Source organism: Pimephales promelas, chromosome 17, assembly GCF_988280905.1.
Source record: "Pimephales promelas chromosome 17, fPimPro1.hap1.1, whole genome shotgun sequence".
Lineage (NCBI taxonomy): Eukaryota > Metazoa > Chordata > Actinopteri > Cypriniformes > Leuciscidae > Pimephales > Pimephales promelas.
Genome location: NC_142785.1, coordinates 7225608 through 7473575, shown reverse-complemented (window position 1 = coordinate 7473575; position 247968 = coordinate 7225608). Strand labels below are relative to the sequence as shown.

The following is a 247968-nucleotide window of genomic DNA, read 5'->3' as shown; positions in this document are numbered from 1 at the left end:
TAAGTCATTAATTACTCACCCCCATGCTGTACCAACCCCGTAAGACCTTCGTTCATCTTCGGAACACAAATAAAGATATTTTTGATTGAATCTGAGAGCCAGATCAGTCCTATATAGACTGCCTAAGGGACTGGCTCTTGACGGCCCATAAAGTCATTAAAGAAAAGGTTTAAATATTCCATGTGCCTACAGCGGCTCAATTATAAGTTTATCAAGCGACGAGACTACTTTTTGTGCGAAAAAAACATAAATAACGACTTTATTCCACTATTCCATTACTTCCTTATGGGCGCAGGCGCGAGAACTGAGACGAGGACGTTCTCATTCGTCTACTTCTTGTTACCGGCTGCTCACCGCTTAGGAGTTTTACCGCCACCTACCGTATAAAATGATGATCCATATATAAGGCGCTCCGGATTATAAGGAACACTGTCGTTTTTTGAGAAGATTAAAGGCTTTTAAAAGCACCTTATAGTGCGGAAAATACGCAAATTAAAAAGCGTACAGCGCGCATCTTCCTCTGCTTGTAAACAGAAAGTTTTGCGCTTCCAGCACATCATCTTATACGGTAGGGGGGCGGTAAAACTCCTAAGCGGTGAGCAGCCGGTAACAAGAAGTAGACGAATGAGAATGTCCTCGTCTCAGTTCTCGCGCATGCGCCCATAAGGAAGTAATGGAATAGTGGAATAAAGTCGTTATTTATGTTTTTTTCGCACAAAAAGTAGTCTCGTCGCTTGATAAACTTATAATTGAGCCGCTGTAGGCACATGGAATATTTAAACCTTTTCTTTAATGACTTTATGGGCCGTCAAGAGCCAGTCCCTTAGGCAGTCTATGTAGGACTGATCCAGCTCTCAGATTCAATCAAAAATATCTTTATTTGTGTTCCGAAGATGAACGAAGGTCTTACGGGGTTGGTACAGCATGGGGGTGAGTAATTAATGACTTAATTTTCATGTTTGGGTGAACTAACCCTTTCAGACACTCAAGCATCCCCGTAGAGCCGGGGCGGGCAGCTCGCGCCATCGAGATGTGAAATTATCCTGATTACTGAGTTTGGTAGGGGCTACATTCTTGCAAGTAAATAATACATGATTAGTATGAGACGAACAAAATAATCGATCAGGATAACTATCCTATGTCAGCAGGCTTATAGTCATGTTTGTTATTTATTTTTCTGGTGAAAGTGTCTTGCAAATCGATTTTTCAAAATGCCAATGTACCTGGGATGAAGACATTTCACACGCAACACTGGAGTCTCCCCAAGATGTGAGAACTCCTTCCTTCTGCAGAGTTGACAGATTTTACAACAGTAGTAGAAGACAATACTGTATCCCAACTGTAGGGGGACCCCGAGAGCAAAATTTCCAAAATAACAGAATGCTGCCTTTACAAATGTTTAACAGAAAACCGTTGATCATAAAAATGTATTAGTAAACGTTGAGAACTTGAGATTAACATTAGATTAATAAATGCTGTAGAAATAAAGTTCATTGTTTGTTCATGACGACTAATGTAGTTAACAAATGAAACCTTTTTGTAAAGTGTTTTCGGTTACATTTCATATTAAAGTGTCCATTTTACAGTGTAATTATATATTTATGTACTGCGTTAACTATATGTTCTTACTATATGGTTAGGGTTATGAATGGGTTTTGATTTAGGGTTAATAATTATGCTTATGCATAATTTAGTCCTACAGTTACAACATGTCACATAACTTTGAACTAATAAGGACACAGTGTTACTGTGTTATCTTTATCACTAAAAAAAATTTCAGAAAACATTGGCTTTAATTTAATTGCTACAAAATCACTTTTAGAACAATTGTTTGTTCTAATAGCAATCAAATATAGAAATTTGTTGAAATAGGTCCAATCGTCTGTAGATCAGCTAATGACCATAAATGACCAGCGTGGTCCAGCTAAAGGCCTATGTAAACAATCGATAACAGTTAAAGCGTTTAGACAATTTCTGGCCTGTTAATATGACATGGTTATACATTAGCTAATAATGGTATTAATTAATGATCCATGTGAAAAGTTTTAAAAGCTGTCCAACTGTCACTGAAGCCCCCTGTTCCACTTTAACATGAGAAACTGAATGGGACTTAAAACAGACCCTCATAAACCATTAGATTTATACAATAATGTAAGCACTGCAGATGTTAATTTTAAAGTATTTTGTGAAGTGTAACTGAGAACATGAGAATTTGTTTTATTATCTTGGAGATCAATGAGTTTGCTGAGTGTCTAAGAGGTCCCCATCTGTAAAGGTTGAAAACCTCTACGATGTCAAAATAAGGTTAGTTCGCCCATTTAAGACATGAAGTTGTATGCAATCCTTACCAGCACTATAGTGCATACACACTGACCCACTCTGTTGTGACCCCCCTGGTCAGAGTTCTGACCGCTGGAAGTTTTTCAATGAAGTACTCCCGGCTATTTTCCGGGGCCACAAAACTGTGCGTTTTTACGTGAAAAAATGATTTGCGTTTCAAAGCTTGATTAATTTACCACACAAAAAACACGCCGGGCAAAATTCATACCTCAGTTTTAATGCGGCACTATTTTCTATCAATCCGCGCCGCCGCAACGTCAACAGTGCGCACGTTACGATCAGCTGTTGATAGCGCGCGACTCGCTGACAACATGTCTGACTGCGAAACTTATGATGATGAAACGAATTTTAGCACAATGTCAGACGGATCAGATAATGAAAGTAATTTTAGCACAACGACAAAGGGATACCTGAAGTGATAAATGAACCGGAGTATACATACCGAACTAACCTATCGATTGACGAGGAGGCTCGCTGTCTGCATTAGCTACATCCAATGACATTTTCCCTGCAATGCTAAACCTGGAGACGTTCTTCTACGTACCTAAACTCAATTGGAAAAAGCGACCCAAACCAGCTGGACTGACGGTCAGATGTCGACTGAGTAAGTGTGTGATCGGTCACGTTGCTTTGTAGTTTTTATTTAAGAATTTAACGTTGTTTTGACCAGTTGGCTATATAATAGGCCTACTGACTAGAGCCTCCATTTTTGCACTCAGGTCAAAGTCTCACAGCCCTCTATCATAATCCAGAGTTTTGAGAAGATTGGAGAAATTTAATTTTTCACCCGAAAACGAAAAAAAAAACGAAAGGGGTAACACTGTCGTTTTTTTTTTTCGGGTTGAAATTTTGAATTTTGATATCTCAGCTCTGGAAGGGTCTAGAGCCTCCATTTTTGCACTCAGGTCAAAGTCTCACAGCCCTCTATCATAATCCAGAGTTTTGAGAAGATAGGAGAAACTTAATTTTTCACCCGAAAACGAAAAAAAACGAAAGGGGTAACACTGTCGGTTTTTTTTCGGGTTGAAATTTTGAATTTTGATATCTCAGCTCTGGAAGGGTCTAGAGCCTTCATTTTTGCACTCAGGTCAAAGTCTCACAGCCCTCTATCATAATTCAGAGTTTTGAGAAGATTGGAAAAACTTAATTTTTCGCCCGAAAATGAAAAAAAAACGAAAGGGGTAACACTGTCGTTTTTTTTTTCGGGTCGAAATTTTGAATTTTGATATCTCAGCTCTGGAAGGGTCTAGAGCCTCCATTTTTGCACTCAGGTCAAAGTCTCACAGCCCTCTATCATATAATTCAGAGCTTTGAGAAGATTGGAGAAACTTAATTTTTCTCCCGAAAACGAAAAAAAAACGAAAGGGGTAACACTGTCGTTTTTTTTTCGAGTCGAAATTTTGAATTTCGATATCTCAGCTCTGGAAGGGTTTAGAGCCTCCATTTTTGCACTCAGGTCAAAGTCTCACAGCCCTCTATCATAATCCAGAGTTTTGAGAAGATTGGAGAAACTTAATTTTTCGCCCAAAAATGAAAAAAACGAAAGGGGTAACACTGTCGTTTTTTTTTTTGGGTCGAAATTTTGAATTTTGATATCTCAGCTCTGGAAGGGTCTAGAGCCTCCATTTTTGCACTCAGGTCAAAGTCTCACAGCCCTCTATCATAATCCAGAGTTTTGAGAAGATTGGAGAAACTTAATTTTTTGCCCGAAAATGAAAAAAAAAGAAAGGGGTAACACTGTCGTTTTTTTTTTTCGGGTCGAAAATTTGAATTTTGATATCTCAGCTCTGGAAGGGTCTAGAGCCTCCATTTTTGCACTCAGGTCAAAGTCTCACAGCCCTCTATCATAATCCAGAGTTTTGAGAAGATTGGAGAAACTTAATTTTTTGCCCGAAAATGAAAAAAAAATGAAAGGGGTAACACTGTCGTTTTTTTTCGGGTCGAAATTTTGAATGTCGATATCTCAGCTCTGGAAGGGTCTAGAGCCTCCATTTTTGCACTCAGGTCAAAGTCTCACAGCCCTCTATCATAATCCACAGTTTTGAGAAGATTGGAGAAACTTAACTTTTCGCCCGAAAATGAAAATGAAAAAAAAAAACGAAAGGGTCGTTTTTTTTTCGGGTCGAAAATTTGAATTTTGATATCTCAGCTCTGGAAGGGTCTAGAGCCTCCATTTTTGCACTCAGGTCAAAGTCTCACAGCCCTCTATCATAATCCAGAGTTTTGAGAAGATTGGAGAAACTTAATTTTTCAGCCGAAAACGAAAAAAAACGAAAGGGGTAACACTGTCGTTTTTTTTCGGGTCGAAATTTTGAATGTCGATATCTCAGCTCTGGAAGGGTCTAGAGCCTCCATTTTTGCACTCAGGTCAAAGTCTCACAGCCCTCTATCATAATCCAGAGTTTTGAGAAGATTGGAGAAACTTAATTTTTCGCCCAAAAATGAAAAAAACGAAAGGGGTAACACTGTCGTTTTTTTTTTTGGGTCGAAATTTTGAATTTTGATATCTCAGCTCTGGAAGGGTCTAGAGCCTCCATTTTTGCACTCAGGTCAAAGTCTCACAGCCCTCTATCATAATCCAGAGTTTTGAGAAGATTGGAGAAACTTAATTTTTTGCCCGAAAATGAAAAAAAAAGAAAGGGGTAACACTGTCGTTTTTTTTTTTCGGGTCGAAAATTTGAATTTTGATATCTCAGCTCTGGAAGGGTCTAGAGCCTCCATTTTTGCACTCAGGTCAAAGTCTCACAGCCCTCTATCATAATCCAGAGTTTTGAGAAGATTGGAGAAACTTAATTTTTTGCCCGAAAATGAAAAAAAAACGAAAGGGGTAACACTGTCGTTTTTTTTCGGGTCGAAATTTTGAATGTCGATATCTCAGCTCTGGAAGGGTCTAGAGCCTCCATTTTTGCACTCAGGTCAAAGTCTCACAGCCCTCTATCATAATCCACAGTTTTGAGAAGATTGGAGAAACTTAACTTTTCGCCCGAAAATGAAAATGAAAAAAAAAAACGAAAGGGTCGTTTTTTTTTCGGGTCGAAAATTTGAATTTTGATATCTCAGCTCTGGAAGGGTCTAGAGCCTCCATTTTTGCACTCAGGTCAAAGTCTCACAGCCCTCTATCATAATCCAGAGTTTTGAGAAGATTGGAGAAACTTAATTTTTCAGCCGAAAACGAAAAAAAACGAAAGGGGTAACACTGTCGTTTTTTTTCGGGTCGAAATTTTGAATGTCGATATCTCAGCTCTGGAAGGGTCTAGAGCCTCCATTTTTGCACTCAGGTCAAAGTCTCACAGCCCTCTATCATAATCCAGAGTTTTGAGAAGATTGGAGAAACTTAATTTTTCGCCCGAAAATGAAAAAAACGAAAGGGGTAACACTGTCGTTTTTTTTTTCGGGTCGAAATTTTGAGTTTCGATATCTCAGCTCTGGAAGGGTCTCTAGAGCCTCCATTTTTGCACTCAGGTCAAAGTCTCACAGCCCTCTATCATAATCCAGAGTTTTGAGAAGATTGGAGAAACTTAATTTTTCCGCCGAAAACGAAAAAAAACGAAAGGGGTAACACTGTCGTTTTTTTTCGGGTCGAAATTTTGAATGTCGATATCTCAGCTCTGGAAGGGTCTAGAGCCTCCATTTTTGCACTCAGGTCAAAGTCTCACAGCCCTCTATCATAATCCAGAGTTTTGAGAAGATTGGAGAAACTTAACTTTTCGCCCGAAAATGAAAAAAAAACGAAAGGGGTAACACTGTCGTTTTTTTTTCGGGTCGAAAATTTGAATTTTGATATCTCAGCTCTGGAAGGGTCTAGAGCCTCCATTTTTGCACTCAGGTCAAAGTCTCACAGCCCTCTATCATAATCCAGAGTTTTGAGAAGATTGGAGAAACTTAATTTTTCACCCGAAAACGAAAAAAAACGAAAGGGGTAACACTGTCGTTTTTTTTTCGGGTTGAAATTTTGAATTTTGATATCTCAGCTCTGGAAGGGTCTAGAGCCTCCATTTTTGCACTCAGGTCAAAGTCTCACAGCCCTCTATCATAATCCAGAGTTTTGAGAAGATTGGAGAAACTTAATTTTTCACCCGAAAACGAAAAAAAACGAAAGGGGTAACACTGCCGTTTTTTTTTTCGGGTCGAAATTTTGAATTTTGATATCTCAGCTCTGGAAGGGTCTAGAGCCTCAATTTTTGCACTCAGGTCAAAGTCTCACAGCCCTCTATCATATAATTCAGAGTTTTGAGAAGATTGGAGAAACTTAATTTTTCTCCCGAAAACAAAAAAAAAAACGAAAGGGGTAACACTGTCGTTTTTTTTTTTCGGGTTGAAATTTTGAATTTTGATATCTCAGCTCTGGAAGGGTCTAGAGCCTCCATTTTTGCACTCAGGTCAAAGTCTCACAGCCCTCTATCATAATCCAGAGTTTTGAGAAGATTGGAGAAACTTAATTTTTTGCCCGAAAATGAAAAAAAAACGAAAGGGGTAACACTGTCGTTTTTTTTTTCGGGTCGAAAATTTAAATTTTGATATCTCAGCTCTGGAAGGGTCTAGAGCCTCCATTTTTGCACTCAGGTCAAAGTCTCAAAGCCCTCTATCATAATCCAGAGTTTTGAGAAGATTGGTGAAACTTAATTTTTTTGCCCGAAAATTAAAATAAACGAAAGGGGTAACACTGCCTTTTTTTTTTCGGGTCGAAATTTTGAGTTTCGATGTCTCAGCTCTGGAAGGGTCTAGAGCCTCCATTTTTGCACTCAGGTCAAAGTCTCACAGCCCTCTATCATAATCCAGAGTTTTGAGAAGATTGGAGAAACTTAACTTTTCCCCCGAAAATGAAAATGAAAAAAAAAACGAAAGGGTCGTTTTTTTTTCGGGTCGAAAATTTGAATTTTGATATCTCAGCTCTGGAAGGGTCTAGAGCCTCCATTTTTGCACTCAGGTCAAAGTCTCACAGCCCTCTATCATAATCCAGAGTTTTGAGAAGATTGGAGAAACATAATTTTTCAGCCGAAAACGAAAAAAAACGAAAGGGGTAACACTGTCGTTTTTTTTCGGGTCGAAATTTTGAATGTCGATATCTCAGCTCTGGAAGGGTCTAGAGCCTCCATTTTTGCACTCAGGTCAAAGTCTCACAGCCCTCTATCATAATCCAGAGTTTTGAGAAGATTGGAGAAACTTAATTTTTCGCCCGAAAATGAAAAAAACGAAAGGGGTAACACTGTCGTTTTTTTTTCGGGTCGAAATTTTGAGTTTCGATATCTCAGCTCTGGAAGGGTCTCTAGAGCCTCCATTTTTGCACTCAGGTCAAAGTCTCACAGCCCTCTATCATAATCCAGAGTTTTGAGAAGATTGGAGAAACTTAATTTTTCTCCCGAAAACAAAAAAAAAAAACGAAAGGGGTAACACTGTCGTTTTTTTTTTTCGGGTTGAAATTTTGAATTTTGATATCTCAGCTCTGGAAGGGTCTAGAGCCTCCATTTTTGCACTCAGGTCAAAGTCTCACAGCCCTCTATCATAATCCAGAGTTTTGAGAAGATTGGAGAAACTTAATTTTTTGCCCGAAAATGAAAAAAAACGAAAGGGGTAACACTGTCGTTTTTTTTTTCGGGTCGAAAATTTTAATTTTGATATCTCAGCTCTGGAAGGGTCTAGAGCCTCCATTTTTACACTCAGGTCAAAGTCTCAAAGCCCTCTATCATAATCCAGAGTTTTGAGAAGATTGGTGAAACTTAATTTTTTTGCCCGAAAATTAAAATAAACGAAAGGGGTAACACTGCCTTTTTTTTTCGGGTCGAAATTTTGAGTTTCGATGTCTCAGCTCTGGAAGGGTCTAGAGCCTCCATTTTTGCACTCAGGTCAAAGTCTCACAGCTCTCTATCATAATCCACAGTTTTGAGAAGATTGGAGAAACTTAACTTTTCGCCCGAAAATGAAAATGAAAAAAAAAAAACGAAAGGGTCGTTTTTTTTTCGGGTCGAAAATTTGAATTTTGATATCTCAGCTCTGGAAGGGTCTAGAGCCTCCATTTTTGCACTCAGGTCAAAGTCTCATAGCCCTCTATCATAATCCAGAGTTTTGAGAAGATTGGAGAAACTTAATTTTTCAGCCGAAAACGAAAAAAAACGAAAGGGGTAACACTGTCGTTTTTTTTTTCGGGTCGAAATTTTGAATGTCGATATCTCAGCTCTGGAAGGGTCTAGAGCCTCCATTTTTGCACTCAGGTCAAAGTCTCACAGCCCTCTATCATAATCCAGAGTTTTGAGAAGATTGGAGAAACTTAATTTTTCGCCCGAAAATGAAAAAAACGAAAGGGGTAACACTGTCGTTTTTTTTTTTCGGGTCGAAATTTTGAGTTTCGATATCTCAGCTCTGGAAGGGTCTCTAGAGCCTCCATTTTTGCACTCAGGTCAAAGTCTCACAGCCCTCTATAATAATCCAGAGTTTTGAGAAGATTGGAGAAACTTAATTTTTCGGCCGAAAACGAAAAAAAACGAAAGGGGTAACACTGTCGTTTTTTTTCGGGTCGAAATTTTGAATGTCGATATCTCAGCTCTGGAAGGGTCTAGAGCCTCCATTTTTGCACTCAGGTCAAAGTCTCACAGCCCTCTATCATAATCCAGAGTTTTGAGAAGATTGGAGAAACTTAACTTTTCGCCCGAAAATGAAAAAAAAACGAAAGGGGTAACACTGTCGTTTTTTTTTCGGGTCGAAAATTTGAATTTTGATATATCAGCTCTGGAAGGGTCTAGAGCCTCCATTTTTGCACTCAGGTCAAAGTCTCACAGCCCTCTATCATAATCCAGAGTTTTGAGAAGATTGGAGAAACTTAATTTTTCACCCGAAAACGAAAAAAACGAAAGGGGTAACACTGTCGTTTTTTTTCGGGTTGAAATTTTGAATTTTGATATCTCAGCTCTGGAAGGGTCTAGAGCCTTCATTTTTGCACTCAGGTCAAAGTCTCACAGCCCTCTATCATAATTCAGAGTTTTGAGAAGATTGGAAAAACTTAATTTTTCGCCCGAAAATGAAAAAAAACGAAAGGGGTAACACTGCCGTTTTTTTTTCGGGTCGAAATTTTGAATTTTGATATCTCAGCTCTGGAAGGGTCTAGAGCCTCAATTTTTGCACTCAGGTCAAAGTCTCACAGCCCTCTATCATATAATTCAGAGTTTTGAGAAGATTGGAGAAACTTAATTTTTCTCCCGAAAACAAAAAAAAAAACGAAAGGGGTAACACTGTCGTTTTTTTTTTTCGGGTTGAAATTTTGAATTTTGATATCTCAGCTCTGGAAGGGTCTAGAGCCTCCATTTTTGCACTCAGGTCAAAGTCTCACAGCCCTCTATCATAATCCAGAGTTTTGAGAAGATTGGAGAAACTTAATTTTTTGCCCGAAAATGAAAAAAAAACGAAAGGGGTAACACTGTCGTTTTTTTTTTCGGGTCGAAAATTTAAATTTTGATATCTCAGCTCTGGAAGGGTCTAGAGCCTCCATTTTTGCACTCAGGTCAAAGTCTCAAAGCCCTCTATCATAATCCAGAGTTTTGAGAAGATTGGTGAAACTTAATTTTTTTGCCCGAAAATTAAAATAAACGAAAGGGGTAACACTGCCTTTTTTTTCGGGTCGAAATTTTGAGTTTCGATGTCTCAGCTCTGGAAGGGTCTAGAGCCTCCATTTTTGCACTCAGGTCAAAGTCTCACAGCCCTCTATCATAATCCAGAGTTTTGTGAAGATTGGTGAAACTTAATTTTTTTGCCCGAAAATTAAAATAAACGAAAGGGGTAACACTGCCTTTTTTTTCCGGGTCGAAATTTTGAGTTTCGATGTCTCAGCTCTGGAAGGGTCTAGAGAATCCATTTTTGCACTCAGGTCAAAGTCTCACAGCCCTCTATCATAATCCAGAGTTTTGAGAAGATTGGAGAAACTTAATTTTTCACCCGAAAACGAAAAAAAGCGAAAGGGGTAACACTGTCGTTTTTTTTTTCAGGTTGAAATTTTGAATTTTGATATCTCAGCTCTGGAAGGGTCTAGAGCCTCCATTTTTGCACTCAGGTCAAAGTCTCACAGCCCTCTATCATAATCCAGAGTTTTGAGAAGATTGGAGAAACTTAATTTTTCGCCCGAAAATGAAAAAAACGAAAGGGGTAACACTATCGGTTTTTTTTTCTGGGTCGAAATTTTGAATTTTGATATCTCAGCTCTGGAAGGGTCTAGAGCCTCCATTTTTGCACTCAGGTCAAAGTCTCACAGCCCTCTATCATAATCCAGAGTTTCGAGAAGATTGGAGAAACTTAATTTTTCGCCCGAAAATGAAAAAAACGAAAGGGGTAACACTGTCGTTTTTTTTCGGGTCGAAATTTTGAATGTTGATATCTCAGCTCTGGAAGGGTCTAGAGCTTCCATTTTTGCACTCAGGTCAAAGTCTCACAGCCCTCTATCATAATCCAGAGTTTTGAGAAGATTGGAGAAACTTAATTTTTTGCCCGAAAATGAAAAAAAAAACGAAAGGGGTAACACTGTCGTTTTTTTTTTTCGGGTCGAAATTTTGAGTTTCGATGTCTCAGCTCTGGAAGGGTCTAGAGCCTCCATTTTTGCACTCAGGTCAAAGTCTCACAGCCCTCTATCATAATCCAGAGTTTTGAGAAGATTGGAGGAACTTAATTTTTCGCCCGAAAACGAAAAAAAAACGAAAGGGGTAACACTGTCGTTTTTTTTTCGGGTCGAAATTTTGATTGTCGATATCTCAGCTCTGGAAGGGTCTAGAGCCTCCATTTTTGCACTCAGGTCAAAGTCTCACAGCCCTCTATCATAATCCAGAGTTTTGAGAAGATTGGAGAAACTTAATTTTTCACCCGAAAACGAAAAAAAACGAAAGGGGTAACACTGTCGGTTTTTTTTTCGGGTTGAAATTTTGAATTTCGATATCTCAGCTCTGGAAGGGTTTAGAGCCTCTATTTTTGCACTCAGGTCAAAGTCTCACAGCCCTCTATCATAATCCAGAGTTTTGAGAAGATTGGAGAAACTTAATTTTTTGCCCGAAAATGAAAAAAAACGAAAGGGGTAACACTGTCGTTTTTTTTCGGGTCGAAATTTTGAATGTCGATATCTCAGCTCTGGAAGGGTCTAGAGCCTCCATTTTTGCACTCAGGTCAAAGTCTCACAGTCCTCTATCATAATCCAGAGTTTTGAGAAGATTGGAGAAACTTAACTTTTCGCCCGAAAATGAAAATGAAAAAAAAAAACGAAAGGGTCGTTTTTTTTTCGGGTCGAAAATTTGAATTTTGATATCTCAGCTCTGGAAGGGTCTAGAGCCTCCATTTTTGCACTCAGGTCAAAGTCTCACAGTCCTCTATCATAATCCAGAGTTTTGAGAAGATTGGAGAAAACTTAATTTTTCAGCCGAAAACGAAAAAAAACGAAAGGGGTAACACTGTCGTTTTTTTTCGGGTCGAAATTTTGAATGTCGATATCTCAGCTCTGGAAGGGTCTAGAGCCTCCATTTTTGCACTCAGGTCAAAGTCTCACAGCCCTCTATCATAATCCAGAGTTTTGAGAAGATTGGAGAAACTTAATTTTTCGGCCGAAAACGAAAAAAAACGAAAGGGGTAACACTGTCGTTTTTTTTCGGGTCGAAATTTTGAATGTCGATATCTCAGCTCTGGAAGGGTCTAGAGCCTCCATTTTTGCACTCAGGTCAAAGTCTCACAGCCCTCTATCATAATCCAGAGTTTTGAGAAGATTGGAGAAACTTAACTTTTCGCCCGAAAATGAAAAAAAAACGAAAGGGGTAACACTGTCGTTTTTTTTCGGGTCGAAAATTAGAATTTTGATATCTCAGCTCTGGAAGGGTCTAGAGCTTCCATTTTTGCACTCAGGGCGAAGTCTCACAGCCCTCTATCATAATCCAGAGTTTTGAGAAGATTGGAGAAACTTAATTTTTCACCCGAAAACGAAAAAAAACGAAAGGGGTAACACTGTCGTTTTTTTTTCGGGTTGAAATTTTGAATTTTGATACCTCAGCTCTGGAAGGGTCTAGAGCCTTCATTTTTGCACTCAGGTCAAAGTCTCACAGCCCTCTATCATAATTCAGAGTTTTGAGAAGATTGGAAAAACTTAATTTTTCGCCCGAAAATGAAAAAAAAACGAAAGGGGTAACACTGTCGTTTTTTTTTCGGGTCGAAATTTTGAATTTTGATATCTCAGCTCTGGAAGGGTCTAGAGCCTCAATTTTTGCACTCAGGTCAAAGTCTCACAGCCCTCTATCATATAATTCAGAGTTTTGAGAAGATTGGAGAAACTTAATTTTTCGCCCGAAAATGAAAAAAACGAAAGGGGTAACACTGTCGGGTTTTTTTTCGGGTCGAAAATTTAAATTTTGATATCTCAGCTCTGGAAGGGTCTAGAGCCTCCATTTTTGCACTCAGGTCAAAGTCTCACAGCCCTCTATCATATAATTCAGAGTTTTGAGAAGATCGGAGAAACTTAATTTTTCTCCCGAAAACAAAAAAAAAACGAAAGGGGTAACACTGTCGTTTTTTTTTTTTCGGGTTGAAATTTTGAATTTTGATATCTCAGCTCTGGAAGGGTCTAGAGCCTCCATTTTTGCACTCAGGTCAAAGTCTCACAGCCCTCTATCATAATCCAGAGTTTTGAGAAGATTGGAGAAACTTAATTTTTTGCCCGAAAATGAAAAAAAACGAAAGGGGTAACACTGTCGTTTTTTTTTTCGGGTCGAAAATTTAAATTTTGATATCTCAGCTCTGGAAGGGTCTAGAGCCTCCATTTTTGCACTCAGGTCAAAGTCTCAAAGCCCTCTATCATAATCCAGAGTTTTGAGAAGATTGGTGAAACTTAATTTTTTTGCCCGAAAATTAAAATAAACGAAAGGGGTAACACTGCCTTTTTTTTCGGGTCGAAATTTTGAGTTTCGATGTCTCAGCTCTGGAAGGGTCTAGAGCCTCCATTTTTGCACTCAGGTCAAAGTCTCACAGCCCTCTATCATAATCCAGAGTTTTGTGAAGATTGGTGAAACTTAATTTTTTTGCCCGAAAATTAAAATAAACGAAAGGGGTAACACTGCCTTTTTTTTCCGGGTCGAAATTTTGAGTTTCGATGTCTCAGCTCTGGAAGGGTCTAGAGCCTCCATTTTTGCACTCAGGTCAAAGTCTCACAGCCCTCTATCATAATCCAGAGTTTTGAGAAGATTGGAGAAACTTAATTTTTCACCCGAAAACGAAAAAAAGCGAAAGGGGTAACACTGTCGGTTTTTTTTTCGGGTTGAAATTTTGAATTTTGATATCTCAGCTCTGGAAGGGTCTAGAGCCTCCATTTTTGCACTCAGGTCAAAGTCTCACAGCCCTCTATCATAATCCAGAGTTTTGAGAAGATTGGAGAAACTTAATTTTTCGCCCGAAAATGAAAAAAACGAAAGGGGTAACACTATCGGTTTTTTTTTCTGGGTCGAAATTTTGAATTTTGATATCTCAGCTCTGGAAGGGTCTAGAGCCTCCATTTTTGCACTCAGGTCAAAGTCTCACAGCCCTCTATCATAATCCAGAGTTTCGAGAAGATTGGAGAAACTTAATTTTTCGCCCGAAAACGAAAAAAAACGAAAGGGGTAACACTGTCGTTTTTTTTTCGGGTTGAAATTTTGAATTTTGATATCTCAGCTCTGGAAGGGTCTAGAGCCTTCATTTTTGCACTCAGGTCAAAGTCTCACAGCCCTCTATCATAATTCAGAGTTTTGAGAAGATTGGAAAAACTTAATTTTTCGCCCGAAAATGAAAAAAAACGAAAGGGGTAACACTGCCGTTTTTTTTTCGGGTCGAAATTTTGAATTTTGATATCTCAGCTCTGGAAGGGTCTAGAGCCTCAATTTTTGCACTCAGGTCAAAGTCTCACAGCCCTCTATCATATAATTCAGAGTTTTGAGAAGATTGGAGAAACTTAATTTTTCTCCCGAAAACAAAAAAAAAAACGAAAGGGGTAACACTGTCGTTTTTTTTTTTCGGGTTGAAATTTTGAATTTTGATATCTCAGCTCTGGAAGGGTCTAGAGCCTCCATTTTTGCACTCAGGTCAAAGTCTCACAGCCCTCTATCATAATCCAGAGTTTTGAGAAGATTGGAGAAACTTAATTTTTTGCCCGAAAATGAAAATAAACGAAAGGGGTAACACTGCCTTTTTTTTCGGGTCGAAATTTTGAGTTTCGATGTCTCAGCTCTGGAAGGGTCTAGAGCCTCCATTTTTGCACTCAGGTCAAAGTCTCACAGCCCTCTATCATAATCCAGAGTTTTGTGAAGATTGGTGAAACTTAATTTTTTTGCCCGAAAATTAAAATAAACGAAAGGGGTAACACTGCCTTTTTTTTCCGGGTCGAAATTTTGAGTTTCGATGTCTCAGCTCTGGAAGGGTCTAGAGAATCCATTTTTGCACTCAGGTCAAAGTCTCACAGCCCTCTATCATAATCCAGAGTTTTGAGAAGATTGGAGAAACTTAATTTTTCACCCGAAAACGAAAAAAAGCGAAAGGGGTAACACTGTCGTTTTTTTTTTCAGGTTGAAATTTTGAATTTTGATATCTCAGCTCTGGAAGGGTCTAGAGCCTCCATTTTTGCACTCAGGTCAAAGTCTCACAGCCCTCTATCATAATCCAGAGTTTTGAGAAGATTGGAGAAACTTAATTTTTCGCCCGAAAATGAAAAAAACGAAAGGGGTAACACTATCGGTTTTTTTTTCTGGGTCGAAATTTTGAATTTTGATATCTCAGCTCTGGAAGGGTCTAGAGCCTCCATTTTTGCACTCAGGTCAAAGTCTCACAGCCCTCTATCATAATCCAGAGTTTCGAGAAGATTGGAGAAACTTAATTTTTCGCCCGAAAATGAAAAAAACGAAAGGGGTAACACTGTCGTTTTTTTTCGGGTCGAAATTTTGAATGTTGATATCTCAGCTCTGGAAGGGTCTAGAGCTTCCATTTTTGCACTCAGGTCAAAGTCTCACAGCCCTCTATCATAATCCAGAGTTTTGAGAAGATTGGAGAAACTTAATTTTTTGCCCGAAAATGAAAAAAAAAACGAAAGGGGTAACACTGTCGTTTTTTTTTTTCGGGTCGAAATTTTGAGTTTCGATATCTCAGCTCTGGAAGGGTCTAGAGCCTCCATTTTTGCACTCAGGTCAAAGTCTCACAGCCCTCTATCATAATCCAGAGTTTTGAGAAGATTGGAGGAACTTAATTTTTCGCCCGAAAACGAAAAAAAACGAAAGGGGTAACACTGTCGTTTTTTTTTCGGGTCGAAATTTTGATTGTCGATATCTCAGCTCTGGAAGGGTCTAGAGCCTCCATTTTTGCACTCAGGTCAAATTCTCACAGCCCTCTATCATAATCCAGAGTTTTGAGAAGATTGGAGAAACTTAATTTTTCACCCGAAAACGAAAAAAAACGAAAGGGGTAACACTGTCGGTTTTTTTTTCGGGTTGAAATTTTGAATTTCGATATCTCAGCTCTGGAAGGGTTTAGAGCCTCTATTTTTGCACTCAGGTCAAAGTCTCACAGCCCTCTATCATAATCCAGAGTTTTGAGAAGATTGGAGAAACTTAATTTTTTGCCCGAAAATGAAAAAAAACGAAAGGGGTAACACTGTCGTTTTTTTTCGGGTCGAAATTTTGAATGTCGATATCTCAGCTCTGGAAGGGTCTAGAGCCTCCATTTTTGCACTCAGGTCAAAGTCTCACAGTCCTCTATCATAATCCAGAGTTTTGAGAAGATTGGAGAAACTTAACTTTTCGCCCGAAAATGAAAATGAAAAAAAAAAACGAAAGGGTCGTTTTTTTTTCGGGTCGAAAATTTGAATTTTGATATCTCAGCTCTGGAAGGGTCTAGAGCCTCCATTTTTGCACTCAGGTCAAAGTCTCACAGTCCTCTATCATAATCCAGAGTTTTGAGAAGATTGGAGAAACTTAATTTTTCAGCCGAAAACGAAAAAAAACGAAAGGGGTAACACTGTCGTTTTTTTTCGGGTCGAAATTTTGAATGTCGATATCTCAGCTCTGGAAGGGTCTAGAGCCTCCATTTTTGCACTCAGGTCAAAGTCTCACAGCCCTCGATCATAATCCAGAGTTTTGAGAAGATTGGAGAAACTTAATTTTTCGCCCGAAAATGAAAAAAACGAAAGGGGTAACACTGTCGTTTTTTTTTCGGGTCGAAATTTTGAGTTTCGATATCTCAGCTCTGGAAGGGTCTAGAGCTTCCATTTTTGCACTCAGGGCGAAGTCTCACAGCCCTCTATCATAATCCAGAGTTTTGAGAAGATTGGAGAAACTTAATTTTTCACCCGAAAACGAAAAAAAACGAAAGGGGTAACACTGTCGTTTTTTTTTCGGGTTGAAATTTTGAATTTTGATACCTCAGCTCTGGAAGGGTCTAGAGCCTTCATTTTTGCACTCAGGTCAAAGTCTCACAGCCCTCTATCATAATTCAGAGTTTTGAGAAGATTGGAAAAACTTAATTTTTCGCCCGAAAATGAAAAAAAAACGAAAGGGGTAACACTGTCGTTTTTTTTTCGGGTCGAAATTTTGAATTTTGATATCTCAGCTCTGGAAGGGTCTAGAGCCTCAATTTTTGCACTCAGGTCAAAGTCTCACAGCCCTCTATCATATAATTCAGAGTTTTGAGAAGATTAGAGAAACTTAATTTTTCGCCCGAAAATGAAAAAAACGAAAGGGGTAACACTGTCGGGTTTTTTTTCGGGTCGAAAATTTAAATTTTGATATCTCAGCTCTGGAAGGGTCTAGAGCCTCCATTTTTGCACTCAGGTCAAAGTCTCACAGCCCTCTATCATATAATTCAGAGTTTTGAGAAGATCGGAGAAACTTAATTTTTCTCCCGAAAACAAAAAAAAAAACGAAAGGGGTAACACTGTCGTTTTTTTTTTTTCGGGTTGAAATTTTGAATTTTGATATCTCAGCTCTGGAAGGGTCTAGAGCCTCCATTTTTGCACTCAGGTCAAAGTCTCACAGCCCTCTATCATAATCCAGAGTTTTGAGAAGATTGGAGAAACTTAATTTTTTGCCCGAAAATGAAAAAAAACGAAAGGGGTAACACTGTCGTTTTTTTTTTCGGGTCGAAAATTTAAATTTTAATATCTCAGCTCTGGAAGGGTCTAAAGCCTCCATTTTTGCACTCAGGTCAAAGTCTCAAAGCCCTCTATCATAATCCAGAGTTTTGAGAAGATTGGTGAAACTTAATTTTTTTGCCCGAAAATTAAAATAAACGAAAGGGGTAACACTGCCTTTTTTTTCGGGTCGAAATTTTGAGTTTCGATGTCTCAGCTCTGGAAGGGTCTAGAGCCTCCATTTTTGCACTCAGGTCAAAGTCTCACAGCCCTCTATCATAATCCAGAGTTTTGTGAAGATTGGTGAAACTTAATTTTTTTGCCCGAAAATTAAAATAAACGAAAGGGGTAACACTGCCTTTTTTTTCCGGGTCGAAATTTTGAGTTTCGATGTCTCAGCTCTGGAAGGGTCTAGAGCCTCCATTTTTGCACTCAGGTCAAAGTCTCACAGCCCTCTATCATAATCCAGAGTTTTGAGAAGATTGGAGAAACTTAATTTTTCACCCGAAAACGAAAAAAAGCGAAAGGGGTAACACTGTCGGTTTTTTTTTTCGGGTTGAAATTTTGAATTTTGATATCTCAGCTCTGGAAGGGTCTAGAGCCTCCATTTTTGCACTCAGGTCAAAGTCTCACAGCCCTCTATCATAATCCAGAGTTTTGAGAAGATTGGAGAAACTTAATTTTTCGCCCGAAAATGAAAAAAACGAAAGGGGTAACACTATCGGTTTTTTTTTCTGGGTCGAAATTTTGAATTTTGATATCTCAGCTCTGGAAGGGTCTAGAGCCTCCATTTTTGCACTCAGGTCAAAGTCTCACAGCCCTCTATCATAATCCAGAGTTTCGAGAAGATTGGAGAAACTTAATTTTTCGCCCGAAAATGAAAAAAACGAAAGGGGTAACACTGTCGTTTTTTTTCGGGTCGAAATTTTGAATGTTGATATCTCAGCTCTGGAAGGGTCTAGAGCTTCCATTTTTGCACTCAGGTCAAAGTCTCACAGCCCTCTATCATAATCCAGAGTTTTGAGAAGATTGGAGAAACTTAATTTTTTGCCCGAAAATGAAAAAAAAAACGAAAGGGGTAACACTGTCGTTTTTTTTTTTCGGGTCGAAATTTTGAGTTTCGATATCTCAGCTCTGGAAGGGTCTAGAGCCTCCATTTTTGCACTCAGGTCAAAGTCTCACAGCCCTCTATCATAATCCAGAGTTTTGAGAAGATTGGAGGAACTTAATTTTTCGCCCGAAAACGAAAAAAAACGAAAGGGGTAACACTGTCGTTTTTTTTTCGGGTCGAAATTTTGATTGTCGATATCTCAGCTCTGGAAGGGTCTAGAGCCTCCATTTTTGCACTCAGGTCAAAGTCTCACAGCCCTCTATCATAATCCAGAGTTTTGAGAAGATTGGAGAAACTTAATTTTTCACCCGAAAACGAAAAAAAACGAAAGGGGTAACACTGTCGGGTTTTTTTTCGGGTCGAAAATTTGAATTTTGATATCTCAGCTCTGGAAGGGTCTAGAGCCTCCATTTTTGCACTCAGGTCAAAGTCTCACAGTCCTCTATCATAATCCAGAGTTTTGAGAAGATTGGAGAAACTTAATTTTTCAGCCGAAAACGAAAAAAAACGAAAGGGGTAACACTGTCGTTTTTTTTCGGGTCAAAATTTTGAATGTCGATATCTCAGCTCTGGAAGGGTCTAGAGCCTCCATTTTTGCACTCAGGTCAAAGTCTCACAGCCCTCGATCATAATCCAGAGTTTTGAGAAGATTGGAGAAACTTAATTTTTCGCCCGAAAATGAAAAAAACGAAAGGGGTAACACTGTCGTTTTTTTTTCGGGTCGAAATTTTGAGTTTCGATATCTCAGCTCTGGAAGGGTCTCTAGAGCCTCCATTTTTGCACTCAGGTCAAAGTCTCACAGCCCTCTATCATAATCCAGAGTTTTGAGAAGATTGGAGAAACTTAATTTTTCGGCCGAAAACGAAAAAAAACGAAAGGGGTAACACTGTCGTTTTTTTTCGGGTCGAAATTTTGAATGTCGATATCTCAGCTCTGGAAGGGTCTAGAGCCTCCATTTTTGCACTCAGGTCAAAGTCTCACAGCCCTCTATCATAATCCAGAGTTTTGAGAAGATTGGAGAAACTTAACTTTTCGCCCGAAAATGAAAAAAAACGAAAGGGGTAACACTGTGGGTTTTTTTCGGGTCGAAAATTAGAATTTTGATATCTCAGCTCTGGAAGGGTCTAGAGCCTTCATTTTTGCACTCAGGTCAAAGTCTCACAGCCCTCTATCATAATTCAGAGTTTTGAGAAGATTGGAAAAACTTAATTTTTCGCCCGAAAATGAAAAAAAAACGAAAGGGGTAACACTGTCGTTTTTTTTTCGGGTCGAAATTTTGAATTTTGATATCTCAGCTCTGGAAGGGTCTAGAGCCTCAATTTTTGCACTCAGGTCAAAGTCTCACAGCCCTCTATCATATAATTCAGAGTTTTGAGAAGATTGGAGAAACTTAATTTTTCGCCCGAAAATGAAAAAAACGAAAGGGGTAACACTGTCGGGTTTTTTTTCGGGTCGAAAATTTTAATTTTGATATCTCAGCTCTGGAAGGGTCTAGAGCCTCCATTTTTGCACTCAGGTCAAAGTCTCACAGCCCTCTATCATAATCCAGAGTTTTGAGAAGATTGGAGAAACTTAATTTTTTGCCCGAAAATGAAAAAAAACGAAAGGGGTAACACTGTCGTTTTTTTTCGGGTCGAAATTTTGAATGTCGATATCTCAGCTCTGGAAGGGTCTAGAGCCTCCATTTTTGCACTCAGGTCAAAGTCTCACAGCCCTCTATCATAATCCACAGTTTTGAGAAGATTGGAGAAACTTAACTTTTCGCCCGAAAATGAAAATGAAAAAAAAAACCGAAAGGGTCGTTTTTTTTTCGGGTCGAAAATTTGAATTTTGATATCTCAGCTCTGGAAGGGTCTAGAGCCTCCATTTTTGCACTCAGGTCAAAGTCTCACAGCCCTCTATCATAATCCAGAGTTTTGAGAAGATTGGAGAAACTTAATTTTTCGCCCAAAAATGAAAAAAACGAAAGGGGTAACACTGTCGTTTTTTTTTTTGGGTCGAAATTTTGAATTTTGATATCTCAGCTCTGGAAGGGTCTAGAGCCTCCATTTTTGCACTCAGGTCAAAGTCTCACAGCCCTCTATCATAATCCAGAGTTTTGAGAAGATTGGAGAAACTTAATTTTTTGCCCGAAAATGAAAAAAAAAGAAAGGGGTAACACTGTCGTTTTTTTTTTTCGGGTCGAAAATTTGAATTTTGATATCTCAGCTCTGGAAGGGTCTAGAGCCTCCATTTTTGCACTCAGGTCAAAGTCTCACAGCCCTCTATCATAATCCAGAGTTTTGAGAAGATTGGAGAAACTTAATTTTTTGCCCGAAAATGAAAAAAAAACGAAAGGGGTAACACTGTCGTTTTTTTTCGGGTCGAAATTTTGAATGTCGATATCTCAGCTCTGGAAGGGTCTAGAGCCTCCATTTTTGCACTCAGGTCAAAGTCTCACAGCCCTCTATCATAATCCACAGTTTTGAGAAGATTGGAGAAACTTAACTTTTCGCCCGAAAATGAAAATGAAAAAAAAAAACGAAAGGGTCGTTTTTTTTTCGGGTCGAAAATTTGAATTTTGATATCTCAGCTCTGGAAGGGTCTAGAGCCTCCATTTTTGCACTCAGGTCAAAGTCTCACAGCCCTCTATCATAATCCAGAGTTTTGAGAAGATTGGAGAAACTTAATTTTTCAGCCGAAAACGAAAAAAAACGAAAGGGGTAACACTGTCGTTTTTTTTCAGGTCGAAATTTTGAATGTCGATATCTCAGCTCTGGAAGGGTCTAGAGCCTCCATTTTTGCACTCAGGTCAAAGTCTCACAGCCCTCTATCATAATCCAGAGTTTTGAGAAGATTGGAGAAACTTAATTTTTCGCCCGAAAATGAAAAAAACGAAAGGGGTAACACTGTCGTTTTTTTTTTCGGGTCGAAATTTTGAGTTTCGATATCTCAGCTCTGGAAGGGTCTCTAGAGCCTCCATTTTTGCACTCAGGTCAAAGTCTCACAGCCCTCTATCATAATCCAGAGTTTTGAGAAGATTGGAGAAACTTAATTTTTCCGCCGAAAACGAAAAAAAACGAAAGGGGTAACACTGTCGTTTTTTTTCGGGTCGAAATTTTGAATGTCGATATCTCAGCTCTGGAAGGGTCTAGAGCCTCCATTTTTGCACTCAGGTCAAAGTCTCACAGCCCTCTATCATAATCCAGAGTTTTGAAAAGATTGGAGAAACTTAACTTTTCGCCCGAAAATGAAAAAAAAACGAAAGGGGTAACACTGTGGTTTTTTTTCGGGTCGAAAATTTGAATTTTGATATCTCAGCTCTGGAAGGGTCTAGAGCTTCCATTTTTGCACTCAGGGCGAAGTCTCACAGCCCTCTATCATAATCCAGAGTTTTGAGAAGATTGGAGAAACTTAATTTTTCACCCGAAAACGAAAAAAAACGAAAGGGGTAACACTGTCGTTTTTTTTTCGGGTTGAAATTTTGAATTTTGATACCTCAGCTCTGGAAGGGTCTAGAGCCTTCATTTTTGCACTCAGGTCAAAGTCTCACAGCCCTCTATCATAATTCAGAGTTTTGAGAAGATTGGAAAAACTTAATTTTTCGCCCGAAAATGAAAAAAAAACGAAAGGGGTAACACTGTCGTTTTTTTTTCGGGTCGAAATTTTGAATTTTGATATCTCAGCTCTGGAAGGGTCTAGAGCCTCAATTTTTGCACTCAGGTCAAAGTCTCACAGCCCTCTATCATATAATTCAGAGTTTTGAGAAGATTGGAGAAACTTAATTTTTCGCCCGAAAATGAAAAAAACGAAAGGGGTAACACTGTCGGGTTTTTTTTCGGGTCGAAAATTTTAATTTTGATATCTCAGCTCTGGAAGGGTCTAGAGCCTCCATTTTTGCACTCAGGTCAAAGTCTCACAGCCCTCTATCATAATCCAGAGTTTTGAGAAGATTGGAGAAACTTAATTTTTTGCCCGAAAATGAAAAAAAACGAAAGGGGTAACACTGTCGTTTTTTTTCGGGTCGAAATTTTGAATGTCGATATCTCAGCTCTGGAAGGGTCTAGAGCCTCCATTTTTGCACTCAGGTCAAAGTCTCACAGCCCTCTATCATAATCCACAGTTTTGAGAAGATTGGAGAAACTTAACTTTTCGCCCGAAAATGAAAATGAAAAAAAAAACCGAAAGGGTCGTTTTTTTTTCGGGTCGAAAATTTGAATTTTGATATCTCAGCTCTGGAAGGGTCTAGAGCCTCCATTTTTGCACTCAGGTCAAAGTCTCACAGCCCTCTATCATAATCCAGAGTTTTGAGAAGATTGGAGAAACTTAATTTTTCGCCCAAAAATGAAAAAAACGAAAGGGGTAACACTGTCGTTTTTTTTTTTGGGTCGAAATGTTGAATTTTGATATCTCAGCTCTGGAAGGGTCTAGAGCCTCCATTTTTGCACTCAGGTCAAAGTCTCACAGCCCTCTATCATAATCCAGAGTTTTGAGAAGATTGGAGAAACTTAATTTTTTGCCCGAAAATGAAAAAAAAAGAAAGGGGTAACACTGTCGTTTTTTTTTTTCGGGTCGAAAATTTGAATTTTGATATCTCAGCTCTGGAAGGGTCTAGAGCCTCCATTTTTGCACTCAGGTCAAAGTCTCACAGCCCTCTATCATAATCCAGAGTTTTGAGAAGATTGGAGAAACTTAATTTTTTGCCCGAAAATGAAAAAAAAACGAAAGGGGTAACACTGTCGTTTTTTTTCGGGTCGAAATTTTGAATGTCGATATCTCAGCTCTGGAAGGGTCTAGAGCCTCCATTTTTGCACTCAGGTCAAAGTCTCACAGCCCTCTATCATAATCCACAGTTTTGAGAAGATTGGAGAAACTTAACTTTTCGCCCGAAAATGAAAATGAAAAAAAAAAACGAAAGGGTCGTTTTTTTTCGGGTCGAAAATTTGAATTTTGATATCTCAGCTCTGGAAGGGTCTAGAGCCTCCATTTTTGCACTCAGGTCAAAGTCTCACAGCCCTCTATCATAATCCAGAGTTTTGAGAAGATTGGAGAAACTTAATTTTTCAGCCGAAAACGAAAAAAAACGAAAGGGGTAACACTGTCGTTTTTTTTCGGGTCGAAATTTTGAATGTCGATATCTCAGCTCTGGAAGGGTCTAGAGCCTCCATTTTTGCACTCAGGTCAAAGTCTCACAGCCCTCTATCATAATCCAGAGTTTTGAGAAGATTGGAGAAACTTAATTTTTCGCCCGAAAATGAAAAAAACGAAAGGGGTAACACTGTCGTTTTTTTTTTCGGGTCGAAATTTTGAGTTTCGATATCTCAGCTCTGGAAGGGTCTCTAGAGCCTCCATTTTTGCACTCAGGTCAAAGTCTCACAGCCCTCTATCATAATCCAGAGTTTTGAGAAGATTGGAGAAACTTAATTTTTCCGCCGAAAACGAAAAAAAACGAAAGGGGTAACACTGTCGTTTTTTTTCGGGTCGAAATTTTGAATGTCGATATCTCAGCTCTGGAAGGGTCTAGAGCCTCCATTTTTGCACTCAGGTCAAAGTCTCACAGCCCTCTATCATAATCCAGAGTTTTGAAAAGATTGGAGAAACTTAACTTTTCGCCCGAAAATGAAAAAAAAAACGAAAGGGGTAACACTGTCGTTTTTTTTTCGGGTCGAAAATTTGAATTTTGATATCTCAGCTCTGGAAGGGTCTAGAGCCTCCATTTTTGCACTCAGGTCAAAGTCTCACAGCCCTCTATCATAATCCAGAGTTTTGAGAAGATTGGAGAAACTTAATTTTTCACCCGAAAACGAAAAAAAACGAAAGGGGTAACACTGTCGTTTTTTTTTCGGGTTGAAATTTTGAATTTTGATATCTCAGCTCTGGAAGGGTCTAGAGCCTCCATTTTTGCACTCAGGTCAAAGTCTCACAGCCCTCTATCATAATCCAGAGTTTTGAGAAGATTGGAGAAACTTAATTTTTCACCCGAAAACGAAAAAAAACGAAAGGGGTAACACTGCCGTTTTTTTTTTCGGGTCGAAATTTTGAATTTTGATATCTCAGCTCTGGAAGGGTCTAGAGCCTCAATTTTTGCACTCAGGTCAAAGTCTCACAGCCCTCTATCATATAATTCAGAGTTTTGAGAAGATTGGAGAAACTTAATTTTTCTCGCGAAAACAAAAAAAAAAAAGAAAGGGGTAACACTGTCGTTTTTTTTTTTTTCGGGTTGAAATTTTGAATTTTGATATCTCAGCTCTGGAAGGGTCTAGAGCCTCCATTTTTGCACTCAGGTCAAAGTCTCACAGCCCTCTATCATAATCCAGAGTTTTGAGAAGATTGGAGAAACTTAATTTTTTGCCCGAAAATGAAAAAAAAACGAAAGGGGTAACACTGTCGTTTTTTTTTTCGGGTCGAAAATTTAAATTTTGATATCTCAGCTCTGGAAGGGTCTAGAGCCTCCATTTTTGCACTCAGGTCAAAGTCTCAAAGCCCTCTATCATAATCCAGAGTTTTGAGAAGATTGGTGAAACTTAATTTTTTTGCCCGAAAATTAAAATAAACGAAAGGGGTAACACTGCCTTTTTTTTTTCGGGTCGAAATTTTGAGTTTCGATGTCTCAGCTCTGGAAGGGTCTAGAGCCTCCATTTTTGCACTCAGGTCAAAGTCTCACAGCCCTCTATCATAATCCAGAGTTTTGAGAAGATTGGAGAAACTTAACTTTTCGCCCGAAAATGAAAATGAAAAAAAAAAACGAAAGGGTCGTTTTTTTTTCGGGTCGAAAATTTGAATTTTGATATCTCAGCTCTGGAAGGGTCTAGAGCCTCCATTTTTGCACTCAGGTCAAAGTCTCACAGCCCTCTATCATAATCCAGAGTTTTGAGAAGATTGGAGAAACTTAATTTTTCAGCCGAAAACGAAAAAAAACGAAAGGGGTAACACTGTCGTTTTTTTTCGGGTCGAAATTTTGAATGTCGATATCTCAGCTCTGGAAGGGTCTAGAGCCTCCATTTTTGCACTCAGGTCAAAGTCTCACAGCCCTCTATCATAATCCAGAGTTTTGAGAAGATTGGAGAAACTTAATTTTTCGCCCGAAAATGAAAAAAACGAAAGGGGTAACACTGTCGTTTTTTTTTCGGGTCGAAATTTTGAGTTTCGATATCTCAGCTCTGGAAGGGTCTCTAGAGCCTCCATTTTTGCACTCAGGTCAAAGTCTCACAGCCCTCTATCATAATCCAGAGTTTTGAGAAGATTGGAGAAACTTAATTTTTCTCCCGAAAACAAAAAAAAAAACGAAAGGGGTAACACTGACGTTTTTTTTTTTGGGTTGAAAATTTAAATTTTGATATCTCAGCTCTGGAAGGGTCTAGAGCCTCCATTTTTGCACTCAGGTCAAAGTCTCAAAGCCCTCTATCATAATCCAGAGTTTTGAGAAGATTGGTGAAACTTAATTTTTTTGCCCGAAAATTAAAATAAACGAAAGGGGTAACACTGCCTTTTTTTTCGGGTCGAAATTTTGAGTTTCGATGTCTCAGCTCTGGAAGGGTCTAGAGCCTCCATTTTTGCACTCAGGTCAAAGTCTCACAGCTCTCTATCATAATCCACAGTTTTGAGAAGATTGGAGAAACTTAACTTTTCGCCCGAAAATGAAAATGAAAAAAAAAAACGAAAGGGTCGTTTTTTTTTCGGGTCGAAAATTTGAATTTTGATATCTCAGCTCTGGAAGGGTCTAGAGCCTCCATTTTTGCACTCAGGTCAAAGTCTCACAGCCCTCTATCATAATCCAGAGTTTTGAGAAGATTGGAGAAACTTAATTTTTCAGCCGAAAACGAAAAAAAACGAAAGGGGTAACACTGTCGTTTTTTTTCGGGTCGAAATTTTGAATGTCGATATCTCAGCTCTGGAAGGGTCTAGAGCCTCCATTTTTGCACTCAGGTCAAAGTCTCACAGCCCTCTATCATAATCCAGAGTTTTGAGAAGATTGGAGAAACTTAATTTTTCGCCCGAAAATGAAAAAAACGAAAGGGGTAACACTGTCGTTTTTTTTTTCGGGTCGAAATTTTGAGTTTCGATATCTCAGCTCTGGAAGGGTCTCTAGAGCCTCCATTTTTGCACTCAGGTCAAAGTCTCACAGCCCTCTATCATAATCCAGAGTTTTGAGAAGATTGGAGAAACTTAATTTTTCGGCCGAAAATGAAAAAAAACGAAAGGGGTAACACTGTCGTTTTTTTTCGGGTCGAAATTTTGAATGTCGATATCTCAGCTCTGGAAGGGTCTAGAGCCTCCATTTTTGCACTCAGGTCAAAGTCTCACAGCCCTCTATCATAATCTAGCGTTTTGAGAAGATTGGAGAAACTTAACTTTTCGCCCGAAAATGAAAAAAAAACGAAAGGGGTAACACTGTCGTTTTTTTTTTCGGGTCGAAAATTTGAATTTTGATATCTCAGCTCTGGAAGGGTCTAGAGCCTCCATTTTTGCACTCAGGTCAAAGTCTCACAGCCCTCTATCATAATCCAGAGTTTTGAGAAGATTGGAGAAACTTAATTTTTCACCCGAAAACGAAAAAAAACGAAAGGGGTAACACTGTCGTTTTTTTTTCGGGTTGAAATTTTGAATTTTGATATCTCAGCTCTGGAAGGGTCTAGAGCCTTCATTTTTGCACTCAGGTCAAAGTCTCACAGCCCTCTATCATAATTCAGAGTTTTGAGAAGATTGGAAAAACTTAATTTTTCGCCCGAAAATGAAAAAAAACGAAAGGGGTAACACTGCCGTTTTTTTTTCGGGTCGAAATTTTGAATTTTGATATCTCAGCTCTGGAAGGGTCTAGAGCCTCAATTTTTGCACTCAGGTCAAAGTCTCACAGCCCTCTATCATATAATTCAGAGTTTTGAGAAGATTGGAGAAACTTAATTTTTCTCCCGAAAACAAAAAAAAAACGAAAGGGGTAACACTGTCGTTTTTTTTTTTCGGGTTGAAATTTTGAATTTTGATATCTCAGCTCTGGAAGGGTCTAGAGCCTCCATTTTTGCACTCAGGTCAAAGTCTCACAGCCCTCTATCATAATCCAGAGTTTTGAGAAGATTGGAGAAACTTAATTTTTTGCCCGAAAATGAAAAAAAAACGAAAGGGGTAACACTGTCGTTTTTTTTTTCGGGTCGAAAATTTAAATTTTGATATCTCAGCTCTGGAAGGGTCTAGAGCCTCCATTTTTGCACTCAGGTCAAAGTCTCAAAGCCCTCTATCATAATCCAGAGTTTTGAGAAGATTGGTGAAACTTAATTTTTTTGCCCGAAAATTAAAATAAACGAAAGGGGTAACACTGCCTTTTTTTTCGGGTCGAAATTTTGAGTTTCGATGTCTCAGCTCTGGAAGGGTCTAGAGCCTCCATTTTTGCACTCAGGTCAAAGTCTCACAGCCCTCTATCATAATCCAGAGTTTTGTGAAGATTGGTGAAACTTAATTTTTTTGCCCGAAAATTAAAATAAACGAAAGGGGTAACACTGCCTTTTTTTTCCGGGTCGAAATTTTGAGTTTCGATGTCTCAGCTCTGGAAGGGTCTAGAGCCTCCATTTTTGCACTCAGGTCAAAGTCTCACAGCCCTCTATCATAATCCAGAGTTTTGAGAAGATTGGAGAAACTTAATTTTTCACCCGAAAACGAAAAAAAGCGAAAGGGGTAACACTGTCGTTTTTTTTTTCGGGTTGAAATTTTGAATTTTGATATCTCAGCTCTGGAAGGGTCTAGAGCCTCCATTTTTGCACTCAGGTCAAAGTCTCACAGCCCTCTATCATAATCCAGAGTTTTGAGAAGATTGGAGAAACTTAATTTTTCGCCCGAAAATGAAAAAAACGAAAGGGGTAACACTATCGGTTTTTTTTTCTGGGTCGAAATTTTGAATTTTGATATCTCAGCTCTGGAAGGGTCTAGAGCCTCCATTTTTGCACTCAGGTCAAAGTCTCACAGCCCTCTATCATAATCCAGAGTTTCGAGAAGATTGGAGAAACTTAATTTTTCGCCCGAAAATGAAAAAAACGAAAGGGGTAACACTGTCGTTTTTTTTCGGGTCGAAATTTTGAATGTTGATATCTCAGCTCTGGAAGGGTCTAGAGCTTCCATTTTTGCACTCAGGTCAAAGTCTCACAGCCCTCTATCATAATCCAGAGTTTTGAGAAGATTGGAGAAACTTAATTTTTTGCCCGAAAATGAAAAAAAAAACGAAAGGGGTAACACTGTCGTTTTTTTTTTTTCGGGTCGAAATTTTGAGTTTCGATATCTCAGCTCTGGAAGGGTCTAGAGCCTCCATTTTTGCACTCAGGTCAAAGTCTCACAGCCCTCTATCATAATCCAGAGTTTTGAGAAGATTGGAGGAACTTAATTTTTCGCCCGAAAACGAAAAAAAACGAAAGGGGTAACACTGTCGTTTTTTTTTCGGGTCGAAATTTTGATTGTCGATATCTCAGCTCTGGAAGGGTCTAGAGCCTCCATTTTTGCACTCAGGTCAAAGTCTCACAGCCCTCTATCATAATCCAGAGTTTTGAGAAGATTGGAGAAACTTAATTTTTCACCCGAAAACGAAAAAAAACGAAAGGGGTAACACTGTCGGTTTTTTTTTCGGGTTGAAATTTTGAATTTCGATATGTCAGCTCTGGAAGGGTTTAGAGCCTCTATTTTTGCACTCAGGTCAAAGTCTCACAGCCCTCTATCATAATCCAGAGTTTTGAGAAGATTGGAGAAACTTAATTTTTTGCCCGAAAATGAAAAAAAACGAAAGGGGTAACACTGTCGTTTTTTTTCGGGTCGAAATTTTGAATGTCGATATCTCAGCTCTGGAAGGGTCTAGAGCCTCCATTTTTGCACTCAGGTCAAAGTCTCACAGTCCTCTATCATAATCCAGAGTTTTGAGAAGATTGGAGAAACTTAACTTTTCGCCCGAAAATGAAAATGAAAAAAAAAAACGAAAGGGTCGTTTTTTTTTCGGGTCGAAAATTTGAATTTTGATATCTCAGCTCTGGAAGGGTCTAGAGCCTCCATTTTTGCACTCAGGTCAAAGTCTCACAGTCCTCTATCATAATCCAGAGTTTTGAGAAGATTGGAGAAACTTAATTTTTCAGCCGAAAACGAAAAAAAACGAAAGGGGTAACACTGTCGTTTTTTTTCGGGTCGAAATTTTGAATGTCGATATCTCAGCTCTGGAAGGGTCTAGAGCCTCCATTTTTGCACTCAGGTCAAAGTCTCACAGCCCTCGATCATAATCCAGAGTTTTGAGAAGATTGGAGAAACTTAATTTTTCGCCCGAAAATGAAAAATACGAAAGGGGTAACACTGTCGTTTTTTTTTCGGGTCGAAATTTTGAGTTTCGATATCTCAGCTCTGGAAGGGTCTCTAGAGCCTCCATTTTTGCACTCAGGTCAAAGTCTCACAGCCCTCTATCATAATCCAGAGTTTTGAGAAGATTGGAGAAACTTAACTTTTCGCCCGAAAATGAAAAAAAAACGAAAGGGGTAACACTGTCGTTTTTTTTCGGGTCGAAAATTAGAATTTTGATATCTCAGCTCTGGAAGGGTCTAGAGCTTCCATTTTTGCACTCAGGGCGAAGTCTCACAGCCCTCTATCATAATCCAGAGTTTTGAGAAGATTGGAGAAACTTAATTTTTCACCCGAAAACGGAAAAAAACGAAAGGGGTAACACTGTCGTTTTTTTTTCGGGTTGAAATTTTGAATTTTGATACCTCAGCTCTGGAAGGGTCTAGAGCCTTCATTTTTGCACTCAGGTCAAAGTCTCACAGCCCTCTATCATAATTCAGAGTTTTGAGAAGATTGGAAAAACTTAATTTTTCGCCCGAAAATGAAAAAAAAACGAAAGGGGTAACACTGTCGTTTTTTTTTCGGGTCGAAATTTTGAATTTTGATATCTCAGCTCTGGAAGGGTCTAGAGCCTCAATTTTTGCACTCAGGTCAAAGTCTCACAGCCCTCTATCATATAATTCAGAGTTTTGAGAAGATTGGAGAAACTTAATTTTTCGCCCGAAAATGAAAAAAACGAAAGGGGTAACACTGTCGGGTTTTTTTTCGGGTCGAAAATTTAAATTTTGATATCTCAGCTCTGGAAGGGTCTAGAGCCTCCATTTTTGCACTCAGGTCAAAGTCTCACAGCCCTCTATCATATAATTCAGAGTTTTGAGAAGATCGGAGAAACTTAATTTTTCTCCCGAAAACAAAAAAAAAACGAAAGGGGTAACACTGTCGTTTTTTTTTTTTCGGGTTGAAATTTTGAATTTTGATATCTCAGCTCTGGAAGGGTCTAGAGCCTCCATTTTTGCACTCAGGTCAAAGTCTCACAGCCCTCTATCATAATCCAGAGTTTTGAGAAGATTGGAGAAACTTAATTTTTTGCCCGAAAATGAAAAAAAACGAAAGGGGTAACACTGTCGTTTTTTTTTTCGGGTCGAAAATTTAAATTTTGATATCTCAGCTCTGGAAGGGTCTAGAGCCTCCATTTTTGCACTCAGGTCAAAGTCTCAAAGCCCTCTATCATAATCCAGAGTTTTGAGAAGATTGGTGAAACTTAATTTTTTTGCCCGAAAATTAAAATAAACGAAAGGGGTAACACTGCCTTTTTTTTCGGGTCGAAATTTTGAGTTTCGATGTCTCAGCTCTGGAAGGGTCTAGAGCCTCCATTTTTGCACTCAGGTCAAAGTCTCACAGCCCTCTATCATAATCCAGAGTTTTGTGAAGATTGGTGAAACTTAATTTTTTTGCCCGAAAATTAAAATAAACGAAAGGGGTAACACTGCCTTTTTTTTCCGGGTCGAAATTTTGAGTTTCGATGTCTCAGCTCTGGAAGGGTCTAGAGCCTCCATTTTTGCACTCAGGTCAAAGTCTCACAGCCCTCTATCATAATCCAGAGTTTTGAGAAGATTGGAGAAACTTAATTTTTCACCCGAAAACGAAAAAAAGCGAAAGGGGTAACACTGTCGTTTTTTTTTTCGGGTTGAAATTTTGAATTATGATATCTCAGCTCTGGAAGGGTCTAGAGCCTCCATTTTTGCACTCAGGTCAAAGTCTCACAGCCCTCTATCATAATCCAGAGTTTTGAGAAGATTGGAGAAACTTAATTTTTCGCCCGAAAATGAAAAAAACGAAAGGGGTAACACTATCGTTTTTTTTTTCTGGGTCGAAATTTTGAATTTTGATATCTCAGCTCTGGAAGGGTCTAGAGCCTCCATTTTTGCACTCAGGTCAAAGTCTCACAGCCCTCTATCATAATCCAGAGTTTCGAGAAGATTGGAGAAACTTAATTTTTCGCCCGAAAATGAAAAAAACGAAAGGGGTAACACTGTCGTTTTTTTTCGGGTCGAAATTTTGAATGTTGATATCTCAGCTCTGGAAGGGTCTAGAGCTTCCATTTTTGCACTCAGGTCAAAGTCTCACAGCCCTCTATCATAATCCAGAGTTTTGTGAAGATTGGTGAAACTTAATTTTTTTGCCCGAAAATTAAAATAAACGAAAGGGGTAACACTGCCTTTTTTTTCCGGGTCGAAATTTTGAGTTTCGATGTCTCAGCTCTGGAAGGGTCTAGAGCCTCCATTTTTGCACTCAGGTCAAAGTCTCACAGCCCTCTATCATAATCCAGAGTTTTGAGAAGATTGGAGAAACTTAATTTTTCACCCGAAAACGAAAAAAAGCGAAAGGGGTAACACTGTCGTTTTTTTTTTCGGGTTGAAATTTTGAATTATGATATCTCAGCTCTGGAAGGGTCTAGAGCCTCCATTTTTGCACTCAGGTCAAAGTCTCACAGCCCTCTATCATAATCCAGAGTTTTGAGAAGATTGGAGAAACTTAATTTTTCGCCCGAAAATGAAAAAAACGAAAGGGGTAACACTATCGTTTTTTTTTTCTGGGTCGAAATTTTGAATTTTGATATCTCAGCTCTGGAAGGGTCTAGAGCCTCCATTTTTGCACTCAGGTCAAAGTCTCACAGCCCTCTATCATAATCCAGAGTTTCGAGAAGATTGGAGAAACTTAATTTTTCGCCCGAAAATGAAAAAAACGAAAGGGGTAACACTGTCGTTTTTTTTCGGGTCGAAATTTTGAATGTTGATATCTCAGCTCTGGAAGGGTCTAGAGCTTCCATTTTTGCACTCAGGTCAAAGTCTCACAGCCCTCTATCATAATCCAGAGTTTTGAGAAGATTGGAGAAACTTAATTTTTTGCCCGAAAATGAAAAAAAAAACGAAAGGGGTAACACTGTCGTTTTTTTTTTTCGGGTCGAAATTTTGAGTTTCGATATCTCAGCTCTGGAAGGGTCTAGAGCCTCCATTTTTGCACTCAGGTCAAAGTCTCACAGCCCTCTATCATAATCCAGAGTTTTGAGAAGATTGGAGGAACTTAATTTTTCGCCCGAAAACGAAAAAAAACGAAAGGGGTAACACTGTCGTTTTTTTTTCGGGTCGAAATTTTGATTGTCGATATCTCAGCTCTGGAAGGGTCTAGAGCCTCCATTTTTGCACTCAGGTCAAAGTCTCACAGCCCTCTATCATAATCCAGAGTTTTGAGAAGATTGGAGAAACTTAATTTTTCACCCGAAAACGAAAAAAAACGAAAGGGGTAACACTGTCGGGTTTTTTTTCGGGTTGAAATTTTGAATTTCGATATCTCAGCTCTGGAAGGGTTTAGAGCCTCTATTTTTGCACTCAGGTCAAAGTCTCACAGCCCTCTATCATAATCCAGAGTTTTGAGAAGATTGGAGAAACTTAATTTTTTGCCCGAAAATGAAAAAAAACGAAAGGGGTAACACTGTCGTTTTTTTTCGGGTCGAAATTTTGAATGTCGATATCTCAGCTCTGGAAGGGTCTAGAGCCTCCATTTTTGCACTCAGGTCAAAGTCTCACAGTCCTCTATCATAATCCAGAGTTTTGAGAAGATTGGAGAAACTTAACTTTTCGCCCGAAAATGAAAATGAAAAAAAAAAACGAAAGGGTCGTTTTTTTTTCGGGTCGAAAATTTGAATTTTGATATCTCAGCTCTGGAAGGGTCTAGAGCCTCCATTTTTGCACTCAGGTCAAAGTCTCACAGTCCTCTATCATAATCCAGAGTTTTGAGAAGATTGGAGAAACTTAATTTTTCAGCCGAAAACGAAAAAAAACGAAAGGGGTAACACTGTCGTTTTTTTTCGGGTCGAAATTTTGAATGTCGATATCTCAGCTCTGGAAGGGTCTAGAGCCTGCATTTTTGCACTCAGGTCAAAGTCTCACAGCCCTCGATCATAATCCAGAGTTTTGAGAAGATTGGAGAAACTTAATTTTTCGCCCGAAAATGAAAAAAACGAAAGGGGTAACACTGTCGTTTTTTTTTCGGGTCGAAATTTTGAGTTTCGATATCTCAGCTCTGGAAGGGTCTCTAGAGCCTCCATTTTTGCACTCAGGTCAAAGTCTCACAGCCCTCTATCATAATCCAGAGTTTTGAGAAGATTGGAGAAACTTAATTTTTCGGCCGAAAACGAAAAAAAACGAAAGGGGTAACACTGTCGTTTTTTTTCGGGTCGAAATTTTGAATGTCGATATCTCAGCTCTGGAAGGGTCTAGAGCCTCCATTTTTGCACTCAGGTCAAAGTCTCACAGCCCTCTATCATAATCCAGAGTTTTGAGAAGATTGGAGAAACTTAACTTTTCGCCCGAAAATGAAAAAAAAACGAAAGGGGTAACACTGTCGTTTTTTTTCGGGTCGAAAATTAGAATTTTGATATCTCAGCTCTGGAAGGGTCTAGAGCTTCCATTTTTGCACTCAGGGCGAAGTCTCACAGCCCTCTATCATAATCCAGAGTTTTGAGAAGATTGGAGAAACTTAATTTTTCACCCGAAAACGAAAAAAAACGAAAGGGGTAACACTGTCGTTTTTTTTTTCGGGTTGAAATTTTGAATTTTGATACCTCAGCTCTGGAAGGGTCTAGAGCCTTCATTTTTGCACTCAGGTCAAAGTCTCACAGCCCTCTATCATAATTCAGAGTTTTGAGAAGATTGGAAAAACTTAATTTTTCGCCCGAAAATGAAAAAAAAACGAAAGGGGTAACACTGTCGTTTTTTTTTCGGGTCGAAATTTTGAATTTTGATATCTCAGCTCTGGAAGGGTCTAGAGCCTCAATTTTTGCACTCAGGTCAAAGTCTCACAGCCCTCTATCATATAATTCAGAGTTTTGAGAAGATTGGAGAAACTTAATTTTTCGCCCGAAAATGAAAAAAACGAAAGGGGTAACACTGTCGGGTTTTTTTTCGGGTCGAAAATTTAAATTTTGATATCTCAGCTCTGGAAGGGTCTAGAGCCTCCATTTTTGCACTCAGGTCAAAGTCTCACAGCCCTCTATCATATAATTCAGAGTTTTGAGAAGATCGGAGAAACTTAATTTTTCTCCCGAAAACAAAAAAAAAAACGAAAGGGGTAACACTGTCGTTTTTTTTTTTTCGGGTTGAAATTTTGAATTTTGATATCTCAGCTCTGGAAGGGTCTAGAGCCTCCATTTTTGCACTCAGGTCAAAGTCTCACAGCCCTCTATCATAATCCAGAGTTTTGAGAAGATTGGAGAAACTTAATTTTTTGCCCGAAAATGAAAAAAAACGAAAGGGGTAACACTGTCGTTTTTTTTTTCGGGTCGAAAATTTAAATTTTGATATCTCAGCTCTGGAAGGGTCTAGAGCCTCCATTTTTGCACTCAGGTCAAAGTCTCAAAGCCCTCTATCATAATCCAGAGTTTTGAGAAGATTGGTGAAACTTAATTTTTTTGCCCGAAAATTAAAATAAACGAAAGGGGTAACACTGCCTTTTTTTTCGGGTCGAAATTTTGAGTTTCGATGTCTCAGCTCTGGAAGGGTCTAGAGCCTCCATTTTTGCACTCAGGTCAAAGTCTCACAGCCCTCTATCATAATCCAGAGTTTTGTGAAGATTGGTGAAACTTAATTTTTTTGCCCGAAAATTAAAATAAACGAAAGGGGTAACACTGCCTTTTTTTTCCGGGTCGAAATTTTGAGTTTCGATGTCTCAGCTCTGGAAGGGTCTAGAGCCTCCATTTTTGCACTCAGGTCAAAGTCTCACAGCCCTCTATCATAATCCAGAGTTTTGAGAAGATTGGAGAAACTTAATTTTTCACCCGAAAACGAAAAAAAGCGAAAGGGGTAACACTGTCGTTTTTTTTTTCGGGTTGAAATTTTGAATTTTGATATCTCAGCTCTGGAAGGGTCTAGAGCCTCCATTTTTGCACTCAGGTCAAAGTCTCACAGCCCTCTATCATAATCCAGAGTTTTGAGAAGATTGGAGAAACTTAATTTTTCAGCCGAAAACGAAAAAAAACGAAAGGGGTAACACTGTCGTTTTTTTTCGGGTCGAAATTTTGAATGTCGATATCTCAGCTCTGGAAGGGTCTAGAGCCTCCATTTTTGCACTCAGGTCAAAGTCTCACAGCCCTCTATCATAATCCAGAGTTTTGAGAAGATTGGAGAAACTTAATTTTTCGCCCGAAAATGAAAAAAACGAAAGGGGTAACACTGTCGTTTTTTTTTTCGGGTCGAAATTTTGAGTTTCGATATCTCAGCTCTGGAAGGGTCTCTAGAGCCTCCATTTTTGCACTCAGGTCAAAGTCTCACAGCCCTCTATCATAATCCAGAGTTTTGAGAAGATTGGAGAAACTTAATTTTTCGGCCGAAAATGAAAAAAAACGAAAGGGGTAACACTGTCGTTTTTTTTCGGGTCGAAATTTTGAATGTCGATATCTCAGCTCTGGAAGGGTCTAGAGCCTCCATTTTTGCACTCAGGTCAAAGTCTCACAGCCCTCTATCATAATCTAGCGTTTTGAGAAGATTGGAGAAACTTAACTTTTCGCCCGAAAATGAAAAAAAAACGAAAGGGGTAACACTGTCGTTTTTTTTTTCGGGTCGAAAATTTGAATTTTGATATCTCAGCTCTGGAAGGGTCTAGAGCCTCCATTTTTGCACTCAGGTCAAAGTCTCACAGCCCTCTATCATAATCCAGAGTTTTGAGAAGATTGGAGAAACTTAATTTTTCACCCGAAAACGAAAAAAAACGAAAGGGGTAACACTGTCGTTTTTTTTTCGGGTTGAAATTTTGAATTTTGATATCTCAGCTCTGGAAGGGTCTAGAGCCTTCATTTTTGCACTCAGGTCAAAGTCTCACAGCCCTCTATCATAATTCAGAGTTTTGAGAAGATTGGAAAAACTTAATTTTTCGCCCGAAAATGAAAAAAAACGAAAGGGGTAACACTGCCGTTTTTTTTTCGGGTCGAAATTTTGAATTTTGATATCTCAGCTCTGGAAGGGTCTAGAGCCTCAATTTTTGCACTCAGGTCAAAGTCTCACAGCCCTCTATCATATAATTCAGAGTTTTGAGAAGATTGGAGAAACTTAATTTTTCTCCCGAAAACAAAAAAAAAAACGAAAGGGGTAACACTGTCGTTTTTTTTTTTCGGGTTGAAATTTTGAATTTTGATATCTCAGCTCTGGAAGGGTCTAGAGCCTCCATTTTTGCACTCAGGTCAAAGTCTCACAGCCCTCTATCATAATCCAGAGTTTTGAGAAGATTGGAGAAACTTAATTTTTTGCCCGAAAATGAAAAAAAAACGAAAGGGGTAACACTGTCGTTTTTTTTTTCGGGTCGAAAATTTAAATTTTGATATCTCAGCTCTGGAAGGGTCTAGAGCCTCCATTTTTGCACTCAGGTCAAAGTCTCAAAGCCCTCTATCATAATCCAGAGTTTTGAGAAGATTGGTGAAACTTAATTTTTTTGCCCGAAAATTAAAATAAACGAAAGGGGTAACACTGCCTTTTTTTTCGGGTCGAAATTTTGAGTTTCGATGTCTCAGCTCTGGAAGGGTCTAGAGCCTCCATTTTTGCACTCAGGTCAAAGTCTCACAGCCCTCTATCATAATCCAGAGTTTTGTGAAGATTGGTGAAACTTAATTTTTTTGCCCGAAAATTAAAATAAACGAAAGGGGTAACACTGCCTTTTTTTTCCGGGTCGAAATTTTGAGTTTCGATGTCTCAGCTCTGGAAGGGTCTAGAGCCTCCATTTTTGCACTCAGGTCAAAGTCTCACAGCCCTCTATCATAATCCAGAGTTTTGAGAAGATTGGAGAAACTTAATTTTTCACCCGAAAACGAAAAAAAGCGAAAGGGGTAACACTGTCGTTTTTTTTTTCGGGTTGAAATTTTGAATTTTGATATCTCAGCTCTGGAAGGGTCTAGAGCCTCCATTTTTGCACTCAGGTCAAAGTCTCACAGCCCTCTATCATAATCCAGAGTTTTGAGAAGATTGGAGAAACTTAATTTTTCGCCCGAAAATGAAAAAAACGAAAGGGGTAACACTATCGGTTTTTTTTTCTGGGTCGAAATTTTGAATTTTGATATCTCAGCTCTGGAAGGGTCTAGAGCCTCCATTTTTGCACTCAGGTCAAAGTCTCACAGCCCTCTATCATAATCCAGAGTTTCGAGAAGATTGGAGAAACTTAATTTTTCGCCCGAAAATGAAAAAAACGAAAGGGGTAACACTGTCGTTTTTTTTCGGGTCGAAATTTTGAATGTTGATATCTCAGCTCTGGAAGGGTCTAGAGCTTCCATTTTTGCACTCAGGTCAAAGTCTCACAGCCCTCTATCATAATCCAGAGTTTTGAGAAGATTGGAGAAACTTAATTTTTTGCCCGAAAATGAAAAAAAAAACGAAAGGGGTAACACTGTCGTTTTTTTTTTTTCGGGTCGAAATTTTGAGTTTCGATATCTCAGCTCTGGAAGGGTCTAGAGCCTCCATTTTTGCACTCAGGTCAAAGTCTCACAGCCCTCTATCATAATCCAGAGTTTTGAGAAGATTGGAGGAACTTAATTTTTCGCCCGAAAACGAAAAAAAACGAAAGGGGTAACACTGTCGTTTTTTTTTCGGGTCGAAATTTTGATTGTCGATATCTCAGCTCTGGAAGGGTCTAGAGCCTCCATTTTTGCACTCAGGTCAAAGTCTCACAGCCCTCTATCATAATCCAGAGTTTTGAGAAGATTGGAGAAACTTAATTTTTCACCCGAAAACGAAAAAAAACGAAAGGGGTAACACTGTCGGTTTTTTTTTCGGGTTGAAATTTTGAATTTCGATATGTCAGCTCTGGAAGGGTTTAGAGCCTCTATTTTTGCACTCAGGTCAAAGTCTCACAGCCCTCTATCATAATCCAGAGTTTTGAGAAGATTGGAGAAACTTAATTTTTTGCCCGAAAATGAAAAAAAACGAAAGGGGTAACACTGTCGTTTTTTTTCGGGTCGAAATTTTGAATGTCGATATCTCAGCTCTGGAAGGGTCTAGAGCCTCCATTTTTGCACTCAGGTCAAAGTCTCACAGTCCTCTATCATAATCCAGAGTTTTGAGAAGATTGGAGAAACTTAACTTTTCGCCCGAAAATGAAAATGAAAAAAAAAAACGAAAGGGTCGTTTTTTTTTCGGGTCGAAAATTTGAATTTTGATATCTCAGCTCTGGAAGGGTCTAGAGCCTCCATTTTTGCACTCAGGTCAAAGTCTCACAGTCCTCTATCATAATCCAGAGTTTTGAGAAGATTGGAGAAACTTAATTTTTCAGCCGAAAACGAAAAAAAACGAAAGGGGTAACACTGTCGTTTTTTTTCGGGTCGAAATTTTGAATGTCGATATCTCAGCTCTGGAAGGGTCTAGAGCCTCCATTTTTGCACTCAGGTCAAAGTCTCACAGCCCTCGATCATAATCCAGAGTTTTGAGAAGATTGGAGAAACTTAATTTTTCGCCCGAAAATGAAAAATACGAAAGGGGTAACACTGTCGTTTTTTTTTCGGGTCGAAATTTTGAGTTTCGATATCTCAGCTCTGGAAGGGTCTCTAGAGCCTCCATTTTTGCACTCAGGTCAAAGTCTCACAGCCCTCTATCATAATCCAGAGTTTTGAGAAGATTGGAGAAACTTAACTTTTCGCCCGAAAATGAAAAAAAAACGAAAGGGGTAACACTGTCGTTTTTTTTCGGGTCGAAAATTAGAATTTTGATATCTCAGCTCTGGAAGGGTCTAGAGCTTCCATTTTTGCACTCAGGGCGAAGTCTCACAGCCCTCTATCATAATCCAGAGTTTTGAGAAGATTGGAGAAACTTAATTTTTCACCCGAAAACGGAAAAAAACGAAAGGGGTAACACTGTCGTTTTTTTTTCGGGTTGAAATTTTGAATTTTGATACCTCAGCTCTGGAAGGGTCTAGAGCCTTCATTTTTGCACTCAGGTCAAAGTCTCACAGCCCTCTATCATAATTCAGAGTTTTGAGAAGATTGGAAAAACTTAATTTTTCGCCCGAAAATGAAAAAAAAACGAAAGGGGTAACACTGTCGTTTTTTTTTCGGGTCGAAATTTTGAATTTTGATATCTCAGCTCTGGAAGGGTCTAGAGCCTCAATTTTTGCACTCAGGTCAAAGTCTCACAGCCCTCTATCATATAATTCAGAGTTTTGAGAAGATTGGAGAAACTTAATTTTTCGCCCGAAAATGAAAAAAACGAAAGGGGTAACACTGTCGGGTTTTTTTTCGGGTCGAAAATTTAAATTTTGATATCTCAGCTCTGGAAGGGTCTAGAGCCTCCATTTTTGCACTCAGGTCAAAGTCTCACAGCCCTCTATCATATAATTCAGAGTTTTGAGAAGATCGGAGAAACTTAATTTTTCTCCCGAAAACAAAAAAAAAACGAAAGGGGTAACACTGTCGTTTTTTTTTTTTCGGGTTGAAATTTTGAATTTTGATATCTCAGCTCTGGAAGGGTCTAGAGCCTCCATTTTTGCACTCAGGTCAAAGTCTCACAGCCCTCTATCATAATCCAGAGTTTTGAGAAGATTGGAGAAACTTAATTTTTTGCCCGAAAATGAAAAAAAACGAAAGGGGTAACACTGTCGTTTTTTTTTTCGGGTCGAAAATTTAAATTTTGATATCTCAGCTCTGGAAGGGTCTAGAGCCTCCATTTTTGCACTCAGGTCAAAGTCTCAAAGCCCTCTATCATAATCCAGAGTTTTGAGAAGATTGGTGAAACTTAATTTTTTTGCCCGAAAATTAAAATAAACGAAAGGGGTAACACTGCCTTTTTTTTCGGGTCGAAATTTTGAGTTTCGATGTCTCAGCTCTGGAAGGGTCTAGAGCCTCCATTTTTGCACTCAGGTCAAAGTCTCACAGCCCTCTATCATAATCCAGAGTTTTGTGAAGATTGGTGAAACTTAATTTTTTTGCCCGAAAATTAAAATAAACGAAAGGGGTAACACTGCCTTTTTTTTCCGGGTCGAAATTTTGAGTTTCGATGTCTCAGCTCTGGAAGGGTCTAGAGCCTCCATTTTTGCACTCAGGTCAAAGTCTCACAGCCCTCTATCATAATCCAGAGTTTTGAGAAGATTGGAGAAACTTAATTTTTCACCCGAAAACGAAAAAAAGCGAAAGGGGTAACACTGTCGTTTTTTTTTTCGGGTTGAAATTTTGAATTATGATATCTCAGCTCTGGAAGGGTCTAGAGCCTCCATTTTTGCACTCAGGTCAAAGTCTCACAGCCCTCTATCATAATCCAGAGTTTTGAGAAGATTGGAGAAACTTAATTTTTCGCCCGAAAATGAAAAAAACGAAAGGGGTAACACTATCGTTTTTTTTTTCTGGGTCGAAATTTTGAATTTTGATATCTCAGCTCTGGAAGGGTCTAGAGCCTCCATTTTTGCACTCAGGTCAAAGTCTCACAGCCCTCTATCATAATCCAGAGTTTCGAGAAGATTGGAGAAACTTAATTTTTCGCCCGAAAATGAAAAAAACGAAAGGGGTAACACTGTCGTTTTTTTTCGGGTCGAAATTTTGAATGTTGATATCTCAGCTCTGGAAGGGTCTAGAGCTTCCATTTTTGCACTCAGGTCAAAGTCTCACAGCCCTCTATCATAATCCAGAGTTTTGAGAAGATTGGAGAAACTTAATTTTTTGCCCGAAAATGAAAAAAAAAACGAAAGGGGTAACACTGTCGTTTTTTTTTTTCGGGTCGAAATTTTGAGTTTCGATATCTCAGCTCTGGAAGGGTCTAGAGCCTCCATTTTTGCACTCAGGTCAAAGTCTCACAGCCCTCTATCATAATCCAGAGTTTTGAGAAGATTGGAGGAACTTAATTTTTCGCCCGAAAACGAAAAAAAACGAAAGGGGTAACACTGTCGTTTTTTTTTCGGGTCGAAATTTTGATTGTCGATATCTCAGCTCTGGAAGGGTCTAGAGCCTCCATTTTTGCACTCAGGTCAAAGTCTCACAGCCCTCTATCATAATCCAGAGTTTTGAGAAGATTGGAGAAACTTAATTTTTCACCCGAAAACGAAAAAAAACGAAAGGGGTAACACTGTCGGGTTTTTTTTCGGGTTGAAATTTTGAATTTCGATATCTCAGCTCTGGAAGGGTTTAGAGCCTCTATTTTTGCACTCAGGTCAAAGTCTCACAGCCCTCTATCATAATCCAGAGTTTTGAGAAGATTGGAGAAACTTAATTTTTTGCCCGAAAATGAAAAAAAACGAAAGGGGTAACACTGTCGTTTTTTTTCGGGTCGAAATTTTGAATGTCGATATCTCAGCTCTGGAAGGGTCTAGAGCCTCCATTTTTGCACTCAGGTCAAAGTCTCACAGTCCTCTATCATAATCCAGAGTTTTGAGAAGATTGGAGAAACTTAACTTTTCGCCCGAAAATGAAAATGAAAAAAAAAAACGAAAGGGTCGTTTTTTTTTCGGGTCGAAAATTTGAATTTTGATATCTCAGCTCTGGAAGGGTCTAGAGCCTCCATTTTTGCACTCAGGTCAAAGTCTCACAGTCCTCTATCATAATCCAGAGTTTTGAGAAGATTGGAGAAACTTAATTTTTCAGCCGAAAACGAAAAAAAACGAAAGGGGTAACACTGTCGTTTTTTTTCGGGTCGAAATTTTGAATGTCGATATCTCAGCTCTGGAAGGGTCTAGAGCCTGCATTTTTGCACTCAGGTCAAAGTCTCACAGCCCTCGATCATAATCCAGAGTTTTGAGAAGATTGGAGAAACTTAATTTTTCGCCCGAAAATGAAAAAAACGAAAGGGGTAACACTGTCGTTTTTTTTTCGGGTCGAAATTTTGAGTTTCGATATCTCAGCTCTGGAAGGGTCTCTAGAGCCTCCATTTTTGCACTCAGGTCAAAGTCTCACAGCCCTCTATCATAATCCAGAGTTTTGAGAAGATTGGAGAAACTTAATTTTTCGGCCGAAAACGAAAAAAAACGAAAGGGGTAACACTGTCGTTTTTTTTCGGGTCGAAATTTTGAATGTCGATATCTCAGCTCTGGAAGGGTCTAGAGCCTCCATTTTTGCACTCAGGTCAAAGTCTCACAGCCCTCTATCATAATCCAGAGTTTTGAGAAGATTGGAGAAACTTAACTTTTCGCCCGAAAATGAAAAAAAAACGAAAGGGGTAACACTGTCGTTTTTTTTCGGGTCGAAAATTAGAATTTTGATATCTCAGCTCTGGAAGGGTCTAGAGCTTCCATTTTTGCACTCAGGGCGAAGTCTCACAGCCCTCTATCATAATCCAGAGTTTTGAGAAGATTGGAGAAACTTAATTTTTCACCCGAAAACGAAAAAAAACGAAAGGGGTAACACTGTCGTTTTTTTTTCGGGTTGAAATTTTGAATTTTGATACCTCAGCTCTGGAAGGGTCTAGAGCCTTCATTTTTGCACTCAGGTCAAAGTCTCACAGCCCTCTATCATAATTCAGAGTTTTGAGAAGATTGGAAAAACTTAATTTTTCGCCCGAAAATGAAAAAAAAACGAAAGGGGTAACACTGTCGTTTTTTTTTCGGGTCGAAATTTTGAATTTTGATATCTCAGCTCTGGAAGGGTCTAGAGCCTCAATTTTTGCACTCAGGTCAAAGTCTCACAGCCCTCTATCATATAATTCAGAGTTTTGAGAAGATTGGAGAAACTTAATTTTTCGCCCGAAAATGAAAAAAACGAAAGGGGTAACACTGTCGGGTTTTTTTTCGGGTCGAAAATTTAAATTTTGATATCTCAGCTCTGGAAGGGTCTAGAGCCTCCATTTTTGCACTCAGGTCAAAGTCTCACAGCCCTCTATCATATAATTCAGAGTTTTGAGAAGATCGGAGAAACTTAATTTTTCTCCCGAAAACAAAAAAAAAAACGAAAGGGGTAACACTGTCGTTTTTTTTTTTCGGGTTGAAATTTTGAATTTTGATATCTCAGCTCTGGAAGGGTCTAGAGCCTCCATTTTTGCACTCAGGTCAAAGTCTCACAGCCCTCTATCATAATCCAGAGTTTTGAGAAGATTGGAGAAACTTAATTTTTTGCCCGAAAATGAAAAAAAACGAAAGGGGTAACACTGTCGTTTTTTTTTTCGGGTCGAAAATTTAAATTTTGATATCTCAGCTCTGGAAGGGTCTAGAGCCTCCATTTTTGCACTCAGGTCAAAGTCTCAAAGCCCTCTATCATAATCCAGAGTTTTGAGAAGATTGGTGAAACTTAATTTTTTTGCCCGAAAATTAAAATAAACGAAAGGGGTAACACTGCCTTTTTTTTCGGGTCGAAATTTTGAGTTTCGATGTCTCAGCTCTGGAAGGGTCTAGAGCCTCCATTTTTGCACTCAGGTCAAAGTCTCACAGCCCTCTATCATAATCCAGAGTTTTGTGAAGATTGGTGAAACTTAATTTTTTTGCCCGAAAATTAAAATAAACGAAAGGGGTAACACTGCCTTTTTTTTCCGGGTCGAAATTTTGAGTTTCGATGTCTCAGCTCTGGAAGGGTCTAGAGCCTCCATTTTTGCACTCAGGTCAAAGTCTCACAGCCCTCTATCATAATCCAGAGTTTTGAGAAGATTGGAGAAACTTAATTTTTCACCCGAAAACGAAAAAAAGCGAAAGGGGTAACACTGTCGTTTTTTTTTTCGGGTTGAAATTTTGAATTTTGATATCTCAGCTCTGGAAGGGTCTAGAGCCTCCATTTTTGCACTCAGGTCAAAGTCTCACAGCCCTCTATCATAATCCAGAGTTTTGAGAAGATTGGAGAAACTTAATTTTTCGCCCGAAAATGAAAAAAACGAAAGGGGTAACACTATCGGTTTTTTTTTCTGGGTCGAAATTTTGAATTTTGATATCTCAGCTCTGGAAGGGTCTAGAGCCTCCATTTTTGCACTCAGGTCAAAGTCTCACAGCCCTCTATCATAATCCAGAGTTTCGAGAAGATTGGAGAAACTTAATTTTTCGCCCGAAAATGAAAAAAACGAAAGGGGTAACACTGTCGTTTTTTTTCGGGTCGAAATTTTGAATGTTGATATCTCAGCTCTGGAAGGGTCTAGAGCTTCCATTTTTGCACTCAGGTCAAAGTCTCACAGCCCTCTATCATAATCCAGAGTTTTGAGAAGATTGGAGAAACTTAATTTTTTGCCCGAAAATGAAAAAAAAAACGAAAGGGGTAACACTGTCGTTTTTTTTTTTTCGGGTCGAAATTTTGAGTTTCGATATCTCAGCTCTGGAAGGGTCTAGAGCCTCCATTTTTGCACTCAGGTCAAAGTCTCACAGCCCTCTATCATAATCCAGAGTTTTGAGAAGATTGGAGGAACTTAATTTTTCGCCCGAAAACGAAAAAAAACGAAAGGGGTAACACTGTCGTTTTTTTTTCGGGTCGAAATTTTGATTGTCGATATCTCAGCTCTGGAAGGGTCTAGAGCCTCCATTTTTGCACTCAGGTCAAAGTCTCACAGCCCTCTATCATAATCCAGAGTTTTGAGAAGATTGGAGAAACTTAATTTTTCACCCGAAAACGAAAAAAAACGAAAGGGGTAACACTGTCGGGTTTTTTTTCGGGTTGAAATTTTGAATTTCGATATCTCAGCTCTGGAAGGGTTTAGAGCCTCTATTTTTGCACTCAGGTCAAAGTCTCACAGCCCTCTATCATAATCCAGAGTTTTGAGAAGATTGGAGAAACTTAATTTTTTGCCCGAAAATGAAAAAAAACGAAAGGGGTAACACTGTCGTTTTTTTTCGGGTCGAAATTTTGAATGTCGATATCTCAGCTCTGGAAGGGTCTAGAGCCTCCATTTTTGCACTCAGGTCAAAGTCTCACAGTCCTCTATCATAATCCAGAGTTTTGAGAAGATTGGAGAAACTTAACTTTTCGCCCGAAAATGAAAATGAAAAAAAAAAACGAAAGGGTCGTTTTTTTTTCGGGTCGAAAATTTGAATTTTGATATCTCAGCTCTGGAAGGGTCTAGAGCCTCCATTTTTGCACTCAGGTCAAAGTCTCACAGTCCTCTATCATAATCCAGAGTTTTGAGAAGATTGGAGAAACTTAATTTTTCAGCCGAAAACGAAAAAAAACGAAAGGGGTAACACTGTCGTTTTTTTTCGGGTCGAAATTTTGAATGTCGATATCTCAGCTCTGGAAGGGTCTAGAGCCTCCATTTTTGCACTCAGGTCAAAGTCTCACAGCCCTCGATCATAATCCAGAGTTTTGAGAAGATTGGAGAAACTTAACTTTTCGCCCGAAAATGAAAATGAAAAAAAAAAACGAAAGGGTCGTTTTTTTTTCGGGTCGAAAATTTGAATTTTGATATCTCAGCTCTGGAAGGGTCTAGAGCCTCCATTTTTGCACTCAGGTCAAAGTCTCACAGTCCTCTATCATAATCCAGAGTTTTGAGAAGATTGGAGAAACTTAATTTTTCAGCCGAAAACGAAAAAAAACGAAAGGGGTAACACTGTCGTTTTTTTTCGGGTCGAAATTTTGAATGTCGATATCTCAGCTCTGGAAGGGTCTAGAGCCTCCATTTTTGCACTCAGGTCAAAGTCTCACAGCCCTCGATCATAATCCAGAGTTTTGAGAAGATTGGAGAAACTTAATTTTTCGCCCGAAAATGAAAAAAACGAAAGGGGTAACACTGTCGTTTTTTTTTCGGGTCGAAATTTTGAGTTTCGATATCTCAGCTCTGGAAGGGTCTCTAGAGCCTCCATTTTTGCACTCAGGTCAAAGTCTCACAGCCCTCTATCATAATCCAGAGTTTTGAGAAGATTGGAGAAACTTAATTTTTCGGCCGAAAACGAAAAAAAACGAAAGGGGTAACACTGTCGTTTTTTTTCGGGTCGAAATTTTGAATGTCGATATCTCAGCTCTGGAAGGGTCTAGAGCCTCCATTTTTGCACTCAGGTCAAAGTCTCACAGCCCTCTATGATAATCCAGAGTTTTGAGAAGATTGGAGAAACTTAACTTTTCGCCCGAAAATGAAAAAAAAACGAAAGGGGTAACACTGTCGTTTTTTTTCGGGTCAAAAATTAGAATTTTGATATCTCAGCTCTGGAAGGGTCTAGAGCTTCCATTTTTGCACTCAGGGCGAAGTCTCACAGCCCTCTATCATAATCCAGAGTTTTGAGAAGATTGGAGAAACTTAATTTTTCACCCGAAAACGAAAAAAAACGAAAGGGGTAACACTGTCGTTTTTTTTTCGGGTTGAAATTTTGAATTTTGATACCTCAGCTCTGGAAGGGTCTAGAGCCTTCATTTTTGCACTCAGGTCAAAGTCTCACAGCCCTCTATCATAATTCAGAGTTTTGAGAAGATTGGAAAAACTTAATTTTTCGCCCGAAAATGAAAAAAAAACGAAAGGGGTAACACTGTCGTTTTTTTTTCGGGTCGAAATTTTGAATTTTGATATCTCAGCTCTGGAAGGGTCTAGAGCCTCAATTTTTGCACTCAGGTCAAAGTCTCACAGCCCTCTATCATATAATTCAGAGTTTTGAGAAGATTGGAGAAACTTAATTTTTCGCCCGAAAATGAAAAAAACGAAAGGGGTAACACTGTCGGGTTTTTTTTCGGGTCGAAAATTTAAATTTTGATATCTCAGCTCTGGAAGGGTCTAGAGCCTCCATTTTTGCACTCAGGTCAAAGTCTCACAGCCCTCTATCATAATCCAGAGTTTTGAGAAGATTGGAGAAACTTAATTTTTTGCCCGAAAATGAAAAAAAACGAAAGGGGTAACACTGTCGTTTTTTTTCGGGTCGAAATTTTGAATGTCGATATCTCAGCTCTGGAAGGGTCTAGAGCCTCCATTTTTGCACTCAGGTCAAAGTCTCACAGCCCTCTATCATAATCCACAGTTTTGAGAAGATTGGAGAAACTTAACTTTTCGCCCGAAAATGAAAATGAAAAAAAAAAACGAAAGGGTCGTTTTTTTTTCGGGTCGAAAATTTGAATTTTGATATCTCAGCTCTGGAAGGGTCTAGAGCCTCCATTTTTGCACTCAGGTCAAAGTCTCACAGCCCTCTATCATAATCCAGAGTTTTGAGAAGATTGGAGAAACTTAATTTTTCGCCCGAAAATGAAAAAAACGAAAGGGGTAACACTGTCGTTTTTTTTTTCGGGTCGAAATTTTGAGTTTCGATATCTCAGCTCTGGAAGGGTCTCTAGAGCCTCCATTTTTGCACTCAGGTCAAAGTCTCACAGCCCTCTATCATAATCCAGAGTTTTGAGAAGATTGGAGAAACTTAATTTTTCGGCCGAAAACGAAAAAAAACGAAAGGGGTAACACTGTCGTTTTTTTTTCGGGTCGAAATTTTGAATGTCGATATCTCAGCTCTGGAAGGGTCTAGAGCCTCCATTTTTGCACTCAGGTCAAAGTCTCACAGCCCTCTATCATAATTCAGAGTTTTGAGAAGATTGGAAAAACTTAATTTTTCACCCGAAAATGAAAAAAAACGAAAGGGGTAACACTGTCGTTTTTTTTTCGGGTCGAAATTTTGAATTTTGATATCTCAGCTCTGGAAGGGTCTAGAGCCTCCATTTTTGCACTCAGGTCAAAGTCTCACAGCCCTCTATCATATAATTCAGAGTTTTGAGAAGATTGGAGAAACTTAATTTTTCGCCCGAAAATGAAAAAAACGAAAGGGGTAACACTGTCGGTTTTTTTTTCGGGTCGAAAATTTAAATTTTGATATCTCAGCTCTGGAAGGGTCTAGAGCCTCCATTTTTGCACTCAGGTCAAAGTCCCACAGCCCTCTATCATAATCCAGAGTTTTGAGAAGATTGGAGAAACTTAATTTTTTGCCCGAAAATGAAAAAAAACGAAAGGGGTAACACTGTCGTTTTTTTTCGGGTCGAAATTTTGAATGTCGATATCTCAGCTCTGGAAGGGTCTAGAGCCTCCATTTTTGCACTCAGGTCAAAGTCTCACAGCCCTCTATCATAATCCACAGTTTTGAGAAGATTGGAGAAACTTAACTTTTCGCCCGAAAATGAAAATGAAAAAAAAAAACGAAAGGGTCGTTTTTTTTTCGGGTCGAAAATTTGAATTTTGATATCTCAGCTCTGGAAGGGTCTAGAGCCTCCATTTTTGCACTCAGGTCAAAGTCTCACAGCCCTCTATCATAATCCAGAGTTTTGAGAAGATTGGAGAAACTTAATTTTTCAGCCGAAAACGAAAAAAAACGAAAGGGGTAACACTGTCGTTTTTTTTCGGGTCGAAATTTTGAATGTCGATATCTCAGCTCTGGAAGGGTCTAGAGCCTCCATTTTTGCACTCAGGTCAAAGTCTCACAGCCCTCTATCATAATCCAGAGTTTTGAGAAGATTGGAGAAACTTAATTTTTCGCCCGAAAATGAAAAAAACGAAAGGGGTAACACTGTCGTTTTTTTTTCGGGTCGAAATTTTGAGTTTCGATATCTCAGCTCTGGAAGGGTCTCTAGAGCCTCCATTTTTGCACTCAGGTCAAAGTCTCACAGCCCTCTATCATAATCCAGAGTTTTGAGAAGATTGGAGAAACTTAATTTTTCGGCCGAAAACGAAAAAAAACGAAAGGGGTAACACTGTCGTTTTTTTTCGGGTCGAAAATTTGAATTTTGATATCTCAGCTCTGGAAGGGTCTAGAGCCTCCATTTTTGCACTCAGGTCAAAGTCTCACAGCCCTCTATCATAATCCAGAGTTTTGAGAAGATTGGAGAAACTTAATTTTTCACCCGAAAACGAAAAAAAACGAAAGGGGTAACACTGTCGTTTTTTTTTCGGGTTGAAATTTTGAATTTTGATATCTCAGCTCTGGAAGGGTCTAGAGCCTCCATTTTTGCACTCAGGTCAAAGTCTCACAGCCCTCTATCATATAATTCAGAGTTTTGAGAAGATCGGAGAAACTTAATTTTTCTCCCGAAAACAAAAAAAAAACGAAAGGGGTAACACTGTCGTTTTTTTTTTTTCGGGTTGAAATTTTGAATTTTGATATCTCAGCTCTGGAAGGGTCTAGAGCCTCCATTTTTGCACTCAGGTCAAAGTCTCACAGCCCTCTATCATAATCCAGAGTTTTGAGAAGATTGGAGAAACTTAATTTTTTGCCCGAAAATGAAAAAAAACGAAAGGGGTAACACTGTCGTTTTTTTTTTTCGGGTCGAAAATTTAAATTTTGATATCTCAGCTCTGGAAGGGTCTAGAGCCTCCATTTTTGCACTCAGGTCAAAGTCTCAAAGCCCTCTATCATAATCCAGAGTTTTGAGAAGATTGGTGAAACTTAATTTTTTTGCCCGAAAATTAAAATAAACGAAAGGGGTAACACTGCCTTTTTTTTCGGGTCGAAATTTTGAGTTTCGATGTCTCAGCTCTGGAAGGGTCTAGAGCCTCCATTTTTGCACTCAGGTCAAAGTCTCACAGCCCTCTATCATAATCCAGAGTTTTGTGAAGATTGGTGAAACTTAATTTTTTTGCCCGAAAATTAAAATAAACGAAAGGGGTAACACTGCCTTTTTTTTCCGGGTCGAAATTTTGAGTTTCGATGTCTCAGCTCTGGAAGGGTCTAGAGCCTCCATTTTTGCACTCAGGTCAAAGTCTCACAGCCCTCTATCATAATCCAGAGTTTTGAGAAGATTGGAGAAACTTAATTTTTCACCCGAAAACGAAAAAAAGCGAAAGGGGTAACACTGTCGTTTTTTTTTTCGGGTTGAAATTTTGAATTTTGATATCTCAGCTCTGGAAGGGTCTAGAGCCTCCATTTTTGCACTCAGGTCAAAGTCTCACAGCCCTCTATCATAATCCAGAGTTTTGAGAAGATTGGAGAAACTTAATTTTTCGCCCGAAAATGAAAAAAACGAAAGGGGTAACACTATCGGTTTTTTTTTCTGGGTCGAAATTTTGAATTTTGATATCTCAGCTCTGGAAGGGTCTAGAGCCTCCATTTTTGCACTCAGGTCAAAGTCTCACAGCCCTCTATCATAATCCAGAGTTTCGAGAAGATTGGAGAAACTTAATTTTTCGCCCGAAAATGAAAAAAACGAAAGGGGTAACACTGTCGTTTTTTTTCGGGTCGAAATTTTGAATGTTGATATCTCAGCTCTGGAAGGGTCTAGAGCTTCCATTTTTGCACTCAGGTCAAAGTCTCACAGCCCTCTATCATAATCCAGAGTTTTGAGAAGATTGGAGAAACTTAATTTTTTGCCCGAAAATGAAAAAAAAAACGAAAGGGGTAACACTGTCGTTTTTTTTTTTCGGGTCGAAATTTTGAGTTTCGATATCTCAGCTCTGGAAGGGTCTAGAGCCTCCATTTTTGCACTCAGGTCAAAGTCTCACAGCCCTCTATCATAATCCAGAGTTTTGAGAAGATTGGAGGAACTTAATTTTTCGCCCGAAAACGAAAAAAAACGAAAGGGGTAACACTGTCGTTTTTTTTTCGGGTCGAAATTTTGATTGTCGATATCTCAGCTCTGGAAGGGTCTAGAGCCTCCATTTTTGCACTCAGGTCAAAGTCTCACAGCCCTCTATCATAATCCAGAGTTTTGAGAAGATTGGAGAAACTTAATTTTTCACCCGAAAACGAAAAAAAACGAAAGGGGTAACACTGTCGGGTTTTTTTTCGGGTTGAAATTTTGAATTTCGATATCTCAGCTCTGGAAGGGTTTAGAGCCTCTATTTTTGCACTCAGGTCAAAGTCTCACAGCCCTCTATCATAATCCAGAGTTTTGAGAAGATTGGAGAAACTTAATTTTTTGCCCGAAAATGAAAAAAAAACGAAAGGGGTAACACTGTCGTTTTTTTTCGGGTCGAAATTTTGAATGTCGATATCTCAGCTCTGGAAGGGTCTAGAGCCTCCATTTTTGCACTCAGGTCAAAGTCTCACAGTCCTCTATCATAATCCAGAGTTTTGAGAAGATTGGAGAAACTTAACTTTTCGCCCGAAAATGAAAATGAAAAAAAAAAACGAAAGGGTCGTTTTTTTTTCGGGTCGAAAATTTGAATTTTGATATCTCAGCTCTGGAAGGGTCTAGAGCCTCCATTTTTGCACTCAGGTCAAAGTCTCACAGTCCTCTATCATAATCCAGAGTTTTGAGAAGATTGGAGAAACTTAATTTTTCAGCCGAAAACGAAAAAAAACGAAAGGGGTAACACTGTCGTTTTTTTTCGGGTCGAAATTTTGAATGTCGATATCTCAGCTCTGGAAGGGTCTAGAGCCTCCATTTTTGCACTCAGGTCAAAGTCTCACAGCCCTCGATCATAATCCAGAGTTTTGAGAAGATTGGAGAAACTTAATTTTTCGCCCGAAAATGAAAAAAACGAAAGGGGTAACACTGTCGTTTTTTTTTCGGGTCGAAATTTTGAGTTTCGATATCTCAGCTCTGGAAGGGTCTCTAGAGCCTCCATTTTTGCACTCAGGTCAAAGTCTCACAGCCCTCTATCATAATCCAGAGTTTTGAGAAGATTGGAGAAACTTAATTTTTCGGCCGAAAACGAAAAAAAACGAAAGGGGTAACACTGTCGTTTTTTTTCGGGTCGAAATTTTGAATGTCGATATCTCAGCTCTGGAAGGGTCTAGAGCCTCCATTTTTGCACTCAGGTCAAAGTCTCACAGCCCTCTATCATAATCCAGAGTTTTGAGAAGATTGGAGAAACTTAACTTTTCGCCCGAAAATGAAAAAAAAACGAAAGGGGTAACACTGTCGTTTTTTTTCGGGTCGAAAATTAGAATTTTGATATCTCAGCTCTGGAAGGGTCTAGAGCTTCCATTTTTGCACTCAGGGCGAAGTCTCACAGCCCTCTATCATAATCCAGAGTTTTGAGAAGATTGGAGAAACTTAATTTTTCACCCGAAAACGAAAAAAAACGAAAGGGGTAACACTGTCGTTTTTTTTTCGGGTTGAAATTTTGAATTTTGATACCTCAGCTCTGGAAGGGTCTAGAGCCTTCATTTTTGCACTCAGGTCAAAGTCTCACAGCCCTCTATCATAATTCAGAGTTTTGAGAAGATTGGAAAAACTTAATTTTTCGCCCGAAAATGAAAAAAAAACGAAAGGGGTAACACTGTCGTTTTTTTTTCGGGTCGAAATTTTGAATTTTGATATCTCAGCTCTGGAAGGGTCTAGAGCCTCAATTTTTGCACTCAGGTCAAAGTCTCACAGCCCTCTATCATATAATTCAGAGTTTTGAGAAGATTGGAGAAACTTAATTTTTCGCCCGAAAATGAAAAAAACGAAAGGGGTAACACTGTCGGGTTTTTTTTCGGGTCGAAAATTTAAATTTTGATATCTCAGCTCTGGAAGGGTCTAGAGCCTCCATTTTTGCACTCAGGTCAAAGTCTCACAGCCCTCTATCATATAATTCAGAGTTTTGAGAAGATCGGAGAAACTTAATTTTTCTCCCGAAAACAAAAAAAAAAACGAAAGGGGTAACACTGTCGTTTTTTTTTTTTCGGGTTGAAATTTTGAATTTTGATATCTCAGCTCTGGAAGGGTCTAGAGCCTCCATTTTTGCACTCAGGTCAAAGTCTCACAGCCCTCTATCATAATCCAGAGTTTTGAGAAGATTGGAGAAACTTAATTTTTTGCCCGAAAATGAAAAAAAACGAAAGGGGTAACACTGTCGTTTTTTTTTTCGGGTCGAAAATTTAAATTTTGATATCTCAGCTCTGGAAGGGTCTAGAGCCTCCATTTTTGCACTCAGGTCAAAGTCTCAAAGCCCTCTATCATAATCCAGAGTTTTGAGAAGATTGGTGAAACTTAATTTTTTTGCCCGAAAATTAAAATAAACGAAAGGGGTAACACTGCCTTTTTTTTCGGGTCGAAATTTTGAGTTTCGATGTCTCAGCTCTGGAAGGGTCTAGAGCCTCCATTTTTGCACTCAGGTCAAAGTCTCACAGCCCTCTATCATAATCCAGAGTTTTGAGAAGATTGGAGAAACTTAATTTTTCACCCGAAAACGAAAAAAAGCGAAAGGGGTAACACTGTCGTTTTTTTTTTCGGGTTGAAATTTTGAATTTTGATATCTCAGCTCTGGAAGGGTCTAGAGCCTCCATTTTTGCACTCAGGTCAAAGTCTCACAGCCCTCTATCATAATCCAGAGTTTTGAGAAGATTGGAGAAACTTAATTTTTCGCCCGAAAATGAAAAAAACGAAAGGGGTAACACTATCGGTTTTTTTTTCTGGGTCGAAATTTTGAATTTTGATATCTCAGCTCTGGAAGGGTCTAGAGCCTCCATTTTTGCACTCAGGTCAAAGTCTCACAGCCCTCTATCATAATCCAGAGTTTCGAGAAGATTGGAGAAACTTAATTTTTCGCCCGAAAATGAAAAAAACGAAAGGGGTAACACTGTCGTTTTTTTTCGGGTCGAAATTTTGAATGTTGATATCTCAGCTCTGGAAGGGTCTAGAGCTTCCATTTTTGCACTCAGGTCAAAGTCTCACAGCCCTCTATCATAATCCAGAGTTTTGAGAAGATTGGAGAAACTTAATTTTTTGCCCGAAAATGAAAAAAAAAACGAAAGGGGTAACACTGTCGTTTTTTTTTTTCGGGTCGAAATTTTGAGTTTCGATATCTCAGCTCTGGAAGGGTCTAGAGCCTCCATTTTTGCACTCAGGTCAAAGTCTCACAGCCCTCTATCATAATCCAGAGTTTTGAGAAGATTGGAGGAACTTAATTTTTCGCCCGAAAACGAAAAAAAACGAAAGGGGTAACACTGTCGTTTTTTTTTCGGGTCGAAATTTTGATTGTCGATATCTCAGCTCTGGAAGGGTCTAGAGCCTCCATTTTTGCACTCAGGTCAAAGTCTCACAGCCCTCTATCATAATCCAGAGTTTTGAGAAGATTGGAGAAACTTAATTTTTCACCCGAAAACGAAAAAAAACGAAAGGGGTAACACTGTCGGGTTTTTTTTCGGGTTGAAATTTTGAATTTCGATATCTCAGCTCTGGAAGGGTTTAGAGCCTCTATTTTTGCACTCAGGTCAAAGTCTCACAGCCCTCTATCATAATCCAGAGTTTTGAGAAGATTGGAGAAACTTAATTTTTTGCCCGAAAATGAAAAAAAACGAAAGGGGTAACACTGTCGTTTTTTTTCGGGTCGAAATTTTGAATGTCGATATCTCAGCTCTGGAAGGGTCTAGAGCCTCCATTTTTGCACTCAGGTCAAAGTCTCACAGTCCTCTATCATAATCCAGAGTTTTGAGAAGATTGGAGAAACTTAACTTTTCGCCCGAAAATGAAAATGAAAAAAAAAAACGAAAGGGTCGTTTTTTTTTCGGGTCGAAAATTTGAATTTTGATATCTCAGCTCTGGAAGGGTCTAGAGCCTCCATTTTTGCACTCAGGTCAAAGTCTCACAGTCCTCTATCATAATCCAGAGTTTTGAGAAGATTGGAGAAACTTAATTTTTCAGCCGAAAACGAAAAAAAACGAAAGGGGTAACACTGTCGTTTTTTTTCGGGTCGAAATTTTGAATGTCGATATCTCAGCTCTGGAAGGGTCTAGAGCCTCCATTTTTGCACTCAGGTCAAAGTCTCACAGCCCTCGATCATAATCCAGAGTTTTGAGAAGATTGGAGAAACTTAATTTTTCGCCCGAAAATGAAAAAAACGAAAGGGGTAACACTGTCGTTTTTTTTTCGGGTCGAAATTTTGAGTTTCGATATCTCAGCTCTGGAAGGGTCTCTAGAGCCTCCATTTTTGCACTCAGGTCAAAGTCTCACAGCCCTCTATCATAATCCAGAGTTTTGAGAAGATTGGAGAAACTTAATTTTTCGGCCGAAAACGAAAAAAAACGAAAGGGGTAACACTGTCGTTTTTTTTCGGGTCGAAATTTTGAATGTCGATATCTCAGCTCTGGAAGGGTCTAGAGCCTCCATTTTTGCACTCAGGTCAAAGTCTCACAGCCCTCTATGATAATCCAGAGTTTTGAGAAGATTGGAGAAACTTAACTTTTCGCCCGAAAATGAAAAAAAAACGAAAGGGGTAACACTGTCGTTTTTTTTCGGGTCAAAAATTAGAATTTTGATATCTCAGCTCTGGAAGGGTCTAGAGCTTCCATTTTTGCACTCAGGGCGAAGTCTCACAGCCCTCTATCATAATCCAGAGTTTTGAGAAGATTGGAGAAACTTAATTTTTCACCCGAAAACGAAAAAAAACGAAAGGGGTAACACTGTCGTTTTTTTTTCGGGTTGAAATTTTGAATTTTGATACCTCAGCTCTGGAAGGGTCTAGAGCCTTCATTTTTGCACTCAGGTCAAAGTCTCACAGCCCTCTATCATAATTCAGAGTTTTGAGAAGATTGGAAAAACTTAATTTTTCGCCCGAAAATGAAAAAAAAACGAAAGGGGTAACACTGTCGTTTTTTTTTCGGGTCGAAATTTTGAATTTTGATATCTCAGCTCTGGAAGGGTCTAGAGCCTCAATTTTTGCACTCAGGTCAAAGTCTCACAGCCCTCTATCATATAATTCAGAGTTTTGAGAAGATTGGAGAAACTTAATTTTTCGCCCGAAAATGAAAAAAACGAAAGGGGTAACACTGTCGGGTTTTTTTTCGGGTCGAAAATTTAAATTTTGATATCTCAGCTCTGGAAGGGTCTAGAGCCTCCATTTTTGCACTCAGGTCAAAGTCTCACAGCCCTCTATCATAATCCAGAGTTTTGAGAAGATTGGAGAAACTTAATTTTTTGCCCGAAAATGAAAAAAAACGAAAGGGGTAACACTGTCGTTTTTTTTCGGGTCGAAATTTTGAATGTCGATATCTCAGCTCTGGAAGGGTCTAGAGCCTCCATTTTTGCACTCAGGTCAAAGTCTCACAGCCCTCTATCATAATCCACAGTTTTGAGAAGATTGGAGAAACTTAACTTTTCGCCCGAAAATGAAAATGAAAAAAAAAAACGAAAGGGTCGTTTTTTTTTCGGGTCGAAAATTTGAATTTTGATATCTCAGCTCTGGAAGGGTCTAGAGCCTCCATTTTTGCACTCAGGTCAAAGTCTCACAGCCCTCTATCATAATCCAGAGTTTTGAGAAGATTGGAGAAACTTAATTTTTCGCCCGAAAATGAAAAAAACGAAAGGGGTAACACTGTCGTTTTTTTTTTCGGGTCGAAATTTTGAGTTTCGATATCTCAGCTCTGGAAGGGTCTCTAGAGCCTCCATTTTTGCACTCAGGTCAAAGTCTCACAGCCCTCTATCATAATCCAGAGTTTTGAGAAGATTGGAGAAACTTAATTTTTCGGCCGAAAACGAAAAAAAACGAAAGGGGTAACACTGTCGTTTTTTTTCGGGTCGAAATTTTGAATGTCGATATCTCAGCTCTGGAAGGGTCTAGAGCCTCCATTTTTGCACTCAGGTCAAAGTCTCACAGCCCTCTATCATAATTCAGAGTTTTGAGAAGATTGGAAAAACTTAATTTTTCACCCGAAAATGAAAAAAAACGAAAGGGGTAACACTGTCGTTTTTTTTTCGGGTCGAAATTTTGAATTTTGATATCTCAGCTCTGGAAGGGTCTAGAGCCTCAATTTTTGCACTCAGGTCAAAGTCTCACAGCCCTCTATCATATAATTCAGAGTTTTGAGAAGATTGGAGAAACTTAATTTTTCGCCCGAAAATGAAAAAAACGAAAGGGGTAACACTGTCGGTTTTTTTTTCGGGTCGAAAATTTAAATTTTGATATCTCAGCTCTGGAAGGGTCTAGAGCCTCCATTTTTGCACTCAGGTCAAAGTCTCACAGCCCTCTATCATAATCCAGAGTTTTGAGAAGATTGGAGAAACTTAATTTTTTGCCCGAAAATGAAAAAAAACGAAAGGGGTAACACTGTCGTTTTTTTTCGGGTCGAAATTTTGAATGTCGATATCTCAGCTCTGGAAGGGTCTAGAGCCTCCATTTTTGCACTCAGGTCAAAGTCTCACAGCCCTCTATCATAATCCACAGTTTTGAGAAGATTGGAGAAACTTAACTTTTCGCCCGAAAATGAAAATGAAAAAAAAAAACGAAAGGGTCGTTTTTTTTTCGGGTCGAAAATTTGAATTTTGATATCTCAGCTCTGGAAGGGTCTAGAGCCTCCATTTTTGCACTCAGGTCAAAGTCTCACAGCCCTCTATCATAATCCAGAGTTTTGAGAAGATTGGAGAAACTTAATTTTTCAGCCGAAAACGAAAAAAAACGAAAGGGGTAACACTGTCGTTTTTTTTCGGGTCGAAATTTTGAATGTCGATATCTCAGCTCTGGAAGGGTCTAGAGCCTCCATTTTTGCACTCAGGTCAAAGTCTCACAGCCCTCTATCATAATCCAGAGTTTTGAGAAGATTGGAGAAACTTAATTTTTCGCCCGAAAATGAAAAAAACGAAAGGGGTAACACTGTCGTTTTTTTTTCGGGTCGAAATTTTGAGTTTCGATATCTCAGCTCTGGAAGGGTCTCTAGAGCCTCCATTTTTGCACTCAGGTCAAAGTCTCACAGCCCTCTATCATAATCCAGAGTTTTGAGAAGATTGGAGAAACTTAATTTTTCGGCCGAAAACGAAAAAAAACGAAAGGGGTAACACTGTCGTTTTTTTTCGGGTCGAAATTTTGAATGTCGATATCTCAGCTCTGGAAGGGTCTAGAGCCTCCATTTTTGCACTCAGGTCAAAGTCTCACAGCCCTCTATCATAATCCAGAGTTTTGAGAAGATTGGAGAAACTTAACTTTTCGCCCGAAAATGAAAAAAAAACGAAAGGGGTAACACTGTCGTTTTTTTTTCGGGTCGAAAATTTGAATTTTGATATCTCAGCTCTGGAAGGGTCTAGAGCCTCCATTTTTGCACTCAGGTCAAAGTCTCACAGCCCTCTATCATAATCCAGAGTTTTGAGAAGATTGGAGAAACTTAATTTTTCACCCGAAAACGAAAAAAAACGAAAGGGGTAACACTGTCGTTTTTTTTTCGGGTTGAAATTTTGAATTTTGATATCTCAGCTCTGGAAGGGTCTAGAGCCTTCATTTTTGCACTCAGGTCAAAGTCTCACAGCCCTCTATCATAATTCAGAGTTTTGAGAAGATTGGAAAAACTTAATTTTTCGCCCGAAAATTAAAAAAAAACGAAAGGGGTAACACTGCCGTTTTTTTTTCGGGTCGAAATTTTGAATTTTGATATCTCAGCTCTGGAAGGGTCTAGAGCCTCCATTTTTGCACTCAGGTCAAAGTCTCACAGCCCTCTATCATATAATTCAGAGTTTTGAGAAGATTGGAGAAACTTAATTTTTCTCCCGAAAACAAAAAAAAAAACGAAAGGGGTAACACTGTCGTTTTTTTTTTCGGGTTGAAATTTTGAATTTTGATATCTCAGCTCTGGAAGGGTCTAGAGCCTCCATTTTTGCACTCAGGTCAAAGTCTCACAGCCCTCTATCATAATCCAGAGTTTTGAGAAGATTGGAGAAACTTAATTTTTCGCCCTAAAATGAAAAAAACGAAAGGGGTAACACTGTCGTTTTTTTTTCGGGTCGAAATTTTGAATGTTGATATCTCAGCTCTGGAAGGGTCTAGAGCCTCCATTATTGCACTCAGGTCAAAGTCTCACAGCCCTCTATCATAATCCAGAGTTTTGAGAAGATTGGAGAAACTTAACTTTTCGCACGAAAATGAAAAAAAAAACGAAAGGGGTAACACTGTTGTTTTTTTTTCGGGTTGAAATTTTGAATTTTGATATCTCAGCTCTGGAAGGGTCTAGAGCCTTCATTTTTGCACTCAGGTCAAAGTCTCACAGCCCTCTATCATAATTCAGAGTTTTGAGAAGATTGGAAAAACTTAATTTTTCGCCCGAAAATGAAAAAAAACGAAAGGGGTAACACTGTCGTTTTTTTTTTCGGGTCGAAATTTTGAATTTTGATATCTCAGCTCTGGAAGGGTCTAGAGCCTCCATTTTTGCACTCAGGTCAAAGTCTCACAGCCCTCTATCATAATCCAGAGTTTTGAGAAGATTGGAGAAACTTAATTTTTTGCCCGAAAATGAAAAAAAACGAAAGGGGTAACACTGTCGTTTTTTTTTCGGGTCGAAATTTTGAGTTTCGATATCTCAGCTCTGGAAGGGTCTAGAGCCTCCATTTTTGCACTCAGGTCAAAGTCTCACAGCCCTCTATCATAATCCAGAGTTTTGAGAAGATTGGAGAAACTTAATTTTTCGCCCGAAAATGAAAAAAACGAAAGGGGTAACACTGTCGTTTTTTTTTTCGGGTCGAAATTTTGAATTCTGATATCTCAGCTCTGGAAGGGTCTAGAGCCTCCATTTTTGCACTCAGGTCAAAGTCTCACAGCCCTCTATCATAATCCAGAGTTTTGAGAAGATTGGAGAAACTTAATTTTTCGCCCGAAAATGAAAAAAATGAAAGGGGACGAAAGCTGTCGGTTTTTTTTTTCGGGTTGAAATTTTGAATTTTGATATCTCAGCTCTGGAAGGGTCTAGACTAGTCTATCTGACTGCTTTATTATTATTATTATACTGAGTGGACAGTAATACAATTATTAATAAATTAATAATTTTATTACTGTTTTGACACCAAATGTCCCTTCAGCTTGTTTACCGTACAGTTTAGACATGGGATCATAAAGTTAGCTTACCCGTGGTACTGGCAGCAAACAGCAAAACTCTTTAAAATATATTTTTTTCCTTTTCTTCCTTGGTTGGGGATGTAATCGTCTTCGCTGAAGTGAGCACACACACGAAAATCCTTTATTCGGGATATTTTAGCTCCCATGGCAACCAGCCAAAGCTGTCTCATGGAAACATGAAAACAATGGAATCTGAACTTTGATCCCGGAACATCCTTGTGGTCACAGCCTGGGAATTTACAAGTTCGCACCATTGTTAATTTAATACTTTTTACCTAGTAGTCAATCGATTGTCAAACTATGGAACAGCTGATCGTAACGTGCGCACTGTTGACGTTGCGGCGGCGCGGATTGATAGAAATGGATAGAAAATAGTGCCGCATTAAAACTGAGGTATGAATTTTGCCCGGCGTGTTTTTTGTGTTGTAAATTAATCAAGCTTTGAAACGCAAATCATTTTTTCACGTAAAAACGCACAGTTTTGTGGCCCTGGAAAATAGCCGGGAGTATTTCATTGAAAAACTTCCAGCGGTCAGAACTCTGACCAGGGGGTTCACAACAGAGTGGGTCAGTGTGTATGCACTATAGTGCTGGTAAGGATTGCATACAACTTCATGTCTTAAATGGGCGAACTAACCCTTTAAAGCTGCCGTCCATAGCTTTTTGGGGGGTTTAAAAATTATCCAAAATACATATTTGAGAAATCTGCTTGCCTAAGCTCAATTCAAAGCAGTAATTTTGTAATAATATTTTTAAATTCTAGTGGTACTGGTAAATTTCCGCTGGAGATTTGAGTCTTTGCGTCATTACGTCACATCTGTACACATGAAGAAGAGTCTCTACTAGTGGGATATGTATTGTGTTTGAGGATGTTGTTCGAACTTCAGAGTGGCTACAGGGGAAAAAACGAGACTGCAACCGGACACATGCGAAAACATTATGATACTGAAGGACATTACATGTAGTCACACGCTGACGTTGTCAACATTGACAATTTGAGAACAAAGTATAATTTGCACGGTTTTGCGTGAGCGATTGTTAGATTTAATCAGAGCGATTTACTGCAATGTCCGAACCAGAACAAAAGTGGATGTTTCTTACTAGTTCAGATGACATTTTCCAGTGAAAATTCGAATGTTCGGCACGCTTGCGCAGACCGAAGCGCCTGTGCCTTCAGATCACTTGGACGCAGCTGTGGTTAAGAGGTAAAAACGATATAAATACTGTTCGTTTTCTCACACAAACCGCTCGTTTCGTGTCTTAGACCATCAATGGCCTATTTACATTTACGGGTCATTAAATCATGTTTAATTTGGACTTCTCTGTGCATGCTCTTTAAGTTGGTGACCATAGACCTGCATTATATGACTGACAGACAAGAACGGTTTGACCTAAAAATATCAAAATTGAAACTACTGTGGAAACAAAAACAACAAAAATTAATATCAAAGTGAACTATCCCTTTAAATGTCTAATCTGAGACCTGCAGGTCATTATTTAGAGGCATAAATCCATAGTTTGTAAATGAAATATATCGAATGTTATTAGTGGCCTGCCCTAACTTTTGATACAACAAACAATTTAAATGTATGGGGCAGTTTTGCCTTGCCTCAAGCCCTGGCTAATATCTGTCCCTGACTCACAGTATTGTTGTGCTGGTGCAGTAGGCTAATGGTCTTGTGGAGTGGTCTGGTCTGGTCTAGTGGGACAGGGACTGCAGTAGCCTAATCAGAGCAGCCGCAGACGGTCCAGCAGAGGAAACGGCGTCATGGGAACGGACCGGGATTCCGCAGGGAACGTTATCAGATCGCACTCTCCGTGCACTCAGAGTCAGACAGGAAGCGCCACATGAGCGCAAATATCATTCCTCGCGTTTGTTAACTTCATTTAAAACGAAACAACGTAAAACAACTGGAATAATAATTGACAGTTTAATTCTCACCTGCTAAAATATCAAATCAAGGCCAACTTTTGACAAAGCGTAGACTAGGCTATAAAATAAAAAAAAATAAAAATAAAAAAACAACAACGATTTTTGTCCGAGCTGTGTTCAAACATGGCGAGATCGATCTCCGGCCACACACAGACATCTCGCGCCGCGGGCTGTTTCCTCGTGTTTCTCAGTCCCTTATGCCACTTAATGTTCTTTTGAACACACACATCCCCTTTTTAGTCACGGAAACACAATTTATGGCTATTATGTCGCATTATAGATTGCATCTACAGAAGCCAAGAGTTGTTGCCGAGAGATATGTGATTCAAGGGGCCACAATTTTTTGAGAGGAACACAAACAACCTGAAAGAGTTAAGAATAAAGACACGAAAAACATGTTTGTTAATGTTTCATTCGTCGTTCAATTATAGTTAAGAGGGTCAGACTATAAAAAGAAACACGACAAAACAAAACATCCAATCCCGAGTAGGACTGGACCACCCAGAATCAAAGAGTGAATGAGTGACTGGAGTTTGTTGATCACGCCCCGGGTTCAGACGTTTACAGTAGTTCCAGTCATGTACGCCCATTACATGAGCATCTGAGCAGCAGCCGGTCACTTACACTACACACACACACACACACACACACACTTCTCATGAGAGCTGTTTCATTTATCTTGGCCAGCTAGAGCCTTTTTTATTATTATAAATTACAAAGGCTGGCAACCCTGGACATCTGATGATGTTTGACAGCTCGCAATATCCTTATAACTGTTTCAACTATGATGGAGAAGGATATCCCTCTTGTGCCACAGATGAAGAGAAGAAAGTGTGTCGCCCGGCTTACAGGTATTTAATTATTATTTATTATTAATAATATTAATATATAGGCTACAATAAAAGGTAGAACAATTTAATTTGAGCACTTTTACAATAATTGTATGAATTAAGTTGAATAGCCTACATTGTTGTAAAAGTTGTTGCTATTTTAACATGTTTTGTCTTGCAATGTTTTATTATTTTATATTTCAAATTCCATTTCTTAATGTGGTGAATTACTGCTTTTGAGCACTACAGAGGGTCATAATGTAGCCTAATGAATGAAATGTTATTATATTATATAATTAATATGAAACCTTTTTAAAGTTATAATGTATTATATAATTATGTGAAATGAAAACAATATGTATTATGTAGTGTATAATGACAGTATTTTTTATGAAATTATGGCAATAAGTTTATGCTGTTGTCTAGATCAGTGAAGACTTGCAAAAAAACATTTAAAGCATATTATATTCTTAGTATATTTTAATTATTTGTGGGTGTGTGTGGGTGTGTGTGAATAATTACAAACAAGCATGTATCCCTTAAATTAGGGCATAAGCCTCTTTAAAAAGACAAATGTTCTCTAACATGCGTTTTCTGTCTCTCTAGTTACATTGCACTAATAGCGATGGCTATACAACAGAGTCCAGAGAACAAAGTTACCCTATCTGGAATCTACGAGTTCATCATGAAGAGATTTCCTTATTACAGATCCAACCAGAGGGCTTGGCAAAACTCAATTCGGCATAACCTCTCTCTAAACAGCTGCTTCATAAAGGTATATGAGGATGGAGATGTGTATGCTAAAATGTAAACGTAAAGTACCTACAAAAAATATATATATATATATATATGAAGAGTTCAGATGCAAAAGCCTCTAAATGCCATTTGAAATTTTCTTCTTTAATGATGATTTTTATCAAACTTGTATATTTAAGTTCAGTAATTTCACTTAAATAACAATTAATAGGTAATTATCATTGCCATTTAAGTGAAATCACTGAACTTAAATATACAAGCTTGATAAAAATGATCATTCTAGAAGAAAATTTCAAATGGCACTTAGAGGCTTTTGCATCTGAACTCTTCATATATGTATATTCATGATTTGTAATCACAACATTTTTTCTTTTGTCAAATCAACTTAGATAATTTACATAGTTCAGATAACATAATATTTTGAGTTTCTGATGATTAAATCAATCTCCTTCATTGTATTAACTCATTTTTTTTCCATTTTAATGAACTTAAAATTTTAAGGCAACCAGGTTCCTTTTTTAAGTTAAACCAACAATATTTTTTTACAGTGTAGATTTCAACAATTTTCATTATACAAATATAGACTGTTTTGTTATGCTGTGCCATCAGGCATGGCTGGAGAAATTCTGAAATCAACAAACGTTTAAAGAAATGTAAAGAAACCCCATAGTTATAATTGTAAGGGCATTACTACTAATGGTTTTCTTAACTTTAGGGGTTTGCTGTAACTGGCTACTGATTATTTGTTTTCCTCAGGTGCCCCGTACGGAGGGTAACGAGAAAGGAAAAGGTAATTACTGGACGTTCGCCACGGGCTGCGAGTCCATGCTGGACCTCTTTGAAAATGGCAACTTTCGTCGGCGGCGTCGCAGACGCAACTTGAAAATGGGCCTGAAGGAGCCAGCCGAAACCTTTGTTGCCACAGACACTCATCAGGGCGTCGCAGTAAGATCCACAGAATCAGATTCGTTCTGTCACAGACCGGCCCAAAACAACCCACCCCTCAGCAAACCTGAGCCTGAGATCAAATTCAGCATTGACTACATTCTGTCCACGCCGGACCCTCTGCCAGGGTTCAGAGCCCCTAACAGTATATCTGGAGCTGTGATCCACCACCTGGAGCCACAACATCTCAATCTACACTTCTGGACCATGTAACCTTAACCATAAAAGGCAGAACATATTCAGAAAATACCTGAAAAAAAAGACAAAGTAAACTCCCATAATGCAAATTGGCTTGTCAGTATAGGCACATGCAGTTTATTGTGTGCTAGTGCTCAGTCTGCTGTCACTCATGCTAGCAAAGCTGTTAAATAAGACTAACTTATGAATATATAATTGTTTAATAATTCATAATAGGAGTTTGAGTATACATATCCATACAATATGCTCATTTTGAACAGGTCACTTCATATATCAGCATGCATTTCTGAAATAGACGGTTGATTTTGACTGTTCATGTCAAACAGGCAACACTTTACAATTAGGTTATATTTGTTAACATTAGTTAAAATGTTTTAATAACATATTTCTAAAGCATTCATTAATCTCAGTTAATGTTCATTTTAACATTTACTAATGCATTATTGGTTACTTTATTTTAAGGTTACAGTGTAATTATACAGTAATGTTACTAATGAGTTAGTTGCATGTGATAATGCCTGATTTATAGTTACATGTGTAACAGGGCACTAAAATAAAGTGTAGTAACACTATTTTGAAGTTGTTACACGTACTTACTGTAAGTTTAACCCTATATATATATATATAGTACATGTTGTTAATTAATATTACTCAGCACTTAAACCTAAAGTTTTACCGCATTACTAAAACCAAAAAAAAATGATTTAATGAACATGCACAGATGTATTTTTATTAATTGACGTTAAAAAAGATGAATAAATGCTGTAAAATGCATTGTTCGTTAATGCATTAACTAACGTTAACTGATGTGACCTTACTGTAAAGTGTTACCAATGCATAACTCACTATTAAATTTTCGCCCGGTAAAAACTACAAGTCTCATGCTCACCTGAGGTGTGTTGGTGTTGCGGACACGGGTTTGCCGTTAGTTGAGTGTTTGGTTAGGTTAGTGTAATCAGCATTCCCTGCTCACTGCACAACTGCTGAACGACTCTATTGTTTACATATGTTGTTTATAATGTGTATCATTGGCCCTTGACAGTCTGTGATCCGTATCAATCACTGATAGACTGAGAATATGCTCCCCTGGGCAAAACCAGAGCCCTCTATATCTAAAGCCCTCCTCGGGGTGTTTTTTTTTTTTTTTTTTTTTTTTTGCTTTTGATGTTTTATTTGGGAATCTCTGTTTATTTTAAAGCATCTTGAACAAAGATGATATAAGAAAGACAGTTTTTCAAAGGTATAAGTGAGATGTGCTACACTATTCTCAGTCCTATTGCTTGGCTGATTCAATTGCAATAGCACATAATGTTTGGTTTGGTCATTTGTTTTTTAGTTACAAACACATATATATAGGGTAAATATATATATATATATATATATATATATATATATATACACTGTAAAAATTAGACTGTAAAAAATTAACTGTAAAAATTAAAAATTAAGTAACCTGGCTGCCTTAAAATTTTAAGTTCATTGAAATGGAAAAATTGAGTTAATACAATGAAGGAGATTGATTTAATAATCAGAAACTCAAAATATTATGTTATCTGAACTATATAAATTATTTAAAATTGATTTGACAAAAGAAAAAAATGTTGTGATTACAAATCATGAAAATATTTTTTACAGTGATACATGTATATATACAGTATATACCATTAGCATCTGTTAAATTAGTAGGTTTATAGCAATCAATGAGACATTGTTTGAATGCCAATATAAGGCAATTAAGCAGTAATTATTGAATATAAGGCCTCATTCCTTCCAGTCACCAACATTCATTATTCAAGATTTGAGAAAATACTCTATACCTCTTAACAAACAGTTATTCTGACATTAAAATAGTTTTAAAAATTGTGAACTGATAAAGCACCCATTAAACAAAAACAGGTTGTAAATAATTAACATGCAGCCAGCTTTAATAATAGCAATTCCTTTTATATATATGGGCCTATGTAGAAATTTCACATGCCATGAAAATGTCCCTTAATGCTATAGAAATGCATTTGGCATATGAATAGACATAACTGAATATTAGCAAACTGTCAGACAAGTGCAGTCTAACCTTCTCCAAATCTCCCTAATCTCTCTGACTGACCTTTTCCATTTCCATGAAGTCCGACTAAACGCGATCCAAACACTCTATTAGAATAGATATCACTCATAAAGCTGGGAGTTTAGAACGGGAAGCCTGTTAACATTTATTTTCCTTCTAAGGTGTATCAATCATGGCTTGCATTGTGCTCAGGAGGGGACATTTTTCAATTTAACCTTTATATTACAGAGTGACTGCATCAGAAAGGTTTCAACACACTTAACATGAGTGGCATTTAATATAGCATTACACTTGCAAGGTTAGCCAGAGATGTGACCTTATTCAAATCCTGCTGCCACTACAACACCTATCCTGATGCAATTATAATTAAACGCCTTATGCCGGCTTGCAAATCCTCTGATCGATCACTGATATTAAGGTAAATATTGCACTGCCCCCAGTGAACATCTAACTCTAAAAGTGTTATGGATCAGCAGGTTTCTATTAACAGCATTGTTGATGTTGTGTGCTCTGGTGTGGATATATTTGGGTAAATTAACTTAGCATAAATGCTTCAAGGCTTGATCTTAAAAGGCCCAAGATACCCTCCCTCCCTCCCTCCCTCCCAAAAAAAAAAAACCCTCAAAACTCTGGCTGCATTCCTTTACCCTGCCATGGCGTACGGATTAATGTTAGTTTAAAGAGTAAACGTTCCTTTTTGCTTTGCTTTTTAATTAAAACCAGTTTACACTTCATAGATTAATGTGTCTCTGGAATATTGTGACAGTGTTGTTCACTTGCCTTGTCTGTTGTCGTACAGGTCTTAAGATAAAAATTGTATCTTTCCCCCTCGTATTTGTAAATAAACCCTCTTTTTGTGCATATATTTATTGCATTATACTGAAGCATTGTCAGCGAGGTGAAATAAAAGTCTTGGGGCTAGGTAAACAGCACTGAACGAGGAAATTGGGAAATCAGTGATGTGCAACGATAATAGCACCCATATAATAAACATAAACAGCTAATTTGCTTAAAATGTTTAGCTTTCATTGCCTTTTCCCCTGTTTTAAAATTGGATTTTGGCCAGGAAATTATTACAAAACAAGATAGCGATGAAACCTTTAAGAAATACTTATAATGCAATAATAAGGCCCTGATTAACATGATGATTTCCTTGAGGTGTGATTTTTAGTGCACGCTATAGATGTAGTGTTCATTGAATAACTCCCAGTCTAATGAATCAGGCTGGATGTGCACATGCTTCTGGATAATCTTGAAGCTAAAGCGAGCTATTTAAATAACTACGGGTTATGAGGTGAACACCAGTTAAATGTACCATTGGTAACACTTTACAATACGGGTGCACTAATAAGCATTAATTCATGCTTAACTAATGCACAGATAATACTGAATTAATGTGTAACTAATGATTACCACATTAGGAACTAATTAAGAGTCTGTAAGGTTAATGTATTAATTCATACATGAGTTATTATTAATTAAATATGTAATTGTGGATTAATTCCATAATAACTCATTTTTTTAACTAATAGTGTTAATTAATATGTTAATTACCAGAATGAGCCAAAGCCTTGTATTTCAACTTCCACATAATATGACAAGAACACTAATATGCATTAATACATTATAACTGTGTAAATTAAATTGTGTGTAAATTACTACAATTACTAAATGACTAGTTAATAATGATGTGCCCCAACAAGTAAAGTCATAAAATAATGATGCCTTTGCAAATCATTAGCTAATGATTAATTAAAGGGTTAGTTCACCCAAAAATGAAAATTATGTCATTAATTACTCACCCCCATGCTGTTCCAACCCCGTAAGACCTTCGTTCATCTTCGGAACACAAATAAAGATATTTTTGATTGAATCTGAGAGCTAGATCAGTCCTAGATAGACTGCCTAAGGGACTGGTTCTTGACGGCCCATAAAGTCATTAAAGAAAAGGTTTAAATATTCCATGTGCCTACAGCGGCTCAATTATAAGTTTATCAAGCGACGAGACTACTTTTTGTGCGAAAAAAACACAAATAACGACTTTATTCGACTATTCTATTACTTCCTTATGGGCGCATGCGCGAGAACTGAGACGAGGACGTTCTCATTCGTCTACTTTTTGTTACCGGCTGCTCACCGCTTAGGAGTTTTACCGCCCCCTACCGTATAAGATGATGTGCTGATATAGCTGGAAGCGCAAAACTTTCTGTTTACAAGCAGAGGAAGATGCGCGCTGTGCACTTAAAAGCCTTTAATCTTCTCAAAAAACGACAGTGTTCCTTATAATCCGGAGCGCCTTATATATGGATCATCATTTTATACGGTAGGGGGCGGTAAAACTCCTAAGCGGTGAGCAGCCGGTAACAAAAAGTAGACGAATGAGAACGTCCTTGTCTCAGTTCTCGCGCATGCGCCCATAAGGAAGTAATGGAATAGTGGAATAAAGTCGTTATTTATGTTTTTTTTGCACAAAAAGTAGTCTTGTCGCTTGATAAACTTATAATTGAGCCGCTGTAGGCACATGGAATATTTAAACCTTTTCTTTAATGACTTTATGGGCCGTCAAGAACCAGTCCCTTAGGCAGTCTATCTAGGACTGATCTAGCTCTCAGATTCAATCAAAAATATCTTTATTTGTGTTCCGAAGACGAACGAAGGTCTTACGGGGTTGGAACAGCATGGGGGTGAGTAATTAATGACTTAATTTTCATTTTTGGGTGAACTAACCCTTTAAAGCAGACAGCTGGAAGTTGAAGAGCATAACTTTGACCAATTGTGGTAATAAACACATAAATATACACTATTAGTTAATAAAATATGTTATTAAGGAATTAATACACAATGACACATTGAATTAATAGCAATTCAAGTATTACTTAATCTATTAATCATAGAGAATCTTTATTAGTTGCTGATGCAGTAATCCTTAATGAATGGTTTAGTTCTTCATGAGTTATACATTAACTCATGATTATCTGTGCAAGTTAAGCATGAATTAATGCATATTAGTGCACCTGTATTTTTTTATAGGCCTATTATCAATGTTTACAAATTCAGTGATCAAAATATTTCATGGTAATCAACCTAAAGAGCCTAAAAAATATCAAATTCGTACAAATTCTTTCGAGTGAGTAAAATGTGGAGAGTCATTCTCTATCAATACAATGCCATGACGGTTAAGCAATGTTTTTTTTTTTATGCAATACTTATTTGAAGCATTGAGGTTATCACATTAAAGGGATAGTTCACTTTGAAATTAAGTTTTGGTATGTTTTAGCTTACCTCAAGGGCATCCAAGATGTAGGTGTCTTTGTTTCCGCAGTATTTTCAATTTTGATATTTTTAGGTCAAACCGTTCTTGTCTGTCAGTCATATAATGCAGGTCAATGGTCACCACCTCAAAGAGCATGCACAGAGAAGTCCAAATTAAACATGATTTAATGACTCGTAAATGTAAGACCACATTGATGGCCTAAGACATGAAACGAACGGTTTGTATGAGAAAACGAACAGTATTTTTATCGTTTTTACCTCTTGTAACCACAGCCACGTCCAAGTGATCTGAGGGCGTGGGCGCTTCGGTCTGCACAAGAAGACCTCAAGTTTACACGGAAAAAGATTGTAGGTAAGACAGCTAATTAAAATAGTACTAATTTGCACTTATCTGGGATGTTTAAACCGTCATAAAAGAAAACAATTACATATGCTCGTGGGAACTCTTCTTCACTTCCGAAGAGATCCCTTCTGGGGCTTTCCGGAGCTTGCACAGACGTGGCTGTGGTTACAAGAGGTAAAAACAATATAGACTGTTCGTTTTCTCACACAAACCGCTCGTTTCGTGTCTTAGGCCATCAATGTGTACTTACATTTACGAGTCATTAAATCATGTTTAATTTGGACTTCTCTGTGCATGCTCTTTGAGGTGGTGACCATAGACCTCCATTATATGACTGACAGACAAGAACGGTTTGACCTAAAAATCTGAAAATTGAAACTACTGCGGAAACAAAGACACCTACATCTTGGATGCCTTCTGAGGTAAGCTAAAACATCCCAAAAATTAATTTCAAAGTGAACTATCCCTTTAATTACAGATCTCAAAAAGCGAACACATTAATAGGCCTTGTTGTAAGTGTTTACTACAGCTTTTCTGACGCAAGAGGTTTTCATTTTAACCCTTAGTCAGGAATGTGCCACGCGAGCCTGATTCTCATTGGTGCTTGCATCATTTCCTCTAAATTGTTTTCAAATTTGTCCACATGCACAGAGGATTCTTGTCTTCAAGGGTTTACGAGAAACAACGTAACCTCATTATTTCATGAGTATTAATTACGTGACTGCCAGTGAAAGGGTTATGATAAAGAAACTCACCTTTTAGACCTTGAGCTGCTCTTCAATGACTTCTGTTTGAGATCATTTTCTGCTGAAAGTTGTACTTTCATTTAAACTAGATGTTTTAGTGGTCTGAAACAGGTTATCTCTTCTTCTGTCTCCAGCATTTTAAATATAGTAAAACAGTATAGTTAAATATTATTATGATTTTTTTATTGTAAAATACTTGTTTTTACCCCCATTTGGTGTGGCCTATCAAGTTGCTGATTACTGCACAGGTGTGCCTTAGGGCTATATATATACTTATAAATTATTTATTGTATTTGCGTTTCATCCACACTGATCCGGCTTTTTGGGAGAGTGAAACCGCTATTTTTTGAAACCGGGTCCCAAAGTGGATGAATCTGAAATCGGCACCCTTGCGGTTTCGAATGGCAACTGTGTTAAAACCAAACTGAAGTTTGCTGCGATTACATAGCATTTTTTTTTTTTTTACTATATACACGTTTGTCCTGCACAAAATATCATCGCACTAACTGGCTTCTATATACACAAACAGCGTTGGCATTGGTTTACATTCTTGATCAAATCGAAAAATTACGTCATGAAGTATGTAGGCTACATGAAAAATACTTTTACAAAATTAGTACATATACAAATTCAGGTCCAAAATGTTTGTACGCGTTTGTCGTAGACATGAAATAGCATAACTAAGTGGCTATAAAGCCAGCGCTGGCATTTGATAAAACTAAAACATTACGTCTGAAATGAATTTAAAATGATCAAGTCTTAATTACAGGTTGTGGCCCAACAACTGGTTTTAAAGTTGGAACTGCTTCATGTTTTAGTAACAGTTTCTTGTTGAATCCGGTGTTGAATTCATGGAGATTCTGGAAGCTGTCTATCGTAAATAGGTAGCACAGAGAGCTAAATTACGATTGTAATTTTCAGGAACATAATCAAACATAAATTTTATCCATTGTTGACGAACTACAACATCCGTGGGAAGCCCGAACACAGAAGACCTGACAGCTGGATGAACATAACACACTCGACGAGCCGCAGAAATATGGCCATGCCCTTTTTTGCATTTTCTAGATGGAGGGTTGATGTAAATGTATGGGTTAGTGACGTCTAAAACCCAGCTGTAGTCCCAATCGAGTCGTTTTTGTAGGCAATATACTTCCTGATTTTTAAAAGACAATATCTCTGCTTACACTGAACTTTCAGCGATGCAACTTTGCAGATACTGTTCATGCACCAACAGCAACATTACACACTATTTAAAATGAAAAAAGTGAAATCGCAATCAACCACCCCTTTTAAAATAGAGCGGAAGTACGTAGTCTTACGTAGTAAGGCTATAAAAGTGTCTCCTTTCCACTTAGAACGGTTGGGTATCTCTAGAGACAAATTTTTTGATAATTATTGACAATCAGAGAATCTATCTGCACTGGTTTGGCTCCGATTGGGCCAGAAACCTAGAACTAAATTGTTTTGTTAGTTTTTTTTTTTATACCACTTTTATAGTCATTTTTGATTACCATTTTTTTAAGTAATTTTTTTTTTTTTTCACATTGCGAAGTTTTCATATCCTATGTACTCCTGACAGTAAAATAAACCACTGTAAGCTTATTTAAAGGTCCAGCCATGAAAAAAAGAAAAGAAAAGAAAACTATTTGATATAACATTAAAAAAAAAACCAGAATCTTAAAAAAATTTTAAAATAAATTTTAAAAAGCATAGTGATACAGATTTTTGGTCATATCGCCCAGCACTGGATTTGTAATTCAGTTAGAATAGAAAATAAATTTTATATAACATACAATTCTACAATAGACAGAGTAACAGATCACCATCTTGGTATGTTTTATTGGAGTTCAACATGCATGAATCAAACAAACAGTACAGAGAGCAGCTTGAGGTATAACAACAGGTAAGCACACAGACCAACACCAGTACAATCTGTAAAACCAAGATTGACCAGAGAAATGATCACCGGTTAGAGAGTACAGCTTACGCCAGCCCTTCACACTCACACTCACACACACACACACTGCAGTTTCACTCCCTTTATAGAGATGTGTCATGTTGGAAAGCTAGATTCTCTCCTTCCCGTCCCTTGGTAAACACGGGATAAACATGGTGTCTGCAGCAGATATCAGGATCGGTTGTTCACACACATATAGATAGACACACACATAACTCCAAATACATATCAAAGAGAAGAAAAGTGCCGTACCTATAAAGAAATGCTCTCAAAGGTACAAAAGGGTTTCTTTTACTGAAGACATTGGCAAAACCTGACCACATGCTGGGGAAATTTTTTTGTCTGCCTAAAAAAACAAAAAAAGTCAGTGAAACAGTTTCACTCCAAACTGCAACAAGACACAAGAGCGGAAAACTCCAAACCTATGATTCTGGGGTTTACAATTCCTTCATACTAATATAAAGTTAAAATAACCAATACTGTCTTCTGAAATAAAAGACGCTAAATAAATTTCTTTTACACTCTCAAACTGTACATTTCTGAGACTAATTTACAGCCAAAACCATTTTAAACTGTAGTGCAGCATTGATAGATGAAATTGCACATTTGCTGAGAAATTGAAGGTAGTTGCTAATAAAGTGATAAATAACTCAAAAGATACATCCATGGATGTATAACAGTATCAAACCATATCAGCGATGTAGTCAAAAACAATAACAACAGCATTTAAATGAGTTGAAAATCTGTATCTGTTTTTAGTGTACATATTAATAATAATGTGTAGGGGGATAAATAAATCAAGTCCCCACAATTATGTCGCGTCCCTCAAAGCTCCTGTTATCAACAGAACAAAGCCACAATATTGTAGTATTATAAAACTGGATCCCTTTACTTAGCTCTTTAACAAATATGACATTATTGCTGCATGTACAACAGCTTCAGCTTTGCGTAGCTCCTTAAACAGTTTCCCTTAAAATTGCTTTAACAGATCTATCAGTTTTGCGGTAACTAACATTAACATTAACAAACACAGCATAATGAACTCCCAATGATTCTCCCAAAGGCGGAAATGTCAAAAACACCCAGTTTTAGAACTGAAATTATGAGGGCCAAAGCTTCGATTCTAAAAAGATCTGGGGTCGTTTTCATTTCTAATACGTATTTCGTGTAGTGTGTGTGACAAATCATATACAATTATTAGCCATGCAAAAGTGCACCGTCCATTTGATTTGTGCTCACTTGTATCGACAAATAAAATCTTGCACAAATACAAACACAACTAAAACCCATCTGGTTGTTAATTAAGTTAGTTGGCTTACTTTACACTTAAATTATTTGCTAAGGTTAAACATTTGGTCCGTCAAAACCGTATGTACAGAACAGCGAGACGCTGCTGACAGCCCTCGAACTAAAGATATTACGTCAGCACATTCACCTCGCTAAATCAAATGTCTGGTGTGCAAACATAAGAGTACCAAACGTTACATGATCATTAGTGGACTACACCTTAAACAAGCCACAATCTGTTCTTTAAGGCAGATTCATTTCATTCCTTAATAACAACGCTGAGCTCGACACCCTTTCTGCAGCACTTGTGAACGGAAAATCCAATTTAAACTGCCTTGCAGTCACCATCAGTTCTCTAGAAACTCCATTTGCTTTTCGGTCTTGTAATAGACAGCGTTGAAATGAAGGACAGCTTAAATTTTGCATTTGAACAAAAGCTCTGTTAACACAGCCGAAAGGCGAATAAATCTTTCAGTGCAAATTAAATTGAAATGCATACTTTTTGTTCCTACGAATGCTTTCTACAGGGCCAGGTAAAATAATAACCTTAAAAGAATCCATTGAAATAATAATCATATAATTTTCCCTTTTGATGTGACCTATGTAGTGAAGTCCTTTTAAATATTCAGCTTTAAATTGGAATAAATTATAAATATGCGCAAAAATCATGTCTCGTTCAATAACTCGAACTGCTGCCATCATCTTTCTGCTATGGTATGTCTTGTTCGAGGTATTAATTGGAAATTTTATAATAAATAATCCTATATATAACATCCCTTTAAAGCAAATCTTCCGGTAGATAAAGTTAAAACAATTATCAGCTCCCTTTACAGATTATCCTTGAGGAATAGGATTATTCAGCTGTTACATGCAGGACCACAGAGAACACAAAATATAGACATGGCCGGATCTGGTAATAGACTATTACATAAATTTTCTTGCTTTATACCACAAATACCAATTAAAAAAATAGACATTGACCTCTCGAACTCACACGGAACGGTATGCTTTAGGCAGGGAGTTCTCGGTGGAGCATTTTCAATGGAATGGAAACTTGGTAAAGTAAGAAAAAGTCCATTATGAAAATGTCTATCATGAAACAGTTCTGATCACTGTTGATTGTGCTGGAGAAGCAGGAGAGAAAGAGGGGATGCTGATGGATCTGCAAAGGGACAGACTCACCACTGCCACGCGAGCAGAGCTGGGCCGCCCCTGAGAATCTGACACTTATCTACAAGGCAAAGAGGGCGTCCTCGGACCTGCCTGGCTTTTTACTTGCGCTGGCAGAAGCACCGGAAGCAGCAGGAAGCTCGTCGCTCGGGGGGTTCGGCAGTGTGGGCACCATCTCTGCTGCTTTGGCTCTCTCCTCTAGAAACTTGTCAAACTCTGGAAGAAAGTGTTTAAAGTCAAAAACTGCCTTTAACTGCTTGGTCTATTAATAATAACAGAAGAAAACAGTAACAAAAACAGAAGTATTTGAGTTTATTGGCATAGCATCACCGGCTATTACATGGCAGATACATACTAAACATTTAACAACATAATATCATGAGTACAATTCTATAAAAGATTCTTTAAATGTACTTGCGCTAAAAATTAAAAAAAAAAAAAAAAAAAAAGGTTAGTCCTGATAAAATGCACTCATAACATTAAAGGAGTAGTTCACTTTTTAAAAAAAAACTTTTGCTGATAATTTACTCACCCTAATGTCATCCAAGATGTCCATGTCTTTCTTTCTTCAGTCGAAAAGAAATGAAGGTTTTTGATGGAAACATTCCAGGATTTTTCCCCATATAATGAACTTTACTGGGAACCAAACGTTTCAAGGTCCAAAAGACACTTTCAGTGCAAACTGCAAACTGTTCAAAGGGCTTTAACCCCTTAACTGTCGCCGTCCCGGGACGCCTAACTTTACTTCACTATATTGCTATTAAATCCTAATCCAATTATGACAAATTATATATTGTTGGAAAGGTCTAAGACTTCTAATTGTACCCCTGTTTTGTGTTACAAATTATGTAGGAAGAGTAATTGATGAATTTATGAAAAGAGTGCACGTCAAAAAATAGGTCTGACCTTTGTCACAAAAAGTCAATGCACCCACTTTTAATCATTGAAACTTCTGTTTTTAATGCTAAAAATTCATAATAAAACATATAATCTAGTATTTTTCAATAAAAAATACAAAATTATAGTATATTATTCTCTAAAAATTATAATATATATATATATATATATATATATATATATATACACATTATCCTCTAAAATATACTATTTTTTATCACCTTTTTTATTATATCACATATTTTAGTACTTATCATAAATTAGGTATTATTTGAAAGCTTATAAACTCAGAATTCATCTAGTGAAAACCTAATCTGCTGAGTGTTTCCTTTAAAACAAGACCAAACTTGGGTATATATTCCAAAGCATTCTTTAATTACAACCATTTAAGTGTGAATAGTGCATTTTAACCCCCATTCTCAAAGGGGTTAAACGATTCCAACGATTAAAAGCTCAAAAGCTTGCCTTGCTCTCTTCTGTGTGACTCTCCTGTTCAAAATAAACAAATCTTTTTCCGAGTCAATTTGTTTATTTTGTTCGTTGAATGAACCAAATGACACGAAAAAGATTCGTTCATTTTGATGAACGAGTTCGAACAGGAGAGTCATGAGGCATCACAGAACAGAGCAAGGCGACCATTTGTGCTTAAAAAACTTAAAATTTGTTGTTGTTTTTTTTTAAATGAGCGATTGTTTCGCTTGATAAGACCCTTATTCGCCGTCTGGAATCGTTTAAAGCCCTTTCAACAGTTTGTAGTTTGCACTGAAACTGTCTTTTGGACCTTTATAAGGAGAAAAATCCTGGAATGTGTTCATCAAAATCATTAATTTCTTTATCGACTGAAGAAAGAAAGACATGGACATCTTGGATGACATGGGGGTGAGTAAATTATCAGCAAAAGTCAGTCTAGTGTGCCGTATCCGACACCTTGTAAAAACAACTTGGTCGTAATCTTTTCCAACCACAGAAATTATTTAAAATAATAAGCAATTTTGATATTCTACCCATTCTTACAATTTAAAATAATGTTTTTATATTTTACACTGTACTGTAATATATTTTTTAAATGTAATTTATTCCTGTAATGGCAAAGCTGAATTTTCAGCATCATTCCTCTAGTTTTTAGTGTCTAATGATCCTTCAAAATCATTCTAATGTGTTGATTTGGTATTTTCAAAGTTGAATAATATTCATAATATTGCCTAATATTTTTGTGGGAACTATGATGCAATAAAAACAGTATTATTTTTTCCAGGATTCTTTTATGAACAGAAAGTTCAAAAGAACAGCATTTGTTCAAATCTTTTGTAATATTATACATGTCCTTTACTGTCACTTTAGATCAATTCAAAATGCATCATTCCTGAATAAATCTCTTTTTTTATTTTAAGAAAACCTTTTGAACCGTAGTATAAATCAAGAAATTCTTCATACCTTCACTTGTCACACCCTCCTCTCCTTCATCTCCTTTCTGAAGGGAAGTAGAAAAAAGGGTACAATATTTCAGCACATGAAGGCTTTGTAAAAAAAGGAGTACAATTTGTTAGCAGCCACATAAAACATTATAATTTCCCTTCAAAATACCAATAGAAATTCTTGAATTAACAGATTATCTAAATGATATTACCCAAAACATCCAAAGGCATTAGTATAGAATATCAAAGTGTTAAAAGCATGTCAAGCAAGGATCTGTTCACTACGTACTCGTGTTGTCATGTATACTAAAATAACTGACAGAAAATCCCAGAAAAGTAAGGAACTCAGGAAAACCATTCAAGGAGAGTAGTTAGTAACCCAAAAAAGAGGGTACAAGGGTAGTCAGCCAGGAATAAAAAGGCAAACAAAAAGAAATATGCAGTTACGGTACATATTTCTTTTAAAATAAGTGAGTTATGTCCTGAAGAAGACAGGGGGAAAAAAAAGAAATAAAAATAAACAAAAGGAAATCTCACCACATCAGTACAGAGCCACTCCTCAATGTCATCCATGACAGAGGACTGGTCAAGAGCTGCCTATGGGCCCAAACCATGGGTCAAGGCCAAGCAAATAACAAATAAAAATAATAATCCCAAGAAAACATGACAAAACAAACAACAAAAAACAAAACAAAAACAATAAGACTTAATCAAATATGAGTAAACTACCCCCATATGGACAAGTGAAACACATGCACAGCGCGTCACCACAGAAAACAGCAGTTCGACACTATTGAGGTGCACTGACTGATTAATATTGGTCTGGAATTACCAAAAAGTACAAATAAAAGAATATTCTGAACTCCTGCCTCCAGAAAGAATTTCTCGTCACTCAAACATTTGCGTTCATGAACTAGTGTCATCTTCTGAGCCTGGAGCATGGTACACTACATACTTAGCGTTACAGTAATATTCATCTTTATAAATCACTCCAAAATAAGTATCTTAACATCCAGAGGGCTGTTTCACAAAACCAAGATTAAGCCGGGGTTTTGCAGATATCCTGGCTGAATTAAGCCGGGACTCGGTTTCACGAAAGCAGTAGCACATAAGTTACCATGGCGATTTATTCTGTGCAGCTGCTAGCCTGCTCCAGACCAGGCTAACACCCAGGCTTACTCAATCCTGGCGCCTTATCTGTTCAGTCAGCGGTCACGCCGATCAGAAACCAATGTGTTTTGTCAGTTATTCCGTTTTGTCATCTATATGTTCAGTGCGATTTTTATCAGCCTGCATTAAAATAGGCCTACCTCAGATACATATTATTGGCATTCAGTCAAGTAGCCTACTATTATTATTGTAACATAACACTATAATAATAATTATCCATATGGGCATTGTTACTGTTCAATTGTGTTTTTGAAGACTGCTGTTGTTCTAAGTTTGACAGGTCTTTAATAGGCTATTGTATGTGATGAGGGAATTAGTGAAATGGCTGATAAAGAAGCAAAAGTTCTGTCAATCAAGTCAGGCAATACAAGTTGCTCTAAACACATGTTTCGTCCTTTACAATGGCATGCCCATTTTTGGATGGCATCTTATATTGAGAAGGCCTTTCAGATGTGAAAGAGTGTTTCGGGACAGGTCCGACCCATTGGCTTTTCCCGACAATTACATGCAAGAGCGTTAGCCTACTGCTTTTCTAGGGATGGCATCCACTACCTGTGCAGACTGTTGGGTCCCAAAATTTTATCAGACTCTTACCAGTCTGCAAAATGTTCTTATATTTGATCTTGACCTGTTGCCAGGTCCTCTTTGGTCCAGTCATGTTTGTTCTGTATACATATTGATAGGATGTGTAACAAAAAAGAGTAACATAAATTAATCAGCTGTACAACATTGACTTCCACTGTTCATTTTTAAGTTTACAGTTGTTCGTTTGAGTAAAGTAGGCCTAACTCCTTGAATGTATAATTATGACGTTTTCAGTAGCGAATTCAGTCGATCCGCTAATGTTTGCCATGCCTTTTCTCGCTCCTTTATAATAGCGGCTGTGTTTCCTTTTCTGAGTATGATGTGCTTCAATTCCTCGTAAATCTCCATTAAAAGATGTTGCTTATTTGGTGTGAAGTATATATGGCACACGCAACTTATCCACCCAGGTATTTGAATTACTTACACCTGGCTTGACATAGCCGCTCCTCCTGAGCCTGGTTTGGCCTTTGTGAAACTGATAAAGCCAGGATGCACTGATCACACTAGGTCAAGCCCAGCTTTATAACTTATCCTGGATTTCTAAATTCTGCTTTTGTGAAACAGCCCTCAGATCTATGTCTCCTTAACATGAAAACAAAAAGTCCATACGTGCATATGCAGATGAAGAAGGCAATAAACTGTCCTAAAATAAAACACACACACACACACACAGTCACAGAAACTGACCCCAGTGTTTTGCTGTCTGACATCCAAAGTCGGGGCCACTCCACTTGAAGCCTTTGTGTCTTCGAATGGTACACTGGGAGTTAAAAACAAGGAATGTGTGAGATGCTAACAATATAATATAATATAATATAATGGTTTCACAGACAGGGCTTAGATTAATTTATAAACGTGCCTTAGAAAAAAAAAATTACTGGTGTGCATCTTGAGATAAAACAATGACACTGACATATTTGAAGATATATCAGAGCAAGTTGCTATCAGTTAAAACAGCTCAAACATGCAGTTTAGTCTGTGACTAACTTAAGCCTTGTCTGTGAAACCGGGGGATAATATAATTTAAAACATATTTTATTATTGCCTATTTAGGACTTTAATTATATAATATACAATAGAATTGAATTAGTGATCTGTGAATATATTAATTATTTTTAACTTATTGCATTTTGTACATGAAATGAGACTTTACTTTAAACAAACAAATACACACTTCTTTTATTTATTTAAAAAAAATTAATTAGAGATAAGTTATTGCTGTTGGGTATTACAACTAATTGGCTCAATGTTTTCATTTATTTTAAATTAATAACATACTGAATGATGTATCATCATGAAGTCCTCTTGTAATATGATAAAATTGGCATAGCACATCAAATATGGTAAATAGGAAAACCATTGAGGTTTGTTTTAGCGCAAAGCACACACACAAGCTTCCTTGTTTACCATGAATTATGAGCTCCATGTATGTGTGTTTATTAAATTAAATCTGTTCATCATTTAAAGTGATAGTATCTCTTCACAAGATTTGAATTAAATCGCTTGATTCATATAGATTAATTTCACAATGTCTTTGACCTTTTTTTTTTTTGGTTACCTGGACATTCATGACTTTCATTGGAAAAACAGAAACCATAGTCTTCTAAACTCAAATTAAGATATTTTCAATGAAACCTAACTAAAGTCTAAAGGGTTTGGAACGAGTAAATGGTGATAGATGGGTGCTATCCCTTTAAGGGGGGGCATTTAACTCTATTATATATTACAAACTATTTAGTGGCATTAAATTTTGCTTTGTTTATACTTCTTCCGCTCAGGAATGGTACCAGTCCTGGTCTGGGCAAACATGTCAAAGTCATCTTGGGGTTGACAGGTAGTCAAGGAGCTCAAGGTGCCAGTCACACTGTCAGAACCCACATCTGTGAAGCAACGGTATTCTCACATTAGTGCAGGCAAACAAAACAGCATCTCTCTAGATATCAAAAATGTACAGAATATTGTGTATCCAAATTACGAGACTCACCCAAAACCGCCAGTCTGGAGGAGAGTGTGACCGGAGAGGCAGAGCGAACAGCAGCGACGGAGGGAGGCAGACTGGATGGAGGAGTGGCGCTGATCCTGGGACTCACCACCGCAGGAGACCCCGGTCCCAGGTCAATCAGGTTATCCTCCGTCGCCTCGTTCAGGACCTGTTGATATGCAACACCATTTCACACAGAAACACATTGGTTACAGACACTTGTAAGATTAAACGATTATTTATTTGCTATCTTACCTTTACATCATAAACATTTTTTCAAACTGGTTTACTGGTTTGCTTAAAGCAATAATTCACTTCAAAATGAAATTACGTCATCGTTTACTCGGCCTCAAGTTGTTTCAAACCTGTATAGATTTCTTTCTTCTGTTGAACACAAAGGAAGATATTTTTAAGAATGTCAGTAACCACAAGTTGATTGTCTCAGGTTTGAGACAACTTGAGGCTGAGTAAATAATGCCAAAATATTCATTTTGAAGTGAACTAAGCCTTTAAATGTTTGCTTTAAAAAAAGAGAGACCCAGCATTCAGTTCTATGGGTTGAGAAGAGTTAAAGAGATGGTTCACTTTGAAATTAATTTTTGGCATGTTTTACCTTACCTCAAAGGCATCCAAGATGTAGGTGTCGTTGTTTCCATAGTAGTTTCAATTTTGATATTTTTAAGTCAAACCATTCGTGTCAGTCAGTCATATAATGCAGGTCTATGGTCACCACCTCAAAGAGCATGCACAGAGAAGTCCAAATTAAGCGTGATTTAATGAGTCGTAAATGTAAGTACACATTGATGACCTAAGACACGAAACGAGCGGTTTGTGTGAGAAAACGAACAGTATTTATATCGTTTTTCCCTCTTGTAACCACAGTCACAAAGCGCCCACCCCCTCAGATCACTTGGACGTGGCTGTGGTTACAAGAGGTAAAAACGATATAAATACTGTTAGTTTTCTCACAAAAAACGGTCGTTTCGTGTCTTATGCCATGTGTACTTACATTAACGAGTCATTAAATCATGTTTAAATTGGACTTCTCTGTGCATGCTCTTTGAGGTGGTGACCATAGACCTGCATTATACGACTGACAGACAAGAACAGTTTGTTCTAAAAATATCAAAATTGAAACTAATGTGGAAACAAAGACACCTACATGTTGGATGCCCTTGAGGTAAGCTAAAACATACCAAAAATTCATTTCAAAGTGAACTATCGCTTTAAGACAAATGGTTGGGAGGTAATACATACGATGCTTTCACCAGTTTCACCAACTCTTTCGTGTGAGGTCAGTGAGGACGTCTAACCTTTAACTCAAAGTACACTAAGAATGATGAAAAGTTGAAGTGGTACAGACTGTACAGGAACATTGGCTATTAGACTGGCCACGAAAAGGATGGCTAATGGATATTCCCAGGCCAATTATTACTCAGTGTGTGTGAATGTTACTCATAGTCTTTATGAGTAAGACTTTCTCGTAAGTGTTTCTTTGCCATTTAAAAAAAGGTATGTTGCTGGATTTCGGAGGAGATGTGCTTAAATACGTTTGACTCCTCTAATTTACAAGTCAAATGCACTTAAAAAAGAAACACAAATGACATCAAAAACGTAATTTGTTGGTGTCGTGGCACATTGCATTCCATGGCAAAAGACCATAAATAATAATAGACATGCTGTCAAAATGTGATTTGTCAGAAGTCATAATACATCTGTGCTGTATAGCTGTACTGAAAAAGCACATTAATAATCTGTGATAACTGGCTTCAGATTCTATGACTGTGAATTCCAGTACATCATATTTAATATGTGCATCTCGTCGCCTTTCCGTAGTACTAGACACCACATGAGTAAATTCAACAACTGTTTTAAAGAAAAATACATTGCTATTCAAACATTTGGAGTTTTTAATGTTTTTAAAATAAGTTTCGTATGCTCACCAAGGCTGTATTTATTTAATAAAAAATAAAGTAAAAACAGTAAAATTGTGAAATATTATTACAATTTAAACAAACTTTTCTACTTTAATACATTTTAAAATTTAATTTATTCCTGTAGTGAGTGACAAAGTTGAACTTTCAACAGCAGGTCCTCAGTGTCACATTCATTCTAATATGCTGAAACCTTTCTTATTATCAATGTTGTAAACAATTGTTTATCGTAATATATATTTTACTAACCCCAAACTTTTGAACAGTTGTGTATTTCTCCCAAGAAATCCTGAAAACTACCAAAATAGCCTAAAGTAGCATATTAATGCTGCATTACGCTATTAAAACTCATATATCCATTACATAAAATGCACCGCAGCTAAATCCCCATGTAGCCTATTTTATTTGAAGCAGTGGAGGAACTAGTACTAGGGTAAGCAGATGGAGGGGACGGCAAGCAAAGGTCACAGACCGCAGGACAGGCATTCTACATGCTAGTGGAGGTTCGATGGATGCAACGCGGGACTGGGACTGCACCGGCCAATACTGACACAACATTCTTTAGCATCTGCATGTCCAAGTAAAAAAATAATAAAAAATGAGATTAGATGACTCATACTTGCCTCCCTCAGCTAGCAATAACAAAAAATAAAAATAAGAAAAACAAAATCACAAAACAGACCAAACCACACAATAAGTAACACCAACATGCAACCACATTTTCAGTTGATAACCGCACATGATGAAAGTGTTTGCATCTCAAAGCAAACGTACCATGCTTTCTCAGAGCATACGGTATATTAGAGCAAAAAGCAAGCAATGAGGGGAAGAGAAAATGACACGTGTGACTCAAGAGCTGTGCTTTTGGCAATTTACCTTACATGTGTTTGGGAAAAAAACACACATGGATGATGAACTGATGCTATCACACTGATAAAACCACTCTCTCAAAGAAGACACAACCCACCCCATTGTTTATGCCTTGCGCAGTTCGGCCAGATCGGAACCTCTCGTATCTAAAGAAAAGTGAGCAAACAAAATCATTCAAACTTACCCTCGCTTAAAAGAGGTTAAAGTCTTGTGAAGTGTATATGATAAACAGACTTCATTTATACTTTTATTCACATACTGAATAAATCCCTATACAGCTTGTGTGTGCATCCCATGCCCAAACATTTGAGCTTCTGTGTTTAACATGTGATGTGCTCGATGTATGAGTGTCCTAATTGTTTAGATGTAAATAAAAGTCTAAATAAAATCTTTTCATTATATAAAATGATCATTTCTCTTCACAAGACTTGGATTAAACTGCTCGATTCATGTGGATTCATTTAATGACACCTTCCAATGGAAGGACAGAAGCCTCTCATGTTTTATTAAAATCTGCTAACACTTTACTTGAAGGGGTGTGCATAAGACTGGCATGACACCTTCATAACCATGAAATGACATGTGTCATGAATATGAAATAGGGTTTATGCATGTTTATGACAAATGTCATTAAGTGTTAATCGGTCAATAATGACATTTTAAATGCAAATATAACATTGACATTTCCAATACATTATAACCTGTGAGTGTCTTTGTCATGACAACTTGACATAAAATTAAGTTAAACTGTCATGTTTGGCGTTGACATTGGCTGTCATGAGGCCATTATAACTGTGTCATGAATATTTTTCGTGACCTCAACTACAGTGGTACTAACTGAATTAGTTATAATGGCTTCATGACAGCCAATGTCAAAACCAACCAGCTGACAGTTTAATGTAATGTTAACCAATAAAGCTAGGTGCTTTCTTAAGTTTGATAATTAATCTGCTATGTCATGTTTATGACAGGTTGTGTTGTCTTAGTAATGTCAAGTTGTCATGACAAAGACACTGACAGGTTATGGTGTATTGGTTTATGTCAAAGTGTCATAACAAAAGACATCTCAAACAATGTCATATTTGCATTCAAAATGTCACAATTGAGTGAATGACACTTAATGACAGTTGTCACAAACATGTATAAAACTTCCTTCATATTCATAACAAATGTCATGTCATGATCAAGTAAAGTGTTACCCAAAATCTCTTCATGTTTCAAAGATTAACCAATGGGTTTAGAACAACATGAGAGTGAGTAAATGAAGAAACATTTCAGGTGAACTATCCCTTTCAGAAAAGGCAAATTCATCCTGCTTGTCCACACCTCTCATATCGTAGGAAAATGTTGTTGAGGTCGTCGTTGACGTGCAGGAGCTCCTCCGTGACTTCCTCATTGGACACGCGTGAGATGAGCTCAACTATCCTCTGCTGCATGGCCCTGCACGTCCTGTTCAATTCCTTCCAACAAAGCAAACAAACCTTTTAACACTGAACAATAAAAATGCTCTGTACCAACACACCCTCTAGTGGCCTTATGTAGCTCTTTCAAGACGTTAGTAAAACAAACATAAAAACTGAATGAGAAACCTGCAGAAGCTCATGATCAGATGGATCCTCTTGACCGGGAACCATCTCGGTCAACATCTCCGACATCACCTTAGTGTTCCCGCGCACAATGTCGAGCTCGCTGCGCAGCTTGCAAATCTAATCAATGATATTTTATGACATCATTAAGCAATCTGCGGAAATAAATGTTGATCCATCCCATTTAAAAGAATGAAACGAGGAGGTTCTGTAGTACCTGTTCTGGGGAAGGGTTGATGGGCAGATTGGGCATCTGTGGGGAGGTGTGAGTCACAGGGGCAGAGAAGGGAGGAGCAGAGACAGGGTGAGGGTGAGGCAGTGGCTTGGGCTGGACTGGGGCACTGTATTTCGGCTGGTCCATCTCTGGAGCACTTTGCAGCTGTTATCAACATGATGAGAGATAGTGCAGAGATAAAGAGGGAAGGTAAAGCGATAAAGTTAAGTAAATGATAAGGCCCATTATATTTTAGAGGAAGACACCATAACCTCTGTGACAAACAAACCGTAACATACCTGGAGTCAACACCTACCAGTTGTGGTGTGTGAATGGGGGACAAGGTCTCCAAGTCAGACGTTGGAAACTCAATACCCTTCCTCTTCATTTCTTCATAGACGTGGACTACTCCTGTTAAATCTGGACTACTCCTGAAGGCGTCTGCCCATGCCTGATAAATAGAGTACATGCAAACTTAATATGTGAAAACATAAATTGAATTAGAATAGCTAGCTATTGATAGAGTTTATAACTGGTGTTGCATACTATTAAACTTTTCTATAGGAATGGACATTTCGGCTGCTCAGATCTTCTCCACTTGAACATTAAAGGGTAACTAAACCCCTGGTCAGAGCCTGACCTCACCCACTGGCAATATTTGAAAAATGCTGAAAAGGTGGGCAGCCCCCGCGGAGATAGAGGGGACGAAATAAATGCTAAAACACTCTATCCTGATCGTTTTCAATACTCGCAATTCCAACTCCTGACTCCCTACAGTGGTTTTGACGACACAAGATGGTTTTTACACTGCCAAGGGCGTAGCTCGCGTGGTGAGCTGAAACCTGTGTATGTCACGAAGAACCGCTCACATCTAATAGGAAAATTCAACTGCAGTAGCCACCGTTCAACCTGAAGAGGGCAGCACTAATACTTTTTTACACCATATATTGTAGAAATAAATCACTTTATACACAAATGTCAAAAAAGTTCCTCGAATCAATGACTGGAATTTATAAAGATCCATTTTTACAGATCATTAACTAAAAAAAGTTGGTTTAGGGTTTAGTTAGTCTTTAAATACATTATTAAACAAGCTACACTACTGTTTAAAAGTATTGGGTTCGGTGAGATTTTTCAAATAAAATTTTGCAAGAAGACTCACCAAAGCATGCATTGATAACCTGCATTGATTTGATCAATAATAGAATTAAACAGTAGCATTGTATTATTCAAATTTAAAATAACAGTTTCTATTTTAATATATTATATCATAGAACTTATTCCTGTATGACAAAGCTGAATTACTTCAGTGTCACATGATCCATCAGAAATCAATCAAATATGCAGATTTGGTGCTCAAGAAACATTTTTTTATTATTTTTCAATGTCGAAAACAGTGATATATTTTGTTTTCAGGTTTTTTTTTTATGAATAAAAAGTTTAAAGGACTAACAATTATTTGAAATAGAATATCTTTACTGTTACTTTTGAACAATGTAATGTGTCCATGCTAAATAAAATGCTAAACCCAAACTTTTGAAAAGTAGTGTAGTAACTACCATCAGATGACTGTTTTAAATAGTTGTTTGAATGGCAAACAAAAATGCAAAGCACAGACTTTACTCGCCTAGTTTCTTTGGACAACACCATTCTAATCATTTTATTATGAGAAATTTCTGGCATGACATTAAATGCAAGACCATATAAACTGAAGTTAGCCTTGGTCATTGGAACCAAACTTGGTAACCAGATCCACTATGTTGTAATGAGCACAACTTCAGTGCCAATGAATCAGCCGGATCTCCTTGACTACCGAGCATCAGGTAACCAGTCCCATGATGCGCCTCCTCCCCTCTCTCTATCTCTTTCTCTCTTTCCATCATGCTCTCTCATTCTTGTCATTTTCCTTTCCTCGTGGTGTGTGTAAACCATATGGCAAATGCATTTATCTTAACTGCTTCTGAACAACCAAAACCAAAAAAATCCAGATTTTTTTCCATACCTGTATCAAAGCTAGCACTTTGTCCTGCACTATGGCCGGTGGGTTGTTTTTAGGAGATATAATTTTCACCAAAACGCCATCTATGAAGTCCCGGGTGGTGACGAGTGCGTGGAACCGATAGCCACAGTTCTTCACACATGTCTCAAGAACCTAAACACATTAAGAAAATCTAAATAAACACAGGACAATTTAAAAAGAAATGATCAGCCGCTAGTAAGACTGTTGCCCACCGTCAGTGTAAGCATCACCTCCCTGTAGTTTTTATTCCCATTAAGCCTCTTCTTCACAGCTCGTATAGCATCCTTAGGCCTGTAAATCAGATAACACATTATGCATCTAAAAGCAATTCATTATGGAGTTACAGTCAAACCAAAAAGTATGGGTGCAGGACACTATTGCTAATTTATGTAAGAGAGGATAGCAAAATAAAGTAAACTGTGACATATTACACCCAAAGATTGTTCATACAGTTGACTACCAGTAAAATTAAAAAAACAAAATTGGGACAGTTTGACTTTTTTTTTTCCTTTAATTGCTAATGTGAACTTTTTACACCACAGACTGACGTGAACAAAATTAAAAATAGCTTGGTGATTGGTTGACCTATTTTTTAGTATTATCTAATAGTATACTTAAATTTAACAATTGACAGCTATTCAATCCTAATTCAACTGATTTGATAACTTTTAAGTTCTTGTCATATTTTAATACCATTTTCGAAACTATACCGAATAAACTGTGATAATCTGAGAAATATTGAAGGTGTCTGAATAAATTTTGACAAGTAAATGAATCATATTCTGCAAGAAAGCATTACCAGGTTCCATAAATAACACATTGCTGACGAATAAAAAAAGTTATGTAACATCCTGGACTTGATCCTTCAGCTATAATTAAACATTTTATATTATGAAAAATATATACAACTACAACAATGACAGCAACTTCTGGATTTGTGTAACAATGTTTTTCGTTTCCTAAGGCTTACGGAATATGTCAGCAAAAAGGTTAAAAGCTATAATGAATCATGCATCTTTCATGTCTCACCCATCTTCTGTTTCATTGATTAAGTCGCATATTTCCATATTCAAGGTCCAGTCTTCACTTTGCAGGGAGCCATCGGTGGCCCTTTCTGGAGAAGATCAAAAGGCAAACTGATAAGAGAATTGGTTATTGCCCGTTTCTAATAGAGAATCTAGAAAATCACCGGCACTAATGACATTGCACTGATCTGCAAACCGCTGTGCAATATGCGCTTGATAATGCTGGGTGTCTTCCAAAGAAAGCCGTCATGTTCCTCACACAGAGTGGCCATTTATAAATGTTGATTAGTATGATTCATTTACACACATTAAGTTACCTCAAGCTTTAGCTATGAAACTGGGTGTGAGAGATAAACGCACTGTCCTGTGGTTAACAGGCTATTAACCACTGTAGTAACAGTTTACTTAAACTCATTTCAGCATTTCGCCTCCCTGGAATTGGCGATTTAAAAAAATTAAGGATTTCACATTCTATTTCACAGCACATTTTGAACTGAGTTAGAGCAGCTAGCATGAATGAGCATTAGCTGTTAGCCAGCTAACTGACAGGCTCTCCATATGGTGAGATTTTGTACAGCGTCTCAGCTAAATGCATCACTTTAGAAGTTAACTTGTTTTGACACAATGTTTAAGCATCATTTCATTTCTGAAAAACATACCAATGCACTGTCCCACCGGAGTACTGTATGGGTTTCCCAGCAAGAACTCCATCTTGTCAACATATCCAACGATTAACAGTCAATGAGACAGTAAACACTCAAGTCCCGCCCATGGACGACTCCTATTGGTTGATTTATTCAAGGCTGCAAACTAGCTATTGGCGGAACCTGCTGTCTGTTTTTGAAATGACACGCTAGCTACTTAAAGGGACAGTAGTGACCTCGTTGACACGACTGATTTATACCGCAGGTCTGATGCTTTATTACTAAAGCTTATGTATCAGTTTGCCCTTTTAGACTATGCACTTAAGAACGAGACATTTTATGTGACTTTGACCTTGAAAAGCATATCTGGGTGACCATGTAGCAAAAACAAACGAGTTGACTCAATCAGACATTTGCACATGATAGTAATTTATCAGACTCCAATTTTTGTTTTTGTTTCTAACATTTGCTGAACTTTTTCATTAAACTGAAATTAACATTCTAGGATTACGCATTTACAGTTTTGACATGCAGAAGCTGTTATAACTACAAATACATATCATGACCTAGACATCTATATTATTGCTCACAACATAACTGGACAGCAACATGTTTTACTGGTTGGGAGGTGACTGGTGTCACCGCTGCTTATTGTAAAAAAAAAAATAATAATAAACAAAGACAGATAACAAAAAAATCTGTTTCAGTCCCATAAAGGGCCTTTTTGGCCTTTTCAATCCTGTAAAATTTTTCTTTTAACGGCTGTGCTTTCAGAAGACAGATGCACAAACATTGCACCAGCAGCTGTTCGTGCCTGCAACTCATACATGTCATAATCATGGGCCCATTCCACATTTCCCCAGCTCTGGATCTAAGACAAAACAGAACATAATGTACAGTAATGGTAAACATGGGGAAAATTGTACCATGCTAGAATCATTAATCATTTAGAATAAAAAAGAAACCACCATACCTGGTATTCTTCCTCAAGTCTGGACAGCAGAACCGCTTGTTCCACGCTTAGGTGTCTGTCAATCAGCCCAAAGGACAAGATCAAGGATTTCAGCTGAGTGATCACATACTCAAGCCCTGTAGGAACATTAGAAACTGCACTGTTCAAACAGGCCCATTCACATAAGATTCAAAAGCACCAATTATCTTTACCTGTCAGAGACCAAAAATTGTAGGATTGAAGGTGTTGACGAAATGTCGCCTTAGTCTCTTCTGGGATTTGAGGGCCCATTATATTGGAGGATGAGCCAATGACTACATTGTATCTAAAAAAAAAATAACAAGATGTTTATATACACCATTAATTGTGGCTATATATTTTGACAATTATATAATGGTACATGCACTTTTACAAGTTGATTGTAATGAAATGTGTGTTGGCAGTGCCTGTACACAACCATCATATAATGATAAAAATCCATCTAGTGTCTTTGTTTTAATCTCCTTATGTTTTCCCCTCCCTCAAATTGAGCCGTTCGTTTTTGTGACGTCAATATAAAGGACGCTCCCCCCCCCCCCCCCCCCACGATTGTCGATTGACAGCAGTGTTTCAACACAAACCCACACTGTCCGAACCGCTGAAGATGCAGTGACTGAGTATTATTTTCGAAGAGAATATTCCCCACGATCTACGTCAATGCGCTCAAATCATTTCTCACCAGACTGTTTTATAAACGAGGATCAGTATAAAGCTGTTTTTGCTAAGAAGCTGCTCCTGAAAAAAGAATCGGTACCAATTATTCATGTACCTGCTGCACCTCCAGAAGAAGTGAGTGTAACGTTTGACGGACAGAGTACACAGCTAAAAGTACAGATACCCCTTGCTAAATTTGACTCAAGTACAAGTGAAAGTGCAACAGTCTACTTAAGTAAAAGTACTTATTTTTAAAAGTACTGGATTGCATTACTACTGCCATAATCCTTACATTTATGGACAGAAACGTCCTGCATGGAGTTTATGTTAATAATATCTTGGAGAATGTAAAAGAATTGAAAGTAAAATCAAGTCATTTTTATCTTTTTACCATGTTGCTTTATTTAACATTTAAGGAAATTTCAGAAAATTGAAATAGTCTGGCGAGATGGGGCCACGGGTTCGCACATTCCCCGAATGGACCTGCTACGTCTTCATCCATTGTTTCGTCCATGGTCTCGTCTCTTATCTAAATCTGACCATGGAGTTGACTTTGGCGGAAAGCTGAAGGTGATTGCTGATAGGCTGTCCCAATCAGTGGTGCCTGCGCAATCCAATCACGTTTGAGAGGGAAACAACAAATTGAGGGTCTCCGAGAGATTTTTTATTTTGTTTTGTTTTTAAGTAGTAACTGGTAGTGGTACTCATGGTTATGGATAAGAAATGTAGTGGAGTAAAGAGTACAAAATGTACTTGAGTAAAGTCATGAGTACTCCCCAAAAATGACACTCAAGTAAAGTACAGATCCCTCAACATTGTATTTAAGTACTGTACTCAAGTAAATATACTCTGTTACTGTCCGGCTCTGCGTTTTACTAACCTTTATATTAATCTTTGCAAATCACGAAAAAAAGTTTTTCATGACCATTTGTAATGTCAATCTGTCAATGAAGTAACGTACCCTGCCAGTGCATACAAAAATAGATCAAAGTGACATTATGTTAACCAATCTTTCAGAAACGTCCTGTTCGAGCCTTAAGTGTCGAAATTCTTTGCGGCCGTCATCTTGTTCTGGGTCCGACTCTGGTTCAAACTGATACGATTGCACAGATGTGTCCTCAGAGACTACAGCTGTTGTTCTTCTAACTTCTAAATATACCCTTAACTGTTGTCACGGCAACACTCCACATGCGTTTTATCAAAACGCCAGCAGAACAGAGCGAAGCTCATTCTCATTTAAAGGCATATGCACTGAAAACAGAGATGTTTTTGACCAGGTGAAATTAGAGTTCAATACTAATGAGAATTTTTAATAAAAGTATATTACAAAGTTTTCATTTAGACCCTAAACATTCATATTAACTTGTACAAAAATGGCATTATATGACCCATTTAAGACCTAATCTATCCAAAACAACAAAACATCACCTTTGTTCTATCCAGTTCAGTACAGGCTCCCATTCATTTGTCTGCAGTTCCACAAGACCTTGAGGTTCTTCTACTCTGTAACTGCAAACAAGGTACAGTAGATCTGGTTAATGATATCATAATACTACCAGCAGATCTATTAAGGAGAACTAATACCATTTACCTTTAATGCAATTTTTGTGGCACAATAATGGGAGAGAAGGCCAAGTAAGATCTTGGTTTAATTCATTAAATACCATCAAGTAATAAACCAGTGAACCTTACCAGATAGTGTCAGTCTCCAAAAACTTTAAAGCTGCTGAGATTATTTGTTCTTTCGTCCTTTGTGTTGGGTTATCAAGAGCTGTGTTGCAAAGTGTGGTCTATATGGACAGAAATAAGTCTTATTAGCATAAATACAATTTAAGCCAGTTCAATTGATTTGTGTGTGTGTATATATAGCCTAGTTGCATTTAAATTAGGGCTGGGCAATTATATAGTTCACATTTTGTTACAATATAAACAATCAAGCAGTTGCTTGTAGCAATTGCTACATACTGTATTATATACATCCATGTGAAAAAGAAAGTACACCCTCTTTAAATTCTATTGAAGGGGGTGGATTGAAATCCACTGCTGCTTCAATATATATGTAATGATGAGTAATTATAATCAAGGTATTAATCAATATTTTTCTTTCTAAATATCAAATTAGTTGAATGACTTCTCTAGACTTGTGAGATTTTACTTTGTTATAGAAGTTACTAGTGTGATTACTGAAATGTTCTTCTGAAATGTATTTCCTAATGTCTGTATTTGATATCTGAATGCAGTAACAACAAAAATAATAGGGAAATAGGGTTTGTATTGTGTTTGAGAAGGGTCACCAAAGTGTTAAAACATAAAGGGGTCATTGAAGCCAATAGTTTAAGGAACCGTTTCTTTGTTGTAGTCTTACTTCAGTTACACTAAAGTTTAGCTATCCTTGAGCGAAATAAGGCATTATCTTGATGTTTTGAGATGACTCTCCTGTTTATAGTTAGAGCCTGGCTAAATCCAACCTTGGAAAAGCAGTGCGTCGGTGTGTGTGTTAGTCTTCTAGATTGCAGGTTAAGGAACCACTGCCATTATTGGAGATTGACTGTGTTGTTCTTCTGGACATACCGGCGCCCAACCCAAATCTGTGACCTGGAAGGCCATGACTTGTCTCTGAGTTTCAGCTGCAGAATCGATGGAGATATGCTTCTGTCTATCTGTATATGTGTGGAAAATTACTATGTTTATCTATTTCTTAGCCAATGAGAATCATTTAACGTGTAAGCAATAACGTAGCTTAGACCTTGGAAATGGTATAACTGCTGTGATCCTTGTAACTGTAGGAAGGCAGCCTACGAACTCCAGTGAGAGTCTTGAAGCTGACTTCTGCTGATGAAACTGCAAGCTATATTCAGTAAAATGTTTCTTTTTTTAATAATTCTGACTCCGTGTCTTCATTCTTCATATCTGGTTCTGGGTCTGTGACTGTACACCCCTAACACTATGGTTCTACATATCAGGACATAATAAAAAAAATCATCTAGTCCTTAGTAGGTCTTAAAATTAGGTAAATACTACCTCAGATGAATAACAACTTAAGACATATTACAGTGCGTCATTCTTTAACAAAAACTAGGCCAAAATGGGGAAGCCATGTGTAAAATTAAAAAAAACAAATTTACTGCTTCCATGGGAATTACAGTGAGAGGGTAAATAGCAACGAGGCGCCGCTAATGAAATGCCCTTGACAAACTGATTGTGAGGTTCTGCGAAACTCATCCCAGAGTTGTTGTCATAGCAACACATCTATAAGCACAAAGCTGATCAGGAGCAGGCTCATTTCTTAAAGGTCTGTCCCAGCCACTGCTACTTTCTTACAAGAGAACCAGGGAACGATTATAATAATAAAAACTATAAAAAATTATTTTAAAACAATAGTATAATATTGAGTTGTGTAGTCCATCAGTGATTTTAGACAACTTAAACCAGATATTTTAGTCAAATCCACAAATGTGAACCAAATTAGCCAGAGATCAGTTATCACGATTAGAAGATCTGGCACCTGTTAAACCATCTCTGATATATTAAGCAAGGTTCGAAGAATGGACACCAAGTGTGTGTTTACACAACGCCAAGGAGGAATATTGCAAAGGGTTTGTAAAGTTGCATCTAAACAAACCACAAGACCTCTGGAACAGAGGTCATCCGACAATACCAAAGTGGATGTGTTTTGCCTCCCCATTTGTGGAAACCAAACAAAGCATTTTGGCACAAACACCTCTTTGAGTTGACCATGAGCTCCTCTCTGTATGCCAAAGTATTCTAGAGTCAAATGTGATGTCATCTGTTCTGACTGCTAAAGCTTGGCTGAAATTGGGCCGTGCAACAGGACAATGATAACAAGCATTTCAGCAAATCTACAACAGAATGTTTCACTGGCCCAGTCAAAGTCCAGACCTCAACCCAATTCTGTGGCGGGACCTTAAGAGAGCTGTGCATAAACAGATGCCCACAAACCTTAATGAACTGAGGCAATGTTGTCAAGAAGAGTGGGACAAAATTCCTCCACAACGATGTGAGAGACTGATAATGTCATACAAAAAACAATTACTTAGTTTTTTCTGTTAAAAGTGGTCATCATATCATAGGGTGCACTTAGTTTTGCACAAATGGCTTCTCCATTTTGGCTTTATTTTTGTTAAATAAATAATGACAATGTAATATGTCATGCTGTTATTCATCTGAGGTTGTATTCAACTAATTTTAAGATCTGCTAAAGACAAAATGATATCCTGATACATAAAAACCAAAGAATTCAAAGAGGGTGTGCTTTCTTTTTACCGACTGTATAATGTGCTTTATGCGATTGACAGTCATTATCTATATGAATACAGTTGAATTTTATATGCAACTTTGAATATATCAGTGGGTGATAATATAGTTATTATATACAATTTAGAAACTTTAACGTTAAATAATAGTGGCCTACTAGGTGCATGGTGTAAAACTTCAGTGTTTCCTTCTGAACGTCCCACTCTGTTGCAACAGCTATGGCAAGAGCTTCATTGGGAACTGTGAACAGCTTTCCACCTGGAGTCTTCAGCTTTCGCTTGTCAAGGTTTATTTCAAACAAACCCCCTGTGGAAAACACAAAGACTATTTTCAAACAGGAATTTTTTTTCTCTTGTTAAAAAAAACTACGCTTATTATTACTTTAAAGCTGCAGATGTGTGTTGCATTGCTTAATGACGCTCACCATCTACTTGAGATATCGAGACGTTCTCGTAGAACTTCTTCCTTTCTGCAAAACGCGATGTAAGAACAAGAGATCATGCATCATGCATATTCGGGTCGTCCGCTATACGTTTCTGTAATCATCTTACCCGTTATGGCACTGGCATATTTTGCCTTTTGTTGGTGTGTTGATAAGCTAGGAACATGATGCCCTTGAGAAAATGGCCAAATGACCCGGCCAAATTGTCTGTGATGCCTACAAATATTCCGTAACATCATATATTTTAAACTCTATATTTTCGCATTAACGTGACGTTAGTTCGACCGTGATCAAATTCAGTCAAGGTTAGAAAGTTGGATTAACGTTAACCGTTGAAGCTAATTTGACAAATCATCATTCCTGTTTTAGGAAATAATAGAAAAGCACACGTAGAACTGAGTTAGATACTGAGTTAAAGCTTAAGTATAATTAAGGTTAACCAGTTATTTAAGAAATATAAATTCTCTGTGACTGACTACTGACTAGGGCTGTCAAAGCATGCAGCAACGTGAGACCAAACAAAGCGTGAAGCTGAAGACTGTGACCTACATAAGGACCGTAAAGGACAATTCAAAATAAAAGTCCCAGCAGCTCCACCTGTATCCTACGGGGATTTCTGATATTTATTTAACACGAGCGTCTAAAGAAATAAGAAATACTAATTTTGTCATTTCTTACAATCGACTATATGTCTTCTTATGCCCTTTTTTAATCAAAATAATGATTAAAATAATTTTTAATAGATTAGGCTTACGTGAAATAGATTACATGTTTGCTAAATTTCTACTTTTATGATTGTTTTCTTATGAGAATCAAAAATTTGAAAGTGTAAGAGAGAAAGAAAATAAGAAAATTATTTTAGAAATAAAGCCTGTTATGAGAGGTTATATAATCCGAGGCATACATTATTCTGGAAAAAGCGGGGAAATATTTTGTATTGACAGTGACAATACTAATTTATTTATAATATTTATAAATGTTTTATTTTTTTCTCTCTCATATCGACATTCACTGACAAGCTACAATGCGACAGAAAATCCGTTGGTAAATCAGCTGCCCTTACTTTAAAGGTGCAATGTGTAAAAAATTTAAGCATCTATTAAAGGGATAGTTCACCCAAAAATGAAAATTAAGTCATTAATTACTTACCCCCATCCTGTACCAACCCCATAAGACCTTTGTTCATCTTCGGAACACAAATGAAGATATTTTTGATTAAATTTGAGAGCTGTATCACTACCACATATGCACCCTAAGGGATTGAAACTTGACGGCCCAGAAAGTCATCAAAGAAAATGTTTAAATATTCCATGTGACTACAGTGGCTCAACTTTAAGTTATCAAGTGACAAGAATACTTTTTGTGCGGAAAAAACAACAAAAATAACGACTTTATTTGAAGGAAGAAAAGGAATAGTCAAATAAAGTTGTTATTTTTGTTGTTTTTTTATCACAAAAAGTATTCTCGTCACTTGGCAAACACTCTTGGCTTACTCTGGCTCTGCTGTCTCAGAGGGCGATATGTTTGTCCCGTTTTAGCCAGTGGGCTGACCTCTTAGTGCAACTCGCAACCGAACCGCTATATCGCTAGAAAAATACAGACTGCACCTTCAAGTGAAAAGTTTGCGCAAAGTGGGCATCAGATTTTTCAACACAGAAGCCAGTATCTGCTGTGTTGTGCAGGTAAATCCCGCCTCTTCGGCATTAGTTCACTCACTGTAGATTCCAGATATCGACAGGACAGCCTACGTAACTTTCCTTCCAATAAGCCTGCTTTTCATCACTCCTTTACAGGGGCTGTAATTCGGGCAATCAAAACCTTAATGGGAATTCCTACAATGCTTCAGATAATCAAACAAGACTGCCTGCAGTCTAACCTCGTCAATAGTTTTGTTTTACACTGTGCTTTCTATTTCATCTCCATTTAACTCTTTATTTCTTCATCAAATAAATAAATATTCCCTAACAAAAAATAATCTATAATCTAAGGATCATGTGACACTGAAGGCTGGAGTAAGGATACTGAAAATTCAACTTTGCCCTGACAGGAATACATTTTATTAATTTAAAATGAATATAGAAATTAGTTCTAAAATTGTAATATTTCAACTGTTTTTTCTGTATTTTTGTGCAAATAAATGCAGCCTTGATGAGCATAAGTGACTTTTTGACTTTAATTCAGACAACATGAAATTTAACCAAATAAAGGACATTTTATATATATATATATATATATATATATATATAAACAGATGATGGAGATCCATTAGTTTATTACTGTATCTGGCCCTTCCTACCAGTCCTATTTCAGCAGTTTCCATGAAGGGCCTCTGTGGATAACAGGTTAAAGTGCTTGACAGAGGTGAGTATCTGTGATATCACACTGTCATCGAAAGTAAAACCTGTCATGTTTGATTGATTTAAAACAAAAACAAAAAAACGAACTAACTCACTTTACAGGACTAACCACATTCTCCAGTGAGAAACACCCTTTTCTGAAGATGCTGATGGCACTGCTTTATTCCTGAAATGCAATACTAGATCTGACAGCATAAAGATATAAGGACATGTTCTTGTAGAGGATACACCAGCATGTGTTGTTGTTAATGTTGTTGTTGCATTTGTTGTTTATTCAGGGGGCGTACAACAACAACAAAAAAAGAAAACTTTTTATGCATTCTTTTACACAACAATGACACGAAACGAATTCTTTTGAAAATGGGTTTCAAAGTGTACGTTTTTGAAAACGATACTGTTATTACAAAAACACAAATTTGTGCAAATAGTGATGTCATGCGTATGCATATTACGTGTTCAGTAGTCTTTTTCTTTACAACATGGCATTGCCAGCTACTGCCTGGCATGCATTACAGTGTTTTTAAAGTCCCCATGATATCAAAAATTGGCTTTTAGTGTGACTGTTGGCCTTTCTGTTATCTATAAGCTTACTGTATGTGCTCAAAAACAATTAAAAAAGATCAGCAGCACTACTGAAAGCAACAGTGTTATTATTCAACTCATGTCAGTTCAGTGTTCAGTGTCAATGATGCAAATTTATGTAATTATCCAGCAATATTCAATTAAAATTTTGTTCTCGTTCGAACGTGTCAGTGCAGTTAAATCAGTAATATTACTGATTATGAATTGGTGTCGTTTAAACACCAACTTTGTAACTTTTAGTGAAGTCTTCTGACAATTGTCTCCCATGATTGTTGTCAGCAACAAATCTGAGAATGATAACTGGGCTATAACACTTTCATTTTTATTTTATTTTTATTTTCAATAAATGTTTTGGTTCAGCATGCATACTTACTTACTATATAGGCCTACTGCAGTCAATTAAAAAGGCTTATGCAGCAATAATGACATAATAAATTAAAACAGATGGAAAGCCACGTGTCCCCTTAAAATAGCTGTTCGGGAGGGGTTAGGGAGGTGAGCATAAAATTTCTGTTTAGTATGTTAAACAACAACTCTTTCATTGAAACTAGTTTTTCACTATTGTTCCTGTAACAGTTATGTACCAGGAAAGCAAAATGTAATATGGACATAAATATGATCGTAAATCATAAGTGTCACATGTCTGTCCTGTCTGTGATGCACATGGGTGTTTAGTTATTTTGAGCCATGATGTGCTCTTGTCATTGTTTGATCCCTCCCCCTTCTTATCTGATTATTGGTTTATTTGCTCCACCTGTCAGCCTGGTTACCCTCCTTTGTTTGCCGCCCTATTTAGTCTTCCTGTGTTTGCTGTCCTGTGCTCGTTCGTTGCATTTGTTACGTATGTTGTTGCGTGAAGTTCCGTGCCTGTCTTGCCCTGCCTTGTTTGTACTGGATTGAGTTATGATCGTAGTTTTCTTTTGTTGATTTGTTTATTTTATGCTTTTGTCTTTATTAAAATAACTAATTTCACTCCGCACCTGAGTCCACGGATTTATTCCCACTACACAGCGTGACAGAACGAACGAGCCATATGTGGAATTTAGCAGAGCGAACTTTGTCCGGCTGAGAGGGAGAATGGGATTTCTCTTTTTAAATATTTCTCCCTGTGTGCCCAGAGGAATGAGGAGAGGAGGGCAGTGGAGTCTTCCTCACTGGTCTCTCCTGGAATGGGATCATCGTCGTTGGATCCGTCCAGCATTGGTATTCTATCGATGGTTTTGGCCAACCTCGAGTCTGCACAGATCTACCAGAAGGGACAGAGAAGAAGGAGGAGACACGTCCGAGTCAACAGTCAGAGACTGTTCACGTCACGTCTGCCCGGTTAGAGACTGTTCAAGTCCCGTCTGCCCGGTCAGAGACTGTTCACGTCACGTCTGCCCGGTCAGAGACTGTTCACGTCCTGTCTGCCCAGTCAGAGACTGTTCACGTCCTGTCTGCCCGGTCAGAGACTGTTCACGTCACATCTGCACGGTCAGAGACTGTTCACGTCCTGTCTGCCCAGTCAGAGACTGTTCACGTCACATCTGCCCGGTTAGAGACTGTTCAAGTTCCGTCTGCACAGTCAGAGACTGTTCACGTCACGTCTGCCCGGTCAGAGACTGTTCACGTCCTGTCTGCCCGGTCAGAGACTGTTCACGTCACATCTGCACGGTCAGAGACTGTTCACGTCACATCTGCCCGGTCAGAGACTGTTCAAGTCCCGTCTGCACGGTCAGAGACTGTTCACGTCCTGTCTGCCCGGTCAGAGACTGTTCACGTCACGTCTGCCCGGTCAGAGACTGTTCACGTCACGTCTGCCCGGTTAGAGACTGTTCAAGTCCCGTCTGCACGGTCAGAAACTGTTCACGTCCTGTCTGCCCGGTCAGAGACTGTTCACGTCCTGTCTGCCCGGTCAGAGACTGTTCACGTCACGTCTGCCCGGTCAGAGACTGTTCACGTCACGTCTGCCCGGTTAGAGACTGTTCAAGTCCCGTCTGCACGGTCAGAGACTGTTCACGTCCTGTCTGCCCGGTCAGAGACTGTTCACGTCACATCTGCCCGGTCAGAGACTGTTCACGTCCTGTCTGCCCAGTCAGAGACTGTTCACGTCACGTCTGCCCGGTCAGAGACTGTTCACGTCACGTCTGCCCAGTCAGAGACTGTTCACGTCCTGTCTGCCCAGTCAGAGACTGTTCACGTCACATCTGCCCGGTTAGAGACTGTTCAAGTCCCGTCTGCCCGGTCAGAGACTGTTCACGTCATGTCTGCCCAGTTAGAGACTGTTCACGTCACGTCTGCCCGGTCAGAGACTGTTCACGTCACATCTGCCCGGTCAGAGACTGTTCACGTCATGTCTGCCCAGTTAGAGACTGTTCAAGTCCCGTCTGCCCGGTCAGAGACTGTTCACGTCATGTCTGCCCGGTCAGAGCCTGTTCACGTCACGTCTGCCCGGTCAGAGACTGTTCACGTCACGTCTGCCCGGTCAGAGACTGTTCACGTCATGTCTGCCCAGTTAGAGACTGTTCACGTCACGTCTGCCCGGTCAGAGACTGTTCACGTCCTGTCTGCCCGGTCAGAGACTGTTCAAGTCCCGTCTGCCCGGTCAGAGACTGTTCACGTCATGTCTGCCCAGTTAGAGACTGTTCACGTCACATCTGCCCGGTCAGAGACTGTTCACGTCATGTCTGCCCGGTCAGAGCCTGTTCACGTCACGTCTGCCCGGTCAGAGACTGTTCACGTCACGTCTGCCCGGTCAGAGACTGTTCACGTCCTGTCTGCCCAGTCAGAGACTGTTCACGTCCTGTCTGCCCAGTCAGAGACTGTTCACGTCCTGTCTGCCCGGTCAGAGACTGTTCACGTCCTGTCTGCCCAGTCAGAGACTGTTCACGTCCTGTCTGCCCAGTCAGAGACTGTTCACGTCCTGTCTGCCCGGTCAGAGACTGTTCAAGTCCCGTCTGCCCGGTCAGAGACTGTTCACGTCCTGTCTGCCCAGTCAGAGACTGTTCACGTCCTGTCTGCCCAGTCAGAGACTGTTCACGTCCTGTCTGCCCAGTCAGAGACTGTTCACGTCCTCTCTGCCCGGTCAGAGACTGTTCAAGTCCCGTCTGCCCGGTCAGAGACTGTTCACGTCCTGTCTGCCCGGTCAGAGCCTGTTCACGTCACGTCTGCCCGGTCAGAGACTGTTCACGTCACATCTGCCCGGTTAGAGACTGTTCACGTCCTGTCTGCACGGTCAGAGACTGTTCACGTCCTGTCTGCCCAGTCAGAGACTGTTCACGTCACGTCTGCCCGGTCAGAGACTGTTCACGTCACATCTGCCCGGTCAGAGACTGTTCACGTCCCGTCTGCCCAGTCAGAGACTGTTCACGTCCTGTCTGCCCAATCAGAGACTGTTCACGTCACGTCTGCCCAGTCAGAGACTGTTCACGTCCCGTCTGCCCAGTCTGGGACAGATCAAGAGATGCCAAGGCTATGCTGGACTATCTGGAGCGTCTGGCTCGGATCCTGGACATGCCGGTGTCTGCTGTTCCGGAGTCGGAGGCAGAGTCAGTGTCTGCTGTTCCGGAGCCGGAGGCAGAGCCGGTGTCTGCCGTTCCGGAGCCGGAGGCAGAGCCGGTGTCTGCCTTTCCGGAGCCAGAGGCAGAGCCGGTGTTTGCTGTTCCGGATGCCGGAGGCAGAGCCGGTGTCTGCCGTTCCGGAGCCGGAGGCAGAGCCAGTGTCTGCCGTTCTGGAGCCGGAGGCAGAGCCAGTGTCTGCCGTTCTGGAGCCGGAGGCAGAGCCGGTGTCTGCTGTTCTGGAGCCGGAGGCAGAGCCGGTGTCTGCTGTTCTGGAGCCGGAGGCAGAGCCGGTGTCTGCCGTTCTGCAGCCGGAGGCAGAGCCAGTGTCTGCTGTTCCGGATGTCAGAGGCAGAGCCGGTGTCTGCTGTTCTGGAGCCGGAGGCAGAGCCAGTGTCTGCTGTTCCAGATGCAGGAGGCAGAGCCAGTGTCTGCTGTTCCGGATGCAGGAGGTAGAGCCAGTGTCTGCTGTTCCGGAGCCGGAGGCAGAGCCAGTGTCTGCTGTTCTGGAGCCGGAGGCAGAGCCAGTGTATGCCGTTCCTTTAGCCAGAAAGACTAAATAAGGAGGCAAACAAAGGAGGGTAACAAGGCTGACAGGTGGAGCAAATAAACCAATAATCAGATAACAAGGGGGAGGGATCAAACAATGACAAGAGCACATGGCTCAATATAACTAAACCCACACACGCCCCCGTCCCGCGAACCCACTATTTGTCCGATTACCCACTATAGTGGCCAAATGTCCTCTTGAATCATGCTGAGTTTTCAGATTGTAAAAATGCACATACATTTAAATAGTTCAAACTCTTTTCCTTACAATTAAACCATACTTGTATTCAAACCTATTATACCTGGCATGGCCTTATGTGATTCCATTACGGTACAATGTTGCCTCAAGGCAACATGCAATTTTATGTAATTCCCTAAGATACATTTGATGATATATAATGTAATGTTTTTGAAAATTGTTCTTTACTTATATTTTTTGTAGTTGATTATCTGGACAGAAATTAGTGAAAAATGCCCTTTTCAGTGGAGAAAATATGGAGCCATGTGACATTTGAACGTGTGCTGAAAGAGGGAACACAGTGGACCCCTGTATGTCATGTTACCACTCTTTTGCATTTTCATTGGTTCGTATTTGAGTTTCCCTCCCCTTAGAGAGCAGTGACCAATAAAATTGTATTAGTTTTTATTTAAAAAACGCTAAAATAGACTATGTTGCCTGGAGGCAACACCGTTTGTCCCATGTATATAAAATATATTTGTTGTCTCTCGCCATTGACTACCATACAATAGGCCTATTTTTCTGAAAAAAGGTCCCATGGTGGTCAACCGGAAGGGGGGGGGGGACTTAGGCTCTCTATACACTCAAAAAAATAATATGTTGGCTTTAATTAATTTTAATTTGTCAACAGGTTCCACTGGATTACGTTAAACAAACATATTTGTTTATGCAACTTCAACATAATGGAATTGTGTAATTTTAAATGATCCAATTTAGGTAGTCTCATCGTGAATTTTTAAAGGCTTCCTGACATGATTCAAAGGCATTTTATTATATTCATTCATCCACTTATATTTCATTTGATTCAGTGACATTTAAATAAATTGATAGACTTTAGCTAGCTATTTGCTAGCAGAAGCACACATTACCATATTGAATGCTAAGATTGACATGCTTCTTAATTCAAAGCAATTGAAAATAATGAAATCAGTCGACAGACAAACAAAATGCTCCACTCTTCTCCACAATGGTAACCCACTGTAATTTAAATGGTTTAATAATTCCAATGTAATTTAACATTAAACACTATTACACACTATCAAGTCTTCCCCTTTTCTAAATTTCTCTCATAACACTTAATTTTAACATTTATTCTCTCTTAATTCCACCATGTGCAAAGCATGCTGGGAACTAAAAGCACTGCCCAGTTTCAGTTGAGGCAACACAAATCAATCATGTAATCCAACACAAACGGATTAAGTAAACTTAAGTTGTTCGTAGATTTAAGCAGATTGAACACAATAAAATTAAGTTCGGGCAAAATGGCAGTCAGCTCGCACTATACTACCACCCTCTGGATGTACAATTTTTTTACTTAACATAATTGGTTTGTGTTTAGACAACACAGTAGGATTTTGTACTGTTAAGTTGAGACACAATTACTTAGACCTTAATAGAAAAAAACATTTAAAGTCAAAAAATATAATTATTATAAGTAAACTATATATAAATATATTATGTAAAGTGCACAACCTCCCTAGTTCATTTTTTTGATGGAAATTTTGAGAGAACAAATAGCCGCAATACTTAGGTGAAAGTATAACAGAGTAAGCTATTCTGGGAAATAAGTTATATTGTTATTGTTATTATGTTGGCTCATGACCTTGATCAATTAAGCATCAAACTTGTCAAAGAAGTTTTCACATGACTCATAAAAACAAGTTTGGCCATGCCATAAAACATTGAGAACTGCCTGTGAATCAATAAATGTAAGAACAGTAAACAGTAAATCTGTTGTAGGTAAATAGGCAGTCAGCAATCAATAGATTCCCCAAAAGCATATTTAGATAGATATTTTTATGACTGTTGTATAATAAACCTGTGTATGCTTTGGCAAGGAGATAACAAGAAGTAGTGCTGGAAGGGGTGAGTAAGTAAACTTTATTGTGCTCAAACAAGGAAAAAGACTAAATTATATTTCCCGTTACAGTAAGTACAGCTTTTGTCATATCCAAGAAACTTACTTCATGTTTATGGCCTGTTTTTTGAAGACCCAACCTAATGGTAAACTTTAGACTGAGCTCTGATTGATTCTTTATTTGGGATACATGGTGTGCATGGACTAAAATATATTCAAGCAAGCCAATAAAATGTTCTTTGAAAATTAGCCGCTGAATATTGTCACTTTATTTGTCAGAATATTGTCACTCATACATATCACATGGTTAATTTGATCTTTCGAGTTATTATGTTCAGCTGTGCACGTATCTGTGCACACACATTTAAAGGGATAGTTTACTTTGAAATTAATTTTTGGTATGTTTTAGCTTACCTCAAGGGCATCCAAGATGTAGGTGTCTTTGTTTCCGCAGTATTTTCAATTTTGATATTTTTAGGTCAAAACGTTCTTGTCTGTTAGTCATATAATGGAGGTCTATGGTCACCACCTCAAAGAGCATGCAGTCCAAATTAAACATGATTTAATGACTCGTAAATGTAAGTACACATTGATGGCCTAAGACACGAAACTAGCGGTTTGTGTGAGAAAACAGTGTTTATATCGTTTTTACCTCTTGTAAACACAGCCACGTCCAAGAAAAAAAAAGCGCCGGAAGTAATCTCGTGCGCGGTTGCGAAAAAAAAATCAACATTGAAGTTGATATATCGAAATCGTCTTCCATTGCAATTTCCTGTATATATCTAAATATGTTTAGATCTTAACAGTGAAGGATAACACTTCTGAAATCTCTGTGTAAACAATGAGTGACACGCAAGAGATCACTTCCGGGGCATTCCGGCGTGCTTGCGCAGAGAGAAGCGCCCTAGCCCTCAGAGACTAGTACTTGGACGTGACTGTGATTACAAGAGGTTTAAACGATATCAATACTGTTTGTTTTCTCACACAAACCGCTCATTTGGTGTCTTAGGCCATCAATGTTACATTTACGAGTCATTAAATCATGTTTAATGTGGACTTCTCTGTGCATGCTCTTTGAGGTGGTGACCATAGACCTCCATTAGACAGACAAGAACGGTTTGACCTAAAAATGTCAAAATTGAAAATACTGAGGAAACAAAGACTCCTACATCTTGAATGCCCTTGAGGTAAGCTAAAACATATCAAAAATTAATTTCAAAGTGAACTATCCCTTTAAGTTTATTCTTTGTTGTTTTTCATTGTCAGGTATTGTTTTTGTCAAGCCTTGGTTGTGGATGCTTATCTTTATTTGGATCACTGTGGATTTATTACAGCCCATTTGAATTTATCTTCTTCGTCGTGCACTAGCCACATACCCGTGGGCCATGAAAAATAGCTGTGTCTTAAATACTGTAACATGCTAATTATTGAAAATGTGCATCCTGAAATGACTTGAACCTGCATATGGGCACTTGTGACTTTCACTGCATTGGTCACAATTACTGTAATCACACAAAGAATGTTGCTCAAATAACGCTAAGGATGAAACGCTCCAGCCTTTTCTTTTAATCATAAAAGAGTATATCCTTAATAATCAATCATGCCGACAAGCCAACATTTATTTAACCTTAACATCCTCTAGAGGACAGAAACTATAACCAAGCACCATCAATATGTCAAATTGATTTACAGTAAAGCGAAACAGATAAATGGGGAGAGTTTTTTTCTTTGTTTCTTTTATGTGCTTTCAATAAACCGATGTTTTGTTAATGTATGAGACATGGCATAGTCACAAATAAGGGCATTGCAACAGTGTTGTTAACTTCAAAGTTCAAAGCTACTATAATAAAGTATTTTATAATAAATAAAAACCATGTTTCATAACTTATATGCACAAACAGCTTTTGTCCAAAGTCACCCACATTGCCCTTTTAAAAGTACACCCACACACCTTATTACAGAGAAAATTCAGTATAGGACTGACTTTGTTTTGTATCCGCAGACACATGAAGTATTTTAATTTAGAGAGATTGATAAAAGGATGGGCAGATGTGATATAAATACTTTTCCCGTGAGCATGAAAGGTTGCACGTAGTACTTTAGATTAGTAAAAACAAATGCAAAGCTTCTTCCTTGTTCATTCTCAGCAGTAAATAGCTATACAACCCCGCAATTTAGATGCTTGAGTGTTGTCATACATTATTGTGAATGAAACCTGAGGCATTTGAATGCTCCTGAATTATGTCATCCACATGATGACATTTTAAATGACCTTTAAACTCGGTTTGTCTTACAATTTGCCTCGGATAAATGCATCTTTGTTGAATAGAATTACAAAATTCTAAAAAATATTGTTGGTTTAACTTAAAAAAGTAAGTAACCTAGTTGCCTTAAAATTTTAAGTTCATTGAAATGGAAAAATTGAGTTAATACAATGAAGGAGATTGATTTAATCACCAGAAACTCAAATAATTATTAAGTTGATTTGACAAAAGAAAAAATGTTGTGATTACAAATCATGAAAACATTTTTTTTTTACAATGTGGTAAAGTATGATGGTTTTCACAATAATAAAAGAGCACAATATTGTTTTCAACAGTGATAATAAGAAATGTTTCTTGAGCTGCAAATCAGTATGAATTCTGAATAATCATGTGACACTGAAGATCATGTTTCCTTGAAAATATGTTCCAGCAAGTCTGCTTGATCAGTTGACAAAGAAGCATGTCAATATTATTCAGGAAAATTATGTTGTTGTTTTTTTTTTGTTGTTGTTTTTTTATCAAAGTAGTGTTGCAACATATATCATCGGCCTCCTGAAAGCTATTAACAAAACTATAATCATGGCAATTTTTGATCAACAAGCATTGACTATTGATTATTCTTTTTTAAGTTAGTCTCATTAATGAAACAAAGGCAAACTTTATCACATTTTTCACATCTATTTGCACATCGAATGCAAATGTGCACATCTCAGCTATTAGCTATTAGCAGAAGTGTCTTGATTATATTGACAAATCAACAAAATATCTTTTAGGTCATGCTCATATTTACCTGGCAAGAAAAATAAATTATATAAAATGATGCTTTAATGTACTATTACTATTTAAAAAAAAAAATGAATTAAGCAACATAAATGGGAAAACTATTTGATCCGTATCTTAGAAATATTTTGGCAACTTTTATAAGGGACTTTCTGTAGGGTATTTTCCAAGTGGTCGTATTGTTCATCACTGCAGCTGGCTCCAGATCAAGTCTGCGGACACACATTTTCTCTCGCGTTGCCCCGGTTGAGTGGGTGGTGTACGAAAAGCACGTGTTTTGGTTTCTTCATCCGGACAGCCAAAACGTGCGCTTGGGCTCCTTTTCCAGGTGATGATGTGTGCAAGCATGAGGCATGACAAAACCTCACTGCTGATGACCTTGAGCTGATTCTGCAGAGGAGTTTTGGCGGTTCTTCAAGGCCAGTGTGACGCCAGCAGCTCCAGATCAATGTTCCAACTGTCTGCCCTCTCATCACCCTCAGTTTGAAGAAACACCTGTGATCCCCACTTAGCCTGCCCACCCCCACAAAACCACCAGGTCATCATGGGAAAATTACTAAAGGATGACAGGCCTGAATGAACTGCTCACTTTGGTTGTTTTGATGAAAAGTCATCATCCCTTATGGGGAAAGGTACTCCTTAAACTGCCAAGACTAAGTTAGTCATCCGTTTTTCTTCTTTAAGACTGTTCATAAATGTTTTAAGTCAGGTACATCAAAATGTTGATAGGTTTTAATGTTGATAGGTTGATAGGTTTAAATGTTGATAACATTTTCAACATTTAGACAATTTATACTGTTTCTGGAACAAATAAACACTCTCAGGATGCATTACATTTAAACTCATGTTTTTGTCCTTAAATTGTTTAGATGGTGATATTTGTTACATTTTAAGTCACCATCGTGGTGATCAGTGTTTGCTTTAGTTGGGCTCTTGGTCCCAATTTTTCATACTTTCGCTTTTCTTTGGCTGTTGTAACTGTGTGTTTGTATAACATTATTGTTGTGGCCGAGAAAGCCAAGAAATTGTCAAAATGGCTGTCGTCAGCTCCTTGTTGATGATGATAAAATCAACACAAAGTGAGCATTTAATGTTAAAACTTTAGTGTTTATATCTAGATTTTATAACCACCAATCTTTTGGAACTGCATTATTTAGGCCAGTAGCATTAAAATTATCACTTATTTGAAGGTGGATAAAAAGCATGTGTACACAATGTTTTGAGAAAATGTACCATAGTCACACACAGACATCAAGATTTTGCATATGAGTCACAACAATGGTGACAATAATAAAAAAGCTTCATGCTGCAATGCATGGTGGACAGCTTTAATAGTACAAAACATCCTTAATTCCCAAGCTTTATTGTTTTGGTTGTCTCCGTTGTTGTGAATCATATCCAAAACCTTGATATCTGTGTGTGACTACGTGATTTACTTGCTTAAAACATTGTGTACGCATGCTTTTTTTTTTCACCTCAAAATAAGTGTGCATTTAAAAGGGGTGATGAACTGAGAAATCTAATTTTCCTTGAGCTTTTGACATCTAAGAGTTCATCATATTATAAGAATATCCTGTACATTTCAGAACTGAAAACATCCTTGTTAATCCAATAAAAGCTTTTATTGACACCAGGCTCAGCAAACGACTCATTTTTAAAAGTGGGGAACGATGACGTCAAAGAGGATAAAACACCACCCCCGCAGAAGAAGATCAATGCCTACTTCAACACGGCCGGTTTAGCCCCGCCCACCAATTCGTGCATTACACGCATAGCTAAATAACATAGATTCCGAAGCCTACCTCGTGATGACAAACCGGATTGAGTTACCGAGCAATACAAAATATTGTGCAGTGCCTGGTTGTGGAAGTGGCTGCATGAGCTTCCTCTGGATTCCAATAGGAATGCAAAACTTTACTTTTCATGCATTCCAGCTGATAAGGGTAAAACCGTCTGTTCGCTTCATTTCACTGAGGATTGTTTTGTAAACAAGACTGAATTTGCAGACCGATTAAGAGTAAAGAACAACGGTGCTGTGCTATGCAATATTTGATCTGACAGGAATGGTGCAACACACAGACTCTCTGTCTAACATGTATGGGTGAATCATTCCGGTTGCCACTTTACAACATTGGATGTTTTCAAAACAATTTCCCCCATGTGCATCGATGGGTGAGATGAAACTCATTATAATAATGCAAAACTGCTATCCACTCACAGCAGAGGGCGTTTACATCCAAGTCTTCAGTGCGAGATGCCCATAAAAACCTTGTTCTACATGATTGGTGGTTATACCAGATATAAAGACAAAAGTTTAACCACTATTAAATCCTTGCTTTGTGTTGCTTTTGTCATCATGAACAATGAGCTGACGACAGCTGATTTTTCATTTTCTTGGCTTTCTCTGCACAAACAATGGTGTTATAAAAACGCACTATTACAACAGCCAAAGAAAATCTGAAGTAAGAAGAACTGGGACCAAGAGCCCGACTAAAGCAAACACTGATCACCACAATGGTGATTTAAATTGAAACAAATATCAACATCCAAACCTCATCTAAACAATGTAAATAAACATGAGTTTTAATTTTAATGCAACCTGAGAGTGTTTATTTGGTCCAGAAACAGTATAAATTGTCTAAATGAGACCAAGTTATGTTGAAAATATGTCCACAATGGCCGTGAACTAGTTATTACAGTAAACTTGTACAAATACAGTAAATGAAAATCTAAATCAGACCTGCAGAACACGTCAAAAAAAGTTGTCATAAAAACTTTCATTCTGGCCCCTCAGTGGACGTTTCATTTTTAAGTGAACTAACCCTTTTAACTTCAATATGGTAACCCTATTTTGTTTACAGTCTATCTATGGTTTAACATATGTGAAACTGACGGACGGACGGACGGACGGACGGACGGACGGACGGACGGACGGATGGATAGATAGATAGATAGATAGATAGATAGATAGATAGATAGATAGATAGATAGATAGATAGATAGATAGATAGATAGATAGATAGATAGATAGATAGATAGATAGATGGTTTGTTTTCTTGTAAGTAATAAACTTCAGCACAGACAACAATGACGTTTAATCATTGACAAAACTGTCAAATTTCCCCACGTTTGAAGACAACATTGACGTTTCATTGCTGACAAATTATTGTCATCATAACTTATCTCACTCTTTCGCACGTGCCCGCAAGGAGCAGAGGCGTTTTTTTTTTTTTTTTTTTTTTTTTTTTGCTTATCAGATTTCTCTTTCACTGTCCACTCACTCAATTCACGTGAGATAAACAACACGCCCCGGCCCATGGCTTTCGGCTAGGCTATAAATGATGATGCAGGTGATGTTGAAAGGAAACAAGGAAGGATTTCTTACTGTGATCTTGTTCATCATAAACAGCAATGAGTGACCCTCGCTTTCCTGTCGATGTCCGTCTTATCGGAGTAATGAAAAAGGACAAGTACAAAGTAAGAATATGATGTGTTCGTAGGATAACTTTAAATAATGGCAACGCTATTGAATTTTACGTATGATAACAATTGTTCGTTTGTTGATTTGTTACAGAAATACATGGTATCTGTGATATGGTCAGACCAGAGTGAGCTGATAGTGTACCGATCCCTCCAAGACTTCAAAACGCTCCATGTACGTTTTACAATCAGAATTTGGCACAAATCGTTACTAGAAGACATGAACAATTCGTTATTTATTCACATTTCTTTTCAACAGAGGCAATTAAAAAAGAAGTTTCCGGTGGAAAACCAATTTCGGAAAGAGGATAGAGTGCTACCCAGATTTGGAGGTAGGATTAACAGCTTTTTAGGTGATTAGAATGTACATAATCATTTGGTAACACTTTATTTTACAGTGTACTTGTTACATATATTACATAGTGAAAACAGTAAATTATTCATAATTACATGCAACTCTCAACCAAATTCCAATCCTACCATAACCCTATGTAGTTACTTAATATTATTCAATACTTAATTCTTACTCTGTAATGACACCTTAAAATAAAGTGCAACCCGTTTTTTGTAACCCATTAAGCCTGACTCATAAAAGAATGCATAAAATAGTAACAAATTCCTGCATGTACAGACTTTACATATGCATGCACACATGCACAAAGCCTTTCAAATAATCATTCTTATAATCATTATTATAGCTATAATATTTTATGTTGGAGGGAATTGTTTTTATATTGTTGTTCATTGAGGTTTTGTTTACAGCTCAGTGCATGATGGCATCGTTTCAGTTGAAAGCTCTGGCTAAGTCAGTGTCCCGTCTGAGAAATCTGGAGAGCTACTGTTCCAACCTGTTGCAGTGTAACACGACTGTGTCACATTCCACAGAAGTCATTCAGTTTTTCCTGCCAAATGAGCAGGAGCTTATGCCGGAATATACCCAAAACAGGTAGGCCATGTTGATTATTTCCTTCTGGGATATAAGTAGGTAGCTGCAGCATTCCAAGAATACGTAGACAGTGTAGCTCACTTCATATTTCTGATCTGTTTTGTTTGGCAGAGTTTAATATCCATGTCAACCTGGTGGAACGTGTTTGTGCTGTAATTGTCTGTTAAAGCGGCTCTTTTCTCCCTGCAGTTTGATGATTCTGCATTCAAACAGCATCCCCAATGTCAACAGAGGACCCGACTTGGCAAATAAACGTCTGAGCAATGGCAATGTGACCCAGCCTTTTGTGTCCAAGACATATCGATGTGTGGCTCCGTATGAGACTAAAGATACAAAGAACAAGCCCTTTAAAGTAGGTGTGGATGAAAGACTGGATGTGCTCATTAAAGACAAAGCAGGTATGTCTTCTCCCTTAAAGCGATACTCCACCGTTTTTTCATATTAAACTATGTTTTTCCCTTAACTAAGACAAGTTCATACATACCTCTCTCATCTCAGTGCATGCACTCAATCTCTCTGGCGTGCGAGACACTTTGACAGCACTTAGCTTAGCCCAGTTCATTCAATAGGAATACCACAGCAAGTGCTGGGGGGGGAGCACTTCAACTCAGCACAGTAATATCATCACTCGTGAAAAGTCCTCTCCCCCCAGCAGACGGACTCTAGCTGTGTCCATAGCGCCAAGCGATAGCACAAGCACAATCAGTCCGCCTCAGCTCGAGCCAGTCTGGGCTCATCTACCGCGACAGGCAGCCGCCTCCTGTTCCTCCATCAGCCTCAGCTGCTCTTCACTATAATGCGACTCGTAAAGATAGCCACGAACATCGGATTCAAGCAGCAGAATTTCAAAATCCTCTTCTTCCATATCATGTATAGTTGGCGTCATTGTCATAACTTCCCATCACCACAGCGCTTGTTAGCTTAGCTTCCAAACAAGATGGCGGATATCAATTCAGTATCAGCAAGTGAAGTCCCACCCACTGATCTGTAATAGGCCTGTAGGGTGAGTGGGTCCCACACCATTGAATAAAAATGAGTGAATACATAAAAATTTGAATAAAAAAACTTTACAATGAAATGTGACTTCCTGCTTATTGTGACGCAAAATGACGATTTTTACGTCACGACAAGCAGGAAGTAAAACACTTAAATCTTTATTTCTCCCATCTCAGGGGAAAATAAGTGAATAAACCATGACCATTCAAAAATATGACTGGGTTTCTAAAGATACAAAGCTTAATGCAAATGGGCGAAGTGACCCTTTAAATGCTATCAAAGTGTCTCGCGCGCCAGAGCGATTGAATGCATGCTCTGAGACGACAGAGGTATGTATCAACTCGTCTTAGTTAAGGGAGTAACATAGTTTAATATGAAAAAACGGTGGAATATCCCTTTAAGAAAGTGAACTAAAGTTTATAGTGCAGATCCTTACAGCTTATTAATTATATATGTGGTGTGATCAGGTTGGTGGCTTGTCGAGAATGAGGATAAACGTCTAGCTTGGTTTCCCGCTCCTTACCTGGAATTATGCGGTGAAGAGGAAGAAGAGGAGGAGGACGAGTTTGACTCACCTACTTTTGAAAGTAAGATACAGCTGTTACATAAACATTCTGTCGTACTGAATCTCCAAAAATAACCTTGCTAACTTAACATTTTTTCGTTTCTCTAGTGTCTCTGTACTGCGCAACAAGAAGTTACACGTCAAAAAAAGAGGACGAGCTCTCTATGAGCATCGGCGCTGTTGTGGAGGTGTTACAGAGGTCTGATAATGGCTGGTGGCTTGTTAGGTAATTAAAGTTGTTTGCTTCATTTGCACTGACATTCAGAGAATGATAGGAATTATTTTAAGATGGATGGACAGTATCAGCAGACACAATGTACAGGTGGAATGTGGAAGATTATTATCTGATTGGCCATTTGCCACATTCTGCAAATTGGTTCTGACATCTTATGCAAACTTAAATCTATATTTTATATCTATTTATCAATTTATTTGGCAAGTAGCTGTGCAATAAGCATAATATACAGTCAGTCGGCTATTTAAAAAAAAACCAGTCATAAATACTTAAATATTACAGTAATTTATTGAAAATGGCTTTTAATATTTTTTTTAAATGTAATGGCAAAACTACATGCAATTTCTTAATTTTCACATCATCCTATAGAAATCAATTCAATGTGTTGAGCTTTGATCTAGCCTGGTTAAAACCAGACCATTCTCAGTTGTAACTGAGTCATGGTCTGGCAAAGCGTCCTAGACAAATCATTTCCAGCAGGGCGTCACCAACGGATGTCGCGGGTAGACCTAAAGCCAATCAGAGCGATGAAGGAGATGACGTATGCAGAGCGGCGGCCGGCGGAGAAACATCTCCGAGTGGTGTTCTTCGCTCGGTTTTTAAAAAAAAGGAAATGTTCAAATCACTTACGTAAAACAGACGCGATAGCTGATTCGAACGAGTGATGTTCCACGGCGGCATCCATCTTTGTAATGTAGGCTACAAAATCTGCTTCAAAATCCCAGTGCTGTCATCATCATGTAAAGCCCGGCCCAACGTCTCTGATTGGTGCCTCGATTTCGACGGATTGGAGATGGGTTTGAATGAGTTCTTTGCCAGACTAAATTTCAGAGCAAATCATAGATAGATAGATAGATAGATAGATAGATAGATAGATAGATAGATAGATAGATAGATAGATAGATAGATAGATAGATAGATAGATAGATAGATAGATAATCTGTCCCATACAAAACTTACCCTTAAGCTTGTATTCCCTGTGCAGATACAACAGAAAGGCCGGCTACGTGCCCTCCATGTACCTGAAGCTCTACAGCAGCCCCAGCTTTGGCCTTCAGAATCTTCGGAGGAAACTTCACAGCTCTGCTATCAACCTGTCCGCCAACAACTCTTTAAAAGTGGAGCCTCAGGTTCGCTCACAAAACAGAAGAAATAGTTTCCTCAGCTCCAGCTCTCTGGAAATGCTGTCAGACCCCCAGAGCCAAAACAGCGATCCGGGACAGCTCGAGGAGTCTGGCAGCTTCAGCGATGAGGGAACCGACTTCAGCTTCAGTTCCTCGGACACCACGTCCATGAGCCCAAGCATGTCCAGCTCAGAGGGGGAAGAGGGCCTGAGACAGCAGGAGAAAGAGCTCGATAGTGGTATGTCCAGTGGCCAGTCCAGCCCCATCAGCTCAGACGCTGGCCACCCTATGAAAGGTGAGGGAACTCCCAGGATACCACCCCGACCACAAACTCAGGAGATACTACGCCGCTGCACGACCTACACCCGTAAAGTTGCTCTGGCAACATCTGCACGCCTTGCCCCTGAAAGATAAACCATGGTAGATGGAGGTAGAGCTTGAAAGGAGTGAGAGAGTGTATGAGTTCAAATGATAAGGAGAGACTTTCTACCTATTTTTCGTCACCTTTGAGTCTTGGTAAAACACCCATATTAATCTGGGTCTCTCCTTGTGATCATTTTTGGAGCTATATTAATTATATCTCAAATGAATCATTTGTATTCTACATAACCTGTTATGGTAGTTACAGTTTACTTATTTAAAGGATTGTTTTTTTATTAACCTTATATTCAGACTGTTATATTTTTGTCTTGAAGTTAATAGTATTCCATACTGGAAAAAAAATGTTGGACCTTTGATTGTATACCTGCATATGTTTCAATAAATGTTTTGACTGCATTTGAATCATTTGAATGATTTCATTGAATGTGGTAATTTAATATATACAGACATATTCACATGCACACATAAAGCATTATATACATATAGAAGTATATATTGAAAACTGTCAAACACAATACAGAAGCAAGCACTAAAGATGTGAATCATTTCTAGACCATAAAACACGGATTGCTGCAGAAACTTTAAAAGACGTGTCAAAAAAGCGGCTCTGAGCATATTAAGATTAAAAACTCCCACAGCACCTTCCTGGAAAGCACTCAAACATTTCTTAAATAATGAGCTTCCTGTGAACATTAAATTTAATTAGGGAGCACCCATTCACATTAACAAAGGTGGTGTCAGTGTACGTTAAACATCTAGTCGTCATCTCACTATGTTGCTTGGCTTCATACCGCAAGTCTAATTACACCACCATAAGGGTGTTGAGTTTGTCTTTCTGAAAATCCCACAGCATAATGATGACAGTAAACTAGACAAGTCAGCTACTGGTAATAAACTTTAAACATTAACATAACACGTGCCGAAGGTTTCTTTATAGTAAGCTGCATTTCCTTGCTTGAAAAATTGAAACAGACATTGTCAGGAACAGTTTGTCACCTTTTATTGCTTGTTTGTTGATTATTAGGCTACCTACTATATTCTAGAGATGTGTACGTGTTTGAGGACACTTGTGGTGACAAAGTCAAATTATTCTGTCAATTTCCCCTTCACCATTGCGTCAACTCATCTTTAGTCATATAGCCTTGAGATTCATGCAATACAGATTGTTTCAAAGCAGTGATAATAGGAAAATGATTCATTCATTTCGGCTGTACAGCAGCTCTAAAAGAAAACAGTATCAGCTATTCAGTTCAGTGTTTATTCAGTTCCGTTGTAAAAATCATCAATTATTAAATTTGTTAATTTTCATCTATAAAGCCGTTCTGCAGAAAAACAATGATGTCATCATCCAGCTCAGTTCAGTTCTCCTCCAATAGTGTCAGTGATTATTAATGTGATTATAAATTAATGTGGTTGAATTTTAAGCAGTGTTGGGGGTAACTCATTATGGGCTCTATGCACGGCGGTATTTCCGGTGAAGGTGTAAGGATGCTCGATAACTTCCGCCGATATTGGATTTTATACTCCATGGTTATACTAAAGAAACGTTATTCACAAAAACAGACAAAACAGACACCCCTTGTTGTGTTTATGATTCTTTTTAAAATTATATTAAATATACATAACTATATATAAAATTACATCTAAACGAATGAAAGTTTCGTTTCAAAGACGGGAGGACAATAAATTTTGAAGACTCTGCCATAATCCCATTTTCCTCGGTTTTCCTCCGCTTTAATCTCCCCAACCGGAAACGGACGAGCATCCTTACGTCAAATGCGGAACTTATGCGTGCATATAGCCTATAAGAAGTAAATTTTATGTAATCAGATTACTTTTTCAAGTACCTAATAAAGTAACTCATTACTTTTTCAATTTACAAAAAAATCTAAGTTACTTAATCAAATAAGTAACGCTGTTACTTTTTCACATTTATTGACTGATCTCTTCTGTCCCCATGTTGAGACAAATAAAGTGAGGAGGTTTTGTGTGCGCTGTGTAAACATGATGGTTATTTTAGTTCTAGACTGAATGTGAACATGCATTTACTCATATCACTTGCGCGAAAACATTCATTATTCCTCAAAATGAATAAAAACTGTAAAATGCAATTTTAGAATCATAACGTCCTGGTTGCATATGCAACCCACCGTTCCCAGAAGGAGGTTACCGAGGACGTAGTCGACGTCAACTGAATGGGGATCATGTCAGGGAGTCAATAGACCAACGCTACTTTTGCGTCATCGAAGGGTAACGCCCCCTTTTGGGGGAAAACACCTCTATACTGTCTATGGGAAAACAAACGGATTCCCATGAGAACAGAACTCGCACTAGATCTGCAAAGTTTCTTGATAGCAAAAATGGCACAAACTTATAGAAGCTAACGTTACTGAATACGGGGTTACAGAGGTGTCCCTTTGAAATGGTCGAAAACTGGATTAATGACCCCACACAGCGGCCAAATATGGACTATTCAGACATCTAACGATACCACTATCTCGTGGAATCACCAAGTAGCCTTTTTTTTCATTAACACTCACAGTATGACAAACTAGACGATGAATGGATCATATTTAACTTGATTTAAGCTATTGACATAGTCTAATAAGGTAACGTTAGCTGCTAACAGCTAGTCTTTCTAATAGCTAGTCGACAACAAAACTGTCAAGTTAAATATGATCCAAGTGACATGGCCTCATCGTCTAGTAGTTTGTAATAGGCTACTGTGAGTGTGTAAATGATAAATAAATAAAAAACGCTACTTACTTCGTGATTCCACGAGATAGTGGTAACGTTAGATGTCTGTTATAGTCCATATTTGGCCGCTGTGTGGGGTCATTAATCCAGTTTTCGACCATTTCAAAGGGAAACCTCTGTAACCCCGTATTCAGTAACGTTAGCTTCTTTAAGTTTGTGCCATTTTTGCTATCAAGAAACTTTGCAGATCTAGTGCGAGTTCTGTTCTCATGGGAATCCGTTTGTTTTCCCATTGACAGTATAGAGGTGTTTTCCCCCAAAAGGGGGCGTTACCCTTCGATGACGCAAAAGTGGCGTTGGTCTATTTCATATAGTATGACCTTAGTCCATATGTATATCTCTACAAAACTCCTTCAGGGAAGAATGTGGGTTCCACAGCATTCTCCTTCCTTACAGAAAGGGTACGCTTTCCCAGTGTGATCCAAGAATCTCACTGCATGGGTTCTCACAGTACAACAGTGACAGATATACTCTGTGTAAGCCTTCTCCTTTTATCCTTTCAGGCAAGAAGGGGCAAGAGGCTTGCACGGGGCGCTGGATGGGGTCAGCAGCTGTCGCCCTTTGGTAGAGATTACTATTCATCAGTCTCGACATGGCGTCGACTAATCAACTGAAGCGGAACGTCTAGTTTACATTATAGTAACCCTCGATCTCTGAAGGAGGGAACGGAGACGCCACGTCCCGTCGCCACATCTGCTGCTGCGGGACAGCCAGCTCATCGGCCTGGCTCCTCAGCAAAAATTTAAATGGTAAATGGACTACATTTATACAGCACTTTCACAGACCCAATGGCCACCAAAAGGCTTTATATTTGCCTCACATTCTCACTCACCCATTCATACACCGACGGTGGTGTCAGCCATGCAAGGTGCCATCCAGCTCGTCGGGAGCAGCTGGGGTTAGGTGTCTTGCTCACAGACACCTCGACACTTGGTCAGGTGGAACCGGGGATTACACCACCAACCTTCTGGTTTGTAGAAAACCTACATGAACCACTGAGCCACTGCCGCCCCGCAATCGCACCTTCTGTACATTTTATACCCGCGGTGCGTGGCTGAACAACTGATCCAGATAATTGCATGCCAATGTGTATTGGCTCGTTTAGTTTCACTCTAAGTGGCCTCTCTAGCGAGATTCATATTCGTTGGTCTCGACGTGGCATCCGGTTCCCTCCTTCAGGGAACGAGGGTTACCATATATAACCTAGACGTTACTTTTTTGGGGAGTAACGCAATATTGCAATGCATTACTTTTAAAAGTCATTTTTTCCAACATAACACTGATTTTAGCAATTAAGCCAGAGGCGATTGTGGCAAGGAACCCAAACTCCATCAGGTGACAGAAATGGAGAAAAAAACCTTGAGAGAAACCAGGTTCAATCAGTCTGCCAGTTTTCCTCTGTCCAACGAATGAATGAACAAGGTGTCATTATGATTCAGATTGCATCAGAAATCAGAATATGGATCGGTAGCATTCAAATCCAATTCATTTTGCTTTAAGATCGGATCCATTACAAAGTTGGTCATAGGTGTGTGCAGAAGATCTGTTTGGTTCTTGTGTCAACATTCATTCACTATATGTTCTATATAGATTGTTCCGCTTCTAGTTTGTCCTGCAATCTAGAATTGTTTTGATTGTAAGTTTCATCTAGATTTTTTTTAAAACTCACTTTTAAGAAAAAAATACTGAAAAACATTAAAACAAGGGTCAATTATGTAATCAAAAGTAGCCAAACACAACTTACCCATTGACACATATTACCTCCATTCTGCCCTTTACATATGAATGGTGGCCAGTGGTGTTTTCTTTATTGTAGAAACCTTTTTAACTTTTAGCTAAAGCTTTTCTAGTTACAGTTGTTGACGTTTAATTTTTAAAGTGTGGGACATCATTTTCCCACATACTGTATAATGATTTATGACATATTCTATTGTGTAAAAAATGTTGTTGTGTGTTCATTGGCCATTCAGACCTGTGTGTTCAGAGAATAGGGCTTGTAGCCTCTAGAGCAGGCAGCCATTGAGGTTCACCAGTTTCCATAGCAATGCTTTTGTCTAACAAGTAAAACCTAGATGGTACCAAAATAGGGTCTCAGTGACTAGTGTAAAAAAGTTGTCAGGTGCTGTCCACATTTGTCACTTGTGCTAGAATGGAAAAGAAGAGAAAATTGGATACCTGCAATGCATTTCTGAATGATCCAGGGTCAAGTGATCTCCTTTGGGATGGTTTGCTCTGTGTTGTGATGACAGATCTGTCTGTCTTTTTGCCTCTCCAGATTATTTAACATATACAGCATATGTATTGGTCGTGTCCTCGTAGTCGTAACACAAGTGAAAATGGTGAGTTTTTCTTTTTTTTTAATTACATTAGATAAAATTTGATAATTGTGGGGAAAAATACTACAAGCTTTAAACATAATGTTTAAAAAGTGTGATAATATATGACATGTAGAATTTTACTTAAAAATGGGGGTTTGAATTAGTTTTATTTAAAATTAGTAATAGAAATCATTGAAAAAAAGGCATGTGCAGCAGGCATGTGCCGTTACAATACATTAATGAAAAGTTTTGTAACTGAGAATTGTTTTTATTTTGGTATTAGACTGGAGGTTATGAAGTGGAGCAGTTTGTGGATACCCCAGATGATGATCTGATTTGTGTCATCTGTAGAGCCGTTCTACGCTGCCCTGTACGACTCAAATGCAACCATGTCTTCTGCAAGGAATGCATTTTGCAGTGGATGAAAAGGTAACAATTTTCAATATTTTATAATAAGACAAACCAGATTAGATGAGGCTGGGAAGTGTTGTAAAAGGATTTCAAGAACAACAAAATAAAAATAAATAACAAAAAAATTAACATTTCCCATCTGGGTTATAATTTGATTTAAAACTTAATTGGCATAACTGGTATTGTCGGATTTAGCAGGTTTTCTTGTTCAATTTGAAATACACAAGCTTTTTACATCTGCCTGTTTAAAAAAATATCATGACTAAACAGATGGGATGGCTAAACACTTTCCAGTAAAAGCAAGTTTTTGAAAGAAGTCTCACCAAGACTGCATTTATTTGATCAAAAATGCCATTAAAACTGTAATGTTTTGAAACATTATTACATTTTAAAACAAGTGTATTCATATATTTTAAAATGTAATTTATTCCTGTGATCAAAGCTGAATTTTCAGAATCATTACTCCAGTCTTCAGTGTCACATGATCCTTCAGAAATCATTTCCTGCTCAAGATAAACATTGATAAAATATATCCGCGTAATATTTTATATAATATCATTGTATAATAATCGCATGCTTAATATTTTATATTAAATAGGGCTGTAAAAGATTAATTGCGATTAATCGCATTCAAAATAAATGTTTGTGTTTAGATATGTGTGCTGTATAATTATTTTGTATATATAAATACATATGCATTCATGTATATTTAAGAATTATTTGCACGTAAATACTGTATATATACTGTATATATAGTTATATATAAATATTGTGTATATGAATAACACATTTTCTTAAATATATACATGCATGTGTGTGCATTTATATATAGAAAATAATTATACACAGTTCACACACCTATATTATGTACATAAACACAAACTTTTATTTTGGATGCGACTAATCGCAATTAATCTTTGCACAGCCCTAATATTAAGATTACAATTTTATAGAATATTATTTTATTTTATAATGGTTGTGTTGATTATTTTATAATAAGATAATATAATACTTTTTACATCTCACGCTTATTATCTTTGTGTGCATTCTGTGCATTTTTTTCAGGATTCTTTGATGAACAGAAGGTTCAAAATACTAGCATTTATTTGATTTTTGGGACAAAAAGACAAATCTTTAGTGGCACTTTTTTAATCAATTTAATGTGTCCCTGCTAAAAAAAAAAAAAATGATCCCAAATCTTTTGAAAACTAGAGTACTGCACTTCTGCTTTGGATGTTTGAGCAAATGTTGTTGTTTCAGACAGGTGAAATGCCCTTGCTGCAGACAGCCTATTGACCAGAACCAAATGCTGGTTTTGTTTAAGCTGAGTAAATCCATTGGCCGTTTACCAATCAAGGTAGGCGACATTTTTAAATCTCAAGTTGTGTCTCATGCTTAAACTGTAAATGTGGAACAACACCATGTGTCTGTGTTCCTAGTGTCGAAATGCACAGCAAGGCTGCAGAACCACTTTCCCGCTCTCGAACGAGTACCTCCACATCTCCAACTGTCCGTACGAGTGGCAGCTCTGTCCTCATGAAGGCTGTGGGCAGCAGGTGCTGAGGAAAGATGCGCAGGCACACGACCAGAGCTGTAGCCACTGGCGACAGCTGTGTCCCATTGGCTGCGGGACGCTTCTCGTCCGAGAGAACCAGGCCCGACACAACTGCTACCGAGAGCTACGGCAGCACTACGTGTCCGAGCGGAGGAAGCAGAGGGCCATCGCTGCCAACCTACGCAGGAAGATGCAGCGCATGCAGAGCCGGATGGCACAAATAAGAAGGCAGATCAATCTTTTGTGCGAGAGCCTGGAGGTCGACGATCTGGAAATTGAAGCAGGAGAGGGAACCAGCACATGGATGGACGCTAGTGCCGCCAGTCCAAGCAGCAGCAGCAGACACCATCACACCAACAGTTCAAGAGTCAGATTTACATGACGGAAATATCCTTCAGGATTCAAAAAAAAGCATTCGAGTTAGGTTTTTGTATGTGCGAGTTTTATTAAATGTATCTTTCCCTTTTTGTAATCATCTGGGATAGTTCACCAAAAAACGTTTACCCGCATTCATGTCATTCCAAACTTGTATGACTTTCTTTCTCCAGAAGATATTTTGAAGACGTTTCAACTGTACATAGTACATACAATGAAACACAAACACTGCAAAATAAAAATAAAAATATTTTTTGTGATCTGCAGATTGCAGAGTAAAGAAAGTCATACATGTTTAAAAACATGAGGTTAAGTACATGATGACAGAATCCCTTTAAGGGCAGCACAGCCAACCGAATTTACAGATTTATTGTTTGTATATAGAGAAAAGTACGATAAACAGAAAAGGTTGATGCTAATTACCAAATATTACAAAGAAAAAACAATTACTGTAACATTCAAATGCCTGCTTAAGTTATTACAGATATTACAATCTTGAAGTGACACTTGACAAGAAAATGTCAAATCGTACAAAAACTGTCTTTGATACTAGGCCTATATATTAATTCATAATGTAAAAAGCAAACACTCGTGGAACATGTATGTAAGACTTTTTTCAAAACGAGTTTGAATGAATGTAAAAATGAATGATTTAATAAATTCTTTATTATTTACTATTTACTTGTTACTAATGCTTATATGTCTAATTTAAGCTATTGTGGATGTTCAACAAATAACTAGTTGTCCTTAAGACATAAACACAATAAAGTAATAAAATGATTTAAACACACATTAAGCCAATGGTATGATAGGAAAACTGTTTTGGGTTTCAAGGAAATGGGAATGTATGATAATGGGAGATAATAAATTACGAGAGAGCATGTGTGGGATGTTTAAATGAAGCTGATTACAAAGGAGTGAGTTCCTGAAACCGGCGTATTGACATGTCTGTCCACAAGGAGGCACTACTGTAGTTCTGCAGAATGTTCCAGATCACACCTGTCAGTGGAGGCCACAGAGGAATGCTGGGACAGCTTTACAGGGTGTTGTTGTGAAGCTGTCGGGTTGTCCAGCCCAGAGTGCATTAGCGGCAGGTAAATGTCATCCATGTTGGGCAAAACAAAAACTTCCTGGAATAATTATTAGGAAAACATTTGTTATGGAGGTTAATTCAGATGTTTAAAAGTACATCATTTAACTATCATTTAATATACAGTACTTAACATGTTTGGTAAGTTTCTAGTGAGGCTATCACAATCTCATTAAAACAAACCTGAAACTCATCTTGTAGTTTCTTTTCAATCCATTCTGTCACATGAAAGAAAGTCACTTCTCGCTCTCCCAGTTTGGGTCTGACTCTTAGGTCAAGTTTCGGGGGTCCGCAAAAACCATACCTAAAAGAGAAACAACAAAACGCTTATTATTCTGGTGCATATATCCAAAGACATGTCTGCAAACCTGAATGCGCAAAAATCACTTCAATATTCCATAAAAAAAAATTAACAAACTTAAGTCACTTTGTAATAATATCAAATTAACAGTTTTACTTTAAAGTACATTTTAAATGGGTCCTATTATGCCCTTTTACAAGTTTTAATTTTGTTTTTGGACTGTATTAGAATATGATTTCATGCTTGTTTGTTCAAAAAACATTATTTTTCACATATTTTACATTATTACAGCACCTCTTTCCCCAGTTTTGCCTGAATGCACAGTTTATTTCCTGTTTAGATAAAGCCCCTCCTTCCGAAATGCTTTTAAATGTCCTGTGATTGGTTGGCTAGCCCAGTGTGTCGTGATTGACAGTGCTTAGCGCATATTCAGGAAATGTCACGCCCCTTACCACAACCACAAGTGTCATCTGCTCAAGTGTAAATATTAAGGATGGTGTCAAATTTTCAAACCAATTCAAGCCTGATTCAGACTTAATTTGTTAACAAACAAGAGGATCATCCAGAAAATATTTCAAGCATGGACTTTGCAAGCATGGATTTCACAGGACGTTTCAGAGTGGTTTGTTTGTTTGTTTTTTTCTTCGTTTTTTCCTACATTTTAGACACAGTTATACACATTTTAATCATGATACTTGTCGGAAAACTATGGTGATAATACAAACAGTTATCGATCACAAAATCAGGGTTAATTTTCCTGAAAATGAACAAACTTACAAAAACTACAGTAAACACTATATCAACACAACTTTTGGCTAGCAGACAAGCAGAGGCAAACAGCTTTGCCCTTTTGTTTACAATGTAGCAACAACATAAAACGTATAACTGTAACTGTTAAAAGTGTTAAAACTCAGTTAGAAATAAAAAGATATACCAACAAGTTACATACACACAAACAACAGAATGTCCTGACAAAGTGGTTCAGGAACAGAGTTTAAAATATATTTTACCCATTCTAAGTTCATCAGCCTTAGGAAGGTCAAACAAAAGAGTTTTGGAAATGGGGTGGACAAAACAGTGTCTCTTTACCATAGCAGCAGATCAACCAGGCCTTGCTCCTTGTTTTTGTGTATTTTTCATGGGTGTGGATTATTTAAATGAGTAACATTGTAACTTCACAAGATCCAGAAAAATCAGTGTAGTCCAAACGAGCCGTTCTCTGTCGTTCTTGAGCAGTGGATTCTGTTAAATAAAATATCTCCCTTTGGAGTGGACTTAGAGCTTTGTGACCTTGCAGATCTTTTTATGCTCAAACTGCAACATTAAAACTGCATGTTAACGGCTGCACTGTATCTGACGCGTCTCCCCAGTGGACCAGCACGACAACCGTCTGGATTGAGCCGAGTAGGGAACATCTCTAGGGTCTTCAAGTGGGCACCTTCCATCCTCAGTGTTTCTTCAACTAGCCCACGACACCTCAAGAGGGCTCAACAGTGACTCTTTCATCCCAGAGTCACCCGCCTCCGTCCCCCACTTAACTCAGCCCAGCTTATATCTCTCCAGCTGCTGAGGTTGCTCTTTCCTCGTAGTTCACATGTGACCTAACCAACAATCTCAAAATCTCTACAACCCACCTCCACTGGATAAACCTGGACTCTCCATCCTCGCTGTTCTGCTTCAGTGGCCAGATGAGCATACCGGAATTTCTTCCTCTCATATGCCTCATCTACAGCATCCATGGTTAGTGGAGGTTAGTGGTGGCAATCTCAGGTGGAAAAATAAGCTGTTGATCAAGATCACCAGCATCTTCCAGTCCCTAGCAGCTTCCAGTTGTCATGGGCAAGAACTGATTTTAACACCTTTTCTTGGTGGCTGCTCGTCTGGGCGGAGGAATATTGTCTTCTGTGTGTAATGTTTTATTAGAACTTATTGGTCATGCTACGCTTGCCTTCCAATGCTAAAGCCAAACAAAGAAGTACTTGGTCATGGCGACCCTGGCTAAGAGCCACCTTACATCCGGTCAAAATGTGCCATAATGTAGCAGCCTAGCAGGTGATGAACACAAAGGACAAGGGGGATCCTCTCTTGCCCATAAGGTTTTGTGGTGATGGTGTTGGAGAATTCTGCTTGTCTTATGTACATGAGACAAAAGAGTGCTGTACATGTGAAAGAAGAATGCTGTACATGTGAAAGAAGCGTGCATGTGATGTAATGCCAAGCAGAAAAAACTAGGGTCTTAGGGCACATGAGGACAGGGACAAGAGAGTGGAAAAGTACCCAAAAAAACACTTGTAGCACAGGTGAAGGTATTGGAAGGCACTCGGAGAGAAACAAATTGTATACAATGTAACAATGTGCCACTGGGAAAAGCGTACTGAAACAAGGAGCCCATTGTGTAAAAAGACACTAATACAGATGCCCATTTTTTTAAAAGAAATGATACGCATGCGCAAAGAAGTTTGTCCCAATAAAATGATGATGCAGGTGTTTTAATTTGGGAGGAGTAATAAGGAGGAGCAAAGAGAGAAAGATAACAATCTGATCGCTAATTGGGTACCACAAGGTATAAGAATGTGTGCAGACCATTGTAAGATTAGATGCTTGGTCACATTTCACTTTGTTGACCTGCTCAATAAAGTAACTTCTTCTGAGACCTGAAACCTCGACTCTGCACAATTTCTTCAAGACCTGAACCAGACTTTGATGATTTGAATGGGCTTTATGCCCAGCTGCACTACTTCCTGAACTTCAGCCAGCTCCTTGTTTCCTGTCTGCAATTATTGGCCAAATTGATTAATCCAGGTGTGCCTGACCTCAGTTGTCATGGCAACAATTATCAGACACACCTGAATTAATCAATTTGGCCAATAATGGCAGACAGGAAACAAGAAGCTGGCTGAAGTTCTGGAAGTAGTGCAGCTGGGCATAAAGCCAATTGAGACTGAAAATCTGCCACAACAATGGGAGCACATCATATGTTGACCTGATAAAGAAACTGATCCTACTCTCTTCCATTGACCAAAGGTCTTGCCAGCCCATCTTGCGTTGTTCCACACTCTCCCATCTCGTCCACTCTCCCTGCTTGGCCTGGGTAATGGCCTTTCTACACCTCAACCTCTCCTCCTGCTTTCACACCTCGTTGACTACCAGCTTCCTTCTTTACCCAGGGCTTGCCTTGTGCCATTTAGGAGGAGCTAAACTGAGCCAAAAACCCCCTCTTCCATGCTGTACCTGTCCCACGATATCCCCAATTTGAAGGGCAACCTTTGCCTCTACCACAGATTTCTTTGCTGGCAAACTTTCCACCAGTTTTTAACACAGCTGCTGCCTCCCTTACACATTTGTCGTGTGACATTTCCAGTCTGACCTTGGCGCACTTAAACTCCTCGGTTAAAGCAGAGACCGGCAGCTGCAATATTCCTTTACTATAAAGTCCCACTCTGCTAAGACAGCGTAGACCTCCCAACCATTTCCTTATGTATGAACTTATTAACGCTTCCAGCTTATCACTGTTGTCAAAGAAACCTCATACACAGTCAGTGGCCACAGCAACCTCGGCAGAAGATCAAACTGAAAGCACCAGAGTTTTAGTTTGCCTGGTAGAGCACAGATGTTTATACTCTTCAACCCTTCCATTGCGTGTCGTCTAACTTCTCCCACTCGAACTGTGTCCTTTAGATCCCCATCGTACCATCTCCCAAGACTCTTCACTGGCTTCTCAGAAACTGTTGATATTGCCTCACCATTAATAAAGAACGTTTTATCTACTACCTTTCCTTTAACTATCGAGATGCTCCTTGATTTAGAGGGCTTAAATTGCATTCGTGCCCATTCAATTCTATCGGGTGACGTACCCAATAACCGATTAGTGCAAGCTACTGTTGTAGTCGTGGTTGTCATGTCATCCATGTATGCTCTGATTGGCGGTAGTCGCATCCCAGAAGCCAAGCGCTCTCCTCCTACTACCCATCTTGATGCCCTAATGATTACTTCCATTGCCATGGTAAAAGCCAGTGCCATTATTCCAACCTCTAAGCCAGTGTTTCCCAACCCTGTTCCTGGCGGCACACCAACACTACGTGTTTTCTTTGTCTCCCTAATCAAACAAACCTGATTCAACCCATCAGCTCATTAACCCACCTGATTATGAGCAGATGAGTTGAATCAGGTGTGTTTGATAAGGGAGACAAAGAATACACGCAGTGTTGGTGTGCCGCCAGGAACAGGGTTGGGAAACACTGCTCTAAGCATTGCCATGTAGTGCTGAATTCTGGAGTTGAGAAACTAAATTGCAAATCTAAATTTATTGACATTGGTACTCTGAAAAAATCAAATGCTGCCCAAGGAAGCTCATGTGGCACTGAACCATATGCATTAGACAAATCCAGGAATGTCACATGGAGCTCCTTCCTCTCCTTTTTAGCTGACTGAATTCGTTGCCAGATAACGTTGATGTGTTCTAAGCATCCCGAGAACCCTGGAATGCCAGATTTTTGAAGTGTCAATGAAGCCATTCTTTAATAGACCCCTTTTGCGCCGACGTCACAGTTACGTCACGGCGCTAGTTGGAGGCAAAACAAAGTGAAATCTGGAGGCGGCCAATGCAAACCAGCACAGATTCGGCTACATAGTAAGGAGCTTAAATTACTTTTATTATTATTAAATATCATCTTGTTGTGTTGTTTGGTGCAATAATTGATGAAAAATGAATATGCTGTATCTGGAATTTTTATTTCTAGAAAATATTCACATGATTAAAATCGCACCGTAATGTCGTCTCTGCGCTGGCTCGGCAGAACTGCGGATCGTACACACAAGTCTTGTAACGTTACAGGACCATTCAGCGCTTAGTTATAGGCATCTAAAGATTTATATGCCCGCAGTTTCTCTTTACGATCAGTTTCTCTATAAGGTGAGTGTAGAAGTCAGGCCACTCAACCGAGGTAACGTTAATCCTGTCAGATCGTCCATGCATTGAGTGAGCGTGTGAAGGCTACGGGTCAGCCAATCTGGTTCTGTCCGTTAAAAATAACTTTTGGAAATAACAATCATGGTCCTGGACAGTGAGTGACCTTACACATTAAGATAAAATCGGATTTTCTCCAGTCATTGTTTAAAAACTAAGTTTAAAAGCTAACAATCCATAGTTTAAAAGCTAACAATCCTTGCTAACTAGCATTAGTGAAGCGGCCAGAGCGATCGTTCTGCCTCCACCTAAGCTCCGCCCACATAAAAACGTCACCATGTTTACCAACTGAAAAGGGGTCTATAGGTAGGTGGACAATCTCTGAGCAATAATGCTGAAGAAAATCTTACCTTCAACATTTAATAGTGAAATAGAACGAAACTGACTGCTGCTTGTAGCATTGTTTTCTTTAGGTATAAAGACCCCACCTGGTCTGCGCCATGCTATAGGTACAACCTGTTTTTCCCATGCCACTTTTATCAATTTCCACAGAATTCGTAGAACTCCTGAAACACTCTTTTACACTCTGTACGGGACTCCATTAGGCCCTGGAGTTGATGAAGCTCTTGCCTTTCTCTCAGCCTGGTCTATTGCGCTCTTTCCACTTAAGTGCACAGACCTCCATTTGGTATTCTGGTGGATTGATAGGTGGCATGTCTAATGGAATTGACATATGCTCATGCCTTTTTGCATCTGTATGCGTTTCCTCCAAATATCTCTTTAGCTCAAAAAGAGATGCCATTTTAAAATTTCTTTTAAAATGCCATTCTTCTCACTGGTGAATAACTTCTTTATGAATTTGAATGGGTCTTTATATAAATTAGCCCTTGCAGTAACATAGTAAAGCACAAGTTAAGTATTTGATTATCTGTAGTGTGTTGTTCAACATTACATTGATTTAGTATATTTCAATTGTACTAAGCTGCTACTTGATAATTGCAAAATGTGTAATTATGAATAGACTATTCTACTAAATAGATGACACAAGTTTCAATAGAAATTACATATTTTAGTAACCAACCATATATGCCTGTCAGTTCATCCAGCAATATAATTTAACCATATTTCAAAGGCAATAAAAGTAATTATGAAACTACATATAAAGATGTAAAATATAAATAATTTAATATAATATAAATAAATAATAATATAAATTGAAATTTAATTGAAATTAACATGCAATAAATCCTGGAAACATAACATTCAGTTTGGACTGAATTCTATACTATTTTTTTAAACAAAAATATGCTTAAGTGTACATATTTTTTTACACGGGTCACCCACAGTGAAATTGCATTGGTCCACAATCCTGCTCCTCCTCTTTCCATCACTGAATTCATCACATCATGCCCAGTTAACCGACTTATCTCTAATCCTTAATTATCAAATTTAATTACAACAAAGTTAAAGAGTGAATGACACCAATCATTAAGGAGCGTGATTGCTTTCGATAACATCTGTAAGCATTGTGTAAGCTTAAGCAAAGCTTCAATCCCCAATGCAACATTACCAGCGTGTTCAGTTGAGCGAGAATGGCTCGTACCATATTCTGTCTGTGGGGGGAGGAGGAATGTTGATTGCCAGGGTTCCAGAGAGCTCTTTAACTTCCACCGCAAGCAGCAGAGGGGTGTTGGACATTTCTTCTATCTTCTTCTTTATGTACTCATTTTCTTTGGCCTTCTGGAAATACTTCGACTTGGCAATCTTGTCGACGAATTTCAAAATCCGCCTACTAGTGCGGCCTCCAGCTGCAGCCCTGCGGGAGGTAAAGTGAATTTTTCATCAGATGGCCTTGATTTATTTTAAGAAGCATTTTTGACAAATTACCCAAAAAAGACAGAGATTCTGTTTTATAGGCATAATTCACAAAAAAAAAATCATGTCGCTGCAAACCCTCTTGGCTGGAAAGCAAAAGGGGACATTTAGTAAGATGTCCAAGCTGCCCTTTTCCATACATTGAAAGTGAATGGTCACCATGGTTGTCTCTAGTCCCCATCCACTTTCACTGTTTGGACAAAAAGCAGGGTTTACATTCTCTAAAATCTTAATGTATCGCATGTTCAATTGAAGAAAGAATGGTTTGGAACAACATGAGGGTAAGAAAATTACATTTTCATGTCAGCAAGCCACTTGACTACATCTCGATGTTTAATTTACAAATACATCCCATCCAAATAATGCAAATAGTTGCAACATCCCAAACTCTGAGATATCAGAGAATAACAAATTATGTTCAATGAATTATGTGAAATGTTCAGTAAATAATAATTACCCCTCAACACCAGCTAGAGGCTTTTCTGTCAGGGTTCCTTGAGTGTCAGCGGATGAAACGTCCTCCTCATCCGAGGATCCTGCACTTGAGGATTCCTCATCACTATCAGCCAGCACAGAGAGCCTGGACCTGCTACTGCATAACGTATCCAAGACAGGACCTCGTCATAACCAGATATAAACATAAACCCACAAATGATACTAGGATTATACAGCACGTTCTCATCCCAAGGTGTCTATAGTGACGCTTTTGACAATGCGTATACATCCAACGCACATAGCACCCTTTAGCATCAATATGAGACGCAGATATATATGGGAACTAAACCCAGAACTAAACCTACCCATAACCGAAGCGTGTTTCATTGACGCTAAAGTGTGCCATGTGCGTTGGATGTATAGGCATTGGCAAAAGTGTCACTATATGACGCCCTAGGATGAGAATGTGTTGGATTATACTGTGTCTTAATGGTTTTAGTCTTTTTTATGTTCACCAAGGCTGCATTTACTTGATAAAAATACAGAAAAACTGTAATATTGTGAAATATTATTACAGTTTAAATTAACCTATTTACAAAGTATATTTAAATATATTTTAAAATGTACTTTATTCCTGTGTTGCATATCTGAACTTTAAGCAACCATAACTCTTCAGTGTCACATGATCTTACATCAGAAATCCTTCAGAAACCAATCTGATATGCTGATTTTGTTCAAAAGAACAACATTTATTTGAAATAAAAAATATGTGTTGTAATCTAACAGCGTTTACTATGGAAGCTTGTTTCCGCCACTTTTTATCTCACAATTCTGACTTTATTTCTCACAATTGCAAGTTTACATCAGAATTGCAAGATATGAAGTCAGAATTATGTGATATAAAGTCACAATTGCATGTTATAAAGTCACAATTGCGAGATATAAAGTGAGAATTGCGAGATATAAAGTCGCAATTGCGTGTTATAAAGTCAGAAATGTATAAACTATAAACTAAGTTATTCTTTTTCCCCCCTTAGAATTGGCCTTATAACTTGGCCAGAGAAAAGATGTCAGAATTTCGACATATAAACTCGCACTTATGTGTTATAAAGTCAGAAATGCGAGATGTAAACTCATAATTGTGAGAAAAAAAGTCAGAATTGTAAAATAAAGTCTTTTTTCTCAGAATTGCGACTTTATATCACGCAATTCTGACTTTATATCTCGCAATTCTGACTTTATATCTCGCAATTCTGACTTTATAACACGCAATTGCGACTTTATATCATGCAATTCTGACTTTATATCTCAAAATTGCGACTTTATTTCGCACAATTCTGACTTCATATCTTGCAATTGTGAGATAAAAAGTCCCAATTATTATTTTTTATTTTTTTTATTCAGTGGCGGAAACAATCTTCCATAGTTTACTGTCACTTTTGTTCAATTTAAGTATTCTTTTTCTGCAGGTTATATGGTAGACTGTATATATGCCATGCAGTTTTGAGATAATACATTTTTGTCTAAATTCAGAAAGGTTATTTTATTCTCCAAAAACTTACAACACATTGATTGCTTCCAACTCTGTCTCTGCCTCAAGGACTTCCTCCTTCCCAAGTTTGGAGAGGTTGATTTTGGTCTCAAGAGTCATCTGTAATGCTCCTGTGTACTCCACCTCCACATGCAACCATAGACCTGACACAAAGATATTTTTCTTTTAATAATAGCAATAAATAGATCATATTAATAAATTCAGCAATACACATCTCGTTCAGTCATGAAACTCTTTACCAAATTTGCATTATCATGTACATGCATATCCAATCAGACAGCATTCGGACCAATCGTACCAAAATAATGCTCAAAATGGATTAAAACCTCCATATCAAGGGTTTTGACGCAGCAGCACAAGCTATTACTTGCTCAACAACTAAATAGTCTGTTCATTCGCTGTAGCTAGTCCTGCATCATGCCATCAGAGTGCCATCTGGATCAGATTTAGAATGATTATTAAAACGTAGATGGAGTCCATCCATCAACACCCTTAATGCTGGCACAGTCTTATATCTCGTCCTCGGTTGACATTTCATTCAGTAACATTAGGCAGTTTTGATTTATATGCTATTTTGGTGTTGATGATATGATTACATGATATCGCACGTTTCTGCATCTTCTTTCCTGTGTTTTGATATCCAGGACTCTTTCATAAGATGCAGAACCCCATAAAAGTGAAAACTCGGAAAGTCGTAAAACTCGTCTTTGGCAGGGAACTGAGGGAAGAGCTTTCTCATAAAAGAAGAGATAACTAGTCAATGGCAGGGATAGAATTAAAGAAATGTTTATTCAGGAAATGCGTGATTTCTTCTTATAAATTAAATAAAAAGTAATTAAAAGTAACAATTAACACTCTGATGCTCTTCGGTCATTTCTGACCGAAAAATTTTCTGTTTTGAAATTTTAAAAATCACAGCTTCATCGGAATGTTACGAAACTTGGTGACTTTTATGGCATTGGGTATGTGAACACAAAAAAAAATTTAGGTCATGATCTGAGCAGGCTAAGTGGTCGTAAAAAAATAGTCACACTTGTGCTCTTCGGTCAAAAATGACCGACCATAGGAAATGAATGGGAAATTGACAAAAACACAAAAACTTTGAGAATTTTTTTTTGTGTACAATCTACAAATCGGCCACGATGCGGAAAAAAAGTGCTCAGCATTGAAGGGGCGACACTCTAAAACATCAAGAGTGCAAAACAGACATACCCACCCCTACACACACACATACACACACACACACACACTTTTATACACAAAAACACCAATAAATTGTGATTAAAGAAATCTGTTTTGAATATTTAAAAATCACAGCTTCTTCAGAAAATTATGAAACTTTTATGGTGACTTTTATGGCATTGGGTATGTGAACACAAAAAAATTGAGGTCATGATTCAAGCAATTTAAGTGGTCGTAAAAAAATGAGTCACACTTTTGCTCTTCTGTCAAAAATGGCCGATCCATAGGAATTGAATGGGAAATTGACAAAAAAAAATTCTCTGAATTTTTGTATGTACAATCGACAAATCAAAAAAAGTACACCGCAGGAAAGGGGTGACACTCTACAACATCTAGAGTGCAAAACAGACACACACACATATACAAACACACTTTTATACACATACACACCAATAAATTTTGATTACAAAAAGTATGTTTAGAATTTTTAAAAATCACAGCTTCATCGCAATGTTACGAAACTTGGTGACTTTTATGGCATTATGTATGTGAACACACAAAAAATTGAGGTCATGATCTGAGCATGCTAAGTGGTCTTAAAAAAAATAGTCACACTTGTGGCCTTTGGTCAAAAATGACCCCCATAGGAAATGAATGGGAAATTGTAAAAAAAAAAAGAAGAAGAAAAAAAATGGTGAATTTTTGTTTTTTGTCAATTTTTTTTATAAGAAATAGTTTTTGAGATTGTTTCAACTATATATACAAATCCACCACCAATAACAACAAAAAAATGTGTTCATAAACAGCTGGGGAATTCACATGCCTCTCCATAGAGAGCTGTACATGCCATCTAGTGGTTACACCATGATTCTACACTTTTTCTCTATACTGTAACCAGATGGTGCTAATTTTCTTCAAAAATTTTTTTTTTTTCTGAAGGCCTAGACTCTATATTAAACTAAAATTCTTCATGAATATTTTTTTGAAAAAGAAAAAAAAAGAAAATATAGAAGAAAAAAAAAAAATATATATATATATATATATATATATATTTCCATGGCAAAAATAAACCATAAATATTGCATAAATATTAATAAATTCAATTAAATTGTCTCAAAATACTAAATTAAAAAGAATAAATATTATAGAAGAAAAATAAATTGCATTGGTTTTACTGGGATGGAGAAAGTTTCGTTTTTAGGTGTCCGTCCACTTTTGACCGGGAAGATAACAAGTGTGACTCTGAAACGAAGAGCACCAGAGGGTTAAAATGTTATATATATCAGCTCAGCTCAGCTCACATATTTTAATTGTAATATTGACTAATAATGTTGCAAGGTGCAAAAACTGTGTTACTAACCTATATGGTCAAGATTAAACCGATACGATGTGAAGTAAAATGCTCAAGTCTACTAGCACACATTATAAATCCATAAATGGGATGAGACCTGAGCGAGGGAGCCAGACAGTTGAAAGCCATTACATGTTACATAATGCTCACAGATCATGATGCGGCGAATAAAAGGCACACACTGTGACCTACACAATAACAGCTTCACTTCTCGTGGGGATAATACATCTCGCATATGCTTCACATTAAGCATTTCACCATCCAGCTGAGCGAGTAAACAGACACGTGTGCACACGCTCACACACGAGCTCCTATTCGCTGAGGAGCGTGACGTGATGTTACGCGCTTCTTTGATCCCTGAGATTACAGAAGGATAATAACATCTCGTCTACTGCTCAGTGCAGCAACATAACACATACAGCCAAGCAGTTGTAATGGATGAATGACCTAATATGCTCTTTTATAAGAGGCTCTTAGGAGCCCCACTCACCTCTGCTGTTGACCTGTGGTAGTGAAGTACTTGTTATCTGGGGCATACTGGAGCCCATGGCCAGTTCGGTGAGGGTCAGTTCATCCATGAAGTAAGGCAACTGTGGTAAAAGAGGGTAAACTCAGAAACGCATGCACACAGGGTAGGACTATTATTAGCATAATCTATTTATTTCACTTGAGGAATAAAATAAAGAACATGACATAATTCCTATCTGCTCCCTTACCCGAATTCTGCTCAGCTTTCGCTGTATTTTCTGCTGGACTTTATCAGCCCAGTACTTTTCATGGAGGAAGTCCCAAAAGATTCGACCAATTATTGCGTTCAACCAGACCGGCTTTGTGTCGTCGTCACTGCAACAAAAGGCCTGCTCCTAAGAGGGTGATGGAAGAACATTGTAATTTTCTCCAATGTGGGGTATGCTGCCCCCTTTTTGACTTATATTGTTCTCTAAACAAAGAGAAATGAAGATATTTCAAGATATTTCATCTCAACTGAAAACAAAACACTGGTCCAGTGGCACAACTTGCTCCACTTTAGGACTACAATGTCATATTTAGAGATATGTTGAATCATTTGGAAAATACGTGAAAGATCAGATTCAGAAGTCCATCAACACCCCTAATGCTGGCACAGTCTTATATCTTGTCCTTGGTCGACATTTCATTCAGTAACAGTAGGCAGTTTTGATTTATATGCTATTTAATGTTGATGATCACGCTGTTGATGATATGAATACATGATTTTTTTTTTTTTGGTCTCACTTTAGGAGTACAATGTCATATCTAGAGATATGTTGAATCATTTGGAAAATATGTGAAAGATTTGCATTTGCATTTTTATTATTATTATCAATCCAGTTCCAAAACTGTATGAAATGTTATGATTTTTTTTATGACACTTTGAAAATGTGCCTCAAAACAACATTTTGAAATGTGATTAATATATCTTAAAATATGTATCAGAATATTTGAATGCTGCAAAACATCTTTCAGCATTTTGTATTATGTTTCCTGCATTTGGAGGGAAAAATGGGTAATCTTTAGTCAATTAATTATATTTACCCAGTTTTATATAGTAATTTACCATCATGTACTGTATAGCCAATATGTTTGAGACCTAGATAAATATGCTTATACTGTACATACCTACCATGTAGAAAATTGACTTTGACATGCCAAAAAACATTTTAACATTAAAAACGGGTTTTCTAGTCAGCTGCATACTATAGCATTCAAAAGTTTGTGGTTGGTAAAAAAAAAAACACTTTTAACTGGGAAGGATGAATTAAATTACTCAAAAGTGATGGTAGAGACATTCTGTTTTATGTAAATGCTCTTCTTTGAACTTTCTGTTCATCAAAGAATTCAGAAAAAATGTTTCTTCAGGATTTCACAAAACCATTAACGGCTTTTACCATTTCACAAAGAGCAAATAGGTCGCCTTGTTGGCAGAGGCTATTTACAATAACTCCAACCATTTTCTGATTAAGCCTGACAAAATTGCAAAAGGAACCCCATTGAAAACAGGATCAGTTGCATGGTGGAGATTAAAGTAAGTTTAAATCCACCTTATTCCAAACTCATTTTTCTCAATTTTCCCATTGTATATCAGCTCGGAGAGATGATTGAAATAAGAAAAAATGAAGAAGGTGTTTGAAAAGTGGAACGAGTGTGTAATAGAGGGAATAACGTATTTATCAGGTTGGTGTAGAGGAGGGCTTTAGAGACAAGGACGATTAAAGGATTATTCACCCAAAAATGTAAATGATGTCATTAATTACTCGCGCACATGTCGTTCCAAATCTGTAAGACTTTCATTCATTTTCAGAAAGCAGATGAAGATCTTTTTAGTGAAATATGAGAGCTCAATCCCTCAGTTGTTAGCCTATACAGTGGTTTGACCTCGATTTTATGAAGTGCTTTGCACAAAACAACATAATTTGCCACATTATTTACAAAATATTAATCTCCAGCGAGCGTTCATGAGATGCATGCGTGGTGTTGATGAGAGAACAGAAGTTGTAGCATGAACGTGCGTTAGAGATTAGTATTTTGTAAATAAAGAGGTAAATTATGTTTTTTTGCGCAAGCAAATCACTCGTGTCTCGTCATAAAATTGAGGTTAAAGGAGTCACATGTAGGGTTGGGTATCGTTTGAATTTGAACGATTCTGATTCCGATTGCGATTCCTTGTTTCGATTTCGGTTCCTAACGATTCTCGATTCCGATTCTTTTAAGAGGCAGGGTCAAAAATTTTTAGCTAACCTTGCTAACCAACGGCCTTTCTGAAGGAAATACTCCTTCTGTAAAAATACTCCTTTTGTCACAAATTTTGCATTTTGCCGAGATTTCGTTATTTTTAGAAAAGTGAAGCCACACTTTGGATCGCCGACGTAAGCTACTCATGTTCGACTCGCGTGGTTATGCCAACACTTCCGGTAGACGCTTCTTCGTTGGTGTTGTTCAGCGGTTTCTTCTTCTGCTCGGCGGACTGTGAATATCGAAACTAGGAATCGAAATTTTAACTTTTGAACGATTCCGGGAAAAACGAAAAGTTAGTCTCGGTTCCAATCGATACTCGATTCTCGATACCCAACCCTAGTCACATGGATTTCATTAATTAAGTCTTTACCTTTCTGGGGCTTGAAAGTGGTCATGGAGGGACAGAAAGCTCTCAGATGTCATAAAAAGTTGAACGAAAGTCTTATAGGTTTGGAAAGACATGAGGGGGGCAAATGAAGACACAATTTTCATTTTTTGGGTGAGCTAAACCTTTGTACCATAACAGTCAGCATCCATTTATGACTTTAATAAATATAACCATAAGCACTGAATATGTTGTTAGTATTGCATACTGTTTTCAAATATACTACATTGAGGTGCAAATAGTATCTGCTAAGTATAAATATCATCTAAAAAGCATCTAAAAGCATCTACACAGCACAGCTCATATTAATTTTTACTGTATTTGGGTCAAATAAATGCCTTGTTGAGCATAAAAGACTTCTTTCCAAAACATAAAATGATACTGACCCCAAACTTTTGAATGGTAGCCTAATGAATCATTGGAGAATATGTGAAATATTTGCATTTTTGGAGGCACATTTTCATATTGTCAGTTTCATGTTCTGTTTTTTTTTTTACTTTTACTCGTCAGGTGTTCCTTTGCTCTAGTTTCATTGGACACTAACTACATTCATCCTTTAGTTAAAAGTCTCTGTGTATTTAAGTTTTTTATGTGTGGTGTTTCCATGTTGTCTCACTAACAGTTTTGAGCTATGTAAATAAACCTTGTTATTTGTCATCTTCTTTATCTTCCTTGCATGTCCGTAAAACATATACAGTATAGATAGTAAAAGTTTTAATTTTCGGTAAAAAAAAAAAAAAGATTTAAATCCAGTAAACAATTTAAAAACCTTTGTAATAGTATTTCCTGCACTTAAATGAAACATGTTTTTCTTTTTTTAGCTACCGTCTCTAAGCATCTGACACACTTCCCACACCCACAGGAATGAAGCTTTGTTAATAATTAATGGCTAAACTTTATACATTAACAATTCACCATCATGTAAAGCCAACATCTCATATTTTCACTCACAAACGCCACAGTCACTTTTCAAACAAGCTTTAAAAATCTTTGCTGGAGCCTGGAAAACCACTCTCATATCATCACCGCTTAATCCTGCAGAAATATAGCCTGCTAAACTTTAAACATTTTCAAAAGTTCAAATATGTCTGTGCTATATATAAGATCCTACATGGCCCCACCCCCACTAAGTGAGTACATTCAATTGAAAATAACGGATATAACCAGGGCCTCCACGAGATGTGATTGTATGGTGCCTTACATGTGGACAACATGTATTGTCAATTAAGGGGCCTAAAGTGTGCCAAGAAAACATCCCCCACACCATTACACCACCACCACCACCACCAGCCTGCACAGTGATAACAAGACATGATGGATCCATGTTCTCATTCTGTTAAACGCCAAATGCCGACTCTACCATCTGAATGTCTCAACAGGAATCGAGACTCATCAGAACAGGCAACATTTTTCCAGTCTTCAACTGTCCAAGAGATCTGGAACATCTTACTGGTTGACGTGAGAGAATGTCCGCTCAAAACACATCAAATTTGTAACCATTAATGGTATTTGTTGTATTTTATGTGTATGGGTTTGTTCACTATTGTATTGTTTTAAGTATATAAATGTATACCATACTTTACTTTTACGAACCACATTTGTGGTTCGACTTGTCAAGACTGTTTTACAAAGATGGCTCCTGCCTGTATCTTCTTATTAAACGGACTGTACACTAACAAAGTTCTCAATGCTTCGTTTTGCATGTAGGGACCCTCATTATGTTACTGTGTTAGTGTGGGGCTATTTTGAGCCTTGTTAGTGGTATAAACTAGCGATTTCTTTTTACCTATTATATGCCCCCATATACTAGCGTTATAATCAGTTTTTAGAGATAAAACTCTTTACATTCGATTATCATGAAAACAAATCCCAGAGAACGGTTGACTAGGTACCAATGTTTTATTAGACCAAAGGTTCATTTTGCGCCAGAGTTCTCCTTAAATACGCACTGTCTCTTTTAAATAAAATAAATAAAATATTATAAATGTGCTTTGACATACCTGCCATGTAGAAGATTTACTTTGACATGCTTTGGCAACATCTGTATATCATGAGCCTTTTGTACATGTCACATGACAAAGATTATTCACGGTTTGTTCGTTTGCCGGGATGACAAAGCTTGTTCACTGACACAAAGCATTCTATGACACACAAAGCATGTTTGTTTAAAGCTCACCTGCTCTTTGTCAGTAGGGCTGCCCTGGGTGCTGCTTTGGCAGGGGCTTTGGACAGGACTGGCGTGTGCTGAGAAGACGAGACTGGTCATGTAAGAACTATAGTCTGGTAGAATGTTCTCCTTCGCTCTGCCAACCAGATCTTCACTGCTGTCCTTGACTGAGCCTTCACCACCATGTGACAGCCCAAAAGTGTTCTCCTCACTCATTACAGATTTATCTAAAGACCAAAAGAAATTATTAGAATAGTGTTTACTCTTTGTTTAATTCTCATACATTTTAAAGAGGTCATGAACTGGATTATTTTTATTATTATTTATTATTATTTATATTATTTTATAATGTTACCAGGAGTGCCCTTATAATGTTAGTATTATTGTTACATAAAACATTATCATCATTTAGAAGTAAAAGACATTTTTCCTAGCCTGATTTTAGCCTCTGATTTGAACTCAGTTTGAAGGGGCGTGTCTGTTATGTGACATCACTGTAAATGCCCACTGCTGTGATTGGCTGACATCTTTGCATACGAAATAGCTTGTATTACATGTGGAACTCTCTGTCAAAATCTTTTACTACATTTTTACTATTGCAGCTATCGAGATTAGCGAATCGTGAAAAAATAATTATAGATTATAATAAAAGATTAGAGCATTAAATTTAGATCTATTCCCAGCACATGAAAGGTCACAGTGACACATTGATCGCATGAATGAAGTGTTCTCATCATTGCAACATTTCTGCACTCTCACGAATGCTTTCGTTGTGCAGTGTCCAGATAAATTTGCACTGTGTGATTGACATCTTGGGTGATTGGAAAGGAAGTGTTCTTTGATCGCTTTCTGTATATAATTAATCACAATTTACATCAGATCATTTTCATCCTACTAAGAGAAACGATGCGAAGCTGATTGTTTAGTGACTAGCTTGATTTGCTGATGCACAAACAGTATTGAACGATTTTGAGAGAAAGAAAATCTGTCTGAACTTGAATAATTACACATCAGAAATCATCCCTAATCACAGATCAGGCATTAGAAATTGAATAAATATAGTTATTTATGTTCGTGCCATTGCCGGAAGATCCCTATTTGTAATAGTCTGTTTTCAAAGCCTGCGTCGAAAGTTTTTAGTTTTGAAACTTGATATTTTTATAGTATTTTAAAATTTAAAAAAAAATTCTCAGTTCATGACCCCTTTAACTAATCGAATATTGTTGTACCACATCTAGCCATATTTGAACCATATTTATACTGAATGAATGAATTTAACTGAAAGGATTTATGTTGATTCTAAGCAATTTTTAAAATAAAATAAAATAAATGCAAATAGTTAATAAAAATAATAATAAATAAATTGTTAAAGTGATATTCTTTTTTTCTTTTCTTTTTTTTCTTTTTTTTTAGTGCAGAAATCTTGCCTCTTTCTTGCTTGTTTCATGTATATATGACTGACAATACTGTATGCATTACATTAAAGGCATAGTTCGCCTGAAATTGAAATTTCGGTCATTACTTACTAACCCTCATGTCGTTCTCAACCCGTAAGACCTTTGTTCATCTTTAGAACACCAATGAAGATATTTGTTATGAAATCCGAGAGATTTCTGGCCCTGTTATACACAGCAACGTTAAAATAGTCCATGTGACTACAGTTGTTCAACCTTATTGTTATGAAGCGACGAGAATACTGTTTGTGCGCAAAAAAAATAAAAAATTACGACTTCAACAATTTGGCTGTTCAAGTGAGTACCATGCTGATGCTGAGGCAGGATCCAGCTAATACTGAGCCAGTGTGAAAAGCTGCACTGTTTACAACATGAACAACGTCTTAGACTGACACGGAAATTAAAAGGGGTGGTAAAATGCCATTTTCACAAGATGTAAAATAAATCTCTGATGTGCCCAGAGTGTGTGTGTTTTAGCACAGTTTTAGCACAAAATACCCCACAGATATTTTTATATAGCATGTTGAAGTTGAAGTCACTTTTTGAGGGTTTGCAAAAACGCACAGTATTGTGACTGGCCCTTTAAATGCAAATGAGCTGCTGCAGAGGGCGGGGTTTCAAGAGCTCCTGTGTGTTAGCAGCTGCGATTTCCTCAGGCAGACACACTAAAATAACAGAAACTGTTCTTCCTTTAATGTTAAAACGGAGTCAGTCAAAGATGGAGAGACTCAAGAAGAAGTGACAACATGCTAGAATACAACAGGACATCTCTGAATGGTTAGTTGATGAATTTATGTTGCTTTAATTATGTTGCACTAACCCGGAAGGAATGTCGTGTAGTTCCTACCAGCCTGTTTGTTGTCGAAATTTTCTTAAAAAGCAAATATCTTCCTTTGCTTTGAACTAACTAAAGGTAGAAAAGTGAAATCATACCCATTTAGGAAATTGTTGAAAAAAGTCCTTTTTTTGCAAACAAAAAGTATTCTGGTCGCTATATAAAATTAAGGTTGAACCACTGCAGTCACATGAATGCTCTCAGATTTCGTCAAAAATAAGACCGAAGATGTTCCGAAGATGAACGAAGGTCTTACGGGTTTGGAGCAACATGAGGGTAAGTTATTAATGACAGAAATTTCATTTTTGTGTGAACTAACCCATTTATATATGAAGAGTTCAGATGCAAAAGCCTCTAAATGCCATTTGAAATTTTCTTCTTTAATGATGATTTTTATCAAACTTGTATATTTAAGTTCAGTAATTTCACTTAAATAACAATTAATAGGTAATTATCATTGCCATTTAAGTGAAATCACTGAACTTAAATATACAAGTTTGATAGAAATCATCATTAAAGAAGAAAATTTCAAATGGCATTTAGAGGCTTTTGCATCTGAACTCTTCATATATAATCTTATACGTATTTAGGCCTAAAATGTTTTGGAGTGGGCATTTAATAGTCATTCTTTGTTTTTGACAACCACAAAGTTAAGTTGTTCAAGTTCAATTATCAACAAAAATAAAATAGATCAAAACAAAATGATCAATAAATTAATTTAAAAGCCAGATAAAATACGTTGCATAAATAAAATATGATACACATATGAAAAAAACATTTTTTGACATATTTTGTCAAATTACGTTTTGTTTCTTGTTTTCATGTTGTATGTTTACTTCATCATAAATTATTTGAACTTTACCACCAAATATAGATTCAAAATGGTCTTCTTCATTGTGAATGGACGCAGAAAACAGTCGATGGAACCATTCCTCTTTCTCCCGTCCCGTTCGTCCAAAGAGGTAAAGTGTGACAGGAATGGAAACATTAGTCATAGATCCAGTTTGTTTCTCTACTTTCTGAACCTCGACCGGACCCTCTACTGTCTCGTCTTCTTCCACAGCTCCTTCTTCTTCAGCCAAACGTATGCAGATAGGATACTTCCTGTTCCACACTCTCTTGTGTGCCAAAGCCAGTGGCAGAAGAAATACCTGTTACCAAGACAACAACTTCATTATGATTATGTGACATCTATGCAACATTCTACCACATTATAATTCAAGCTATTTGGATTTAGAGACCATAAGGAAAACTGTGTCGCAGTGAAGGGCAATGCACCTCTTTCAATTAAGGGGCTAAAATCAGTGGGACACAAACCTTGCTGCCAGTGAGTCGAAATATCCGTGAGTGGGTGAATTGCTTTTCGTAGCAGGGCTCATCAAAGGCAGCCCAGCGGGGAATGTTGTTACGTGGGTAGTCAAGCCGCAAACAGGGTCCATCCAATGTGACATACACAGAGTGCATGAGAGAGGGCTGATAAGTCTCTGGATCATATATGTAAATCTCGTTCATCCAGCCCTGAAACACAGATAGACTTTGCTTAAACTCTACTGTAATCTCTGCATCCTTGCTACAAAGTTTTAGCACAAAGACTGACAAATTTAAGAAGTAGGGCATCAGGAGAAGAGCTGTGACGAGCAGTGGGTGTATTTTATTCTGCATCAGACACTGAAGAGCAGAGTTTATAACACAGCAGATTGGTATTAAGGGGTTTTCTCAGTTTTTGGAGAGACTTAGACACTGAAATTCTTTGCACTGTGTTAAAAAAAAAACTGATTCGACTTTGACACAGCTTTGACACATTTGGTTTAATAGCAGTCTGCAAGTTCTGTTGCTTTTCTTAGCATTTAACCCTATAATGAAAAGCCCAACATGTCTTCTGCCCCTTCATGGATTATCAGTGCTCTTCAGGAAGTAGAAAGACTTGTAACCATAGATATCCATAATAAAGGCTAGATGTCTCATCCGCGCTGCTGGCCAATAGCTTGTTTTCACGTGACATCACGCCACTGCGTTGCCATGGCGCGAAACGCAGATGGAGGGCAGGAAGTGATTTTCTACATTAGGAAGCACTATAACACACTCAAAATGCCTATATTTTGCGTCGTTTATGGTCGCTCAAATCGGTCAAACCACGAGGAGTTTTTATCGTGTACCAAAAGTTGTTGTTCATAAGGGGGGAAAATACAAGAAATTTACAGAAAAACACCGGGAAAAATGCCTTGCAAACCTACGTCTGCGGTCGGGAGGAGCCGAATGGGAAAATGCCTGTGTGTGTGTGTGTGTGTGCAGTGATCACTTTGTCAAATGTGAGTTAATACATTATTTATGTGGCTTATAATTACATTATTTATGTAATTACATTATTACATTAAATAATTTCATTATTTACATTATATATATATTCAAGTGTTTAAATACACTTATGTGGCTGTTCGTGTAACGTACCAGTTTCCGAACTTTGTAAAGTCAAAGTATGTCTGTAAGACGTGTTAGTTGCTGATATCTACAGCCTCGATGGCAGGCAAATCTCTCAATTCAGTTGAAAATCGGTCCTCTTCATAACGTAAGGATCACGTCCAACATGTTTCGATTTTCTGTTTATATATTTCTCTTGTAATAGCGTCTAAAGTAGTACAGTACGGATTTTCCTCCATCTCGTCCATTGCGCTCTTCACTCCTTGCCCTCCATCTGCATTCCGCGCGTCAACACAATCACGTGACTGCAAACCACCTATAGAGGTCGACGTCCACACCTGGGGCCATCTTGTCACAGGCAGCTCGCTCACTCGTAACATTGTGTTTCAATGGTGCATTTACTATTTAAATAACCATAACTTGCTCAATTTTCTACCGATTTTCAAACGGTTTGGTTTGTTATAAACATCAGAGATGTAGTTATGACACTGCATTATGAATAATACGTGTATAAATAAATAATAATCCAGAATTATAGCCATGTTTACTACGTTTGTAAGAAACCAAACCGTTTGTAAATCCGTCAAGATTTCAATGAGATAAGAGTATTTCTGTTCGTGCTTATCACTCATCTTAGATCAGGAACCACAGAGCCCGACAGAAAGCTTGCCTGTGACAAGATGGCCGCCGTTGATAATGATAGAGACTCCTCCGTAAGACATCTATCCTTTATTGTGGATATCTATGCTTGAAACAATTTACAAAATGTCTGCCTCTGTGTCCTGATGCATTTGTTTTTGCTGGGAAATTTGATAAAGTCACAGTAAGAACAACTTTTAAATTGTTATTGATATTTCAAAATAAAAATTTAATAAGTGGATATTCAGGGTATGCAACTTTCGCTAACTTGATTTTTCATACTTTATATACAGAAACATTGTGTTGAAAATGGGCCTATCACATATGGTTAATAAATATGGGTATTATTCATTAGTTAAAAATGTCTTTAATTGAAAATATCTTTACTAAGATAAATGTATAATGGAAAATGATATTTAAATATATCAAAGTGACAGTAAAGAGAGAAGTAAAAAACACTGACCACAGAAGAAAAGGAAATAGACCCTTAAAAGGTCCTATATTGTGAATATTAGTGTTTTTTTTTACTGTATTTTTGATCACATAATGCGCCCTTGGTGAGCATTTAGGCATATATAAGTGCATATTGTATATATTACAGGTTTTTTTTTTTTTTTACATATTGTCCAAAAAATGTTTTGCTATTCTGGGTTACATTACAAGTGCATGCATTATATTCATGTATGCAAGTTTCCATTGCATGTACATAGTTTAACACCAATTCTTTTTAACAAATGTATTCACAATGAAAATGCAACTCACCTTGAGGGAAGGTACATTGCTCTGCAGGGTTTCAAAGAGAATGTTATTATAGGGGGTCCCATGTGGGTGACTGGTGGACACATCTCTGACGGAGCCCCAATGGATGAGCACAAGCCCCAAAATTAATCCAAACACTAAACCAAGGAACAGGCCAGACCAATACGCTGACAAAGGAATGATAAAATAGCAGTATGACACAAATGCAATATATCCAAGAGCCACTCCTGGCACTGGAGAGGAGCATTGCTTTGTCAAATCTTGATCAATTTTGTTAATACTGGTCTCCACCACCTGTCCAATGTCTATCTGTTTGCTACAGTGGTCATGGGAGAGGGAGGACTTCTGCATACACCGTTTACGATGTCTCACAGGCCAGTTGCACTCCGGTAGAACCTCACTTTCTACTTTCCTAGCACGTTTCGGAGATTCGGAAACAGTCAAATCAGTGTTCGATTTCCCGATTCCTACGTTTTTGTAGCTTGGAGAGTCCATCGATCCAGTGCTCCTTTGGTGCTTGGGGCTGCCAGCACTGTCCTCACGCATGATCTTACTGAACATGCTCAGAGGTTCCTGCATGGCCTCTGAGAGCTTGCGTCGGGTGTCCTCCAGCTCCATTTTAAAGAAGCTTGCTTTGGGCTCAGTGGGGGACAGGTTGACCGGAGATGGAGGGGCGGTGCGGGAGTCACCATTGCGGCTTTTGGGCTGGGTGAATTGCGTCCACAAGTGTAGATTGAGCTTGGAATCAGACCTGGATTGAGACACTTCGGGCTCACTGCGAGAAAGCTCGGTGGAAATTGACTTTACAAGGCTGAGGAATGGTTTGGGCTTTAAAGAAGACTCTTTCAGTTCCAGTTCTGTAGATAATGACTTCACTAAGCTGGCCAAGGGGCGGTGGGAAGGCGAGAGGAAGCCAGACCCCGGAAGAAAAGAGTCTCCCAGGGAGCCTGATGAAGGTGGAGAGAGAGGAACGTTGAATGCGGATGAGCTGGGACCCCAATCCCCTTCTGTCTGAATGTCGACCGAACATGGTCTTCGGTTATGGAGGGAGCTGAGTGACTTTTTGCCATCACAGTCCAAGGTGAAAATGAGGTCATTGTCATCAAGATTGTCCCATTCACCCTCGGTGTCCGTCAGCTGGATCACTATTCCCATCCGGTCCGTGTCATGCTGTGGCGGTAGACCCGGCCTCTGGATCTCACTGGAAAATTTGTGGGCTCCTTCATTCCCTGTCATCCTTGCCATGATTTATTTCTACACAGCAAAAGTAAAACATATTTGAGTCAGCAAAAACAAGACAATGAAACCATTTTATCCTCTAGATATCTGGGCAACACCGTTATTTTGCAGCCCTCAGCAGTTTGTAAAGCATTACAAAGCATTATAACCATGAGAAAGATTGCTCATTTTGGACAAAACATTGAATGGATCAGTTTTGTTCCACAATGAAGTAACTTCTACAACTCGTTTCCCTCTACAGCAGTGGTTCTCAACTAGGGATGACTTCAAATGATTTAAATGAATTATGTTGAAATATAAATTTACTCAAGAACGTACAGTTCTTCACAAAACGAATTTTCTTCACCACTCACACACCAGTTTCTGTTAATTCACAAGGTCACACTTAAATAATCAGATTGAGTAAAACTTAAGATGAATCCATATTTGGCGTTCTGTCCAAGGAGAGGGCTCCGAGCTTGGTATTTTGGCCCGATCCCAGAGTTCTTTCTTTCAAATGTTCTTCACGAAGAAAGAAATGGTTATTTTAAGAACTGTTCACTAAAAAATGTTCTTTGGGTAACACAAAATGGTTCTTCATTATGGAATAACTTTAATCTACTGAATATGAAGAAGGGATCATTCGAGTTAAAAAGCTGAGAACCACTGCTCTACAGATGACCATCTTTGAATATATTTTCTATACTAGAGTTTATAAATCGTATATAATGCATTTGCAGTAGTCAACATTTGAAGTGGATCAAAAAATTTAATCAAAGCTGTCCTAAGACAAGAACGGGTATTGTTCAAAATTCATGTATAACTTTCAAAAAGGTTTTGATCCACTTCAAATGTTACGTTTTGGGCGATACTTCGAAATTCTAAACACTTTTTTTAAAACTCAGAAAGCACTGACACTATGTTCTTATATAAAGATTTAAGAAAGTTCATGCACTTTGTGCCTGATCTTATCCTATGTGTATCCTATGTTTATTTATGCGTAGAATGAAAAGCAATGGAGCAAGACAGATTATGCTGAATATTTGCATTTACTCTGTTAATGTTATATTTCAGCATGTGTTTTGGTCCCTAAAGTGCTGAAAATACACCAAGATTATTGTTTTTTTTCTGTCCTTAATAAATAAAGAAAGAAACAAGCAAAAAAAACATGAACATAAACAAAGAAACAAGCAAATGGACACTTTTCCAAGCAAATGGAAAAGTATCTTTTTTATAGGCTACAGTAGGCCTATTTAAAAAAGGTTATGTAATACTTAAATTCAGAATACACAAACAAAACCATTCATTTGTAACAGAACCCATATTCATTTTGTTTTGCCCAGAAATTGCAATCACTGCATTGAATTGTAAATTGTAAACTCTAGCATCCTAAAATACTATTAAGTCCATCAAGGAAACCAGAATGAGAGACTAAGCTATATATCTCTTAGTCAGGAGAAAACGGGACTTTAGTTCAGTCAACTGACTCAATTAAAAGCAAAGATCTCCCACTATCTTTCTAGGTCAAGTAAGGCATTTAAAAGTAAGTTAAGACAGCCTTCTGTGGTTATGTAACCCATGTGACACCAATTCTACAGCAACTGGCAAACTCTCTTTAATCCCTCCATTCAAAACGGACTGATGAAATAATAAACCAACAGACTGTCCAAGGGCACATCTACACTATGAGGAATGATGTCAGGACTCATGTCTCATAATATACTGAACAATCAACAATGCTTTATAGGATATAAGTGTATAAACAGTCTGCCCATACCATCAGTTGGTGTGGTAGAATGAAATATGAGTGGCTTTCTTTCAAGCTGACCATGAAATGGTTACAAATTCTGCAAAATAATATCTCTAAAATTACAGCTATGACTTGAAACAGGGTACAAACATGATGATGTACAGTACAATGAAACATTCACTCCCAAAATGTTATTGATTACTAATTTAAATCTCAGACTTGGATGCACATGGCCTTAATAATCTCATTTGAACTGCACTGGCGCTAACAGGCATGTTGATGGACAACCTACTGGAAGACAACCATAGAAAGTTCTAGACTAAATGTTGGAAATAAACAAACTTTTGTAGAATGAATGTGTTATTGATAAATAGAACAATTGCATGCAAATTATAAAACATCACATAAATCCTTAAAATTCCTTCAAATCTGTCTGACACGTAAAACAATTTTTTTTTACATGTAGCCTATTAAATTCATTAATAATTCTCAGAGACATGCCAAACAAACACTGAGAAATACGATAAACTTGAATTAATTGCAATGAACAGCAACACAGCATGAGATTCATCACAGCATGAGCAGATGCTATTGTTTTGCAGGATTCATGCAGTAAAATGATAGGAGATTCTCTTATAAACTAGATTAAAGCAATTTCAAGACATTTAAGACGCACTGGCAAATTACATCATTTAAAAATAATGAACTCACCCAATTTCTGCACCATAGCCTGATCTCCAAAAAAGATATCAGCTTTTGTGTCCCGTCAGTTACACAGAGTCGCAGTTCCGAAAATCATTTCCAGAGAGGAGACAGATTACACTTTCGTTAAACGTCTTGCATGCTGACTCTGCTCACAGTTTACCATTAGACTTTATGATAAACCAGAGTTACAGACCGATGTGCGTTTATGTCGTTCGTTAGGGCTGTGCAAATGAGCATGTGTCGGTCGGTAAATCTGGACTGTGCCGCGCGTGCACACGGAGTTTTGAATTATTACTTATGCAGTTGCCTACATTGATCGCTGGTATATTAGGCTTGTGAAGCTGTGTATCCCCATAGAAACTAACTCCTCCCCCTCACAGTCTCCATCCAGATGTGATTTTGCGAACAGCAGCTCTTCAATCTGATTATAGGAAGCATGGCAGGAGTCCACTTTAATCCCGATTTAAAAAAAAAAAAAAAAAATTCCAGCATCAACACGCTCAGAAAGACACAACAGGACATGTCAATGACCCATAAGCACTCCACATTTGTCCTGAATCTGTGACAGTACAGTAGTGACCACGTTTACAAGCACAGGACTTTCAGATTAAGATTCATTTAGGCTATTCTGGTTATGTTTATTGGAATATGTAATGCAGTATAAAATACAAACAGTGGTAAACTTTTCTCCGGACATAGAACTAAAAATGCTCACTCTTAAAATATATTTTATGGTTATTTATTAATTTTGTATAATTTAATTGAAAAAAAAAATGAAAACATTTAAACTCGAACATTTAAAGGTTTAAGTGGAATAGATATGCTCCTGCAGATTAAGTATGGAGACTTGCTGCCAATACATTCACAGACATGCCGCTGCTGCATATATAACAAGAAATAACCCTCAATAAACGAGTAGGACGCATCAGGAACAACAGGGGCTTAAAACTGTCAGGGGCGTAAAACTGCCGGCTCCAGGTCTGCAGCCTCCCCATATAGCAATAAACTGCTCTTGGATCTATCCTTGTGTGGTATCGTGACAGTGATTTGAGACACACACAAAAAAAGCGATTTGGAAAATGGATTCGTGATGTAGGCTACTTGCTCATTATATATTTTTTGCTAATTTTGAACACAAAAAAGTTAGACTGCAGCTTTAACTTACAGTGGAATGTTTCCATCGACATCTCACGATTTCGGGGCACATGAGTTCCCGAACATATAATGCATGATGGTATACGCTCCAAAGCGGTATTATTCAAGATATGTGGGTTTAGTGTGCATTAAGGGCACTGCACTTTGGCATTTTTAAGACAAAGGACAGTCTTCCAGTTGCGTGGTTGACGCGCTCTTAAGTGGCCAAGACCACAAGTGTGGGTTTTTGGACAGGGCATCTGAAAGTGCGCCACAGACTGCTAACAACAAACAATACCATATATTTGAATGTGCAGATGCCACTGCAAACAATCAGCAGCGCGATGTGGATAACGATGTAATCGCTAACAAATTGAGTTAAAGGGGTCCTTGATTATGATTTCACTTTTATAACTTTAGTTAGTGTGTAACGTTGCTGTTTAAGTATTTATAAACAACATCTGGAAAGTTATGACACTCAAAGTTCAATGCATATTTCCTTTTACAGAAATCTATTTTCAAGGACTACAAATGGCTTGTAGCGACTACAACGAGCTTCTTCCAGGGTTGGTGACATCACAAACCCTAAGTTCAGTAGCCCCGCCCACTGATTCAAGAATGACAAGTAGTAGGTAAATAACAGACACTGGATCTAGTCACGAAGCGATAAACATGCCTTTGAAGAGTGCAAAATGTTGTGCAGCCAGGTTGTGGAAATACACAGTAGCTGTACTGGTTTTGCAGAGAGCCTGACATTATAATATGCTGTGCTTTTTATATTGAATCCGAAAGGAACGGCGCAACACACTAGTATGTGAGTAAAAAAGTTTTTACTGTGTCATAGTGCTTTGTTACAGATCGTTTAATATGTACGGATTACGTCACCAAAATCACCAGAGCAGTGACAAAGTGATTTAGGCCTAATGATTCATGTACGCCTACACAGTCAGATGCTTTTGTCTCAAAATCATTTATTGTCATGTCAGTAAATCAAAGTGACTAAAACGGTCAACTTGATGCTATAATGATGATGCTATAATCAACAGTTTTTACGATTAGTAAACCTTGAGAACTGTAACTGTAAAAATGAACTATACTAAACGAGAGCATTCCACATGTAATGCTAGCTATAGAGTGCCGAAGTTATGACGTCACTTTGTCGCATGGGTTCCCTCGATCGAAAAGCTATGGATTTTCCCAATAGACTTTTGGAAAGTCGCAAAAAATAAGATCTGTGTTCAACAAAGAGTTGTGAAACTTACACGTTTGTCTATCAAGATAATCTTTAAAAGTTAATCCAAAATTTATACATTTTGAAGCCTATAAAAAGTTTAAAAAACCACAAGCAGACACAATAAAGTTTAAAGTCGGCATGAAATCAAATTTGACAAATCTTCTTTTTATATGTAATATTGTAGTGTTTATTATAAATGATTTATCCGTGCACTTCATTATTTTTTAAAAATTCAGGTACCCTTGAAATCTTTAATCAAATACATTACCCTTCCCTCCCCCTTCAAAACGACCTCTCTCTTTGGTCACGTGGAAATGGCAAAAGGGTGCGGCCAGATCCGATGAAGGTGCGGCTATCGGTGCACCACCGATTTTTATATAGTGAATTTTATATATGAAGAGTTCAGATGCAAAAGCCTCTAAATGCCATTTGAAATTTTCTTCTTTAATGATAATTTTTATCAAGCTTGTATATTTAAGTTCAGTGATTTCACTTAAATGGCAATGATAATTACCTATTAATTGTTATTTAAGTGAAATTACTGAACTTAAATATACAAGTTTGATAAAAATCATCATTAAAGAAGAAAATTTCAAATGGCATTTAGAGGCTTTTGCATCTGAACTCTTCATATAGACGGCTGCATTTATGAAAAAGAAACACCTAAGCCTAAAAAAATTCCAACGCATTCTCATCCCAAAGTGTCATATACAACGCTTTTGCAAAAGCGTAAATATCCAACGCACATGGCACCCTTTAACGTCTAATGAGACGCTTCGGTTATGGTTAAGTTTAGGTATGGTGTAGGGTAAGGGTTAGACCACTAGGGGGCGCCTTCTGCCCAAATATATCTGCGTCTCATTTGACGTTAAAGGGTGCCATGTGCGTTGGATATTTACGCTTTTGCAAAAGCGTCCTATATGGCGCTTTGGGATGAGAACGGGCTCAAATATCCTACCTCCTTCATTATTTGACTTAGCAAAGTAATATTGGTGTCTAACCCCATTTTTTCTGGGTCTATGAATCCGTTGGACTTGTCTAAATTGCACTGACATGATTACAAACTTATGGAATATATGATTTTGTGAGATTACTGTAAGGATTTATCTTTGTTTGGGGTGAACCAGAGATGTAAACCATTTAGCCTGTCATGTTATTCCTACTCAGTATGTGTTTTTGGACACATACCCTTTTTTTGCTAAAACACAGACTTTGCATTTAATGTAAAAATTATTGCATCCAAAAGTAACTTAAATTGGATTTGTATAACTCTGATCATAAAAAAAATCTGAATTAGCCCGATAGAGGCCTGTGTGTGAGCCCCCTAAAAAGGTCACTCATTTCAATTTCAATAAGGTAATACATATGTAATGCATACTCTATAGATGTTTTTGAGTATACAGGAGCTATTATACTAAACCCAACAAAATTAAATGCACAATTTTCAGCAATTGACATTGTTGAATTAGCTTGAGGAAAAAGTACACTCCAAATGCAATTTTGACCATGAGTCAAGTTGTTATAAACCAAGAAATGTGCCCCATTTGCTGTAAAAACTTAAGAGATGGCCCTGATGTGGTTGAGGTTCATCAGAAGGTAGCTGATGGAATCAACAATGCAAGTGTACAAAGAGCCGACGATGATGTTCCGCTGGTGAAATAGTACACTCAAAATGTCGACGGTGTCGAGAGTAGTACATAAATAAAAAAGACATTAAAATCCAACAAGAGAATAAAGCTGAGCCACCAAAAGGAAGTGGTCCTTTCAACAGCCAAACCGATTGTCTTTTCTGTTGAACTAACACATGGAAGTAAAGACACAAGTAGTGTTCAGACTGATAGGCTCGCAGAGTCCATTCTTGAATGTTGTGACAATCATGCAGATCAATGGGCTTACTAGAAAAAGAAAAAAAGAAGAAAAAAAGGAAAAAGGAAAAAAAGGAAAAAAAGAAGAAAAAAAGACAAAAGAAAAAAAAGGAAGGAAAAAGGGAAAAGAGGGAAAAAAGAAGGAAAAAAAACAAAAAGGAAAAAGGGAAAAAAGAAGGAAAAAAGGAAAAAGAAAAAAAAGAAAAAAAGAAGAAAAAAAGGAAAAATATAGGCATATAGATAGATTGATAGTCCAAGTGAAGGAGGTAAGCATAGATAGATAGATAGATAGATAGATAGATAGATAGATAGATAGATAGATAGATAGATAGATAGATAGATAGATAGATAGATAGATAGATAGATAGATAGATAGATAGATAGATAGATAGATAGATAGATAGATAGATAGATAGATAGATAGATAGATAGATAGATAGATAGAATCCTTCTTATGTAGTGAAGGGGGTGGTGGTGGGCATAGATAGATAGACAGCTATAGGTGATAGGTAGGCATATAGATAGATTGATAGTCCAAGTGAAGGAGGTAAGCATAGATAGATAGATAGATAGATGGATAGATGGATAGATGGATAGATGGATGGATGGATGGATGGATGGATGGATGGATGGATGGATGGATGGATGGATGGATGGATGGATGGATGGATGGATGGATGGATAGATAGATAGATAGATAGATAGATAGATAGATAGATAGATAGATAGATAGATAGATAGATAGATAGATAGATAGATAGATAGATAGATAGATAGATAGATAGATATATAGATAGATAGAGTCCTTCCTATTGAAGGGGTGGTGGTGGGCATAGATAGATAGACAGATAGCTTATTATAGGTGAGATAGATAGATCCTGTCTTAAGTGAACTCATTTAAAGTTATAAACGCAAATAATAGGCCTAATAATAATAATAGGCTATGCTATTATTATTACATTTAGGCTACATATTTAGATAGACGCTTTTATCAAAAAAGAAACAAAGCATGAAACAAAGCGTCAAATGTCAGTCATAATACAGGTTAGACAATAATAAAACAGGGCTGAGATTATCACAAATAAACACAAGATTTTGACGCATATGCTATCCAAGTGTTTGTGCACAAAAAAATAAATAACATTGAATTTTTGCCTTTATTACAGTTTTTTTTATTCGCTTTGGTACTATTTTCACAAGTAAGGTGTACATTTTCAAAACTCTTAGTACAAAAATCCAAACTGATCACACTTGTAACGCAGCTAGTCATTCTTTCAAAACCTGATGTAATGCTTTCAGTCAGTTGCACATGTTTTCAGTCCACATAATAATTATTTCAAACACAAGAATATTGTAATATGTAATGAGAACATTTGGTTTAATCACTGAAACACAACAATATGATCTTCTTTCAGTTTAGTACTTTTAACAATCAGTTCATCCAACAGCAAACAATGCAAGATACATGTTTCAAATCGGCCTTAGAAGTGCTGAAATGAATATGCTACAGTACTATAAAAGACAGATTACACAGTTTTACTGTAACATTAGGCAATATACTTACAGTACCCAACATTTACATAATCTATAATTTCCAAATATCCATCATTTATGTAGGCCTAATCAAATGAAGGATCAATGAAGACATCCTTTACAATCATTTAGGCAAATTATACTTTTTATTTTTCAGATATAATTGTAATATAGGTATACTTTCTATAATGAAATGTAACTAAAGAAGAACAAAACATAACATTTAGTGCACACATTACAGTACATAGTGGCCAATTGTGGTCAGACTGTGAAAAAAATTGTGAAAAAATAAAAAATAAAAATAGCTATAACGAGTATTCATCATGTGTGGTTACTGGTTACATGTAATTTAAATATTCATACAAACACACATTTTATTTCTGTAGTTCTCAAAATCCATATACTGTATATTGCTGAAATGAAAATCTATAGGTTTACCAAATGATTAATTGATTAACCATTAAGATCTGTTGGATTAAATAATAGACAAAAGTATTAAACTGAACAAAAAGAGATGCAAATCAAAAGTTTGATAGTAAGAGCTTTATGAAAGGCAGTTACTGTGAATGAAACAATAATGTAGATGAAACACTTATTTTGTGTTGTGAAAAGAATACTTTGTGATTGTATGAATTGTACTAACACAGTTGAAAACATGATGAAATGTTTGAAAAAAGTGCACTTTTGATGATCTGTTGTGATATTAGCACTAAGAGTTTTGAAAATGTACACCTTACTTGTGAAAATAGTACCAAAGCGAATAAAAAAAACTGTAAACATTTAAAATATTTGCAAATTAATATGAAAAAAAAAATAGATTTTACTTTCTAAAAACTATATTTTGCCCACAGTGCTAAATGAGAAGAGCATGTCTCGGGAACCATATAGAGTGAGATGCTTTAGGCCTATAGGTGATTTATAGGCTAATCATCAAAAATAACAACGTTTTCTTGTTATTGTGAGTTTACACAAATAAAAGTAGTTGCAAATAATGTATTATGTATTATGTATTTTTTTTCCGTATGACCAGAAATGCTAGATTATTTTAAATTGTTCCTCTGTTGATAGGAACATGCCAGTGTTTGCGGCCGCGGCAGTGACGTGCGTGCTTCACACAAACAGTTGGATATGCGTTAAAAACCTGTGTTTGTTTGTTAGAATCTTAGCCCATTATTATTGTCTAAGACTGACATTTGACGAATTGCTTTGTTCTTTTTTTGTGGATAAAAGCGTCTTCTAAATAGGCCTATAGCCTAAATGCATTTTGATTTGATAGCTAATTATTATTTGCGTTTATTACTATGAATGAGTTCACCGAAGACAGAAATATATATTTAACATAAAATAATTTATAACTTATAACCAAACCTTTTAAAATTTTTGAACTGTTATTATTATTTTATTTTTATTTTTTTCGCTTATTACTGAGCTTTTTCCTCTTAAAATTTACTTTAAAGATAAAAGTATCCTAAATGTTTTTTGTTTTTTTTTTAAATGCAAGAAATTATCCATTTTAAAAAAAGGATTTTGAAAACAATGCAATGCTTCCCGTATCTAAAAGGAGGCCATGGTTGAATCATGCGGCACACTGGGGGACGACCCACAAATCTGTGAGTTCGGATTACAAACCCGTGAGTGATGCTGCGTTCACGTGCTATGAAAAGTAGGATATTTTCCACTTGTGAATTGGTATTTACCAGTGTGTTGCGTTCAAGTGCTTTTGTTGTCGTAATGTGGTAAAAGATGGAGATCCAGACCTGTTATTTAGCTAAAACTATTTTAGATTGCTTAAGTCATCTGCAACAGCAAAACTCAAAAGGTAAATAATATGCTATATATTTTCTAGATCATGAATTCATAGTATATATTTTTACCATTCACGACTCTTGCGGTGCTCTCCGCCATTTTGAAAAGTTCAAAGGTTATCTCATCTCGGCAACTCGTCCATCAAAATATTCTACGAGTTGCCCAGTAGAAAATACCACATGAGGGGGTGTTCATGTGCATTTTCCACGTCGGCTTTTGGTTTTTACCATAATTACCATAGCACACGAACGCAGCATGAGTACGGATTGCGAAAGCGTGGGCACGGTTTATGAATGGGTACAGATTGCAAAAACTGAGGGCACGGTTTAAAAATCTGAGAGCACGGATTAGGAACTCGTGGGTACGGTTTATTAATCCGTTGTGATAAAGTGCAGTTATGTTTCTAACGTTAGTGTTTTTGGAGCAATTGTGCCTTCAAACAAAAGCTACCGAGGAATCGTCAAGAAAAGTAAAGGCAAGTTTTAAAGTTTTACAAAAAATGTTCAATTTGTAGCCTATAGCCAATATTGTTCTTGATTTGTTCGAAGAAAAAACGACATACTAAAAACGCCAGCCTAATCTCAGGAGCTGCTTTGATTACGCTCATGGCGTTTAAAAAAACGCGGCGAAAAAACAATTGAAAACAATTGAAAACATATACGCCAGGCGTGTGAAAAAGCGCTTTGGTAGACACACGGCCTTTCAAGTGGGGGAGGGCGCATATTTGCATTTGAATGTTGTGCTACATTCTAAAACATTTAACGTGTGACGCACACACACAACTTCACATGCACACACAGCGCTTAGCTACATTCTGTTTGACTGTGTTATTGTTGCAAACATGCTGCTTTAAACTCTGGTAAACTAGTGTTTTCTGTTGGTGTCAGAATTGGTGTTGTAGAATTGCCTTTACAGGGACTTTAAAACTCTCACAATGCAGCCTGTCTCAGAGTCCTTTCTAATATTTCTTTATCTCAGACTGTACTGAGGTGGGGTAAAAGAGGACAATTTGGCCCAGATAAAGATTTGGCACTGTTTTAGCACAGCTTTCTCCGTACTGATAAGATACATGTTAAAAGATACACATGCAAGCTCACTTTGTACTTCCTTATGAATTTGTTTCAACACTATGACCTCTAACAAAACAAATCTGTGAAAATTTGGAGAATTTTCAATGCGCAGTTCTACTCTGAAGACTAAAACTCCTACCAGTTATTCTTCACTCAGCATATCTTACCAGCTATTTAAAACCACCAATGCCACATGCAGCAGGTCAAAAATAGTCTGCCTTTCAGGACTTGAAACTTGCCCAGGCCACAAGGATACCATAGTGGAGGTATATGCTAAAAAGACAAGGACTATACCCAGAGAAGAGGAGAGCAAACACTGAGGATAATGTAAATATTCTGCTTTGTCTGACTCGTTGTATCTAGTGCATTTGTTTTATAGGCTTGTAAAGCATTTCACGTATCTTGTTTTATTTAACTTGTATAAAGAACTGTCAAAATGGCAGCTGTTTTTGGTCAGTTTATGGAATTTCACTCAGTTCATGGGACAAATGTGAAACTGGACCCCTCGAGGACTCAGGCCACGCGAGTAGAAAGCTTTGCAAATGGCGTCTGCTTCAGTAAAGACCCTTTAAGCCCAGGCGAGATCTTCCTAGTGGAGATTGAAGAGAAAGAACTGGGTTGGTGTGGTCATTTAAGGATTGGACTTACCGCCCTTGACCCACGAACACTGGAAACTGTGCCAGAATACTCTCTGCCCGATCTTGTGGAAATGGGAGACAGCTGGGTGTTCGCAATAACAAGAAACCACAACAAAGTCATTGAGGATGGAGGAGAAGAGGGTGGCGAACAGCCAAATATAGATGATGAGGCAGGAAACAAGCCTAGAACATTTTTTACAGACACTCATCTGTATGTAGAAAACATGAGCATACCAAGAGACAAGTTGGTGGGACGCAGTCGACCGGGGAGGTACAGTCACATCCTGGATGATCTGTACAAAACCAATGCTTTACCCCCAACTGCCCGCCGCAGTCGGATAGGGGTTGTCCATGTACCTAAGGGACAAGGGTATGGCGACATGCACATTATCATCAATGGTGAGGATATGGGAGCCTCTGCCAAGAGGATCCCCACTGATAAGCCACTGTATGCTGTTGTGGATGTATTTGCAGCTACTAAATGTGTTCGGATTGTCCAGGTGGAATATGGCTGTAAGTTTCATTTTTACTTGCTAATATGATTTGATATTATTATTGTATGACAGACTATAATGATTCCTGTCTCCACCCCTGTGTTTCAGTTTCTTCATTGCAGACGCTCTGCCGAAAGACAATTCAGAAACACATCATTCACAGAATGGCTTTGGACTGGTTGGAACTTCCGGAGTTACTTAAACACTATTGCAAATATGAATGAGCAAAACCCATCATCTGGGTAGATGCAGAAAAGACTTTTAAGGCGGCGAGTCGTCAGAATGTTGTTGTTTTTTTCTCTCCCTTTTGAATGTCAACTGAACAATTTAATAAATGTTCCTCAAGCTCAAGCTTTGTAGATGCAAATTATTACATCAAGAGTGGCATGAGCATTTAATAATTTAAATTACTATATTTTGGTACTGTGATACGTTTTAGGATTTTGAATATAAGCATATATGAAAACATGTAAAATTTGTGATTAAGAATAAGAAAAATTATATACTGTATAATGAATAACATTTATGTTATATACTGTATAGTGAATAAGAGATAGTTATGATTCTTCACTATTTCTTGGTATCCGAACCTCTTTTCACTTGTAGTCTGCAACTTTAGTCCTATACTGTTTTTTTTTTTGTTTTTTTTTGTTTTTTTAACGTGGATGTTGTTTAAGAACATTTCATGGAACATTTCAGCATCCATGATTTAGCCTGTTATAACTTTATTATTAATTGATATAGAATGTATAATTTTGACCTGTATTCATTAAAATATTGATTTATATGTTTATCCTTAGTTCACAATTGTGTCTGGACATTTCTTTATATGTTTAATACATGATAATATGTTTGTAAAATGTTAATATAAAAAGTGTTCTCATTGTTTTTGTTTGTTGTTTGTTTTTTAAATTCGGTAAATGCAAAATACTGAACCACTAATGCCTATATATGTGTGTGTATATATATATATATATATATATATATATATATATATATATATATATATATATATATATATATATATATATATATTTATGCCTACATGTATACATATATTTTTTAAGATGTTGCTCATGAACCTTCCATGCAACATTGCATCGCATTCTATTAAAACTTATTATTATTTGATTTAATTTAATCATTATGTTTCATTAATCATTTATGATCAATCAGCAATCATTTAATGGATAATTTTAACGAAATAAAGTATCATTTTTACATATTGAGGTAACAATTTACAATAATGTCACATTTGTTAACATTAGTTTTAATGTAACATATGTGCTAACAACGAGCAAACCATTTGTTGCAGTAGGCTACTTATTAGTATTTGTCAATACTCGTTAATAAAAATACAACCGTTCATTGTTTGTTCGTGTTAGTTCACATGCACAGCTTAAAGTACAACTTTTGATTTTGAATAATGCTGTAAATGTTGAAATTAACATTAACTAAGATTAATAAATGCTGTAGAAGTAGGCATATTGTTCATTCTTAGTTTATGTGTTTTAGTTTAGGTAGTTAATTATTGTTCAAACAATCATTTTACCACATTTTGCCCTCCGAAACGATTTGAGTGTTCGGTTGGTCTGCACTGACACCTAGCGGTCCTTTGGAGAAAGTTCAACCGTGCAGTTTTGTAATGGTCACGTGACCGGAACAGAGTGTCGTCGTTGTTTTGGACAGTTCCCCAGCTTGTCCTCGTAGTACTTGAGCTGCTCTTAAAATACACTATTTGATTTATTTGTTGATCTCTGGCAAACAATGTCATTTTGTTCATTTGTCGGGAAGGAGGTGTATAGAGATCATTTCAAACCCGGTACGTTTTTCTTTCTAAGTCATTATTCAACATGCTCCCTTTTCCTTTAGGACGATTATGATGTAACATAAGTTAATAATAAATTGGATGAACCAACTGATGCATCGACAGTCCCTTTACTCTTTGCTGTACTATTTTGTAGCTAAGAAAACAAAATGTTTGTGTTATGTTAATTTAAAAAGAACATTTTCCTGATTTATTGTTTCTGTACAGGTATATATGTTTGTTCCCAATGTGGACATCCACTCTTTTCAAGCAGATCCAAATATGCCCATTCCACCCCCTGGCCTGCCTTCACAGAGACCATCCGAGAGGATAGTGTAACAAAAATGATGGAGTCATTAACAGCCTTCAAGGTTAGATCAGATTCATAACATTAGTTCATACTTAAAGACACCACAAATATGTTCATATGTCTTCATGTTAACATGCATGTGCAGGTTCTGTGTGGCAAGTGTGGTAATGGACTAGGTCATGAGTTTCTGAATGATGGGCCAGAGGAGGGCTTATCGCGTTTTTGAATATTCAGCCACTCGCTTAAGTTTGTCCCAAAAGGTAAGTCATCACCACCACCAGGAAATGTAATTTTTTTTTGTATAATATGGTGGTATCATATGGCTTTATACTTATTTACATAACTAAGTAACCACTTGAATTCATCCTCAAACTTGTTTCCTCATCAGATAAGGTTGATAAACACTAAGTGAGTGATTGTCCATGCTGATGAGGCTGCTGTTGCTTGCACACTGGTAACCGGATGTTCAGCTCATGAAGTGGATAAGGGAAAAGCCCCAGATTGGGGCTCCTGTTCACAGATATATTATGACCGTCCCGGACACCACAGAGACCAATGTATTTGATATATTTTTATACTAGTCTGCATAAGCTAATATGAGCATGTTCAAGATTTATCATAAATGAATGAAAATACTTACTTATGATATATTGTTGATGTAAAATGTTAACTGTAAACCTTCAATAAAGCAATTTACGTGTCACTATCAAGATTATTATTATGCCTATTATCATATACTATTAACAATAATAAAATACTTTTAACATTATATTAACCCTATTATATATACAGTATATATATACAGCACCCCTGGTAAATATGAAAGATGGCTGTAAAAATAAATCTGCATTGTCAATCCTTTTGATCTTTCACTCAAAGAATTAGCAAAACTCCAACATTTCATTGAAGTAAAATAATTGAAGGGGGGAAATCACTTTATGAAATAACCAAAACACAGTGGCCACAATTATTGGCACTTTTTACACCATAGATAACAGCTCTGAGTTTTCTCCTATAATGCCTGAGTTTGGAGACCACCTGACCAGAGATCATAGACTATTCCTCCATACAGAATCTCTCCACATCCTTCAGATTCCCAGATCCATGTCGGCGCTTCTTGTCTTCAGTTCACCACACTCATCTTCTACGGTTCAGGTCAGGGACTGGGATGGTCATGGCAGAAGCTTCCTTTTGTGCTCAGTGACACATTTTTGTGTTGATTTTGATGTTTGTTTTTGGATCGTTGTCCTGATGGAAGATCCAACCGGCCCATTATAGGTTTTGATTTTTTATCTGTTGGTGTTTTCTAGAATCTATGATACCGTGTATATCTGAACAAGTTGTCCAGGACCTCCAGCACAGCAGTATTTAACCGGGGGCATGGGGTGCTTTTTATCCCTGTTTGCACTAAACCCATCTGGTGGGTTTGCTGCCAAAAAGCTTTTTTTAGTTTCATCTGACCATAGAGTCCGGTCCCTTTTGAAGTTCCAGTGTCTGAAAAATGAATATTCTGGAGTTTGTTTTTGGATGAGCAAGGAGGATTTTTCTTGAAACCCTCCTATACAACATGTGGTGATGTAGGGGTTGTTTGATTTTTTTTTTTTTTTAAAGCTTTTTGACCCCAAAACTAATATCTGCAATTCTCCATCTGTGATCTTTGGAGAGTCTTTGGTCAATCACACTTTCCTCCTCAACATGCATTAAGGCAATATTGTCACGCGTCCTCTTTGAGGCAGATTCATAACATCTTTAGTTGATTGAAACTTCTTAATTTTTGCCCTGATGGTGGAAATGGGGATTTTCAATTCTTTAGCAATTTTCTTACAGCCACTTTCTATTCTGTGAAGCTCAACAATCTTTTTCTGCACATCAGAAATATATTCTTTGGTTTTACTCATTGTGATGGATAAGGGCATTTGGCCTTTGAGTTTCCTCATATTTATACACTTTTGAAATAAGAAGCTCCCGAGAAACAAGTCATAGCTAGACAATTTCGTGTTTAGTCACCCTGGTGTAATAATGTAAATTTTCATGAAAATATACTTCAGAGATATTTTACTCATAAAAAAATTCTAGGAGTGCCAGTAATTATGGCCAATTCATTTATTCAATTCTCTTAATATGTAGACTTATTAAAATGCAAATAAACAGCTTAACCACCTTGTCAAAATAAACCACATCAAAATAAAAATTAAAATGGCCCAAAAACATAGCGACTGTTTTTTTTTTTTTTTTTGGTGAACAATCAGCTTGAGGAAATTTTAGGTACATCTTCGTGAGTTTTGATTGATATTGAAATTAAGTTGACTAGTAAAAAGTACAGCTGAACCTAAGTTCACAAATATAAAATATATTGTTTTAATTGTTACTGCCTTGAGTTTTTTTTAATAAGTGTACTAACTTAATGACATTTATACTTAGTTTTAATAAATGGAACATTAATTACATATATAACAATACAAAATAGAATTGTATTTGGTTTCTTTCATCTTTTTTCTGATAGTGTAAGTAAAGAAAAATGTGACGAGTGGACCACTGCACCACCGCTACCATATAAATAAAATAAATAAATATATATTTATAGTGTGTGTGTGTGTGTGTGTTTTTCAAACAGAATTGTTCATCCGTAATCTTATTTGTTTATTGAATCCTACATGCATGTGTAAACACGTGACTGCATCATAAATACATAATTTATTGAAATTGTTCCTATTACATAGAAACTGTCTTTTTATTTTGTTTTCCGCTGTTAAAAATCTAATTAAAACCATTATTTTTGTTTCATTTGTTGTTGTTGTTGTTTTTAAATATTAGCAGCAGTGACCGCCTCGTGACATATCATGCATTGAACCGCGAAAATGACGCTGCTCCGCTCCCGTTTAAACGGCCTCGACAGTCGAGAGAGAGACCCTTAATTCTTCGCGTGCCCTTGTCTGTGTAAGAAGAGAGAGATTTTCCACCAAACTTAACCAATTATAAAAAGTTATTTATATTTTAAATTATTTAAAGAGTATTTTAAATATATAACGAGTTATATAGATTTCAAATGAAGTAACAATTAGCAGCGACACTCTTTTACCTCAGCGTTTAATTCGTCAGGTCAATAGGAATGTTGTTTGCTTGTTATGTTTGTCGATAACTCTCATTTGCTAGTTGGATATTACTTATTGGAATTACATAGTCATGAGTGTTTTTTTCCGTTGTGTCACTGTTGTTACAGAGATGAAAATGGCGTACGCTCCAGTACAACGCTATGTGCCAATATGTGACCTAAACGTAAACATCACACACTCGGTGAGACTTATTGATTGAGGCAAATAGACCATTTCACAAGATGTAAACAACACTGGTCCAGAAGCACTTCCTGTTTCAGTTTTTTAACACTACATAAAAGCTGGGATAAAATACAACCAACAGAACATTTAAAACTGAATCAAAAAGTTAAACAAACATATTTAAAAAAAAATCTTTACATGTAAAATAAAGAAAACAGTTACAAACTGAAACAGGAAGTGTTTCTGGACCAGTGTTGTTTACATCTTGTGAAATGGACTTGTTCTTGAGTGCCTGGTTATGGTGGTATCGTAATTTTAATGAATAATTGTCAAATTACTCAGTACATTATTTATATCTGTTTATATTTATGTGTGTAAGGAATGTTTTCAATTAGAAAAATAAGGCCTCTTTTATTCATTTTCCAGAAAGTGGTTGGAGTAATAATTGGGAAATCTGATTCAAGAGGATTTCCAGACAGGAAAAGTTGGTTACATTACATATTTCCTGGTTTCATTTTATTATATCTATTTTTTAACAGTCTTTTCTTTTGATTTCAGATGTTGGCTCTGAAAGGTTCACATTCAGCTTCACCGTAAAAGATTCACCCGAACATTTTATCAATGTGTCTGCATGGGGAAAAGAGGAATACATCCAAGGACTGAGCAGTCGCTTTCAGATTGGGGATTGTGGTGAGATTTAGCAGTAGTAATCGTTCATTTTAGATGTCACATTAAACGTTAACAAAACTCGCTACTAATAATAGATGAAATACAAAAAAAAAAAAGTACAATAATAGATGACCTACATTGACCTGTAACTGTGAGCCAAAATAGCATCTTCTGTTTTAGTTGTAATTGAAAATCCCCTCGTTGTGACCAAAGACTATGAGAAAGAAGAAAGATTTTGCCCTTCAACTTCCAGGTAAAAAAAAAGAAAAAGAAAACGGGATCAAATGAAAAAACACTCCTAACTAATAAATATTCTGTATCATACTGTATTTGTAAGTGATACATAACTATATTTTATCTCAGTGCCTACAGGCTGTTGTTAACAGAGACTCACTCGAGCATTAGGATATGCTCAGATTTAGAAACAGAGGCCAGGATTCTGCCGCTATTCCACATGCCAATTAAAGACCCAAGGGACTTCTATTCTCTGGGAGACATTACTGCAAATGGACAGAGTCTGGATGGACACATTATTAACATTCTAGCAGCTTTGCAGTCGGTTAGATTCCAACAAAATACAGTCAGCCCTTCTCACGGATGTCAGGGAAGTTAACATACCTGACATCCGTGGCTGGTATGCAATAAAAAAGCAATTTTCCACCCTGCAGTTGTAAAGATCATTTTCAGTGATGGAGATTTTGTCATCCAAAGGTTGGAGAGGAAAAATTCTTCTCAAAATCTGATGGGCGCAAAGGACAGAGGCTAGAAATCAAGCTCCTTGATGACACTGGGACATCATTTCCTTTAGTGTGGTGAGTAAAACTGCATTAATTCAGTTTGTTTTTTAAAATTAACTGCAAACATCAACGTCAAACACTAAAGTCATTTAATTTATTTTTTCATCCAGTTGGGATAAAGAAACCATTCGGCTGGTACAAAGACTGACACCAAGAGAAACAGGTAATATGTGTATTTGTCTGCTTATTTTCCAATTGCAATTTCTGATATGTGAGGAATTTAATCAATTATTCTTAATTTTTTTTCCCAGTGTTGTTTATTGCAGATACTCGCATCACCTTTGACAGTTTTCGTAGTTGTATGATAGCAACAGCGACCTCGAAAACAATCATAACCGTCAACCCTGGTAGTGATGTGATACGCTAGATTAAAGAATCTATTAAAAAACGTACTATTGTAATATTTTAAAAATCTGACTTATATTCTTTCAATTGCATTCTAGATACAGCAGAAGCCAACCAGCTGTACACGCGTATAAGGGAACTGTCAGAAGCCGGAGGACTGGATGACCAAGACATCCTCTCAGGTGATGATGCGCCATGTAAGTCGTTTGATCTATATACATTTTGACCTCTACATCAACAGTGCAGTGTGTGTAGCTCACACACAGTAAAACTGTATCTTTACATTTATTTCTCAGTGGATTCCATTACTGACGCTCTGACTGTGAACCAACTCAAAACCAGAAGTCAGGAACATGCTGATGTCTTTCATTGCATAACATATGGATTCATCACCACTCTTAATGTATGTTCCTCCATCTCCAAAGTCATTCGCAAGAAATGGTAAGTGTGCTATGCTTTTTGACAGTTTTGCACAATGGGTTCCCACGCATCCTGGAAAACCCGTAAAATTAGAGAAAATGTGAACTCTCCTGTTTTCCTTTAGCCGAAAATGAGTTTATTGCTCCCTGAAACTGCTCCCTAACGGTATAGTTGCAGAAAGTGCTTTGTTCAGGGACACTGAGATTTGACATGAGAATCGTCTCATATCAGCCCTTGCATCAGTTAGCTAATGTCATTAACTGTTACAATGTTTGCAGCAAATGTCAACTGGTAAGCAGCTACCTAACCTTAAAGGGATAGTTCACTTTGAAATTATTATTTTTTTTTTTTTGTTGCTGTGGTATTGAAATTGGGTTTGAGAATCATTTGTCATACTGTATAATTAAAAAATATTAAATAACTGATTTTATAGTTAAAGGGTTAGTTCACCCAAAAATGAAAATTAAGTCATTAATTACTCACCCCCATGCTGTTCCAACCCCGTAAGACCTTCGTTCATCTTCGGAACACAAATAAAGATATTTTTGATTGAATCTGAGAGCTAGATCACTCTTCCATAGAATGCCTAAGGGACTGGCTCTTGACGGCCAAGTCATTAAAGAAAGGGTTTAAATATTCCATGTGCCTACAGCGGCTCAATTATACGTTTATCAAGCGACGAGACTACTTTTTGTGCGAAAAAAAACATAAATAACGACTTTATTCCACTATTCCATTACTTCCTTATGGGCGCATGCGCGAGAACTGAGACGAGGACGTTCTCATTCGTCTACTTCTTGTTACCGGCTGCTCACCGCTTAGGAGTTTTACCGCCCCCTACCGTATAAGATGATGTGCTGATATAGCTGGAAGCGCAAAACTTTCTGTTTACAAGCAGAGGAAGATGCGCGCTGTACATACGCTTTTCAATTAGCGTATTTTCCGCACTATAAGGTGCACTTAAAAGCCTTTAATCTTCTCAAAAAACGACAGTGTTCCTTATAATCCGGAGCGCTTTATATATGGATCATCATCTTATACGGTAGGTGGCGGTAAAACTCCTAAGCGGTGAGCAGCCGGTAACAAGAAGTAGACGAATGAGAACGTCCTCGTCTCAGTTCTCGCGCATGCGCCCATAAGGAAGTAATGGAATAGTGGAATAAAGTCGTTATTTATGTTTTTTTCGCACAAAAAGTATTCTCGTCGCTTGATAAACTTATAATTGAGCTGCTGTAGGCACATGGAATATTTAAACCTTTTCTTTAATGACTTTATGGGCCGTCAAGAGCCAGTCCCTTAGGCAGTCTATGTAGGACTGATCTAGCTCTCAGATTCAATCAAAAATATCTTTATTTGTGTTCCGAAGATGAACGAAGGTCTTACGGGGTTGGAACAGCATGGGGGTGAGTAATTAATGACTTAATTTTCATTTTTGGGTGAACTAACCCTTTAAACTGTACATCTTTTAAAGACTTAAAAGGAATATTACTTTACTGCCTGATCCTTGTCTATTATTGCTGCCTTAGTGAAATTGAAAATGTCCTAGAAAATGTTCACAAAAAGGTGTGGTAACCATGCCTAATGTTCACAAACCTGAGTTTAATAAATAATTTCCCCACTAGTGCCAAATGCAAATTTCGAATCAGTGAGGAGATTCAGACGTGTTCCAATGATGCCTGTCCAATTCAAGGACAACCGCTCCAGGCTACTACAGGCTTTGATCTGCTGCTGGACATCAGTGATCACACTGGCACTGTACAGTCGTGCAACTTGGCAGGAACCGTGGCTGAGAAAACCCTGGGCTGTAAAGTGAGCGCATCTAATACTTGCTTTAATGCTGGTCAAGACTCTGTAAACGTATCATCTCACCTTAACTTTTACAAATATTTTGTCTCTGATAAACACCTTTGTGCAGTGATACCACAACCCTCATTCACCTGACATGTGACTAATTTTATATAATAAGTAAACATTTAAACAAACTGTAAATAATATATTACAGAATTTGTACTGTAAAGTATAAAATTCAAATCATTTTCTTGACAGACAGAAGAGTTTTTGTGTCTGTCGGAGTCTGAAAGAATAAGTCTGCAGTGGAAGTTCCTTGTGGAGAGATGCAAAATTTATCTTAAGGTTAATCATGTTGACCATTTGCCACATATTTTCAATATTGAATATTTAAGGATGTCATTTAATCTTCTTTTTAAATTGTAGGTTCTTCCATCTCCTAAAAGCTACAGTGGAATGAGGGCAAGGATTTTGTCATGTGCACTCGCCGACCCCGTTGAAGTGAAACAATACCTTGCCTCTGTGGTTTGATGCTGTTTTGCAACAAAGTGACAAAACATGGTTCCTCATGTGAAATCAACTACACTATATTAAATTCAAACTGGTTCAAATGGATATGTAGTGACTAATATGTATTTTTTTTTTTTTGGACATTTTCCTACAAAGTCGCATTTGATTTCATTGTAACTGGTCTATAAATTAATTAACTTGATGTATTTATCTTTGCATGTTTGTTTCAAACTAATTTTATTCAAATGTTCAAATTTTGTTCTAATAAAAACAACGAATACTGAGCACTTCTGCTGCCTCGGAACCTTTTATTTAGGAATTGTTTCTGTGAGGACTGGTTTGGATGGAGCGCCGCTTAGATTTGACATTTGTAAATAATGTTCATTTCGCTGTTGAGATCGTAGTTTTACGGTTATCTATTAGAATTTCTAGTGCATTATTCGCCCTCAGGTAAGAACATCGACACTTTCTCTTTTTTTAATCAAGTTCAGAGAGCATTTTAACACCATAAAAGCAATTTCAAGCTATCACGACAGATTGTTCTCTTGATCCTGTTGCCAACATTAACAGAAACATTTAACGTTACATTAAAACGTATCGAGGTGTATTCATGAATTTTCAACAACAGCCACTGCTAAAACGAATCATTCTCCTGCGAAGTTGTGGTTAGGTCTGGATTGAGTTCATCATGAATGTGAATCAAGGCACCGTGGGCAGTGATCCGGTGATTCTCGCCACTGCTGGTTATGATCACACCGTGAGATTCTGGCAGGCTCACAGCGGCATCTGCACGAGAACCGTCCAGCACCAGGACTCTGTATCCTTCACTTTCAGGACTACGGTTCTTAACACACTTGGAGGACACTTTTAAAAAGTTCACTTTGTATTAATGTCAAAATAGAAGTTTTGGTAACACTAGATTAGTGTCCTTGTTGTTACATGTACTGTAGTATTAACAGTAAATTATGCATAATTACTACCCTAACCCAAACCTATTTCTAACCACAACCATATAGTAAGAACATGTTGTGAATGAATATTACTTTTGGTACACTACTTATATAATTACATGCTAACAAAGTCACCCTAAAATAAAGTGTAAAATAAATCTTTTGTTGTGCTTTACAATTGTTTTAAAGTACTTGATTATAATTTTAACTGTAGTGCTTTATTCAGTATTAGTATATTACTAAATTGTACCTTCATCATTACAAATGTGTAATTACAAATCTATTTAAATAGATGACATACACATTTCAATAGAAATAACAGTTAATTTCAACATGCAAGTGTATTTTAGTAATCATAAATGTCTGTAAGAACCTTTAGAAGTACACTTTAAATATTTGAAAATCAATGTAATAATGAAATTACATATAAAAATGTACTTTAGTCCTCCTTAAGTGGGTCAAAAATTGTACAATGCAGTTCATCTAATTGCATTTCATACAATTTTTAAATAGAATACATTTTCATTTAATTGCAAAGAATGTGATTAAGTTTATTAAAACATTAAGTTCACTTTGCACTTAAGTATAATATTTCTGTAATAATATTTCTGTAATAAAAACTCTTTTTTTTTTAAGATAAATATTCCAATGTGTCGTGCACTTCTTTTTCACAAGGGACAGCTGGAACAAAAAATACGTTAAAGATGCTTAACTCAAACACCAGCAGGTAAATTCTCTTGAAGTAACGCCTGACAGAAGCATGATTGCTGCTGCTGGTAAGTTCAGCATGCAACTCATTACATAGAAATCTACAAACATTGCAAACTGTTTTTGTTCCTATACTTGTGTTGTTTTCACACTGTACTTTTGTTCTTGCATTTCAGGTTATCAACACATACGTATGTATGACTTAAACTCAAATAATCCAAACCCTGTGATCAATTACGATGGCGTCAGCAAGAACATCACGTCTGTCGGCTTTCACGAGGATGGTCGGTGGATGTACACGGGTGGGGAAGACTGCATGGCTCGCATCTGGGACCTGAGGTAGTATAAGCTTTCTGCTGTATGTATAAAGTCTGTTTTAAGATGCTTTAGGGTCAGTTCACCCAAAAATGAAAATTCTGTCAGTATTTACTCACCCTCATGTTGTTCCAAAGCTCTATGTGTTTATTTGTTCTGCTGAACACAAAGGAAGATATTTGGAAGAATGTTTTAATCAAATAGATCTCATTCCCCATAGGAAAAAATACATACTATGGTAGTCAATGGGGAATGAGATGTGTTTGATTACAACATTCTTCCAAATATCTTCCTTTGTGTTCAGCAGAACAAATAAACACATAGAGGTTTGGAACAACATGAGGGTGAGTAAATACTGACAGAATTTTCATTTTTGGGTGAACTAACCCTTTAAGTGCTACTGTTTTCATTCAGGTCAAGAAACCTACAGTGCCAAAGGATATTTCAAGTCAATGCACCTATTAATTGTGTGTGTCTTCATCCCAATCAGGTCAGTTGGATAATATTTCATTATCTGCTACTGATGCTCGCAGTCGCAATCAAACCAGTCGAACAAACATGTACATTTTCTCTACTTTTTTTTTTTTTGCTTTAGGCTGAATTAATCGTTGGGGACCAAAGTGGTGTTATCCATATCTGGGATTTGAAAACAGACCACAATGAACAGCTCATTCCAGAGCCAGATGTGTCTGTCAATTCAGTCCATATTGATCCTGATGCTAGTTATATGGCTGCAGTCAACAGCTCGGTCAGTAACCAATAGCAGTCCGATCGATTTTAACATTGAGCTCATTTTTTTGTACATTTGGAGTGCTGTCAGTACAGATAAAAATGACAAAAATCTATATTGCCAACACCGTGTTATCGTCTTTTTAAAAATCACTCCGTTGACTTCAATGGGGCATATTCTAAACCTGCTTTTAGCCTCTTAACATCCTTGATTTGTCATTACGTCATGTGAGTGGTGTTATTAAGAGTGACCACTGTCAATCTGACTGCAGTAGATGTGAAAGATATGAATAAAAATGATGTTAATTCAGCCAGCTCACATCCCTCTATTTGCTTCCTGTTTTCGGTCGAAGCCCACAGTAGTTGATTGTCGAGTTCACACGCGCGATCATTGGTGAATATCATCTCTTAATAACACCACTCACATGGCTGTGCACTCGTAATGACAAATCAAGGATGTTAAGAGGCTAAAAGCAGGTTTAGAACATGCCCCATTGAAGTCAACAGGGAGCGAATTTAAATCGACGATAACTTGGTGTAAGCAACACCGAGTTTTGTCATTTTTGTCTGTACTGACAGCACTCCAAATGTACAAAAAAAAAATTAGCTCAATGTTAAATTTGTCCGGAGTTCTCCTTTAAAGGGATAGTTCACCAAAAAATAAAATTGTATCATCATTTACTCACCCTCATGTCGTTCCAAGCGCGTAAGACTTTCGTTCATCTTTAGACATTGGATGTCTAGTATCCACCCAAAACTTTTATAAAGAGATCGTAAAATAAATTCATAATATCTCTTTATGAACCGCCAAAGTTAGACATTCAAAGGAACCTTCATTGGAACAACATGAGGGCAAGTAAATGATGACTTTTTTGAGTGAACTGTCACTTTAAACCTTCAAAATGCCATATTACTTATGAAGTTGTGCTTATATGTACTGCATATATTTATATTATATCTGAACCATTTCGTTGAGGTTGGTTAGATTTGGTTTATTTGTCTTTCACTGTAGGGGAACTGTTATGTGTGGAATTTAGCTGGAGGAATAGGTGATGAGGTGACACAACTGATACCCAAGACCAAGATCCCTGCCCACAAACGCTACTCGTTACGCTGCAAATTCAGCCCAGACTCCACGTAAGTGTCTTGCAAAACGCTAATCTGACAAACAATGGGAGAACAGTGAAAAATGTAAATAGTGGATTTAAACTATTATACAAATCAAAGCATCATTTTTTTCGTCTCTTTGCTAGATTACTGGCCACATGCTCTGCTGACCAGACCTGTAAAATTTGGAGAACCTCCAACTTTTCTCTAATGACAGAGTTGAGTATTAAGAGTAACAACCCTGGAGAGACGTCCCGAGGTTGGATGTGGGATTGTGCCTTCTCTGGAGATTCACAGTACATAGTTACAGGTGAACACACGCTTTATTTTACAGTCCTGTTCTGCATGTCTACATACGATGTACTTATTGTAGTAACTGGGTAATAACTAGGTACTGGGCCTGAAACTACCCCTAAACCTAATCTTAACCAATGTAGTTGACTTATATTACTCAACCAGTTTTGTGGGTAGGTTTAAGGGTGTATGGGAAGGATCAACAGTGTAATTGCAGATGTTACTAAAGAAATGAATTACAGATTTAATTACATGCAGGTATTTTTTAAATACAAGTACAATGTCACAACATGTTTGTACACAATAAGTGCATTACGACAACCTATTAATTTAAATGTTAGTACAGAGTAGCCTACTTAAATACACTAACCCCCAAGTTTCACAGACTAGGCTTAAGGCTTGTCGCCGACTAAAATGCAAGTTTTTAACTGAATGCAACTTGTAATTACATATTTTAAAATATTTCATTGTTTTGTCTCAAGATGCACACCAGTAATAGGTGTACAAAGGCCTAATCTAAGCCCTGTCTGTGAAACAAGACCACTTAACTGTCACCGTCCCACAGGTGGGACGTTTGCCACTATATTTTTAAAACAATAATATCTTAGTAAATACCTTAAATAATATTGACAAACTATATATCATTTGAAAGCTTACAATCTCTAGTTTCCATATTTGGTGACTGATTTTCAAAATATATTACAGAGGAGCCATAATTTATCAATATAAAACAAGAATATTTTCATACTCATAAGGCGTGTTCAGACCTTTGTTTTAAAATAGCAGTAAACATGAAAAATCATGAAAAAATGGTAGATACCTCAGTTTGTTTTCATGCCAAAAGTTTAAAAGATAGAATCCATTCAATTATTTTGGAAAAAAAAGGTCTGAAAAGTTTAAAATATCAAGAAAAAAAATAATAAATTCACCATTTGTGACGTGGCAGCTAGCTATGACTTACATGCGTGTTCTTTGTATGTGTTTCTTAGAGGTTCAATTCATATAAAAATCTGCCAAACTTCCCATGCTACTCCTGAATAGGATCTCTACTTCAGAAATTGTATGAAAATTGTGAAAATAATGGTTCATATCACTCCAAACACGAATGGAAATGCAGGCGCCCTTATATGGGCAGTAATGGAGTCTGATTGTGCCCTAGTGAAAAAGTTTGGTACTGCGCTCAAACAAAATCTTACTGAAAGCTCATTTTTTGAGATATCAACCTAAAATTTGAAACACAACTTGTTCAGATTTTTGGCTTTGATCTTTCTGCCATTTTAGAGTAGCCCAGGTTTTGAAAATATATATTTTATGTAAAATATGAATAATTAATATTTTTACATTGTACATTTCCATAAACTCAAACTTCTATAACTTTTTTTATGTTTCACTTTATTAATTTATTTCACTTCTACAAAAATCTGCCAAATGTCTTCTTTAAAACAAGACCAGTCATATGTCTATATTCCAAAGCATTCATGAATTACAACCATTTAAGTTCGAAATGTGCATTTTCATGTCTATTCAAAAAAGGGGGGGTGACAGTTAACAGGTTAAAGGAGTAGTTCACTTTTGACAACTTTTGCTGATAATTTACTCACCCCCATGTCATCCAAGATGTCCATGTCAATCTTTCTTCAGAAATTAAGGTTTTTGATGAAAACATTCCAGCATTTTTCTCCATAATGCAGTTTACTGGGAACCAAACGGTTCAAGGTCCAAAAGACACTTTCAGTACAAACTGCAACCTGTTCAAAGGGCTTTAAACGATTCCAGACGATGATTGAGGGTCTCATCAAGTGAAACGATCGCTCTTTTAATAAAAAAATAACAAAGTTTAAGTTTTATAAGCTCAAATGCTCATCTTGCTCTGTTCTGTGACACACGTTTGTGACTCTCCTGTTCGAACTCGTTCATCAAAATGAATGAATCTTTTTCTGAGTCATTTGGTTCATTCAACGAACGAAACAAACGAATTGACTGGGAAAAAGATTCGTTCATTTTGATGAACGAGTTCGAACAGGAGAGTCACGAATGTGCATCGCAGTACAGAGCAAGGCGACCATTTGAGCTTATAAAACTTAAACTTCGTTTTGTTTTGTTTTTTAAATAAACGTTCGTTTCGCTTGATAAGACCCTTATTCATCGTCTGGAATCGTTTAAAGCCCTTTCAACAGTTTGCTGTTTGTACTGAAACTGTCTTTTGGACCTTGAACTGTTTGGTTTCCATTGAAGTCCATTATATGGAGAAAAATGCTGGAATGTTTTCATCAAAAACCTTACTTTCTTTTCGACTGAAGAAAGAAAGACCTGGGCATAATTTCTGTACATCAAACGTTTTTTGAAAAGTGAACTACTCCCTTAATATAAAGTGTATATATATATATATATATATATATATATATATATATATATATAAGAAGTACCACAAGCACTTGAAGTACATCAACAAATAGGAGGGAGCATAATTTTACTGTCAGGAATTTGTCCTGTCGTGTCGCGCCACATTGGGTGTAGACAGCATCAGTACTGATTATAATGGCTTTTTCGCGTCGTGCCATTTTGATCTGCTTCTGGTTTGGCTTGTTTTTTTGTTGTTGTTTTTGTATTTGTGTGTGTTGTATTTTAAAAGAATGTTACACAAGATAAGAATACTTCATGCTAGTTATTCTGGTCAGAGGTCAGAAGTTTACTTCCTCTTTCTTAATAATGTTTGGGTAACACTTTATTTCACAGTGTCCTTGTGAAATATGTTACATTTCCTTACCGTAGTTAATTCGTGACTTTGTTATACCTATTTTTTCCCTGCATGTCATGTTTTCACCGTGCATCAGGACAGTGCTAAATAAGGAATTTAAAATATGTTTTTCATTTTTCTTTCACAACTGTATGTTGCCCTCATTGGGATCATTTGAAGCATTCCTGCTTATATGTTAATTGTTCTGGATTTTCAGCGTCCTCTGATAACCTGGCACGTCTGTGGTGTGTGGAGACCGGAGAAATCAAACGGGAGTACAGCGGCCATCAGAAGGCGGTAGTGTGTTTGGCCTTCAATGACAGTGTCCTTGGATAGTTTGCCGAAGAAACTCATGGATCTATGAACCATCCTCATGGTATTAAATGGACTTTAATGATTGATAACCCCTTAATGACTATGATGCTGAAGACTGAGCAAAATGCATCCTTATCATAAACCGATACATAAACTTTGTTGCATATAACCCAGTAATTGAATGCATCCACACATTTTGCAAATTAATGTTTCAGTAACACAATCCGAATACATTTAGCTTTTGATTATTATCCAATATCCAGACATCACTGAATGATTCTCGTCTTGAATTAAAATATATGAGTGAACACAATGGTGCTTTATTGTAGACCAGCAGTGTTTTCCATTACTCGTCTGCATCAGGTTACAGTCTTTGAGCCAAGTAATGTTCAAACCACTGCAAAAATGGGGCTAAATACAAGAGAGGATGAAGAGAATGATTTATCAGATAACATGACAAGATGGTTCTGGCTTTGTTGCCAGATTGGCATTAAATATGGCATTTGTTTAGCCTTTCCAGTTGCTCTCGTCGATGAGAAGACATTTGTTTGTTTGCCTGGCGTGTGCTGGTAGCCTGGTACACAGGAATGTCACTCTGGCAGGTAGTAGAAACACACAGAAACGCAAATGTTGCTGGGGAAGCAAATGTCGATGCAGAAGTAAATAAGTCTTTGTTTCCCGGGACCTTCAGAAGAAGAAAAAAAGAAAAGAAATCTCAAGGTTCTTATTTCTATAGATGTGCCGCTGACAATCATAATCAATGTCCTGTTCCTTGTTCATGCTCTGCTGGTTGTTACTCTAAAAAGGTCAAAACTCCATCTAACTGGAATACTGGATCAGGTTTCTGTCATGTCACACTGTGCTCTTTATAGAGAAACTCAGCACGTTCTTGGCTTGTTAAATGTCTTCTGTACATTTCTTGTCACAAAAATCAATTGATACAATGTTTTAACATTTTATTTAAAAGTACAATGTACAGTTTAATTTACAGCATTTGTGGTATTACCACTAAAATGTATTTTCTCCTTTTTTTTAATCTGGATTACATTGAGACACTTACAATGGAAGTGAATGGGGCCAGTTTGTAAATGACAAAGTACTCACTGCTTCAGTAGTATAGCAGAAACACGATGATTTCAGTGTAAAATAAAAAATAAATCTCTTTTCTTCCTGTGTGAAGTTATACCCAAATTTACAACTTTCTCGCCATAGCAACATATCACCTAAAACAACCATGAAAAGGTTAGTAATACAAACGTTTTAGCACAAGAATGCAAGTTTAAAGGAGTAGTTCACTTTTGCTGATAATTTACTCACCCCCATGTCATCCAAGATGTCCATGTCTTTCTTTCTTCAGTCGAAAAGAAATTAAGGTTTTTGATGAAAACATTCCAGGATTTTTCTCCATATAATGTACTTTACTGGTAACCAAACGGTTCAAGGTCCAAAAGACCTGTTGAAAGCATCGATATCCACAATAATGGCTAGATGTCTTAGCGAGTTTCTATCGTCATCACCGGCGGCCATCTTGTCACAGGCAAGCTGATGTAAGATGAGTAATCAGCATGAACACAAATACTCTTATCACGTTGAAATCTTGATGGATTTATAAACGGTTTGGTTTCTTACAATCGTTATTAACCTGGCTATAATTGTGGATAATTATTTATTTATACACTTATTATTGATAAGTATGCAGTGTAATAACTACATCTATGAAATTTATAACAAACCAAACCGTTTGAAAATCGGTATAAAATTGAGCAAGTTATGGTTATTTAAAAAGTACATGCACCATTAAAACACAATGTTACGAGTGAGCGAGCTGCCTGTGACAAGATGGCCGCCAGGTGCAGATGTCGAACTCCATTGGCCAGCAGCGTGGAGGAGATATCTAGCCTTTATTGTGGATATCTATGGTTCAAAGGGCTTTAAACGATTCCAGACGATGAATAAGGGTCTTATCAAGCGAAAACATAGGTCATTTAAAAAAATAATAATAATAATAATAACAAAGTTTAAGATTTATAAGCTCAAATGGTCTCCTTCTGTGTGACTCTCCAGTTCGAACTCGTTCATCAAAATGAACGAATCTTTTCCAGAGTCAATTCGTTCATTTCGTTCGTTGAATGAACCAAATGACACGAAAAAAGATTTGTTCATTTTGCACTGAAACTGTCTTTTGGACCTTGAACCGTTTGGTTACCAGTAAACTGCATTATATGGAGAAAAATGCTGGAATGTTTTCATCAAAAACCTTAATTTCTTTTCGATTGAAGAAAGAGTGACATGGGGGTCAGTAAATTATCAGCAAAAGTTTTTTTTAAAGTCAACTACTCCTTTAATGTAAGTGTTTATGGCCTGGTTTTAGAGACAGGGCTTAGATTAAGCCAGGATTAGGCCTTCAGTTCAATTCAGGACATTGACACAGTAGCTTTAATAAAGTTCCTTAGAAAAAAAACATTACTGGTGTGAATCTTGAGACCAAACAAGGGCACTGACATCTTTTAAGATATATCAGTGCAAGTTGCTTTCAGTTAAAACAGCTCAAACATGCATTTCCTTGTCTATGAAACTAGGGGTAAATGTCTAAAATTATATTCACTATATTTCTGCTTTTAAATCATCCAAAAAAATTGGCCACTTCCACTGTACATGCTTCACTGTAACATTATGCCACAAATGCTGTCATTTGATTGTTTTTTATGCTTTATGCTTGCATTCATTTGATCAAAAATACAGTTATAAATGTAATACTGTGAGATGTTATCACAATTTTATGTGATAGCAAAGCTGAATTTTAATGTGAGTGGTGTGTCGATTGTAGAGAACCTGTTCCTGCTTTAGTGTGCACATAGCAAATGAAGTAAAAAGGAGAGAGGAACCATGAACGAACAATTACAACAACAAAAATGTCACACAGAAAAAGGTAAGAATATGTATCATAGGTAAGTATTCATTCTGATTTGATGCTCATTATTATCTATATTGAAAACAGTTGTGCTGCCTAATATTTTTGAGGAAACTTATACTTTTTATCTGGATTCTTTGATGAGTAAATATATGTTTGACATAACCTCACCATCAGATCTTCTCGTCCAGTACACAGAGGCCTGCTGACAGAGGGACTGAAGAGGTTCCTGAAGGGTGGAAGCTTCAACACGACTGCCGGGCAGCACTCCCAAAAACTCGGTGTGTTTTTCAGTCTGATTTCCCACCACCCAGACCTGACGAACCTGTGAGAATCATCACATATCTCACTGTATATCATTGCAGAGTAAATTACCCGCTAATTCTGTGATACCGACTCGCCATATTGTTCCTATGTGAACGCAAACACTGTATAACTCCTAAACGTATAATTGTGTCTGAGGGGTTTAAGTGTTTCCTCTAGTACAAAAGCCATTTGTAATTACACCACTTACTCCACTGAGAGATCAGATAGACACTTGTTAAAGCGGAGTGATGCTTGAGCGAGCCTGAGACGGGCAGTTTATGCCTATCAATAGCTCATTGTGCACCAAAAATTGGAAATCTGGTTCAAAAGGCTATTGACCACGGATTGAGTTTCCTAAAAGATTTCTAATGGCTTTAATCAAACGCAATGATGCAAAAATCTCAACCGAGACCAGAGTTTTAAGTGGTCAGCGATACTTATCGGTTCAACAACCCATGCCATTCTGCACAGATCATAACCCAGCGCATGAATCTTGTTAAGTGCTGAGAGAAGTGTGTCCAGCACAGGTCTCTGCTCTGTTTATGGACGGGAGCTCTGTCTTTCCAGTAGTGATTTCTAAGAGGAAAAAGCCAACAGAGTGGCCATTGTGCACCCTGTGGTCCTATCCTGTAACGCGATCCAGCCGAGGTGGATCAGATGGTCTGTGGAATTCGGACTCGGCTACGCTAAAACCCTCCTGAGCTGGTGCGGTCCATTACTCCCTTTCTGGAGTCACGGAGGAGAAAGCAGCCAAAAGGGCTCTCTAATCTTCCCAAGAGCACTGGGGCGGAGCTGCGTTCAAGTGTCAGTCAATTTGCTGGCCAGCTTTACGTTTAAATGGCACATAGGGTCTTGGCTGCTGAATGTGACCCGGGTAAATACGCCCTAGCAATTGGCATTCTCATTCATATGGGGAAAATAGGAGACTCGACATTTCATTCCTGTGATGGGAAAGCTGAATTTTCAGCAGCCATTACTCTTCGGTGTCACATGATCCTTCAGAAATCATAAGCAGATTTGGTGCTCAAGAAACATTTCTTATTATTATCAATATTGAAAAAAAGTGGTGATGCCTAGTATTTTTGGTGGAAACCATCATACTGTCTTTTTTTCAGGATTCTTTGATGAATAGAAAGTTATCTGGTTATCTTCGGGGTCTTTTTGACCCAAAAATGACTTTTGGTGAATTTAAAAAAAAAAAATGTTCTCTTTGTCCAAATGGCATGAAAACTTCTACGTCTCTTAAAGGGTTAGTTCACCCAAAAATGAAAATTAAGTCATTAATTACTCACCCCCATGCTGTACCAACCCCGTAAGACCTTCGTTCGTCTTCGGAACACAAATGAAGATATTTTTGATTAAATTTGAGATCTGTATAACTACCACATTGGCTCCTAAGGGACTGCCTCTTGACGGCCCAAAAAGTCAATGAAGAAAATGTTTAAATATCCCAAGTGACTACCGTGGCTCAACTATATGTTTACCAAGCGACGCGAATACTTTTTGTGCGAAAAAACAAACAAAAATAACGAGTTCATTCGACTATTTTTTTCTTCCTTGTAGGCCAGAACGAGACTTCCTTATAGATTTCCACGACGCATGCGCGAGAATTGCGATCTGAAGTAGTGTAAGCTGTGTACGCAGATCGCAAATCTCGCGCATGCGTCGTGGAAATCTATAAGGAAGTCTCGTTCTGGCCTACAAGGAAGAAAAAAATAGTCGAATAAACTCGTTATTTTTGTTTGTTTTTTCGCACAAAAAGTATTCGCGTCGCTTGATAAACATATAGTTGAGCCACGGTAGTCACTTGGGATATTTAAACATTTTCTTCATTGACTTTTTGGGCCGTCAAGAGGCAGTCCCTTAGGAGCCAATGTGGTAGTTATAACGTTACAGCTCTCAAATTTAATCAAAAATATCTTCATTTGTGTTCCGAAGACGAACGAAGGTCTTACGGGGTTGGTACAGCATGGGGGTGAGTAATTAATGACTTAATTTTCATTTTTGGGTGAACTAACCCTTTAAAACTGTCTTGATCTACCAAAAAAACAAAAAACAATATTGGAATGATATCTGTTTTTATGTTAGCGTGAAAAAATGCCGACACTTGTTATCTTTGGGGCCCCGCATAGTGAATATACAAAATTCATCATCAAAATCAGAAACAACGAAGAAAGTAACTGTTAATTTCTGTATTATTTTTTTTTTTTTCTGTTACAGTTACTGTAGTGAAATTGTAGAATTATAATAAAAACAGATGATTGAAATCAATTATAAAATCTAAAGACTCCAACACTTGGAGTCTTGCTCAGGTTTGATTCTAAGCATAATGTAACATTATTGAAAAAATTTGCCAGTACAAAAAATGCTAAACTTTGACAAAAAGTTTTTTTGTGTGTTATAATTGTGATTTTGTCATATTTAGATATGAATCCAACTGGAAAAACTTGTGAAAAGATATGTAGTTTGGTTAATCACGTAACAAATAGCTTATAGTGGAGGTCTATGTCCATCTAGTGGTTAAAGTGACTTTTTTTTATTTTAAAACTGCATTTTCCAATAAAATGGGCAATAAAAATCTTACATTAAATCATTTAAAATGATCCATGTTATCCCCATAAATGAAAGTTAGAAATATGGGTCTTTTATAAAGTAAATTTGACATAAAATGCTGTTTTACATAAAAAGCCTTTTTAAATAAATATTTATTTATTTATTTATAGAAATTTAAAAGATATCAAAAATCCTCCAAAAACTGCACAGATGTTGAGTAAAAACATTAATAAACAGACTAAAATTACATTTGTAAAAATATATATATATATATTATTCTGTTACAAAATTAAATGTCATTGTTTGGGATCCCTGGAGACCCCAAAGATAATGAGTGTAGACGCAAATGAAGGTAATCAGAGGGTTAAAAAGAAAGCTTTTAAAACGTCTTGAAAAGTCACTTTTGATCAATTTAATACACCTTTCTGTACCCAAGCTTTTAAACGATTGTGTGTATGTATACATTCTATATTTGTATTTTTGTATTATTGCAGGTTACCATCAGATATTTTGGTCCAGCACAAAACTAAGAAGCTCGACAAGCTGAAATCTTTTACCTGTTGCTCCGTCTTGTTTAGTTGAGATTGCACGTTCTCGTAATCCAAGCTTTCCATCCGGCGAAGAAAGCAGCTGTCTTGGTTGTCAGGTTTATAGCATACCAACCCCTGAGGAAGAGAGATAGGGAAATGTAACCGAGCTTTAGAGGAAAAGCCTAATCTGTGCAGAAAGAAAAGAGTCTTACATGTCTCATGTCAAAAATCACAGTGGAGGTGTAGTTGACATGGGAAGTCACGGAGTAGGTCACTACGCTGTTGTGCTTGTCAATCAAAGCCGACTGATTGATCAAGTCACCCATGTGATCGGGAATTCTGACAACCTGCAGGGAAGACTGTGGGAAAAGGTTTGTTTTAGGTGCTAAAGTGTTTAATGAAGCTTGAAAATGTTCACATTTTGACTCTTACTTGTGTCTTATGCTGAAGCCCTAGATGTGCCGTCACACTGAGAGCAATGATAACAACGAGCAGCATGGCAGTGAGACTGCACCAGAGAACTTTGTGAGGAACCCTGGAGGAGCTGACGGGACCACAGTGCTAGAAAATCCAAACACACGTTCATCTCCCTCCGAGTAAGGCCATTGCACATTCACATTGTTGAATATTTATGGTTTGTACACATAAGCAAGACATAAAACAGAGCTAAGCAAAGCACAAACTGACATATTTGTGTTACACTCTTAAAAATAAAAATTCCAAAAGGTTGGTTTTGCAGTGATGCAATAGAAGAACCATTTTGGGTTCCCCAAATAACCTTTCAATGAACTTTTTTTTTTTTTTTTTGGTGTTAAGAACATCTTAATAATCTAAAGAATCGTTTCCAATTACACTGTAAAAACAAAGAAAAAAAAAAAAGATTTTGTCTTTTGTAAAATCAACTTAATTTACGTGGTTCAGATAACCTAATATTTTGAGTTTCTGTTGATTAAACCAATCTCTTTCATTGTATTAATTGAAATGCAACCAAGTTATTTACTTTAAGTTAAACCAACAATATATATATATATATATTTTACACTGTATATTCTTTTGCACAATGGAAAGGTTCCAGAGTGAAGCATGTTTTCTGCTAATGGAAACAGCAATATAACCACATGAACTCTCACCATGCTCCGTGGGTCCTCCAGACCGGCTTCTGAATGCTTCCAGCACCTCACCATTCTGCCCTGTTTTGCTTCTCCTCACGGTACCTGTCTTAATCTTTTGTGTATAAGCCAATGTTCATGACTGAGACTGACCAGCAGAGCCTGCAGTATAGGTGTCTAACTTCTCCCTGCCATCCTCTGCCCCCCACCTCTTGCCTCACACCAGGTAGTCCAACCCACTGGCTGACTACCCCTATACCAGACAATAGACAAAGGGGACAGGTAGATTGGCACTGTGGATAGGGCTTTTCGTCGCAGAGACAGTTTTAAGACATCGACTGGCCTTGCCTTTAGGCTGCTGACTGACCAAGGTGACTTTGATAACTTCAGAAGTGGTCATAGTGAGAAGATTAAAGAGCAATTGCATTAGAAGTTTAGTTTATACCCCAAAATGAATTACTCGCACTCAAGTCGTCCCTACTTGCTATCTTCTGTGGAACACAAAATAAGACGTTTTGAAGAATGATGGTAAAGGTTTTAAAACATAATTTCTTAAAATGTCTTCTACACTTTAAATAGTTGCTGTCTTAAAATTTTAAGTATAATCAACTTTAATTTTTAAGTCATTTCAACTTAAATTACAAAGTTGCTGCCTTAAATTTTTAAGTATAATCAACTTTAATGTTTAAGTCATTTCAACTTAAATTACATTAAACTGACTTAAATCAGTTGAGTCTTATAAAAGTGTAAGTTATGAGTATAACTTAAAAAAGTTGTAAATTGCTTAACTTATTTTGTTGAGTTAAAGCAATGTAGACATAAAGTTGTCATAACTTATTGATCACATACATTCTTCTTTTTTTAATTTTTATGTTTCTCGGGTTTGTTCCTACACAAGGGTAAATAATGACAAAATTATGGGTGAAATAACCCTGAAAGTACACTTTTCATTAATAATTCATTTTTATTTGATCAGTCACGCAAGATGAACACTGTTCAAACCGCGGTGAGAGGTAAAATCCTATGTGTTAAAGAGTGAAGACAAAGCTGTAATTTAAGTGCAAAATATAATAATTACAAAAACGTACAACATTTTCTCGTTAAGTAAAGTGAAATAACTTACAGTTGAACAAGTACTTATGATAAAATAAGAATAAACAGCACAATTTTGAGGGTAATTAATTTGTTTTGTAGTACCCAAGTGTTACTGATCAGAAAACACATTAAAAATGTCACAAATTATTATTTTTAAACAAAATAAAACAATAAAACAAACAACACTGACATATAGCCCTTATATTAACCCTCTGAGACCTAAGGGTATTTTTACAATAAATTTTCCGTCTGGTGTCATTTACTAAAAAAGCTTGTAAAATATCAACCCTTTGGTGCACAGACAATTGACACACCTCTTTTTTTTCAGGACAAATTGAACTTTCAGCATATTTGTGTTACATTGATGTCACCTGAATGTAAAATAAGTTATGGGACCATAAAGACAAATGAAAAAATAAATCGGAAATGGAATCACTCAATTATTTATTGAAATCACACACAAATAAATAAAAGCTAAGCAATTTTCCTCTGGAAAATAGTTTGTTCATGTCTTTGGAGTCCTGGAGCACAGGAATAAACATTATAACTTGTACAGAACAAAAAATATTGACATTTTTCCAAAAGAAGTCCAGGCGTTTGGGGCCTCATGAAATTCACTGGTGCCAAGCCTCAAAACAGTTCCTATCAGCAATCACACAGAGGGCCACATCACAGGTTTTGCATTTCTATTTTATTTATTCTTTTATTTATTATGTTCTTTTTATTCTTTTATAATACATTTATACTACTATAATACTTTTTTACAGTAAATAAATAAATGGCACTTCAGCTGGGTCTATCCTGGTAATCTAGTTCCTCATCTGTCAAAAAGCTCTGTTCTCCTGAAAATCCTTCATCCTGCAATGCACCAAAATAGACCAGCGCTTTATTTACGTCCATTTCGCTGTGTTTCTCTGTGAATCGCGCGTCTCCGTGAGTCTCACTGACTGCGTCCGAAACCGCATACTTCCCTACTATATAGTATGGAAAAAGCAGTAGGCGAGCGAATAAGTATGTCCAAATCCTTAGTATCCATAAAAGAGTAGGCGAGAATTACCAGAGTGACGTACTAATTATCGCGAGATTCGGGCATACGTGTACTTATAGTACGTCCGAATATTCCTACTTTCGTACTATATAGTAGGGGAAAACAGTATTTGAAAGGAGTAGTATGTCCGAAACCTCAGTACTCATAAAAGAGTAGGCGAGAGGTTCCCGGATGATCTCCTGCTTTCGCCAAGATTTTTGAGTGTTCATCCGATGGATACTCTTCTATCCCAGGAGGCCACGGGAGAGCATTCGTCATTATCAACATCGCGGAGATCAGCGAAGCAGGGGGTTTTCAAATGTGAGTAAACACGGTTCCTTGTGTTTAAATCGTATGTGTTAAACTACTATAGAGTAAACGTTTTAACTGTTGAAGGTCTAAAGGACTTAGACAGTATAGTATAGTTGTGATTTTGCTGTAAACACATGTTTTATTAGTTAGTTAAACAGGGGAGCTCCAGTAAGTAGGCTAACGTTACACGTAAGTTTCTAAAATGGATTTACATAACCATATAACGTTACATCTTAAATACGCTTATTTAAAATGTATATTTACATCTGAAATGAAAATATTGTTTAAGTATTGCAGATGAGCACATCCCAACATGAAAAATACATCTGAGTGATGTAACGTTATGTGTGCTATTATGAAGGATAATTCACTGTTGTCAACACTACTTACATTAGACAAATGTGCTGTAAATACGGTAAATAAACAAATCTATAAAGTAACTAAATATGTTATATTTAATTTGTCCCTTATTAGTGTTGATATATTAAGGAACATTTAAGTTGGATTAAAAGTGAGTTAACACATCAACCTCAGCATGTAAATGCAGTGTTGAGCTCGTAATGTGAATCTTGTCTGTATGTTACAAGGACAGAAGAACACGCGTGTGTTTATCCGGTGGAGAGAGGCTCATGATGCTGAATGCTGTCATCAAAGGCTTTGGGTGAGTATACTACAGAAATGGATATCAAAATCTATTCAATCTTAATTTGTAGTTTATTTGAATTATTGTAAATTCAAGTAGAGACATTACAACATTTTTCTGAGTCTTGATTTCTGTGCATTTGCTGCATAGCTTTTGTGGTGGAGCAGGACCTGCAAGGAAAGATGATGGCAGCATTTGTTTTAGGGATTTTACTCAAATATAAAGTAAGGTTATTTTTAATAGATAAATCGAATGACATTGTGTTAAAATGACTGCTTTTGTATAATGTTTGTGCATTTTTGTAGGATCTGAAATGTCTGCAGACTGGTGTGAGCACTGAGGATGAGGAGCCAAGAGGTGCATCCTGGAAGTGGTGCCATGGATGAGACCCTCCAACTCTCCACCTGCCCTTATGAGTCCCTCCATCTCTCCACCTGCCTTTACGAGACCCTCGATCTCTCCACCTGCCCTTATTGCCTCAGATTGTGAAGCGCAGCACAACAACAAGCTCTGGGAAGAAGGCACAGTCCCCTCTGGTGAATTCATCAGAATAAAGCTGCAGAATGGGAACCGCTGTGTTGAGTCGGCATGATGTGGTGTTCAGCGGCTGTAAATACATGCTTGTAGTTTGAATAAAGCTTTGTTTCATGTGTTGTTGACTTGTATAATGCATTTGTTTATTGTGATGGTTACTTTTATTTGTTCTTTTACTCATTTATTCATTTTTATTATTGTTGTCAGTATATAAAATTTAATTATTTAATTAATGTATCCATTAATTCATCGATTGACTGATAATTGAGATGTTTCACTGCATTTATGAATATAAATGTATTCATGCATAACTGTCATATGACAAAACAAATGACTTTTTGCTTGTTATATTAAATTATATTTTTAGTATATAAAAAAGTTATATAATTAAGTATTGGTCAGCATTTAATATTATTATTTTGTTTAAGTTTTGGGGTGGGCTAACAATGCAATTCATTCTGAGGTAATATTAATTTTTAAGGAGTGATACTTACATTTTTCGAGTATAAAATCAACAGGTTTCTCCAAAAGAGATCTTCGAGCAGCTGCCCGTCTCCTTTGTGCAGACATTACAAACGCAGAGGAAAACTGTTCTAGGTTGTGCTGTCGAGTCACTGATGGTATGAAGTGTTAGTACACCTGTCACTCATAATTTAAACTTATAAACGTATTACATACAAGATCATGGAAAGATACCATAATAGTCATAATGACAAAACAGAAAACATAAAGATCATTGGTTTGTTTACATCATAATACAGGAAAAAGGAACAATATAACAAGGCTAAATATCTTTAAATAGTTCTTCATAATACATGAAAAATGTTGTTGTTTTGTTGTTATAGGTCTGAGGGATGAAACGAGGTAAATTCATCAAGAAAAGGAGGAAAACTTAAAGGAGAAACGTTTTGGGTATAAAATAAAGAAATTAACAACATATATTCAAGAGGTGACGATTTGGGGGTTTCTTAATAAAAAAAATATCAGCTGTTTCTTCAACAATACCACAACAAAATGAGAAAGTTTCATCAATGTCAAGATATTTATAGATAGAAGAATTAAACGTGTCGCTGTTCATTTCTTTGCGCTTGTGATATGATGATAACACGTCGTAGTAGGTCACATGATAACGTCAACATGGCAGATGTCCGGTTCTCATTCATACTCAACGAGATTTGGCTATAAAGTACCTACTCTTTTAGCGCTCGTTGAGTAAGTACTTATTGAAATTAAGTACCTACTCATTGAGTATGCGGTTTTGGACGCAGCCACTATCTCTCTACACTATATCAGCGCTTGGTTCATGCGTAATGACGCACACCAATGTTTACAACGGATCAGCCTGTAATTGGTCAAAAACCATCACGTGAAAACATCACGTGATATCCAGGATGTCCGCTAGCATCAAGCTAGCGGCAAAAATGACCGAATATTTATGAATTATGGGCTTCAAGATTATCAAAGTTTGGCATAAAGCGTTTGGATTTATTGCTGAAAACCTCTGAAAGGAAGCACAAGTTCCAGGCTGGATAGAAAACCTTCTGTAAAGGCTAGAAAGACCCGAAAGACACCCCCGTGATGGCTAGCTCGTTAGCTTTCTGCTGGAAAAAACGGTAAGAAAATCGATAAATCTGTCATCGAGTTATGTAAACATTTATCGGAGGTGACGTGTGGCATCGTCGACGACGCCGTCGGGCTCAGGGGGTTAACTTTAAAAACAGTGAGATATTCAAAAAGAGGTAGGCCAGTTTACAATGAAGCCTTGATAGTAAATCATACTGCATATTTGTGGAAAAAAAAAAACAAAAATGTACAATTTCTGTTAAACTGTAATATTAAAATATAGGTTATTTTGTTCCATACTGACACCCATATATTGATAAATATTCTCTACTAAAGTACGTCAATTTCAAGTAAATTCTGACTAAGCCTGTAGTGCAGGTAAAATATCAGCAATGCTGTCTACATAGTAGTCAGGCACCATTCTTTGGCGATCTGGACATTCGCTCTTCTGGTTTGCCTCGGCTTCTGCTACAGTAGAAACTCCTGTAAGGGTCAGCAGGGTCTTCATGCCACAGTTTGACCCTAGCATGATGTCAGTGTCCAGTCTATCTCCGACCATCAGACACTTCTGAGGGTCCAGGTTGAACTGGCTGGCCACACACTTGAACATGAAGCTGTTGGGTTTTCCCACCACTTGAGCTTGGCGTTGTGCAGCGGTCTCTACCGCCCGTAGGAGGCACCCTGTCCCTGTAGATGAGCAGAAGACAAGGTCGTTATGATAACACGCCATTCTGGTGATTCATATGTGTGACGTGACGTCAATATTGATATTTGCTTACCGGGGACCGCTTTGCCTCCCTCCAGAGGCAGCCTCGTGTCCGTGTTAGTGCCCACGAACTGACAGTCGGGATTACACAAGTACTGCAGAGCTCTGTTGAGCTTCATGTAACTGAAATGCTCATCAAACCCGACCAGTACAGCTTGGACCTCCTTATCGAGAGGCACATTCGCCCAGTCGATTTGAACTCCAGAGATGGGGTCAGGCCCCACACCGACCGGCTGGATCCCCACCTCCTCGAGCTCCTGCTTCATTGCGTTGCTCCCAATTAAATAGACTTTTCCGTCGAGTTTACACACATTTTTGAGGTACATCGCCGAGCAGTACGCCGTCCCGAACACCTCGTCCGCGGTGGCATCGAACCCGAGCTTGCCTAATTTATCCGCGTACATTTTTCGGGTTTTCGTGCTGTTGTTCGTGACAAAAAACACCCGCTTTCCGTTTTTCTTCAATGAATTGATAACCCCAGGGGCTCCGGGGACGACCTGGTCCCCTCGCCATATCACGCCATCGCAGTCAAACAGCACACTGTCCACAGAGTCCAGTAACTGTATGCTCAGCGCGCCGCTTAGTCTCGTACACTTAGATGAAGCCATTCCTCAAGTTAACGTTACTCTCGTCCTGACAGCGATCTTCTTTCTTGTCTTCGGCCCGTCCTAAAATAACATTTGATCTACTAACGTTAAGTCCGCTGACTAGACCGAGATGAGAGAATGACAGCGAGCCGACGTTGACTTGTTTCTGCAACTGAACGTGCAACTAGCGATTCATTCGTCTGTCAGTGACAGTGACACTCACTCTACTGTACATGACGTTTTATACACTTCCGCGCCGGTTTAAAGGGCCAGTGACCCTAATAAAATGGCATGATGAAATACCGGTAGGGTTAGTTAAATAGTTGACTTAAAAATGACAATTCTGTCAATTCTTGTACTCTAACCCTCAAATTGTTAGATATGTAAGATCGTTTGAAGAATGTCGGTAACCAAACAGCTGATGGACACCATTGACTCCCATAGTATTTTTTTCCCTAAATTTCCTACTTCCTATTTTTTCCCCTTTTCTCTGGGCCATTATCGCTATTATCGCTGTGGTGTGACTCTACTAATCTTCTTAATATTGAACGATTTTTAGAACTACATAATTATCGCTATCTTTATTTTATTGTCCTTGGCGTTAACAGGCCATTAGTGAGGTTAAGGCTCTATTTTTATAATTTCTTAAATGAAAACGAGGATGTGAGGAAAAGGTGTAATATTTTACTCTATTATTATGTTTTCTAACTAGAGGAATTATATATATATATATATATATATATATATATATATATATATATATATATATATATATATATATATATATAAATATTTTTTTGGAGGCGAAAAACTAGAAGAGAGTTAGAATTTTAGCACTTCTATCTTCGCAAAGTCAGTGGCTTTTTTAATGGGTTTTGGGTTAAGTGCCTTAATAGCCTGTGGTCAACACAAGCTTAAACCCTTGAAGAAAAAAAAATAACAACTAAAAAGTGGCTAAATGGGACTACTACAGATAAATTAAGGTTTTATTTTAATAATATTTTATTGGGCTACCTATATATTTAACACATTAAAGGTGCAATAGGTGATTCTCTACAGAACCTTTGTTGTTCCAATTCAAACCTGTATGAGTTTCTTCTGTTGAAAACAATTGAAGATATTTTAAAGAATGTTGATAATCAAAAAGTTGTCGGGAGCAATTGACTTGATCTACAATGGCTACCCCCAACTGTCTGGTTATTTACCAAACATTCTTTCAAATGTCTTCTTTTGTGTTCAACAGAAAGAAATGAATACAGGTGGAACAACTTGAGGGTGTTCCACATTTGCTGACAACGTTTTCATTTTTTGGGTGAGCTATCCCTTTAAATTAAATGGTGCTGAAGACAGTTAGAAAATAATGATTTTTATTTGAGTTAATTAAGCCAAAGTGCATTAATGTAGTGTAGTGTAGCTTTTTGTAATTTCAGTTTCTCAAAGGAGCGTCTGGAAGCTGCTACTTTGAGGAAGGGGCTGTGTGTAAGAAGAAGTCACCAGCTGGAGTGCCCTTGAGATCCACCAGAGGGCACTCCACATCAGACTACCGTCATTCCCTCACAAACTACATCTCCCATAACTAACTGCCCGGACTCTTCATCCATTATCACATTAATCCAGTCTATAAACCTGGTTTTCTCATTCATTATCTGCAAAGTATTGTTTAGGGTTACACTGCAATTCTGAGCATCCTCCCTGGTTTCATGTCTCTTGGTTTTGGATTTCTTGCCTGTTCCTTGGATTACTCTTTTTTTGCCCGCGTTCCCCGCCTTTTTGTGTTTGTTTGTTTGTTTGTATGGACTGCCTGCCATACTTCAGATTATGTCTTTTGATTACCCTGTTCAATAAATACTGCATTTGGATCCTCAACCTTCTTGTCTCGGAGCAGTTTGTGACCAGTACTCTATTGAATTGACTCTATACATTTTATTGACAGCCTCATTCTCATTAACATAAATGAAATATGGGCATCTATCCTAAAAATACTGCATGTTTAAGTTTATACTATACACATACTTACATACAAATGTGAAACTATTAGAAAATTCTTATAAAAAATAAGTTAGAGAAAACAAAAAAGAAAGAAAGAGAAAGGATACCCATAATATATAAAGCTGAGAAAGTATTTATTAAAAATCCCATTTACCCAAATAAAAAAGTTTAATACAAAATACACTGTTTAAAATAACAACAACAGTTTCTCTAATTTGCTTTCTTTCTAAATTTTTGAACAGGACATATGGGCCAAAAGATTTCCCACAAATTTTTGAGGATTCCCCTGTGATAGAAACCTCTAAAAGGATTGTATGAGGTCTGGCAGTTGTGTCCAGTGTACGGATGGCAATGCTGGCAGTTGTGACCTTTTCCTTTAAACCACTCATTGGCGGTTTGATTTATCAAAGCCAAATACATGTGAAACATGGAATAACCCGCCAAGAGGAAGAAGACAAATACAAGGAAGCCCAGCATGAAGACAATCCGTGGAAACGTTAGAAAGAGATGCTGTACAAAGAATGCAATGGGAAAGGATTTATTAGAGAGATGATCCATGTACCACAGCACAGTTATTAGTAAAGAAGTTATTATTACCTGGATGATAAAGAGCGGTCCAGCGCGCTGTTGCACACCCTGCTCATCGATGTAGTGAGCGTGTAGGAGTCCGGTTCGCAAAACAGTTTGGAGCAACATGTCTGCTGTAAGGACTGCAATATCACCTGCCATGACACACACACTCAGGAGGTACAGCAGGAAGAATCTGATGTTCTGGGCACCGATGCAGTTATTCACCCACACACAATGGTGGTCGAATCTCTGGACACATCGATTGCAAACCCCTGCACAAAACAGCGTTTGTGGAATAATGTTGATTACAAACATTTTAAAAAGTAAAAAAAGAAGTACAGTACATTGGGCCATTAATAACAACAACGTCAAGTCACCTTCATTTATAAAGCACATGTTTCAAAGCAGCTTTACAGTTATACTTATAATAGAAATTACTGTAACAGATTGTTTAGGCTGGCTTTACAACAGCATTAGGATAAAATAATTGTCCAGCTAAAGTTAGTTTTGATTGATTCACTTCCGTTGCGAAGATCATTAGCTATTAACTTAATAACCAACTCGTAATAGACTACTAACAACTACAATAGATTGTTTGCTTATAACTTATTTGTTTATAAGGGGTCAAGGGAAGTTATTTTGTGATACCACTTATCTTGTATTGAACGCTGAAAATTTCTTTAACCCTCAAGTGTTCTTCGGAGCGAAAATTTTAATAAATAAATACATTTTCTTCTTTATCAGAATGGTACAAAACTTAGTAAAGGTTTTGGCACTTGCTATGTGAACACAAAAACACATGATTCGAACAGGTTAAATGGTCCAGAAAAAAAAAATTGTGGTCAAAAATGTCCGCGTTGGAAATTAATGAGAGGCTAATTTCATCTAGTGAAAACTTTTGGTACTGCGGTCATACGAAATCTTACTGAAAGCTCATTTTTGGAGATTTCAGCTAAAATTTTTAACATGACGTGTTTAGATTTATGGCTTTGATTTTCTCACATTTTTGTAGAAATATGATTTTGAAAATACATATTTCAAATAAAAAAATCGAAAAAGGTATTTTCGCACATTTTTCATAAACGTAAAATTCTGTAACTTTTAAAAAAGTTCACTTTTTAAAACTTTTTTTCACTAATCTGCCAAATGTAGTCTTTGAAAAGAGATAAACAAGTCTGTGCCTTAAATCATTCAAAATTTGATTGACAAAAAAGTGAATAAATGGATTATAAATATAAATGGAAAGTAAATATAATTTAATAATAATTATAATATAATTTAATAACTATTCTTAGTTATTAGCTAAACATTAGTATTAGGGTGATAGATCTTTACTGTATAAAATATGGTAACAATGTTTTTGAGTTTTATGGATTTCCTTCTTTTCCAACTGTACAATAGAGTCCCCCTTTTTCAGTGGCACTGGTTCCAGAAGAATTTTTTCCATTTAGGATTTTAAAATAGTCTTAGTAAAATAGTCATAAGCCATGAACCAAGTCAATCAGCTTTAAGGTGAATCATAACATTACAAACTTTGATTTGTAGCAAAAAAAGTTTTTAAAAATCGGACAAAAAACAAAGGTAAACGATTGTGTACTTAAACGATTAGTTCACCCAAAAATCACTGAACGCAGATCGACAACAGAACCGGAAGACAATACAATGCTGAATAAAGTCGTAGTTTTTGTTATTTTTGGACCAAAATGTTTTTTCGATGCTTCAAAACATTCTAACTAACCCACTGATGTCACATGGACTACTTTGATGATGTCTTTATTTCCTTTCTGGATAAGGACAGTATACCGTACATACATTTTCAATAGAGGGACAGAAAGGCTCTCGAACTAAATCTAAAATATCTTAAACTGTGTTCTGAAGATGAACGGTCTTACAGGCTTAGGACGACATGAGGGTGAGACATTAATGACATAATTTTCATTTTTGGATGAACTAACCCTTTAACAGTTTTAGTGAGGGAAAGAACTACAATCCCATGAAGCATCGAATAAATTTTAGTCTCTTGCAAAATATTCAAATATTTACAAATATTTCAGTATTTTGAGAGCATAGAGAGATCGCCTCATTATTCAGTGCTTCATGGGAGTGGGCAGAGCTAAAGATCGATTAAGGATTAACAAACACTTACTGCAGTGTTTAGATCGGGCAGGTTTGACCAGCTGACAGGTTAAACATTGGACTCCCTGCTGGAACAGTTTTTCATCATACTGGTAGATCTTCAGTTGTGAAGTATGGTTTGCCTTTGTCAGTGTGCCTTCAAAAGAAAAGTCAAACTGAATGGATTAGATTTTTTTTTATTCATGAAAATGAGACAAGTCTTAATTTGCTTACCAGGGTCACTGCTACAACACAGGTAGAACAGATAGGACTTCAGGGCGAGGAGGACATAGGGAATGCACAGGCTGATCGAACTTGTGCCCATGTCCAAACAGAAGCCAAAGACCTCATAGGAGAACTCTCCATACACAACCACTTCAAGTAACAGGTGCAAGTAAAGGAAGAAGTTGTTCCTGATGTGAAGGAAATAGTTGGATATAGGATGTCAGGGAATGTTCAGGGAACACACATACTGATAAAATAAAGACTTTGAATACATTGTAAGATACATTGGGATTGGATCAAAGTGTCTGCCAAATGCATGGATTAAAAAAAAAAAAAAACATAAAAAGCACCACTGCCACAAACTTACAAGCAGACTAATTTGTTTAGAAGTTTATAGGTAATTTGTATATTATATTATACAGGCAACTTAATATATTTAGCACACACTCACACAATTTTTATGAAAGAAATTAATAATTTTATTCAGCAAGCAGATTATCTGTCAGTTTTTAATAGTTGTAGCAAAGCATGTCTGGTGTGACCTGTTGTAACTTATGTTACCTCTGATGGAACAGTCTGTGCATAGTCCTGTAGCAAATGTCTTGGAGACATTGTGGGATCAATTGAGAGACAACCTAAAAGGAAAAACAGTTAATAAATTTAAATTACACCTTAAACAACTGCAAAAATCATTCAGTTTGCAGGACTTCTCATAGGCTCTTTCTTACCCCAGTGAACGTGTCCAAAAGTCGACCGAGAGGAGTTTGCTGATGTCCTGAATACTTACAAACCAGAGCAATGCAGGTGAGCACTACAGCCACATATATACCAAACAGAGTGAGGAAGTCCATTTGCCACTACCTAAACAGCACAGGACTGTGAGTGAGTAACTGACTTCACTTATTACAGATGCTTATATATGATTAAATCAAAACCGAATGTCATCAATATAACCATATTCAACTGTGTTAAAAGTTTATTTGTATACTGGACACATAACGTTACTTCTAACACTGGCAGTGTACAAAGAGAGGCAAGCGGAGGAAAGTTTTACCTTTTATTAATCTGAGCACCAGAAAACTGTATGCATGGCATCTACTTTGTATTCTCCATAAAGCAATGTTTTGTGCATTTGTCCCTGTCAAATCAACATTAAATGCATCAATAAATCCCCCTCACACCTTTACTCTTTCCGTATACACCGTAGTGTGAAGTAACAGCAGTGTTGCCAGATCTCAAAATAAATAAAACACACTGGCTTAGTCAAAACACACCCATACTGTACTCCCCAAATAATGTATTTAAAAATATAATTTTACATTTAAAAATAAAATAAACGCACTACACTGTTGTATTCTGGCAATAAATAAAACAACAACCCACGACTTTAAGCGACTTTTTCGGGGGGGAAAGGGGGGACATGGCAACGCGATACGGAACTTACTCAGAAACGGCAACTGCGTTGTCAAAATAAAAGTCGTCCCATTCTTTTTTAACTGATTTTTTTTTTCAGGCTAGCTTTTTTTGAAGTTGTTTCGTTTATCTTTAAATACAGTCGAAATTGTCTCTATCAAAATACCTTTAAATATGTAACATATTTATTATAAATGATTTAGCCGCGCACGCTATTATTATTATTATTATTATTATTATTATTAAATCATGTGCCCGCAGCCCTCGTAATCTTTAATCAAAATAGAATCCGTTTTTATCTCTCCGATGACGTTATCTGGCCTGAGGGCGGGACAACCTGTCACTCACATCACAGCACTGGTAAACAACGACCAAAATTCCCGATTAGGATAAAAAAAAATACTAGTCCAGTTACAGTTAACTGTTTGGTTACTGACATTCTTCAAAATATCTTCCTTTGTGTTCAGCAGCAGAAAGAAATTCAGGTGAGTATGATGTGATCATGATGACAGAATTTTAATTTTAAAACTAAATTAATTGTCATTAATTTAGTTAAATTAATTTAGTACTAAATTAATTTAATTCTAAAACTAATTTTAGAACTAACGTTATCTCTTTAATCAAGTTCACCTAAAAAAAATCTTTTTCGAGAAACCTCAATCGGATAGGCCGCGGCCCACTTGGGCCTAGGGGGCCTGATCCTCCAGGGAGGCCGCGAGATAAAATAAATTCAAATATATTAATACAATTTATTAATTTTATTATTAATACGTCGAATACAATATGAATTAAACTAATTAAAAAATAAAACAAAGCACCGCCTGTGTCAGCCTCTCTCGTAAGTATTCTGTGAAATGCAACCTTTTCTCATCGCGCTGTGTGAAGGGTGCACGAAGTCAATATACAGACTGAACAGCGTTTGGACACTGAAAACCAGTGTCACTACTAAAGCTTTAATGGATGACGATTTTAATTAAGGTAAATACGATTACAGTGGTACATTAGGCACGCGCAAGTCCGTTATTACTGATGTGTTAATAACAAACCGTGAATGTGGCTCTCGGCTCGAACACAGTTCAATATATTTAATTTTTGTTTCAATTGTATTTTGGTGTGTTTAATAATTCTGAATTGAATCTGTATAGCTATCATACTTTACGTAGTTATTTGCCTGCTCCTTGTGTTACTTGTGCTTATTTGTTGAAGTTACTGTGTAACTGAGCACTGAGTACTTTTAAGTTGTAAAGAATGTCTGCAAAGTATGTTTGCAAAAAAAAAAGGGGGGGGGGGGGGGGGCTTGGAGTCAAAAAGGTTTGGAGACAAAACAGTCTGTCAATTTGCTTTATTGGTATGCTTGAAACCCCAAGTAGGAGAGAAAAGACTCTCCGCTTACATTTCATATTTGCATAATGATAACTGAGTGAGTACTATTATTCATCAGATGGCATACAAATTTGCTCTGCTAACATACCTACATTCTTATTACAGTCTTTAATTATTCTTCAGCTTTCCCACCCACTTTGCTTATTTTGCAAATGTATTCTTTTGTATAGTGTATAGTGTATAGGCCTACTTGTTTTCAGTTCAGGGTTGCCATAGCCTTCTTACTGTTTCCTCTTACAGTTATCATGTTACAGACCTGGACATTCACTAGAGGTGATGCCTCAAAAGAAAGGGATACACCAAAGCCCTTCGAGAATACTCCACCGAGCAAAGGCAGCTGTCTTTTTCTATTAAGGTATGCGTGTATTTGTGTTAACAATATTTTTATGAATATGCAGAATTAATATGTGTTTTTGAAGTGAGTGACTAAAAAATACTTGGTTGTCAGACCAAAACATATACGTTCAAATAAAGTATAGAAGTGAAATGTTAGCTAACACATTATTGAAGGCTGGAAAATGGGTTTGGATATTTATTTGGTTCTGGAATTTTTGGATATTTCACTTACCCCTCTTTTAAATTATTCCAAATTTATGTTTTTGATATCAATGGATTTTAATGTTTAAAACAAGTTAATTCTGTTTAATTTATTATGTCTAATTTATTTCTGCACTTAAAATAACAAAGCCATTTGACATTTTAAAATAATGAAGAGAGTCTTTTCTGTCAGTGCAAGATGAAACTCTTGAGTTCTTTTATTGCAATAAAACGATATTTATTTTTTTCGATATACACAACAACTTTTCTGTTGTATTGGTAAGTTGAGATGTTGATTGAGGAACAGTGTGTTTGGAGATACAAGCATTGGCACTAAATAATTCAGTTATCCCTGTATAACTGCTCTTTGCTTCAGTCCTACATAATACGTCATTACATTTTACTGCTAGACTAGTTATACTGTTTCCTCATTCGGATTGTAACCTTGAAAGTGAAACCGTAGGACAGGCCAGTACTCAAAAAACAGTCTGGAAGATCTCGGTTGCACCTGAGCTGCATGTCGGCTCATTCAGCAAATCAATTTTTTCCTCCTGAATTCCCCTCGGATGCATGATGACAGCATGTGTCCCTGCCATGTGGCACGCTTAGATCTCGAGATGCAGCATTTAATCTGTCTAATCCAGAACAAGGGCTTTAATAGCACTGCTCCTGTTCAAAGATGTGTGACTGGGCTCTTCGGTGAGTTCAGACGTTCTAATTATCCACCATCATCCTGCCGGATCCCCAAGCTGCTACTGGGCTACTTTTTGTCCCTTGGAGAGACAGATAGAAGAGAGAGTATGGGAAGGAGGTATTTATAGAGAAATGGGGCCTCACTTTACCCTTTTTGGAGAGAGAATCATTAAGGATCTGTGCTAGGTGTCCCAGTTTCTTGATTTGAGCTCTGCAGGCAGGACTAGGAAGACTCGGCAGAGATGCAGCGTCAACTCGTAGACAGTATCACTCTGGCGCTCAATGCGTTGTCACCCTTTATTTAAGTGGCATTGCTCTGCATGGCACATGACGATGGGGGGCATTCGCAAGGCGTTTCCCCTGAAGCGTGGTGCGGTTCAGTAGGAGGATCTCGTGACAGCGTAGAAGACGTGGAACCAGCGTTTCACCCTTAGAATTTTTTGTACCTGTTGAATTACGACAAAATGAAGAAATTCCTCCAGAATAAGAAAGGGAGATACTCCTTAAAGCAGAACAAGCCGGGTCCTCGCATTCCACCCAAAGATGCTTCTAGTAAGTGTTTAGTGTTCAAGAAATATTGCATTTAATCTTGTATTACCAACATGACTTTCTTTCAGCAGCACATTTAAAGTCAATTTACAAATAGGCTAATTTTTTGATGAGTGACCTTTTATCAATCTACAGGCCTAGGCTTTGCATGGACTGACCCATAAACACAATATTTTACCAGCCAATTTAATTATGAATGTTGATAGTGGGGTTATTTGAATGTCTTTTTGTGTTCTGGTTTCACTAGTGAGTACTTGCTATGCAATGCACTTGAGATTCATGTTGCTGATGCAGTGTTCGGGCAAATCTGTCTTCAAAAATGAGATGATTTGGGAGCCTCTGTTCTTTTTCAATGAGGTCAATGTTACTGGGAGGTCTAATGTATCAGCTGAGACTCTGTATTTACTCTGTGCTTTATCATATTTTAGTGTCTGGATATTAAGCTTGTGTCTGCAGTGCAAATTTCCATTTTTCTCAGGAGACTTGATTATTCTGGTGTGGATAAGCAGGTCCTGGCTGATGGACATTTGGGCCCAAGTTTACTGTGAGAGAGCACATATCCTCTTATTTGCCATCTTTTTCACAGTCCCCACCATGCCAGCATCGAACCAGAGCTGGCCGTATGAGTTTGGCTTTCAGATTGGGGGGAACGGGCCCAGCTACATCCTGACTGTGGAAGATGGAAGCAGTGCTCACCTGTCTGGATTGCAACCTGGAGACCAGGTCTTGGAGATTGAGGGGCAGAATGTTTCTAGTCTCAACGCTCAAGAGGTTATTGCCCTTGCCCAGTCACAACGAAACATCCCGCCCAGTATCGGAGTGGTTTCACGCATCGAACAGGTGGGTCAGTAACATGATGCTCATTTGATATGCCAGAATGTATTGATTTGCAGAGTTTCTAGTCTATTTACACCAAGTGCAAATAGACCACCTTGTTGGCACAGACTATTTACACTTTGATTGAGCGAGACAAAATTACAAAAGAAATCCTGTTGATAACAGGATCAATGGCATGGAGAGCATAAGGCAAGTGCCATTAGCTTTTAACACGAGTTCGAATCCACCATTTTCCGAACTCATTCTTCTCACATACCAGCTTGGAAAGGCTTTTATTTTAAATAAAAAATTGGAAAATATTGAAGAATTGTGTGGTATTTAATAGTGGGAATAATGTGTTTATTGGGTAGGTGTAAAAGAGTGACAAGTAATGTCCCAATAAGGCAGCATTTATAATTTTAGAGCTACACAATGTAACTGTTGGCACTGTAGTGGTTAATAAACAAAACTGCATGTGTCTTGTTGAAGAACATTATAGCCTGGGCTACTTCTCTCATATACCGTATATAGCAAGTAATGCAGGTACTGTAACTCCATAGCATTTGGTGTCCAGCCCGTCCTCCACTTCACATGATTATTGCTCATATTGTATATTTCTAAATATATGATACAGCTTTCATTTTTCAGGTCAATAGGGAATATAGCCAATATTCATAGGGAATAAAATCAGTTTAAATGAGGAAAGCGATATCTTTATCATAGGATCCTTTCAATGGTTAAAGGGGATTTCAAATGACGGGTTGGAAATGCATTTCTGGAAATCTATTTCAGTCTGTCCATTTGTTTTATTAGTATGTTTTTATTGATTTATTTATTGTTTTTTTTACAATTTGAAAGATAATAAAGATATTGTTTGATAAGTGAGATTTCTGATTGTAGTCCTTTAAAGCTACACTGTGTAACTCTTTTAGTTTATTCTTAGCTAAAAACACTTACTTCTTTCAAAAATATATGTGCTCATTAATGTATATTTACTTCGTTCAAGTAATAAAGTATTCTCGTGAGTGTATATAATATGCCATTGAAAATACATACGGGTAAGGGGTTCAAACGTCGGTTGCCATGTTGCCCCTCCATCTTGAAAGTACATTAGCCAAAGAGGGACATACCCGTTGATTCAAGCTTCGCCTTTCACGTTTACGTTTGAGTTAACACTCGTGGACGAGGTCGAACTGGAAGCCATGTTAATCTTGGACTACATTGGCCAGCGTAGGAGTTAAAACGAAATCGGAATTGAGATGAACAGAAACAAATATTAACTGGATTCTCATATACCTTTTCACCACTAGATGGGGTAAAAATCACACAGTGTAGCTTTAAAATCCCGGAATTTAATTTTACAGTATCTATACGAACTCTGGTCTGATTATAAACACTTATTATAGGCATACCGTAGTGATTCAGGACAAGACAATAAAACAAGATAGCTTCAGGATGTACTTGATCATTGAAACCAAGACAGGTGGATTAATGCGTTTAATCTTTGACACATGGAACACTCTCTCCAAATCTTGGTTGGCTCTCTCGGTTTGACCATTGCTTTGGGGATGGAACCCCGAAGAAAGACTGACAGTTGCCCCCAGTAACTTACAAAACTTGCCAAAATTTGGACACAAATTGAGGACGCCTGTCAGTAAGCATGTCTATCGGGAGGCCATGTAAGCGAAAGACGTGATCTACAACAGTTACCGCTGTCTCCTTGGCAGAGGGTAATTTGGGCAAGGGAACAAAATGAGCCGCCTTAGCGAACCGGTTCACGACGGTCAAAATGACCGTCTTGCCCTGGGAGGGCGGTAATAATGGAGTAACCCATCTTGGAGTCGATTGGTGGATTTACCAATGGCACAAACCAAGCAAGCCAAGACAAAACTGCAGATGTCACTAGCCATAATCGTTGATTTAGCAAAAAAATGGTGTGATTAATTCCTGGATGACAGGCCACGCTGGAATAATGCCCCTACTGAATAACGTTGGACCAACACTCTTCTGGCACAAACAAATGATTCGGTGGGCAATCGGGCGGAGGTGTTACCCCTTCCAAGGCCGTCATGACCTTCGAATCGACCTCCCATCTGAGATTGGAGAGAACTAACTTCACGGATAAATTACACTTGGGAGTAGACGGGCGTTCGGATTGGTCCAAAATTTGAGATAAAGAATCGGGTTTGATGTTGAAAGTGAAAAGTCAAAACGTCCGAAAAAAAGTGCCCACCGAAATTGCAGAGAGTTGAGTCTTTTGGCAGTTCTGATATATTCTAGGTTCTTATGATCGGTCCATACAATAAAAGGTACCTCTGACCCTTCTAACCAGTGACGCCATTCTTCCAGTGCTAATTTGACATCCAACAACTCTCTGTTACCAATGTCATAATTATGCTTGGCAGGAGACAAAAACGTGCAAGGATGCATCTTGTCGTCTGTGGAAGAACGCTGGGCAGTACTGCTCCTACCCCGACCTCTGACGTGTCGACCTCCACCACAAACTAATGTGATGGATCAGGGGCAATGAGGAGGGGAGCCGAAACGAAGCGGCTCTTAAGTTTGGCAAAGACAGCCTCACTTGGCTTGGTTTGTTCCTCCAGCCTTGGCTGCATGAAACCACCTGAACGTCGTTCTGGGGGAGGTCAAGGCAGTCAGAGGTGCGGCTAGTTGGCTGAAGTTGCGAATTAAATGGTGATAAACATTGGCAAACCCCAGAAACCTCTGTAGGGCCTTACATGAATCTGGACTTGGCCAATCTATCACAGCCTTAACCTTGTCAGGATCCAAACGCACTTCCTCAGACTAGACGATGTACCCTAGGAAAGGAACAGACTGTGCATGAAAAACGCATTTCTCCACCTTGACAAGAAGCCCATTCTCTAGCAAACTCTGAAGGACTCGTCTAACGTTCTTAACGTGTTCCTGTAGAGAAGATGAAAAAAATCAATGTCATCCAGGCAGACATATATGAATTGGTCAACCATATCTCTCAGCACGTCATTGACGAGTGCCTGGAAAACTGCTTAGGAGTTGGACAGCCCAAACGGCATGACCAAATATTCAAACCAAATGATAAGCATTTGAACAAAGGAATCAAACAAAGGCTGAAGACATTAACAGCAAAGGATGTTGTTCAACCCTCGGTAAAGGTAATCAATACATGGTAGCAGGGATCCATCCTTCTTTCCCACAAAAAGAACCCCGCCCCCGCTGGAGATGAGGACGGTCTGATTTTTAGGTCTAAATTTAAAATCCACCTGTTTAAAATGGCTTTCAATACGCAGTGATGGTGTGATAATTTCCTTTTTCTTGTTTCTTTTCAACTTTTCTTTTCTTCTTTGATTTTACTGTTTTTATTGTATGTCATGTTGATTTATTTATTTTATGACGTGAAGCATTTTGGAGACCTGACGGTTGTTGTAAAGTGCTACATAAATAAATGTAAAAAAAAAAAAAAAGATAGTAGCCTCATTGTTACTACCGGGTGTAACCCCTCCACCCGGGTTCAACTCGACCCGCTCCGAGCGGGCCTCGAACCCGGGTCTCCGGCATGAGAGTCAGGCGCTCTAACAAGGAGGCTGTTGCTAGAGCGCCTATTGAGATCAGGGGAGTGAGGTTTACTCGCACAGCAACTACTAGCTTGCCTCCGTTACACGGGCTTGATCTTTTACTGGTTATGAGTGAATGAAGTGGATCGCCCTCCCACAGTACAGACACGATCCTTGGGATCTCCGCCGTACTCTCTCCTCCCGGGAAAGCCGAGCTCTACCCACGTACATGGGCCAAGCATCAACTCTTAGCTCCAGTTCAATGAGTCCATTCAAGCTGGGTGGAAGGTGCAGCATATAAATCTTTTAATGGACACGATCAGCCAAACCATGCAGCAATCTGACCCACTGCGTCTCCTCGCTCTGCAGCCAGGGTGCGGAACTGGATTGAATATTCCAACACCGAGCCGTTAAGTTGGCGGAGATCAGGGAGTAGTCTGGCCGTCTCCCAACCCGCTACCACACGAACGAAAACCCTTCTCATCTCCTCTGAGAGTGCCCGGAACGAGGCGCAGCATGGGTCTTGATTCTTCCCCAAAGAGCCGCCTTGCCCGATAGCAGCATGAGGACAAATGCCACTTTGGTCTGTTCCTGGTTGAACGTCAGCGGCTGTAATGAAAAATGCATTGAACACCGAGCTAGTATTGAACAATACTCTGGTTCACCTGCATAACCCTCTGGTGTGGGTAGTCAGGGTTCACGCTGATGGAAGTTCCTTGTGACGGTGCTCGGTGATCCAGTAAAAGTGCGGAGAATCCAAACGAGAACGACGACGGTGACACAGCGAATCAACAATCCAACACCAACACAGGAACAGGAAGAGGAAACACACCAGGAAAACCGATCTGACAACATGAGACGCCAGTTTCTGAACATATAAAGGGACAAAAAAAATTTAAGCCAACTGGCACTGCTGATCATCAATGATCACTGACCACGCCCACACACACACAGCAGCACGCACGACGAGAGAAAGACAGTGAATTCATGAACCGTGACAGCATTAATGTTAACAAATACAACATTTGATTTTAATCATTTCTATCTATATCATTTCACTGACTGTCTGCAGATGGATATCACTCCAGGCCCTGATGGTCGCTTTGGATTCACTATAGTGGGAGACTGCCCCCTGCTGGTGGAGGATTGCTCCCCCTGCTCCCCAGCGGGTCGCAGTGGTCTCCGAGCTGGAGATTATGTCATGGAGGTGAATGGGATCCCCGTGAAGCACCACGAGATGGCGGCCGCTTTGATAAAGGCCTCTCAGGGCCGAACACTGCGTCTCGGGGTGCTGTGCATGGGCAGTCGTCAGAAACGCAGCAGCGGATGCATCGAGGGGTCTCTGAAAGACACAGACGGCTTGCGTCAGGACCGTAAACAGAAGGCTCTGGAGTTCAACAGGAGGGTGAGGGAGTTTATCTGACAGCCTTTGAATGCTCTTTTATGAATCGGTATAGTTAAAGGTGTACATTATCGCTATCATTGCTTTTTCAGGTTGAGGAGATTTTGAGGAACGATCCAGAGGTGAAAGAGAAACTTTTTGCTGTGCTGAAACAGTTTGCTGCTGAGAGGAAGGTGGACTGGCTTGCTTCCGTTCTTCCTGACATATTGACAACCGAAGAGCAGCAACAGCTCATCTCGAACATCAGGTATCTATGACAACTCCATCTGCCATCTACAGTGCTCATTAATTTTTTATCTCAGGGCCACTCTCTGACCCAGATGTTTTAGCCGCACTACTGTATTTAGCCGTGCAGAACAGATTGAAGGCCACCAGAGGGCATCAGTTCAGTGTAGGATAGGTTTAGTAAATGTTTTCCTTTTTTTGTTATTATGTTCTAGAAAGTCATGCTATGAGGAAGATATTTGCAGTGAGAGAATTAATTAGCATGGCTTTGCTGTATAAACTGGGTTGACCTAAAAAGGACACTGATAGATGTGTTTCCATCTGGTGCTGCAATGCAAACTGATAATCTTCTAACCCTCTGATGTATGCTGACACTGTTAATAGTGAAATTCCCTTTCCAGTCAAGCCTATGCCCAAGTGCCAAATGGGTCAATAACATAAGATGGCACTGACAGAGAATGCTAGTGTTGATCCATTTGTCAGTCCCTCCAGAAAAACGCGATTATGCGATCGCTGAATTCAATGCAAAATCAGCCAAAGTCCGCATATTTATGCGGGGGCCGCATTTTTTCAAATACGCCGCACTTTCGCCGCATAAATTGCCGATTTCTGTGCAAAATATGCAGGGTTTGCATAATTTCATAATCCTCGCATTTTCGTTGCTAAAAAAGTCACATGTATCTTAGCAGAAAGTTGAAAAATGTTGCGTTTGCTTTCACACAAGAGCAGCCATTTCCCCCTGTTTCCATGGGAACGTTATGAAGTGACGCAATTACGCGACGCCAGACAGACTCACGGAGGCGATTGACATCTCACAAATCGAACTCGTATAACTGTCTGTCACACGTTCTACCGTCACATCGTTACTTAATAAACAACATAAGATAAAAGAAGTAGCATCAAACAGAAATTACCCGCACACATGGGGCGTTCGAGGCGCACATATAACACTGCAGAGAGTTCAACAGGGAGCGCGCAGCTCTTAAAGGGGCCACACCTTATTTACACTCGTTACAGTCTGAAATAAAACAAATGTTCCCAGCACTTTCTATGATGTAGTATGCTTGCTTATCAAAGGAAGTAATAAGAAATGACTCTTACATTAGCCTAGTGAGAACAGGGTGTTGGGGAAACACTTTTTTTCTCTTTTTCATCAAACCGCAATTTTTGCAAATTCCTGCAATTTCATCGCATAAAATTGCATAAATATCCCGCATATTCCATCGCATTTTTAAAGAAAACGGGCCGCATAATCAATCAATTTTTGCCCACAACAATCACTAAAAATCTCCGCGTTTTTCTGGAAGGACTGAATACTATTATGGTAAATGTTATATATATAAATCGCACATTTTTTCACAAATTTTTGGAAATTACCACCACAAAATCAGTCATTTTGATCGCAAAAATCACAAAAAAAAATCGTGAAATCCTGGAGGGACTGATTTGTTGGCTTCTCTCTGGACTCTGTTTGGCAAGTGATGCTTAGTAGGTCAGCTTACACAGTCTAACAAGTGATACGTTTTCAGATATGTTCACTTTATTAAATGTTTGATTATAATATACCTTTCAAAAATTTGGGGTCTGCATGATTTTTTTTTTATTTTTTAATCTTTAAAAAAAAAAAAAGTATCTTATGCTTATCAAGGCTGTATTTATTTGATCAAAAATAAGTGTCAAATTGTGAAATGTTATTACGGTTTAAAATAACTTCTTCCTATTTTAATATATTTAATATAATTTATTACCGGGATGGCAAAGCTGAATTTGCTGCGTCATTACTCCAGTCTTCAATCTTCAGTGTCATGTGATCCTTCAGAAATCATTCTAATATGCTGATTTGGTAATTTACAGCCAATTTCTTATAATAATATGACATTTCTTATTATTATCACAGTTAAAAACAGCTGTGCTGCTTAATAATTATGTGAAAACTGTGATGCATTTTTTTATTTTTTGATAATTGGTTTAAAGTCAAAATCTTTTGTAACATTATAAATGTCTTTACTGTAACATTTGAATGGATTTTATTGGATTTTTTATTTTAATTTTTAAATGCATCCATGTTTCATACAAGTTTTAATGTCTTTCAAAAAAAAAACAAAAAACTTTTGAATGGTAGTGTAGTTTTAAGAAATATTTGTATATTAGTTTTAGTTTGTTGAAGATGTTTGATGTGCAAGATAAATCAAGTAAAATATTTTAACTGTATATGAAAAATATTACCTACTTCAAGTCAATTTATAAGGAAGAACATCATTAAGGTTATACAAAGTGTTTAATAACATGTTTGCTAAACAGAGACAAGCTATTTTCTCTGCACAGTAGGTGTTGTTCCTTTGTCTTATGAGATAATAACCTTTGTCACTGCGTGTAATCCTCTTTAGAGATGTATCTGGTGAAGGGTAGTGAATGGGGATGTCACCATATGTTTAGCAGCTTGGGGATCTTAAGTTCCCTGGGATTTTTGTACTAATGTTGAATACATGGCGTTTGTGAAAAGAAATTAACCATCTGCATTGGACTCTTGGCATTTAGTATTTGTTATTCTGTATGTTTGATGCGTTACATTTGAACATTATCTGGGATGGATTTTTAGCCTATCTGGGTAGGTCTAGTTTGCATTGATTGGCCTACTAGGGCATTAGCCAGTTCCCGAAATATGAGCTATGCTCTTTTAGTTGACAACAAATATCTTGGCGCAATCATCATTTCTAGAAATCCCTCATTTAGGCCACATAGACAAGCCAGTTTAAGGTGTCATTGTCTGTTGTGCCATCTTCAGTTAGAGTAGTTAATACAGGTTTATTGTTCTTCATTATTCAGAAAACTGAATGCTTTGAAGGGTAGAGAAGATATTGGAGAACAAGAGTTTGGGGTCGGTACGATTTTTTTAAAAATAAATAAATAAAAGTAATCATTGTGAAATATTATTATAGGTTAAACTTTAAAATAACCGTTGAATATGTTTTAAAATGTCATTTATTCTTGTGACATCAAAGCTGATTTTTTTTTTCTGAGTCACATGATCCTTCAGAAATCATTCTAATATGTTGATTTGGTGTTCAATTCTTATAATCGTCATGTTGAAAACAGATTAACATTGTGGAAACAATAAGTCATTAAGTTTTCAGTGTACCGGTAATTTGATAAATAGAAAGTTCAAAATAACAGGATTTGTTTGAAATAGAAATCTTTTGTAACATTTTACATGTTTTTATTGACACTTTCGATCAATTTAGGCAATCCTTGCTGAATAAAAGTATTAATCACTTAAAAATGAAATCTTACTGATCCCAACCTTTTGAACAGTAGTGCCTAATAGTGTTTTTCATATACATTTTAACATATTTTACCACTTACAGTAGCTTGTATCCTATAAGCCGTACTATCCACACCTAGCATCACACACATTATATGTGTACTTTTGTCTGGTGCAGATATGTGCAAATGCAAGTTTCTTATTAGTTACTTGTTAGTTAACACACATTTTTATGTTATTATAATACAAAATGGCTATTATAGTTGTTGAGGGCCAATTAATGTACAGCTCACCCAATTAAACACATGAATTGATAAAATCATATCACACTGGTATCATTTAATCTTCACTTTTAGACGCATGTCTCAGTTTCTCTTCAGTGCTGATCTTCTGCAGGTCATTGTAGAGAGGCAGTGGTTGCAGTCAATAGTTCTTGATGGCTCAGAGGCTGTTTAGTTGGGTTAAAGAGACACTCATTGTTCTAAATATATCGTTTAAGTAGTCACTTCACTTCCATCTTGTTCTGAGTCATGATACACTAAAAGATGAGTTGCTTTATGTGAGTACTTTTCGTTAAACTAAAATCATTCATTGATCTATCTAAATGGAATTTATCTATTCAGTATTTTGCTGAGAACATAATCATGATCATAATTTGATATGTTGATTCATCTGGTTATGAAATGGTTTTGTCTTTGCCATAAAACATTACATTTAAAGGAGTAGTTCACTTTAAAAAAAAAAAAAAAAAAACTTTTGCTGATAATTTACTCACCCCCATGTCATCCAAGATGTCCATGTCTTTCTTTTTTCAGTCAAAAAGAAATTAAGGTTTTTGATGAAAACATTCCTTGATTTTTCTATAATGCACTTTACTGGGCACCAAACGGTTCAAGGTCCAATAGACAGTTTCAGTGCAAACTGTTCAAAGGGCTTTAAACGATTCCAGACGATGAATAAGGGTCTTATCAAGCGAAACGATCGCTCATTTAAAAAATAAATAACAAAGTTTAAGTTAAGCTCAAATAGTCGCCTTGCTCCGTTCTGTGTGACTCTCCTGTTCGAACTCGTTCATCAAAATGAACGAATCTTTTTCCGAGTCAATTTGTTCATTTCGTTCATTGAATGAACCAAATGATTTGAAAAAGGATTTGTTCATTTTGATGAACGAGTTCGAACAGGAGAGTCACGAACGTGCATCACAGAATAGAGCAAGGCGAGCATTTGAGCTTATAAAACTTAAACGTTATTTTTTTTTTTTTTAATGGCCAATCGTTTCGCTTGATAAGACCCTTATTCATTTGTCTGGAATTGTTTAAAGCCCTTTGAACAGTTTGCAGTTTGAACTTTTTTGGTTACCAGTAAATTGTATTATTTGGAGAAAAATCCTGGAATGTTTTCATCAAAAACTTTAATTTCTTTTCGACTGAAGAATGAATGACATGGACATCTTGGATGACATGGGGGTGAGTAAATTATCAGCAAAAGTTTTTTTTAAACGTGAACTAATCCTTTAAGATTTTAACTGGTCATGTAAAAAGGTCTGTTTATGCTGTACCAATGATATTTATTTTAGAGATATGTGGCTTTTTAATTATCTGATTTCTGTATTCTTCACTAGTTTAATTATTCATATTTTTACTTTTACTTTTCCTATAAACAGAGAGAACTGCTCTCTAAATAATAAATCATTTTGAATTCATTTTTGGATTACAGTGAACTTTATTTGAAGGAGTTTCACCGCACTCACGGTAAACAAGGTGCCAGACAGATACAACTTGACAACTCAAAAAATAATGAAACTGTCCGCACACTTGAGTCCTTTAAGCAAATTTAATAGCCAAGCTTTCGGTCACAAAACCATCCTCAGGGCATGTTTTTTGGATTACAGTGAACTGAAAGAGAATTAATGATAATAATTGTGCAGTCAGAGTATGTAATTAAAATATATTAACACAGAGCTACTCATATTAACCTTTTCTCAAAATGTCCCATTTGAGTGTATGTTTTCTTAATAGCAATCAGATTTGGTTAGAAAATAGTCAGAGCATGTCTGACGCCCTTAAATAAATTTCACTTTACAAATGCAAATTCAGTTCCGTCCACATTTTCTGAGAAGCTCAATAAATGCTAATGCACTCTGGTGTATGCCGTCATCATTAAGAATACTCATACTAGTGCTGTAGTATTGAGGTTTGTAATGGCCTGTTAGGGCACTTGATGCTTTATTTATTCTTGTCTGCTGACTGAAACTGCTGCCATTAATGCAGCGATTGCTGCACCACCATAATAATGTGAACCTGAGACAACTCTTCTCTCTGAATTGTGAATTGGGTCTAATTGTCTAATGTTTTTTTCAGTACTGTCACACTGGCAATGGGGAGAGACAGATATTATAATAAAACTGAGTTGTGAAGTAAATAGCGATGTGTATATATTTTACTTAAAGGGATAGTACACCCGGAAAGGATGTCATCATTTACTCTGCCTCATGTCATCCAAATCTGTATGAAAACGTGTATATGAAGAGTTCAGATGCAAAAGCCTCTAAATAATGCCATTTGAAATTTTCTTCTTTAAGGATGATTTTTTTATCAAACTTGTATATTTAAGTTCAGTAATTTCACTTAAATAACAATTAATAGGTAATTATCATTGCAATTTAAGTGAAATCACTGAACTTAAATATACAAGCTTGATAAAAATGATCTTTCTAGAAGAAAATTTCAAATGGCACTTAGAGGCTTTTGCATCTGAACTCTTCATATTCATATACAGTGGGGCTAAAAAGTATTTAGTCAGCCACTGATTGTGCAAGTTCTTCTACTTAGAATAATTAGAGAGGTCTGTTATTTTCATGATAGGTACACTTCAACTATGAGAGACAATATGACAATATATATATATATATATATATATATACATATATATTAGGGATGCACCGATATGAAAATTTTGACCGATACCGATAACCGATAATTCTTTATATTTGAAAGCCGATAACCGATATATCGCCCGATAAACTTAAATTCTATTTTCTTTAAATTCTAAATTCTCTTAAATTTTGAGAGCCTGATTACAAAAACAAAAGTCTCACAATTAAATCCACGTCCCAAGGCAAGTGCACAATTATAATGATGTTCTCATTATCGTGTTGTATAGCCGATATGACAGATTTGCGTTGCACATGTTGTCTCGAAAAAGATTTTCATTTTTCAAGAAATTCAAAAACATAAACAGTTCCCAACAAGTGTCTCAGCTGAAGGGAATAATACATTATTTATCGGTTTTAATATATCGGCCACATTTTCTTACCAGGCCGATAACGATAACAATAAAAATGAACATATATCGGCCGATACCGATATGCTGGCCGATATATCGTGCATCCCTATGTATATCTATATACCCTATATATATATCTTTTGGCGAGTAAATGATGACAGGATTTTCGTGGACTATACCTTAATATCTATAGTGCACTTTGTGTAAGAGCTCTGATATGTTTAATATTAAAGTAATGTCTGTGATATAAAGAAAAGTAAATTAATTACATTCAGTTTGTGTTTTTATAACCTATTAGCCTCATTAAATAAATAGTTTGTCAGTGGCAATTTTAGAGACCTACTATGCCATAATGCAGAAAATGATTGTACTTTTGATTTGATCAACACATAAATATTTTAAATGCTAATGTCAGATCTTCACCTTCAGAGAACAAAGCAGACAGAATTGCGCTGATGTTACACTCAAGGTTACATTTGCTGAGTTTTTTCAATTGGGGTGTTTTTACTGTTTCCCTGGTGGGTGGCATAACAGGCTTTTCCATAACCGCCAACGTTGCATAAATGTGACAAACATGGCCTTGTTTTTATACTCCATCTTATAAAAGCGAAGCTATCAGAATCAAAATAGTTTTTGCTTCCTGTGTCAAATGCTTTCCCAAACAGTTCAAATCGTTTCACTAATTTTATTATGCGCTGAAACTCTTCAATTATATTTCGAATGTCATGCTACAAGTGAAAGAATTTGCTGTGTTGCATCTGAGATTTGTTGCTCTGAGATCTGAGATTTGATGCTCTTCCCAGAGAGCATAGAACATCACTAACAGCAAAAAGAGAATTAGGAATAAGTAGAGACAGAGAGAGAGGGAGAGAGAGAGAGAGAGAGGCGGTAGTGTTATATACACCCACACCTTTGCTATTGCTGGATTCTGGTATCTGTACCACAGCTTCTGGAGTGGGAGTTTCAGATGAAGACAGTACACAGAGAATCTGCATACATGTTGGAATTCGATGAAAAATCTGGATGTCCTTCATTACTCGGCTTACTTTGAGTTTTTTTTGTCTCTGTCACCCTTTCCTGTTCTCCATCCATCACTATTGAATATTCTCATGGATTTTAAACAAGTGAAAACTGAATGACTGCTTCTTGAAGCTTCTTCACTTTGGTTTGTGATAGAAATCATTGGATGGGAAAACTGACTGGCTGAATTGAACTAGCAACCTTTAAAGAGTCTGAACGACAATGGCTCCTCGTAGCTGATTTAAATTTTTTTTTCTCTGTTGCCTTCCTGTGACCATGTTTGCCAGGATCTTTATTCCCAAGAAGCATCGGCAGCGCTTTGATGAAGCCGTCTCTCAGAGTCTCATCAACCGCGTGTGTCGTAGCAAGAGCCTTGGCGAGCCCCAAAACAGGCTCCGCCGGAGCCGAAGTCAAGACCACCCGGAGCGTCCTCAAGGCTCGAAACGGGCCAGTTCTGTGCCCAGAGATACCCCAGATGACCCGGCTCAATCCGACCGTAGCCTTAGGAAGAGCACCACCATGGTTCCCAGCCACTATGTCACTGGAGCCAACCAGAGGTATGTATTATGTCTTCGTAATGTGGTAGCTTTTCGATGTTCCTTTCGTGTTTCAATGTTTCTATTTCCATGTCCTATTATTTTACGAATTAAAAAATTAGATAGATTAGATTTCATCTTCCATGCTGTTTTGAAAAGACAATTTTGTCCCAAAACACTGCAGGAAGTCTCCTCAAACGCAGAGAACACTGTGTAATATGTGGGAGACTTTGTGTGTGGGTGGGTGAGAGAAGCACTATTGAGTTGTTTGTCTCTGCATGCTTTCACACACACATGCACAGACTGTCCACATCACAAGCACTTTTTCATATGATGATCTACTGCTTCAGTGTTTTTATAATGCAGGATATATAATCAGCTTATCAGATTATTTTGATCATTACAATCGTGACTTAAATTAAATTGAAAATTGCCTTAATATCACTTTCAAGCCATGAAACTGCTTATTTGAATTTCAATCAAAACAAAAGCAGATCCTCTTGTTGTTTGGTTTTTCCTCTTGTACATTTGCTTGTAATTGACATTTACAGTATATGATGTCATCGGTATTCTTTATTTGATAGTTTAAAATGCTGTCTTAAGTATTACTAGGGACGTATCAAGCAGAGTGTTTAGATTATTAAATACTACAGCAAAAGTAGATCTGATGTCCTGATATACCCTGTAGACTAGGCTATATTCCTCACCTGCTCTTCAATAAATAATGCTTCATTGGCTCAGTCCTTATGTAACCCCCATGGAGAGTTTTCTATTTTCTAAACGTGTCTTTGTGTGTCTGTCATTTCCCCCCTTTCTAATCCGCTATCAGTGTTTGGTTCTAGCTGCCCACCTTGTGTAAAATGGCACTGCGTCAAGAAGCAAATGTTTCTATTGCTTTCCTTTATCTCTGATTAGTCTATGGTTCCAGTGTCGCCTTGAGGTGTTGCCACAGCAACTGCTAAGGCTAGCTTTACTGAATGGTATGTCAAAGGTTTTCTTTAAGAAGCAGGGAAATCACTTCTTACAGTATATGGCCATTTAAGTGGTGTTTCGGTATACTTATCTGTTTTGTTTAATATAAGTAATTATCATTCGAATAAGTTGCTGTGAATCTGTGTTTGGATCTTTGGCCTCTGAAATATGTTGGTCATGTACTGTAGACAAACTAGGATCAGTTTTCATTAATGGAGCTGGTTTCATAATAATAATAATAATTCATTACATTTATATAGCGCCTTTCTGGACACTCAAAGAGCTTCACATTGCGGGGGGAATCTCCTCAACCACCACCAATTTGCAGCATCCACCTGGATGATGCGACGACAGCCATATTGCACCAGAACGGCCACCACACACCAGATTACTGGTTGAGAGGATAAGTCTTCTAAGATATAAAAATAGTTTTTGAGTTAAAGCTACATCTAGGGACTTGACTAGTAACAAAAAAACAGCAATTTATAACAACCATACTAGAAATAAAGGCAGCATTATAGGTCAGAAGTCAGATTGTATTGGAACTTTCCGAATAATATCCAGTACTATCTGGTTGAAGATTGGAGTCATTACGCTGGTATGGAAACAAGTTTGTTGAGGATCAGTGTCACTGGCTGTCGTGTCGTGTCGATGAGGCCTTTATTTGGGAGAGTCTAGTTGACATAGTCTTTGCTGACACTTCACGGATGTGGTCGTCTCCTGGCGCAGGTCAACCATCTGATCTGGATACGGCCCAGATCCGGCTGACTACAGTAAACCTCGGAATAAATATTAGTGTAGTTCATGGGAAGTGTTCCCGGTTCCGGCTGACCTATGCAGCCCAACAATCATTTAACTGATTTGAATTATAGACATTTATAATGTTCTATGTGTGTGCTAAGCTAAAAAGATGTGTTTTTAAGTCAAGTCAAATCACATTTATTTATATAGCGCTTTTTACAATACAGATTGTTTCAAAGCAGCTTTACAGAGATAACAGGAAAATAATACAACAAAGTTTGTTTACAGAAGAAAATACCGTTACAGTCCAGCTTAAGTAAGTTCAGTGATGTTTCATTTTGTTGTAAAAAAGATTGTTAATTTATATACACTCTCTAGAGAAAACCGTGATGTCATCATCCAGCTCAGTTCAGTTCTCATATAATGGTGTCAATGCAGGCGGATCAATAATTTTGTTAAATGTTAAATTTAATGTCCCCAACTAAGCAAGCCAAAAGCCAATGGCAACAAAGGTGAAAAAAGGTGACAGTGGCAAGGAACCAAACCTCCATCAGGTGGCAGAATGGAGAAAAACTTAGGAGAAACCAGGCTCAGTCTGGGTATGATTATGATTCAGGCAGCATTATAGGTCAGAACTTCGTCAGATTGGATTGGAAAAATCGGAATATTATCCAGTTCCATCTGGTTGAAGTTCGGACTCATTAAGCCGGACGGTATAGACGAATCCGGCGAAACTACCGGAAGTAAGCGGGCGCCATTACTGAGCTGTTGCTGGGTATCGTTGAGCCATTGCCTCCTATTGTTTTAGTTCCAACTTGCGTCCACTGGAATAAACAGCCCGCGATTTACGACTGTCACTAACGTTACAACGTTAGCCCTTGTATAATGTCGAGTGGGTAAACAGTTTCCGTTATAAATTGTTTCTATGGTGGCAGTAAAATTTCAATTTTGAAGAGAAAACATTGTGAATACCCCGGGTCGACTGCCCATGTCTGGAGCCGTACGGTTTACAAAGATTTCCTGGGCATTCGCGTATAATAACAATTATCTAATGACATAAGTAAAAAATATAATAAATATGTGATATTGTGATCAGCAAAATCTCCTCTCTTGCTATTTTTTCTATTCAATTAACATGCTATGGTCATTAAATGGCTTTCCTGAGCTAAATATAACGTTATGTGACATAATTGTTCTCCCGCTGTTGTATTGACCTCTTTCCATGGTTTAAAAACACTAATTGGTCGATATTATGTATACTTTCTAGCTGTAACGTTACCTTACCCATGCCCGTTGCAATGTGAAAATGAGATAAATAATGGACACAAATGAAAAACATGAATTTGTTTATTTTATTTTATTTATTTATTTATTGTTGCCAAATGGACAGATCTTTTTATAGTTTCCTCGTTAGCAAAAACGTTAGCCTAGCTAGCTTGCCAAGCTATTTTCATAAATAATCTGTAAGATCGTTTGTACCTTCATCTGTGACTGGAGGCCACTGTCTAACATCATCAACCCAACAAGTCATTCTGCCTGGCTGTAGCTGTCATCGAGGGTGCGATCGCGTTATCACCGAGGTTTGTTTACATACCGGTGCATATGTCTATGCCGGTGTAACAGCTCAGTAATGGCGTCGCCACAAGATGGCAGCCTACACAGAATGCTCGTCGGATTCGTCTATAGAGACGGGTTGTTGAGGATCAGTGCTGATGGCTGTCGTGTCGATGAGGCTTTCACAGGGGAGAGTCTTGTTGACACAATCTCTTTTGCCAAAGGGATGCGTTGTGGTCGTGTCTAGGCGCAGGTACTCCATCTGATCTGGATACGGCCCGAATACGGCTGACTACATAATGCATTGTAGTTGTGTCTAGGCGCAGGTCCACCATCTGATCTGGATACGCCCGGATCCAACTGATTACAGTAAACCTCTGAATAAGCAGAAAGACTTACATTAGTGTAGATGCCATTCATCTTATGATGTAACAAGTACATCAGGAGTTATATGAAGTGTTCCCGGTTCCGGTTCCTTAATTTATGCAGCCTAATAGATTTTATAGCCTATTTTTAGTCTAGATTTAAACTTAAAGATTGTGTCTGCTTCTCGAAGTTTAGGTGCTAAATAGGAAAAGGATCTACCGCAAGTATTATCCACTGGTCAGAATTTTGAGATCGCAATAGACATTTAGGACTATAATGCGTTAAAGGGTTAGTTCACCCAAAAATGAAATTTAAGTCATTAATTACTCACCACCATGCTGTTCCAACCCCGTAAGACCTTCGTTCATCTTCGGAACACAAATAAAGATGTTTTTGATTGAATCTGAGAGCTGGATCAGTCCTACATAGACTGCCTAAGGGACTGGCTCTTGACGGCCCATAAAGTCATTAAAGAAAAGGTTTAAATATTCCATGTGCCTACAGCGGCTAAATTATACGTTTATGAAGCGACGAGACTACTTTTTGTGCGAAAAAAACATAAATAACGACTTTATTCCACTATTCCATTACTTCCTTATGGGCGCATGCGCGAGAACTGAGACGAGGACGTTCTCATTCGTCTACTTCTTGTTACCGGCTGCTCACCGCTTAGGAGTTTTACCGCCCCCTACCGTATAAGATGATGTGCTGATATCGCTGGAAGCGCAAAACTTTCTGTTTACAAGCAGAGGAAGACGCGCGCTGTACATACCCCTTTAATTTGCGTATTTTCCGCACTATAAGGTGCACTTAAAAGCCTTTAATCTTCTCAAAAAACGACAGTGTTCCTTATAATCCGGAGCGCCTTATATATGGATCATCATTTTATACGGTAGGGGGCGGTAAAACTCCTAAGAGGTGAGCAGCCGGTAACAAGAAGTAGACGAATGAGAACGTCCTTAGGTGCTTCTCAATATCCCTCCTCGTCTCCTCGCTCCTCCGTCCTCCCTCCTATGACCCGGAAACCGATGTAGCTCAGCCATCTTGAAGGACATCTCAATTCTCTAATTGCACCGTGAGGAGTCGAGGATCGAGGAGATAGGAGGCTTCCTGAGGAGTCATAAGCGAGGACACACAGGTGCATCCTACGCGGAACTGTTATATTGACTAAACGTGACGCACGTGTCCATTCTCCTCCCCCTTCACATCGGTCACAATCATTTTAATTTATACTTTACCTTTGCAGTTTATATAAACCACACATCTCAGATATTTCAACAGTATAGCCTATCTTTATTATTATTTATTATGAATTTATTAAATAACCAAACTTCAACATCATAAGGGCAGATCCTTTTAGCGCTGCTGATGACACTGTGGAGTGACGCTCGAGTGATCAAGTATTCCAATGTATATAAAAAAGCTTTTATTCGATTCCTCTGTCCTCCTTTCCTTTCCTCACTTCCTTCCCTCGCGTCCTACTGGGGGTGGAGCTGAGACGCAAGGAAAGGAAACGAGGATGCACAAATAAGAAATGAGAAGCACCCCTTGTCTCAGTTCTAGCGCATGCGCCATAAGGAAGTAATGGAATAGTGGAATAAAGTCGTTATTTATGTTTTTTTCGCACAAAAAGTAGTCTCGTCGCTTGATAAACTTATAATTTAGCCGCTGTAGGCACATGGAATATTTAAACCTTTTCTTTAATGACTTTATGGGCCGTCAAGAGCCAGTCCCTTAGGCAGTCTATATAGGACTGATCCAGCTCTCAGATTCAATCAAAAATATCTTTATTTGTGTTCCGAAGATGAACGAAGGTCTTACGGGGTTGGTACAGCATGGGGCTGAGTAATTAATGACTTAATTTTCATTTTTGGGTGAACTAACCCTTTAAGAGCTCGCTCAAGTACTGGGGAGCTAAACCATTTAGTGCTTTGTAAGTAATTAGCAATATTTAAAAATGTATACATTGTTTATTAGGCAGTCAATGCAGTGTTTACAGAACCGGGCTAATATGGTCATACTTCCTGGTTCTAGTAAGAACTGCTTTTTGGACCAGCTGAAGTTTGTTTATTATGCATGCAGGGCAACCACCCAGTAGAGCATTACAATAATCAAGCATTGAAGTCATGAACGCCTTAACTAACTGTTGCGCATTTTTCATTGAAAGCATGTCATTATTTAGATATATTTTTGAAATGGAAGAATGTGGTATTACAGATACTAGAAATGTGGCTTTCAAAAGAAACATTGGAATTATGGCGGTTTTTCACTGCTGGTACAGCTCGGCGCGGCACGGTTCGGCTCGCTTTGCTTTTCCACTGCGTAGTATGACTGGCACGGCATGGCTCGGTTCGCTTTAGCTCGGTTTGCTTTTCCAGTTTAAGTGGGTGGGATTATAGTCTGACTGTTATAGTTTACAACCAACGAGAGGAACGCCATTTAACGCTATTTAAATCTAGTGGGTTTGTTGTCTTGCAAATACAATGACGCTGGTAGTGACGATTCTGTCTGACCAATCAGTGATCTGCAGTGTGTCGACTTCACATTTTAGTATCGGTACGGAACGCTTTGAACCTCAACAGAGGTGGTACTATTTAAAGCGAGCTGTACCGTACCGTACCATGCAATGGGAAAGCACCACAAGTGAGCTGTACCGAAACGTGCCGATCCTCTCTTCGGCAACCAAACAAAGGAAAGTCTGCACCTCCTCGTTTGACCAAGGCGTATTCTTCCGAGTTGCCATAATAATAGTAGTAAGTTTAGTAACTATCTCTGGCCAAACTATTTAAAAATATTCTGGATACTCCATCTGGCGCGTGCAACGATGACGCAGTGAATGGTGATGATTCTCTCTGACCAATCAGCAGTCGGCATTGTTTTCATGTCCCAATTTAGTATCGGCTCAGCTTGCCTTAGCTCGCTCAGAACCTCGCTGGAGGTGATACAAAAAAAGTAACCGAAAGCAGGTACAGGTACAACTTTTACACAGTGGAAAACCAAACAAAGGCAAGCTGAGTCGGGTCAAGTACTGTGTACTGGAAAAACGCCATTATATTTCTTTTGAACAACACCACGGAAACTGCTCTTTTGACTTAAAGATGCAATGTGTAAAAATTTTGAGTATCTATTAACAGAAATGCAGTATGACATCCATAACTATATTTTTAGTGGTGTATAAAGAACTTACTTAATAAACCGTAATGTTTTTAATAACTTCGAATGAGACATTTATATACATAACCGCGGACGCCCCCTTCCATGAAGGTCGACATATGACATATTGTGACTAGGGTTGGGTATCGTTTGAATTTGAACGATTCTGATTCCGATTCCGATTCCTTGTTTCGATTCCGGTTCCTAACGATTCTCGATTCCGTCAAAAAAGTTTAGCTAACCTTGCTAACCAACGGCCTTTCTGAAGGAAATAATCCTTTCTGTAGGAAATACTCCTGTAAAAATACTCCTTTTGTCACAAATTTTGCATTTTGCCGAGATTTCGTTATTTTTGGAAAAGTGAAGCCACACTTTGGATCGCCGACGTAAGGTACTCATGTTCGACTCGCGTGGTTATGCCAACACTTCCGGTAGACGCTTCTTTGTTGGTGTTGTTTAGCGGTTTCTTCTTCCGCTCGGCGGACTGTGAATATCGAAACTAGGAATCGAAATTTTAACTTTTGAACGATTCTGGGAAAAATGAAAAGTTAGTCCCGGTTCCAATCGATACTCGATTCTCGATACCCAACCGTAATTGTGACGTCATGTTTCTACCGTAGCCGAACGCGAACAAACAGCGTTACAGAGAGCGTTTCCTCACTACCTTGAAAGAGAAGCAGCAGAAACCTAGAAGCTAGCCATAGTGAGTAGTGACTTTTCCCTTGTCAATGAAATGTAGTTGGACTGTTTCATGTACCTTAGTTCTTCTCCCTTGCTGTGTAATGGGTTTGCAATGTGGGGATAAATGTGCTGGTTATGTTCATGAGACAGCTGATTAGTACTCTTGTCATTGATCGTAAAACAGTAACGTTACAAGAGTCACCAACCTGTCGATCGCGGTCGACAAGTCGATCTCTGCAGCATTTTAAGTCGATCGCCAAGAGTTTTCAAAATCAAAGAAAAAAAGCCTAGTGTGTGTAGTAAATGGTGTCTAGGGGATGCTGAGGCACGCACGCTTTTACAAACGCTTTTTGCCGCACTCACCTTTGGGCTTAGGCGGACATGTCAAGTTTTAAACTCGGCTTTATGCTTTAACCTGCTCAGCCACAGTAACTGCTCATATTTAGCCAGCTAAACTTTTACTACTCTGTTAGAAAAAAATATATAGTTGCATAGTTTCATGTGGTTCTTCGCCCTCACTGTATTATGGATTTGCTATGTGGGGAGAAATGTGCTGGTTATGTTTCTGAGACACCCAGAACACCTTAGCATGTGTGAAAAACCCACTCACAGCACCTTAGCAAGTACATAGCAACCACACACTACACCCTAACAATATGGCAGTTTTGCACAGACATGTTCTTCAAAAAGTGTAAGAATCTAATGGTGTGTTCTATTATACCCAACGAACCGACTCGGACCTCGGATTTGACGTCACGTCCACGTTTCAAGCGTTCTATTATGTTTTGCTTGTCCGAGTCGGAGAAAGCTGTTGTAATGGTAGCACTGGCCGAGTACCAGGCACTTACATTAAAATAAACATATTATGACTACACCTCATCAAAACGCAGCCATTTGAACTTGAAAATGTTCACTTTATTTAAAGTTTTTCATGTTAATCTTCTGTTAGCAACGCTAGCAACGTTAGTAATTGCACTCACAACAACCGATTCCCATACCTACAGGGGACGCAGTAATACGAGTGATTATAATCGTCATTTAAAATACCAAATCGGTTTAAAAACAATGAATACAATTCATTCTTACAAGTCACAGGGCGCAGCCATTTTGAATTCCGAAACGGTTGTCCGACGTCCGAGAGGAGAAATCCGAGGAAAGGGGGCGTGTTGCTAGGCAACGTCTGTTGTCCGTTTCGGATCTCCGAGACGGATGAATAATAGAACGCACCATAAGTATTGTATATTACCACACCTCCAGTCAGTCAGTATAGTCAGTAATCCCTCTTTTACTTCCTCTGCAGAACAATCCGTGTGTACCGGGGTAAGAAGAGTTTTGGCTTTACTCTGAGAGGTCATGCTCCTGTGTGGATCGACTCCGTAATGGCAGGTGCGTATGAAAATGTGATGCAGAATTATACATACTGGGATATAGATCTATCGTTAGAAATGAATTTTTACCGTCATATTTTTGCCACCAGCCACCGAAATTTGTGGCATGTTGAGGGTCATATCGCTGTAGACTAGAGACGGCTGTAATAAAAAGGCACATGGAAAGCACAGCTGTGGTCTGAGGCTTGTTTTCAAGGGGGATGTAGTGTTTTTTTTTTGTTTGTTTTTTTAGTGCATTGAGAAAAAGGAAGGAGTGGGCTGTTGTACTAATGAACAAGCTTTGGGTACATTTGTACTGAAAGTCTGCACAATTGGACGTTGCGAGGAGAGAGGGCGGTAAGTGTGTGAGGGGTCTGTATGACGATATTCGCCCACTACAGGCCTATGCTGAGGCTAGTTAACACTGACTCAGCCACCCTGCTTATGAAAACAAGTAGGAGTCCAGCATCGTGATGAGAAAACAGATTGCAAACCCTCTTAGACCCTTTGACGGAGTATCTTGTAGTGTTTTAATTACAAACAATCACAAATGGCAGCAGTATTACAAATCCGTAAGATTCACTATTTGTGGGGGTGTTTATTATTGCGTGTGCATGAGGTTTTATTTTCTTGTCACAAATCCGTTTTCCCATTACAGGTAGTCCAGCTGATGCGTGTGGCCTTAAACCGGGAGACCGCATATTATTCCTCAATGGCCTAGACATGAGGTGTGTTTATTTTTCTCATGTTTTGAGGATGCTTTAAAAGTTGCATGGCAATGAAGTGTTATTACAGTAAATCTACAATTACTGTTCATTATTTCATATCACTTGAGTGGTAGATATTATTTCCCTTTGCCATCAAGCTTAATATACTTAAGAATTTAAGAAATTAAATGGCCTCAAAGTAGTTAAGTGATTTCACAGAAGCATAATCAAGTTAACCTAATGTGTAGGAATTTCACAAAACACAACCATTTTTTTATTTATACTACTGTTCAAAAGTTTCGGGTCAGTAAGGTTTTTAAAACAATTAATACTTTTATTCAGGAAGGATGCATTACATTAATCATAAGTAACAGTAAAGACATTTACATTGTTACAAAATATAACTTCATATTCATCAAAGAAATTTAGAAAAAATGTAAATGCATATTGGTTTCCACAAAAAAAAGTAGTTTAAGCAGCACAACTGTTTTTAACACTGATAATAATAAGAAATGCAACAAATCAGAATATTAGAATAATTTCTGGATCATGTGACACTGAAGACTGAAGTAATGGCTGCTGAAAATTCAGCTTTGATCACAGGAATAAATTTCATTTTAAAATAGATTATAATAGTGATATTAATATATACGTATATATGTAATTTTAAAGCAGCCTTGGTGAGCATAAGTAAACATAAAAAAATATTTGTAAATATTACAATAGATGTAACTCTATGTGCCATTTAAATAGTGTTTTAATTCAATAAGTTCAATTGATTAAAACACAAGTTAAACATTATTGGGGCAGGGGGTTTCCATCTCCCAGCATGCTTTGTGTGTGCCTGGATGAGAATCTTTTTTATCTATTAAATAATATTTATTTTCCATATGTTCATTTGTTGGGAAAGACAAGTAATACATACACCTTTTAGTACATGTGATTGTTATATGAGGATTTGAAGGGAGGTATTTTGAGGGTTAACAATGTTGTTTTTTGAGTAAAGCTGTTAGTTAGGTCAGATACATGCTATTATTAAATTCACTGTATTCATAATTTCATAGTATACATTTGTATTATGCATTCTGCCCCTTAACAAACCTTTGATTTAGGCTTAAATGTAAATGTGTAAATCTGTGGCCATGATTTAGCTGCATCTTGGCTGTGTAGTTAATCTCAAGAGCACACCAATTTACTCGACTACTGTAGATGCTCAAGTTCATGCTGCTAATTATGTAAAGTTGCAAGTTAATTATATAATTAAAAATAGAATTTAAGTTTGATTTGAACAAAACTTTCTCAGCTTTGTCTTGTCCACTAGACTATTGAAGAACATATAGCTGCATCATCAATGCTTAGTTAATTCAGTGTTTATTCAATTTACACATGAATTCTATTCAATGCACATTTAGGAACTGCTCCCATGAGAAGGTGGTGTCCATGCTGCAGGGCAGTGGTGCCATGCCCTCTCTAGTGGTGGAAGAGGGCCCCGTAGACTATCCGCTGTCAGATTCGGAGCCGGAAGAGACCCCCACCATCCAGCGCTCGCGTTCCCCGGCCCTCAGCTCCCTGCAGTGGGTGGCCGAGATCCTTCCTCCCAGCATCCGCGTGCACGGCCGTACCTTCAGCCAGCAACTCGAACACCTCCTCACCCTACAAGAAAGATACACCATTTGCAAAGCTCTGGAGACGTTCTTCCAGCACAGGTCAGGTCAAAATTCATAATGACTTGAGTGGGAGAAGACACATGACTTCTGTTATATTAGTTGAGGTTGGCAGCACTGAGATTAAAAACTGTCTTGTCAAAGTTGTTTTAGTAGCAACTTTGACCCTAACAACAGTAATTTCAATACAGGTCAAAAGTTTGGAATAAATACGATTTTTTTTTCTTATGTTTCTTATGTTCACCTAAGCTGCATTTATTTGATAAAGATACAGTAATATTGTGAAATGTTATTACAATTTAAAAGAACTGTTTTCTGTTGTAATTTGTATTTTAAAATGTAATTTATTTCTGTGCATTTTCAGCATCATTACTCCCGTCTTCAGTGTCACATAGTTTGTGCTAATGAAACATTTCTTATTATCAATGTTGAAAACAGTTTTTTTCTGCTAAATACTTTTTGTGTAAACTGTAATACAATACCATTCAAAAGTTTGGGGTAAGTAAAATTAAAAAAGAATACTAAGAATTAATAGTTTTATTCAGCAGGGATGCATTAAATGCATCAAACATGACAGTAAAGACAACTTAGAAATATTTTGGTAAATATAAATGAAATATAAATTCTTTTGAATACCGAAAAAAAAAAAAGATTTCCACAAAAATGTTATACAGCTAAAACCTTTTTCAATATTGATAATAATTTGAACCAATATTAATAATTAAGCAGCAAATCAGCATATTAGTATGATTTCTGAAGGATCATGTGACGCTATAGACTGTAATGGCTGCTGAAAATTCAGCTTTGCCATCGCAGGAATAAATTACATTTTAAAATATACTGAAATTAAAAAATAATTTTAAATTGTAATAATATTTCACAAATTACTGTTTTTACAGTATTTTTAATCAAATAAATGCAGCCTTGGTGAGCAGAAGAGACTTCTTTCAAAAACATCAAAGAATCATAATGATGATGATGAAGATAAGGATGAAGTTTAGGGCCTAGAAATGCAGTCTGAATTTTATTTTACGAAAACAAATGAGCATTAATTCAAATTTAACGATAATCCAAACAGAAGAAGTGCAATGTAACAGCATGTATCACCCAAACAACAGCAAACACTGAGGAACTGAAACATTATATACATGTGAACAAGTAAACTACTGAGGAGCAGGTTTGCTCTAATCAATCAAACAATGAATTGCCATGACAACCAGTGACAAGTAGGAACATGGGAAGACAGGAAACAAAGAGAAATTAAAGCTGCAAGCAGCATTTAGCTGTGTTGAACAAGTTAAGCCCTTTAAGCACAAAAGCATCAAAAGACATTCAGTTTTATTTAGCAAGCATTTAACCACTGAGATCATAGATGGAAAAGACCATTTACAGCCAATACAGGCAATATAGTATACCATAGGAAACACATGGTTTTAAAGATTTTTAACAGTTATAGTGCCATATGGTCCGATCTTCACGAAACTTAGCAAATATGCTCATCAATTTTTGTGAAGTTCTGACTTTTCCTTTAGGATTTATTAGGTTTTGACTGTATTTTGCCACGGACAACTTTCTAAATGACAGTGTTATAAGCCAACCAAATGCAAAATTTCGGGCGAAAAAGATCGGGCGAAAGACCAGGGACTAAGTCACAGAAGTAGGTTTTGGACTAAATTCGACATAGCGGAATTTTTTTCTTTGCTAAATCGAAATTGAAGATATACATCTTGTCCGTCTTGAGCCAAGGATCACAGTGGTGTAAAAAACCTTTTGAGTCAAACGGTCTAGGAGTTATGAGCTATTTAGTACTTTTGGTTGCTGTAGCAGCACCTATGGGCCAATCGGGCTCATACTCTGATAGGTTTTCCCCAAATTGAGGCCTACCATCTGGCTCAGTTTCAAGTCTCTAAGGCCAGCACGATGCATTTTAGGGCAGCAGAAGAATAATAAAAAAAAAACAATAGGTTTTCAGCACTTTGTGCTTGAACACCTAACAAATAAAGTCCTTGAAAAAGAAACCAAAACACAGATAAAACGGGACATAATTATTCCATACTTAATAATTTTTTTTTAATTAGAGAAGTAATTGTATTTTATAGATATGACTTTACTTTCAGTGACCAATGCAATTGTTTGTCCCAAAATATACAATGAGAAATGTGTTAACCAATTCTAGACAACATAGCTAATTGACATTCGTAGACTGTAACCGTCTTTCCGTATGATTACAAATGTCACAGCACGCTTTTCCCACAACGAGGGATTTTCTGCATCTTGGCAGCAGCAAGGCAAATGTGAGAAGCATTCAAAAATAGCTTCAGCCTCGAGCATAAATAGATAGGCCTACTCATAATCAGAAACAATCTGTGGGTTCTTCCAAATTTAATAAATAACGCTCGCTGGTGCGACTGCTTGCTGAGAGAGCAGACCAATTATTTCTAAAATGGCTCCCTCTGTTGCATGTAAACAGGAATGTGGACACACTCATTGTAGATGTGTTCCCTGTGCTGGACACTCCTGCCAAGCAGCTGATTTGGCAGTTTATATACCAGCTGCTGACCTATGAGGAACAGGAACACTGCAAGAGCAAGATCGCCCGCTTCCTGGGCTTCAAAAGTGCAGGTAAGCTGTGAGTCCGCGGTGTGAATGTCAGCCCTCTAGTGGCTTTCTATCCTGAATGTATTGTAATTGTTCATGTGTATTACTGCAGAACCAGAGTTGGGTCCAGAAACACACAAACGAAGCAGCTCCATGCGAGTGTCAGGTACCTCCCACAAAAACAATGTGAGAGAGAGAAGCTCAGATGACTGCATTATCGGCACTCACCTTGGAATGGGTATGTCGTTTTCCACTTGTCAGTGTGCTGGTTTTTGATTGATAAGCAGGGTGCAAAATGAACCTTTTCCACACTAAATATCAAATTATATACATAGAAGTATCTTATGCTCACTGTATGTTAGAGCCAGACCGATATATCAGCAGACCGATATATCAGCAGACCGATATATCGGTAGGCCGATATTATCGGCTGATATTAGGCATTTTCCAAACTATCGGTATCGGCAGTTATAATGGCCGATAAATGAATATTTTAAAAATAAAATAAAAACGGACGAAACACGCTTGGACCATGTCATGAGTGTTGGAGTTGTATAGTTTGTCTACCAGAGGGCACTCTACACCATCCCTGTTAGCCAAAACTCGTTGAGTCGGTCACGAGACATACATTGCTTGAATAACTATTAAAAGAACATCTGCATCAGTTCTCTTAACTATGTCCAGTTTTGGTGCTGTTAAATAATCCGAGAGTGAAGCGGAATTAGCTAGTAATAGTAACGTTACGTTGTTACAGTGTAGTTGACTGACTGTCCTTTTAACTTTTGACAATGTGACTGTAGTATTTCTTTAATAGCGCGTGACAGTTATAGCAATGAGACGTATCATCTCTCCTTGGCCTGTTATATTGAAAATGTATGTTTTACAATTTGCAGTATGACATTATCCATTGCTAAATTATGGCTCATCATAGACTAGCTAGCTAACAACAAAGCTATCTAATGCCACTATCATCAGTCTATTCTGTTGTGACTAGAGCCAAACCGATATATCGGCAGGCCGATATTATCGGCCGATATTAGGCATTTTCTAAAATATCGGTATCGGCAGTTATAATGGCTGATAAATGAATGTTTCAAAAATAAAATAAAATCGGACCAATCACGCTTCAACCATGTCATGAGTGTTGGAGTTGTATAGTTTGTCCACCAGAGGGCACTCTACACCATCCCTGTTGGCAACACTCGTGTATAATGAGCCACACATCCTGCAACCTGCGGATCCAGCCAGAGTCGGGCAGAGAGAACCAGTTATGCATTATCATATTAATTTAGTTAAAACTCATAATTAACTACAAATGTTAGGGAAATCTGTTAATATTTTGTTGCGCGTTTCTGAAATAAAAAATAATAATAATATCGGCCGATATATCGGAGTATCGGATTTTAAAATCAACAAATATTTGTATCAGTATCGGCCTTCAAAATCCTTTATCGGTCAGGCTCTAGTTGTGACAATAGAAACAATTTTTTTTTTTTAAATGCATTCTCATATTATTTTAGTTAAAACTCATAAATAACTACAAATAACTAATGTTAGGGAAATCTGTTAATATTTTGTTGCGCATTTCTGAAAAAATAAATAAATAAAAAATATCGGCAGATATATCGGAATATCGGATTTTAAAACCAACAAATATTTGTATCGGTATCGGCCTACAAAATCCTTTATCGGTCAGGCTCTACTGTATGTGTTTATGCAAGGATGCATTTATTTGATCAAAACATACTGTGATAATAATATATTGACATGTTATTACAAAGTTTAAAATGTAATTTTTTTACTGTGATGGCAAAGCTTTAAGCAGTCATTACTCTTCAGTGTCACATGATCCTTCAGAAATCATTCTAATATGCTGATTTGGTGCTTTCTTATTATCATCAATGTTGAACACAGTTGTGATGCTTAATATTTTTGTGGAAACCATGACACATACGTATATTAAGGATTATTTGATAAATAGATTTATTTGAAAAATCTTTTGGTCAATTTAATGCATCTTTGCTGAATAAAAGCGTTCATTTCTCTCAAAAACTTCTTACCTCAACCTTTTGAATGATTTTGATTTAATTGGAATTATTTAGATTTTCCCCTTGCACACATAAGCTAGTCTCAATCCCTCTATGAAACTACATGTCACAAAAAATAAATAAAATAAAACTGACATTTCAGTTACTCGCCAAAATCAGTTTTAACCCTCATTTGATGATTGGTCATTTTGGATCCTGCTGATAATATGATATAACTAATATAGTTTATATAGAATACTGTATCTGCTATGCATCGCTTCATTTTAACATTTGTTCAGCAATAGCCATGCCATTCTGTCACTCTTGTGGGATAAACAAGCAGTCAGAACTCCTCTCAGTCATGTTTATGATTCATCTGCATCTATTAAGACCGCTATAAACCGCTTGCAAGCGCTGTGCGCCCCTCCTCCTCCAGAGCTACTGCTAAAGCTCACTGCCCTCAGTCTCTTTTTAGCTCCTAAAGGGCACACAGCTTTCAGTGCACATGCTCTGTTTCTGGACTGGCTCTCTCTGTGTCTCAGGAACATTCACTGACCCTGTGACTCCTGAGGAAAGACAGTGTGGGGATGGGACTTCCTTCCCAGAGTCCCCAGATCTCGACCACGTGGGTACCATTTACTGCTCATCCACAATTCATTGCACGGTCATCACTGCTATTATGAAATCATGCCTAGTTTCATCTAACCACGCCCCAACCTGTAGATGTCAGGAGTGTACACGGAGCTTGGGAACGTCTATCCCGGGAAGAGCAACCAATCTCTCCAGAGTCACTCCTCACCCAGGGCTGTCGGCATGGGCCACGCTGAGAACAATACATACACTTTGTCTTTCTCGCATAATAACGCAGGTATTCTGAGCTTACTCTGACATCCACAGTTGTCACATGGTGCCTCAGATAAAGACAAGCAGCCATGATTATGATGACAGACATCATGATATTGGCTGCGTAGGACCTGTGTGGCCATTTGACACTAAATGTGCTTGCTTATGTTGATAATTTAGGATTTTAACATGGGGGTTTTCAAACTTAAAGGGTAACTAAACCCCTGGTCAGAGCCTGACTCCACCCACTGGCAATATTTGAAAAATGCTGAAAAAGTGGCCAGCGGAGATATAGGGGACGAAATAGATGCTAAATCACTCTATCCTGATCGTTTTCAATACTCGCAATTTCAACTCCTGACTCGCTACAGTGGTTTTGACGAAACAAGCTGTTTTTATACTGCCAAAGGGCATAGCTCGTACTAAGAGTGTTATGAGTGTTATGTTTTTACACCATATATTGTAGAAATAAAACACTTTATACACAAATGTCAAAAAAGTTACTCGAATCAATGACTGGTATTAATAAAGATCCATTCTTACAGATCATTAACCAAAAAAAAAGTTGGTTTAGGGTTTAGTTACTCTTTAAAGTTAAAGTTTTAAAGCTTTTTTAATAAATATAATTCCTGTATAATTTCTTTAATTTTATTATTGTTTTTCTCTGCTTTATTAAGATTAGATGGTTGTTATTAACTGTAATTATATTATTTTTAGTGACAATATATTTTAACAGTGAGAAACACATTTTTTGGAATATTATAAGTTGGCAGAAAAAAAACGGATTAGGGTAAATATTTATCGTGAACATTATTATACATTTTTTATAAACATTTTTGAATTTTTGGTTGCGTCCGGAATCGCATATGAGTAGGTACTATATTTAAATAAGAACGTACTTCACAACCGTTAAAAAAGTATGACCAGGATGTACTACGTGCGCCATGTTGTTGTCGCATGACATACGCTGTCACAACTTTAAAATTTAAAGAGCCCATTCCAGTGACAGCACCAACTTCGCGCTGTTTTTAGTGCTGCTTTCTCTTTTCATCTGCGTTTTTACTTCGTCCGAGCTGACAATCAAGAGGAGGTGTCGGTCAGCTGCTCAGAGATCACGCCTTTTGCTGAATTTCTCTAATAACATTTATTTACCTAATAAATTCACACACACAAAACCCCTATGAACAATGACAGATGTTGATTTTTGGCAAGGAAAAAGCCAATTATTTTCTTGTCTACTAACGTTACAGCCGGTTTCCGCCATTTTCAAATATACAGTATGTCCATCATATGCGCACTTCAGAATCTCGCAGGAAATAGTAGGTCGTCCTGGTACTTTTCGTCGACTGTTTTTCGAATTCTATGATTTCGGACATACTCGCGTACTGTTTTTCGTATACTATATAGGGAAGTATTCGATTTCAGATGCAGCTTTTCTCTTCTGAGTTATACTCTAGTTCTAGCATTAAACAATTAAAAAAAGTAAAAAAATAAATAAAAATAATAATACGTAAAAAAAAAATCCAGGTAATATTGTAATGCAGTAGTTGTTTTGCCTAAGTATAATGACAATATAAAAGATGGTTACAAGTTCAAGTTCCTTACAAGTAGGGCCGTGGAATCAACAAGTTTGAAAATCCCTAATTTAATGTATGCATGTTTTAGTTCTTAGTTTTTTGTCAATTGGAAACTTTTTAGAACATTTAGTAATATCTCTCATAGCATTCCTGTGTATTATAAATGTTCATCATGATTTCGTTCATTTTGCAGGGAGCCGTAAGTCAGGCCTCTCTCTTTCATGGACTGAACCCTTTCCTGGCTCTCAGTATGATCCTTACCAGCAGACTGTCCCTTCTCCAGACAGTGTGGAGTCTAATCCTTATGTTAGTTTGGATAGTCCCCCTGTCTCCCCCCTGCCTTCTGATGAACCTAGTCCCCTGCCCCAGCGTAGGAAGCTCTTCACCTTCTCACGCCCACCTCGCAGTCGAGACACAGACAAGTTCCTGGATGCTCTGAGCGAGCAGTTGGGCCACCGGGTCAATATCGTGGATGATTTTAAGGGAGGAGAGAATGACTATGAGGAGGTTAGTGTCAGACACAGAAAGAGTTTACTATTCATCAGCTAACTTAATGTCGCCAAAATATATGGAAATTATTATACACAAAATTCTCTTTATTTTTTTGTCCAATGTAGATACAGCTGTTCACGTCTTATTATTTTTGAAATTTTATTAATTTATTTTATTTTATTATTTTATTCTTTTGTTCTATGTAGGTGTAGCTGGTCACATTTCATTTTTTATTTTTTTTATTTTTTGAACTATGTAGAGACAGCTGTTCACGTCTTATTATTTTTTTATTGTATTAATTTATTTTATTTTATAATTTAAATCTTTTGTTTTATGTAGGTGTAGCTGGTCACATTTCATATTAATTAATTTTTTTTATTATTATTTTTTATTATTTAATTTTTTTTTTGTTCTATGTAGGTGTAGCTGGTCACATTTCATATTATTTTATTTTTTATTTTATTTTATTATTTAATTTTTTTGTTCTATGTAGGTGTAGCTGGTCACATTTCATATTATTTTATTTTTTTATTTTATTTTATTATTTAAATATTTTGTTCTATGTAGGTGTAGCTGGTCACATTTCAAATTATTTTATTTTTATTATTATCATTTATTTTGAAATCAAGGCTCACAATCGCTCCCCGGGCACCGCAGTGAACTATTTAATTTTATTTTATTTTATAAAATAAAATAAATAATAAATAATAATTTATTATTATTATTATTATTATTTAAATCTCTTGTCCTATGTAGGGTTACATTTCATTTTTTATTTTTTTCTATTGTTTTTGGAACAGCATTATATACATTTATGGACCATGTTGTTTTTTAAGCCCTAATTGTCTTTGTGACTCTGTCAGATGAGTTTCCAGGACGAACAGGAGGTGAACATGCCTCATGAGTTAAGCAGTGCCAGCAGTGAAGATAACAGCTGCAGTGATGATTCCACCTCCGTCACCTATTCCTCAGGCTCTGACCACATCCCCCCTCCCCCCCGGAGTCCTCCGCCCCCGCCACCACCTCTCCAGTTCACCGACCCGCCCTCGCCCCTCCCCCTTACCCCAGAGCACTTGCCCCAACCACCTCCAGCCTTCCAGCACCACCCGATAATTGTCCCGCCCCCACCACCACCTCGCCCCTTCCTCACTAACCGCCCCTTGTTACACAAAGTGCTGCCCACCAGTGAGGAGCTCAGGGCTCAGCGCAGCCATGTCCGACACTCCACTCCCCAGCCCGGCGCTCAGTCTGTTCTCAAGCTGCACCAACCAAAGGCTCATCCCATCCTACAATCATCCCCGCACACCTCCCCTCAACCCCCAATTGCAAGCGCACAGCACACTCACCTACGACATCACACCCAGTCCATCTACCAGAGCCAGCAGACCTCTGCTCCCAGAAACTCCCCGAGCCTGACCAAACAAAAGAGCCTCCATTCCCAACATTCCCAGCAAAGCTTTGAAAGCACACTCTCAAGCAAGGTACCCCCACCACCGCCACCTCCTCTACCCCCACCTTGTGATCCTCCACCTTTGCCCAAATCCAGTCCAAAAGCCTCTGACAACAACCACATGAGCGTGAAAAGACTGCGCTGGGAGCAGGTGGAGAACTCTGAAGGAACTATCTGGGGACAGGTTGGTAGTGATGCATAACAACCACAGTGCACATCAGAATTGAATGTTTATGATGCATTACTGAGTGGATATGTCTGTTTGTTAGCTTGGAGATGATCCAGACTATCATAAACTCAGTGACATGGTCAAATACCTGGATCTGGATGTGTACTTCGGCACACAGAGGAATTCCAGTAAGGTTTCTTTTTTTTTCTTTTTTATATCCGGCTCAATGTGATATTGCATGTGCATATCATCATCCCATGTCATGCAGTGCTGTGAAAAAGTGTTTGCCCCGACTGTTTCTTTGTGTTTTTACACTGAATGTCATCAGATCGTCAATCAAAATCTTTGAATGTTTAAAAGTTGTCTTTATGAACAAAAACAACAACAAAAATATTTTAGTGTGTAAGAATACAAAAGTTTTGGGTCTGTAAGAATTTTTAAATGTTTTTGAAATAAGACTTTAATGCTCAATAAAAATTTAAAAATAAAAATGTAATATACTTTAAAATGTAATTTATTCCTTTGATGTCAAGGTCAACTCGGGAATCGCTATTTATTATTATAAATTATATTTTAATATAATATCAACATATTATTGTCAATGTTGAAAGTGGAAACAGTGATACATTTGATGAATAGAAAGTTCAAAAGAAAATTTTTTTAGAAATATAAATCGTTTGTAACATTATAAATATATTTACTGTCACTTTTGATCAATTTATAGTATCCTTGCTAAATAAAAGTATTTATTTTAAAAAACGAAGCAGCCCAAAACCCAAACTTTTAAATGGTTTTGAATGGTAGATATACAGAATCATCATGTATGATGATTTAATAATATAAGAAAAAATTGTACTACCATAATAAAATTCAACCACATAAAATGTGCAGAAATTCAGGGGTGGGCAAAAACTTTTATAAAGAATGAATATGTAACATCTCATCAGTCTGTATATTGCTGTCTTCATCCACTTTGTAGCTTTTCATTTTGCTGCTAAAAATGAACTCAATTACTTTGTCTATTTTTGTACTTTTCAGCTCATCTCTCATGGAGAGCTATGTCTCTCAGATCCCATCATTCCCATCCAGTTATTGGCATCTCACAGCCTCTTTCCATTCTCATAACCATATATTGTTTCCACTACTGGTGCAAGGAGAGCACATCCTTACATTGTCATTAAATGTGTCAGTCTCTCTTCCAGAGCCCACTTTCCTGCCCGAGAACTTTAAAAAGAAAGACGTGGTTGAGATTCTCTCCCATAAAAAGGCCTACAACGCTTGTGAGTATACGTAGGGTTGTGTTGGAGTGCAATCATCTAGATTGAGCTCTGGGTTGAGTCAGGTTTGATGTCTCGTGTGACGTAAATGTGTAGGAGTAGGTTAAAGAGGTGCTGTAGGTATTTGCTGCTGTAGCAACTGTGTGGACAATTTTCCCATTGAGAAGGTAAAGAATCCATGTCTTATGGGTAACACTTTACTTGAAGGGGTGTGCATAAGACTAACATGACACCTTCATAATCATGACATGACATATGCATGTCTATGATAACTTTCATTAAGTGTCTTTCGCTCAATAATGACATTTTGAATGCAAATATGACATTGTTTGAGATGTCTTTGTCATGACGACTTGACATTACTAAGACGACACAACCCGTCATAAACATGACATAGTAGATTAATTATCAAACTTAAGAAACCACCAAGCTTTATTGGTTAACATTACATTAAACTGTCAGGTGGTTGGTGTTGACATTGGCTGTCATGAAGCCATTATAACTTTTTAATGACAAATTCAATTAGTACCACTGTAGTTGAGGTCACGAAAAATATTCATGACACAGTTATAATGGCCTCATGACAGCCAATGTCAACGCCAACCACACGACAGTTTAACTTAATTTTATGTCAAGTTGTCATGACAAAGACTCTGACAGGTTATGATGTATGGTTTATGTCAAGGTGTTATAAAGACATCTTAAACAATGTCATATTTCCATTCAAAATGTCATTATTGAGCGAAAGACACTTAATGACAGTTGTCATAAACATGCATAAACCCTATTTCATATTCACATATGTCATTTCATGGTTATGAAGGTGTCATGCCAGCCTTATGCACACCCCTTCAAGTAAAGTCTTACCGTCTTATTAAAGGCTTAGTTCTCCCAAAAATTATCCCATAATTTACTCACCCTCAAGCCATCCTACAGTAGTTGTAATCTATAGGACTTTCTTCTTTCAACCGGACTTATATTAAAACATTTCTTGTCTCATCTAAGCTTTATAATGGGAATGAATGGTACCTTCGATTTTGAAGCCCAAAAAAGCGCATCCATTCATAAAAAAAAAATATTTAATGCGGCTCCAGGGTGTTAATAAAGGCCTTCTGAAGCAAAACAATGGGTTTTTGTAAGAAAAATTTCCATATTTACAACTTGGCTTATATCACTGGGTCAGAGGTCACTCTACACCGGAACTAGACTCACATACAGCCGTGACCAGAAGCCAGTGATTATAGTTTATAAAGTTATAAATATGTATATTTTTTTTTAACTAAAACGCATCACTTCACTTTAGAAGCCCTTCAATAACCTCCCAGAGCCATGTGGAGCACATTTATTATGGATGTAACTCCCATTTTTTTGGCTGAAAGAAGAAAGTCATATACACCTAGGATGGCTTGAGGGTGAGTAAATGATGCAACAATTTTCATTTTTGGGTGAACTGACCCTTTAAAGGGTACCTATTATGGATTTTTGAAAATTGCCCTTCATGTAGTGTTTAACATAGATCTAAGTGAACGAAAACATCCTGCAAAGTTTTAAACATGAAAGTTCATCGTATACAAAGTTATTGTCTCTGGCTGCCCTGTTCAGCTATCCTCATAGCACATCTGAAGCTGTCCCCGAAAGAACTGCGGGAAATCCTCGTGACCATGAGCACCGAGCGCCTGGAACCCGCACACATTAAACAACTGCTGCTCTACGCTCCTGATGACGAGGAGGTCAAACAGTTTCAGCATTACGATAAGGACCCCGCCAAGCTCAGTGAGCCCGACCAGTTCGTCCTACAGGTGCTTTTCCCTGAAACCAAGGCTGTTTTTCCTGAGTTCTGTAATTAATCTAAATAATAATTGATTCTTATGGGCTTGTTCTACAGATGCTACTAGTTCCCGAGTATAAAACCAGACTCAGGAGTCTTCTTTTTAAGACCACTGTGCAGGAGAAAACTGAAGAAATGAGAGCCGCATACGAATGCATATACAAAGCCTCATTAGAGCTCAAAAACAGCAAGAGGTTGGCCAAGATCCTGGAGGTAAAACACTTATTTCAGCAGATATGCCACTAACAATAAAGTGTTAAATCCTGGATCTTATGCAAAGGAGTTGATGTTTCTGGGCCATTCATTTTTAAACATTTCCTATCTTGATTATAAATATTAACATACCTACAAAATGCACTGTTTTTAGTTTGTTTTAGCAATGGGAAATTATCTCAATAATGGTCAGCCCAAGACGAATAAAACAACAGGATTCAAAATTAATTTTCTTACTGAGGTATGTTTGTCTTATTAAACATTGTTCATAATATAAATACATATATTACATATACATTTCTCCTAATTATGAATTGAAATTTACCCCCCAGCTAAACACAACTAAAACAGTTGATGGAAAGTCGACCTTCCTCCATATTCTTGCCAAATCACTATGCCAACACTTCCCAGAACTCCTCGGCTTCTCCAGGGACCTCATAACAGTGCCATTAGCTGCCAAAGGTAAGCTGACAGTACAATTTCCTTTTATATTTTTGTATATACACTGCTGTTCAAAACTTTGGGGCTGTTAAAATTTGTAAAGGGGACTTATTATGCCTTTGACTTTCAAGAAACCAGTTTGAAATGACTTGGGCGCTGTGGTGCGTTATTCTTCTGGAAGTAGGCACTTAAATGACCTTTCTTCCCAATTATGATACTCAATTTGAACTTCAGCATAGTGTCTTTCTTGACCATGTCTACATGCCCAAAATACATCAAGTTGCTTTAAATGTTGAAAACAGTTGTGCTACTTAATATTTCTGTGGAAACCATGGTACATATTTTCAGGATAGAAGAAAATGATTCATTTCTTTACACACACACACACACACTTACTGACCCCACATTTTGAATGGTAGTGTATTTTTCTCTTTTGCTGTTGGATCAACCAGAAATGCAAAAATAATATTTGCTAAATGTATTGATGAATGATTGATGTTCACACGTTTGCTGAAATGCAGTAAATCAGAGGACCGTTACTGCTGATCTCAGTGACCTTCACTCCACCATCCAGGACATAAGAACTTCCTGTGTAAAAATCCCAGCTACTTCAGAGGATCGCTTTGCAGCGGTTATGAGTGTATCCACCAATCAATAGCATTTTTATAAGCACATAAGTTATTCTGTGAAAATATATCTATATGTTGCAATGTATCAGCCCTTGACCCTGATATTAGAGCTTCCTGGAAAACTGTCATCCAGCTGTGCAATCCCTAGACTCCTTGCAGCAAAGAGCAATGGATGAGTTTCATAAAGTGGCCTCCTACTTTGGAGAAGACAGTAAGGCCACAAACACAGAAACCTTCTTTGGCATCTTTGCTGAGTTTATCTCCAAATTCGAGGTGAGTTATTTTAAATATTTCTGTAACACTTTACAATAAGGTCCTATTAGTGATACTGTAGGGCTGGGTATCGAGTTCGATACTTTTTCGGTACTGACCGAATTGCTTCGATACTACCGAGTATCGAAACATGTCTTGTTTTTCGATACCAAATTTTGATACTTAAGGGGTTAATCTAGTCAACGTCAGTGAACGTCACGTGACAAGGTAATTGCTGCCGAGACCGGCAACACAATAACTCTGATAAGGCACTTAAAAGCGCACAGAATACACTCCATCTTCAACTGCAAGGACTGGAGCATGTCACAAATGAACCGAAACTCAGCGTATAGGATACTTGACACACAGACATGAAATATAGGCCTAAAGACGGTTAAAATGTGTCTACTTTTAAACTAAACAATTAGAAATAAATCGTTTGTAATCCATATAGGCGTGCGTGCGTGTTCACTACTGCAGGAATGACGAGTCAACATCGCCATATTCATCTTTGCAGCCAACACACTTAGTAAACACGTTTATTAATAAAAAATTAAAATATCTCCTTGCTATTTTATCCCGACACATAATCATTAGGCTACTTTCGCCAGTGTTTTACGGCAAGCTTTATGTGTGCTGAGTGTATCCCGCATCCCAGTAGCCTATATTTAATTCAATTCACATTTATTTGTATAGCATTTTTCACAAGACATATCGTTTTAAAGCAGCTTTACTGAAAATGCCTGTCTCTAAATGTTCAATTAATTTTCATTCAGTTTCATTGTTAAACAACATTAGGTTAAGGCAGAAACAATGAGTTAATGTTGTTAAATGATTGGGAAACATTTAGCATTGGTGCTTTTTTACAGAATCAAAATATGAGTGTAAAAATGTCAACAAACTTAAAAAAAAGAATTAGGTATTATTAATAATAATAATACATTTTATTTATTTGGCACCTTTCTGGACACTCAAGGTCGCCTTACATTGTTAAAACGGATTTACTAAAATTGGTATCGAAAAAAGTATCTTTTAGGAACCGGTATTGAAGTCAAGGTATCGTATCGGTATTATTTATCAACTTTGTCACGATACCCAGCCCTAATTATTAACATTTGTTAATGCAGTGGTTTCCAACACTGCACATTTAAGAGGCTGTTCACACAACACTGTTTTCAACTAAAAATGGAAAATTTTTCATGCGTTTTGGCCGTTCAGTTACACGCCAACCGGGTTTTGGGGGACAGAAGACGCAAACATTTGAAAACGGGTTTCAAAGTTTTACGTTTTTTAAAAAACGATACCATTATCGTCATCATATAAACTACAATAACACGAATTTGTGAAAACAGTGATGGCACATATTTGTGTTTAGTATATATACAGTATGAGCACAGTTTTTCTTTACAAAGCCAACTACTGGCCTGTCATTTATAATACAGCGTATTTAATAGTTTTTGCGTATCCGTGTGAACAGTGATCATTTAACAACATTGTCGTCTGAACGCGAAAAAGCAAAGGAAAAACGTTTCTGTTATTAGTAGATCATTGTCATGTAAAAGCACATGTAGATGTCTCCCTTATCAAACACACCAGATTCAACTCATCAGCTTGTTACTAAAGGCTCTCAGATGTGTGTCAGATAAGAGAGACATCAGAAATGTGGTTGGAACACTTGGGTTATTGCATTAGCTAACATTATCTGTTACACTTTACTTAAAGTATAAATGATGCATTATTATATGTTACGCCTTTAGAAAGTCATTTTTGATGTTACAAGGAATCTGCAAATATGCATTTTAACTTGGTTTCTATTATTTATGAAAACATGTAACGCATTATAACGTACATTATGAATACCTTTATAATGCATTATGCAGTAAATAAAGGCTTTACATAAAGGGTTACCACATTATCTAACAATGTGCAATACATTTATAACAGTATTTATTCATCTTTGTGAACAATCAGGTAATTGTTTGTTGGTTCATGTTAGCTCGTGGCCATTAAATAACATTACCAGATACAACTTTTGATTTTAAAAATGTATTACGGTAGTAAATGTTATAATTAACAGTAATTAAGATTAATAAATGCTTTAGAAGTATTTTTCATTTCATTGTTAGTTCATAACTAATGTAGTTACCGGTAACTCATTTTAACAAATGGAACCTTATATACAGTCATGTGAAAAAGAAAGTACACCCTTTTGAATTCTATGGTTTAAGTATCAGGAGGACATAATATAAAATTATCTAGTTTTAAGGTTTTAAAATTAGGTAAATATAAACCTCAGATGAAGAACTACACGTGATATTTATACCGTGTCATGGTTTATTTAACAAAAACTATGCCAAAATGGAGAAGCTATTTGTGACAAACTAAGTACATCCTTTCTGTTTCTATAGGAATTTAGACGGTAAATTGCAGTCAGGCGCTGCAAATCAAATGACTTTGATTTGATCGTTAGCAAGGGTACCAACTCTATAAAAGCAGACGTTTTGGCAGTTTGCGGGTACAGAGCATTCAAGAGTGTGTTAACACAATGACAAGGAGGAAAGACATCAGAAATTATCTTAGAGAAGACATTGTTGCTGCCCATCAATCTGAAAAGGGTTACAAGGCTACAATCTGAAGTCCAAGATTATTCAAAAGTGGAAAACATTCAAGTTGCCAATCTTCCCAAGAGTGGACGTCCCAGCCAATTCACCTTAAAGGGTTAGTTCACCCAAAAATGAAAATTAAGTCATTAATTACTCACCCCCATTCTGTTCCAACCCCGTAAGACCTTCGATCATCTTCGGAACACAAATAAAGATATTTTTGATTGAATCTGAGAGCTGGATCACTCTTCCATTGGCTTCCTAAAGGACTGGCTCTTGACGGCCCATAAAGTCATTAAAGAAAATGTTTAAATGTTCCATGTGCCTACAGCGGCTCAATTATAAGTTTATCAAGCGACAAGACTACTTTTTACATAAATAAAACATAAATAACGGCTTTATTCGACTATTCCATTACTTCCTTATGGACGCATGCGCGAGAACTGAGACGAGGACGTTCTCCTTCGACTTGTTACCGGCTGCTCACCGCTTAGGAGTTTTACCGCCCCCTACCGTATAAGATGATGTGCTGATATCGCTGGAAGTGCAAAACTTTCTGTTTACAAGCAGAGGAAGATGCGCGCTGTACATACGCTTTTCAATTACCGTATTTTCCGCACTACAAGGTGCACTTAAAAGCCTTTAATCTTCTCAAAAAACGACCGTGTTCCTTATAATCCGGAGCGCCTTATATATGGATCATCATTTTATACGGTAGGGGGCGGTAAAACTCCTAAGCGGTGAGCAGCCGGTAACAAGAAGTAGACAAATGAGAACGTCCTCGTCTCAGTTCTCGCGCCTGCGCCCATAAGGAAGTAATAGAATAGTCGAATAAAGCCGTTATTTATGTTTTTTCCGCACAAAAAGTAGTCTCGTCGCTTGATAAACTTATAATTGAGCCGCTGTAGGCACATAGAATATTTAAACATTTTCTTTAATGACTTTATGGGCCGTCAAGAGCCAGTCCCTTAGGCAGTCTATGTAGGACTGATCTAGCTCTCAGATTCAATCAAAAATATCTTTATTTGTGTTCCGAAGATGAACGAAGGTCTTACGGGGTTGGAACAGCATGGGGGTGAGTAATTAATGACTTAATTTTCATTTTTGGGTGAACTAACCCTTTAAGGCCAGACCGTGTACTGCAAAAAACCCAAGAGATACACCTCAGCCTCTACAGGCCTCAGTTAGCGTGTTAAATGTTATAGTTCATGACAGTATAACTAGAAAAAGTGTGGCTTGTTTGGAAGGGTTGTCAGGAGAAAGCCTCTTCTCTCTATAAAGAACATGGCAGCACGGCTTAGGTTTGCGAAGTTGCATCTAAACAAACCACAAGATTTCTGGAACAATGAATCTCATGCATTCACTTATAATTGTGTTCTCTATGCGTATTTATACACACATAAAACGAAAAACGCCTAATTCAAAACATGTTAGAACCTCTTCTAGAGTATTCTAAATGAGTGGCCGCATGCGTGAGGTAAGTCATTTACATAAAACACACCAAACCATGTCCATTTCACCCTTTTCTTTCATCACACTCAGCAAACATGGCACTCTCTTAAAGGGATAGTTCACTTTGAAATTAATTTTTGATATGTTTTAGCTTACCTCAAGGGCATCCAAGATGTAGGTGACTTTGTTTCCACAGTATTTTCAATTTTGACATTTTTCAGTCAAACCGTTGTTGTCTATCAGTCATACACTGGAGGCTAAGGGGGTCCACCAAAAAGCATCCACAGAGAAGTCAAAATTAAACATGATTCAATGACTCGTAAATGTAAGTACACATTGATGGCCTAAGACACGAAACGAGCGGTTTTTGTGAGAAAATAGTTTTTACCTCGTGTAATCACAGTGACGTCCAAGTGATCTGAATCAGTTGTGCAATGTCCAACTGAACCGAACTGAATCAGTTCAATGTTACGCCGGGAGTGATCGCTTGCGTGTGACGTCACTCAATATTTACACTGAGATTTTGGAAGTTTTACCTTTTACTAAACATATTTAGATATACCGAAATCATCTTCCATTGCGGTTTCCTGTATATCTAAATATGTTTAGTGAAAAGTAAAACTTCCGAAATCTCTGTATAAACAAAGAGTGACGTAGGCGCGCAAGCGATCACTTCCGCCCCATGCGCAGACCGAAGCGTCCGTACCGTCAGAACATTTTGTCATGGCTATGATTACAAGAGGTAAAAACGATATAAATACTGTTCGTTTTCTCACACAAAACGCTCGTTTCGTGTCTTGGGCCATCAATGTGTACTTACATTTATGAGTCATTAAATCATGTTTAATTTGGACTTCTCTGTGCATGCATTTTGGTGGACCCCCTTAGCCTCCAGTGTATGACTGATAGACAACAACGGTTTGACTGAAAAATGTCAAAATTGAAAATACTGTGGAAACAAAGACACCGACATCTTGGATGCTTTTGAGGTAAGCTAAAACAAATCAAAAATTTATTTCAAAGTAAACTATCCCTTTAAGAGAGCTGTGCATAAGCAGATGCCCACAAACCTTAATGAACTGAGGTGAAGAAGAATGGGACAAAATTCCTCCACAACGATGTGAGAGACTGATAACGTCATACAGAAAACGATTAGTTCAAGTTATTGCTCAAGTTAATCATATCTTAGGGTGTACTTAGTTTTTCACACATGGCTTCTCCATTTTGGCTTTATTTTTGTTAAATAAATAATGACACGGTGTGAATATGTCATGTTGTTATTCATCTGAGGTTGTATTTGCCTAATTTTAAGACCTGCAACAGACCAGATGATTTTTAGTACAGTATGTCCTGACTCCTGATCCGTAAAACCAAAGAATTCAAAAGGGTGTACTTTCTTTTTCATAGTGATAGTTGAGCTCAAACGAGAGTTTGTTGTGTTTGTCTTCAATAGAGAGCACTGAGTGAGACACAAGGAACTGAAAACCCCAGAAGCCCCCGAATAGCCTCGCCGTTGGCCTGGTGAAGGCAACAGCATCTGCCGTCTCTAACCCAGAATGCCCATGTGCCAATAAACACACAGAGAACTTGATAGAGTGGAAGGACAAACCTTACTTTAAAATGTCTTGGATGAATTAAAAATATCTTTAGAATGAAGAATATATATATTTTATACAGAACTTCAGCTTGTTTATTGAGAAAGTATATTAATATAGCTTAATTATTAATGATTTGCTGCTTAGAATGTAACGGGAACATAAACACTTCATTTGGAGAGAACTGATGGTATATTTTTGGTACCGAGGTGAATGAATGTTTACTCACCCTCCAGCCAAATGTATTTTAACACACAAAAGAAGTTTCGAATGAGATTTCAATTCTTGACTGTATTAGCGTTTTATTTTTTTAACTACCACAGCCGAGCAAGAGTGCACACCCTTCCCTAAAACTAGTTTCCAAATCTGTATCGCAAGACTAGTTGTACAGTTGATCGGTGGTTCCATCTCGTTTGAGAATCTGTGGTAGATTTTGCATCATGAAAAGATGACGATAAAGCATCACATTATTAAATGGCAGAAGGATACACAAACCAACTGCTATTTTAACATGAGTATGTAGCTTGTCTGACTTTTTTAGGTATTATTGTTCAAGGTAACATAATGCATTTCTTCCTGATGCCTTCTGTTCTGAACAAACGCATGATCTTCCTTATTGGCCGTCTTTGTGTATTTTTCTTTGTCGGAACCTTCGTTATTTCTCTAAATCAAAGACCATAGATGAGGAGAAAACTCAATTTGCATTTGCATGTAGCAAAGTATTTATATTTATGTATTGTATTAACGTTTTGATTGTTTCTGTATCAATTTGTTATATCGAACTTGTTTTATCAAATTAATTAGTTGTAAATTAATATTTGTGTACAAACTGTTGGCGTGACTACCTAGTGTTTTCCTGAGCAGTTCTATATCGGCTTCAACGTCAACAGGCCACATGCTGCTGCGTTTTATTGAGATGTCAAATTTGTTTTGCCTGAATAAATGCGCTTTTGCGAACATTAATCTCTGTGTATTTTTTTACAGTAACTGTTTTAATGGAGCTGTGGAATCTCTGAGTTATGCTTTGATTTTTTTTTTATTTTTTTACCTCAAATCATTGTACATGCAGGAAGGAATTAATATTATTTTTGAAAAATATTTGCCAATACTATACTGATAATTATCGCAGTAATTTCCTGTTATTGGCATTATTCTTCAGGGTAGACGCTCTTTATTTTTCCACATATGATAATGAGGCTATAAAGAGGCCCTGTTGTTAGGTTGTACTGTTGATTGCCTGAATAAATAATGGGAAAATTCTTAAAATTATATATATATTTTTTTTTTTAACAATTGCTTTATTGTTA

The 247968-nt window shown here is 37.6% G+C and overlaps 14 protein-coding genes and 3 long non-coding RNA genes across 29 annotated transcripts; 11 read left to right on the top strand and 6 right to left on the bottom strand.

Annotated features, from left to right (window-relative positions):
- The first annotated feature begins 60089 nt into the window (after positions 1–60089).
- On the top strand, positions 60090–65304 carry foxl3 (forkhead box L3). The gene is made up of 3 exons (XM_039683729.2): positions 60090–63148; positions 63734–63902; positions 64640–65304. The coding sequence occupies exons 1-3, from the start codon at positions 63039–63041 to the stop codon at positions 65039–65041; spliced, it is 681 nt and encodes a 226-aa protein (XP_039539663.1). The 5' UTR covers positions 60090–63038; the 3' UTR covers positions 65042–65304.
- Positions 65305–73265: 7961 nt separating this feature from the next.
- On the bottom strand, positions 73266–90368 carry tom1l2b (target of myb1 like 2 membrane trafficking protein b). Of its 2 annotated transcripts, XM_089121847.1 has the most exons (15): positions 90224–90368; positions 89569–89653; positions 88752–88830; positions 88522–88671; positions 86836–86970; positions 86523–86684; positions 86309–86425; positions 86046–86179; positions 84817–84865; positions 81919–82084; positions 81700–81814; positions 80622–80694; positions 78717–78776; positions 78199–78235; positions 73266–76083 (listed from the first exon to the last, which is right to left on the bottom strand). In XM_089121847.1, the coding sequence occupies exons 1-15, from the start codon at positions 90273–90275 to the stop codon at positions 75929–75931; spliced, it is 1569 nt and encodes a 522-aa protein (XP_088977973.1). In that variant the 5' UTR covers positions 90276–90368; the 3' UTR covers positions 73266–75928. The 2 variants fall into 2 exon arrangements, with proteins under 2 accessions (XP_088977973.1, XP_088977974.1); XM_089121848.1 differs by lacking the exon at positions 78717–78776.
- A 248-nt stretch (positions 90369–90616) lies between these two features.
- atpaf2 (ATP synthase mitochondrial F1 complex assembly factor 2) lies at positions 90617–97106 on the bottom strand. Its single transcript, XM_039683724.2, has 8 exons — positions 96680–97106; positions 96553–96597; positions 96286–96434; positions 93546–93643; positions 93282–93362; positions 91373–91485; positions 91182–91297; positions 90617–91079 (listed from the first exon to the last, which is right to left on the bottom strand). The coding sequence occupies exons 1-8, from the start codon at positions 96807–96809 to the stop codon at positions 90942–90944; spliced, it is 870 nt and encodes a 289-aa protein (XP_039539658.2). The 5' UTR covers positions 96810–97106; the 3' UTR covers positions 90617–90941.
- A 15001-nt stretch (positions 97107–112107) lies between these two features.
- noxo1b (NADPH oxidase organizer 1b) lies at positions 112108–116837 on the top strand. Its single transcript, XM_039683725.2, has 8 exons — positions 112108–112211; positions 112309–112389; positions 112474–112546; positions 112977–113160; positions 113350–113558; positions 114624–114743; positions 114830–114947; positions 115942–116837. Exons 1-8 carry the CDS (start codon positions 112146–112148, stop codon positions 116492–116494), a joined length of 1404 nt encoding a protein of 467 aa, XP_039539659.2. The 5' UTR covers positions 112108–112145; the 3' UTR covers positions 116495–116837.
- A 2744-nt stretch (positions 116838–119581) lies between these two features.
- Positions 119582–123914, top strand: rnf151 (ring finger protein 151). Its single transcript, XM_089122487.1, has 5 exons — positions 119582–119619; positions 119722–119782; positions 121820–121965; positions 123208–123304; positions 123387–123914. The coding sequence occupies exons 1-5, from the start codon at positions 119582–119584 to the stop codon at positions 123882–123884; spliced, it is 840 nt and encodes a 279-aa protein (XP_088978613.1). The 3' UTR covers positions 123885–123914.
- A 9-nt stretch (positions 123915–123923) lies between these two features.
- tex2l (testis expressed 2, like) lies at positions 123924–152035 on the bottom strand. The gene is made up of 12 exons (XM_039684406.2): positions 151660–152035; positions 147984–149234; positions 145482–145682; positions 145027–145315; positions 141885–142102; positions 137286–137432; positions 137060–137159; positions 134047–134179; positions 132507–132641; positions 131778–131990; positions 125151–125271; positions 123924–125007 (listed from the first exon to the last, which is right to left on the bottom strand). Exons 2-12 carry the CDS (start codon positions 149223–149225, stop codon positions 124843–124845), a joined length of 2964 nt encoding a protein of 987 aa, XP_039540340.2. The 5' UTR covers positions 149226–149234; positions 151660–152035; the 3' UTR covers positions 123924–124842.
- Positions 143956–145490, top strand: LOC148971445 (uncharacterized). Its single transcript, XR_016147010.1, has 4 exons — positions 143956–144106; positions 144369–144440; positions 145039–145126; positions 145228–145490. It is a non-coding gene; the product is annotated as an uncharacterized LOC148971445 (long non-coding RNA).
- Positions 152036–160048: 8013 nt separating the features above from the next.
- On the top strand, positions 160049–162218 carry neurl2 (neuralized E3 ubiquitin protein ligase 2). The gene is made up of 2 exons (XM_039684404.2): positions 160049–161446; positions 161536–162218. The coding sequence occupies exons 1-2, from the start codon at positions 160732–160734 to the stop codon at positions 161649–161651; spliced, it is 831 nt and encodes a 276-aa protein (XP_039540338.1). The 5' UTR covers positions 160049–160731; the 3' UTR covers positions 161652–162218.
- Positions 162219–163079: 861 nt separating this feature from the next.
- msrb1b (methionine sulfoxide reductase B1b) lies at positions 163080–164247 on the top strand. Its single transcript, XM_089121845.1, has 4 exons — positions 163080–163249; positions 163463–163605; positions 163690–163804; positions 163933–164247. Exons 1-4 carry the CDS (start codon positions 163195–163197, stop codon positions 163950–163952), a joined length of 333 nt encoding a protein of 110 aa, XP_088977971.1. The 5' UTR covers positions 163080–163194; the 3' UTR covers positions 163953–164247.
- A 123-nt stretch (positions 164248–164370) lies between these two features.
- On the top strand, positions 164371–171635 carry meiob (meiosis specific with OB-fold). Of its 5 annotated transcripts, none has more exons than XM_039684396.2 (14): positions 164371–166481; positions 166765–166838; positions 167246–167303; positions 167378–167509; positions 167669–167741; positions 167852–168047; positions 168200–168300; positions 168396–168448; positions 168537–168632; positions 168729–168812; positions 168927–169071; positions 170673–170859; positions 171097–171183; positions 171265–171635. In XM_039684396.2, the coding sequence occupies exons 2-14, from the start codon at positions 166767–166769 to the stop codon at positions 171367–171369; spliced, it is 1389 nt and encodes a 462-aa protein (XP_039540330.1). In that variant the 5' UTR covers positions 164371–166481; positions 166765–166766; the 3' UTR covers positions 171370–171635. The 5 variants fall into 5 exon arrangements, with proteins under 5 accessions (XP_039540330.1, XP_039540329.1, XP_088977970.1 ...); XM_039684395.2 differs by having other exon boundaries at positions 168729–168827; XM_089121844.1 differs by lacking the exon at positions 171097–171183 and having other exon boundaries at positions 168729–168827.
- Positions 171636–171653: 18 nt separating this feature from the next.
- mlst8 (MTOR associated protein, LST8 homolog (S. cerevisiae)) lies at positions 171654–179297 on the top strand. 2 transcript variants are annotated; one of them, XM_039684397.2, is made up of 9 exons: positions 171654–171798; positions 172009–172165; positions 173023–173074; positions 173183–173345; positions 173736–173811; positions 173917–174069; positions 175063–175187; positions 175304–175467; positions 178406–179297. In XM_039684397.2, exons 2-9 carry the CDS (start codon positions 172037–172039, stop codon positions 178522–178524), a joined length of 981 nt encoding a protein of 326 aa, XP_039540331.1. In that variant the 5' UTR covers positions 171654–171798; positions 172009–172036; the 3' UTR covers positions 178525–179297. The 2 variants fall into 2 exon arrangements, with proteins under 2 accessions (XP_039540331.1, XP_039540332.1); XM_039684398.2 differs by having other exon boundaries at positions 171696–171798; positions 172019–172165.
- Positions 179094–186025, bottom strand: bricd5 (BRICHOS domain containing 5). Of its 2 annotated transcripts, none has more exons than XM_089121846.1 (6): positions 185934–186025; positions 185236–185364; positions 185016–185162; positions 184801–184938; positions 181586–181739; positions 179094–179188 (listed from the first exon to the last, which is right to left on the bottom strand). In XM_089121846.1, the coding sequence occupies exons 1-6, from the start codon at positions 185985–185987 to the stop codon at positions 179094–179096; spliced, it is 717 nt and encodes a 238-aa protein (XP_088977972.1). In that variant the 5' UTR covers positions 185988–186025. The 2 variants fall into 2 exon arrangements, with proteins under 2 accessions (XP_088977972.1, XP_039540333.2); XM_039684399.2 differs by having other exon boundaries at positions 184831–184938.
- LOC120487961 (uncharacterized) lies at positions 180801–186560 on the top strand. Its single transcript, XR_005624526.2, has 4 exons — positions 180801–181432; positions 181606–181695; positions 185254–185399; positions 185872–186560. It is a non-coding gene; the product is annotated as an uncharacterized LOC120487961 (long non-coding RNA).
- A 1404-nt stretch (positions 186561–187964) lies between these two features.
- LOC120475757 (uncharacterized) lies at positions 187965–189643 on the top strand. 2 transcript variants are annotated; one of them, XR_016147008.1, is made up of 4 exons: positions 187965–188355; positions 188934–189007; positions 189140–189213; positions 189295–189643. It is a non-coding gene; the product is annotated as an uncharacterized LOC120475757 (long non-coding RNA). The 2 variants fall into 2 exon arrangements; XR_016147007.1 differs by having other exon boundaries at positions 187969–188355; positions 188939–189007.
- A 1586-nt stretch (positions 189644–191229) lies between these two features.
- On the bottom strand, positions 191230–192671 carry pgp (phosphoglycolate phosphatase). Its single transcript, XM_039684403.2, has 2 exons — positions 191866–192671; positions 191230–191773 (listed from the first exon to the last, which is right to left on the bottom strand). Exons 1-2 carry the CDS (start codon positions 192458–192460, stop codon positions 191448–191450), a joined length of 921 nt encoding a protein of 306 aa, XP_039540337.2. The 5' UTR covers positions 192461–192671; the 3' UTR covers positions 191230–191447.
- A 1872-nt stretch (positions 192672–194543) lies between these two features.
- On the bottom strand, positions 194544–198736 carry zdhhc4 (zDHHC palmitoyltransferase 4). The gene is made up of 7 exons (XM_039684401.2): positions 198393–198736; positions 198067–198199; positions 197900–197973; positions 197348–197526; positions 197145–197270; positions 195026–195270; positions 194544–194938 (listed from the first exon to the last, which is right to left on the bottom strand). The coding sequence occupies exons 2-7, from the start codon at positions 198187–198189 to the stop codon at positions 194639–194641; spliced, it is 1047 nt and encodes a 348-aa protein (XP_039540335.2). The 5' UTR covers positions 198190–198199; positions 198393–198736; the 3' UTR covers positions 194544–194638.
- Positions 198737–200384: 1648 nt separating this feature from the next.
- On the top strand, positions 200385–247618 carry grid2ipb (glutamate receptor, ionotropic, delta 2 (Grid2) interacting protein, b). 5 transcript variants are annotated; one of them, XM_089121839.1, is made up of 23 exons: positions 200385–200489; positions 202500–202753; positions 207353–207685; positions 207775–207929; positions 215762–216031; positions 224778–224863; positions 225503–225572; positions 226964–227257; positions 229686–229837; positions 229926–230051; positions 232383–232465; positions 232564–232708; positions 234454–234767; positions 235616–236386; positions 236472–236559; positions 237562–237651; positions 239251–239447; positions 239534–239689; positions 239844–239930; positions 240022–240151; positions 240652–240770; positions 240868–241032; positions 246520–247618. In XM_089121839.1, the coding sequence occupies exons 2-23, from the start codon at positions 202508–202510 to the stop codon at positions 246589–246591; spliced, it is 4149 nt and encodes a 1382-aa protein (XP_088977965.1). In that variant the 5' UTR covers positions 200385–200489; positions 202500–202507; the 3' UTR covers positions 246592–247618. The 5 variants fall into 5 exon arrangements, with proteins under 5 accessions (XP_088977965.1, XP_088977964.1, XP_088977963.1 ...); XM_089121838.1 differs by lacking the exon at positions 200385–200489 and adding an exon at positions 201571–201916 and having other exon boundaries at positions 237574–237651; XM_089121837.1 differs by lacking the exon at positions 200385–200489 and adding an exon at positions 201571–201916.
- The last annotated feature ends 350 nt before the right edge of the window (positions 247619–247968 follow it).

Excerpts from the sequence above, each read along its gene's own strand:
- foxl3 (XM_039683729.2), top strand. The coding sequence starts at position 63,039 with ATGATGTTTGACAGCTCGCAATATCCTTATAACTGTTTCAACTATGAT. Across the intron at positions 63,149-63,733 it reads GTGTGTCGCCCGGCTTACAG|TTACATTGCACTAATAGCGA; the intron begins GTATTTAATTAT and ends CTGTCTCTCTAG. Across the intron at positions 63,903-64,639 it reads TAAACAGCTGCTTCATAAAG|GTGCCCCGTACGGAGGGTAA; the intron begins GTATATGAGGAT and ends TGTTTTCCTCAG.
- tom1l2b (XM_089121847.1), bottom strand. The coding sequence starts at position 90,275 with ATGGAGTTCTTGCTGGGAAACCCATACAGTACTCCGGTGGGACAGTGC. Across the intron at positions 86,971-88,521 it reads AAGTGCTAGCTTTGATACAG|GCATGGGCAGACGCCTTCAG; the intron begins GTATGGAAAAAA and ends TCTATTTATCAG. Across the intron at positions 84,866-86,045 it reads ATTTTCCTACGATATGAGAG|ATACGAGAGGTTCCGATCTG; the intron begins GTGTGGACAAGC and ends ACTTTTCTTTAG.
- atpaf2 (XM_039683724.2), bottom strand. The coding sequence starts at position 96,809 with ATGATGTTACGGAATATTTGTAGGCATCACAGACAATTTGGCCGGGTC. Across the intron at positions 96,435-96,552 it reads CTCGATATCTCAAGTAGATG|GGGGTTTGTTTGAAATAAAC; the intron begins GTGAGCGTCATT and ends TGTTTTCCACAG. Across the intron at positions 91,298-91,372 it reads CAATTTTTGGTCTCTGACAG|GGCTTGAGTATGTGATCACT; the intron begins GTAAAGATAATT and ends ATGTTCCTACAG.
- noxo1b (XM_039683725.2), top strand. The coding sequence starts at position 112,146 with ATGAGTGACCCTCGCTTTCCTGTCGATGTCCGTCTTATCGGAGTAATG. Across the intron at positions 112,212-112,308 it reads TGAAAAAGGACAAGTACAAA|AAATACATGGTATCTGTGAT; the intron begins GTAAGAATATGA and ends GATTTGTTACAG. Across the intron at positions 112,547-112,976 it reads AGTGCTACCCAGATTTGGAG|CTCAGTGCATGATGGCATCG; the intron begins GTAGGATTAACA and ends TTTTGTTTACAG.
- rnf151 (XM_089122487.1), top strand. The coding sequence starts at position 119,582 with ATGTGGGTTCCACAGCATTCTCCTTCCTTACAGAAAGG. Across the intron at positions 121,966-123,207 it reads ATTTTGCAGTGGATGAAAAG|ACAGGTGAAATGCCCTTGCT; the intron begins GTAACAATTTTC and ends TTGTTGTTTCAG. Across the intron at positions 123,305-123,386 it reads TTGGCCGTTTACCAATCAAG|TGTCGAAATGCACAGCAAGG; the intron begins GTAGGCGACATT and ends CTGTGTTCCTAG.
- tex2l (XM_039684406.2), bottom strand. The coding sequence starts at position 149,225 with ATGGCAAGGATGACAGGGAATGAAGGAGCCCACAAATTTTCCAGTGAG. Across the intron at positions 137,433-141,884 it reads GCCCTACTGACAAAGAGCAG|GAGCAGGCCTTTTGTTGCAG; the intron begins GTGAGCTTTAAA and ends TCACCCTCTTAG. Across the intron at positions 125,272-131,777 it reads CCCCCCACAGACAGAATATG|GTATGGTTTTTGCGGACCCC; the intron begins GTACGAGCCATT and ends TTTCTCTTTTAG.
- neurl2 (XM_039684404.2), top strand. The coding sequence starts at position 160,732 with ATGGCAGCTGTTTTTGGTCAGTTTATGGAATTTCACTCAGTTCATGGG. Across the intron at positions 161,447-161,535 it reads TGTCCAGGTGGAATATGGCT|TTTCTTCATTGCAGACGCTC; the intron begins GTAAGTTTCATT and ends CCTGTGTTTCAG.
- meiob (XM_039684395.2), top strand. The coding sequence starts at position 166,767 with ATGAAAATGGCGTACGCTCCAGTACAACGCTATGTGCCAATATGTGAC. Across the intron at positions 167,510-167,668 it reads CTTTCAGATTGGGGATTGTG|TTGTAATTGAAAATCCCCTC; the intron begins GTGAGATTTAGC and ends CTTCTGTTTTAG. Across the intron at positions 171,184-171,264 it reads GATGCAAAATTTATCTTAAG|GTTCTTCCATCTCCTAAAAG; the intron begins GTTAATCATGTT and ends TTTAAATTGTAG.
- mlst8 (XM_039684397.2), top strand. The coding sequence starts at position 172,037 with ATGAATGTGAATCAAGGCACCGTGGGCAGTGATCCGGTGATTCTCGCC. Across the intron at positions 172,166-173,022 it reads CCGTCCAGCACCAGGACTCT|CAGGTAAATTCTCTTGAAGT; the intron begins GTATCCTTCACT and ends CTCAAACACCAG. Across the intron at positions 173,812-173,916 it reads TGTGTCTTCATCCCAATCAG|GCTGAATTAATCGTTGGGGA; the intron begins GTCAGTTGGATA and ends TTTTTGCTTTAG.
- bricd5 (XM_089121846.1), bottom strand. The coding sequence starts at position 185,987 with ATGGTGAGGTGCTGGAAGCATTCAGAAGCCGGTCTGGAGGACCCACGG. Across the intron at positions 181,740-184,800 it reads TCAGCTTGTCGAGCTTCTTA|GTTCGTCAGGTCTGGGTGGT; the intron begins GTTTTGTGCTGG and ends TGATTCTCACAG. Across the intron at positions 179,189-181,585 it reads CTGGACGAGAAGATCTGATG|GTCCCGGGAAACAAAGACTT; the intron begins GTGAGGTTATGT and ends CTTCTTCTGAAG.
- pgp (XM_039684403.2), bottom strand. The coding sequence starts at position 192,460 with ATGGCTTCATCTAAGTGTACGAGACTAAGCGGCGCGCTGAGCATACAG. Across the intron at positions 191,774-191,865 it reads GGGAGGCAAAGCGGTCCCCG|GGACAGGGTGCCTCCTACGG; the intron begins GTAAGCAAATAT and ends GCTCATCTACAG.
- zdhhc4 (XM_039684401.2), bottom strand. The coding sequence starts at position 198,189 with ATGGACTTCCTCACTCTGTTTGGTATATATGTGGCTGTAGTGCTCACC. Across the intron at positions 197,974-198,066 it reads TTTTGGACACGTTCACTGGG|GTTGTCTCTCAATTGATCCC; the intron begins GTAAGAAAGAGC and ends TTTTCCTTTTAG. Across the intron at positions 195,271-197,144 it reads TGCCCGATCTAAACACTGCA|GGGTTTGCAATCGATGTGTC; the intron begins GTAAGTGTTTGT and ends TGTTTTGTGCAG.
- grid2ipb (XM_089121837.1), top strand. The coding sequence starts at position 201,829 with ATGAAGAAATTCCTCCAGAATAAGAAAGGGAGATACTCCTTAAAGCAG. Across the intron at positions 232,709-234,453 it reads TTTCTCGCATAATAACGCAG|GGAGCCGTAAGTCAGGCCTC; the intron begins GTATTCTGAGCT and ends TTCATTTTGCAG. Across the intron at positions 240,152-240,651 it reads AGTGCCATTAGCTGCCAAAG|TAAATCAGAGGACCGTTACT; the intron begins GTAAGCTGACAG and ends GCTGAAATGCAG.